The sequence below is a fragment of the Barbus barbus genome (assembly GCF_936440315.1).
Source record: "Barbus barbus genome assembly, chromosome: 11".
NCBI classification, from domain to species: Eukaryota; Metazoa; Chordata; class Actinopteri; order Cypriniformes; family Cyprinidae; genus Barbus; species Barbus barbus.
Genome location: NC_136739.1, coordinates 26146953 through 26435310, shown reverse-complemented (window position 1 = coordinate 26435310; position 288358 = coordinate 26146953). Strand labels below are relative to the sequence as shown.

At 37.1% G+C, this 288358-nt stretch overlaps 6 protein-coding genes across 16 annotated transcripts; 2 read left to right on the top strand and 4 right to left on the bottom strand.

The window, feature by feature from the left end:
• Nucleotides 1-12206: 12206 nt before the first annotated feature.
• On the bottom strand, nt 12207-95939 carry LOC306876944 (collagen alpha-1(XVIII) chain-like). 10 transcript variants are annotated; one of them, XM_079428405.1, is made up of 43 exons: nt 95808-95939; nt 95647-95720; nt 37626-38167; nt 35134-35217; nt 33198-33251; nt 30589-30664; nt 29102-29536; nt 27930-28042; nt 27354-27380; nt 26680-26877; nt 26338-26364; nt 26043-26105; nt 25825-25911; nt 25691-25738; nt 24741-24878; nt 24471-24533; nt 24050-24094; nt 22644-22775; nt 22500-22568; nt 22396-22422; nt 22193-22291; nt 22055-22090; nt 21885-21965; nt 21773-21802; nt 21592-21627; nt 21238-21297; nt 21075-21152; nt 19533-19568; nt 19376-19429; nt 19205-19276; nt 19032-19097; nt 18870-18894; nt 17700-17753; nt 17462-17496; nt 17255-17377; nt 17015-17168; nt 16857-16921; nt 16629-16751; nt 15708-15740; nt 15248-15571; nt 14965-15162; nt 14238-14353; nt 12207-13831 (listed from the first exon to the last, which is right to left on the bottom strand). In XM_079428405.1, the coding sequence occupies exons 1-43, from the start codon at nt 95816-95818 to the stop codon at nt 13618-13620; spliced, it is 4425 nt and encodes a 1474-aa protein (XP_079284531.1). In that variant the 5' UTR covers nt 95819-95939; the 3' UTR covers nt 12207-13617. The 10 variants fall into 10 exon arrangements, with proteins under 10 accessions (XP_079284531.1, XP_079284530.1, XP_079284524.1 ...); XM_079428404.1 differs by having other exon boundaries at nt 16629-16754; nt 95808-95928; XM_079428398.1 differs by lacking the exon at nt 29102-29536 and having other exon boundaries at nt 95808-95928.
• Nucleotides 95940-108376: 12437 nt separating this feature from the next.
• On the top strand, nt 108377-138639 carry LOC306877444 (obscurin-like; the record flags this gene model as incomplete). Its single annotated transcript, XM_079429214.1, has 37 exons — nt 108377-109391; nt 110594-110863; nt 111024-111284; nt 111392-111697; nt 111769-112035; nt 112149-112424; nt 112638-112913; nt 113087-113362; nt 113645-113920; nt 114238-114492; nt 114720-115052; nt 115148-115336; nt 116984-117241; nt 117445-117651; nt 117908-118183; nt 118998-119273; nt 120172-120417; nt 120716-120991; nt 121485-121565; nt 122264-122539; nt 122617-122889; nt 123119-123394; nt 123489-123764; nt 123848-124123; nt 124402-124677; nt 124760-125029; nt 125148-125414; nt 125527-125796; nt 126300-126566; nt 128522-128788; nt 132446-132558; nt 132693-132846; nt 133209-133370; nt 133480-133584; nt 133722-133988; nt 137374-137643; nt 137923-138639. 37 exons carry the CDS (start codon nt 108377-108379, stop codon nt 137931-137933), a joined length of 9696 nt encoding a protein of 3231 aa, XP_079285340.1. The 3' UTR covers nt 137934-138639.
• Nucleotides 138640-140392: 1753 nt separating this feature from the next.
• On the bottom strand, nt 140393-167718 carry LOC306877179 (carboxy-terminal domain RNA polymerase II polypeptide A small phosphatase 1-like). Its single transcript, XM_079428756.1, has 7 exons — nt 167318-167718; nt 153870-154024; nt 148246-148347; nt 146030-146086; nt 143985-144077; nt 142793-142978; nt 140393-142627 (listed from the first exon to the last, which is right to left on the bottom strand). Exons 1-7 carry the CDS (start codon nt 167391-167393, stop codon nt 142499-142501), a joined length of 798 nt encoding a protein of 265 aa, XP_079284882.1. The 5' UTR covers nt 167394-167718; the 3' UTR covers nt 140393-142498.
• Nucleotides 167719-173897: 6179 nt separating this feature from the next.
• Nucleotides 173898-257783, bottom strand: LOC306877443 (striated muscle preferentially expressed protein kinase-like; the record flags this gene model as incomplete). The annotated part of the gene is given in 44 exon segments (XM_079429213.1): nt 173898-174144; nt 175367-175516; nt 175765-175840; nt 176042-176265; nt 176959-177198; nt 178341-179124; nt 182462-182626; nt 182918-183040; nt 184110-184277; nt 184819-184935; nt 185135-185284; nt 185365-187993; nt 188076-188144; nt 188306-188348; nt 188480-188632; nt 188809-188835; nt 188948-189120; nt 189227-189304; nt 189515-189572; nt 190367-190567; nt 192354-192453; nt 194725-194893; nt 195928-196040; nt 196128-196300; nt 197454-197577; nt 197672-197878; nt 199068-199172; nt 199874-199993; nt 200135-200364; nt 201186-201375; nt 201469-201627; nt 202335-202595; nt 203884-204059; nt 204177-204265; nt 204799-204974; nt 208123-208305; nt 208660-208803; nt 208950-210523; nt 214326-214446; nt 221428-221529; nt 221791-221825; nt 224384-224409; nt 224413-224426; nt 257357-257783. Coding segments are annotated over 44 exon segments (10893 nt in total).
• Nucleotides 257784-265190: 7407 nt separating this feature from the next.
• On the top strand, nt 265191-278293 carry LOC306876911 (major facilitator superfamily domain-containing protein 6-B-like). 2 transcript variants are annotated; one of them, XM_079428361.1, is made up of 7 exons: nt 265191-265416; nt 266672-268226; nt 272165-272262; nt 274170-274331; nt 275405-275503; nt 275599-275870; nt 277397-278293. In XM_079428361.1, exons 2-7 carry the CDS (start codon nt 266674-266676, stop codon nt 277655-277657), a joined length of 2445 nt encoding a protein of 814 aa, XP_079284487.1. In that variant the 5' UTR covers nt 265191-265416; nt 266672-266673; the 3' UTR covers nt 277658-278293. The 2 variants fall into 2 exon arrangements, with proteins under 2 accessions (XP_079284487.1, XP_079284488.1); XM_079428362.1 differs by having other exon boundaries at nt 265211-265416; nt 275599-275875.
• LOC306876912 (nuclear envelope integral membrane protein 2-like) lies at nt 278278-287229 on the bottom strand. Its single transcript, XM_079428363.1, has 9 exons — nt 286828-287229; nt 285035-285144; nt 284647-284878; nt 284493-284565; nt 283110-283203; nt 282688-282802; nt 280994-281219; nt 280134-280322; nt 278278-280023 (listed from the first exon to the last, which is right to left on the bottom strand). The coding sequence occupies exons 1-9, from the start codon at nt 286916-286918 to the stop codon at nt 279717-279719; spliced, it is 1437 nt and encodes a 478-aa protein (XP_079284489.1). The 5' UTR covers nt 286919-287229; the 3' UTR covers nt 278278-279716.
• Nucleotides 287230-288358: the final 1129 nt, after the last annotated feature.

The following is a 288358-nucleotide window of genomic DNA, read 5'->3' as shown; positions in this document are numbered from 1 at the left end:
TTTGCAGAACATCTCCAATCCACTACATCATTGGAAACAATAAAAATAGCCGCGCCACCCAGTCAAGCATTAAGAACGGCGGCTGCGGGGGGTCCAGGGCCGGTTCGACTCCTTCCCCAACCCCCCCTAAGCTTCCTGGGTCCTGATTGATCTCACGGCCCATTGGCGGGTTAAATTACACTGCAGAGTGGCTTTGCAGAGAGACAAAGGGCCCAGGATTTCACAGGCCATAATTCTTTCCGGGCCTTAACTTTGAAAAGGTGCAGCATTCAATTTCAGCCCTCGGCAACACTTTGCATTCGCTTATGAGTTATGACACAGCCATGACATTTTTAACTTACTATACGGCCATGCGGAGGAGACCTGAGTACCAATCAGGCCGAATGGAGGAAGGGAGGGGGAAAAAAAACACAGCACAGAGCATCAGTTATAGCGAAATTTAATACAGTAAATAAAAGTGCTTCATCTTCTGGCTGAAGCTAAAGACGAGCTGGCAGAATCCTACTACATCCTACTTGCAGAAAGCACTGAAGTAACGTCGAAATGAAATAATTTACATGTACATTCATGTTTGGATCTCAGTCTGAAGTTACATCCAGGCTCCCATAGTTTCCTGGCACATTGGAAATGGAGAGGAAGCCCAGGGAATGGCAGAGGCCTTTTGATACTGCAACTCTGCCGAACCAGCAACTTGGAAGCCAGGACAGCATGAGATCCGGAGAGAAAAAAAAACAGCCAAAGCACAAAAAGACCAGCTGCTTCGAGATCATGGGCGTCAGCGGAAAAAAAAAAAATGTCTTGTTAGAGAGAATATAATTGAACTTGTCTGGCAAGTAATAGCTTTTCCTAAAACTTCATGCATCTGTTTCACGCTGATGAAAATATACAGTGAGGTAAATATGCAACTAAAACTAATCTAATGTGGTTTAGGAGATATAAGTCATCATCGATGACATTTCCAATTTACTCTAGCTTAAGAATCTGCCCATATTTGTAATCATACTACGTGATAAGCACAGCTTTCCAATATAAGTCCACAAGCGAACAGCTAAAATAGGCACCATGCTAAAATGCAAATCCTGATTGCCTGACAGGAACATTTCAAAACACTCAAGCTGTCAGTGAAACAACTTCGACATCCAAGAACCTACTAGATCTAAAAGTCACAGTTCTTTATAAGTCGAGCATTAAGGCACGTCTTACTTCTCAGGAGGTGCCGCTATTTGTGCAATGGTTCAGAAGCAATATAACTGCTGAGTTGTTTTAGAGTAAACATGAGGGGCAGCTAAAAAGTCACTGCGGAACGTCATTGAATGTCCTTCTAAAAGGAAACAAGTTCTGATAGTTTTCTAATAAAAAAATGGGAGGTTGAATGTATGTCTCAATTACCATAAGGTATGCTGTTTTTTTTACTTTTGATGAAATCCACTTTAAAAAAACTGGATATAAAACAGATCAATGCTCAGTTAAATAAAGGTAGCATTTTTCACTCCTGCTATTCCGTCTGTGTTAGTTGAAGATTCGTTTATTGTTTGAATAATCACTCCTTTATTCTGCAGTTGGAAATAGGCCAACAAGGCACCAAAGGAATAATGGTGTTAATTAAGACACCTGTTCTTCTCTGAATTCACTCACCTAACCGTTGCTTTCAATAAACCCAGACAATGCTGCTCTACATTTAAAAACTGATTAAGAAAGAGAATGTGTTCAGGTATAATGTGCTTGTAAAAAGAGCAAGCATTGGGGATGTAATGCCGTTAATCAGATTGATTGGAAACGTCTTTACCACTAAAGTGCAGGAGACAAGTTTGAGATCTGTCAAAGCATGGGCTTGATGTTTGCACCACTTCAATCTCACGCAGCACCCATTCACATCAAAGCACTGAACTGGATGAAGCCGTTTTTTGTCTGCTGTGCTCTGTAGATTTAGACCTGAAATATACTCTATGCAAGTTATATTAACACCAATGCTTCTAGCTACTCGATTTCATGCATCAGTGCATGCTGGAATGCAAGTCCAAACTTCTACGGTCAGTTTTCTCCTTCTTGTCAACAACTGACTTGATGGAGCAATAGTTTCTTATAGGAGAATCTTATAAACATAATAACAACTCTTTGTATTATCTCTATTCTGATAAGACAAGGATTAAAATATGGTTAAAATGGATATATCAACCAAAAATGTTGTCATTTAATTACCATCATGGCGTTTAAGACCTGATTTATTTTCTTCTGTGAGGCACAAAATAATTTTTTTGAAAAATATTGGTAACCAAACAGTTTTCATTACCATTGAGTTCCATTGTATGGACACACACACCAAAAAAAAAAGACATTTCTCAAAATATCTTCTTTCATGTTCTACAGTAGAAAGTCAGTCATATAGGTTTATAATAACGTGAAGTTGAGTAAATTATGACGGATTATTCATTTGACGAGAATTATGCTTTTAATAGCTCCCTTTTTGGATACTAAGGTTTAGTATTGCCAGATTGGTGCAAATATATATTAAATGAAAAAGTGCAATGGCACGTTCAAGTCACGTCGGATAGACTGTATTACAGAGTTGATAGCATGTGAATGGCACCACAAAATTGTAATTGCGAGTGGGAAACTCAAGATTTTCTTTCAGCCCAGAGTTTCGGAGCTGGGGGTGTGAAAGTGAGTAAAATGGCAGACAATGAATTCAACATCTGTAGTTGATGGTAAATTTGTTAAAGTGTATACAGTTTCATGTACAAAAAAATCATTGTTTTGTACAATTATGAGTATTTATTTATTGTTTAAAACAATTCCATTTACAGCACGTTCATATATTCAATGAAGTAAAAACACCTGATATGCATTCTTCATTTTGTAAAAGTAGAGTAAAAAAAAAACAACCTTGCTGTATTTTTTGTAGAAAAGGTACGTCGCCATCTTGTTTTGACCCGTGTGATGTGAATGTGCCTAACATTATAATTACAACTTCCCAACTCATAAATACAAACTTCCCAGGAGGACTTGGACGCACAGTAATTTCTGTTCCACTAATTTCAACAAACACTGAATGTTTATAAATGCTTCGTCAAACTATTGGTCAGATAAACAGATCGTGTTGCCAAAAACTGAACAAATGTTGGGCTGAGCAATGTTAAAAGTGCAATGTTTACACTTTTTCAGAAAAATCAGACTACAAATGGATGACTGGTAGAAAAAAAAAATAGAATTGTTAACCTTTTTTGTATTTTTGAAAGTTTAAAAAGTATTTACAACAGAGCCACGTACGTAAAATGATTACGCTTTTATACATTTGTAGTCCTGTTGTAAATACCTTTCAAAAACACAAAAAACTATGCTAAAATACTTTTTCTAAAAAACAATAAAAAATACAAGCACTTGCATTGTGCATGAAATATGTTTCTGACCATATTAAATGTCTGCATTAACAATGAATACATTATTTGAATATGTCAGTCCAGTAGTTAAATCATAACATGGGTAATCCTAGAACCAAAAAGCATCTGTGAGTTTCCTCTAAACACCTTAGCATTAAACAACTCTGACACACAGAAAATAAACTGCTGCAGGGGTCAAGGATAACACAGAGGAAGTGTGTGAAGCTAAAGCACACACTCGGTTTTCCAGCATATCCATAGCCAGTGGGCATTACACCGCTTCAGAAGTCTTAGATAGAGAAAGTGGTAAGAACTCAGTGTGAACTGAGTTTGGGATTTAAAACAGTGACCTCACAGATTCTAATCCCTCATCTCTCTTTGCACGCTTCCCTCTGAGAGGAACTGCCAGAGGGGAAAACTTGAAAGCTAAAGAGACTGAGGGAGGGTGTGTGTGTGAGAAAGAGCATGTGTGTGTGTTTGAGAAACAGAGACAAAATGACATGCAAAGAGGAAAGAGTATAGAGAAGCAGGGACAAAAGCACAACAAAGTCACATCTAGGTGCTGGCTTACCTGCACTCAGTTCACTAGACGGGACGGTGAAGTGAGGATAGTCAAAGGGGTTGTGGGAGGAGGGTCCGGGCGGGTTGATCCAGCCGCTAACAGGAGGTCCGGGAGGGAGGAAAGCAGGATGGAGTGACAGGGAGCAGGGAGACGGGGAGGCCAGAGGGGGATATGAAGCACTAGTCCTCTGTCTTTCCCTCTTTATCCCTCTGGCACAGAGGCAGACACCAGTACCTGCAGCCACTCAGATAATAGGAGAGAAAAGAGTGCTCACATCCACACACACTCCAGTACAGAGAGGAAAGAGAGAACGCCCCTCCCACTCCTTCCCAGGACCCAATCGCACGCAGACTTCACTGGCAACGAATGGGAGCGCAGGCAGCCGGTGCCATGCCCTAGCCAATAAGTGCAATTGCTCATATCCAGTTGGAATAATTAGTCCGAGAGCAGAGAGGAGCGGCTTCCCTTCTGAAGGACAGACAAACGGGCGCACTTACCCAATAAGTGTGATTTAAGACCGCAACCGACATTAGAGTAATTAGATTGTGCCGCACTTAACCTAGCAGAAGAACGCTGCATGCTTCACTGCAGAACTGGCAGAGGCGCAGGCTACACGGGATGGGCTTTGGAAAGGTGCAATGATGTTAAGCAGGCAGAAATGATGCGTATAAAGAAGGAGAAGGAATAGAAACTTTTAACACGGTGATCAATGTGCATGATTATCACGCAGTGACACTTTCAGGCTTGGCGCTTCGCTCCCGATAATCGTAATTAGAGTCAGAAACGTAAAGAAAAAAAACTTAGTATCGAAAATTCTAAAAATAAATTCAAAATGCCAAAAACATCATAAATTGCTGTTATTATTATTATTTATTTATTTCTTTACTTACACCTCCTCCTGACATAGTTATTAATATGCATTTTTAGGTCTGGTTATGCATATTATTACATTATCTATGAGTTAAAATTTGGGGTACAATTTTGTTTGTTCTTTAAATGAATGACACTTATTCATTAAGGATTAATTTTATAAAAAAGTGGCACTGAAATTGTTTATAATATTACAAAAGATTTCAAAAAAATATTTTTTGCAAAAATGCTGGGGTTTTTTTTTTTCAAAGTTTCTATTCATCAAAGAATGGTGAATATTGAAGAAATGCTTTCCACACAAATATTAAAAAGCAACACAATAATAACAGTAACAACTGACAATAATAAGAAATGTTTCTAGCGCACCAAATCAGAATGATTTCTGAAGGACGACTACTGGCTGCTAAAAATTCAGCTTTGCCATTACAGGAAAAAATTATTATTTTAAATTATATTCAAATAAAACACTGTTTTTTATTGTAATAATATTTTACACTATTACTGGTTTTACTGTATTTCTGATCAAATAAATGCAGTCTTGGTTAGCATAAAAGACTTCTTAACAAAATTAAGTCTTAATATTACAAAAATGAAATTTTTTTTAAAGAATCTATAAAATTCAAAACTTTTGAACTGTAGTGGTTTTAAATATATACATCTAGATTTATTTATTTAAATATATACATATGACTGGGGTGGCAAATATTGCCTGTTAATCAAAAAGTTCATTTCTGACTTTGCTCAAACTTTCTCTGCATAAAACCAAAATCATAGAGCTCATTTCATAAGACCTTTTTTTTCTGTTCTCCAGATCAATACTCTGTCTCAGGTCTTGGCTTGAGAAATGATCAATGGTGAACTGTTAGAATGACGAATGTAATGCACATCGGTCGGCACAATACCCTTCACAGCAGGAAGGACCGATGTGGGGACAGCGATGTAATAATGTCCTATTAACAAACGCAAAGAAAGGCACCTCTATACACTTTCAGGATGACAAGGTGGTGCTCAAAGTGGAGAAACTTCTCTTAGCACCCGATTTTGCTGACATCCAAGCGACCAGGCATTATTTCAGGGTCGGGACTCCCGAGCCATTCTCGGCTTCTCAGAAGAGTACACACTTCTGCTCAGTGAATCTTGTGCAGCGGTGAAATCGATGCATCTATCGATATCATGCATCATAAAATGGGCCGATATGCATAAAATGAGCAAGCACAAACCTATGATGATTCAGCAGGTGTTCGCAAACAGCCCTCCCAGACATCACATACATCAGCGTATCAGTATTTACAAGTAAAACAGCTTAAACATGGAGTTGACAGCGACAGTGAAATGTGCTATAGACTGTGGCACGCTACAAAGTGCAGGGCTTCCTCCAAGAGGAATGGGTGGGAGAGGAGGGCCCATAAAAAATGCATGAGCAACAGGAGGAGATGCCACATCGGATATGTTTCCAGCTGCAGAGATACTGGTGTGTGGAGAGCCGCGAGAGTGAAAGGTACAAGTGAACTCAGGTCTAAGAAGAGAGAAGTGAGGGGGAAAAGGACTTCACTTCCACCGCTAAACCTGCCAAAACCATTGCCACGCTGTGCCAACAATAACAGAGATTTTAGACGTAAATCCACTGATGCACAAGATAATTAATGGCTTATGTATGGCTTGATGCGTAAATATCCACAATCACTATAAAAAAAACTAGTATTTATTCAGCCTGTATATCGAGGCTGTCATCACACTTACTGCTCCAGTGATTTACATTCAGTCTGAGACACAGATCTGTTTCATTATAAACGCATTTACAGCAATGGGGTTTTGAGAGCATGGCATACCACTGCCTTAGTCTACAATTTCAGAAAGATATCTCATCAAATATTCATTAATTCTGGAGTACAATCATGCATTAAATGTCATGCTTAGCAGGGGAGATGGGCACCGCTTAGGCAAGAGGATTTATAACATGTGGCACTTATAAGTGGATGTCATTATACTGGGGTTTGATGTCTTTAAACAGTGACTGACAATAAAAACAAACATATGTGGGCATCAAACAGAAATAAATAGCGGTTAATTAGTTTGTGTGAACAGGAATTAAAAGTGGTTGGTACTTTACTACCACTAGTGGTCATTTCAGCTGAACCTGCAGTAAAGTAAAGTCGTGACGTATTGTCAAGTATGGTGACCCATACTCGAAATTGGTGCTCTGCGTTTAACCCATCCAAGTGCACACACACAGCAGTGAGTAGTGAACAAATCCACACACACACACACACACACACACCGTGAACACACACCCGGAGCAGTGGGCAGCCATGCTGCAGCGCCCGGGGAGCAGTTGGGGGTTCGGTGCCTTGCTCAAGGGCACCTCAGTCGTGGTGTTGAGGGTGGAGAGAGCGCTGGACATTCCCTCCCCCCACCTACAATTCCTGCCGGCCGGGGGCTCGAACTCGCAACCTTTCGATTACGAGTCCGACTCTCTAACCATTAGGCCACGACTTCCCCAGTAAATTGTATGTATAGATACATTTTTGGAGTTTTGCAAAAATGTAAACAGAGGCATGTCTTTCCAATTACAATACAGTTTGACCCTCATTAGTTTTTGTTTTATCTGGCATAAGTGACATGAGATGATCAGATGATGTTTGGAATACTAAATACTAAATACTAAAACTAAAACTAAATACTAAATACTAAATACTAAAACTTCTGAAATTTACGATACGTTTTTATAGCACAATCAACTCTTATCTCAAAACATAAGGGAAATTTGATTCCTAATGATATGACTCCTTTAATGCTTTATTTAAAACACATTTTCATGGTCGGTAAAAATATTTATGGATAGTAAATCACCTCAGTTAACATCCACTGACTCATGAGTGAGGCATACTGTAAAATTCATTTTGGACCCTACTCGTATGGTTTAGTAACCTTGACAGTCTGTAGATTGCAATGACTATGATTTCATTGTTAGTTCAACAAATAAGCCAATGTTTTGCTCAATATAATTTTGTGTAATGAGGGCTATCATATTTCCATAGTCATTCTTGTGACATCTCATTTAAGCTGTATCTCATTGACAGTTTTGGCAGCTTCATATGCAAAGATGAGAGCGAAAGATAGTAAATGAAACAGCAGCATAAACCACCTCCATAAAACCAACAGCGCTCAGCAGCACAGCATCTTCATTTCAGTGACTCACAAAGACAGCATAAACACAGCACGTCTAACAGACATGGCTTTGCCTTCGCTACCAATGTAATTAAAGCCAACATCTTGTCCTGCTCTCGTATCATTACCGTCTGTAGACCATTTGGATGTGCTTTGTTATTACTTACTTGCTGCTAAATATAGATTTCCTGTGCCAGCGCTAGAGATTGCAGTCAGCTGTAGATTGTTCCTCGTGTTTGCAGTCACAAAGACTTACGTGGACACTATGTCACTCGACAGGGGTGCAACAAGCTCTTTTGGATCTGTCACCCCTTTTTGGGGGGTCAGTATAAAAAACTGATTGCAAAGAATAGAAAATGAAGGCTTATATTTAGGATACTTTAGTGATGTATTAACTGTTATGCTTATATACTAGAAAAAAGCATGATTTCTATTTTTTTTTATCAGCAATTTTCCACATTTTAGAGTAATATTAAAGCAAAAGTATGAAATAACACAAATGGATGTGTAAGAATTAGGGATTGCCAAATCAACCTGCTTCATGAGGTGCTGTGCTGCTTTTCCCTTACTATCCAGTCAAACCCATCCATAAAAAGTTAGTTGTTAAAAAAAAAAATCACATGTAGGCACAATACATATTTATCCATAAAACTCAATTTAAGCTTGAGCCTGTATATCAAATGTCTGAGTCATGAAACAAATTCAATCTATTTCTTTCTTTTTTTAACTGTGTAAACTGGTTGTCACATTTTAATCAAGTGAATTTCTTGGGTTTATTTTTCACTTTTCTATGTATAGTCATATACCTTAAAGTCTAAGGAAAGGCTATTGAAGAAAGGCTTACACACAAAGGCTTACATATTGCCCAGAAACACTTAAATAAGATAAGATAGAGAGAGACAGAGAGAGAGAGAGAGAGAGAGAGAGAGAGAGAGAGAGAGAGAGAGACAAATATAGCAACTTCTTGGACAAACCTTAACTAAGTTTTTATCTTGCCCACTGACCTATATTCATCTTTTTATAGATCAGCGATTTTGCCATTATGATGTCATCTAGTGACATTTTAGCTACCATAGTTACTTTCAATTGAAAGCATTTGGCAACACTGAATAAGATGCTTACTGGAGTGACCGAGCTGCTGTAGTTCAGCGAATTCACCCTATAGAATCAGTTTAGGCAAATCCTCCGCATGCACGATTTTCTGCTGAATCTTATTCATTTTTACCTATTAGCCATTCTAGATGTTTTGTTGTGGACTCGTTTCCCTCTGGTTATGGTCAAGTGTTTAGGCCTACTGATTAGTTCAAAATCTGAATATCCATCACTAACCTTCAGACTTACCGTAACCCGTCAATTTTACATTTTCCAAACTAGATAATATGACAACGTAATATGAGAACCATATAAAAGGCTAAATAAAGACTGAAGGGATGAAGGAAAAATAACACAGGGTGCTTTATATTTAACCACTGATGGCATGTCTGATTCGTGAACGATTTGTTCTTTTGAGTCGGATCTTTTTAATGAATAGGTTGAACCTTTGAATCAGAATGGTCTAAATCAGGGGTTCTCAAAGTCTACTTTCAAAGGTACAAATCTGAATATTCATCGATGTCAAAGGTCCGGACAATTAATTGGTTATTACAAAACTTGTTTTTAATAAACAAACATAACAAACAAACAAATAAAAACACTATTTAAAAAAATAAAATAAAATGCCCTTTGCATTCAAAATACATTCATAACAAATGCAAAAGTGCAATTCATTTAAGTGTCTGCAATAGAGGTCGACCGATAAGGGTTTTTCTCTGGACGATACCGATATTTAGAAATCAGGGCAGCCGATGGCCGATATATGATGCTGATTTTTTGCTGATATTTGTTTAAAATTTCAATTTTCTTTTTTTTCCCCCTTTATCTCATAAAAGAGAGTAGAGTAATTGTTTATTGCAGGGCACAAGATGGTAATAGTAGTAATAGTAGCAGCCTAATTCATAGTAATAATACATGGCTCAAAACTTAAGCATCTTCAAAACAGTTCTGGGCCCTGTTTCATTAAACAGATTTACCAAATAAGACAGGTTTATTTCAGTTAGTCTGACATATTGTCAATTGATTTGGTTCAAAATAAGTCAGATTAACTTAAATAAGTCTGGCTTGTTTGGTAAACGTGTTTAATGAACTGCATGCTTTTTGCTTATATTTGCTGACACCATGTTTCCCAAATTCATTCTGTGCCAGCAGGAGCTCTCCTTTCCTTTCAGTTTATTTTCGTGAATTTAAATGTGTGCAGCCTTTATAGGATGCAGCCCTCGGTTTGTGAGGCAGCCATAGATAAGCTTTGTTGAACCGAAAAAAGCTCTGAATGAGAAGTCGATTACTCTTGATGGGATTGACTCTCGATTCCCAACACCTCGGAATCGAGTCTTTTTGGAATCGATTCCCTGCCCTACATATAAGCGCTGTGCTCACAAGCGCTACTTTATCAGGCATTACAGGACACACGAAATGAAAATTACATCAAAGGTTCTTTTCAAAGATACATTCATATGAAACACCCGCGGTGCATTTCAATTTTGAAACGTGCAGTGCTCAGTTTATTCAAAGTACAAGCCTTTTGGAAAATCTATTTGTGGCGGTCAGTTTTGATATTGTGAAGGGCCGCAATAAATAAATCAGTGTATGGGAAACACTGGACACTTTCAAATGGCCATAATATAAGTGATAAAAAAAAAAAAAAAATACTCATATTAGCGGTGAAATGTCACCCGATTATGTCAAATGTCACAAGCTCACTGGATGTCATGACAATTAATGTCATGAAGGAAAAGTTTTATTTCATTTCGGACCATCTCCAAAAAGACAATAACAACTAAACAAATGATTTACAAGTTTAGCATGCGTTTATCAAAGTAGGAAATATAATTAGTGCTCTTGAAATACGAAATGGAGGCGGGTCAGGATTGAATTCCCCTTTGAGAAGCACTGGTCTAAATTATTAATTTTCCATTCAGAATGAATCGGTCCAAACGCTTCTCAACATCAACAATTCACACTTAAGAGAGCGGCTCTTTCAGACAAATCCGAATCGAAATGGGTGCTAAACGAAGGATTTGACTGATGAGGCGAAAACTTACTTTAATAGTAGAAATCGTACAGATGAAATAAACTACTTTCTATATTAAAGTTAAATTAAGTCACTTTTGCCTTAGATCTGAATAAAGTTACACTTTTTTTAGCTAAATTGTTTCCCTGGGATTTCCCCTGAGGGTCCCCCTATTGCTGATGGGTAGCATGGATATGCTGCTGTTAAATATACCCGAATTTGCACCCATTACTCATTTGGAAGTTTCTGGGAAAAGATTTGTGCATTTAAGGACTTTTACCTTAGAATAAAACATTGTCTTCTTTTGTTTCAGTACAGATCACAATAAAAACAACAATAGTTAATCATAAAGACAGTCATCCTGCTGAACTCCTGCAGAGTTCCTGCTGTCATCCTGCACTGTGACTTTCCATATTCCATCTGAAACCATTTTAAACTGTACTCCTTAACATCAATAGCGTTTTAGTTATTTTTTGGCACACCATTTTGCTTAATTTTCACTTAATCAGCTTTCTCAAATGCCCACGGGTTATTTCCACAGACTCGGTCCACCTGCCCAAAGTGCTTGCAGTGGACCTTTAAGTCCTGAGATACAAAAGGGGCCGCTTCACCAGCTCGCTGTCAGCAATCTCTGATTTGTGCCTTGAGGCCCTCTCAAGGCCACATCGCTAAATCCTATTGAACAGGCTGTAAAACCCTTCAGGCGGACAGAGAATCAGTGCAATATGCACTGAGGAGGGATTGCAATGTCATCAAAGGGGCATGCTGTGCAATTTAGAGACATGCATGAATCAGGACTTTGGGGCCCTTTGCCATAGGTGCACAGAAGACATTTTCCGGAGAGTATTTCAGTGCTTAAACAGCATTTAGTAGAAACGCATAGCGGTCCAAGCATTAAGAATGAAGAGCACTTAAGCTGATCAAAGGTGGCTTTTATGTGAACTAGAAGTAAGGATATATACAAAAGGTCACTTAATCCTAACCTGACAACAAGTTCTTCAAAATATTTGTTTCGATGTATATATTTGACTTTAGTAATGACAAATAGCAATTTTTGGGTGAAATACTCTTAAGCATCTAATGATTGTGGAGAAAAATTAATGTCAAAAACGAAAACAATGGGTAAAAACCTTTATGAATTTAAAGTCAAAAATACATAATACTTATGAGAGGAAAAATGTGCTTTTATTTTTTAGTAATCAGTCAGTGAACAGTAAACACATTCATGATATGAAATGGCTTGAGAATGAATTCCGATATGTTAATATTGTGCATGAACAGACAACAGAGTCTAAGAGGTTTTAACTAAATAGATTTTGATACACAAGAACTAGTGCCAAAGTTATTGTGGCAAACAAAAACAAAATCATTTATTCAGTGCCTCTGAGACATGGTACAGCACAAACTGGTTTAAAAAAAAGACTAGAAGCCCACAGGGTTGTACTGAATACATCAGTAGCACTACAGTGGATTAGGTGTCTTAAATTCCATATGGATAGAAGATAAAGAGTCTTCATAAAGCACATCTGTCTCTTCCAAACAACACTGTCAGTAGCTGCTTCATCAGTGAAAAGCACCGAATGCAACCAAAGACATGTAACCGCTATTTTTGAGTAACAGAATTGTTTTCATTAATATTTGTTACAAAAATCTTGCAGCTTCCCCCCTTTACTTAAATCATTCACTTTGCTTTATCAAAACTTCTGGAATCAACCAGAAGTGCAAAACAACACACTAAGAAGAATGTCCATATGAAATTTCACATTAATCACAATAGAAAAAACACACAGTGATCCCATAAATGCAAGAGAAGTATTTAAAATAATTTTGTTTTGTACAAAAACTCTTTTGAACAATAAGTATTGAATTATTCAAAGCATCTTCTTTTTGCCCACTTGAGCTTTTTCGAGAGAGTGGCTACAGCTAACTATTTCGGTCTTGCACTTTTATCTGTGGAAGTATGTAAGAGTGCTCACTGAAATAGAAAAAAGTATGGTTTACAGCTTCAAATCATATTTTAGCTCTCTTTATTGCAAAATAAATATTTTCTCTTTTTAAATCCTAAAACTAAGATGTCAGGTTTGCCCCTCAGTATCCAACAAACCTTGGGTGAAAATGGAAAAGGAACAGACAAATAAGTGGAAAAAGTTACACAAAAAATTGGTTAAATATACCAATTAAGACATCTTAAAAAAAAATAAAACACAAATGACAAACAATTCATATACAAAATTTTATATGGATACAGTTAAAAACACTGCCTCAGTTGGCCTCACTTCTCTGGTTTAACCCCCTGAAAAATATGTGCCAATGCCCTGAGAGAGAGCAAACACCTCCACGTTCAACCTGCCTCTTTGGTGTTATGGTGAGGGAGCAGATGACTAGCAAATTCTCCGTAAGGCAGACTCAGTTCTTTTAAAAAATTTTTTGTAATTTTCTTTTTTTCCCATTCGTTAGATACAGGCGTCTACTGGAGCAAAACTGGGCCTGTATAAACGGTTGTGTCGAGTGTTCAAAGGCTCTTTAGGACGGCTTTATTTCTTGGATTGTGTCATATAGCTGTTCTCGATGCACAGCACGATGTAGGAACTGGAGCAGCTGCTGGAGGTCTGCTGGAGGAGTTGGCCAGCCTGCAGAGACGAGGCCAAGCCTGTCACCGCACGGTCTCCGGCCCTCCATGTCTCACAGTAGTTATCTGTCTGTCTGTGACCCCTGCCACTGGACCCATGCCAGATCCTCTTCTCTGGCCTACAGGATAGAGGAAGAAAAAGGTGGTTTAAGATAGCCTCAGACTGCACTCAAAACCAGGAACACCTTTCCAAAATTGCAAAGTCAAATCGCATTGCCTGACTGTGGGATCAGGATGCACAAGTTTTTAATCCATCAAATGGGAAAATACATTTGGTTTACAAGGTACGAGACAGCTACAATGAGTTCGGAGGAAGAGTCAGTCATTGGACCAGCCAAAAATTTGGGCACTGAATCATTGAAAGATTTAGAAAAAAGCGACATAATCAACATAAAGATAGAATGAATGACAGAATGATAGATAAAATTATATAGTTAGAATGAATGATAGAACAATAGATAGACAGATAGATGCTGAGGCCTCTGTTTGAAGGGTTCAGGATCAGCCAAAGCCACTGGCACTCACCAGGCACTGTCCCGCAGGACATCTCTGCCATCAAACGAGTAGATAGGAGCATTGTCCTTCATCCTGCTCTCTGAGTCACTGAAGAGAGACTCCCAGCTTCTGAAAAGGACTTGATCCTGCAGAGGAGAATATCAATGCCATGAAAAGATAAAAAAAACATTCAAGATCATCTAGTGAGCTCATTGGATAAATTTGGTGTTGAAGAATTATCAAAATTCACTCGCAAACTTTTGTGTCCCTCCGAGAAAAAAAGTGCATTTGCTTTTCAAAAAGCATTGAAATATATTTATGAATTATCAATTTTTAACTGGACTGCATGATAAAAAACATATTTTCCTGTAAAATTAAGATAAACGGTTTTCGCTGAAAACCTAGACTTTTTTATCATGTTGTTGTCTCCACTTTATAAAAGCAAATGGACTGTAGTGATTTTACTATGGTTACAGTGATTTTACAGTGGTTAAAGGGATTTTAGGCAATGTGCTCTGCCTAAAAACAACCCTTTAATATATCTGTATGAGTAATGGAATACACAACAGGGTTATTATTTGTTTACTAAAACCATAAAAATAATAAAAAAAATAAAACTATATAGACGTACATAAAAACTAATACAAATGACAAAAACTTTAACTAAAAGTTAAATGAAAGAAGAAATTACAAGAACAAATTCAAAATCTTAAACTATAATAGTATCTCATTGATACTAAAAAACACTGCTACACACCTTGAGGTTAACAATCGGTAATGTTTCTCTGTCAGATTTGCGAACGATACTGTAGAGATCCTGAAGTTTGGAAGACAGGAAGGCCCTGAACGTTCCCTTCAGGCCCACAGCCCGAGCCTGTTGGAAGCACAGGAAGTCTGCCCCACGAATGCCCCTCATGTTACCCACTTGTGGAGAATTCAGGGCAATAAGATGCAACTGTACAGAAAATGAAAATGGCGTCAAAAAGGAAATAAACACAGGGGACCTGTGCGAATGCTGCGATGAAGTTGACTGAACTAACCCCTGGTCCGGAAGTGTGGACGTGGCCTTCTGGTTGATTGACAGGGGGGCTGGGACGGCGGGCTGGAGTGATGGGGTTCCTCTCTGGTTGAACGGGATATCTGTGTGGTTGTACAGGATCAGTGTATCTGTTATCAGTGTTGGGTGGGTATCGTGGGTCTGGGTAACGGGAGTCAGGTGGATTGGGGTTTCTATTCTCTGGCTCCCTTCTTGGAAACTCGATCGGCGGGTGCGGTGGAGAAATCTGCTCTGCTCCATTGTTAGCTGTGTGGTCTTGGGAATAGTGAACAACAGGGGGCGGCTGGACTGCTGCCACTTCATTGTCCTAAGAAAGAGCCAACAAGCTAGTCATACCTTCAGGAATTGATATGCACATCCACTAATTCCAACCTCCCTTGATTAAACTGTGGGTGCTTATTTGAATGTTAAAGCATAAAAAGAGCCTTATTCGCACTGCTTACCAGCTCTCCATAGAAGGGTTTATAATCTCCAAGCTGCAAATAAAAGGAAGACTGTGTTAAAATTTAAAGACGTTTAAAACAAAAATGTAAATCCTTATACTGTAATGTTTTCCTTAAAAGTCAATGACAAATAAGAATCCATAAAAATATTTTAAAAATCTAGTTTAAAACACCATGTTCCTAGTAATATGTGCATTCATGCTGATTTTCTATGTCTGAAAAAACAGGAAAAACTTTTTGTTTTTCCATTTTATATTATACCATAATTTTGATTTAACGGCTCTAACAATGGCAAGTGGTATGACCAACTAAATAAATGATAACAGTTTATTACACCTGGAGTACATGTGAGAGTGCTTAAATAACTACTTTCCAAATAATAAATAATATAATAATAATAATAAAGCTGCCAGCAGCAATGACGGGCCCAAGTCCCCAGTGTCACTGCCACCCCGATGGCATCAAGAAAACAGTTTTATTGTTGATTTTACAGCAATGAAAGGATCTTTCTATTTTCCAAAAAGTCTTCAAACACATTTTTCATAGTTTTTTTAATTTATTTACAATTATTAAATATGATTAAGTTTTTGCGGGGTTATCTCATATGACAAACAGAACAAATCCTGCCGTGCCATAAAAATGGCAACTATAAGACATTTTTAATGAATTTACTGACCCTGACAGTCATGATATTTATTATGTCATGGTATAGTAACTGTCATGACTTAAATATAATTTCCTGTTTTATAGTTTACTTAAAACAAAATATGTACGTTGGTTATACAACAATATTAACTTTAATTTGGCAGACATTTTTTTTCAACAATTGATCATTATAAAAATGATTATCAAAGTAATTTTATGCATTTTTTTATATTTTTGCAATAAATGAAAAGGTGTGAACAAAAAGGAGCACAATACCATCACTTGTCTGACACCATCCCGAACTCTGAGGTAGAGATCGTTTCTGTCCAAAATGTAAATCAAAGCACCTTCAGTCTGTCTGCGTGCCATCATTATGTCATAAGTCCTCAGGAAAGTCACCTGCTGGCACATTTAAAACCATGGGTATGATTAAAGTATAAAGTATCAGGTGTGTAATCATATACGCGCCATTAGTAGCTTCTTTCATCAATGTCCCACACTCACCCCAGATCCAGTGCCAGGAATTCCTGGTGGGCCGGGGGGACCTGGAGGTCCAGGAATACTGAGTGCTAAAATAAACAAAATTCATACAACACTGTCTGTTATTTAAGTTTCTCAAAAATATTCTATTTGTTAAGAATTGTACTTATTTTTTCTTTTACGTGGTCTGTAGGCTCCTGGCAATGACGGTGACCCTGGAGGACCAGGGGGTCCGGGAGGTCCTGGGTTTCCTGGACGTCCATCATAACCAACTCCAGGTGGTCCTAGTGGACCCTGCGGCCCAGGGGGACCTCTGATTGAGTCCCCTTTAGGTCCCTGGAAAAGATGTCTTTGATAAGACCATCCATATGTAGGTAAGCACTCAATTCAGGTTGTGTCTAGAAATACCCAATACTTCTTACAGGAAGTCCAGGGTTTCCTGGTGGTCCTTGTACAGCTCCAAAACGAGGATCATAAAATCCACCTCCTGGCTCTCCTTTCTCTCCTTTAAGACCGGACTCACCATGCTCCCCCTTCATCTCATTCTGAGGAAACAGATGCCATGTTTTGCATGGGAAAAATCACAATCAAATTGTTTCATCGATACTTTCATTTAGAGAATCACATACCTTTAGGGCATATATATCAAAGTTAGAGGAAAAACCTGTGGAAAAATGAGAGAATATTGCAACAAATACATTAAATAACACAATATATTTTACAGTGATTTGAGAATGATATCAAGCTAGTAAATCAGGGAACTTTAGCCAGGGAGTCACTCAGATTTACAGAGGCTGAGACAGCCTTGTTATTCCTGCCTGCCATTGGCCCCGAATTTCTAGAAACAGCAAGAGTGGTCAATTTTACCTGGTGATCCTGGAACACCAGGAGATCCCTGGTCTCCTTTCTCTCCTTTCATAGCTTAAGAAAACAAAACAACACATTGTTCAAAGTTGTCGAATATATTATAATTTTGACATTTGAACTAATTTCTGTTAAAATCAATATGAAATGCAGTCCTCAATCCATTTTTCTCCTGTAATGTTGAATATGTTTGAGCAAAACAAGTAATTTGAAAGGGAAATAAAATGTAGGTTGGGACTTGATTTTATCCATTAATCCTGCCCAATGGATAAAATCATAGCTCCTGCGTACCTATCTTGTCTTCTACCACGCTACAATCCAACCGGCTCCCTAAGGTCGTAAAACTCGGGACTTTTGGTAGTACCTAGGATAGCAAAGTCCACTAAAGAAGGTAGAGCTTTTTCACATTTGGCTCCCAAACTCTGGAATAGCCTTCCTGATAACGTTCAGGGTTCAGATACACTCCCTCTGTTTAAATCTAGATTAAAGACACATCTCTTTAGCCAAGCATTCACATAATGCATCTTATAATCTTGTACTGCAGTTATATCTGATCAAATGTACATTATTCTTTAGCTTGGGTTGAACAAATCATTTTTACTTAGATGGAACAGCAGCTACGCTAATTATGTGTCTATTTGTTTCTCTGTTTCTGATTAACATCCCGTGGTTACTAGGAATGACAGAAGCTTCAGTCTGGATCCAACCCTTAAATGATCTGAGATGACCCAACACCTGAGAAAAGATGATGCCAACCCCTCAGAGGACCTCAGAGGATGCCAAAGCTCAGACAACATACAGAATTACCACATTTTGCCATAAGTTAAATATATTAAGTTTCTGCAATATATAAATATATTGTGGAAACTTAATTTCCTGTAGAGCTGCTTTGCAACGATTTGTATCGTAAAAAGCGCTATACAAATAAACTTGAACTTGAACTAATTGGACCAAAACGAAGTTCATTACATCAGCAGTAAAGAAAAAGTGTCAGAATTTTTTATGTCTTTTTTTTTTAAGAAGCCATTCACAGTTAGATCATGTACAGTAAGATCACGAAAGTACTTTAACAATGTAAATAGAGTACATTTTGATTTCACGTTGACGTTAAGGACCTTGTGACAAAATATCTTTTGATTATCTGCAGAGACAAGAATAACTGTAACAACCTACCTGGCCTCGAATAATCTTCATATCTCTGAAATGGAAAAAGAAGATTGCAAATTATTGCTGTTGCAATCATGACTACTTAAATGTAGCATAGCCAGCATATGGAGCTCATTTTGCAACATTTCATGCATGAATTACAGATTATTTGACACAAAAAGCACTTACACCGAATCTGTCCGAGGGCACAGCAGGTCCAGGGGGACCAGGGGGTCCTGGGGGACCAGGAGGACCCTTGAAAAGACACAAAATAACTTATGTGGGAAAAGCTATCTATATAACAATCAACAAAGGAACAAACTGCATGTATTTTCAAATTCATGATCTTGTGGTTTACTGACTGGGTAGCTATATCCAGAGCCTGACCCTGGTTCTCCCTTCTCTCCTTTGTATCCGTTCACACCTGGACGGCCCTACAGCCAGAAAATTAATTAATTAAGTACACAGTCAGTTAAATATGCTGTTGTCTGTCAAGGATTTTTTTTTTTTTGGATGAAAGTTGAGAGACTTACGGGTCTGCCTGGCATTCCAAATTCACCTTTCAAACCAGAAGGTCCAGCTGGACCCTGAATAAAATGTGGCATGACTTAGATGTTGCTCAGAATGTTCCAAATATATAATAGTGTTAACTTTTAACTTAATTTTTTTTTTTAACAAATACAAACATACAAGAGGTCCGACTGGTCCAGGAAGCCCTCTCTCACCCTACAGAGAGAAAAAAAACAAATTAATTTTGATGTACAGTACTAAAATGTTTGTACACCTATTTAATCTTTACTATTTTCCTCATTTTTGAATGTTAGTCTTATTCAGAACTTATTCAGTATATGTTTTATGGCCTTATTTCAGCTACATTTTCCCCCCAAATCTTACTAACCACGCATAATCTCTTTTTTTCTAAAAAAATGCGAACATATACATCAATCTTGCTCACATGTTATTGTAGCACAGTCTGTGCTGAACACAAAAAAAATACATGTTGGCCAATAGTATGTTATAAGTAGCTGAAATAAGCACAAATGTCAGGGCATGTCAAAACATCTCAAGGGTCCCAAAATCACCTCAGACCCCAGAGGGTTAAGTCATTAAAAATATGAAGAAACACAAATGGAACTTTTATTTATTTTAATTATTTCGTGACCAAAAGTCAAAACTGTATGTTTCCTGGGGCCTCTTTTATAACCGTTGCGTACGCACAAATCCTGCCCTGAAAGAGGCGTACGCCACTTCATATGCAAAAGGTGGGTTTTATAAAAAACAAACTTGACGGGAAATATTGCGCACCTGCACGCAAACTCTGACCTATGCGTACAGACTTTTTTTCCTGGAGAGAGAAAAGTAATGAAGTAAACAACGATTTTAAACTGTTTTCATTTCATCATATACATTTACATTAAATATTCCACTCTCATTAATGGAGATAAGCACTGAAATTACATAAAGTCATCATTACACAGAAGTTAAACCAAAATTATATGAATTTAGACATAGCCTATTTGTAGTGGATGCACTTGATTACTTTTCCTGTGGTTATGTTTTAATGACAGCGAGGAGTGCTACAGGTGCACAATAATTTATCTTTAAAACGGCACATCTCATCTGCATTCATTTACATTAATTCAAATTGTTTTAAACAATTGAAATATTATTTGACCAGTGGAAATGAATGAGATCAACTCTATTCTAAATTATTTTTCTGAGAACTATTTTAAACAGTTTTTATGGATATTTTGATATATTTATTCTAAAACATAACAAGGATACTGGATGATTTTTAGCAATAAAAATGAATGTGTATGGCACAAATGGCTTTTATAGTCCGTATCTCATATTTCCTTAATGTCTTGTACCTTTGACGGTGTTAAACATGATGTCATGTGGATGGGAATATGCACAGAAATTATATGCAGATGAGGTTATGCATAGTAAAACTAGGTGTTGTAAACTCCATATATGGTGATTTCGGGGAGGAGTCGAGGTGGAGATGCAAATGCACACAATCTTCCCATGACTGGGATTTATAAAGGGATTTTTGCGCAGGTTCTGGCTTACGCATGGTTTTATAAATCTGAAAACTTTTGTGCGTACGCAAAATCTAGCTTTTGTGCCTACGTACACTTTTCGGATGAAATCTACAGAGAGTTTATAAATGACAACCCTGGACATTTCAATATCCAATTCACTTTCAAACCAAAAACAAAACAAAACAACCTGTTGGCCTGTCAGTCCACTGAGGTAAAGTGGGTTTCCATCAGGTCCAAGAATAAGTCCGGGTTCTCCTTTCTCCCCCTACAAACAAAATTATGTTGCAGCAGTGAACTCTGGATTTTAAGCACTTCATTTTAAGATTTTCTATTGGTTTTTGCTCACAAACCTTAATGTCATAGCCTGGTAAACCAGGTTCTCCTCTGTCACCCTTTGGTCCCATTGGGCCCTGATTGGTTAAGTAGATGGAGTGCAAGATTGATTATAAAACACATAGATCAAATAAAATTAGAATAGAAAGTGCTAGAGTTAGAGAAAAACATTTATTTCATAATGATATTTCCCCCCATTTTAAATTCTTATTCTCCAATGAAAGGTTAGATTTTTGCAAATTTTTTAAATAATAGATCAAAAGGATTAACAATACAGATTTATTTCCACAGCCTTCTTTGATCATATTTACCAAGGGAATTCTGACCACTTGTGTATATAATATATATTTAATATATGATGCAGTACTTACTGGGAATCCTGCTTGACCAGGAAAACCAGCCCCACCCTGAAAATCATACAATAAACAATATATGAATATTACAAAATTTTGAGGTTATGAGTCTGTATTTCAATGCCGACAAGAAAATTTCTGGTATCCTAATGTCATCTATTATACTAACAATAGACTACCCGAAGAAAGATTTTCATACCTGATGCCCTGGTCCTCCAGTTTCATCATACTGTGCAGAACAAAATGACAAGCAGTTCAAATAAAACATGAACCATTATAGGCAAAAAAGCAATATAAATGTGAAGACTTACATTTTCAGAATAACGATAAATAATTTGTCCAGGGGGGCCGGGTGGACCTGGAAGTCCAGTTCCATCTCGACCAGGTTCACCCTAAACAAATGATCACATTTAACAATGATTAAATAAGTCATTTACAATTTCAAAGTCATTAAACCACTTCAGACCAAACGTAAACTCACCCTGTCACCTCGGTCTCCCTTGTCGCCCCTTGGTCCCTGCAGGAAAATGCAAAACATTGAAATCAGCCTGAAGTACTGCACATCAGAGTGGCTGTTTAGTAAATTTGCACCTAAGAGTTTTATTAAAATGAAACGCACCTGTGGTCCAGGGAAGCCATCCAAACCAGGTTGGCCATCTTTTCCCTGAGGTCCCTCACTGCCTTTCTCACCAGGAAATCCTGGGAAGCCAGGCTTACCCTGAGGAACAAGATATAAATAAATACAAAAAGTCCTCTAGGTATGATCTAAATATGATTTCTTTAGGATATAAATCTCATTTGATCAAATAAATGAAGTCTTACATGTGGTCCTGGGGCACCAGGAGGTCCCTGAAATTAAATAGGATTGCAGTACATTAACCGCTACAGATCAACAATGGTAAATAAAGTACAACAGAAAAACAAACCTGGACTCCTATTGGTCCTCTTACTCCAGGGACTGAACTGAAGTGAACACCAGAGCCCTCCATATCATCCTGAACACATACAGAGAACTCAATATTTTTTGCATTTTTCCTAAAAGACGCTAAGTATAATTGACTAATACTTACAAAACCAACATGATAGCTTGGGCCAGGAGGACCAGCTGGCCCAGGTGGTCCAACAGGTCCCATTGGTCCTGGAAGACCAGCAAGTCCACCCTCTCCAGGAAGGCCAGGCGAACCAAGAGAACCTTTGGCACCCTTTAAACACAAGGAGAAAGAAATCAATGAAAAAGGTGACTAGTAGATCAATGAAGTTAGCGTTCAAGATTCCAAGAGCACAACATGTTAGTTTGCACTTTCAGACAATGCATCAACAAAGCAATGTCACAAAGAGTCCACACTACCATCAGTATAGTAATATAATGTTACATTTCAAGTATTAGAACTGTAGAGTAGAAAGTTTAGATGTTTGTGAAGAAAATCGATTGCCACAATCAAGACCTGCTACCTGCCACCCTGCAGCTTTAGAGGAGAAGGATGAGGTAGAGTAGGAGAGAAGATCATAGAGATAGCTGGGAAAGTAGGAGTTTTGCTACAGAGACAGAAGCATAAAAGAACCCCGTGGGTTTGACTGTTTCATAAAAAGCTGTTTTCTGAAAAAAAAAGCTGTTTTTTCCACTACATTTCAAAGTATGCACTGTGTTTGAAAGCAATCTGTAGTGGAAATGACATTTTCAAGAGTTCTGGATTAAAACGACTCCTTTTTATGTATCTTTTACAGTGTTTTTTGACAAAGTTACAGCTTGACTGGAAATACTGCACAATAAAAAAAAATCTGTTATGAAATCATTTTTATCTTAACGAAAACAATTTCACATTAAGGGAATTCCGTCTGCTTGGTAACCAAGAACACTATCTAAATCATTTTCATAAAATACTGTAAATACTGAAATGGTTTATGATTATTTCACTTTGTTTAGATTGTCATATTTATTTTTATGATTAAAAAATATTTAATTATAGATTTTCATGCATTAAGACTGAAAGTCTCGGTCTTGGAGAAGGGTAAAACAAAACAAAAAAATCTGTACATAAAAGATAATTGAAAATAGCAAAATCAACTAATCAAAGGCATGGGCAAATGTTTTAATGTGAGAAAAAAGTATAACATTTGACAGTCTAGAAACCTCTTTAAAACTGACAGGTTTGTATTTCTGATTCTGACTGAAATCTCACTTGTACAAAATCCTGTTGCACAAAACTATATATTATACATATAGATTAGTGATCATTATTGTGAGGACAGAGATTACTTCTCAATGGATCTTGCTTCGTCACGCCTGGATAGTACATTATGACATTCTTTTTTTATTTAATTCCTATTAAAAGCATACAGAGCATTACAGATTGCTGAGCTTGTACAGAACATTTATACTTAGCATTCAAATATGTGATATGCAGACGAACATGTGCATACTGTGCACAAGTGTTTTAGAGGTTTCTCACGAGGTGCACATATTACGCAAACTGACCTTCACTCCCACAGGTCCAGGTAGGCCCAGCTCACCGGCATCACCCTGTGGAGCACAAAATCAGTCCAGTGTCTAAAGATAGCTCCCATTACAAGGATCTCAACAGAGCTGAATTATGCAAGTCCAAATCCATTAAAGGACCAGCACAGCTATCGATGTATGGACAGGGTTCCTACACTTTTTTACCAATGGATTGCCATGACTTTTCCATGACCTTTCCAGTCGTTTGTGATTACAGCATAAGGATGTTTTAGAAATCATTTTATTGAGACAGCCAGGTTGAATTAACATTTACATGCCAGACTGTGATGAGAGGGTCCAACCAGATTTCTTGAATTTCTAAGGTTTTGTAGGTTTATAAATCACAGTGTTAAATTCCCTGTTCTTTTTAGGTTATAATAGAAGAGATTGGACTTCCTACCTTTTCTCCTTTTGGGCCAGGTAAGCCTGGTTTTCCATCAGCACCTGATGGACCTGGAAGTCCCTATAAAAAACAAAAAACAAGATCCTTTTTTGAATTTATTGATTTATTTATCAATTTTTATGACTTTATCAATACACAAAATGACAGGGAGAAACAATCAGAGCACACACATTACCCACATGGCCACGTCTTTTACAAATAAACACTTCTGACACAACATATCCAAATCAAAGGTTATAAACATGCATCATGTCACCTTATACTTACCGGTTGACCTGGAGCTCCATTTTGCCCAGGAGGACCAGGAGGCCCAAAGCCACCAGAGCCTGAAGACCCAGCGCCAGGGGGACCGGGGGGACCAGCGGGACCAGGAGGACCAGGCAGGCCAGGCAAACCAGGCATTGCCTATCAACAAATAAAAAGTTACTAAGTAAAGAACTGCAAGGGCATGTTAAATTTATCTAAAGTTACAGTAAAGACATTTAATACGTTACAAAACATTTCAAATAAATGCTATTTTTCCAACTTCCAAAAATATTATCACAGTTTTTACAACAATATTAAGCATCCAAAAACAGTTTTTAACATTGAATAATAAGAAATTCTTCCTGAACATCAAAACAGCATATCAGATTAATTTCTGAAGTCATGTGACACTGACAACTCGAGTAATAACTACAAAAAATTCAACTGTTTTTGGGGTGGTGATGGCGCAGTGGATAAGACACATGCCTTTGGTGTGAGAGACCCGGGTTCAAATCCACTGTGAGACACCAATGTGTCCCTGAGCAAGACACTTAACCCCTAGTTGCTCCAGAGGCGTGCGACCTCTGACATATATAGCAATGTAAGTCGCTTTGGATAAAAGCGTCAGCTAAATGAATAAATGTAAATGTAATGTAAATGTAACTCTGCCATCACAGGTATTTTAAAATATATTAGGCATAGAAAACAGTTATTTTAAATTGTAATAATATTTCACAATATTACTGTTTTTAATGTATTTCTGATCAAATAAATGCAGCCTTGGTGAGCAAAAGAGACTTGTTTCATAGACATTAAAAAATCTTACCAACCCCAATCTTTTCAACCATTAGTATATATGAAGTAAATTGAAAATTTTCCACAATGAATAACACATCTTTCTAAATGGTGATTTCTAGCTGTTGAATACTAGATCTGAATTAATCCTATAAGTTAATATATTAAGGACGTACCCGCACACTGTCCAAATCAAATCCAGAGCCCTCCATGTCCACAAATGTCTATAACATGAATACAGAGGATAGATTATGAAACAGTTTTTAAAAGGAAAGCGATCACGAAAACAGCTGACTAATGATGAACTCACAGGCCTATCAGAGTGAGATGGGGGTCCCGGTGGGCCAGGAAGTCCTGGAGGCCCACGAGGTCCTGGCTGACTTTCACCTCGTTCTCCCTAAAATGAAAACATAAGAACAAAACGTTGAACTGGCATACCATAAAAGGCATTCACAATTCAATTCTAAATGGTGCACAACCCTGATACTGTCATAATAAGCCAAGATAATGGACATCAACGATACTTACTTTCTCTCCTTTGGGTCCAGAACTCCCAGGAGTTCCAGGAAAACCAGAAGGTCCAACTTGACCCTGTTACAAAAGCAGATTTTAAATTATTTGCACATGAAACGTATGAATGCAAAAACACACGCAAAATCAAAAATACAATCAGACTTTTCTTCCCATTTTGTATAGTAAAAACAAACCGTTCCCCCCAAATACACAAGTAGGTATAATTTCAAATTGAAAAATGAAAAATATTGAAAAATGTACTTGACCCAGGTCTATTTTATAACAAAGTTTTATGAAATGCATTACTTACAGCTTTTCCATCTTCACCAGGGTCACCCTATAAAGGAGAGGAGAGAATATTAGTTTTGTTCAGATATGACCAATGCATTATGCATAGTCTCAAGGGCAGAAACACAATGTGCCTTTGTGTTTGCAGTGATGCATGTCTTAAAGCTGTATTAACATCATTCTCTGCTTGTGATGGGGAACACCATAGGGATCTATTACTGTTCTAACACATCAACGGCAAATGCAAGACCACTTATGACACATACGGTTATGATATAACGCTGTTCCTTTTAAATGGAAATGCATTCACTAATAGAAAATAGAGACAGTAATTGAACCATTCCTTTGACTGTGATCTACTCACCGGCTCACCATCAGCTCCAGCAGGGCCAGGGGGTCCTGATGGTCCAGGTGGTCCTCTTGGTCCTGCCGCCTTCTGCACAACTGACCCATCTCCCCTTACTTCTACCTCTGCACTGGGCCCTGGGGGACCGGGAGGCCCTGGAAGCCCAGGAGGGCCACGGTCACCCTTTGATCCAGGATAACCAAAACCAGGATTGCCCTGAAACCAAAAAGCAAGAAAGATTTAAGCATAAACAAAAGCCCGTTCACACCATGTATGATAACTATAATGATAATGGTATAGGTTTGAAAATCATTCCAAATTTAAAAGAATATTGCTCTTGGTGTGAATGGACTTCAAGCTTTGTAAATGAGAAAAAGCTTCATGTAAGTCAGTAAACGAATATGCATTAAAAGAGGAAATTAATATTTACTCTTAAAGGGGGAGCTCAGCAACAAATGATAATTTTGCATTCACTATTAGTATTTTATTTCATGAAACACAAAAACAGACGTTAGGCAGATCATTTGTTTGCCTATTATCTAATTTTGTGTTTTACAAAAAATAATAATGATAAGAAGGTGTGTGAATGATGACTAAATTTTCATTTTGGCATGAACTTTTCCTTTAATTCACTTTAACAGATGCAAAATATGTTGTCACAGTTATGTCAAGGTAGAAGCATCAGAACAAACCTTCAATCCTTTCTCTCCTGCGTCACCCTGTGAAAACACAGACAAAAATGATTGACCTGTCTGCCACTCTCACCACTCTAACAGATGGCTGAACATTCAAGCTCCCCATCATTGACTTCACACATTACTGTGAATTTTGAAGGGCATAAAACTTCAATGTAACAATTCGATGAAAGAAAAGGGCCCTGTATCTCTGGATTATGTCTGAACAACCACTCCATATAAAGTCAGAAGTCATCTCATATTAGCTATTAGCAGAGCCTCGGTTATGATTTTTTTTTTTTTTATATAAAAAGCTGTTATATAGTTTAGATACATAGCTGCTTCTATAAAACTAATAGCTCTGACTCTCAATTCTGAGTGAATGAGCCACATTCCGAACCATTAACCAAAATACACACACCTAAGATTGCATATCAGTTGAATTAGATTAATGTTGCTTGACAACCATAAACAGTATTTTAAAACAACATCCCTTACTATAGTTAAATTACTGTAATGGACCAGTTCTCAAGGCTTATTACTTTATTTTGAAACCAAGCTGTTCAGAGAAACACTCAATGAGGTTCAACACACCTTCCCTCCTTTTGCACCGCCACCAGACACAGATCCAGATCCTGCATCACCCTTAGGCCCCACAAGACCCCTGTCACCTTTCTCTCCTCTGTCTCCTTTCTCTCCTTTTGCACCTGTAAATTTGAAAAATGTCTGATTAATATAAAAATAACAGTTACTCTTATATGCTTTACATTTTGGAAAACATATCTGGCTTATATCTCACCCCAAAATCAACAGAACAAAATAAGAAATTAGACTTTGCATGTAGAAAATGAAGCCTCTTTTCAAGATTTTTTTTGTTGTTTTTACATAAGATTTTTTTTTTACACAGTGACATACTTTTAGTAACAAGAATTCAATTGAGAATTATTGGAATAAAAAAAAAAATCTGTAAAATAAAACATACAGACACATTATGATATTAAGAATTTTAGTAAAAAATGTGCAAAATGTTTATGAAAATTAGAATGTATAATTTGAGAATGCATTTTTATGAGAATGCAGAATATCTAAATGGCCCTAAAAAGGCTTATAATATCTTATTTTTTAAAAATACATTTATATTTTATTTATTATTATTTTTTGTGGTGAAATGTGACCTGGATATGTTTTTGTGATAAGATTAAGATCAGATTAAGACAAGACAAGACAAGACAAGACAAGACAAGACAAGACAAGACAAGACAAGACAAGACAAGACAAGACAAGATAAGATAAGATAAGATAAGATAAGATAAGATAAGATAAGATAAGATAAGATAAGATAAGATAAGATAAGATAAGATAAGATAAGATAAGATAAGATAAGATAAGACAAGATAAGACAAGATAAGATAAGATAACAAAATACCATGACAATATTCAAGGAAGATCGGCCAAACTCCACATATTCATGTAAGAATATGCCTACCAGCAGAAGCTTCTATAAGCAGGTCAATGAGCATAGTGTTTTGATAAAACAATACATATACAATATAACAATTATAGCAATAAACACCATACATATGCAGCAAAACTACTGCTTGCTCCCAGTCTGCTGCAGTCCCTCTTGGGCATCTCTACACATCCACAGCATTTTGCCAGCTTTTCATGCAAAGCATCATGTAGAAATTCTGAGATTCTGCTGAGAATTTCTATCCAGAAATTTCATGTCCATTTGAGAGATTTTCCTCTCTTCATTAGCGACCCACCTGTTGGACCTGCAGGATCGAGCCTGGACTCCACAGAATACCGTATGCCATCGCCAGCTGAGCCTGACGTACTTAAAGAGTTTGAAGCTTGTCTAGAATCATCATACGACCCTGAAGTTTGCCTGCTAACACCAGCTGAGTCAAGCGTTTGTCGAGAGTCACCATAACGGCCAGACGTTTGTCGAGAACCATCATATGAGCCCGATGATTGTCGAGAATCACCATACGATCCAGAGTTTGTTTGGGAATCACCATATGAACCAGAAGTTTGTTCAGAATCACCGTATGAGCCAGATATTTGCAGAGAATCACCGTAGGAGACAGATGTTTTTCGGGAATCCCCATATGAACCAGACGTTTTTTGAGAACCTCCATATGAGCCGGATGTTTGTCGAGAATCACCGTAGGACCCAGAAGTTCCCAGATCGACTGAGCCTAATGTTCAACAAAACTTACCAATTCAGCTCATTCTGAAGAAAGATCACACTTCAGTAAACCATTTACAAAAATATGTAGATAACTGTATTGATGTGAGGTAGTAAAAACAACCAAAAAAAAAGTCTTGACACCTTATTTTAAAATATAATAATAATATATAATAACAATACTGTTGGTTTTATCATTATTATCAGTGACTTTATGTTCTGTAATTGTGATATTAAACCTGTAACTTAATAATGAGATTTTCACAAATATAAATGTATTTATAAATATAATAAGTAACAACTGTGAGTTTAAAAATAAATAAATATATATATATATATATATATATATATATATATATATATATATATATATATATATATATATATATATATACACATAATTCAAATAATTACATTATAATGCATTACATTTTTGAAAGGCAATGTTGATATGTATGCATAAAATCTGCAATAATGCTTCAGTGTTTAAGCCATCTATAACAAAATCTGAATAACTCAACTTTTTCAGAATACTTATGCAATTTAATGTAAAAATACACTGTCCAATTTGTTTTACGCCAGTAGAGGGCGCCAAATATCACAGTGGCTGCTTCCATAAACACACATAGTTTTTATAAAGTCAGTCTAGTAGTCGATCACATCTCAAAGAAATGTTTGCAAACTTATAATCTATTTCATGAATGCTATCTACGTTATATACATCTTCAATACTCTGCTGAAAACTCTAGATTAGACCTGCATGAAATGGTTGACCAGTACAGCCACAACAGCATAACATAGTTAAAAGTGGTCAACCACTATTGGTACACTTTCTGAGTAAGGTGGTTGATTAATGAATTTTCTTTCATGAACGAAATGACAGAATCAGAAAGTTGTAAATGAATCCAGAAAATGAACATTACACCAAGTTTCCAAGAAGAAAAAGAGCCACTTAAGTGTTCAACAGAGCAATAAATACTACTGACAGCTGTGCTGTCCAACAAGCTGATGTTTTACAGACAGATCAGTTCAGACCTGACACTGAGCAAAATGAAAGCTCACCTGTCTGCTGCTTCTCAACATGCGTTCTGCTGGTCACCGGCGGCTGCTGGATCGGCCGAGAGGAGGGAGGGGTCGGCTGCAAATGATGCATAACATTAATATAGCAATTAACATAATTAAACTACAAAATAGTGTCAATCAGACTTTTAATTCCATTGTACATAACAGTATACCTTAAACAACCAAAGTATATCACTTCTTATGCCTTTCATACCTGTTCCAACACGGTTTAATTTCATTTCACTGCTTGTGTACAAACAATTTGACTCTCTGTGGCCTAAAATATCAACATCTTAAAACACTAGATGACATTTGATATGGGAAACCAAAGAACCATGGCTCTGACTGCATGGATATTTGTATACTCACACACTCCATTCACCAAACTAGGAAAGAGATTCAGACCTACAGCTAACAGTTAACAAAGCTCCTTGAAGAAAAGCTGCCAGGACAGGATGATTGAAGCGCAGATACAAAGCGGGCCTGACCTTGCACTTTACAAAACATGTGCTGCTGAAACAGCAGAACCCACTGATGAAATAGCAGGTATCAGGTTCTAGAACATTCTGATCCTCAGATTTCACGCCGGGATTGAGAAAAAGGAGACATTGGCGAGAGGACATGGAGTGCACTGATGGCCAGTGTGAGAGGATGCTGACAGCGTGTATTTTCGGACCAAGAGAACGATCGTCTTAGGGAATGCAGGCCACGGGTCCTGAGGTCTAAAGATAGGGGTCATGGGTTGGCAGGTGGGGGCTGTCTGGCTAGACGAGGAGGGGCTGCTAAACATCTGCCATCACAGTCACTGCTGCAGAGAATCTCGGCAGCTACTCTGACCTTGAACACATTACACTGAGTTATGCTGGAGACGTTTAGGACATGGAGGAGATCATAAGGCACGGAAGAATATTTCCTTGTGCATTAAAAAAGGGGCCATTCTTTGCCACCACATGTTTTTTGCATCATGGTCTTCTAGGAGAACAATTTGGAACATCGCTTGGAAAGTACTAGAATTAGTTCTAGCTCTGATATACTTCCTACGTCTAGATAGGGGTTTTTGAAACTATTTGATACAACAGATCCACATAATGTATAAACACCCATTTGTACAGTGAAAAATGTTGTAAATGTGTAATACCAAGAAATAATTTATATATTCACAACTGATTGAACGAAGAGTTACACACACACACACACACACACACACACATACATACATACATATACATATATATATATATATATATACATATACATATATATATATACTGTATACTCTTCGTTCAATGAATTATGAGTATGTGTATATATATATATATATATATATATATATATATAAATAATTTTAATTATTTTCATTTCTATTTCGATAACATTTATTTTCTGCATTTCTAGAATTGTAATCGTTTAATTTACATTTTTGATTTTTTTTTAACTATATTTACATTTTTAATAATGTGAGTGTAAAAGGATGCAAAATACAAGTAAAAACATTGGATACCAAATTTAAATGCAATTTCATGTGTGGTCTCAGACTTTTGGACCCCTGCATACAAGCTTGTCTACATAAACTTAATGTCTCTGATAATAGAGATAAATTATTATACACTAATAATACTTGAGCACTGAAGACTGAATACTGAAATTCCATTTCTTTTTTACAGAAAAGTGTAATGAAGTCAAACATGTGTTTACCACACTGTCACAAGACTACTTCTCCCCCTCTAGATATAATAATCTCATAAAATTAGATTACACAAAGAGGCCTACACTGTTTGCAAGAATGCATGCCCACCAGGTGCCCTCTCCTCAAATGCACTTTCCAAGGAGAGTCGGATTGACTGTGAAACAAGCGTGGAAAATATCCCAGAGGGGAATGTGGCATCCATCAAAATGGATTCCATGGTAAGACAAAAGAAAGCTTACTTTACAGCACTTCGGAATGCCATATTTCTCTCTGTCACTGCGTGTTAAAACACACTGCGTACTGCAAAAGCAAACAAAAACGGTGTAATTTAAAATGACTAGGTTAGAATTAAATTAATACCTGCATGCTTGGCAGCAGCTGTTTAAAGATGTTAAAACAAATATAATGGCAATAAATACTTGTAAGTGAAAGGAAAGACGCTGCTAAGAAGCAGCAACCTTCACATAAATAAAATATACTCACAAAATTAAACAAAAAACTACAAAAAAATTGGCCTTAACATACTTAAATGACACTAAACTTCAGCATTGATGAACAGAAGACACTTATGGAACAAGATCTTTGCAGTCTACACCTAACAGCCACCTGGTTTCTTTCCATTGTAATTAGCTCTGGCAAGCTCAGACATGGGTCTCGCACATCAGTAGCAAAGGGTTCATTTCAATTTCCACATGGCCTATTTCTGGATTAGTATCACAAGGCATGGGAAGATGAGCTTTAACATCTGGGATTGGTCTGCAGATAATAACATTCATCTGGGACTATTCCCCAGAAGATGAGCAAGTGGACAGCAACAGACCTGCCAGAACTCACAGGCTGCTGCTCTGGAAATAGCCGGGAACCTCTGGATCATCATTAGATGTTTTAAGTGTGGACATTAAATGGATCCCAAAAGTAGTACCTGGACTGATGGTGGTCCCTCTCCATCTCCACTTGCTCCGTAATCACCTGATCCCTGTAGATTCAGAAGGAGAATGGAATACTACATAAATTCCCTGAGTGTTAACAATGAGAAAGCGTCTTTTTATCACACTCTTATCTAGACATTGGAGGGCATGTAATACGTCATGCGTCGCATGACTGATGGGCATTAAAACATTATCCTGTGGAAAACCTAACTGGAGGCGACACATTCTTTTCTAGAAATGAATGGAAGTGAATTCCAAGCACTATCAGTCGACAAACACTCCAGGTACTCCTTAAAAGGAAAAGTTACTCATTCTTATGTCGTTCTGAATCCGTTATTTTCGTTCTTACATGAAGTACAAGTCAAATTTATTTATATAGCGCTTTTTACAATACAGTTTTTTTTTTCAAAGCAGCTTTACAATAATAATACAGGAAGATAATTGTTAATGTTGTCAAATTAATCAATTACGAAACTAACTCAATTTAAGTTAAAGCAGTGTCTTTAGTTTATTCAGCTCAATTTACTTAAGTGTTGTTTCAATTTAGTTCAGTATCTGTGTGCAAAACACATCAATTATAAAACTGTTCGATTCAATTATATTTTTGTGAGGCTTTTATGAAATTCTTGGCTTTTTTGAAACTATAAATACGCTTCTGTTGTGTGGAAAAAATCTCAGACATTCAGTCTGCACACCTTTCTTGTTTCAAGGAAGAAAAAAATTATAATTAGTTGGAAAAACATTGGATGAGTAAATTACAACATTTTCATTTTGGGGTGAACTATTCCTTTAAGGTTCAGGTTTAATGTAAATGTAGCTCTTTTGGTAGGGCTTTGGTATGATGTTTGTTCAGTTCATATAGGAAACAAAGAACTGATATACCATAAAATGCACTGTAAGTTGTTTAGATACAAGCTTCAGCCAAATTCATAAATATAAATGTAAAATGATGCCGCAGCACTTCTGAGATGAGTCACCTGGGGAAGAGAGTCTAAATCTGAACACTTGCACCAGGCGAGCTATTCCTTTCACACTGGTCTCATTTATAAAACACTACACAATAACTGACTATAACACATGCCTTCAAATCTTTCCTTTTTATAAAAAAACAATCCACTTGTTTGAGAATGCAGGCTGGACTGTGATTTACGCAACTGATCTCCCAGAGAACAATTTCAGTACTTTTCACCTCGCTGCATTAGCCAATCTTTGGATTAATCACCCATATTAGAACCGCTTATCTTTCAATAGTGTGTGTAGCTGTGATGTGAAGCATTTATGTAGCTATTTCTCTTTTCACAATTAGTTCAGAGGCAAAGCTGCTGAGACGTGGAAGCTGAGACATAATTAAGGCATGACACATGAGTGAAAATGATTATTTCTCTTAGAGCGTTTTTAGACATGTAGATCATTTGCTTGGTTCCGAAAAAGGGACTTAAACTGTTACAATGTTGCATTTTCTTCTTGGTTCAGTTCGAGCATTTCAAATTATATAGTTAAGCAATATCACACAAGGTCTGAATATCATCACAAATGTAAATGTCATATTGCTTACTGAACTGTTTTATAAAATCAAAAAGATACAATTTTGAGTTGTTTTATTTTCTGTTTTTGCTTTTCTTTATCAATGAAAACTTCCAAATGAAACCACATAAGCACTTCGCTATTAAATTAATCTGTGTTTTGAACAAATCAGTTTTATGAATGATTCAGTGACCTGAAGGAAATATCTAAAAAATATCTATTTATCATTATCAATAGACCCCCAGAAAATATTGAGATATATTGGAATCCAACAATGATTGCAGTGTTCACATATACCTAAACGATCCAAACTAAACACGCCAAGTTTTGAAATAAATGCTCCAAACAAGCCTTTAAAAGTCCTTAGACACTCTTATTTGAACACTTATGGGCTTTAAGTCTTACCGCATCAAAGTCATCCTCATCTTCTTCACAGTGCCGTTCAGCTGCCCCAGGGTCTTTCAACACCCTTATATCGCCAATAACACCCTAGAACAAACACACACACAGGTTAGTGAGCTTATTTTGATGGCCATGGCAGGTGTGGTGACATACAGTCCATACTGTAGGGCAGCTGCTCATTAGAAACTGAATCCACTGCGCTTTTTTCATGCCATTGCCTTCCACGGCAAAAACGTTGGCTGTCAGATTACAATATGTGCCTGATATCTTACTTTTAAAACACATGGCTATCCCTTCTCCATGTGGGATTTCCCTTTCATGGTTTGCAGCACAGATGGTGATAACATTTAATACAAGCAACACATCTCTATATTCAATGGCTAATATAAATGACTCATTAAAGGGATAGTTCATCCAAAAAATTTGAATTCACCCATCGATAAATCACTCTCATATTGCTGCAATGCTATACGATTTGCTTTAGTCTGTGGAAGACAAAAGGAGATGTTTAGCAGAATGTTGATGCTGCTCTTTTCCATGCAATAAAAATGAATGGGGCCCAAGAGCCGTCAAGCTCCAGAAGGATAAAAAAGCACAATAAAAGTAGTCTATACAACTATTTCTTCTCTATTTAAGTCATCTGAAGCCATATGATAACTCTGAGGAGTAGAAGACCAACATTTAAGCTATTATTGGGTGGCAAATTTCAAAATGCATCACATGAATGAGATTTGAAAGCAACTTTAACAGAAGATTTTCAGTGAATACTGAAAGTTTCTCAAATGAAGCTATCAAAATGTGCAATAGTCTATGGACTACTGTTAGGGTAGTTGTGTGACGTCTGATTATCTATTCACTATCATAAGGAACAGCATGAACATCCAAATATCTCCTTTTGTGGCCTACAAAGAAAGAAATTCATACAGACTTGGAGCAATATGAGGATCAGTAACTGATTACAGAATTTCATTTTTGGGTGAACTATCGCTTTAACTTGATCTCCATTCAAGACCCATTTGGGGTAATAGGAACTGTGGGTAAGTTGCTGGTAAGATCTGACAGGTCAAAACTAAAGTCAAAGGTTTAGTAGCAGAATGCAGTGAAGGAAGCTTTATGATGTCTTAATTGCACTTTTGTTTCATGCTGTGACCTGCCAAGACCCTATTACAGCCCCAACGCGGGGTCAGATTTACAGACCCGATCTCCCCACAGTTCTGTAGATGAGCACATGGTCTTAATGAGAGGGATGAAATAGCAATCATATCCTGCTTAATCGGGTCTGTAATTATGATGGCCATCTCCTTATGGTGGCGTTCCCACAGGAAATGGAAGCCACATGAAACAAGAAGCTATACTGAACTGAACAAGATCCATCTGCTTTTGAGTGGCCATTATGAGCTCTGGGAAATGTGAGGCATTTCTGCTGTCTCAGTTGCCTCACTATGGTTATTGAACAACATGCTTGAAAGCACTAGCATAACTGGTGGAAACAAGGCAGGGCATTCAATCACATCACTTCACAGATCAGTTAGGCTGCTTTAGTAGTACAGCAGCTGGTGAAGAATCTGTAGGCCTATAAAAGCTGTTCTTGTTAATTATTTTCATATATACTGTAAATTCTATATATACAGTATTTTAAATCATATTTTTTATTTCAAGTTCATAGTGCCACCAAATTATTTATGGTTTATATATTATTTATATATTTATTTAAATTGATTACATATTTTTTAATTATTTATTATTTCTAGATTATTTTAGTTTAATATTAAGTTGATAAAAACTCAAGACAATTTCCTGTGACAAAAAGATAACTTCCTTTCCTGACAAAAAGTGAAATCTAAAGATTTTTTTGGGGGGGGTCAAATATAAGTAATGCCAATTTATATTGATGTAAATACAATACAAGTAAAAATTGATTTAAATACAATTAAACATGAATTTGTAATAAATAAGTACGCAATTCAATTACATAAAAAATAAACTACATGTTAAATAAACAAATATATACACTACATATTACATATATAAATAATATTTTGCATTAACTGATATAACAATAAATAAAATAAAAATAATTAAACAAATAATATACAAATATATTTGATAAAAATTATCAATAAAATAAAATAAATGTATGCTGTTATCTGACTTAATTCAGGGGAAGAATAGGGCAATGGTCGGTTTTCACTTATCTGAAATCAAGCTGTGGGGTCAGATGCTGGACACTGCCAGACAAAACTAACAAGATCTAATTGCTCCCCTGTGGTTTTTTAAAGCAATCAACTACTCTAGTCCAACAAGGAAAGAAGAGTAGACCATTTTACGACAAGAATGTTTGTTGTGTTTTAAACTGGCCAATTTGAGCAATCAAATCATGCAGGATTCACTCAAGCACAGAGACTTTCACTGCACTTTCCCTTTTCTGGCCAAGCTTTGATTTGACTTGTTTTAACCGGGATATCATGATATGAAAGTATGGACTGTGTACATACCAAAAACTTATCAGGGTCTGCTCCACTGGCATGACCAACAAAAACTCCCGCCCCGGCATCCAGGTCCATATCATCTGGAGACCTCTCAAAACTGATGACCTGAGGATCTGAGTCACAGCCGAAGTAGAGGGAAACACGCTCATTAAAAACACTGATGGAAAACCGGGTCCAGGTGTTCACCATGGAGGGCACGGAGAACCTGGCCGCCTCGTATGAGCTCTGCGAATCAGGCTCGGTGTAGTAGAAGATGATAGACTGCTTGCCCTTCTCCACCGCTGACAGCTTCACACCAACATACATGAAGTTCTGAGTTGGGTCAGTGATGGAGAAGATGACTCCAGGCTTGGAGGACGTGGGTTTTATGTTGAAGATGAGGGAGAAGTCACGGAAGAAAGGGTTGGGCAGGTGGGCTGCAGCTGACTGACCCACATTGGAGCTTTGGTCAAACACATAGCCGGGGTTGTTAGCATCATCAAAAACTTTGGAGACGCCATCAGGTGGAGGATCACCAATTAACTGCAACAGCGACACTCCACTTTCTTCTGCGGAAGGAAAGGAAAATAATTGAAATGGAGTTCACAAAGAACAATACAAAAGTGAATGGTCAGGGATGGGCAGCAGGCTGGGACTAGGTTAAAAAGCACTTTATTATTCTGCTCAAACATGTATTGTAGAGGAAGTACTCAACATTGACAGCTGTGAAGGGAAATCAAGGGGTGAGTCTTGACTTTAGAAGTGAAATACTGTGAGAAAGTATTATTTTTGGCTGTATACAGTATCTTGAGTAAGCTAAAAGTAATTTCATCCTTTTTCAGGAGGAAAATGTGAATAAACAAGACAGATTACCATCTAAAGGATAATCAATTTCGTGTAACTAGTGTTTGGGACTTTTTGATATCCTGAAACAATATACAACACACAAGAATGTACATTTATCAGCCAATAAAATGTCCCAGTTTTAATAGAAAGTGACCCCTTGGATTTATTGCTCCCAGAGGACCTTCTTAAGGATAATCTTTTAAAAATATATATAAATATGTTTTATACTATGCGAACAACCTAAAAAACGTCTCAGGTTACGTATGTAACCATGGTTCCCCTTCAGGAACTCGAGCTGCATCGAAAACGCTAAGGGAATGAGATGCCCAAGCCGCCAGACTTCCAAGTCCCTGCCCTGTGTGTATCTCTCGGGAGCACAACGAGGGTGAGAGAAAAGGGCCACGAGTGGCTAAAGTGGGCGGGGCCCGGGGCCCACATCCCAAAGGTCAACTTCTGAGAAGTGAGTCTTGATCCCCAGAAAAGGGGAGAGCAGAGGACTCGAGGCTATGGAATAGCATCCTGATCCACCACATAGCATAAGCTCTCTGGACGGAGGCCTCAGCCTCTGGAGGAAACATGTACTGGGGGTGTCACTGAAAGGCCACCGAGAAGGGCGCGGTAGGCCGGTATAGCCGCCATGTAGACCCTCAGGGTGGAGTGGGTTAACCCTGCGGAGGAACAGGCCTGCACAAACTCCAGAACTGTACCAATCGGGCAGTTAGCTGGGTCGAGCTGGCAACCTCCACACCATGAAGTGAAGAGCTTCCACTTCAGGGCGTACAGTTTCCTCGTAGAGGGAGCTCTGGATTGGAGGATAGTCTCAGCAACCTCGGTTGAGAGACCGGAAGCTATGAGCTGTGCCTCCAACAGAGGCCACACCTACAGCTTCCACAGCTCCGGGTGAGGGTGGACGATAGTGCCCCCCGCCTGTGAGAGGATATCTCTCCTGACGGGAATCTCCCATGGAGTGCCGTCGAGGAGAGAAATCAGGTCCGAGAACCATACTCTGCCTGGCCAGAACGGCGCTACCAGTAGTAGACTGACCTCGTCTCAGAACACTCTCGCAAGAACTCCTGGGAGCAGAGCGATAAGGGGAAAAGCGTACAGACGAAGCCTCTGCAAAGTCTGCACTATAGCATCCAGTCCCAGAGGAGCTGGAGGAGTCAGAGAGAACCAGAAAGGACATTGCACTGTCTCCAGAGTCGCAAACAGGTCCACCAGGTGCCTGGCCAAACACTCTCCATATCTGCTTCACCACCTCAGGGTGAAGCATCCATTCCCCGGGCCTCAGCCCCTGTCTCAACAGAACGTCTGCTCCCACACTGAGATGCCCAGGAATGTGCACTGCTCTCAGTGAGAGTCCTGGAACGGCACACCAGCAGAAGACGACCGAACTAGCTGCTCTAGAGACCCCGGAAGGGGTGGCGAGCATCTCAGCTCTGCTACGTTTCTGGTCGGAAGAAACTGAGATGTGTGCTCGCTGGAGATCGATGCGCCCTGGAACACCGTACGTGGCAGGGTTGGCAGACCGATCTCCCGAGGGCACTGAGGAGAGACAGGCACCGTGTACCGCGGTGTATGCCACTCTTCCCCAGAGGGGCCTGCCCTCATGAGTCCTGGACCATAGCATCAGGACTGCCTTAGCTGAAGTCTCCCATTGAAACGACAGTCCTCAGACCCACGTCATTTCTAGGAAGACTGATAGAACCAGAGCCTGCTCGGGCAGGACCCAATGAGACAGGCTTAGCAGGGGCTCCCACACCGCCAGGTGCCTACTAAGGGAACCAGTCTCTCGAGACTGACCTCTGGTGTGCTTAGAGCTGCTAGCTCGGTGCCCTGAAGCGGAAGGCCGGCAGGGGATGGCCGCTCTAAAGACCCCCAAAGGGGCGGCGAGCCTCTCAGTTCCGCTACGTTTCCGGGTGGAAGAAACTAAGAGAAGCGCTCGCTGGAGACCACTGCGCCCTGGAACACTGGCAGGGTTGGCAGACCGATCTCCTGAGGGCACTGAGGAGAGATGGGCACCGTGTAAAACGATGTACGCCGCTCTTCCCCAGAGGGGCCGGCCCTCAGAAGTCCTGGGTCATAGGCAGCAGGACATTTTAGCCAAAGACTATCCAGCGAGAATGACGGTCCGCAGATCCGCCTTCTGCTAGAAGCCTTTGGCCCAGGAGCACCATTCTGACTCCAATATTATGGGGAGTATGAGAAGTGATGCTCCCTAAATGAGGAGCTGGAACATGGTTGGGGCTGCTCCGCCCTGCTGATCACCTCAACCTCCTCAGAGAAAGTTTCTCCTCAGCTCTCACTCGAGAAATGTCCCAAGAGACTCCTATACACACATATACAGTCAGGTCCATATATATTGGGACATCGACACAATTCTAACATTTTTGGTTCTATACACCACCACAATGGATTTCAAATGAAACAAACAAGATGTGCTTTAACTGCAGACTGTCAGCTTTAATTTGAGGGTATTTACATCCAAATCAGGTGAACGGTGTAGGAATTACAACAGTTTGCATATGTGCCTCCCACTTGTTAAGGGACCAAAAGTAATGGGACAATTGGCTTCTCAGCTGTTCCATGGCCAGGTGTGTGTTATTCCCTCATTATCCCAATTACAATGAGCAGATAAAAGGTCCAGAGTTAATTTCAAGTGTGCTATTTTCATTTGGAATCTGTTGCTGTCAACTGTCAAGATGAGATCCAAAGAGCTGTCACTATCAGTGAAGCAAGCCATCATTAGGCTGAAAAAACAAAACAAACCCATCAGAGAGATAGCAAAAACATTAGGCGTGGCCAAAACAACTGTTTGGAACATTCTTAAAAAGAAGGAACGCACCGGTGAGCTCAGCAACACCAAAAGACCCGGAAGACCACGGAAAACAACTGTGGTGGATGACCGAAGAATATTGACTGTAATTGACTGCAAAGGATTTGCAACCAAGTATTAAAAAGTGAAAGTTTGATTTATGATTATTATTCTGTCCCATTACTTTTGGTCCCTTAACAAGTGGGAGGCACATATGCAAACTGTTGTAATTCCTACACCATTCACCTGATTTGGATGTAAATACCCTCAAATTAAAGCTGTCAGTCTGCAGTTAAAGCACATCTTGTTTGTTTCATTTGAAATCCATTGTGGTGGTGTATAGAGCCAAAAATGTTAGAATTGTGTCGATGTCCCAATATTTATGGACCTGACTGTATGTATATGTATACATATATACACATCTAACTTCTCCTAGTTAGATGAAATGCATCATTTAATTCCTCAAAATTAAATGCAGAAAGACAACCAGGTGAGTAAACACCGTCTGATATGAAATGGATTCATAATAAGAATGAGAATGCCGTTATGCACGTGTCGCCTCAGCAACGCGCGCTGCAACAGCGAGCTCTCACTCAAAGGGGGAAGAACCACACCGCGGGCTTCCAGCCCCGAGCGAGAGTGCTAGATCTGGGGAATGCAGGTGGATATAGGGCGAACCCGTCTCCAACCCGTCCGCCAGATGCATGTTGTGATCCCCGCAATCTCACTCGCCACCGTGCCTTAGCAGTGGCGGACCGGAACCGCGAGATCGTACGGCGTAGAGAAGCACAATCAGCCCCTTTTCTTTAGAGCTGACAGCGCAAACTCCATTTCTAGCATTTCTTACGCTGCTATAATGATGTCGTCATTCATAATATGCTTGTGCAAACACTGCAGCTTTACAATGGCTCATTGACGTCCTTCACATCCACCTCCTCAGAGGAAGACCGGCGGAGCGTCGAGCCCTCTCTCAGGGGGGAAGAAACCGCGGGGTGGGTTTCCGATTCCAGAGAGCGGGCGCTGGATCTGATGGGAAAGGAAGAAGATAGGGGCTCACCCGTCTTCATTCCCTCCATCTGGTCCATCTGCAATTCCCACGAGTGCAGCCTCCGCTCCGCCTCGGCAGAAGCGGCACCGGCACCGCAAGGAATGCTGGTGAAAGGTCCCTCCTCAAAGAGAGCCTTCCGAGAGCAAGCAGACGCAGAGACGTCTCGCCCTTCCACAGATTACACGTGTGATTCAGAGCGCGGTCACGCTGGAGGTATTCCCCTAGCATTTTCGACGCAGCTCGAGTTCCTGAAGAGGAAAATTCTTTATAAGACTCCTGAGACAGCAAGTTAAAAAAAAAAGTACTTATGCTTGACTTGAGGTGATATAAAACTTGTTTTGGCCAGAGACAGGGGAATTTCCTACCAACTATTACAAATTTAGGCTCCAAAATAAAAAGCCACGTTATCAGAATTTGATACAAAGTATTGAAGAAATTAAATTTTCGAGAAAACTAATGTCAATAAAATAAAATAAAAAACTAATTTCAATAAAATAAACTCTTAAAAATAAAACAACAAAAAATAAAACACACAACACAACAAAACAAAAATAAACAAAACAAAAAAATATTACTGGATACTACTTTATAGTATATATATATATATATATATATATATATATATAGTATATATAAATCTCAGACTGCTGGGTGAGATCATGAGCTTTTAAGAACTATGGATGGAAACCTTCAATCTCATGTTAATATCACTCAGCACAGACATATTTAGCCAGTTGTGAAGATAAGCTAGACATGGAAACATCACAGGCTCCGTGTGCTGACATGTCGTGAGGAGGAGGGAAAGGGGTGAGGTTACAGCTGGACAGCTAAAGACCCTTCCTGCCTACACACACACATCCTTTGAGTGATTCTGCTTTTTAAATATAGAAAAGTAAAAACAGTGTTTCTTGCCAAAACATCCCTCCTTTTTCTATCACATGAAAGATGAATTTGAAACAGCATGAAGTGAAAGCTGGAAAAAAACAAAAAACACTAAATAATATAAGTGCTCATTATTCTGATGTATAAATGTGTGTTTTGTAAACGTTAATAGAAACATTAAGGATGATGTCAACTTGTAGAACTTTGAGCTGCTTTCATGCTGTAAAGTAAGTCTTTTGAACCATGACTTGACTTTGTAAACGGTGTGAAAAAAGACTACCAAGTATAGCTCATGAGCACATGGTCTTATTTATCAAACAAGGATCAAAGTCCTTTAGGGGCTTACATATTCATCATTAAGTTCTTCAGATGGTGCTTTTGTTATGAGTTGAAACAAAACTCTTCTTGCCTTTGTTGCACATGAAAGGATTAGAAAAAAAAATACACCTTACATATGGTTTTGGTGTGATGTGCATTTTTGGTGGATAATGTTTAGCTTGTGAACCTAATCTTTGGGTTGATTTAACTAGACAGAGGAGAACCACTCTTCCGAGTTTCACTATTGAAAGCATAAACCGTGTCTTTAGATCATGACAGGATAATGACAAGCTTAAAAGAGAAGGAGCTTTTTGAGCTCACCTTGCATTCCTGCACATGTTCAGGTGCTGTTGTGTAAACAGTGGACATGCTAAACCAGCGTTCAATGGCTAATGGCGACTTCAATGCGAGACTGAAGTTTTCTGAGACTTGTCGGGCTTGTGAAAATCACTTTAGGGAAACCAGAATCCTGGACTTTTGCTTTTCTGACAGCAGGCAATAAATTCTAATTCCAGAATCCAGATGTGTGTCAGGATAGAATACAGAAGCCCCTGAGGCCATGTGTGTCTGCTATTGTACATGAATATAACAAATCAGACATTTGACACTAATGACTATCATAAAGACTTTCAAAATTTTTGCAACTGAGAAGTGCTTCCATTTTTGACAGCATCATCATTACATGGTCAAGCCGGATGAAGACCAAGAAAAGAGAATCAACAGCATAATTTTAAAGTCAATAGATGCAACTGATTTACTGATGCAAGATGTATTAGAGAGTATTCAGTAAGAAGGGAAAAAAATATTTAATTTTATTTTTCAGGACTGACTGGATTGTTTTGGTTACATACCAAAAATAAATTATATTTTAAAAATAAAAAAAAATTAAATCTAAAACAAATAATATATTTAAAATAAAATATATAAATGTAACAAAAATATGAAAATAAAAAATTAAAGAGGAGACAAACACAATACAATGCAACTATAAATACATAATTTGATGTTATTTACTGAAAGTAAATCTTTTGGCAAAAACATTTACCACTCTGTCAGTTCTAGCTGATTTCATCTTGTACAAGACAATAAAAAAACAAGAAAACTACTTTTACATGTCTGCTGATGCCTATTAACTTCTTTTCATAACACACTGCTGATGACCTGTAACATTCACATGCTCACCAAACAAGCCAACCTTGACATCAATATGCGTCAATGTTTTACGAGTTCATTGTAATCTGGTGAAGAAGAAAAAAGGGCCACCTAGTTAGAGTTAAAAATTAGCACTTTAATTAAAGTTCCTGTTTATTGATCCAAACTAAATAGGGTGGTTAAACCAAACATGAAAACTATTGCAGGTGCCATAGGCTAGTGGCCCTTATAACTGAAAACACAAATATAATGTTAAACTTCAGGCCCCTTACACATTTAAAGTCACACAGCAAAATTTGACTTTAGGGGCTCATGAGAAATTCTTAGGTCCTGATTATAGCTGACAAGAGGCAGAGTCTACAGGCTGACAAGAGAGTATACTAAATGACAAATGGGCCTATAAAACTGTGAAAATGTGAAAACTGCAAGATTTTCGCATCACATCAATAAAACATTAATCAAACTGATCTTCAATTGAAGTAAGTTTTAACACTAAGTTTTAAGACCATGAATACAAAAAAAAAAAAAATCCCTAATTTTCAGATTTCCTGGTGATGAGTTTTAGCTTGAAGTTAGATTAGTTTACACAAGTTTGTCACTTTAATCTGTGGCTGCCACAGAATGTAATTTCTAATCAAGCTTAAAAAAGCTGTACTCAGTTTATCCTAAAGCTTTAAGAGCCACTTACTGGGCATCCTTTCTTAATCCTGACAGAAAAGGCAAAATCATCAATGTCATTCACCTATCTTGCACTTTGAAGCTTGAATATGGGGCATGATCACTTGAGTAAAGAGTGGGTGTACATTTCAAGTCAAACGCCAGCAATCAAATGTCCCAGATGACATAATTATACAAAACAGGCCTGTGTGCAAATTTGTCGATTTGTACCTTTTATTGCACACTCGAGAGCATTAAAGACTGGACCGTAATACATTTCCATTCATTTGGAAACCTGCACAGGAACACTTCCATTTCCTTAGCCAATACAAATGGAAGACAGAAATACTGTATGATCCAATTAAGACATCAACACTGCCCATTTACCCAAGCAAACCCATTTAACCTTGGAGGCGCCATAAAGGCACAAAGAACATCTCTGCTAAGATTCTCAACACTTCCACATTTTTACTTTTTTTCTGACAGTCAAGTCATCTTGGCAATTGCAGGAATTGCCCTCTCAATTGATCCATTACAGAATGAATTGAGCACACTGTCTATTGGCACTCAAAAGACTCCATTGTTGTGGAAAAGGTCCATGAAAGGCCTTTGACCCAATGAGAAATCTAGCACAATCACTTCCAATTTCCCAATGAAGACATTTTTTCCCAAATTGAATAGTTCTATCTACAAGCTTCACTGGAGCCCAGACACTACATAACCCCATTATGATCTGTGACACTATTTGAGAAAGCTTTCAGAACAGCCATGGACGAGACCGTACAGAACATGAAATGTGTGAGCAGCAGTGAGAGGGAGTAACCGACTAAAAGTTGTGACATTACTTACAGAACAACTTTTTAGCACTGTGACAGCAGCTTTAAAGTGCCCCTATTATGCCATTTTTAAGGTTGCTAATATTGTTTTATGAGTCTCCTAAAACAGGTTTACATGCATCCAAGGTCAAAAAACACTTTAGTTTTCTCAAAAAATTTTCATTTCTAAATGATTCCCATACGACTCGTGCAAAGCAGTTCAAAGAATCAGTCTCTCTAAACCCCTCCTTTCTGTGAGCCCTCGCTGCTGCGATTGGTCAGATGGCGCAGTCCTTTGTGATTGGTCTACCGCGTACAGCGCGAATAATAGCCCATGGGCGGACACTAGGCAAAAGTGTTACTTCGTGACGTACAGTCATAACAGAATAAGATTCGAATTCCTAGCGACTCGTTAAGGCGATTGCGAGCCGACTCTTTTTTTTGATAGACAATAACTTTATATATCGTGCACTTTCGGCTTCACAACTTTGCAGAAAGTTTATGTTCACATACTGCTACATGACACACTGCATGAAAGGTAATATTCGAAAAGGCATAATAGGGGCACATTAAAAATAATGTTACAGTGGTCAAATACACTGCTACTCAAAACTTTGGGGTCAGTAGGATGTTTTTCTTTCTTTTGTTTGAAAGAAATTATTACTTTTATTCAGCAAGGATCCATTAAATTTAACAAAAGTCACAGTGCATGCATTTAGTATGTTACAAAAGATTTCAGTTTCAAATAAATGCTTTTGCATCTTTTAAACTTTCTATTCATTAAAGAATCCTGAATAAAATCTATCATGGTTTCCACAAAAATATGAAGCAGTGCAACTGTTGTCAATATTGATACTAATAAGAAATGTTTATTGAGCACCAAATCAGAATATTAGAAGGATTTCCAAATGATTGTCCAATTATTTTTTTTTATTTTTTTTTTGTGAATCAACTGATGTCTCAGAATCACTCGTCCATAAACCTTACAAGGTAATATTCTGCAAATGTATGTTTCAGTTTAATACAGTCATCCTAATATAGACTGTTTTTGTGCCAGATGAATACAAATACATCATCTTAAAATATGGTTTCAAAGGCTTTCCCAGCAGAGGAAAATTCTGATGAGGAATGCAAATACCTTAAAATAACAGACTAATTAACCAGAGGACCAATCAATTGTAGTTAAAGGAAGATTAGACAGTCTGTTACATATTAGCTTTACACATGGCCCCAGAGCCTCACAAAAACTAACAATGGCTAGACGCTGTCACACTTAACGATCTATTGCCCCTGACAATTTCACTTTCCAACACAAGCCGCACACCTGGAATTCACTTTTTAGTCTGTGATGAAACAAACGTTGAATCCCTCACATGTAACTAACATGAGAACTGTATAATTAGCATAACTCAAACCAATCTGCAATCTGCACAACCATAGAGACGCTTTACAGGATGCTTTACAGCCGCTGAGAAAGCCTTGCTTTCTGACATGCTGCTTGCATTATAAAAAACATTGATATTGTGGTTCGATCTTATCTGCCCTAAATCAGTCCTGAATGACTCTAAACACTGCCAGATCTAATTTAATTGAGATGTTTCCATTATTTAAGATGACTCTAAATGAGGTTCATGAAAAGATTATTTAAACATACTGTACACAAAAACACATCTCCAAATCGACAGCAGAATCTAACATACAAGAAAGCCCATGGATATTTGGTTTATATATATATATATATATATATATATATATATATATATATATATATATATATATATATATATATATATATATATATATCCAGTAAATATTGATTGAGGTAGGATTTTAAGGCGGTTTCTAGGCATATACTCAGTCTTGGATATCTCTACCATTTATACACAGGAAAATAATACATATAATTGAAAACTTGATGTTGCCCCTATAGTCACAATACATGGGGAAAGCTGTTTCAATAGCAAATATACATATTTATAGGCTTTGTACCAAAATGTCATTATTTGCATATTTGTATTATTCTAATATTCTAATATTAATACAAAATGTGAGATTTTCTTTCACTGTGCCCCTTTAGATTGACTTGGATGGTCTCCTAAAACACAATGTCCACTCAGAGTTGTCAATATAACAAGCTGTCTGAAAGATAATGCCTTTTTTAGAAACACTTTTAAGATAAAGAGTACTTGGCCCCAGCAAACACAGGAAATTCAAGCAAGAGTCTACAACAGCCGAAGATGTTTTTTTAATCATATAAAACCATTCGCAGTAGCTATTCATGACTCTGTTTGCTCATTGTGTATTTATATATGTTCATTTGCTTCACATGACAGTTTATTCTGTAACCGTGTTTCTAGATATTTATCACAAAACCACACAAATACCAACGGTATGCTCCCAGGATTTACTTGGCAGAGGATTGCAATCATAAATTCAGCCTGAACATATGGACTAACAATTCTGTTTAAAGTCAGTCCTGCCAAAAATGTTAACCTGAAAGCTGCATTTACTGCGTCTCAGCACAAAGACATATCTTCTGACCAATGAATTCACAGGCCATTTCCAGCCATTCCTGATTACTTGATAATGTTAGGCAATAAAAAGCTGGGTAACTAAAAGAAAGAAAAATAAATAAATATAAAATATCTATATTTTATAAAATTAGCTTATATTTCTATATTCTAAATTATAAATATAAAGATTTCCATCCAGGCCTGAAAACTGAAAACCACAACAATCCAAGACCGTGGGAACTGAGAGTCGCATGCAATACAAACACATAAACATGCAAAGACTTGATTTAGTAGCACCATGTAGTCATCCTTCACATTTCCATGCAGTTTTGACAAGCGTGCAGAGTGAATGCTTTAAAACACCTCTCCCCAGAGAATCTGTGTGCTTACAACTGTTAAAGACCAGACAACACTTACGGACACACAAAACTCCTTGTGAGGACTGGTGAACGACAAACAGACAGACAGGTGGTACTGGTTGAAAATGCATCTCTCTCCTTTTTTAAGAGCAAAAGAGATGGCATTCCAACCGGCCGTTACCTTTCTGGTTACTAACTGACAAGCACCGATACCCATCATGCATCTCTTCGGGCAGAGAGTGGCACTCCACGGGGAGGCGGCCCTCATCCAGGAGCATCCAGCAACTGTCAAGCAGGACCTCGCAGAAACTGCGACAGGGCAGTGGGGGCGGCAGTCCAGGTGGGCCGCACTGAGGTGTCAACAGCAGGCAGAAAAACCATTCCAAGCTATGATGGCAGTTTGACCGCAACAGCCATGCCCATTCGGTCAAAACCACCTGAACTTCTTCCACGCTGCTTTGATTTAGAAAATTTGGCACTGTGAAACCCTCCAATCCCATTCTGGTGCAAAATGGCAATTTAGAATCGACTGGCAAGCAGCGCGGAGATTCGATGGCTGTTGGCATGCTATCTACTAAAAACTCACTTTCAATGGTTAGTAGACTATCTGAGACAGAGTATTCAGGGGAATACACTGTCGTTTTATCATAATCATCATGCTCTGTAGAATCATTATAAGTGCTAACATTTTTATGAGAAACATTGATGCTTTCATTAAATCGACTGTCTGTTGGGTCGCTGATGCGCTGAAGTCCATCCATCTGCTTCTCTTTGGTCTCAAGCTTAAAATTTCCCACATGCAATCTAGCATCTTCAACAGCAATGCCCAAAAAGTTGGTTGACGTAACATAGCCATCCTGTCTTTCATATCCAGATCCAGATCCGGAAGCAAATTCAGACCATGACCCACTTATAGATTCTGACTCAACCCCCAACCCAGACCTGAACTCTGATTTCCTCTCAAAATGACCTCCATCAGAACTGACCTCTTTCAGGACCTCAGTTACGGAAGCACTTGTACCTGTTTTTCTGGGCGGTTCTGTCCTCGGTGGTGATGTGGGCCTTACGGTTGTCAGGTAAGCCAGTGTCTGTGTGCCCTTTGCATTTTCTTTCGAGTCATCAAACCAGAACCAGCCATGCGTGTGGCATATCCTCAAGCACACCAGAATGAAGAGGCACAGCCAAAACCTGAGCTTAGACATCACGTTCACTTCCAGTCATTCAACAATTCAAACAGGATCCTGACATGCCCTCAATAGTAATCCACTCCACACAGACACAGACTCGTCCCTGGCTCACGGTAAAGTCACCACAACCAGCCCACAAACCAGGCAGGAAAAGTTTAGAGGAGGAGTAACATATTTGAAAGAGAGCAGGGGGCTGATTCGTCATTGGTCGAGCTTGGGACCTTTTCCTCCCCCATAGCTCCATCTCCCCTTTGTCCTTGTGAAAGAGTGTCTCTGATGATAGATATTCTTACCAAAAATGCCTGCAAGGCGTCCTTTTGTATACCCCGGTGCTTCTAAATGCCCTCACTGATGGAATTTAGCGTTGTTTCAACTTTTACAGCCTTTAAAGGGGCAGAGAAATTCCACAGGCCCCCTGTTACACAGAAACAAGCTGCTTAAATACTCAAAACACCTCTTAAAATGTAGAAATTTATGCTTTAAATGGGTTTGTCATTTGCTGAACTTCTGATGTTAATTCTAGTTGAAAACAAAAATACTAAAGTTGCATTTTCTGAGGGAAATACCATTCCTTGCAAAGCATGAAAAAATTATATTTGGTATAGTTTATGAAATGCTGCATCAGAGACACTTCTCCAGTATTACAGTAACAGTAACAACCAAAAGCACACACACATCCATATTATTTATTAAAGGTTTATAAACAATAATCAAAAAGTCTTTGGAAAGTCAGTCCATTGTGCAATCACTGTAAATATTTTTCTAGAGTTAATAGATCCTACAAAACCCAAACTATGCTGCCTAGTTAGAACAACTTCCTTAGGATCCTTCTGACGATACGGTACAAAATGTATTCCGTTTAGGCATCATGAATCACTTCATAACTACATCAGTTCAAACAGTAGCCAACTCCACTCTCCAGCTTTGAGCTGGAACAAGCTGTCTAAAAACTCACACACCTCCAGGATATAGGCTGAAACCAACCCCTATCCAGTCAATATAAATCATGCTCTCTGGCTTAAACTTACAATTAGTTTTGCCCGAGCCCACCCCTTCCTCTGCACTTTAAGCAGGACACAGTTATAGAGTTATCTAGAGCTTGTACACTTGTTCATACAAGCCTACGAGAGACCCTCAACATGCTAACTGATACTCAGAATAATATGCACACATGGATCAATGGAAGTTGTGCCTCCTTCGGTACACTGTAAAAAAGTTATTTAAATGAAGTTTTACAAGAAAATACTATTTCAATATGTCTACTTCAATTTCATGTTACTTGCAGTTTATTTGCAATGATTTGTTAAAATTTACTAGCAATGTCTGAGTAAAAATGGTTTCTATACCATTTTTTTCCATTTTATATAAGGTATATGAATATGCCATTGTAGATTAACATAATGCAGTATCCTAAATAAACTTCAAATCAGTGAAAATTAATTACATACAGTCACTAAATCATGCAGAAATTAGAACACAGTTCACATAACTGCAGGAAACACAACAAAAATAGTTTTCATTTGCTGCATCTTGATTGGGATGATAAGTAGTTTATATCTTTGATATGTTCAAATGAATGAATTAAATCCATCCATCCATCCATCCATCTTCTTCCGCTTATCCGGGGCCGGGTCGCGGGGGCAGCAGTCTAAGCAGGGATGCCCAGACTTCTCTCTCCCTAGACACTTCCTCCAGCTCTTCCGGGGGGACACCGAGGCGTTCCCAGGCCAGCCGGGAGACATAGTCTCTCCAGCGTGTCCTAGGTCTTCCCCGGGGTCTCCTCCCAGTGGGACGCGCCCGGAACACCTTCCCGGGAAGGCGTCCAGGAGGCATCCGGAACAGATGCCCGAGCCACCTCAGCTGACCCCTCTCAATGTGAAGGAGCAGCGGCTCTACTCTGAGCTCCTCCCGAGTGACCGAGCTTCTCACCCTATCTCTAAGGGATCGCCCAGCCACCCTGCGGAGAAAGCTCATTTCAGTCGCCTGTATCCGGGATCTTGTCCTTTCGGTCATGACCCAAAGCTCATGACCATAGGTGAGAGTAGGAACGTAGATTGACCGGTAAATCGAGAGCTTCGCCTTGCGGCTCAGCTCTTTCTTCACCACGACAGACCGGTACATCGACCGCATTACTGCAGAAGATGCACCGATCCGTCTGTCAATCTCCCGTTCCATCCTTCCCTCACTCGTGAACAAAACCCCAAGATACTTAAACTCCTCCACTTGAGGTAGGAACTCTCCACCAACCTGAAGTGGGCAAACCACCCTTTTCCGACTGAGGACCATGGCCTCGGATTTGGAGGTGCTGATTCTCATCCCAGCCGCTTCACACTCGGCTGCAAACCGTCCCAGTGCCTGCTGAAGGTCCTGGCTTGATGAAGCCAACACGACAACGTCATCTGCAAAAAGCAGAGACGAAATCGTGTGGTCACCAAACCTGACACCCTCCGGCCCCTGGCTGCGCCTAGAAATTCTGTCCATAAAACTTATGAACAGAACCGGCGACAAAGGGCAGCCCTGCCGGAGTCCAACATGCACCGGGAACAAGTCTGACTTACTGCCGGCAATGCGAACCAAGCTCCTGCTTCGGTCATACAGGGACCGGACAGCCCTTAGTAAAGGACCCCGGACCCCATACTCCCGGAGCACCCTCCACAGGCCGCCGCGAGGGACACAGTCGAATGCCTTCTCCAAATCCACAAAACACATGTGGACTGGTTGGGCAAACTCCCATGAACCCTCCAGCACCCTGTAGAGGGTATAGAGCTGGTCCAGTGTTCCATGAATTAAATCATGTATTTAAAAAAAAGCGAATTGTCAACTACAATTACAGTATATACAGGTACATCTCAAAAATTTGAATATCGTGAAAAACCTTTTTTTTTTGTAACTTATTTCGAAAAGTGAAACTTTCATATATATTTTACATTCATAACATGTAAAGTAAGATATTTCAAAAGTTTTTTGTTTTAATTTTGATGATTAGAGCTTACAGCTCATGAAATTCAAAATCCAGTATCTCAATATACTGGATTTCAATTAAGGAGTTGGCTGTATGGTGCAGTCTTAACAACCTGGAGTTAAACACACTCAAAACTGTGGAGATGATCGTGGACTTCAGGAGAAACCCCCCTGCACCAATTCTACTCTGCCATCATTGAATCCGTCCTCTGCACCTCAATAACTGTCTGGTTCAGCTCAGCTACCAAATCTGACCTCAGAAGACTACGGAGAGTAGTCCGGACTGCTGAGCGAATCATTGGTACAACCCTCCCCACTCTCCAAGAACTGTACTTATCCAGAGTGAGCAAAAGGGCTGGTAAAATCACTCTGGACCCCTCACATCCAGCACACTCCCTCTTTGAACTGTTACCATCTGGTCGACGCTACAGAGCTCTGTGCACCAGAACGGCCAGACACAAGAACAGTTTCTTCCCTCAGGCAATCCATCTCATGAACACTTGACAATAAAACGCGACAATAAAATTTTTCATTTCAAATTTGCACATATCAGACCTGTACACCATAATTGTCTATATTATATATTGTGTTTTTGCTGTTTTGTACATTGCCTATTTGGATATTTGTATTATTCTTTATTATCTGTGTCCTGTCCTGTTGCTGTCTCTCTGTTGCACTGTGGAGCTTCTGTCACTAAAACAAATTCCTTGTATGTGTAAACATACTTGGCCAATAAAGCTCATTCTGATTCTGATATTAGAATATTTATTTTTGAGTTTCATTAAACGACCATCTCTACAATATAAATTCAGGGTATCTCTTGTTCTTTGAAACCACAATAATGGGGAAGACTGCTGACTTGGCAATGGTCCAAAAGACGAACACTGACACCCTTCACAAAGAGGGTAAGTCATAGAGGGTCATTACCGAAAGGAGTGGCTGTTCACAGAGTGCTGTATCAAAGCATATTAAATGCAAAGTTGACTGGAAGGAAGAAATTGGGTAGGAAAAGGTGCACAAGCAACAGGGATGACCGCAAGCTTGAGAATACTGTCAAGCAAAGCCGATTCAAACACTTGGGAGAGCTTCACAAGGAGTGGATTGAAGCTGGAGTCAGTGAATCAAGAGTCACCACGCTCAGACAGGAAAAAGGCTACCAAGCCACTTCTGAACCAGAGGCAACGTCCGAAGCGTCTTACCTGGGCTGTGGAGAAAAAGAACGGGACTGTTGCTCAGTGGTCCAAAGTCCTCTTTTCAGATAAATGTAAATTTTGCATTTCATTTGGAAATCAATGTCTGGAGTTTGGAGGAAGAGTGGAGAGGCACAGAACACAAGCTGCTTGAAGTCCAGTTTGAAGTTTCCACAGTCAGTGATGATTTGGGGTGCCGTGATGTCTGCTGGTGTTGGTCTATTGTGTTTTATGAAGTCCAAAGTCAATGCAGCCGTCTACCAGGTGATTTTGGAGCACTTTATGCTTCCATCTGCTGACAAGCTTTATGGAGATGCTGATTTGCTTTTCCAGCAGGACTTTAGCACCTGCCCACAGTGCCAAAACCACTTCCAAGTGGTTTGCTGACCATGGTATTACTGTGCTTGATTGGCCAGCCAACATGCCTGACCTGAACCCCATATGGAATCTATGGGATATTTTTCAAGAGAAAGATGAGAAACAGTCGATCCAACAATACAGAGGAGCTGAAGGCTCAATAGTGCTTCAGCAGAGCCACAGGCTGATCGCTTCCATGCCATTCCTCACTGACGCTGGAGTTTGTGCTAAAGGAGCCCTGACAAAGTATTGTGTGCATAAATTAACATACTTTAAAGAACTTGAACTTTTCTGCTTTGCAAATCCTTTTTTTGATTGATCTTAGGAAATATTCTAATATTTTGAGATACTGGATTTTGACTTTCATGAGCTGTAAGCTCTAATCATCAAAATGAAAACCCAAAAACTTTTGAAATGTCTTACTTTACATGTAATGAATCTAAAATATATATGACAGTTTCACTTTTTGAAATAAGTTACAAAAAAAATCAGTTTTTCATGATATTCAATTATTTTTTGATGTACCTGTAGCTACCACTTTAGTCAGAAAACTAAATTTTACTACAATTTGATGTCAGGAAGAAATATTGACAAAATTTAAAATGTGTAAAAATGCAACTATGTCTTTATCTGAATTTCAAATGTGCCTCAAATTCAAAGAATTTGGCTTTTATAAAATGCATTAAAACTTTTTTCCTGAAGTACTTTGGTTAAAAGTTGAGGGAAGTTCTTAAGAAAAATTCACACCTTACCTCAGACTAACAGTATAAGTATAAAGATACAATGAAGCCTTGTGTGAAGTTGTGGACAGAACAGACAGAGCACTGGATTTAAGATGAGTCGAAGATGCATAATTACACTTTAGGGTTTTGATGTAAACTGGATAAAAGCTGAAGCAGGGAATTTGGTTCAAAGAAGACTCTAGAGCTCTCTTATTAAACAGTGAAAGGACACAACGAGCAATGCAGATATTCCAGAAACCTACAACGTCTGCCAAACCCCTTGATGCACAATGAAAAAGTCAACTCTCACAACAATTCATCAGGAGGCACAGCCAAAATCACTGGGGCTGCCCACAGTGAGTGTGGGAATGACATTAACAAATGCTGAGCAACAAAACTGTGGACAGTTCTCGAACCCCAGCCAAGAACACAGTGAATCTACTAGCATGGACTCAAGTGGAGGCTGCTGGAAGAGTTCTCGGTGGCCCCATACCAAAATCTTGTGAGCGGCCTATGAAGACAACGACCTTCTACAGTTACCATTAGTGAAATTGTGTGGGCAAACATGTCCATTATGTGTGTAACACAGCCTACACAGGAGTCCATTTCAAAACGCATAGCTTTCTGTTGGTCAGTGTGGCAAATTCACGTAACCAATCTTTCGTCCTCACACTCCCATTGAAAATTTGCAGGATAATGGTAAATGTGACAGCAAATGGAACCTCACTCTGTTTGAGTATGTACTACACTGGTAAAAAAATATTCGATATAGTATGAATGTAAGTAGTATGAACAAATTCTGGACGTACTACACCCGGCTTGTTGGCTTTATCACGTGACCTACAACATTATTTGAGTCCCTTCACTGTAATAGCCTCATGGGATAGTAAAGTGTCCATCAGATTTGCACTTTGGAATCTCGCCGGAAGTACTAGGTACTTTTTGGCAACTGTTTTGTGAACAGTTTGCCAACTTTTCACCAACTAACTAACTAGGTTTTAGTGCAGACCCATGTGTTAATAAAACCGGCAAAGCAAAAGCTGCAATAAAACAAAAACATTAGAATCATTTCATTAGAATCATTTAGCCAATAAAATAATGAAAAATTACCTACATGCAGGAAATTAAAACAGAACCATTACTCAATGTAGGTTTAATGGAAGTATGACTTTCTTCATTCTTTTTTCGTCTTTTTACACAGGAAGTAAAGGTAAATGAACTGCAAACACAGCTTTTCCTTTACCCACAAGGACACTGAAACACGAGCAGCTATGAGAACATGACATCGACACATGCTTCTTATTACCTCGAGTCAAAATGTCACATATATCACCAAAACCACTAACAATTCAATAACTGGATGAGGTCCTGCTGTCAGCCTTTACATAGGGGTTAATTTTAAACCTCATCATTCAGGTCCTACATGGGTGGGAATCTTAGTTTGCAATTCTCCATGGTGACTCCCTCGCAGTCGTGACCTTTCTCGGCTCATGTTCAGGGCCAACGTGTTCTCTGCCATCAGCCAAAAATATTTTTTTGGTGGATGAAAGCTGCACTCATCAGGATGGGATTTAACATGAATTGTAAAAGATATGGCAGCTTTTACTCTTTGCTGGTACAGAAATAAAAAGGTGCTTGTGCTGTTTTTTTCTGGGGAGTCCCTGGTTTTTAATGACTGAGATATTCTTGGGTGCCAAGAGACTGTAATGATTTGGAAAGTTTGCAGCTTTTTTTGGGCAAAACTGATATTAATCATACACCAATGCCAATAATCATACAACTGAGAAGTTTGAGATGCAAGGGATGTGTGAGATGTGCGGCCAGAAAGGATGGGTGGCCAAAAACAACACCCACACCGGTTTGCTTTCAGTCACACTCCTCTGCAAACTCCTATGAGGAAACTGAGCTTTCTTGACATTTCTTGCCTCTCACCGATGATAAATGTATCCTGGACATGTAGTGTCCTTGGGCGTTTGAATAAAAATATCTGTTTTCAACATTGAAAATAGCAAGAAAAGTTTTTTGAGCACCAAATCGAATAGAATGTAAATAGAATGAAACCATAATAGAATGATGAAGGATCATGAAGACTGGAGTAATGACTGCTGAAAATTCATCTTTGCTATCAAAGGAATACATTACATACAGTACATTAAAATATACTCAGATAGAAAACTGTCAGAGAGAATACTGTCAAGCAAAACTGATTCTAACACTTGGGAGAGCTTCACAAGGAGTGGATTGAAGCTGGAGTCAGTGAATCAAGAGTCACCACGCTCAGACGTCTTCCGGAAAAGGGCTACCAAGCCACTTCTGAACCAGAGACAACGTCAGAAGCATCTTACCTGGGCTAAGGAGAAAAAGAACTGGACTGTTGCTCAGTGGTCCAAAGTCCTCTTTTCAGATGAAAGTACATTTTGCATTTCATTTGGAAATCAAGGTCCCAGAGTCTGTAAGAAGAGTGGAGAGGCACAGAATCCATGTTGCTTGAAGTCCAGTGTGAAGTTTCCACAGTCAGTGATGATTTGGGCTGCCATGTCATCTGCTGGTGTTGGTCCACTGTGTTTTCTGAAGTCCACAGTCAATGCAGCCATCTACCAGGAAGTTTTAGAGCACTTCCTTCTGCTGACAAGCTTTATGGAGATGCTGATTTCATTTTCCAGCAGGACTTAGCACCTGCTCATACTGCCAAAGGTACCAAAAGCTGGTTCAATGACCATGGTGTTACTGTGCTTGATTGTCCAGCAAACTCGCCTGACCTGAACCCCATAGAGAATCTATGGGGTATTGTCAAGAGGAAGATGAGAGACACCAGACCCAACAATGCAGATGACCTGAAGGCCACTATCAAAGCAACCTAGGCTTCCATTAAACCTGAGCAGTGCCACAGGCTGATTGCCTCCATGCCGCGCTGCATTGATGCAGCAATTCATGCAAAAGGAGGCCCAACCAAGTATCGAGTGCATAGAAATGAACATACTTTTCAGAAGCCTGACATTTCTGTTTAAAATATCCTTTTTTTATTGATCTTATGTAATATTCAAATTTTCTGAGACACTGAATTTTGGGTTTTCATTATCTGTAAGCCATAATCATCAAAATTTCAAGAAATAAAGGCTTGAAATATTTCCCTCTATGTGTAATGAATCTATATAATATATGGGTTTCACTTCCTGAAATGAGTGACAAAAAATATTGACCTTTTTCACGATATTCTAATTTTTTGAGATGTACCTGTGTACGTTATATATATATATATATATATATATATATATATATATATATACACACATATATATATATATATATATATATATACACACACATACATATATATATATATACACACATATATATATATATATATATATATACACACATATATATATATATATATATATATATATATATATATATATATATATATACACACACATATATATATATATATATATATATATATATATATATATATATATATATATATATATATATATATATATATATATATATATATATATATATAAATAAAATGACATAAGGTTGAGAAATACAGTTTATAGTGTTGCAACAGCAATGAGGTGAGTTGCAAACAAGACAAATGAAAGTTTCTTGTGAATTTGAGCAAAGCTTTCTGTATTTACAGGTGACAGGGAATTTGCTGAGTGCTTGTAATTAACTTCAGAACAGGGATAATAACAGCATCTCATCCTGTTTCCGCTGTCCACAGGCTTTCTTTTTAAATGCAGAGAGAGTCTGAACCTCTAACTCAGGCTGACATGCCAAAAGCAGAAGTTATGAGATGTGCAAACAAGGTGTCCTTGATCCACAATAATACAGAAACAGATGTGACACAGGTTTACTGCATCAGTAAACAAGAGCATACAGAACAACAAAACTTGATTAAGTATATGCTTCGGGTTTTCCCACTTATGTCTGTCATTACATTGTCAAACAGCATTGACGCAGTTACTCCTACAGGCTTTTTAAGGTCAACTAAAGTCAGTTTAAAATTCTGGTCCTAAAGAATCCCAAGGTCACATATCCGAATATAATGTTTCCACACTTTTAGGAAGAAGAACCTACCAAAGTAAACCTTCTCAATATAACCTTATTTTAGTATGTGAGACAAACAACAGGAACAACAGAAAGCTTTTAATAAAGGAAACCTTCTATGTAATATAAAAAAAATACAGGCTTAGAGTAGATTAAATTGAAAGACAAAATACAGAATAGATTCATTTAACTTCTTAATACCATCCAAAGGGGAATACCTAGTGATCACATGCTGTAATTTCATTCTTGGACTTACAAATTGAGCTCATGTGACCCACTTTAACCTTTAATTGCTGTGTCAGTCCTAAACGGACACCATATTGGACAACTTTCAGAAGAATTTAAAAGGGTCACATCACCTGTCCAACATTCATAATAGGCCTATGCCACCTTACAAGTCCATTAAAACCTACATATTTTCAGATACACAAGCTTACAAAACTTCCCACACAACATGCTCAAACAAATAAATATTTATTGTTTCGTGTCATTCAAATGACATGTGCATGTCTACTCAAAAGCTTCAGAATAACACAGCAGTCAATACGAGAATAATTGAGCATGTAATCAGACCCCTGTCAAAAAGCCAGAAGATATCCAGTCGCCCCTCACAGTGTCCAGTGAACGTTATATGCATTGTAGTTTCCTCCAATCTGTCCTCACCTGTCAGGTCTCCCATCTATAGTTCACTGTTTCAGAGAACTATACATCCAATATAACATTATACCATACAGTTAACTTAGTGAATCTGATATGTATAGGCTCACAAAAGCTGTAGACATTTCAACACAAGTCCTTTGTGAAAGAGAGACATAGAGGGATTCTATAGACCAAATGTAGACAATTTCTTCTTTAGATGCATTTGAATATGATTATATTAAGACTATTACAAGCAAACTCTTCAACATGTCATTGCAAACATGTATGGCTTATTTTGTGGAACACAAAACAAGTTATTTATCTTTTCATATTAGTTTTAAATACTTGTTTTTATTTCTTAATGTATTGTTATTGTTATTTCTTATGTGTCTACAACCCAAATTCCGGAAATGTTGGGATGTTTTTTAAATTTGAATAAATTGAAAACTAAAAGACTTTCAAAATCACATGAGCCAATATTTTATTCACAATTAGGACATAGATAAGAAATGTTTAAACTGAGAAATTGTACAATTTTATTCACAAGATGAGCTCATTTTAAATTTGATGCCTGCTACAGGTCTCAAAATAGTTGGGACAAAATAGTGGATAAAAGTATAATAATTTCTCAGTTTAAACATTTGTTATGTTCTCTATGTTCTATTGTGAATAAAATATTGGCTCATGTGACTTGAAAGTATTTTAGTTTTAATTTTATTCAAATAAAAAAAAAAATGTCCCAACTTTTCCGGAATTCAGGTTGTATTATGATTATTTTAAGTACTCTGAATTACAACTAGTGTATCAAGCTGCTTTTGTTAAATGATGACCATGGCTGTATCAGGTCATGTGAGTTTAAAAAAACATGAGAGAGAAAATTATGAGAGTATTTTCAGTTTTGGGTGAACTACCCAAAGGTAAACACACAAAGGAAATGCAAATGGATCTGGTAGGCCATGCTACCCATTATCTACACATTAAAAGATCTATGATGGCCTATGAGCTCTCTAAGGAGCATATGGCAGATCCATATGATGTGCTTTTATAGCTACAAGGGGTTGTCACCCCTGCACTGGGTCTCCATAGAGCGAGGTCACCCTGTCAAAACAAACCTACAAGGTCCAGTGATGTTACAAGCAGCTTGCACAATAAAAACACCCTCAGCCTGAATTAACTGCAAACTAAAACACAACAAAATCCACATCCAACAACATGCACCTTAGTGCACCTTTCTTGTTTTGTCTTTTGTGTGCACGTACATAAATGTATCTTAGGACAAAAAAAGACATTAATTTGGTGGGTCCAGAAGGATACCCCATCTCAAACTTCAAAGGCTCAGTGACAATGACATGGAATGCATGGCATGCCTTCATGACACCAACAGGCTTTTGTCAGGACCTCTCCGGCTCTCTGTGGGTAGAGAAGTCAGCAGGCAAGCCAAAGGAGGGCATTTACATGCTAAACACTGCTTCCTCAGGGAGGGCGTGCAGGGCTGAGTTTACCCAGGGGGGCAGAAGAACGTTTAAAAAAGTAATGGATTTAGTTAAGAGGAATCTTTCGAGAGGAGGGTGGTCCTGACTTCATCCGATCTCCAGTGGCTCTAGTCACTCCTAATCACTGTCTCACAGTGAGTCATAATATGCGTCAACCAGTTGTGTTCAATTGTGTTGATTCTGAAGACATCTATAGTTAATTCTACACACTGGACTTAACTGTCATTGGCCCAAAAAATAGATAATGAAATTACTTGGACATTTATTAATAAAAAAAAATAAAAAATCAAACATCAAATTTAAAATATTTTAATAAAATAAAATTGCAAATAATAATATAATAAATATAAAAATATTATAATTTTTTTTAATAAATTGAATACAAATTAAATGTAAAATATAAAAAATATTTTAAAGCCAAGTTCTGTCTGTGAAATGTTTTGAGTAAAAAGTGCTTTAAATGTGCTGTCAAACGATTAATCGTGATTAATTGCATACAAAATAAAAGTTTTTGTTTGCATAATATATGTGTTCTGTGTATATTTATTATGTATACATAAATACACACACATACAGTATATATTTTGAAAATATTTACATGTATTTACATTTCTATATTTATAGTCATATAATTTATAATGTAAATAAATATATTTAATATATAAACAACCTATTTTTCTGAAATATATAAATGCAGGAGTGTGTATTTATATCACGTGTCGGTTTCCGTTTAGTTCCTGTTTGCCCTTATTTGGTTTTTCCTGTTCTAGTTTAGTTAATCATCGTTTATTCCATTCACCTGGGGGCTGTTCCATAAACCAAGATTAGAGTATAAGCCAGTCTTATTTCGGTTAGTCAGGCTTATTTTTGGTAGATTCGGTTTCATAAATCAAACTTAAAAAAGTTCAAACTCAGTTACCCCGGCAACTTATGCTGGCAAACTAACCTGGTCCGGAGCAGGCTAACTGTCAGGCTAAGCTGAGCTCCTCTAACTCTGACCAATAGGAACGCATCCATATTACCACTGACTCTCTCACATACAGTCAGTTTAATTTATTATCGGTCCAAAAATAAAAGTATACAGAAAATACACCTTAAATAATCAAATAAATAAAAAATAGGCTACAACCAACTGTATTTAATGTATTGTGCCCAAAATATAGGCGAATGACATTTTAACATAGTTGCTACTTGTGCATGCAGTTGATCAGAAGTTTCTAGCCATGCAACCTTTCTCTCTGAATTTATGACAGCTGTACCTTTTATGGTTATTAGAACATTAAAACATTACAATCTAAAATGGCTCTTTAAAGCATTAAAGCATAAAAACACAATCAAAAGTTAAAATCACTGAATTAAAAATGTAAATTTATAATAGAAATCAGAGTACATTTTAACTGATAAGAGGAACACACATTTAACTCATTTGAGCTAGTGATTAACAGTTGCTGCTATCATAAAAATACACTTATATGTAGTAAAATTCTAAGTGTCACATTTAATGTCCAACAAGAAATATTTTAGCAGAATGTATATTTTATTCAGATTTCTTGCGCTAGTATTCTATTCTGCTCTGTCTGTGTAGCGCGCATGCGCGCCGCAGCGCTCGTTCTCTCGCATAAGCCTCGCCCACTCCTGACAGCTAAATGGATATATTTGCATGGCTTTCTGACATTTACAGATGTAAAAAATATACCTGTGACGTATCAGTTATGCACTGAGGAAAACACAATGTTTCAAATGCGTTAAACAGCACAAATATTCGCTGTTTGCTATGGTGGATCGATTTGATCCATGATCGACATTAAGGGCTGCTTCAGAATAAGCGTGTACGTCACATTATCCTGACTCACTGAACCTGGATAGCATTAGTCAGATTGTGTGAACTTGAATTGTCGTTTATGGAACCGCTTTAGTCCCGATTGATTTGTTAGGTTATTTCAAGTCAGGTTTTGGACTTTAATCCCCGCTTTTCTTAGCGTCTTTTATGGAACAGCCCCCTGTTTTGTATTAATCATCTTGTTTGTTCTTTTGTTCCTGCCCCTTTATAAATCCTCAGTTCTCCCCTTGTCTTTGTCTCAGCTTAATGTTGTTTAATAAAAGGTAAAAGTGTATTGATGCTACTTTGTTCTCCTGAACCTTTATTTATTTACTACAACCACTAAAAACCGTAACAATTTATATATACATAATAAATATACAAAGCACACATACATATATTATGTAAACAAAGACTTTTATTTTGGATGCGATTAATCGCTATTAATCGTTTGATAGCACTACATGTAAAAACACATAACTTGCAAGTAAAAAAGTGTTTGCCAACATTATAAATGTAAAAAATAAACTAGAACAAATAATAATAATAATAATAGGCAAGGCAAGTTAATTTATATAGCACATATTATACACAATGGTAAGCACTTTACATAAAAGGAATTTCAATAATCAACAATAAAAGCAAGGAATTCAAAATAATAATAACAATAATAAAACAAATAAATAAGTAATAGGTGATTTGTATATAAATTCACTGATAAAATATATACAGTAAGATATATAAATTTTATAATATAATATATCACTTTTTTATCTAAACTTTTTTATATGTGAACTTATTTTCTGTGAAATATTTTGACTCGTATGTAGAATGAATGTATGAATGAATGAATGAATTAATTCATTCATATTTCTCTCCATCACTGTGTAAGGTCTTGGGAACACACTTTTCAACACCACCTTCCTCCCTGGGCTGTGTTGGGTGTTATTTTATATTCCAAAACTGCACAGCTTTGACTGCTTTCTTGTAAATCTTTGGAGGTGACAGAGAAAGTGGGCCCAGCGAGGAGGTAGGAGATCTGAAGAAAAACTTTTCTGTCCCTTCTTACACCCCCAACCCATCCAGCACACAGTAAAACTTCCAATCCTATAGCACGCTCCACTAAATCTGCCAGAAAACAACTGCTTGGAGAGCTGGACAATTCCCTTATCTGTTCAACGTTATCTATGGACTTGCTGAAACCAAATCCTTATAGCCCCACCATGGGAAATAAAGGTGTAGAATTACAGCACTGAACTCTAGGCCTGAAGTTCACATAAAGACCAAGCGTCAAGGATTCCATAAATGAGAACAGACTTCCAATATAGGCGCTAGAAGAAGGTTTGCAGAATGAGGTCAGCCCATCAACAGTCTATTCCGGCCTGCAGGAGACTTCGAGGAGCATGTCTGGGCAGAAACAAGTGTGAGAGACTTTTGTTTCTCGCCTCTGAGCGGCTGAGAAGTCTCCCATTGAGAAATTGTATGGGTTAGGGTTGATGTCTGCAGCGGAAAATATCTCTCAGGACTCTGTCAGGGACGTGTCACGGCCCAGCAGTGCAGATAAGGAGGGCCTCCACTTGACAAGTATCTTTCAGACCGCATTCAAGACCTGCGCTCTGGGTAAACATAGGCAACAGAGACAAGCGCATGAAGTGAGCAGCCCAGAGGGTCTTTATCCTGCTCAGACACGCGCTACAGTTGCTCTCATTCATTTCATCAAATTATCAAAACGTAGCATCCCCTGGTGATCTTTCACAAAGTCCATACTGACAGTGGATGACAAATACTGCAGTCTATATCAGAACAGACCCAATCTGGATGCAGCATGTAGTCTAATGTGATTAGGGAAAGACTTTAAACTTTCCCAAAATGCCAGAGCAAACTACTGCCAGAAAATGTTCACATCTCTACTTCTGGGCATTGTAAACATAATAGCATATATTTTTTATTGCTGCAAAATAATATAGTTTTAAAGATGTCTGAGAATGCTTTCCAACTGCCTTAAGGACAAACTTCAGCAAACAAGATGTCCTTTGAGCATGAGTGGCTCCCCCTGCTGTAAGATGAGAGCTTTACACAACACAAACTGTTGTATAAATGAGATCTCTTCATAAATATTGTAAGATTTTTTAAATTGCTATTCAAATTATCATACTGATCTGAAGAATGCTGAATTTATATGCTAATTAAGTTGGAAACACTTTAGAATTATGTTGAGTTTCATTATTTGTTAATGCAAGAACAATGAGCAACATTTATTCTGGGTTCATTTTAATTTGTAAACATAGCCTATACTATTGTTCATTGTTTAATCATGTTCATTGATAACAGACTGTTTAGCCTGAAAAATTTTAAAATGCACATGAAGAAATGAATGTACTGTAAATAAAAACTGTTCATTATTTGTATGTGATACCAAATGTAGGCCTATACAAAATGATCAGATTATAATGAAGGCAATGCTCATTTAATACAATGATTTTTACCTACTCTCAAAAATGTTTTTAATGATCTGACTTTTTGGTTTTCTTTCATTTCCTCTGGTAGATAATAAAATAGAAAATCTAGGGACAACAACATTAAAACTGTAAAGTTTGACATTAAATAATAGTCAGAAAAATATAAATGCAACATTTTATTGAATCTTATAATAAAGTATGTGGTTTTTGTTGCATATCATTTTGAATGCATTAGGCTTTATGGCTCATATAGTATTATAATATGGAGCTCATACTCAATCAGAAAAACTCAGGTTTATTTTACTCAAATAAACTGAGGTTCAAACTGAGGAAAATATTTGCAAAAAGTAAGACAAACTTCTTGAAATATTAATAACAACATAAAAGTAATTCTTGTCCTTATAAAAACCACTACATTTCACAGCAAAAAGACATGTGTAACAAGAACTAAAAGTGTACGTATTTACAATTAAATGTCCCTAAAATGTCACTGAAATGTCTTTTGCTTGCTAAAAAGTATAAACTATCAATCTGTGCATCAGGTTTTTCAGCAAAATTTTAATCATGTTGTTAATTTAGAGAACTTAGAAATTTGTGTATCAAAAATGAAACCGTAAGCATCCACCTAACAACTTTCCAGAACACCTTAGGATTTAACAAATTATAAATTAATTTTTGTATTTAACAAATTATAATTATCATCCTTCTCCACTAGAGGGAACTACAAACACTCCCTGTATATAGAGCTAAAGTATGAAGAATATGACACGAGTAATGTTTAAAATCAAATAAGGCAAAATAGTAATATAAGCACTTAGACTTAACATTGCAAATATTTGTTTAAAAAGACCCCCCAAAAAAAATCACAGTTACGTGCACCTTTACTGTGAAAAATCCTTTTGTTTGACAGGCTATGACTGTATTGCACATTTACATTGTGACAATATGCACTCATTACTGCACCAACACAGTCTGATAAAGCTTTATTGGGTTTGATCACTGAATTTATAGTTTTATCTAATACCGATCAAGCTTGAGGAGAGATTGAGCATGTACAGCAAACGCATAAAAGAACACCCCCTACGGCCAAAACGCACCTGTTCAAACACGCAGGCAGACACAAACGCTCGGCTGTTAATAAGACTTGTCAGCATCTGATGCTGTGCTCTCCATAACACTGCAGTTCACACAGTTCATACGTGAGGGACAGGACCGAAAAAAGACAAACACAGGGGGGCGTCCCTCATCTGGTACTTAAAGTGAAGAAGTGTTGACATTAATGCCTTTTATCTTGTGTATATCAACACACTCGGGACCCATATAACATACGGTTACAATAATGTGCTGATTGCACATCACTTTACTGACTGGATCAGGTTTGTTAGTCTCACGTAGGCAGACTTTAGATTTTCAACATTTTTGGTACATAAATGCCATACGAGACATGTAGGCCTATACCACAAATACATGAAATATGACGTATATTTGGAATACATAAGTAGATAAATGATATCTGTAATATGATAATCTCTGATATGATATTTTATATATATATATATATATATATATATATACATAGAAGCCAGACCTATTTGAAGTTCCTGTCGTGTCTAACAACTGAATATGCTGGAGATTGTTTTTGGATGAGCGAGGACTTTTTCTTGAAACCCTCCCAAACAACATGTGGTGATGTAGGGGCTGTTTGGCTATTTTTTTAAGGTTTTCTGACTCCGAGACTCAACTATTTTCTGCAATTCTCCAGCTGTGGTCTCCTCACCGTGCATTAGGACGATATAGACACACATCCTCTTCCAGGCAGTTTCGTAACATTTTCTGTTGATTGGAAATTCTTAATTATTGCCCTGATGGTGGAAATGGGAATTTTCACTGCTCTAGCTCTTTTCTTAAAGCCACTTCACTAATTTGTGAAGCTCAATTATCTTTTGCTGCACATCAGAAATATATTATTTGGTTTTTCTCATTGTGATGGATGATTAAGGGAATTTGGGCTTTGTTTTCCCTCCTATTTATATTTCTGTGAAACAGGAAGCCATGGCTGGATAATTTCATGTTCGTAATCACCCTGGAGTGCTCAAAATTGTGAATATGAATGGGAATATACTTCAGAGATATTTTACTCATAAGAATTTCAAGGGGTGCCAATAATTGTGTCCAACGTGTATTTGAGAAAAACATTTATTTCATAATGATATCCCCCCCCCCCCCCCCCCATTTTAAATTCGTATTATCCAATGAAAGGTTGGATTTTTGTTAATTTTTTTTAATAAAAGATCAAAAGGATTAACAATGTCGATTAATTTTCACAGCCTTCTTTGATCATATTTACCAAGAGTGCCGATATTTTTGGCCATGACTGTATATCATCGTGGTATGCAAATATATCTGTGGAGCTTTTAGTGAGCAGGAGCTATTGACACGTCAGAGCGATAAAGAAACATGGATAAATTAGTAATAAGCAGCTTTCTGTTTGTGTGTACCCCAAGACAAAGATAAGTATAATGCTAATAATAAAGATATAAATTTAAAAAATATATATAGTTATAAGGGTGTACTCACATTAAGCACAGTACTAAAGCCTTGTATTAAAGCCCAAGCACGATTTTCCTTTCGCTAACAGACAGATATCACAGGATTATTACAGAGGCAACTGAAGATAATGGTGGAATTTGCAGCTTTACTCACAAAAAAAACTTTATCATCAATAATATGAGAACCAGACCCATTATAAATCTAAATGTACTCTAAATTAAATTAATTGAAATGTGCGATATCCAAGTAGTAATAATGATTTTTGCTGTCATAATGATAACAGTAGCGCATACAAAAATAGTAAATTAACACTACATGTGTACCGCACATGAGCCACCTCTTCAAGCGGGTTATGGTTAAACGAACAGCATTGGGCACGGTACAGAGCAGTCACACTTGTGAAATGAAGTGGACTTTGGGGGTCAATCGCGCTCAAGCATGGATCAGAGCTCCTATTGTGAGTACATCCTGAATCTGAGTGAATAGCAGATAGCACACCACAACTATAACCATAACAGCACAAAAAATTATGAATGAATAATTTCTGCTTTAAAGAACTTGAGCATTTAAAGTGACAGATGACACAACTGCATTGTATACTTAGAATACACTAATATAGTTATAATTGTAATTATCGTTTTTGGTGTAAACAGGCCTTAATAATATTACTTCACTGGATGACCAATTTCAAATTTATTTTGTGTATTTTCAAAATACTGTATTTGTATTTAAATACATTTTTCCACACAGTATTTTGTATTTTTATTTTAAATACATTTTGATGTATTTGTGTCCATCTCTGTATATACTGTATGTTAATATATTTTATCAACAAATATTTACACAAAAATCTAAGTGTAAATTACAAACATGAATATTTCTGAACTTCATGTATTTATTAAACATAACTCATGTATCCCAAATATGATTTTTAGTTAAATATAAGTAAATAAATGCAAATATGATAGATAGATAGATAGATAGATAGATAGATAGATAGATAGATAGATAGATAGATAGATAGATAGATAGATAGATAGATTAAGAAATACATATTTAGAGTATTAATATTTGAATTTTATGTTATCTTTTATCTAGCAAGGATGCAATAACATTATTAATAAGTAATTAGGTTACCAACAAAAAAGTTAATGTGCTATAAGTGCTTCAAACTAAATTCTGCACGTTTCTAAGAACTGATGCCAGAACACCCACAAACTTTCCAAAACATCCTTTCTTTTCACATAGACTGATAAACCCTGTGTGTCCTTACTCACAGAAGTCAATCAGATTTCATCCAGCAATATTCATTAGACAGTCAGTAAACAGACACTGGGCAGGTGAAGCTGAGGCAACGATATCACTGTTTTCAACCTAGATAAGTAAAAGCACTATGGTAATTTCCTCTTTAAGTGGTCATTCATCTGGGTGATGTTTGCTAGATCTCAAAATCACCATGCAGAGCTTTATCTCAAGCAAACACAAAGCTGAGATCAAATCTCACGCTCAGGCATTTTCACAAAGTAGACCTGACTACAAAGCTGCATCAAAACCGCAAGCACATGTTCTCTATTACAGTTCTTGGATGTGTTAGGTTTGCAATCTCTAAAAGAGTTTTGCCATTTTAATTAGCATAGCAACAATAAACCTGATTTTCCAGAACAGTATTGGTTGAAAAGTGAAAATGCAGTTTTCTAAAGTGCCATTAGGATGCGCTGCTGAGTCTAGTGCCGGAGTGCCTCTTGGGGTGCTGAGTGCAGCCTTACCCACATTGACCTAATTACAGAGGACACCTCAATCAAAGCACTATCATTAGCAGGGCTTAAGCTCAGTGCCGTGTTACAGCGTGTGTGTGCATGGGTGACGTGGTTCACGCAGGGAGAGCAGACGGGCCGCATTGCTGGACATGGGACCCGTCTGGCAGGAACAAGCCTCGTCTGTGTCTTGTCAACAACGGGGTTGGGCTAATTATTTACCTGTGCTGAGATTTCAGACCTCTGACACGGCCAAGTCAAGGACGAGGTGTGGCCGTCCCCGTCCAACCATCCCTCCTTGGGTCATATTAACTCGGAGCAAAGGGTGAGGCTCAGATAAAGCAAACATGCCTGAGGAAAGGCTTTGTTGAAGCTGAAACTCACAGATGACTACTCATCCTTCCTAAATGAGCTCAAGCCAACACTTGCCTACACAGCTGAACAACAATGGCACAGATTTGGATTAGGGATATTCAAAACTACATATTTTCAAATGCACTCCAAAGAAAGCCAAGTATAAAGTTGGTTTTGAGTTCATCAGACCCCGATCAGATGCATTTGGGGGCTTTTACATAAAACACATTTTTGTATTGAAAAATAGCTGTATGGAGTGCAACAAAAATGCAGAATGCATTTTTAAATGTAAGACTATTATTAACTTGACACAGACAAACAATGCTGAGTATGCTAGCACCACCACTAAAAATATTGAAATTGTTAATAGATTCATTATTATTAATATTCTTATAGTTAATATAAAGTTATATGTTGATTATTACTTTAATAAAATATAAAGTATGATTACTAATATTACTAATATTTATTACTATTATTTATTAATACTATAATTATAGACTATTATTATTACTACTATCATAAAATGTATGAGATAAAATGTATGTATAAACATATAATTATTATTAATAAACTTTTTACTATTATAATTATTATAAAAAAAAAATCACAACATATAAAAATATATATTAATTTAATGCACACTACATAACAAACACAAAATTAATTGAATGAGCTCTTAATTTACACAACATTTACTCAATTTACACCAAAAAATGAATTTGGAATTTTTGAAAAAAAAAAAAAAAGTATAATAAATTTAAAGAAACAAAAACTGCATGCATACACTAAACAAAAATTGGTGTATAAACTATTTTCACTCGGAAATTGCTTGTAAATTCCACAATTAAAAGGCAATTAACATATTGAATTATGAAAATATGAAGTAGAATGTTTGAAATACAATTCTTGTAAAAAGTTTTCCAATAATCTTCACTTGCAAATTCTAAAAATACTTTCTTACAGTGCAAAGTTTGATGATAATCTCAAAACAGCCAAACTAATCTGTCTGACCAATATATCAGTTTATTAATACGACAAAAGAAAAGAGAAGTTATGAAGTGAAACTCTAACTCTTGTGACCAAGCAGTGGCCTCTGTGCCCTCCTTCATTTATAACAATGGCTTCACTGACCTCCACACAGAAACCCACACCTGTCAGTCTTTAAAATGCCCATCAATCTGTTTCCTGAAAAGAAAGCCCTCTGCTGTCCTAAAGCTCTATTGAAAGCCACCAGGGGGATGGGGATGCTTGTAGACAAAAGATGTTTGTAGGGCAATCTGGATTTTTGAGTCAGAAGACAGCAAAACAGAATTTGGAAAGCTAGCAGAAGTGGACAGGCAATAGTAGTAACTTCCCATAAAGTCTATGAGTAATGGCCACTAACTAAAACAATACCCTTACATAATGCACAAATAGAACTCAAAGGGACTTGCAAACAAATAAAAAAGGACAAGTTATGGAACAAATAAGTTATATAACATGAAGATATTTCAGCAGTCTGCTGGGTCATTCATGCAGAGAGAACTATGACAAAACCACCAAAAAGGACACATAAACAGTCAGTGTGACTCTTATCAGAAGGAACGAAGTCAACCAGTGACACATTTTATCACTGTATAATGGAGTGTGGCAACAGCTGCCATCATCACGTCACGGACAGTGAGGATAAAAAACAAGTTGTTTGATAAGCCATGCTAAATTAGAATAAATTAAAATAAAAGAACATTATTAAACATGGATTTGCATTTAAAAACACATTAAATAGTTAAAAAGTTAAGGGTGAGTATATGATTTTTTTTTCATTAATAATTCTGCAAGGATAAATTAAATTAATCAAAAATGACAGGAAAGGAAAGACTTTTAAATTGTTGATAAAGATATCCATTTCAAGTAAATGTGGTAATTTGGAACTTTCGATTGAAGAAAAAATCTTGGAAAAATGTATAAAGGTGATCTTTACACTAATTAAATGTTATGCACAAATGTTTTCTACATTGATAACAATGTACCAAATTTGCATATTAGAATGGGATAATGTCAAAACAGAAAAATGGACCTCCTCCATGAGGTGGATCACAGACGAAAGAGGGGAAACGGAGGTGGTTATTGGAAAGGATTAACATCTGGAGAAAAGGCCATAATGGAACACGACCAACAACATCTGCTCACATGCTTCAGGATAAGGAAACCTACAATAACATCCTAATTCTGATCTGAACACTACTCTTTTCTTTGACGGAAAACACTACATCTGCTGCATTTATTGGACAACTCGTAATACTGACAGGATGTGTTTGTTCTTCTGGGAATTTCATGGAATAGATGTTTATCTTAAAATCATCTGTTGCCTTTGCGATTACTTCCAGATAAGTAAAGGTTTTAAGAATGAAAGGGTATTCATCTTCAAAAAAACATCTCAGGAGAAGGGCGATTCTCCAGACATCTCTGGGGTTCGGGAACAAAGCTCCTTCAAAGGACAGCCATCAGGGTGACGAAAAGGTGTAAAATGCCGTCTGCCAGAGGGAGAATAGCCGGGTCCTCCTGCCCTCCCACCAAAATACTAGAACAGCTCACAGTGTGAGATCTTTTCAGACCCCAATGCACAGTTGGATAGAACATGTAGAAACCATGGGGTCAACCATGTCCCTTCCCCCTTCTCACTTTTTTCCATTAAGGGATTAAAGCTTTCAAACACTGACTCAAACATTGCCACTGATAATTAATGCCATAGTATTAGTTCAGTCATGACAACTCTTAGGATAGATTGTAAAATCATTATTAATGAAAATAGAATGTGCATATTTTTGGTCGTGGCAGACTAGATCTGCTGCGATGCTGCTGCAAAACAAGTAGACTTGCTTCTGCTAAATGCTCGGATCATAAAATTAAAAGGAAACATGCTGTTGCTGCTATAGAAAAGAAGGTGCCCACATAGTAGATCTAGACAGGTGGTGCTGGGGAGGCGGAGGGCTAAGATAAGTAGGACACTGTCCCAAGAGCAGTATAATTAATATTTTAAAATTTAATTAAATTCAAAATTAAATAAAGTTCAAGTTTGGGGCTGACAAGGCATTTTATATTTTAAACTAAATCTTTTCATTTATTTGATCAAAAATACAGTAAAATCAGAACTATTGTGAGATATTAATGCAATTTCATAACTCCCATTTTTATATATTTTAAAATGTGATTTATTCCTGAGATGACAAAGCTGCCAGCTTCAGTAATCATTAAATATGTGGATTTGGTGCTGTAAAAACATTGCATATTATTATACTGTAAATGTTAAAAACTGTTCTTTCTTAAACAGAAACTTCAAAAGAACTGCATTTATTTGAAATAGAAATCTTTTAGAACATTATAAATGTCTTTACTGTCATCCTTTTATCAATTGAATGCATACTTTCTCAATAAATGTATTAATTTCTTTCAAAAACATTCTGACTGACCCCAAACTTTTGAACAGTAGTGTTCATAAGAATAAAAGATGCATTTAGACCTGACAGTTCACAATGCCTTTGATTATGAGCAAATGGAAAAGGAAGGAAGTTTCCCTTCAATACCAGCATTTCCTTTTACCTTAAACTATCAGTTCCTCTTTTAGCAGAATATTTAGGCATTTCAGTGAGTGCAAGAAGCTTTTAATCATGTGGAAATGAGGCTTGCCGAAGAGCAAGTGTTTTGTCAATATTGCTCCATCACCTGTGCTAGTCCCACAGGACCCACATGTCTGCACGAGACTACAGCATGTAACCTTTATTTATCCAGACCCTCACTTTGTTCAAACTTAACAACATGAAGTAAGGACATTATGTCTGTCTACTCTTTTATGTCAAGCTATTCCTTTTGTGTCACTCAACAAACCCTTATTTAAATTTGGTTTAACAGCATCTCGTTTGACATGACCTTGTCGTTTTGTTGTACATCTACCCTCATAATTTGGGCTCATTTAACAGTTCTGCTCAAACAAAAAAAAACAAAAAAATCTATTGTGTCCTTGATCTTGTTACTACTTAAAATGCGACAGGAAATAAATTGTAAACTAAAAACCCAGGCATATAAGCTTGGTCTTAAACCTTAAAGACAGGAAGAATTAAAAATTGTTTTTGCACATAAGGAATTAAGGGAGTAGCTACTGATGTGTTAAGACATGACTTTACATAAGCTGACACCAGCAGAATTGGCAACAGTTAAAGTTTAGCTCATCAGTTTATGATTTTTCCCTTTGATTCATAAAAAGTCACAAAAAAAAAAAACATGTTTACGCCTAAAAATGCAGACTGGCAGAGATGGGGGCAGATTCATGTCTGTTTATTGTAGAAATTGCAATGATTTTAGCAGCGATCACACTGAAAAAGTGCAAAGACTCTAAAAGCCCTCTGATAACTCACTACAGTGCATGTTATTGAGGTTAATGACATAGACACAAGTCAGTGACTCAGGACTTAAAGAAATGAGTCACAGCATCATGTCTGATTTTTCCCTTCACTCACTCATGGGAAACTCATACACGTGTTAATACAACCATGACAAACTCTCAAGAACTTTGCATGTAAGGCACACAACCATGTTTATATTCTTGAGTACAACTTTCTATGCATTTTATTTAATAGTTCTTACCTTCCCATTTCATTGCCCAAGAAAGAATCTGTCTTGTTTATTTCCTTTTTTAAATGTTACGTAGGTATGTGTCTGCAAAGCTTCCACACCAGTGCTTGTGACCAGAGTTTTCATAGCAGGAGGCCACTGGGTCATTTCAACTGTGGCCCACCGACCATCGCTGCCTAGTAATCCTCCAACAAGGCTCAACAGTCATTCGGCCTGAACATCAAAAGCCCCCCTGCTAGGGCAACATTCAAGAGCACTTTTCCACAGGCCTGTCTCTGTCTTCCACAGGCCTTATTGCAGTGGTCGGCAACAGCAATAATATCTGACCCGCACCCGTAGCCAGATTATTTTGATAGCGGACGGTTCTGAAATAGATCTGTCATGACAGCAACAGTTACTCACAATCAGAGTATGTGAACGGAGTGCGGAGTGGAACGGTGTGATTTTGAATGGAGCGAGGAGCCGATTTTTTAAAAGTTGGAGTGTCGTGGTTTTCACTCGCTCCATCTTGAGTACAATTCATGCCAACGACCCATAATATAACTGCATATTTAGCAAGAATTCACATGTGAAACATGCTTGGCTAGCTAGATAGAAAAGGATCACTCAAATCAAAAATAATGTGAAGGCTATGATGAGGAGGTATGTGTCAAGGGTTATAGCTATTTTAGTAAAATTGGCCCCTCCTCTTTCGAACGTTTTTGCGCCTCTTTGCGACCATGAGTTGAAAGTTTAATTTATTTATTTTTATATATAACTATTGATCTTCACTCTCCAGAGAATATTTCTGCACAGGTTTGGTTCCGTCGGACCAAAAACCTAGGACTAGTTCGCAAAAGTTGGTTTTGGACAAATTTCAAAATGGCGGAAAAATTTGCACAAATGAAATCGGATTTTAGGTGTATAAATATAAACAAAACACAATTATCTTTTCTTGTAAAATGTGACACCAAGATCGCTAATTTGAAAGTGAAAGCGCACGAAAAAAGGAATTCCTGTTCACAAAATTTAAATCACAAATAATACCGATGAATAAGAATGAGTTGAATGTTGAACACTTTCGTTACCATATAACCATAAACTATGATAAAAGTTAATCAGCATGCATTGATTAATCAAATGTGCAAAAACAAAAAACTAATTGCAACCAAATTATGTGCTCGTGAGACCAACTGAGAAAGTTAGTTGCAAAAGTGAGATCAGTGGGAAGAATGAGTCTAGAGCCCTGCATGAAAGACTGCTATCTCAAAACATTTTTTGTTAAGATGACTGAAAGAAGGAAAAACCAAAGTGACGTATGGACTTACTTCACGCAGTCATTTATTTACTTTATAACAGTAAATAAATATCGGTTCTGCATATCGGTTATCGGGCACATAAACATACAAATAATTGGTATCGGTTATAAAAAAATCAATATCGGTCGATCACTACACATGACCTTGAACTTCAGCTGTCTGTTAGCCCCACAGGCTGACTCACATTCCCTGGAGAAACAGTCTGAGTAAACCAACCTTCCCTCAGGAAAGAGCAAGAAATGCTTTCCATCCTCCATACTTCCCTGTCTCAGACGCGTGCTGGAGGCATTCGAGAGCTTTTTCCCAGATCTGAGGGTTAATGTGCTTACTCAGAGCAAGAGTGAAAAAATGGAGAGACAGAGTTATGAAGCACACCCATTATTCTAACTATTAACACACAATGTGAGCCTTGATGTGTCTGGAGGGAAAGAGCTTATGAGAATAGAATTAATGAGCACGATCAGAGAGGTGCTTTGAAACACCGCTCTTCTGATGAGTGCTGAGCAAACAGACAAAGAGGAAATCTGGAGGGCCCACGTACAGTCTGCTAACCTGATGTGACAGGCAGACATCTCTAACCGCTTAAAGAGACTAGACAAAGGAAGCTTCTCCTAGAGAGATGGAAAGAAACTAAATTCTAGCAAAGAAGATCCTCAAACATCCACTGCCTCTGCCCTTCCTATACTCTCTCTCCCCTTAATTCAACCCCAAAGGCCCCCTGAAGAGAATACATTCCAACTTAATTATCCCACTGGAACAAAAGAGCCACGCCAAACAAAAAAGAGAGAGAAAGTGTAAGAATACGAACAAGAGTTCAAATCAAATTGAAGCTAGGCATTATCTACAGACCAAAGAGCCAAAAAAGGAAAGGACTGACATGAGAACGCATCAAAGCTTCCTGTTTAGAAACATTCCCTGATTCATAATAATTCATGTTTTGCAGTAAACAAACTGTTTCCTTGTTTGGCAGCAGACAAAATTGTACAAATTAACACACAAAAAGAAAAATAAACTTTAGTTTGATGATCTCAGCAAAGAAAAAAAAAACTTTTAAGACTTCCTAGTTCCTTAGTTTTACTATGCCTCTAAAGCTAAAACAATACCATCTGGTAGATCGCTACCAGCAGATAGATAAAAAGAAAATATCAAGCTCTTCCTGTTCGTAGGTTTAGAAAAACTGATTTCCCAGGCTATTTGGCTTGGCATTCGCCAGTAGGCCACTCCTACAGTCAAGCGTGACTATAAAAACTGTGTTCAAATTCTTCAATGTGTGGGCCTTAGGCTATGCTGTTGAAAATTTTGTGGTGTTTTCTTAAGATGAAAAGCACTACTTAAAATAAGTACTTGAATATAATTGCTTACACTTTTCAGCAATTAAAATCTTAAGAACAATTACTTCATTCAGCTTTATTCAATGAATGTTCAAGGAGTGCAAAATATTAACCGAAAAGGAACGTGTGTCGATATAAAGTTTGAAAGCCATGTGGTTGCTAGGTAGTTGCTATGGTGTTACTGAGTGATCTTTAGGGTGTTCCAAGTTGCTAGACAGTTGCTAGGGTGTTCTTGGTGGTTGCTAGCATTTCTATGGTTTCTATAGTTTTTTTCTCTAATTGTTGCCAAGTAATAGCTGGGTGGTTGCTAGGGAGTTGCTAAGGTCAAATAGGTTCTTAGGAAGTTGATAATAAGTGTTGCTAAGGCGTTTTGAGGTGTTTTCAAGGTAAGGAGTTGCAAGTCTTTGAGAGAAATTTGAAAGCCATGTAGTTGCTAGAGTGTTGCTAGGTGGTTGCCAAGTGTGGTTACTGAGTGATCTTTAAGGTGTTCCAAGTTGCAAAGACACGGAACTGCAAGTCATGGAGAGAAATTTGAAAGATGATTGATAGGTGTTCTGACTGGTTGCTAGGGTGTTGCTAAGCAATCTTTAGGTGTTCCAAGTCGCTAGACAGTTGCTAGGGTGTTGTGGGTGGATGCTAGGGCATGTTAAACTGTTGCAAAAAAAAATAAAAAAATTTAGTAGTTGCCAAGCAGCGACTGAGTCATTGCTAGGGAGTTGCTAAGGTTTCCAAAGTGGCTCTAGAATGTTGCTAGGGTGTTGCTAAGTGGTGTTTTCCCAAAGTTGCTAGGGGTAATTCAAGTAGTTGAGAGAATGTTTGAAAGTCATGTGTTTGCTAGATGATTGACAGGTGTTGCTAAGCAGATACAGACAGATAGACCAATGGATAATTAGAAATAGATATGAGACTGGATTTAATTAAAAATACAACATGGGACAGGTTGAAGGACAGTGCCAAGCTTGGTGGATGCAGCAGGTTTTCTCATTTTAAAGCACACAAAAGTGACTTAATGGGATTCAACCTGATCACGCATCCTAACTGTGAGCATGCTTTAGAGAGTCAGTCTGGTGCTGAGGTAAGAGAGGGACTCATTGTCCACTGCCACATTCCTGACGTTGTCTGCGCTTTACTAAGGAGACCCTGTGGGGTGGGCAGTGGCCTCTCACGCTGACCTTTGCTGGAGCTTCATCCACTATACTCAGCAGCATTTAAGAGCAGTGGTGGGGAGCAGAAATGAATCAGCAGGAAGATAAAGGGACTTGTTCAACATGAGAATGGACAGAAATCAGGCCCCTGTATGACAGGCCCCCAACAGCAAAGGGGATTTATCAAAGGTAATGGGTAGCTGGCTTTCTCTCTCTCTTTCTCTCCACCTCTTTTTGTCCTTCTTTTCAAACAATGCATCTTTCATAAAGGGATAAATAAAACAAAAGCAACAACCGCAGGGTACACAAGAGACAATTTGTAACAGGGACTTTAGAAGACATAATTTAATTAGGGAACAAAGCAACAGGAAAACGCTTAAACACTCTCACCGCAGTTCAGACAGGCCAGTTACTTAGACGTTTACAACAACAAAACATTTCTGAATAGGTTTATTTTTACAGATAATGACAGACACACCAGTGTACGAAGTACAAATGAAGATAAATCTGAAATGGTTTGCAAGGGATTTGGGGATTTTTTCTCTTCTGTGTGTTTTAGCTTGCTGTTCCTCTTGGCTTTCATTCTAAAATGTTTTTGCATTGTCTTGTCAATCCTTTTTTCGTTAACCGATGCTGTTTGATGCGCATGTCCTGTTTAATCATTACTTCTAGAGTATTTTTACCCATTTATTTGCTTCTTTTTACCCTCAGATCACTCTCAGAGCAAATGCCCTTTTTTCCAAACATCATAAGATTTGTAACCTCTCAATGTTATATACTTGCTATGAAATGGCTTATAATTTAATTTTTTTCCTAGTCAGAGAATAGCCACTATTACCAATTAAAAATTTGAAATGCACAATGCAAAAAGTTTTTATATGGATAATTTTAAAAAAGTAAAGAACAGTAATATTTACCCATTTTAAGTAAATAACTGTAAATTAATTAAAATGTGAAAATTGCCATCTAAAGATTCACAGAATCAGAGTTTTTAATCAGTGTTGAACTGACACACTGAAATTATTCCAATGCCATCTTTGTTACTAAAGTTGAATAAAGTAGATACACAAAACATCTAAAAGCTCTAAAACATCTCAAAACTATGTAGCATATAAAACTTCTCAAGTGGATTTTTAAAGAATTTTGGTTTTATACATGCAGCCAATGGAAAATGACATAAAAAATGTTTAAAAGTAGCATGAAATGCAATGTGATCTAAGGTCAAAGAACGCAGGATCATTGAGATTTGTGTAATCTAGAAATAAACAAAGCTTACTTCTTCCCAAGCATGTCTCCCACACAAATTGCATTTACTCCAACTTGTAAACAAATTACACTTTTGCTCAAGATTGTTTCTGCTTTGGAGGTTAGCATATGGTTATTCCTAAAACCTGTGGATAAACATAAACCCAATAAAAAGTCTGAAAAGCATCCCAAAAACAGAGCATTGCTCACTTTGAACATGAAAAGTTGTCAGCTCCAAATCAAATTAGATTTCCTTCAAAAGATAGTAGTCTTGGTGACGCCTGAGGTAGACAACACCAGCTAATGGGGAAAGTTGCCTCTAGGTAGTGAAATCATGGCCATCGAGACATTTTGGCTGCTGCTAGCATGTAGTTGAGAAGTCAGCTAAATAAGTTCCTCAGTAACTGTCCAAAAGTCTGTTTAGCAAAGATCAGGTGTATTGAATGACATTGTGTAACTGAATAGCGCTGTAAAAGCAGGCAGACTGGTGAACAGAATGCATGGCAGGAATGCGGGCAGATACCGCTGCTGGGTTGAGGGGAGCTACACCTGACAGGATCAGAGTTTAAGAGTGTCTCATTTCCCTCCACTGTCAGGTCAACACATATCTTCCAGCACTCCTAGAGAAAGTCCCACCACAAATCTGCAAAAATACAAGACTCCTCTGACTTTAAGGAATAATTTGTTGCTGCTATGCTTCTAACCTCATTGTGAATGATTCATCTGAACTCCTGGAAGACGGACAGTGCCCGCTCACATCCATTGAGATGTTCCTACTGTGGCTCCTGGCAGCCCAGACACATTTCACAGAGTTCTGGCTGGCAGACGTAAAGTCCATGTATTTTGAAGGAGTAATCCCTAACATTTGCCATCTCCTAAAAGAATGTATCAAATCAGATCCTGACAAGACTCTGGTAACAAAACAAATGCACAAACAATGTTTTTTATGCCAATTACAGTGCCCAGACTGAGACTTAAAATGTCTCAAGCAGCGTTCTTTGTTCATTCAGATTATTTGCTTTCTCTTGACCCGAGGTTTCACATAATCATGAATTAATGTCAAACTTAATTCAGTCTGAGGGTCAGGACTTAAATTAATCTTTTACATAATGTCCCAGAAACAGGTACTCACGCCATGGATTTTCAGTGAGGTTACTGAGTTCACATCTATTCCACAATACTTAATGCGTCTTAAAGGCTCCTAAGCTTATGCTTTCATAATGATTAAAAGTCATTATTGTCACAGCATAAGCAGTTTTTAAGTATTTGATTATTGAACCCACACAGTAAGGCATACATTAGAGAATGTCTTTAAAAACATGTTTATTTTTTAACCACATTGGCAAGTTTATGCTTAAAACAGTAGAAAACTATTTGCTAATGGAGTAAGATAGATTAACTTTTCCTGTAAAATGAGTTTTCAGGAAAAAAAATTATGATAGTTTAAGGACATTTATAAGCAAATGTTTCAAAAAGTTAAAATGTGCTTTGTGGTGTAGCACAAATGCTATTATATTCCTTTAATTAGTGATTTGACCTTTGTTTTTGTTTTTTTGGGTTGTTTTTTTTTTTTTTACAGTGAATCAAATGATGGGGGGGGGGCATAAGTGTATATTTTACCTACTTAGATTTTGTTTTGTTTTTCCCACAATCAGAGAATGCTTTTAGAGGACATGAAAGTGCAACAATAACATAAAAATGCAGAGGGTAGTACAAACTACAAATTTCAAGCTCTATGAACAAACTGCCTGTTAGTATATAAAAAATACCCAAGGAAATTAGAGGCAACATCAGTTCCAAGACATAAATCAAAGATATTAGAGCTCTCTTTCAAAAGCCTAGTAAACTGCCTTGAAACCTACTGTCTAGTGAAATTGAACCTATTGCAATGCATTGTGGGATTGCATTCTTCAGGAAGTATACATATGGTATTTTAGCAGGCAGTATAATTACCTAGCAGTGCAGCACCTATATTATCATCGAGAAACTGCAAAAGGAAATGCATATTTGTTTCATGGGAATGAAAAATGTGTGTTTGGTGCAGAACAGATTATCTCTTGAGCTTTATAACTGAGTGGAGCTCAACTGATCCTCAAAGGAGACGCAAACAAACCTGCTATTGTCACTTTCAGAGGGCTGCACTTAATACACCTAATCCATGGCACCTGACAAGGTGAGGCCACACAGCAATGCCGCCACAGAATTCTACTGACAAGAGGAAAGATTTTAAGCTTTTGTTTCAATGGTAAACGTCAATTGAACTGGGTTTAGTAAATCTTTAACATGAATGTACCTGAACACAAACCAGTGTCTTCACATGCACCAGCAGCACATGCTCTGTGACTGAAACGAGTGAGTCAAATTAATGACTCTTATGAACTGGTTCTTTCTAATGACTCTGTAAAAAGACTCACAAATCAGCTCTCAAGTCAGTTCACTTAAAGGGATAGTTCACCCAAAAATGACAAATTCTTTTTTTTTTGCTGTTGAGCACAATAGAAGATATTTTGAAGAATGCGGGTAACCAAACAGTTGATGGTAGCCACTGACTTACATAGTATTGAAAAAAAGTACTTTGGATGTCCATGGCTCCCGTCAACATGGTTACCCACATTCTTTAAAATATCTTCCTTTGTGTTGAAATTCACACAGGTTTGGAACAACTTGAGGGCGAGTAAATGATGACAGAATTTTCATTTTTGGGTGAACTATCCCTTAAATCACCAAACTCCATCTAAATTAAGAAAGAACTTCTACTGTTTTAGGCTTATGAGACGTCACTTTAGCTTAGACTTTGGCTTTCTTGGCAAAAACTCTCATGGATCAAGCAAAAATCTCGAACCTAAAATGGTCTTCTAAACCCAATGAACCTGTACAACATGGAATCGGTTGCTGTTTCTTGGTGTTTCTTCAGTTTAAGATCTCTAGAGTCTGTCAGTGCCTGTTCACATTCCTGTAGTAGTCATATCTAATGAAATAGGGGCCCACAGCTTCACTTTTCTGTGGGCATCCACTGACACACGAACCAGACATCCAGCATTCTTGGCATTCCCTTGTCAATCAGTGAGTAAAACTGATTAGACTTTTATCACCTCAACATTGTAATGATAGAGCCAAACATTAACAACCCCTGAGGCATATCGCAAAGCAATGAACTTTTTCCATATGGTGATGTTAACATAACTTGTGATATAGGATCAATAACAATTTGTTTACTCCATCTACAAGTGATCTAAATGATGTGGTCTGGAAAAGGTATGCAGCTAACATTTTTGTGTGTTTTTTTAGGTTTGCTATGGTTTAGTCAATAGCATTACCACAAATTTGGGACACAGCCCAAAGTGTCTTAAATGTCAGGTCCTCCATTTTGATTTATGATCAAAACAGAAATAAAAAAGGTTAATGCCCAATATAACTAATTTCCATGCAATATACTGTAAATAAGGTGTCTTCACTACAGAGAAGGTGGTGAACATAGAAAACAGACATTTTTTAGACTGAGCAATTGCTCTTATATTGGGTGGTCTCCAAGTTTTGAAGAAAACGCTGTATCCATAATCATGATTCTGAGTCATTTAATCTTCACACCTTTGGTGTGAGCAAAATCTGACTCTTAATGTACTTACTTAGAGGGTCTCAAAGCCACAGTGTGAGAACTCCCATGTAATGACAAGCTTTTAGTTAGAGGCACAGCATACAAATTATAAAACTCTCTTTGTTGTTTATTATCAGAGATGAACTGTCCGTTATTTTCACTTCCAATTATCAGGCCGACGACCTCAAATAAGGCCAAGCCTATTTATTACTATTTAGATAAGATCCCACTGTTTAGATGCTCATTTCTTTTGAAAACAGAGACTATGGCCCTGTTTATACTTGGAATTAACATCAGTTTCCAGTGATCCCCTTACAAGCAGTCAGACAGTCACAGAATATGTAACTACAATCATCACTTACTATGTCAATGTCACTTTATGTTGATATAGTACAAATTATTTGTCTAATCCCAGAGTATTCAAACTTTTTGAGGGATGTGAAGGACCACCTAATATGATCTGATGGACCAACATTCATGATCCAATTTTACAGTGTGAGGAAAAAGAGTGATATTAAACAAAACACTTTAAATATTGAATAATTAGCATTTTTACCTAACTTTTGAAACAATACCTTTCAATAGAACAAAATAAATCACAATTAATCGTAAATTCCAAATTATGTTCAATACTTTTCAGTTTATGATTTGTTTTACCTTTTATTCTAAGATTTTCCATGAACCCCCTAGAAAGCATCAAATTTACAAATTCATCCTCTTAATGCTGTTAAAAAAATATATAAAACATGACAGAAAAACTCACAATAATTATTTATATTAATATACATACTGTACCTTTGACAACTGTAGGATTTCTTTAAAGAAATGTATACTTTTATGCAACAATGATGGATTGTTACAAAAACAATTGATTTTAAATAAATGATTTTCTTTTAATTTTGTTATTTATCAAGAATTGTAACAAACTAACATAATTAAGGAACACTTCTTAAGCACCAAAATCAGCATATTAATAATTTCTGAAGAATCATGTGACACTGAAGACTGGAATAATGGCTGCTGAAAATTCAGCTTTACCAACACAGGATTAAATTACATTGCAATATACATTAAAACATAAAACAATTATTTGAAGTTAGAATAATATTTCACAATATTACTGTTTTTACTGTATTTTGGCCAAATAAATGCAGCCTTGGTCAGCATAAGAGACTCCTTTCAAAACATTCCATAAATCTTACCGACCCCTAACTTACATGCAACATGTCAAGTCATCTTTATTTATATAGCGCTTTATAAGAGATTGAGATTGTTTCAAAGCAGCTTCACTGTAATTAATATCAAGCTTCACATGTCCAAGCAGGCATCACTCTTAGTCTATTCCTGATACCGTATCTTCTTGCATGAATAATGGTGAAATAAAAACACTCCAAAATTCTATTGTGGTCTAAGCATTGTATTCTGATTCTGCTGCCTGTTCATTGCCAGCCTCATGAATCACCAGAAAAGATGTAGATAGCGTTTTCCAGAGCTGTTGGAACAGGGATCTGTTAAAACAATACTGTGTGGGCCTGGTATATACACATGCTTGAATGATAATAACTCAACTAACTCTGGTTATCATCTTAGGTTCAAAACAGCTTCACTCACTGATACGAAACAAGAGTGAAATGAGCTCGAAAAACACAAAACAGATCCCAGCCATGTCAAAACACACATCGACATAATCTTACCTATGCTTTATGGTGTCTTCATGGAAAACCCCAGATATTATACGACCCATACAACTTCAAAACATATTCTTTGAAAGTATGACTCAAAGCTAGCTTGAAATTCCATGGCATGGGGAACGAAAGCTTCAAAATGAATCCCCGTTGTTTGGTGACTGACTGTTAAAGACAGCCAATACTTAAAGATTAGCGGACCAACTGTGACCTTTTTGCTTGTTTGTAAGAATGACTAAGAGAAGTCTAAGTTTTGCTGATAAAACAGACCTAAGAAGCCAACGTATCTCTATATGCTCATATGTAACCACAAGCTACCCTTCTTAAATTGACATGGTAATCCTGTGTAATGAAGTAAGAAATTATCTAAGGGGGTGACGTCTTGCCTCAAGCAACATCAGAAGCTTTAGATTCAACAGGACCACTGAGCATGACAAAGGGACCCTTCATCAGTCGAGCTGTGCCTGTCCTGCAATTAGCGGCAGGCAGACTGAAAAGAGACCGCCGGTCGCATTGTATTCCGTGAGACGATTTCCAAAGAGGGTCTAAGATTTCCAGCCACTCGACTCAAGATAAAAAAGGGCAAAGGAATGATAATCTGAGGAAAAATCTCTCTGAGAACTGTGGTGACACTTGCCTCAGGAGAGTACGCATTAACTTTTTTTTGGTTTTGTGGACATAGTAAATTTACCCCAACAATAGGAGACATGAGACTCATAGGCAATGACTCTACATTCTAAACTCCTAAGCAAGATAAAATCATGACATCAGTCAGCACCAGGTACCAATGTGGACCTGACCCAACTAGTCTCTATTCTTACAGGCCTAAACTCAGACTGACCTGGATTCCAGTGGAGATACACAAGTATTACTGCTCACTGTGTCTCTAGAATTGGTAAGACAGATCATGCAAGGCTACGTTTATTTAATCAAAAACACTTTGATATTGTGAAATAGTCTATTTAAATATGATGAAATATTTAAATGTGATGAAAGGCTAGATTTTCAGCAGCAATTACTCCAGTCTTCAGTGTCATATGACCCTTCAGAAATCATTCGAATATGCTAATATTATAAATGTAATACAATATTATAAAGGTCTTTACTGTCACTTTTGATCAAATGAATGCATATTTACTGAATAACAATATTAATGTCAAAAATGTACATCCCCCTTTCAGAATCTGCTAAATGTTAATTATTTTACCACAATAAGAGGGATCATACAAAATGCATGTTATTGTTTATTTAGTCCTGATCTGAATAAGATATTTATATGGTGGCCGAGAGAGCTCAACGCACTACAACTTCAGAAAACACATGCAAATAGAAAAAGCACCAGAAAATCAAGAAAACATCTTCATCAGTTTGACAGCAGGTGCTGCAAATGCTCACAATGCAAACAAATAAAGAAACATGCTGCAAATGCTCACAGCACAACCAAATAATTTATTTGCAGCGCATTTCTTTGTTTGGTTGTTGTGAGTATTTGCAGTGCGTTTCTTTATTTGGTTGTGTTGTGAGCATTTGCAGCGCGCGTGTTATCATATTGATGAAGTTGTTTTCTGAATTTGCAGGTGCTTTTTTTCTATTTGCAGTGCGTTTCTTTATTTGGTTGTGTTGTGAGTATTTGCAGTTTGTTTCTTTATTTGGTTGTGTTGTGAGCATTTGCAGTGCACGTGTTGTCAAATTGATGAAGTTGTTATCTTAATTTGCAGGTGTTTTTTTCTGTTTGCAGTGCGTTTCTTTATTTGGTTGTGTTGTGAGCATTTGCAGCATGTGTTTTGTCAAATTGATGAAGTTGTTTTCTTAATTTGCAGGTGTTTTTTCTATTTGCAGCAGTGAGCTCTCTCGGTCACCGTATATTTGACATAAAAGATGTTTACATATAGTCCACAAGAGAAAATAATAGTTGAATTTATAAAATCTTTCAAAAGTTCAAAAGTTTACATCCCCTTGATTCTTAATACTGTGTTGTTACCTGAATGATCCACAACTGTGTTTGTTGTTTAGTGATAGTTGCTCTTGAGTCCATGGTTTGTCCTGAACAGTTAAACTGCCCGCTGTTCTTCAGAAAAATCCTTCAGGTCCCACAAATTATTTGGTTTTGCAGCATTTTTGTGTATATGAACCCTTTCCTTTTCCTAGAATCAGGAAATGCTGTAAAAATAGTTTTAAGTGGACGAATGCAGATTTTTAAGAAACGTTAACCGATCCGAACATTTTGAAAATGATTCAGTTCTCATTCCTAACTTTGGAGCTCATCAGTAACTCAAAGCAGTTCTTCAATACAGTCCGTACAAATAAATCAGCAAATCCAAATAAACAGTATCGTGCCCAAGGTCTCACTTTACACAGCATTTTAGTTCATAAAAGGGATAGCAGAAAAATTAAGGACAAAATCAACATCAGTGGCATAAAATTCCAAAGGGAAAAACAGTGCCAAATAACACTGCAATGGAGTAGAAAAAAAGAAAATCTCCATCTTTGGAGGCTATGGCTTATAAGCAGTGGATTTGGGGCAATGGAAAATGTGAACTATCATGCAACCTGCTATAGGAACTGTAATTTTCAAGCATGCAGAAATGTAGCCAGGGTAACTGGTGCATAAAGGCATTATAACCTGAAGCACTTCAATGAACTCCACCAAGTTCATTGAAGTGTACTGTACAGCAAAGCAGCTTGGGAAATTTCAGCCAAAAACCCTGTAACAAGAGAGTCAACTGTTGACTCATCCAGAATGATGGCCTTCCCTCACTTGTTGTGTGGATAACTCTATAGCTTTGTAAAGGAATGGACTGGCGAATCTTTCATTGCTCTTTAAACGTTCTAACTACCCCACAATTGGCTTAATTCCCTTCCCTTTTTGTGAATGTCTCAAAGCATGGCACTGTGCCATCTGGCCTACATTACAGAGAAGAATAGAGGACTTCCTTCACCGTTTCAGTTCCAGCTCAGAAAAAGAACAGTTGCGGTCTCTGAGCGTGCTGAGCAAAGTGATGCTTTGGCTTTTGTGCTGATACAAGCCAATGCAATTAACAAAAAAGCTCCAAAGTGAAAACTACTTAGAACTTCTAGCCCCTGCAGTCTGTTTGTATTTAGCAAATTAGATGCATCCTTATGCATCTCAATAAACTGATTTGGCATCCATGGAGATACTTAAAGGGATAGTTCAACCAAAAAGGAAATTGGCTTTTGTTCTGCAGAACACAAAAGGAAGCATGAATACCATTTTCCATACTCTTCTCTTTGCATTTACAGTGGTGATTGAAGTTGTCATAAAATTACAATATAAAAGTCTTGTGAGGTCATGCAACATATACACTACTATTTAAAGTTTTGGGGTCTGTAAGATTTTTTGGCAATAAATTAATAATTTTATTCAACAAGGTCATTTATGATGTTACAAAAAAAATCTATGTACAAAATGTATCATAATTGTATGTATAATGATTTAAGCTATTTATATACTCATTTCATTGATTTATTAATTGTTTCGTTATTTATATTATTGTTTTTTTCATATTATTTTTCCATTGTTTGTCTTGTGTTTCAAGGCTGTTAGTATTCATGAATGAGAGATAAGAGGCTACGTTTATGGGAATTCAAGGTTTATGGGATGTTGTTGTGAAGAAGTTTGGTACTGCATAGCTCTACTTGTTGCATTTGTGCAACAAGTCTGACAATTGAAACATACACAATTAAGATTATTCAATAAACTCTTCTGTTCCCATGCATGTAAAGGAAAGACCAGCGTTATCTTCAGAATTTTATCCTGTTGGTTAACACAGAAAAAAAAAACACCATACACGTCTGGAACGACATAAGAATTAAAAACATTTTTGGTGAACTATCCTTTTAATTCCCTCGAGTCTTCAAATAAAGCAACTTCCTTTCAAACTAAACATACATCCAAGTAAAACCCACACACCCCTGACTCACCACTCCTGAAATCAGAGGAGGGGAGGAAATGGTCACGGCACAATATTTGCTCTATCCCAGCATGCCTTAACACGCCTCTAGCTGTCAAGTCAAAGAAGAGAGCCGCACTAGCAGTGAGAACTGAGAGGATCCTTTAATGCCATTTCATGTGACCTCCTATAGAAAAAGGTGTTGCTATAGAAAACAGGGTTTTTTGCACCTGCCTTTAGAGGGCCTTTAAGTCTCATTGCATTCTTTCCCTGACAACTAAAGAGCATGAATGATACCGCCTCCCATATCTGACCTCAGCCCCCGTTCACAGAACTCTCAGGAGAGACAGAATTGGGTAAAGGACCTCCGCAAATCTGTGTTTTGTTCTCAAGCCCACTGTTCTCGATGGTAATCTCCCCTGCCCAGGGGACAGACGTCTTTCACACCGTTGGGGAGAAAGACTTATGTGGGGTGAAACAAGAGAACTGTTCGTGGACACTGCAGTTGGTGGGAGAATGAATGAAAGGTGGGAATTCCAAACGTCATCTTCCAAAACTACATCAAGGAGTGAATAGCATTAAAAACCTATTTTAAAAACACAGAATCTACAAAAAGAAAAGAAAACCCATATCAAGAACATACGGAGCAGTGATAGACGCTGAATTGCTCGGAGCGACTGAAGGTATCAGTTCACTTGCCTTTGCCCTAATAGTCTTGTGTGGTGTACAGTGATGGTTATTCAAATCCCACTTTCATTCATGAGAATAAAGGCACTGGTATGGATTTCGAACTATATCCATTATACGGTCATATTTTTTTACAGCACTTTAAAATATATTTTAAGATTTTTTAATGTTTCTTATGCTCACCAAGGCTGCATTTGATCAAAAATATAGTAAAAACAAACTATTTTAAAATATACATTTTCAGTAGCCATTACCTATCCAGTATTCACTGTCACGTCACATGACCCTTCAGAGGGTTGATTTGGTTCTTAAGAAATTCTTTTTTTTTTTTTTGGACACCATTTTTCCTGGATTCTCTGATGAATAGAAAGTTTAATTTATTTAAAATTTTAGATTTTTTTTGTAACAATATAAAAGTTTTAGAATGTAATGCATCTGAATAAGTGTTAATTTCTTAAAAAAAATAAAATTTTTACATCATTATTACAAAAGTTGCATTAAATAATGGATAAGACATCTCCCAAGCATCATTCCTCCTGGCTCACAAGTGACAGGACAAAATCTCTCCTGTGTCTCTCAGATCCACTGAAGTGCAACTTTACACCGATGACAACAGACAGTAATAAAGATAACATGCAGTTGTCCCCATCCCCACCCGTCTACCCCTCCTTATCAACACAATCTTCTTCCACAGCAACTGCAAAAGACACTAACCGTAAAACCCAAATAGGAAGTCAATCTATCATCTATTACACAATGCACCTTACAATAAAAGTACACACAGCGTCTCTGTCTGCATAATGCAATTTCACCAAAAGTCAACTTTTCCTATTTGCTTTTAACGCCTTTAAACCACATGTGCATTTTTGGGGGAATGTGAGATGTGTACAGAACCCATTGGCCTGTCATTTGTCAAATAATGCTATAGAGGTAAACTGCCGCCACAATTACAGGTGAAGAGAGCGAAAAAAAAAAAGGAAGGGTTTCAACCTGGGCAGGAAGGACTTCAGGAGCACTCAGGGGCCCCTCAGTGGCCTATTAGCCATGATGATAGTAGATAGTAGGTTGCAGGCCATAAAGAGTATTATAAATCATCCTTTCATGACCCAAAAACTGTAATTATGGTTTTCCTATTTGTTTTTGGCACTCAATTGCTGAAGCTCAGTTTGAGAGCAAGAGATTCAGACACCAAGGAAAGACACTACACAAAAAAAAAATACAAACAACAGCTGCTAGCGCTTACAGCCTCACCCTGAAAAGGAAGAGGACATGCTACAGCAAATTCAGATCAAAGCAAAATACCTAGTGGTATGAGCTGGTAGTACATGTCTGCAAATATCTTCTAGAATTCAATAGTGGTTTAAAACTCGAAAGCTCTGAAGATCACTAAATCAGCACTTAGAATAGACCTAATTGTCTCAGAAAGATATCGTTTAGACATAGCTGCATTTATGGCACTGGACAAAAATGAGAGACCTTTCAGCTTTGACCTCATGAATAGCCACAGCGCACACCTGCTTTTATTGAGAGGACACAAATGCACTTGTGGAAACGCTGATAGTTCATCGTACCAAGCAAACAAAGAGCAAATCCAACTTTGTGACCCAATAAAGTTAAAGAAACCAAATTAAATGGCGACCCAGCTGACAAAAAAAACATGATCAACAGGTCTTTAACCTGCAAGTTGCTTAAAGGAATAGTTCACCAAAAATTAAATGTTGCTTAAAATTTACTCACCCTCAGGCCATCCAAGATGTATTTAAGTTTGTTCCCTCATCATAAGAAATTTGGAAAAATGTAGCATTACATCACTTGCTCACTAAAGGATCCTCTGCAATGAATGGGAGTCCAAGCAGCTGATAAAAACTTCACCGTAATCCACAAGTAATGGACTCCAGTCCATCAACTAAAATCTTGTGAAATGAAAAGTTGTGAGTTTGTAAGAAACAAATCCATCATTAAGGCATTTTAGCTGTAAACTCACTTCTAGCCAAAAAAACAGTCCATAATTCATAACAACACTTCATCCAAGGAAAAAGTCCATAAACATATTTGCTTAGAACCGTTTTGGACTGATTCTGCTTGTAAACAGTGCTTGATCTGTGCATATTTCTCTCTCGAGTCAGACAAGATGACTGGAGAAAGCAATATTATAAATTATAGACTTGTATTTTAGCATATTTGGTTCTAAATTAAATGTATCAAACAAAACAGTAACCGACATACCTGCTACAAATACTACACTCCTGATCTCATCTGCCCTAGATCTCGGACATTACACATGCTATTAGAATGCACACCCTTTAACCCCCCCTAACTATTGTGTGGTAAAGTAAAAATGACAAGCATTAAGGAGAAACATATGTTCTCATTCCTGTCACTGAATGTTAGCAGTACCCTCTGTTCTTGCAGGATTACTGTGAATAGATTACGACACTGTGCTGTAAAACACAGATGTGTCAAGTCAGTTCCCATTCATCGGTGCAGTCCCCACCCTTTTAGCTGGCATACTGGAGTATCGCATCTCCAAAACATGTATCTATTTAAAGCAAATCTGTGAGACTAGTGATAAGACATTACAGTATGTGGCCATTTTGAGTTTATTGGTCTATAACTGCTTGTCTAATTAACAAAAAAAGAGAGCTCATTTTGACCCATCAAATGAATTGCCTTGAACACCACAGTGTTAGATAATTTTGCTAGACTGTTCCAAACAATAAAGTTCCAGTCTGTATTGCATATGTAGTCTACATAGGTTTCAAATTTTTCAAAAAGCCACAGGCAGCACAGCAGGCAAACCTACTACATGAACTTTCAATCTTTGGTATATATTTTTCATGTCGAAGTGTGAGATATGGCTCATTGCATATACTGTAGGTCATTGCTGGGTCATTTTGACTAGCTAAACACATTAACCATGAAAAATGATTCACAAATGAAACATAATTGCTGAATGACGTGGGAGAGGAAGTATATTCTCTGTGAATTCCAAGTATCTGAACAATTTTTCTTTACTTTTGGATGATAAACAATTTTGTGTTGGGTCACTACTTGATAAAATTATAAAATTCAGTCCTGAAGCAAAACCTTTAAGAACCACTGATCTAGAGAGTTTTCCCTCTCATAAAAAATTTTATTCTTAATTTCGATGAAGCTGAATTCAAACGAATTGCTAATATCTTCTATGCAACCCTTGCTTGAACTATTAATTTATTAATAATGTTGTGAGAACATTGCATAGAGTATGGACTATGAACATTTACATATCCAGAACACATGCAATGGCTATACAAGTTTGGAATGCTTTCATTTAAATTTTAAGAGTGGGAAAAAATAAATGAGAGCTAATAGTCTCCTTACACACTTTGCAAGTCCTCTGCATCAACTGTTACCAGAATCTTTGTACTGATGAGGTACATGAGAAGTGCACAAACACACATTCTCTTGCTCACTCACTGACCCTCACACACACACACACCCAGTTTAGCCATCTCTTGATCCCAGGGGCTGCCATTCTCACAAAGTGGGTTAAATACAGCCCATTTAGCTCACAGGATAATGCCGTCTCCACTACTCTCCTTGAAAAGAAGAGGTGGGCTAAAGAAAAATCCAATTCACATCCCTGCATCAACACTTCTCAGCTAAAGAAAAGGGCCCCCACTAGAGTCTGAGTGGGAAAAAGACTATGAGTGGATCTGTTTATTGACTGGAAAATACATGGATTTCTGAAACCACAGGACTTGCTGAACCAGGACAGAATTAAGAACATCCCTCTGCACTTTAAGTTTCTTCTAAAACAATGGTAATGCAAAAGCAAAAATGTACAAGTTGCAGATCACACAAAAAAGTGGATGCAAAGCTCCAGAAAAAAAAGCACCATTAAAAGCATGCAAATCTCAAATTAATGACAAAATAATTAATTTCTAATTACTTTAGTGCCTGTGGGTGTTCAAAAGACACATGTTTAGGCAGTTAACATAAATCTAGCATCAAAACTTGCATTTAAAGTCATCATGTCATATCATGTTTAATCCACCCTTTTTAACCTCTTCAACACATTTCCAACAATAAATTATTCCATAATGGAAATGCAACACAAAGCTGATGCTATTTTCTGAAGGGGATGTAAATGTTATGAGATCATCAATCCAACAAGAAACAGATGAGACATTTATGTAATAAAGAAACTAATTATAAAGAACAAGCAATCAAAGAGGTGTCAGAATCACCAAAGTCCAAATATATAATAAAAAGAGAATTTCTATTTTTCTATTGCCAAAGTATTAACTTGTTTATAGAACTATTGCATAAAATCAATTTCAAATATGCAATCGGGTTTGTTAATCTTAAAAAGTTGGTCTAACTAAAGCACTGCGCAGAGGTCATGGAGGTTATTTGGTCTCCAGGTATCAGAGAACGGAGAAAGCTTTGTTTTGGGTAAAAGTGTATTGTTACTTGCAACCGCGGAGCTCTCAACAGGACTTTCCTGCCTCCTATTGCTTAGGCATCCATATACAGCAGGTGGGAACCCTTGTTTGCTGTGATTTTTAATGCATAATTTCACCCAGCGATTAAATATCCCGGTTGGGTGTCTTTTTACAGATGTTCTCCAGCCTCAGGCCACGATCAGTCACAGGGCGACCAAATGATGGCAAGACAAAAGAAAAGTCCACTATGAAGCAAGAAAGCAATCGGGACTCAGGCAGTCCTAACTCAATATCAGTCTCTTATACAAAGTGAAACTGGTCTGCAATTATTTAAACTACAGAGTGGCTCTTTTTCAACTATAAAACGATCAAACAGACATTGACATGGAGTCACACAGTGAACACTAGATCTCTATTACCTTTTCAAAATCATTTGGCACATCAAGAATTTACTACTGCCCATAAATCTGTAACTCCAACCAGGCAAACAGACCTTCAAGATATATATTATTTGAGAAGAAACACTCAAGTATTTCAGTGCCTCAATCAAAAATGCAGACGGCACGTGCACCCACAAACTTTGATGCGAGACTGTCTGTTATTCTTCTATAACGTAATGACAGCAATAGTGATCTCTGTCAATCAAATATTTATAAAGAGGTTCTCAGTTTCTTAGGCCTGCCACACATGACAGCTGTACAGACCTTTTCTTAATTAAATGGTCTGCAACTGAAGTCAGGGGAGCATGATACACATCGGAAGACACTCCATAACTTCCAAAACTACTGTAAGGTGTAGGCAGATCCCACAAACCACAGTAGAAACTTCAAACAAGTCCAAGCTAATGCTCACAAAATCACTGAGACAAACAATCTGTAAGCACATTGGCCTAATGTCTCCATCTAATAAAATAGCAAAGAGGAAAATTAATCAGACCTAATTTAAACAAAAAAATATTTTGATAACATGCACCAGCAAAAAAAACATTTAGGAAAATGTATTTAGATAGATAAACTAGAATAAACTTTAAAAAGTCACATTATTGGCTTGTCATTCTGCTGTCTTTTATCTACTGCTGCTGTAGAACTACAGAAAATAAAGTCTGTATCTCACGACTTTCCAAAAAGTCTGTGGTCCAGCTCGCATCCCGTGTGGATCTGTACTCACCTCTCCTCTGCGATGCAGCCGGTGACAGAGCAATGAACACAAAGCAGAGCAACCGCTCCAGAAACGCGAGACACCTGCAACCATGAACCACAGTTGTTGTTGTTTTTTGTTTTGTCCATCTTTATCATTTACACTCCAAAAAGCTTTTATAGCACTTATACCTTCTTGCCATTTGAGTTTGTAAAACTGATCTTTTCCGACAGCTACATGGGACCCTTGTTGGAAGAGGAGTTAGCAGAGCCCTCGCGCCGGAGCCGCAGCTGATGAGAGTGATCCGGGAGCCGCACTGAGATGAAGGAGACGGAGCTGGAGCGGCGCATGAACAGTTCACCAGGAATCCGCTGGGTCCTAAAGCTCTTCTGGGCTGACTGGACAACCCACCTACCTGCGCTCTCAGCCCGTGACGCCACGAGCTTCCATATAGGAAGCCCTAACAGATCATGCATTTTATTTTTTTCTTGTTCAACATTTATTCATTTTTGTGTTAATTTAAACGTTACATTATTAAAAGACGTAGGCCCATTTGTTAGCATTAGTTAGCTAATGCACAGTGAAATAACACAATGAACAGTTATACTAGCAATTTTACTAACATTAACAAAGATTAATTTTGGTTGCATATTTGCAAACGTGATTTTAATATAGCAGAAAAAAAGATCTCAAAATGTTTTAGTTTTTTTCCTGGTGTAGAAAAAAAAAACTAAGTGGAATATGGATGACGAATTGATCAGAAGATTTTTTTCAGAACATTTTGTGATCGTTGAGAAAAAAAAACTTAAAAACTGTTCTTTTGGAAGAAACTTTTTTAACCATCAAAATAGGTGAGTAAATTATGTACAAAATTCAAATTCTTGGGTGAACTAGATTAGAGAACCTTTATTATAGCATCCCATTTGTTAACATTATTAAATGCTCCAGCTATGAACTAACAATTTTAAAGCAATCATTAATCTTTATTAATGTTAGTAAAATAATTAATTGTTTGTACATTAACAACAGTACATTAATGTTAACAAATACTAATTTTTGAATACTTTGTGAAAATAAATTGAGTTGTAAACAGAGCAAATATGTTGTAAATACATATGTATATGTATTATTGTTAATCATATGGCTTTATCTGCAAGATTTAAAAAAAAACTTGATGAATTTTGTTTATGAAGCTAGATGAGTGTTGTTTTTGCAGTTCGTTCACATTAAATCACTGGCAGCACTGTTATTAAATGGTAAGTGTGTCATATCTGCGCCAATGTGGCACCTAACAAAAATGCAAAAACAATTACGGCATTTTCTCTCAATCTTCGAACATATGGATATTTTTGTTTGCTGACAGGTGTAAAAGTGCAAAAATAATGACAATTTCAAACAGGTTTCCTAAACAATTCCCTGTCAAACATTGGTCACCAAGTGGATAGTCCTGCTGCAAACTCACACCATTGGCTGCGTCAATGTCGCTATATCAGGTTGGTTGAAACAGAGCAATGTTTTGATAACCAACAAAACCTTACAGTTGTCTCTGCATGTTAAACTATATTGTATTTTAACAATATGACATTACCTTGTTCATACTGAGGAAAGTTTTGAATTGCCATTAAGAAAAGGGGTCAACAAAAAAGAAACAAATCTGATCCTGTCTCTGAATGGGAACAATTTCAAATGTGTACAGAGTTCCTCCTATGCTTCCAGCCCTAATTTGTCTCCCAGATGAACTTGTCACCGGTGCTCTTAAGAGAAGCATGACCTAGAGTGTAAGTTTAACTTGGGGTTACATGCTTGTGCAATGCATAGGATAAGACGAAGTCCATTGTGAGCAGAGTGCTTCTCACACATAAAAGTTAATCACTTCTCAAATATGTCTGTCACTGTCTGGTATGCTGTCAGTTAGAATGAACTCATAAAATCAGAATCCAAATAAGACGTGTCCAATGAGTGCGAGACATCAGATTCTTAGGGATTGCAAATGCTCTTCCGTGACCCCTTCGGATAAACATGCTTCTAGACATAGTATGTGATTAAACAAAGATCCTTTTAAGAGTGATAACAAAATATTTCCGGTTTCTTTCAAGTTTAACTCAGACTGCACATTCTTTACAACAAGTGCGAGTTAAAAGAACCTGTCGCCCAATCAGATTTATGCACCAGTGTGAACTGGGTCAATAAGAGTGCAGCTTTTGTTTTCCCAGTCAGGTCAGCTTTCTTGGGAACAGCGGGTCACCCAGAGAGGAAGAGGGACACACACACACACACACACATTTGGGTTCGGAAAAACCCACTGGCACACACATGCATGCATGCATACAGCAGTAAGGCCGCCTCATCAAAGCATCTCCAGCATGTTCTTATTATGAGCACTCTGCACCATGGGTAACCTCTCAGTGAGGAGGAGAGGGAGGATCTGGGGAGGATCGCAGCGGAGTCTGATGCTAGTTAAGTTCAGTCACTGCCTCTGGAGCTAAAGCTGTGATCAGCAGTTTGTGGGCTGCTGTTGAAACACGTTCGCAGCCCCGATGAGCTTTGCATTCCTATAAAAGCAAAGAATGCATTAAGAACAGGCAGAGAAATATATGAGTATGTATATATTAAGGGAAATGCTAAATATTCAGCATTCTATCCAAATTCATATCTTTCTTCTTCACCAGATCCTACCTTTCTTTTCATTTCTTTCTTAACTTATATAAGACAGAGGCACATAAAACAATAATGATAAAGAGGTTTATGTTTAAACTGGCATTTTATCATTATAAACTTATGTTTATATTATTTACAGTCCGTCTGGTAGAATCAATAGACTCAACAAAGACAAACAAACTAAAAAAAAAGTACTTTAAATAGTAAAAGAACAAAAACAAGTAATGTGTTGTCTTTACATTCTGTGAATTCTGTGAATCTTATTGGCAAGAAAAAACATGCTGCACTAATGCTGATTATTATGTTGTTGGTGTTCCCCTACTAATGGATATGGGAACTTCATTCAAAATAGTTATTTTTCTATAATTCTGCACTCACGCTATTTGTGAACTGTAAAATGTTATGTTTGAAGATTATTTATTTACATTAAAAAAAGTACGGGTAAGATGTCTGTGTAGATTTTCTAGTGATCAGCAACTGTTATACACAAACTAGCAGTTTTGAAAATAAAAGACAGAATTGTAAGATTAAAAAGTATTTTATCAGGTTTTTATTTTCTATTCCATAGTAGAAGCAAAAAAAAAAAGAAAAGAAAAAAAAAACCGAATTGTGTAAACTCAGAATTGTGAGAAGGAAAGTTTATAGCTCACAATTCAAATTTCAGAATTGAACTGGGCTTCCATTTTTTCGTGTGATTGCACTTATGAATTGCTTTCCTCTGTGGAACATGCTCTTTCATTCAATGAACATGAATGGGGGTGGTTGTTACCAAGCTCCAAAGAGATGAGAATTAAAATAAAAGTAGTCCATTTGACTATACATTAGCCATAGATGTGTGTGGCATGTGAGTCAACATTAACTGAAAACTGTGACTTACACTGCAGCTATCAAATTATATTTATGTTGCTCTTAAGATGCTGAAAAATATGGAATATGGAAAAGAGCAGGAAGAAAAATGTTCCCAATTTCAGCCTTTGAGTTCCACAGTCAAAACCATCTGGATCACACAGTGTGTTTTCCATAAGCTAAAAGGATGCCTACTATGTCAGGAACGTATTAGTAGACTCATTTTGACTTCAGGAAGGACTTTAGACCTAGAAAATAAAAAAATGAACACCAGATTTTTGGCAACCAATGTAAGGGAGCAGATTTCCTTCACAGATGAAAGAATCAAGGTAAACAATGTTCAAAGAGTGAAGCCCTGTATTTAAAAAAGGTTGGTAATCTAATCAACAGAGTTAGTAACTTCAGAATTAAGCAAATACTCAACTAGATTAGCCTTTCACCAGACACAACGCATAAAACTCCTAGCGCCAAGACAGCTTTTTTCTTCACAATTATCAGTCATTTCGCAGTTCACTAGTTGAGAAGAAAAGCTGTTCTTTCCCAGCCTGGGCTTTAATGTTAAATTTCATGGGAAAATAGAAAAAATTCTTTGTGCTTACCATAGGTTTAGTTTAGTTCTCAAAGTGACATAAGTGTCAAACACTCACAGCCCTATACCATGAATAGAACATCTAAACATCGTGGTTATACATGGAGTTAATAAAAGCATGCCTCAAAAAAATCAAGTTATGTTTTATAATCCCCTTGCATAAGCAATCCCAGTTTTTTTTTTTTTTACATTTAACCATTATTCAACCCTTTTATTGTTGTCAAATGTGAGTATTATAATTTAAACAACTCATGAGAACTCAACAACAACAAAAAAAACTACTTTCATATGGTTTTTCATTGTTGAAGTAGCCTATCGTGTATCTAGAGATGAGATAAACTAAAACACTTTCATGTTCAGAATATCTTGAATTAATTGAGCTTTAAGACACACAGGCCTATATGTGGTTCCAGGCAAAATAATTTTCAAATAGAACACAAACGTGTTTTACTGAGCTATTGTGCATCAAAGAACAAACGGTCAAGATTGTTTTATAGTTTGTTTCACATGTCAAAAACCTTAAGTTGTAGTTGGCTTACACCCTGTAATAGAACATCCTCATCTCATCTGTCAATTTTTACTCAAAAAACGTGCTTCATTGTGCTCATCCATGTCCTCCAGCTAAGCTCCAATCATTTCCCTCTTGGTTTGTATTGTGCAGAAATAATCTGCAGTTCTGTTTCAAACATAGGCCCTTTGAATTCATTCTATTTGGGAACATCAATCATCAAAGACTCTTCTGTTTAGAGATGAATGTGTCTGGTCTAGTTATGGATTTTTTTTCTGTCAAGAGTGGATTTCATATTTTAACTTTTAGAATAGTGACTCAAATTCCACTAATATGACATTCGAGCTGATGACTGATCCATGTATGCTGCTCTATTCTCAAGGAATTTGGATTGGTGGTGTTATGCCACAGTTGGGACTTGATGCAGAACAATGGGAAAATAGTTTTTTTGGTCTGACATAATTTTTAGCAATATGTGTATTCATGTAGTACTTGCAGAAAATCCCTGTTTTATTGGAACACTTACACTAATGTTTAAAAGATTGAGGTGAGGTAAGTATGGAATTTTTTTTTTTTTTACAAATGAATACTTTCAGTAAGGATGCCTTAAATGATACAAAGTGACAGTGAAGACATTTAAAACGTTACAAATTAAAATTAAATGAGTTGAAATAAATTAAAATGTTACAAAAATTCAGTTTCAAATAAATGCTGTTCCTACTTATCAAAGAAAAATAATAATAAATGTAAAAAAAAAATTATAATTATAAAAAAATAAATAAATTCAGCTTTGCCATCACAGGAATAAATTACATTTGAAAATATATTTAAATAGAAACCTTTTTTGATCAAATAAATGCAGCTGTGTTGTGCATAAGTTACTTATTTTTAAAAACATTTACAAAGAACAGAATTGATGAGAGAACAAAATAATAAGTCCTCAAATATGTCTCCTTGCATTTTTAGTACATTATTCTTAAACTGTGGATCTAGGGCCGCACTTTTAGTTATTTGGGTGAGGCAATGGCTAACAATGAGATTCATGAAAGAATCCTGTTATCTGATTGTGGAATCAGGACGAGGGGCCTTTTGCCTCAGGTTGGGTAAGGTGCATAAATCTTACAGCTGTAAGAAGTTCAGATGAGATAAGCTTACTGCTGTTTATTGTATGACGAAGTTCTCCAAAAATGCTCTCATTAACTTGAATCTTCATGTATTAACATAATACCAAAACTGTGATACAAGAGCTACATTGTGCCTCAAGAGCAAGAATGTGCAGGCGTTATTAAATGATGTGCTACTGTATATAAATTACATTTTAGTTCAGGTTTCTAAGATACATTTAAATTGGTTTTCACAATCACTTCAGTCACATTCAGCATTCAACAGCAAAAATAAAGATCTAATAATATTCTACCTATCTCTTTACATTTTTTGTCAAAGATGAAATTTGCTCTACGTCATGAACCACAAATCATGTCTGATTAATTTTCTGAATGAGCATCATAACCAAAACTGGGTCAGAGAACACTGAATTATTGTGATTTTAAACAAAATATTCAATGGAAAACAGGACAAAAGGTCATGAATACTCTCGATGGAAGCACCTGAGTGGAATCTGCATAACTTGGTTTCAGGTGCTCCTGCTGGCTGCCTTGTTCACACATGTACGCCAGCATACCTTCAGCTACCACCCTAGATCTCAACTTCTGTGCCTGCAGGCAGGTAGTTAGTGCTGTCCAGGGCTCACTAGGCCATCAAAATTCCTGACACCTTCCATTCAGGTCATCTTCCATTAAGCCCAAGACACACTGTGCGGTTTTCGGCTGTCCCAGACTGCATCATGAAACAATCGTGGCGATTTCTGATTCACCACGATTGTTTCACGATGCCAATCTTTCATCTGGGACAGCCGAAGATCATGCAGTGTGTCTTGGGCTTAAGGGCAGAAGCCATTGGCACCTAGAAACAAATGAACAAATTAACTATTTAATATACAAAGTGCAACAAGCAATTTATAGGGAATTAAACTTAAAGTTATTTCATCAGACAGATATAATAGATAAATAGACAGATCCTTTCTATTATTAACCTACCACAGCTTGTAACATTAGTTAATAAACATTACTAGGCTTCCTGAACTAACAATGAACAGTATTTTAGCATAATTTATTAGTGAAGGTTAATGTTGATTCCTATATATATTAATACATGATATTTCAGGTCACAGACATTAACATTAGTTAATTTAATTTAAACATGAAATGTGAATTAATTAAGTTAATGTTCCTAATACTTATATTTTATAATATGCATAAGATAAACTGTCATTTAGATTAATAAATGCCATTAAAATGCAAACGCATTAAGTTAATTAGCCTTATTATGAAGTGTTACAGTTAAATCTTTCTGAAAAGTTGAAGATTATTTAAAGAAAGTGTTTTCTATTGAAAATGTTGCCTATAAAATGGCATCATTGAAATTTAGAATAAAATAAAAGAATGAAGCTAGACCATTAAAAGACTGACCAAAGGAAGAACTGACAGGGTTTGAGAACTACTGCATAGCTACTGATTCTTCATCACCACACAGTGGCTACCAGATGAACTGCAAGACTATCAATTCCTTATTTGTGAACAATCTGGCCTACTTTACCTACAGGGTTTTAAAACATTAATCTTTATTCAGATTAAAGAGACTGTGAACATGTTTAAACAAATGAATAACTAGGCAGACAGTTCGTAATGGCTCGGCTCAGTCAGACACCTTCCAGCTGAAATGTTTCCTGGCAAAAAAAAAACAAGCAAGTAGAGACAGGGCACTACAGGCATTTAGCATCCAAACCTTATGTAAATTCATTTGTATTGCCAGGGCCATGCAATTGTCTGATATATATGCATCAAGTGCTTTGCACCTATAGAAACTGAGAGGTCATTCTAGGTTTATGTCACTCTGATACACAGGTAAACGCTGTCACGACTAGAAACCATTTGATGTGTTGAGGCTCCAGCGTCTAAAATGCATGAACCAACTGAAGTGACAGAAAGAGAAACGATCGCATCAGTAGATCTTCAAAAACAAATTGGGTACTTTTTTTCAGTTACCTGAAAAGATCCTCATTTCAGCACGTCGCCTAGAACATTCTTTCACAATGTCAAAATCAAACGTGCTCACCAGCAACAGAAGTGCAATGAATGGGAGAGACACGCATATTTTCACAAATAATCAGACATGTTCTTGGTATTCTGACATTGTTTGCTAAAGCTGTGCTGCTGTACACATTCAACATTCATGTCCGTTCATGTTTCAGAAGGCAATCTGAGAAAGTATTTGGAGCCTGGGGAAACTATCTGTGCTTTACGTGTAGTAGTTTATCAGCTTATTCCATCCCATGAAACGTCAAAACGGTTATTCATCAGATCACTTACATCCATGAAAATCTGCCAACTGCATATTATATTGGGTCATTAGATACAAAAAAAGAAACAAAAAAAAAATGTTAGAGACAAATTATAAAAGATTCTCCCAGCAGGAGTACCGTGATTGAACACATTCAGCAGAATAACTGCAATAATAGAGTACTCAATAATGAAAATTATATATGTTTTGTCTATGTACGACATTCATTTCTTGACTGTAATGAAATTAGATCTGCTACTTGCCCAGTATTCGTGGTTCACTGTTTATTCCAGATCACTCTTTGGGGAGCTCAGAACTAAACATCTGAATAATATTGTGAGTAAAGGCATTTTTCACTTTTTAGCTTCATAACGTATCTTCATCTCTGTGCCTCTATCTATTACATGCCTGGTTACCACAGATAAACCAATGTTTTCTAAGAAAAGGAGATATCACTTGTCGGACCAGCGGCCACCTTTGTAAACAAATGGCTAGAAATATGTTTGGATAGTTCTAGCAGGCATGCAGCCAAGAAAGTGACGTGACATGACATTTGGCAAAGTATGGTTACCCATACTCTGAATTTGTGCACTGCAATTAACCCATCCAAAGTGCACACACACAGCAGTGAACACACACACACACCCGGAGCAGTGGGCAGCCATTTATGCTGCGGCACCCAGGGAAGAAGTTGGGGGTTCAGTGCCTTTATATTTTATTATTTGGAATCATGAGGTAAAAGGTTTCAGACAAAATTGTTACGAATTGAACAAGGAGTCTATTTAAAATAAGCTAACTGGGTATTGACAGCTGTATCAGTTCTCCTGCCAGCAGAGGGAAGGAGAGAGCTATTTAGTGCTCTCCAGAGATGCACTTACACTTGCCATCATCAAACCACTATAAATAACTAATTATTTATTTTTATCATATTGCAACAGTAAACAAAGTTGAAATAAAAAGAAAGTTCTACTACTTATTTCAAACACAAGCTACAAAAAAGGTGTTGTACCGTATACAACTGATTTTCAACCGAATTCAGGCTTATTCCATTTATTTTACATCTGGGGTGTTGTACAGCAAGATTACAAGTTCCACATCTCATATAGAAGGTATCAAAAGTGGAATTTACATCTATGAGCTTATGCTACTGTAAAGTACTTCTAAATGTCAACAAAATGAACTCTTAAGATACGTGTACTTAAATTTCATTCTTTTTCTACCAAACAGGCCACATATATTGATGACCCTATAAACCTGCATCTGGTTGGCAAGTAGCAAATCGCATTCATATCCAACATAAAGAAAGATTTTACTCAAACTTCTTGTTTGAACTGAATATATATCAACACAGAAGATAACTGGGCTTGTCTTGTGATTTCACCAGGTCTTTATCAGCAAAGCATAGCTATTAACAGACTCTCAATGTTGTTATTTTGTTTTTATTATCTGTGTCCTGTCCTGTTGCTGTCTGTTGCACTGTGGAGCTTCTGTCACTACAACAAATTCCTTGTATGTGTAAACATCCTTGGCCAATAAAGCTCATTCTCATTCTCTTCTCAATGTTGATTTTACAATTATTCCTTTTGCACAGTCCATACTGCAACAGGTTGCAACACATAAAGAAACAACACACTTGCTAATATCTTCTTTAGCAGCTGGTGGAATTTGGAAGTTTCAAAAAGAGGACCGCTAATCCCTGCAGGTTTTCACAAAGTGGCTTGTACAAACCGTTTCGTTGCCAGGATGCTGGTTTCAGGGTTCAAGGTAAGATCAGATTACTTCCAATGGCTGAAATCAGAGGAGGCAGCGTTGAGCCTGTGAGACGTGAGCCTCTAAACAGCTGAGGGGTCACTGCTCTCTGTGTTCACCCTCACACATTCATAAGCCCAATCACGTGCACGCAACTCCCCTCTGGATCTGTTCTTTGAAAGCTTCGTTTTTAGATATTTCCACAAAGGCATTTTACAGTTGTTTAGTTTATTTAAGGACAATTCGCTGTACCTTCTCTGACAATGAAATGCATGATGCATTTCAAAATAACGCTTTTGGCTATGTCACACCAGTTGATAGCAGACACATTACGCCATTTGCATCAAATGTTGTCGTCGTTGTTTTAAACAGACCAGAGTACATGTGATCAGCATTCTTGTCTTAGTCATTTGTAGGGCTACACCTCTACTAAGGCTGATGACAGATCCCATAAAATTATGGCCATTACCAGGAATCCTCTGCAGTCTCTGAATGCCTTTGGATGGCTGCGCTGGCACTGATGCCACAAACTAAAAATCTGAACATTCAACTAAATGCTGAAAGTTTTCAGGAGGCCAGAAGGCTACTGCCCTTCTCCTTAAGTTTTAATGCAAGGTCTCAAGTAAGTCAAGCAATCTGCTCAGGACGAGCCATCCAACCTATCTTTAGCCACTGCGAGCAAGTGAATGGAGAGCCTGACTTATCTTCACTGCTGTCATCGAGGCTGCCAGTATTTTTAGGGGACAGCAGCAGCTGCAAAAGCATTTATCGGTCTTCTACGAACAATGACACCAGGAGTGTCTCAGGACTAAACGCCACAGAGATTGTGGGACTGCTGGAGCGTTCAAAGGAAAGCTGTCTGATAAGGCTAAAATCATCTTAAAAGGAGCATGTAAAAGCTTTGGCAAAATGGGCAGGTGACACTCACTAGATGTTAATGAGGAGGACTTACCAAAACTTACCAAAGTGGAAAAGGATTATTGTTTTAAAAAACCACTACCGCTGGACGTGAGGGCCAGTGAAGCAGGAGAAGCTGCTTTCCACGGAATATATATTGACAGTTGTCTCTAAGGACTGAAGAGAGGTAGGATGCTTGTTACAAAGTGCAGTTTCCCTGAGGTCAAAGGCCAGTCTAATTAATTTAGGAGCACAAACAGGAGGTTAATCTCCTTTTAAAGTCCTAAGGGAAACTGTTGATGCTATACATTTAAACCTTTAACATTAATCCCAATTGGTGATATAATAGGAGTATCTTCCCTGTTTGTTTCTTTCAGATATTACTTCTTTAATGTTGACTTTATCACAGGAACATCATCTGAACACCTTTTTTCTTCATTTGGACAATACACTATGCAGTGGATATATAGAGTATATAGTAATAGGGTTAGTGTATTCTAGGGAGATTTTTATAAGGTAGTTTTTGTGTTACTTATATCATGTGTTATTGTCTTGTTTGTAGCGTAGGACAAACCTCAATGCATAGCATGATGAATAACCAGCAGACGTTTAAGGTTCTGAAGATGACACCAGATCATTTTCCTGAAATCCGCTGTGCGTCATAGATTCCCAGGACTAGCGATTCATGTGTTCTGCCATCCTAAAACAGATAAACTAGCTCTGGCGTATAAACATTCCCCTGTACACTTCAGAGGCCAAACATGCAGTGTGACTGAAATTGAGAAGCCACGCATAAAAAAATATATATCATAAACCAACATGATCTGGATTGCTTCATATGCAACAGAGGATCTTTTCAGAGGAAGATATCACTTAAAAGTACAGAGCAAGTGTTTCTTCCTTGAAACGAATGACAAACAAACTAATTTTGACAATGACATTTAACACCTAAATTCATCATTGCTTTTGCTAAAAGGGGTGTGAGAGAGGCATTTTGACTAAGAAGTCCCCATGGGGTGTGTCCTGCGTGAGTGTGTGAGACCTGTGTTGTATGTGCACGCATGTTCTGTAGTGTGCTTTGTGATACCTGACACATGCCCTCTCACAGGTCTTTATTTAGGGCATACTATATAAAGCACTTTCCCATTGAAATACAGCACCAGCTGTGTTAGTTATGTGTTGTGGTCGCTGTTGCAGTTGGCTAAAAGATGGTTCACCTCTTCTCACACAAGGCATAATATTTAAGTTCTGACCATTAATATTCTGCTGTACTAGAACCCTTTCTCTCTGGAGGAGAACCTACACCATCAAATTGCTGTTAGTACACATACCAAAACTCAACTAGTTTTTTAATGAGCCTGTATACTTTAGCAGATTGTTGACAATTTGAGAAATAGCTGAAGCAGTTTTTCAAAATTATTGGGACATGAAAAGTGTGGTTATTAATTTTTCATTTTCTGAAAAGACAAATACAGTTAGACAATTAATGCTATGAACAGGTCAAGTCATTGCTCGAAAGGCTGAACAGACACTGAACTATATTACTTTAGTAAATGATGGCAGAAGTCATTTGTCAGATCCAGTGCCAAGTCTACTTCTGCTATTAAGTGGAATGAAAAATATAATAATTATGATTTACAGCAAATGAGCAAATAAAGTTGTATTTATCTGTAATGAGTACTAACATTGAAAAATTGCTGAAAAACCACACATTCTGTACATTCGTTAATTTAATTTCAATTAAATGATTTACTGTGTGAATTATATAGGTATATAGGTATTGGTGAACATTCGAATTTCCTCCAAGTTAAAAAATGAATCATATGGATTTCTTTAAAATGTATAATTCTGCATTCTGTTTGCTACCTCAAGTCAAAATCAGGATTTTGACTGGAATTAAAAAGGCATTCAACTTGATATTTATAGCACATACTGTATTATATAAACAATGTATGAAACTGTTGGTTATTATCAGAGCATGAATAAAATGTAAGTTTATTTGTTTCCAATCAGAGACTTGATAAACAGCTGGACAACAAAATTCTTCCAAAGTAATATAGAGACTGAATGTCTGTAGCCTGTCAATCTGAGCGGAGGTTGGCAAGCGAGCAGGGATGGATGTGTTTGGTGGAGCGCCACGGTTCCTGGCCTACCCTCGTCCTGTGGTAGTACAAAGTGGTACAGATGCAGTTCTGAAATGCCAGATTGGCGGGGATCCCAGACCAGCAGTTATATGGGAGAGAAACAATGAGAAGATTCATCCAGAGGGTAGATATCGGGTGTTTGAGGATGGCAATGTCTATAACCTTATCATAAATTCTGTGACAATGGAGGACAGTGGTCAATACATCTGCAAGGCCAAGAACTGCATTGGAGAGACTTACGCAGCAGCCACTTTGAAAGTAGAAGGTGAAGCACAGGAGATGGAATTTCGGGAGGAAAACAAGCCCCGCTTCCTCATCAAGCCCCTCTCAACTAGAGCTGGACGAGGAGAGGATGCCGTGTTCTCCTGTAAGCTGTGGGGAAACCCTAGACCAGAAGTGATGTGGGAGAAGGATGGCAAGAAGTTGAATGAGATCTTTGAAAGCACACATTTTGCCATTAGCTATCAGGATGGAGGATGGTTCCAACTAAAGATTTTCAAGACAAGAGCACCAGATGGAGGGGTGTACACGTGTAAGGCCAGGAATGAATTTGGAGAGAGTCTGGCAGGGGCTGTGCTGTTGGTGGATGCTGGACCAGGACATGAAGATGAAGGGAACCGTAATGGATACACGAATGGCCACTGGAAAGCCCATCAGGGAAAACAGAGAAGTGGTAGGCAGGTTGCGACAAGGCTGAAAGATGACCCACTGCCAAACTCAGCCAAAGTGAAAATGTTTGCAGTGACAGAAGGGAAACATGCAAAGTTTCGGTGCTTTGTAACAGGGAAGCCAAAACCAGAAATATTATGGAGGAAAGATGGGAGACTTATCTTGTCTGGGAGACGGTATCTTTTGTATGAAGACAGAGAGGGTTACTTCACACTTAAAGTTCTCTACTGCAAACAACAGGACAATGGAGTTTATGTCTGTTCTGCTTCAAACACAGCAGGGCAAACCCTGAGTGCTGTACACCTTACCGTCAAAGGTAAGAATCATTTGACTTGGGATACGATCAATGCAAGAGATCTTATTAATATATATCTAAATTTCGCATAATCTTTATATGGCCTGTACAATTAAGGATCCAGTTGCCATCTGTTGTATTAAGCATTTGTCACCCGGTAACTTTTATGATGATTTAGTTGTATGAAATGCATCAAGGGAGCTTTAAAATTACCTGACCTGGTCAATCTCATTAACATGAAATAAATTCCACCCAGTCCTATATCTGCAGAGTCACTTAGGCTTTGAAAGGCCTGAGGCCCACACATGTGAGAAAAATCTCTAGAGGCAAGCTCATATTTCTCACATGGACCATTAAACAGTCAAAACCTATGCTTTGCATGACTATATTGTATCAGAGCCAGGCAACTCCATAAAGCTCAAAAGGTTTTCAAGTCACCAGGTCTAAACTGAAGGTATGACAACTAAAGCAAGCATTAACAAGCCAAAAAATAATTATAATAATACTGTCAGGGATGTCATACTCTTTAAGACAGAATTCTTAAAGCTATATACTTTTTAGTAAGGTACAATAAAAAAGATAACAAGAAACAACATTTCTAAAATGTTAAATGATAAGTTTTTATGAATTTTATCTTGAAGGTAAGCCTAACTGCGCTGGCAGATTTTTGGAATTTTACCCACTTTTTAAAAACTTGTTTATACTTCAGTCAAATATCTTATGCAGGGTTGCTTCTCAAGTTAATTCATAGTATTTCAAGAATTGTTAGATATTTTAAACAAGAACATTCAACAAAATATTTATTTCAGTATAAATAGTATACCAATTACTATCTAAAATGTAATAGTATAACAATATGAAAACAACATCAATACTGATTACAAATGACCTCATTAACACATTAGGAAATATCAACTAGATTACTTTGAATTTATAAGTATGAATATCCATGCTGGTTGAGGTTAATGTATGCAAAGCATGGTCTTTCGGGTTGAAGCAGGTCCATCAAGGCAATCTTGTTGGTTAGTTAGTTAAAAAGCACGATGAGGACATCACCATCCAAAACACAACATACGCTGGTCATTGTTAGCGGGGTAGGTAGGCTATTTGATATTTTGCAACTGCATCTCTGCAGAGATAATGCAGATCTATTCAATACTGACAATAAAAAAACACATTTTAAGAACTTTCCTGTTTGGGCTCTTTCCATTTTGTAACAACAGAGCCACCTGTCCGATTTAAGCAACCACTGAATGACTTGCAAGTATGGGAGAGAGACTTGGCTGTTCTTGAGTGTGAAGTTCCTGAGGACTCGGTTCCAATCACGTGGTACTTAGAAGACAGACGACTACAGCCTGGAGCCAAATATGGGATGGAGGAGTGGGGGACAAAGCGAAGACTCACAATTCGTGATATTGGAGTTGATGACGATGGGATATATCTCTGTGAGATGGCTGATGGGGGCAGAAGCATTGCTGAGGTAGCAGTCAAAGGTAAAATAAAAAACAACATCAACAACAATTCAGTTACATAACTTTGCTTGCATCTGCCTGGGAAAAACAAATAATTCTGAGCATTTGCAACTTAATTCCAACTTAATTGACTTCAATCAAATGTACCCTTGATGTACTTAATGAAAACTTACTCTTGAAGGTACCATTGTAAGAAAGCTGCCACGAAAAGTTGACGTTCTGGAGGGGGAAAATGCTGCCTTCTGTGTGGAAGTGGAGGAGGAGGAGATGGACATTCATTGGTACAAAGATGGAACAGAACTTAGGGAGACCCATCAGACCATTCTCAAATCCTTTGGAAGGACACACATCTTGGTTTTTGTCAACACCACACCACAAGACTCTGGTATGGTCATGTTCTATGTGGGTAGATCGAAGACATCATCGCAGCTACGGGTGAAAGGTAAGAAAACATTTGTTTGAAATTAATAATATGTAAACACTCCTATTCGAGAATGTACAAATGTATTCATTTTCATTTAACCTCTTCTTCTCTTATGCTAATTTCAGCTGCAAGGCACTGTCCACCAAGCTGTCCTATCGGGGTACAGATAAACACAGAGCGAGCAAATGCAGCTCTCCTTTCCTGGTTTCCAGCACAAGACTCTCGGAAGAATCCACCTTCAGGGTATATAATTGAGAGGCAAGAGGTTGGCTCACAGGAGTGGCTGCAATGTTTGACCACAGACTCTGCAACCTCGGTGGAGATTCTTGGTGACAGCGTTCCATGCGAGGCAGACTACAGATTTCGGATATGCAGTGTCAACAAATATGGAAGGAGTGGAAATGTAGAGTTTCCTCGAGCAGTTCACCTTGGTAAGTTCCTATTTAAGGCTATACATTGCATACACAAAAAAATCACTAACAAATATCATTCCCAATTTCAGTTCCAGTTGCAAGAATCCAAGCACCTCTACAAGACGCTTTAGTACCAGAGGGCCAGGATGCCTGCTTTACCATTGAGCTCTCTGCCTCAGTTATAGGCACTTGGTTCTTAAATGGAAATCAGCTTCAAGACGATGAACGTTTCTCCATAAGGCGTTCGCGTACACACCAGTCCCTACGCATTCGTGGGGTACGGGATGCAGACAACGGAGCAGAGATCACCTTCATTGCCTACGGAATTCGAGATTCTGCTGCTTTGTATATACAAGGTATACACTTAACTTTGATTTCCTTGCACTGAGATATATTTATAAGGATATTAACTGTTCTCCTTGTGTTGTTGAACTTATATATTATATGCTCATTCATTCCCATCAATCAGCTCCATTGGTAAAATTCACTCCACTTTCTGAAATGGATCGAAACAAATTTGTGGAGGTTGGCAACCCTATAGTGCTCTACTGTGAGCTGTCAGACCCTGAGGCTCCAGTTCGTTGGTATAAGAATGGTGTTGAACTTCAATCAATAGAAGGTCTGCACATCCAATCAGAGGGAACAATGAGGAGGATTGTCATCCAGTCAGCTGATTTCTCCCACTCAGGAGTTTATAGTTGTGATGCTATTGATGACGTCATCAGGTTTAACGTGGAGGTTGAGGGTGAGTCTTTTCTGTTCTTCCTATTCCATTCTTCAAAGTTGTTAATCAGCTTCATAATGTTGACATGTCGGAAATCTAAGAATGAAGGCATTTATTAATAACATTCATTTGCATTCCTATGAATCAAAATCAAATGAGAATGTCCAACAATGGAATCTTGCACTTCCAAGTCTCTAAAGTTTACCAAATAATGCTGAACCAAAACACATATAGCCCCACCAGTGAGGTTCTCCATTCTTCCGGAGGATGAGAGGAACAAGTCCATTGAAGCAGGCTCACCGATAGCACTGCAATGTGAGCTCTCAGATCCACTTGCCCAGGTCTCCTGGTATAAAGATGGTGTGAAGCTTCTACCACAAAGTGGACTAGACTTCCAGTCCAAGGGCACAAAGAGGCAACTGATTATCCATTCAGCTGAATTTTACCACTCAGGAGTGTACAGCTGCAAAACAAGGGGTGATGCTGTACACTTCAATGTGGATGTTAAAGGTGATTCAAATGTTTACTAGTGAATTAAATTACATTTATTTATTTTTACATTAACTTTATTTTGCCTAACAAACAATGGCAGAATTGATTAAGACCGTTTTTTTTAGTTATATTAATAATAATGACTATTAAAACCATAAAGTAAGGACTTAAACACTCTAAAATATCCATAGCCCCACCTGTGAGGTTCTCTGCTGTCCCTGAGGTTAAGCGGAGAAAGTGCATTGAAGCAGGCTGCCCCATTGTTCTGCAGTGCGAGGTTTCAGACTCTACTGCACAGGTCCAGTGGTACAAAGATGGGGATCAGCTCCTTGTAGAATCTGGAGTAGACTTCAAATCAGATGACTGCATGAGAACACTCAGTATTCGATCAGCACACCCGTCTCATGCCGGTGTGTACAGCAGCACAACAAAGGATGATGTCATCAAGTTTCATGTGGAGATACGAGGTGATTTTGGCCAAATTTATTCCTCACTTACAAATTAACTATAAGCCTTTTTGCAATTATGCCACTAACAATCACTGCTTTCTGTATTGTTCTTTTGTCACATTCTTTAGTACCTCTGTCACCATTTTTTTCTGCTTTAGCTTTAATTCTGGATTATTTTTTCATTATGTCATGATGTTCTTGTATATTGAGTTATTGCATGTTATCTTAAAGCAATAGGTCTTTAAATCTGATTAATTCCTTGTAATTCTTGATGATTCTGATATAAACAATCATCTGTAGCTGCACCAGTGAGGTTCTCAGCTGTTCCTGAAGCTGAGAGGAATAAATGTATTGAAGCTGGTGGCCACTTTGAACTCCACTGTAAGGTCTCAGACCCTACAGCCCAAGTCAGCTGGTTCCACAACGATATGCAGCTTCAGCCAGAGACTGGTTTGGATATTCAGTCAGAGGGAGATGTAAGAATACTGGTAGTCAATCCAGCTGAGCCCAGTGATTCTGGATTGTACCGCTGTGAATCATCTGACGACTCTGTCCAGTTCACTGTGGATATCAAAGGTGATTTATGACTTTTTGAGAATCTTGTACATCCAGTAACACATTTGCAAAACTAGATGCAAACTAACAATCAAGCTTTTTGTTGTCTGCGTCTCTTAGCATTGCTGTTATGGACATGCCTCTCACCATTGCATCCAACTTGTTGGCAGTGATTTGATACAGATGTTACGTTTTGCATTATTTAACTTGCTTCTTGGCAGATGGTCTGAGAAATCACAGATAGGCAGTCTAAATGACTTTTTAATAAACTATATTAATTATGTACATTCTTTAATAATGCAACGGATCACCCTTAGACCCACCGGTGATGTTCTCAGCATTACCAGACACAGTGAAGAACCAGTTGGTTGAAGCAGACTACTCCACTGATTTGCACGGTGAGATCTCAGATCCAAATGCCAATGTGTGTTGTTACAAGGATGGTGTAGAGCTGGTCTCAAAAAGTCAGCCTCATATCAAATCGGAGTGTACCAGGAAGACGTTAGCTGTCAAGACAGCACAGCCATCTAACTCTGGATGGTACGACTGTGTGAGAACGGGTGATGTCATCCAGTTTAATGTACAAGACCAAGGTGATTTTCAAATATTTGCTTCTAATCTACTTAATGTTTTTGTGTGACAACTAACAATTGTGTGCTCTAAGTAGCTTCTTTTTTTTTTAAATGTCTTTAAATGTATTCTGAGAATGTTACTTGTATGTTCTTGGCTTCAATGGCCATAATTGGTTCTGTCTTTCTGAGTTTATAAAATAAGTCACTTACATTGAATAAAGCATTCCTCTGTCAATGGTCATCTGTAGTGCCACCACCAACATTTTTGGCTGATCCTGAAGTTGAGAAGACCAAATGCACTGAAGAAATGGAACCTGTTGCACTACATTATGAAATTTCAGATACCACTCCATATGTCAGCGAGACAAAAGAAGAGGAGGTCATGCTTTCTCAATCTGAACCTGAACCTGAATTTAAACCTGATTTGGAACTTGAATCCAAATCTGAACCTGAATCTGAACCTGAAGTTCACTTAGATGAATCCAGAGGAACTGTAATCATCCACACACCAGAGACATCCTTTTCTGAAGTAAACAGCCAAAAGACACCAGATGATCCCATCTCGTTTGAAATGGACCAAGGTGGTTTGCCACTTATTTGTACGCCATTCTGAATTAGGAGCATTAACATGGCTGAAGCAAGTCAGTTATTGTTTTCTTTGTGGCTTTTCTAACAGCAGAACTGTCTCACTATGAGGTGTTCAGTGGTGAGACCTATGATGACTCTGTCCAGTGCACTGTGGATATAAAAGGTGATATTGTGCTACCTCAACCCAAGCATTTAACCCAGTGCCTCTGTGCCACTAACAAGGGTGGTTTTAACTATCCAATGGCTCTTCCTGGAGATGCTGGTCCCCTGCATCTTGGTTACCTTCCCAAAACTAATCCATGCTATCATGTCTTTATCCAACATCCAGTTGGTCTGCAAACCCTTCTTCCAAACTAACACTCATTCAATAGACTTACCTATCTTCATTCTTCATTGAAGCACTTTTCATATAAACTTAAACTGTACACGTCTACATTTGCTTGAGTCATCTTGTCCATGTGTCACTCAGAATCATCATCAGTATTGTCTTGACTGAATTATGTTACAGAGAGCTGAAATACAGAATGAATAGTTGAGTGAATGAAAGTTGGTGATATGACTTCTTGTGTAATTGGGTTTTGTTTTTAATATGTGTTTTAACCTCTGTTTGGCTTGTTTTAGACCACTATGTGATATGGTCATCACTCTTACATTTTTACAATCTTGAAATACTCTTAAAAATTAACCAGTCGATAAAACTACATCTTTAAACGCTTTTCTGACTATGAAGACAGAAAAGAACTTCACCTTTTCTTTGTGTAAACAATTCAACTATAGAAGAGTTCCTGAGAACATTAGGAACTGAGGCTGAGATCAGATCTGAAAAAGAGAACAACAATCTCTCAGAGGAAAGATCTGACGAGGAGATTCAGTGGGAAACCGCAGTGTCTGTACCTACAACCTTCAGATTGACTGAAGAGGAACAACAGCCACAACCAATGCTACAACCACAGCTACAGCCAATGCTACAACCACAGCCACAACCAATGCTACAACCACAGCCAATGCTACAACCACAGCTACAACCAATACTAGAACCAGAACTACAACCAATGCTACAACCAATAGTACAACCAGAGCTACAATCAATGCTACAGCCACAGCTACAACCAATACTACAACCAGAACTACAACCAATGCTACAACCAATAGTACAACCAGAGCTACAACCAATGCTACAGCCACAGCTACAACCAATACTACAACCAGAACTACAACCAATGCTACAACCAGAGCTACAACCAATGCTACAGCCACAGCTACAACCACTAGTACAACCAATGCTACAACCGATACTACAACCAGAGCTACAACCACAGTTACAACTACAAACAATGCTACAACCACAGCTGCAACCAGCAAACCAGATAAATACTTCAGTTTCTGAAGATGAAGGCTCAAATCACATCACAATACAAGAGAGTGACATGGATCAAGATGTCTTAGCTTTTAAGGTGGATGTTGAAGGTGATTTAAATAGTTAGCTCCATCATTCTGCAAATAATGATGGGAGCAAAATATATGCCATTGACATTTACCACCTAACAACCACTTAACGTCATTCTTCTCTATTCGTATCCATTACTGAATTTGAATAACTCCGAAAACTTCAACTTACTGACTTAGATACAAAAACAGCTGTTTTATAATTATTTACCTGTAGAATTCCATCACCAAATATTTATCTAACAAAGATCACCTCACTAAAAAAATTTGATTGTATCATCTTGAATCTAACTTCTAGCCAAAAGCGTGTAATTTTAATATATGAGTATTTAAAAAAGCTACAAGCCTATAGAACGATTAGTGTGCGTAAAGCAATAAATAAGTGCAGTTTATTTAGCTTAGCTAACATAAAGTATACAATGTAATGTGTCATAATTGTAATACATGTCTCTTTTCATATAACTTGAAATATCCATAGCTTCGAGGACAAATTCCACACCAATTTGTGGAATGGATGAGACCATTGATGCAGACTGTTCCAGTGTACTGCTAACTGAGAAATCTGACCACACAATCCAAGAAAAACCTATATCCTGCCAAGAAAATGAGACAACCGTAATATTCAATAAACCTACAACACAGAAAGAGCTCATCCAGTCATCAGAGATGTGTCTGCAAGAAGCATATGAGACTGTTACAAAGGATGAATTTGTTGTACATCAAGAGGAAGTGAAAGGTGACTTAAGATTGTTTTTAACACAACATTAATGACCAAAAGCAACTAATATTGTCTGGCTTTTGCTTAAATGTTCTGTACCCTAGTCAACCAAATTGTTTTCCACTTACACTCTTAAAAGATAACTCACGATAAAACATTGCTTTGTCTCCTCAAAACTGAAGAACTTTGTCATAAAGCAGAATTCTTTACACTACCACCAGAAGATGAAGTTGTCAGACCCATTGAAGGTGATTCTCCAGTTCACTGTTACAAGGACAGAATACAGTTCTACTCAGAAAATGGACGTACGACTGAATCAGAGGAAAGTGTGCGAAGACTGAATGTTCCAGTCATAGGCTCGAGTCAATCAGGCGTAAACAACTACAAGGCAAAGGATGAAGACATAATATTTAAGGTGGATGTCAAAGGTGATTTTAAACTAGTTTAAATCCACACCGCTACATCAGTTCCAGTCATTTAATCAAAGAAAAAAAACATATGAAATGAAATTATTACACCTAAAAAAAAATAACCATTTAATACTGATTAAATGATACTAGTAAATGATACTGATACTCAGAATGTAATTTCAATGCAGTATATCTTTTCTCATTTATTTTAAATATTACCTGTTTAGGTCAAATTATCTGCTTGCATTAAAACATATTAAATTAAACCCCTTAGCTACATCTTTGCAAACTTCAACTATCCATGAGACTGACAGGAACAAGTCAAATGATGGAACAGATATTGTAAATTTTCCACAACCTGAGGTATCGAGCACAATGGCAGAGGTGTGCTGGTACAAGGAAGGTGAGGAACTCCAAGAATGCGACATTATCACCCAATCTAAGGAGATTTTCAAAGCTCTTGTTGTGAAAACAGCCGAGCCATCTCACTCTGGAGATCATGCTTGTGAGACAGATGATGTCACCGTCCAGTTTGCAATGGGCCAACCAGGTGATTCATCAGTCATCTACGCCAGCTCAATCCATCCGATTACCAAACTAACCACTTCAATCATGCAATGGTTACTAACTCTATTGAATCTGTTGTTCGGATAAAAGCCAGACTAATAGGTTGCTGTAAGATGTTGTTTATGTGGATGAACATTTTATTATTACTATTATTATTATTTACATTTGCCTTTCATAGCAACATCCGGAAAAGTTAAAGTAAAATAATTTTCAAACCAGTAATTAGTTGACAAACTGGCATTAACAAGTTCTCATGTTTAAGGAAACTTAAAAGTGATTGTCTCATTCAGATATCTATCTTGATTACAACTTGTAATACGACTACAAATACTACTAATAATTTACAAAAACTGATATACTTCTTAGGGATTCTACAGGAAATCCCATCAATATCTAACAAATGTACAAAGGCAAAGGCCTGATACATACACAAGTAACAACTAAATTAATTTTTAGTATGTTTGTCTTTGATGTTTGTTGCCCATGTTTTGTCTTTGTTGTAAAATATCTGTGACTTTGTTGTCTTTTACTCTTGCGCTACTAATTTTTCATCTTATATTCTGAAGTTCATGTCTGTTTTCTTACCATTTTATTGATCATTACAGTAAATCATCAATTTATTCTTACAGTAATTTTCATGCCAAACAGACTCTTTCATAAAACACTGAATGTTGGTCAATATTTTGACCCATTCTTGATAATCAAGTTTTGAGAAAAAAACTATAAATGCATGTATGTTTTATAAAAAGGAAACAAACAATATAAAAGTAAATGTGTCTGTACAAAATTGTCTGTAGCGCCCCCTGTGACGTTCTCCAGTGTCCCTGAGGCACAACGGACCATATGCATTGAGTCAGAAAGACCCTTTAAACTACAATGCGAAGTCTCAGACGCTGATGCACAAGTCTGGTGGTACAAAGATGGGAATGAGGTGCTTCCTCAAGATGGTATGGTTACTGTGTATGAGGAAGCCATGAGAACACTCTCTGTGCAAAGTGCTGAATTATGTCACAGCGGAACATACAGCTGCCAGACAAACAACGACACCATCTCATTCCATGTGGAAATCAAAGGTGATTTGATGTTTTCTTTCATGAAGACACCACATGAGATGTGTGTAAACTGAGCAAATCAAGCAATCTCCTTTATAACTATGTATTGTGGTTATTAAGAAGTAGAAGGCAAATATTTTGGACTTTATCCCTTAAAAGTAGTGTTTACTGATTGTCATTCAAGCACATGCATTCATAAATAGGAAAAAAACTACTTATTAGCCAGTGATTTTCCACTAAATTACGCATCTCCTTCTCTATGCTAGGGATGGGCGATATGACCAAAATCTTATTTCACGATAAGAAAAAAATCCCAGATAACAATATATTAATATATAGTATTTTTTGTTATTTTATTATTCTAATTTGTTAAAAATGCACGGCTCCAATATAATGACATACATGCAATTTCCTCTGAACTGTCTACATTCACTTAAGAAATAAGCAATTGTGTTTTCGTGAATATTCCACACAGTGGACATTTTGACATAATTATGTGTGTATTTGACCATTCAAGTGCAATAAGATATGAAAGAGAGCGGAATTCGCAATCGCGTGCTATCTGAGAGGCGGCTTTCTGTGCGTGCGCTTCAGCTGTGTCAGTCAATGCGTGACCACTGCAATGAGTTCTTTTTCACAGCTTATTGCGTTTAATAACTATATTTAACATCATGCACGTCTCGAATTCTTGATCACATGGAGCATACCATCTGAGGTGGCTTTCTCTGTGTGTGCTTTGCAGGTGTGTCAGTCAGTGCAAACACAAATACCATAATATACACTATGCTAGAGTTAATTATCTAAAGATAGACAATTTATAATGTACCATCGCCACAATATATAGTGTCATAACGCCCAACCCTACTTTATGCCATTCACACCTTTGTAGCTCCATCAATGAAGTTCATTCCAATTTCAGAAGTGGAGAAGAACAAGTCCACTGAAGTAGACTCACCAAATGTTCTGAAATGTGATCTATCAGACGCTACCACTGAGGTGCTCTGGTGCAAAGATGGTAGAGAGCTGGCCCCAAACCCTGCGCTCAATTTCCAAAAAGATGGAAGTATGAAGAAACTAACTGTTCAATCAGGAGAACTGTCTGATACTGGAAACAACACCTGTCATGCTCCAGGTGATACTGTATCATTCAAGGTGGACGCTCAAGGTGATTTTCCCCAACACTACCACACAATTAACTATTGTTTCATGGCACATTAGATATTTCTTTAATTTCTAATCACTCCCCGTTTAAAAAACGTACCTCATGTAACATCTTTACCATCCATTGAAACCCTGCTTCTATCACTTCTTGATAACTTAACAGCAAACCCTGTGACTAACACATTTGTAGGTTAAGACTGCCTAATTGTCTTTTGAAAGATTTGTAAACGATTCATGTTTTTTGGCACAAATTAATTTGTCAATAATCTACCTTTTTTTTTTAATTTTCCAAATTTTCATAGCACACCCTGTTAGGTTCTCAGCACTCCCAGAAATTGCGAGGAACAAGTTTATCGAAGCAGGCTGTCCCATTATACTTCAGTGTGAAATCTCAGACCCTACTGCCCAAGTTTCCTGGCTAAAAGATGGAGTCGAACTCCTACAAGACAGTGGACTTGACATCCAGTCAGAGGGCACTATGAGGAGAATGATCATCCAATCAGCCGAGCTCAAAAACTCAGGCGTGTACAGCTGTGAGGCTGTAGATGATCGCATAGCATTCAAGGTGGATGTTGCAGGTGATTTTGAGTCTACATACTTTCTCAAAACCATTAACAATGTGTCAAATAACGCTTCATCCACTAAATGCTGTTTGCCCTTATCAGAGTTTAACAAAATAAACATTCATAACCAAATAATCAAAGCCCCTCTTGTTAAACACTAAAATTATCTCCTCGCCACTTTTGCTGATACAAACTGTAAAAAGGATTATAAAGGTTTTTGAACATCTTCCGAATCACTTACTATACAATATTACTATATTGTATAGATAATGTCACCTAATTTAGACATGCTCATTAATTTATATGCTCAGAACAATACGCTTCAGAACTACAGTAGCAAATAACATGAGATACAAACTCATGATATACACTCGGAATCAGCTAAATGTCTCATTCATTAGCCATACGTAAGTTTTAATATTTTTCATCATTTCATTTCATTAGCTTTCATATCTTAGAAAGGCTTTTTGGTAATTCTATGAATTTGACTGAACAAAAATCCTCTTAGCTCCACCAGCGATGTTCTCAGCTGTTCCTGAGATTGAGAAGAACAAGTCCGTTGAAGCAGGCTGGCCAATCATTCTCCAATGTGAGATATCTGATCCTACAGCCCTGGTCCAATGGGACAAGGATGGATTACAGCTACTACCTCAATCTGGGGTTTACATCCAATCACAGCACACCATGAGGACACTGATTATCCAATCAGCAAATGTGTCCCACTCTGGGTTTTACAGTTGTAATACTGCTGATGATATCAGCGAATTTTTTGTGGATGTTAAAGGTGACATACAATATCTAAAGTATTCTGTTATATAACTAACAAATACATCATTTTGTAGAGTTCTGTTTTCATTGGGTGAAAGCATTCTTCTCTACCTTTCAACAGATCCATTCTTGCTGCTTTATGGGCTCCTTAACCATTTCCCTAATGCAGGAATATATCTGAAGCTTCACAAGTTTGTTTGCAGCATTTCCACCAACTACTACTATTCTTAAATGCTATTTAACCAGCATCTTGTTTCTCTTTATTTTAAAAGAAACCATTTATGCTGGGCAAGCATGTACCTTTATTATCTGTGCTTAACAACACTTAATTCTCACAAAGCTGTCATTAACTGTATTCTCTTTTCCTTTGTATAACATGTGGCTTTTAGAGTGGAGAACGTTTTAAAGGGCTGCCCATGCAATCATCATCAGTGCTTGAATTGCATGCTTCACGTCATACTTGTGACAAATTAAATGCAGCACAACATAAAACTAAGGTCCATTTCCTTTTCATTGCAGCACCTCCTGTGACATTTGCCTACGTAGCAGAAGATGATCTGCACAGAAATATTGTGGAACTAGACAATCTACTCCTTTGCTGTCAAGTGTCCAGGTCAGATGCTACTGCACAATGGTACAAGGATGGAGTAGAGCTAAAGCCTAGTGACAACATCCTCATAGAGGCAGAAAATATTATACGAAGACTGATCGTCCTGTCAGCTCAACTCTCAAATTCCGGGACGTATACCTGTCGTGCTGGAGATAGTGCCTTAACATTTAAAGTTAATGTAAGAGGTGAGTATATTCATACCAACAACTCAAAATCTGATTAAATTTACAAGGCTGTGTAACTATTTTCTTTTGCTTCACAGAACCTCCAGTGATGATTGTATATCCCAAGGAAGATGTCCACCTTGATCGCTATGTTCCGGAAGAAATTGTCCTCAGCTGTGAACTTTCACGACCAAATGGAAAGGTGACATGGTTCAAGGATGGACAGAAACTACAGGAGAGTGAAAACATAAAGCTAAAGTCAGAGGGTCCGTACAGACGACTAAAAATTCTGCGCAGTGGTGTTGAGGACTCTGGAGAATATGTCTGTGACACAGCTGATGACTCAATATTCTTCAATCTAAACATTAAAGGTATCGAATTTAGGTTTAAATTATATTGCATGTAGAGATTTCTGATGTCAGCCAGAAGGAAAGTTGTTGCAGCAGATCAGATCAAGATATTCAGTTGGATAACAGATTACGAAAACTTTTTTTTATCTTGGAATACCATGCATTGATGAATTTTCCCAAAGTGAAAATGACCAGGAACATGAATTAAAAAAGTAAATAAGGTCCATTTTGATGTCATGTTTCCCTATAGAACCACCTGTGCGCATAGTTTCTCCAAGCCAGTCCCAAATGGAACTTTGCCAACAGACTTCTGAGAGGATGGTCCTGAGCTGTGAAATCTCTAGACCAAACGCCACTGTACGTTGGTATCGAGATGGACTTGAAGTGGAGGAGAGTGACAGCCTAATTCTGGAAGTTGATGGTGTCTATAGGAGACTTATTATCCCAAAACCTACCGTTAAAGACTCTGCAGAATATGTCTGTGACACTGCTGATGACTCAGTGACCTTCTTTGTAAACATCGCAGGTGTGTCAAAGACCCTCTATTTAATAATCCATATTAATAATAATAAAACAGCTTCAGTTCTCAATGTCTGTAATGACTTTATTCCTTCATGCAGAGCCACCAGTTAGATTTATTCGGCCGAGGAAAATGGCCTATGGAGTAGAGAAACTTGTTGGAGACATTGTGGTTCTTGAGTGTGAAGTTTCTCGACCAAATGCTGAAGTTAGTTGGAAGAAGGATGCAGAAGAGATTGAAGAGAACAGCAACATAACTATCACAGAGGATGGCACAAGTCGACAGTTAACCATTCACTCTGCAGCTCTTGAAGATGCAGGGCAATATGTCTGTGATGCTAGAGATGATGTGATGGATTTCCTAGTGAAAATCAAAGGTACATTTCTGTGATAAGCAGATTAAAATGCTTTGATGAATCCGTCACTGCAACTAACTAAAATTTTACCCTCTTCCTTCCAGATCCACCACTAAAAATTCTGCGGAAAGCTGACATAGAAACAAAACGCAGATTTGTAGTGTCTGATGCCATTGTGTTAAAATGTGAGATCTCAAGACCAAATGGGGTGGTCTGGTGGCTTAAAGACAATGAGAAGATTGAGGGAAATGAGCATTTCATCTGTGAAGAGGAAGGGATATTCAGATCCCTCATTGTCCTGAGCGCTGAGTTGAAGGACTCAGGGGAGTACATATGTGATGCACAAGATGATAAATTCGTCTTCGGTGTTACTGTAGAAGGTACTGCTTGTTAAAATGCAATGTAAATAATGAAAAACATGCACGTACAGTTCAAAGTAAATATACAAAACTTTACCATTACCTTGTCATTGGGGCAGTACCCTCAAAAGTACACTTTTGTATCTTATCTACCCACTTATGGTACCATTAGGCATAGATAAGGTACACCGTACCTTTGAGGGTACTACCCCATTGACAAACTGCTGTTCCTCCTAAAGATTTTTGCACAAATATTTTTGACAGTGTACTCTAAAAAATAACTAATTATTTTTGCTCAGAGGCTCCAGTGTCCATTGTTGGAAATTCAGAGAAGCCAGAACACCACATTTTAATGACAGGAGATGAGCTTATCCTGGAATGTGAGGTATCTAGAGTAAATGCTATAGTCCAGTGGTACTTCAATGGACGTTTACTGCAAGAGGATTCACGGACACATATTGAAAGCAGAGACACAACTAGGAAGCTTGTGATATCAGGACTTCAGACATCAAACTCTGGAGAGTATATTTGCGATGCCATTGATGACAAGATGATAACTAGACTAACAGTTGAAGGTACCAGTAGCATAGCCAAGAAAACACAATTTCAAATGTGTCAATTAAAACACTGTGCAAATAATAACTTTTTTTTTCATAGAACCACCATTCAAATTCATCAAAAAAGATGAAATAACAAATATTTCAGCCTATGAGGAAGACAGTGTGACACTATGTGCCACTGTTAACAGGGTCAATGCCCCAGTTAAATGGCAGAAAGGCCGTGATCCAGTTAGAGGTGATCGTTTCCACACAACAAGTGATGGTAACACCCACCAACTCACTATTAACCCACTTAAGAGAAGTGATACTGGAGAATACATGTGTCATGTGGGATCTGACGAGATGCATTTCAGTGTCCATGTTAAAGGTAAGACCAGGGAATGGGCTGTGAAATTATACAATTCTACAAAGTGTTATTGCTTGTAAAGTGTGACTGCTTGTAAAAGATCTCTAGTAAAATGTTGTCGACATTGTATCCTAATCAGCAATGAAGGTGAAATTCTCCAAACCACTAGAAAATGTAGTGGGACTCAAAGATAGTGATGTGGTTTTAAAATGTGAACTGTACAAGTCAAAAGGAGATGTTCAGTGGCTCAAGGGCAGTCAAGAGATTGCACCAAACAGACATTTTACAATCAGAGCTGAGGGTCGAGTGCGAAGCCTGACAATACATGATGTCACAGAAAATGATGCAGGAGAGTATGCTTGTGAATCTAAAGATGAAAGGACATCAGCAACTGTAGTGGTCAACAGTAAGTTAAATTCTACCAAAGAACTTCCGTTAATCTGCATAAAGCTTGACCTGAAATCATGAATGAATCGTATATTAATTTAGTGCCAATTTCCTTCTCTTCTTGTCCCAAGTTCCTCGCATTGTGGAGTTTATTGCCGAGCTACACAACATAACTGTCATGGAAGGAGAAGACGCAACATTTAAGTGTGTGGTATCTCCAGAGGATGCAAAGTTGGCCTGGTTTAAGAATGGCCAGCCAATTTCATCAAATGAGAAGTTCAACATCTCAAGTAACGGATTATGCCACATGCTGCATATAAACAAATGCCAAGTCTCAGATAGCTGCAAGTTGACAGCCGAGGCTGAAGGTGTGATTTCCAGAGCTATCCTACAGGTCCAAGGTAGAATACCATCCATTATTATTTGACTTCCCTATTTAATTTTCGTTTGCTTACAAATCAATCAGAATGTGACTTATGAACATGTATTCTTAGCATCAACCTATGAAGTAACCAATTAACTAATGAGTAATTTTCTACATTTGTCTTCAAAATAATATTTGGAATGCAGAGAATGGTATATTTTAGGAGCCAGTGCAGGTCTTTAATGCCATGTCAACATGTTTGAGTTTAATAAGGACCCTTTCAGACATGCCTGAATTGTTGAAAAGGTGCTTATGATGGCTTGTGCTTAACAGCTTCTCCAGTTAGAATTCCACTCTTAACTGACAGAGGCAAGTGTTACTACAGCACATAGCAATGTAGAATGAGGAGCTGTACTCCAAGCACATTAAATAATGTCATTCTCATTGGCTCTGCTCATTGGTTTTCAAATATAAAGACTTTTCTAAAGTGTTAAAATGCTATGGGAAAAGATCTTATCATTTAACCTTATCTGTATTCAGAGGCACAGGTGCTTTTCACAAAGAGCATGGACCCGGTGGTTGCAGAGGAGTTTGGTGAGGCAACACTTGAGGTGGAGGTCAGCCTTGAGACTGCGGAGGTGCAGTGGATGAGACAAGGAGTGGTTATACATGCAGGGTCCAAATTCACCCTGAAGCAGAATGGCCAAAAACGTTCTCTAACAATCCACAAACTCACCCTTTCAGACAGGGGCACCTACTGCTGTGAAACGCTTCATGACCGCACACAAGCCAAGCTCACTGTGGAACGTAAGTCTGTACTGCTGCTTTCTTTCTCACTATGTGCTGTTGTTAGCATTTCTTTACAGTGATGGTCCCTCATTACTGCCCGTTGCGATGTTGTTGTCTTAAACAAACTGAATCAAGTGACCAAGAGTAATGTGAGCAGGAGGCAGCTACTTTAGTGACACTTGTTCCACGGTTTGACAGCAGCAAACAGGTGACTGGCAAACTACTTACTGAGTTCTGGCAAACAGCTTTCTGTATTGACATTAGATCAGAAAAGTTATGATAATTTAATTAAGCATGGCAAATGAGAACTGGATCAAGAGCTGGTAAAAGGTCCTGGCTAAGTAACCTTTTAATTCCTCTTAGTTGCCTGTGAAACACAGATATTATGAGAGGAGGATAAAAGTTTCATGTGGCTCTACTCACAACTGATTTCCATTGCCTTCAATACACTAATTAGTCTTATTTCAAACCTACCATACAAGATTTTGAATATCTCTCAATGTAACGTTTCAAGATAAAATTAAAGGAACACTCCACTTTTTTTGAAAATAGGCTCATTTTCCAACTCCCCAAGAGCTAAACAGTTGAGTTTTACCGTTTTCGAATCCATTCAGCCGATCTCCGGGTCTGGCGGTAGCACTTTTAGCGTAGCTTAGTATAGATCATTGAATCTGATTAGACCATTAGCATCTTGCTCAAAAATGACCAAAGAGTTTCGGTTCGGTACGTACCTCGGTTCGGGGGTCACGGCTCGATACGACTTCAGCACAACAGGGAAAAAACAACAAATCTACTATGCTCGGTTTCTTTTAATTTACTTTGAACAGAGAGTAGTACAGTAGTAATAATAAATATTATATTACATTATATATATATATAATCTGCAGTACATATATACATAAAATGAATACATTTTTGAAATATATTTGATTTAGTTAACAGATAAACAAGGGGAAAAAACAGTGCGACATGTAACATAGCCTATATATGCTGAGTTTCAGTTCATTTTTGTGACAGGCTTAATTTGTTCACAGAAAGGAAACTCAAATGGTTTTGTTTTCATTGTGAGTGTACACAAATATGCATTAAGACGATAAGTGATTAAAGTTGATTCTGTTGGTACAAGGAAACAGTTGAAGTGATCGCATCACACACACACACACACAAAACACATCAGTTCCAGCATTGCTAAAGTTGGTACTTTATAAAAATTATGGAATTATGGAATATTTGGATTTGTGCCGAATGAGAGAAATAGGATACACGAGCACAACGCTCCATTTGGCAAAGAGTTGAGTGCACAAGCCTTTAAAGTATACTCCTTTGTCAATCTATGTGAGAGACGCAGTCAGAATCAGCACACGGTCACTGTTTAGTGGGCTTTGTTTTTAAGTGTGCAACTCTGTATTTTAGCTCTTGGGGAGTTGGAAAATGAACCTATTTTCAAAAAGAGTGGAGTGTTCCTTTAATTTACTCTTTAGAAAATAAACAATTAATTACTAGTGATATACATTCCATTCAGGATAGATCAAGGCGATGAAGCTGTGTTGTACAAATGAGCAAGTGATGAGAGAAAGTCTGCACTTTGGCTGTTCCTGGCACCAACTATGAATCTGGATCTGTTTTCATTCCAGCTAAATGTATGCACTGGCCTTCAAAATCTAGGGTGGTGTCACCAACTCTCTAAAATAAACCCCTCTTTTCCACAGGGAATGCCTGTCTGCCAGTCTGTTTTGGAAAACTTAAAAAAAAAAATGTTGGCATAGCCCTGATCGAAGGCAGGATTTAGTGTATTGCTAACACCAAGTGGACAAAACCATGTCATTCTAATTCTGTTGCTCTATTTTTTCTCTTTATTACCTTTAGCTTTCATCTTAATCTCTCTTTCTTTTCTAAACAATTCTCTCAAATGTAATTGCATCACCATTGAAAAATACTTTTTTTGCCGTTAACAACCTGTGCTTCTCACACAGCACGAAAAATCAAGATTCGGAAAGGTCTAAGTGAGATCCAGACTTACGAACGAGAGACGGCTTCTTTTGAGTTGGAGCTGTCACATGGCAATGTGGATGGTGTGTGGCAGAAGGATGGGCACATTCTCAAAAACAACAACCGCTTGCGTATGACTGCAAAAGGACGAGTACACAGCCTAACCATCTCAAACCTGACCTTGGATGACACTGGCACCTACATATTCTCTGTTGAGAACATCAGATCACAAGCAAGATTGGAAGTTAAAGGTATTGTGCAAATAAAATAAATTAAACTATTTTTATAGCAGAAACATAAAAGGGCAGTTCACCGCAAAAGGAAAGTTAAGTCATTATTTACCAGGTGTTGTTCTAATGCTATATGCCCACAAAAGGAGAAATATTCTAAAATATCTTCATCTACATACTGTAATGGCAGTGAAAAGCAACCAGCTACAAACTTGACCACAAAATGATCCCATGCAACTTGCTCTTTCTTCTCTGTAGTAAATATATTTGTTGTGTTCCAGTTGTAGCAACAACAAAATGAGTTTGCATACTCACATCCTCAGCTTTCATTCTGACTGTCATCTGACAACTGGAGTTAGGGTCTGGAGATACTCACCTCAGAGAAGAAAGTACACAGATACTTTTTGGTTTTTCTAGGTGTTGTGGTTTGTGTGTGTGTGGGGGGGGGTTGTATTATTAATTTTGATTTATCAAGATTTATGTGATTATGTGGATAAGCCTGAGCAGAATTTTTATTTTTACATTATTTTTCCTTTTGTGGTCTGAAAAAGAAAAGAGGTGCATACTTCTTTAGAATAACACCAGGGTGATATATCCCTTTAAATGTGATGTACTGTAATTTTGTTCACTACAAAAAATGACAGCTTATGTAGTTTTTAATATTGTTTAAATTAGTACTGCCCCATAACTATTAGGTCGCAGAAAAAATTAAAATCCACAGATCATTAACGGCTAGTCTATGCGGTAGGCTAATACAGTACATTGGGCAGGACACCCAAACACTTGCCATACATCGACCTCAAATATGATTTATCATCTGAAATATGTTAGTAGCAGCAACTTTACATTGCTGCTCAATCTAATGTTAACCTAGAGAAATGTGCGCTGTTCAAGTGTCTCTGGAGTGTGTCTGAACAGTAGCGCTCACTGCAGGACAGATGGAGGTGCCGGTGTGCTCACTTGCTCTTAAAATTCATTTTTGGTCATAAAGATAAGAGTAATACATCTTTAGAATCTGTAAAAACTCTACGTTTATTTGTGTGCACTCACAATAACAACAAAACATTGCGCTTTTGTAAAATAATGAAAGCAAACAGGATGCGCTTTCTGCCATCTCGGTCTGTGAACTTGAGCGCAAAACTCCAAAACTCTGTGTACGCTTGCCTTACAGACATAAAAAATAGATCTATGAGTGAAATGTCTACTTTCAAATGAAAATTTAAATGGAAAACAAATATTCTCAAATTATGTAATCTGTATGCAGGGCCTTCCTTAGCTGACGCAGGGCCCGGTGCGAGGTAGAGAGACTGCACCAGTTGCACCACGCAAGGGGGTCAGACAGGGACAGGGCAGACAGGGACGTCCCTGTCTGTATGAAGCACGCATACAGGCATATCCACTACTGCAGAGATGACGAGTCAGTGTCACCGACTTCTCTTAAACAGAAAACAAAGAAAGCACTAGTTTATCAATGAATTAGTCAATTAAAATGTTAATGCGGCCTCCTTACTGTTTTTCCCTGACACATTCTATCATTAGGCTACTTATGTCGGTGTGCTGTGGCAAGCTTTATGCATGCGCTTGAGAATTTATCAGGCAATGTAAGCAATTAAAGGCTCATTTTAATGATTTAAATGATTTAATAATAAACGAGTAATTAGTCGACTAATGCTTCAAATGCTTCAGAATAATCTTTAGTCAAGGGCAGTTTAAATAATTTGTGAAAACAAGAAAAATGTACTAGAAAAGCAACACAGCATAAAATATTAAGACAATGCAGTAAGACAAAATACACTTGTTAAAAACACATTATCTGAGAACAAGTCTTAAAGGGGTCATGAATTGAGAAATAATGTTTTCCTTGATCTTTTGACATACAAGAGCTCATTGTACTATAAAAGCATCCTGTAAGAGTCAGAACTCAAATCTTCCTTGTTAGTCCAAAACCGCCTCTGTAGAAGATCAACAAAATTTCATTGAGAAAAAAAAAAACTGTCATTGCAATCAGCAATATGTGACTAAAGACAACAGAACCCTTTATGATCTGTTATTCTGTTTACACTAGACACCGATTACACCAGACAGCGCAATATGGCAAATCCCAGACAGCAAAGTGGTGCCTCATTCTATTTCTGACGTGAGCACTTTCCGCATCCAGTGTAGACAGAATCAATATACTGATTATAGCGGGTTCTATCACCTTTAGTCGCGTTGCATTGAGCTAGTCAAAAGCATGGATAAACATTATTTTTGAGGAAGCTCCAGATCGTGCCAGCAAGACAATGTTAGTTTGTTCACTTCATTTTATTGTGGATTTATTTTTAACTAATTATAACTAAATTATGTTTTTTGATGTAAAAATCTTGCTAACATTCTAAATAGACATCAGAGAACATTATAAAACTTTTTAAAAAAAATGCAATTCATGACCTCTTTAATATCTTATGCAGGGTTACTTAAGTAAATTCATCTTTCAAGGATTTTTTTTAGACACATAAACTGGAAATTTAGATTTAAAATACTCATCTGGGATTCAGTGTTAAAATACTTTCTAGTTTAAAGTGAAAGGACAACTAAAAGTATGTAATTGATAGGCTGACTTCTATTTGGCTTTGTGGCACCATTAAAACATTACTTTGTTTTTTTAAGCTGCCTGACATCAACTCCAGGCTCAACCGATGACATGAGTTCAGGGCAGCACAACTCTTATTTTGAAGGGTTATTTATTATCAGTTTAGAAAACCTGCTTGTGAACTAGTGGTGCAGAAATTACACAAATGCTGAAGTGATTTAGCAGTTCTGTAAGATTTAGCCACGGATTTAAACCACCCGTATCACTTTACCACACACCTTCTCTCCAACACCCTACCGTACAAAAACAGCCACCCTAAATTATCTGAAACACATCCAAAATCCTTAAATAACCTATGAAGGCAATGCTTATACTCATATTAACTATTAGGCTTGCAATAATCTGTATCTTGTTTCGTAATTGCTTTTGCAACAATTAACATATATGGGGTGGAATTTGGCCATGATCAAGAAGTCGTAGGAGGTAAGACAGTCCAGAGCAATGAGGTAAGTCTCAAACTGGTTAAATTTCAGACGCTGATGACAGTACAATGGCATGGACAGACAGCTTTGCTACTGCTCTTACCATGTGTCAGGTTACACATATAAAAAGATATGGACAGACTCATGATCACATGATCAGACTACAGCTACTGAAACATTTCAAACATTCACAAGCATAAGGTGCCGGTGTAAGGTAATCTCTTCTATGCCAAGTCACTCAATAGGGTTTATCCTTTGGAGTCACAGAGCTGTCACTGAGGATGACAATAACGTGTAAACGCCACAACAACAAAGGACTCATCTCAAAGTCCTCTAGGCACAAAGCTGAGGTATGGTTAAACGATAAGCTCCTGTTGTACTCAACAGATTGATATGTGCACAGCTGACTCATGTGATCTCAAAAGTCAAACGGGGCAACCAGAAGTAAATTGTTAAAAATAATAAGAAATATTGACTGGCTTTGAAGATCATAGCCTTTCAAGTTTGATCAAAATGATTTTGTCATTGGTTCTGGTTTTGCCTAATAAAATGTGTATATCTAACATGATTTCATAAAGCAATGTTCTGCGACAAAAGGCTGACAAGACTCCTTTGCTTCCTCAGAAATTCCAGTATCAATTCTGAAAAAGCTTGAGGATATCAGGCAACCAGAGGGATCTGGTGTGACCCTTGAATGTGAGCTCTCACGCCACAACGTGGACGTCAAGTGGACAAAGGTAAAATAACATGGCATCCTCAGAAAACAAATATCTTTTTGCTGTAAATTAAAAATCATAACGTCCCAAGCCAATAACTGCAAATAATTTGAAAAAATTATCAAAATGAAGGGGGGGATGTTTTTTTCTTTCAGAATGAAGTTCATCTTAAACCAGGAAAAAATCATCGCATTTACTCAATGGGAAGAAAGTGTTTTCTACAGATACTGAAGTGTGAGCTGGGAGACTCTGGTTTATATGCGTGTGATGCCGGGGATGCCACAACATCCTGTTCAGTGGATATCTATGGTAAGATTATCACTTCATTAATCTGCAGATTATATCCTTTCCTGATTAGTTAAATAATTTATTGTGTATTAATATATAGGCCTAATAAATATACACAGTACACACTCATGTATTATGTAAACAAAAACTTTTATTTTGGATGCGATTAATCGCGATTAATTGTTTGACAGCACTATTTAAAACTAAATCTTAAATCTTAATGCCGCTGCTGAAGTAATTCACTCTAAGTACAACATTGCCATCTACTGGTACAGAGGTGAATTTAACAAAATGGGAAGCATTTACCCTTGCTTTGTTTTAAATGAGCAGCCTACATTATAAAATAAGGCAATTCCTTTTTATGTTTATTAACATTTCAACAGAGAGGGAGCTTGAGATACTACAAAGCTTAGAGGATCTGGATATTCAAGAAGGTCAGAATGCAGTGTTCATGTGTGAAGTGTCCCTGGACGATGTGCCCGGAGAGTGGTTGAAGAATGGCGAGAAGATAAAACCAACCAGCACCATTAAGATCCGTCAGGAAGGTTATTCTAGCACCTGTTGCTAAACTTTACCCTTTTCCAAAAATTAACCAGAAAATATTTAAATCATTATCTGATCATAAATTTTCTGTACCATTTTTTTCCTACTTAGGGAAAAAGCACTTCCTCCTCATATGCAATGTTAAAGAAGACGATTCTGGAGAGATCAAGTTTGTTACCAAGAATGTTGAGACTACAGCTTACCTTGAGGTGGAAGGTCTGTATTTAATTTAAGTCAAGCATTCAATACAAATCCAAAGCTAGTCACCCCCTTTGATGACAAGTCACAGATGCTATGACATGTCAAGAATTAACTTCAAACTGACTTAAAACTACAACTTTTCATTTCCACAGCACTACCAGCAAACATTGCGAAACCACTTCAGGACAAGACTGCTCTGGAAAAAACCCGCGTCATACTGGACTGCACTGTGACCAATCCTCGTTGCAGCATTCGCTGGTATAAGGGACCGAATGTCATCCTGCCCTCAGAGCGCTTTGAGATCTGCAGTGAAGGGTGCTATCGAAAACTTGTGATTCAGCAGGTGTTGCTAGAAGATGAGGGCACCTACAGTGTCCAAGTTGGAAACTACACTTCTTCAGCAAAACTAACTGTTGAAGGTGAGGCAAATTCAGCCCTTTTACACCAATTATGGATTGATTGACAGCACTGTCATATAAAAAATGAAGAAAGAAAAAGAAAAAATCAATAGTTCAACTGTCAGTCAGTTGTTCATTTAGAGTTAATGATCAGATTTGTTCTGTTATTATATGGAGTCACATTGTTTGCATAACAAACTAATGTTTTTTGTCTACACAACCTGAATTCCTGAAGTGTTGGGACGTTTTTAAATTTGAATAAAATGAAAATTAAAGAATTTCAAATGACATGAGCCAATATTTTATTCACAATAGAACATAGATAACATAAATGTTTAAACTGAGAAATTTTACAATTTTATGCACAAAATGAGCTCATTTCAAATTTGATGCCTGCTACAGGTCTCAAAATAGTTGGGACGGGGGCATGTTTACCATGGTGTAGCATCTTCTCTTCTCTTTTAAACAGTTCAAATGAGTCATCGCTGAACAGTGGAGTTCAGTTGTTCAGCGTGCGCTGACTGAATTCTGCCTCGCGAGTTCTCTCATTATAAACAACAAAGTGTAGATGTACGTGCGATGCAAGTAATGTATAAGAGATTTATTCATCACGCAGTGTAGATTAACTGATTGTAACAGGAGTGTTTTTAACGTGCATAAACTCACGCTAGGCTGAGCTTGTGATGATGTTCTTTGGTAATGTAATGTCCTTTACTCGTTTCTGTAGCTGTTTTTTAACCGGGGAAATGTAAGCATTATAATTAGTAACTTACAAATTAACTTAGAAATTAATTTCTATTAATTTGTTATCATGTTAAATACAAATTCAGTCACATTTAAAACATTAGGCTGCTTTTAGTTTTATGCTGGGGTTGGATCATTTTCCAGTGTTGTGCCCATTTTCGACTCCCTGCCAAATTATTACCCCCTTCCTTGAAATCGCTACCTGATTACCTAATCCTAATCCCTGACCCACACCTAACCCTAAACCTACCAATACTAGGGGGGTAATAATCTGGCGGGGGTCAGAATTCGGCACAACACCTGCAATGAAACTAAGTAAATAATTAATTTAAAAAATTCTCACAGGCTGACGACAGGACGAAATGAAGACTGAGCATATTGCCCAACACTAATTGGAACAACACACAAAAAAAAGAAGTGTCAAATCTGATACAATTCCACACAGAACCCAAAAAATGCACTGGGCAAAATTATTGGCACCCTTAACTTAATATTTGGTAGCATCCCCTTTGGAAAAAAAAACTGAAATCAATCGCTTCCTGTAACCATGAATGAGTTTCTTACACCTACTGGAATTTTGGACCACTCTTCTTTTGAAAACTGCTCCAGGTCATTCAGATTTGAAGGATGCCTTCTCCCAACTGCTGTTTTGAGATCTCTCCACAGGTGTTCTATGTGATTCAGATCTGGACTCATTGCTGGCCATTTCAGAACTCTCCAGCGCTTTGTAACCATTTCTGAGTGCTTTTTGAAGTGGGTTTCGGGTCATTGTCCTGCTGGAAGACCCATGACCTCTGGTGGAGACGCAGTTTTCTGACACTGGCCACTATGTTGCACCGCAAAATTCTTTGGTAATCATCAGATTTCATGATACCGTTCACACAGTCAAGGCATCCAGTGCCAGCAGCAGCAAAGCAACCCCAAAACATCTTTGATGTTTGACTCTAGGGACTGTGTTCTTTTCTTTGAAGGCCTCTTTTCTTTTTCTGTAAACAGTGCCATGATGTCGTTTACCAAAAAGCTCTACTTTTGTCTCATAGTACATTCTCCCAGAAGGATTGTGGTTGTGTCACATAAGTTTTGGCAAACTCCAGTCTTTCTTTTTTATGTCTTTGTGTCAGCAGTGGTGTCCTCCTGGGTCTCCTACCATAGCGTCGCTTTTCATTCAGATGGTGACGGATAGTGCGAGCTGACGCTGTTGTACCCTGTGTCTGCTGATCAGCTTGAATGTGTTTGGAAGTTAATCAGGGTTCTTTATCCATCATTCAAACAATCCTTTGTTGTAATTTTGCTCTTCCGTCCACGTCCAGGGAGGTTAGCTACAGTGCCATGGATATTGCACACAGTGGACACAAGAACATTAATATCTCTGGAGATGGACTTGTAGTCTTGAGATTGTCCATGTTTTTCCATAGTTCTTTCTCTCAAATCCACAGACAACTCTTTACACTTCTTTCAGAATCAGAATTAGCTTTATTGTTCGTCTCAAGATAAAGACTAAGACTAAATCAAAAATGCCTGCCAAAATGAACACTGCCATGAACATACTCTGGGTTGAATGAACTTACTCCCGGATGCGTTTTTGGAACCAGCATACCTCGAGTAAGCAAGGTTTGGGTTGATCAACAGAGTTCAGGGTTTAGCAGATGGCAAATTAACCCTGCTTTCTGGAACACCCCCCAGATTTGAGGATCCCTGACCTATAGGAAGAGATTATGGCAAAGATTTCAAAACAATATTTATCCATCTTTTGTACAGTACATTATAATGTTGTGGATCAAAAACTTGCATATAAAGCAGCAGAATTTCAATAGTGCTGCATCCCTAACGTACACGAATAATATCAACAAAACCTTAAATATATGCTATGTAATGACAATAATCTTTTCGGATGTTGCAACAACTTAAACCATCCAATCACTCCCCTAGGTGGGATGTTCTTAATTAACCAAACAAAACCAAATGCGTTTCTTGGCACAAAGACTAATCCGACATGAAACACCTAATCTCATGAGAAATTACCTAATTGTCTTGATATTCGAGCGTTTATTATACGCCAAATACATGTCAAATGCTTTTTAACATGTTTCATAGCCGAATTACTTAAACAATTTGTGCATTTCTAGGTACTTTAGGCGAATAAATTTCTGGCCCGCTTTGGGCGTTCAACTTACCCTCAGCCACGTGTCACTCAATTAGGCGCCAAAAGTTCTCTGCGGTCTGTGGTTACTAGAATTAACCGGCAGATGTCTCCCTTCCACACACATAGTACCTATTCTCTTCCTGACGAATTATAGTATATCAGAGTAGCATAAAAACTGAGGGATTTCATTAATTAGCCTAAAATCTAATTCAAAAAATATCTACCAAGCTAAAAAATGTCATATATTTATGTTGGTTTCATACATTAAAAAAAACATCTACAATTTTCAAAATATGATTTGCTAAAAATGTCAAATACAAAGTGCACTTATATGTCCGTTAATATGATTTTGCTAAATTTGACTGTGAAATATTGTTTTTGAAATATTAATAATAGGCTATTATATCGGAATTGCTTCTATTTCTTTTAATAAATAATAATTAAAAAACATTGCATTTACAGTATATAGCTGAGCCAATTTAACATGCCTATGGTTTGGCACTTCCTCTGTTGAAACAGCTCAGTCAGTCCTAATGGTGAGAGAGCTGCAGGATGTGGATGGGACAGCTCCTGCAGATGCTTGCTTTGAATGTGAAGTCTCTTTGCCTGTGGCCAAGGCACCTACCTGGACCCTGAATGGGGAGACGCTGCATCCTGGTCCTAAAGTTGTGGTGGAGAAAATGGGCACCATTCATAGGCTCACTCTCAAACAAGCATCCGAAGACATGAGTGGCACAGTGTGCTTCATCGCAGGGAGAGTCAAAAGCACTGCACATCTGCGAGTCATAAGTAAGTCATATATTTTGTTATAGTTATAATGCACATTTATATATTGCCAAGTAAAAGTTTGCAATACAGTATGTGATTATATACTATATCATTACCTTTAGTCTGAATAGGAGAGGTTTTTGATGCCTATTCTTAGACATGGAGTCTGGACTTGTTTTAATAAGAACTTGATACACACTAATAGCTTGGGCCATGTGATTTGCAGTGGTATCCTGCAGAGGGTAAGGGTTTATCAAGTGACTGCTGACTTATTAATATTTTTATTTTTATTTTTGGCAGGTAACCACTGAGAAACAACAAGCACTTATAGTGCATAATACTCAACTACGCCACTATTTAAATACAAAAAATACCAAATGAAATGATGAAACTGTTTTAATGTGTCTGAAAGAGAGAGGTCTATCATTCATTTATTTGAAATGCAAATTTAAAATCTTTGTTATGCTATGTTTTACACATTATATCCTGCTCTACATGGTTTACCATTCATTACATAATTTTTAAGTTTCTCTAAATTTATGATCAAACACATTGTGCTTTATAGGCTACACAAAATGAACAACACCAGGCCAGACACCCAGACGTGTAATTCAGCCATGTTGTTACAGCTTAAATTTCTTGCACAGTAATTTGATATTTACTTTTGAAATTTGTGTACTATTGTATATCCTTGTATAAATATCCTTTGTGTTGTTTTGTAATTCTTGTTTTGTGGGATGCAGATTAATGTGAGGTTAAGGCGAATGTTCAGGGCCAAAGCTGATCAAAAGAGGGGGTGGGACGGAAAGTAACTTCAGCATATATAACAAAGACACTGAATTCAAGAATACAGACGTTTTACAAAGTAGGGAAACATTTGCAAATAAATGGTTTTGATAGTTTTAGTTGTTTGCTTCTGTTGTAATCAGAAGGTATGTCACAATTCTTGCCTTTTACTTAAGTAGCCGAATAAAGTGCAATTTTCCCTTGTTAAGCAATATCTTTGAATAAAATTTGAAAACTAATTTTCTTGAGTGTTCTATTGTCTCTTTTTGATTAGTGAACTGTCAGTACTGTACACAGACAAAATGTCACTCTTAAAGATAAACACTGTACTGCAATCCAGAAAGGAAAGCTACGTACATGACTTACATTCTCTCTTTATTTTCCTACTTACCTTCACTCTGTTCCAAACCGATCGGCCTATGACTTTCTTAAACTTTTCTATATTTTACCAGTGCATTCTCTAGTGTGTTACAGAAAAAATAAAATAATAATAATAGTCATTGTGGTTATTTGTAATGGTTTGTATCTTAACAGGTCACAAACACCAGGAAGTTTTTACTTGCTTTGTCTTAATTGTGTAGCCAACCTCCATTACCATTGAACTCCATTGTCTGAATCATAACACCTAAATTAATGTTTTTGTTTGTTGTTGTTGTTGTTTTAATTAATACATACCACATCCCAGAACCCTAGTTTTAGAAGCAGTTTTGGAAAAAGGCTGGGGTGGGGTGGGGGGGGGGGGGGGGGGGTCTCACCTTATTTTTAAACACGGAAGTAATCCGTTTTCTGTGAATGTGCGAGACTTCCGGTTCATTAGCTGCTAACAAAGAAAGATAATAACGTTTTGCACTACAAACCTGTGTTCATAGTTAAGATGATGCATTAAAATAATATGGTAAGACACACCAATTTGCAATATCAAGCAGCAAAACGAGCTGTTTTTACATCTGACACTGGAAGCCAGACGCATCAAATTTACATTTTACAAATTTACGCGCACACCCTTACGGGAAAAATAAACTGGATAAAAAAAAAAATTCCAGTTTAGAAACATAAGCTATAAGCAGTGCATTAAAAAAAGCACTATACATTTTCATAAAAAATTAAATAAAAAAAAAAGGTAATATGTATGTTTATCCAAAATAGTGACCAATTAGTTTTGATGGCTCTTAGTCATTTTAAGTGATATATTACATTTTCACACTGACTTTAAATTAAATTTGTGTCTGTTTAAACGTATTAACATTTGGTCAAAGATTATTTGCATAGGCCATTTCATCTTATTATTGAAAAAAAATTCTTAATGTGACTAGAGGGAGCCATAAGCATTCAAATAAAATGTAAGAATCGGTGCAGCCTAAGTTTTAAGGCAGTACGTTTTTAATTCGTCTTCATTTTTCTTTATAATGCCCCGAGTGCCTATAAAAGACTTGCTGTAGAGCACATTAAAATAGGCTATGAGGAAACTGACTACTTGCTCATTGCAGACAATACAAGTGAAACAATTCACAAAGCTACAAGCACTGAAGCCTACCCACTATAACATTTTGTTTTGGAGAACAAAGTAGTATTACACGTTTCTTATTCAACAATTACACGTGAAGAGAAGTGCATTTGTGACCCCTCTCGTGCATCTATGAGAATATTGAAAAGGCGGTGTATTATTCAAAACAAGCACTACCAAGACTATTACATAACCTCTGAAAAACATGGGCCTGGGTTGGTCCTGTTGCATAAGCACACTAGTGTGAGAAGTCCTACTGAGATTGATGAAGTCGGACCTTGGAGAATGTACCAAGTCAGACATGTGATTTAGTAACATGTTCTCTACTGCATCATCAGTTTCAAACGTTGAAAGACTATGTACTCACGTACCAATTAAATTTAGGCTTCAGTTCACTGATGTTTCATTTCTTAGAAACTGGATTTTAAGTAACATTTTGAATGACTGACGGAGTTTTTTTGTTTTTTGTTTTCATTTTTTGGTTCAAAAAGGTAAAAATACCTTTAAAGACTTTCATGATTTATGTTAACGCATTTTGTAGAAGACAACCCAAATAACGTATACACAAACCATGTAACTGCACATCCAACACTACTGGAAATAATACCAGAATAAAGGGTTTGATTCAAGTACAAGAGAGAAAAATCAGTTGTGCTTTTGAAGAATCAAATAACACTCAAGCTGCTCTTTAAACTTTTATGAATAAGAAAATCTTTTTTTCTCCATGGCACAGCACTATTGTCATTAATATCACAAATATAGAGATGGCAAATGTTTCGCCATCACCAAATCTATTTAAAAAGTCAAACACTGACAAATGGACAAAACATTATTAAAAACCATAACATCATCTTTCCTCTCTCTCCCGGACACATGAACATCACCGTTATATCTCGAAACATCAATATTGGCACTTGCAAAACAATCAACTCAGATAGCGCTGAGCAAGTATACGATCCCCATAAGGAAAAGCATCCATATTAAATGGCAACTAACAAGAAGGCACGTCAACTGCACATTAACAGGGGCTCTCCAGTCCACAGTACGGCATGCTCACGCCGATGCCAAAATCACTTTCTCAATGAACCATCTGACAGCTTAGTGATCTAATGGAGAGTTAAGGCATTACAAGTCGAACATCTGTTTCCACTGACAAATCAAGATTCGATTCCAGTATTCTTTACTCGTTTTGATTAATATAAACACACAAATGGCATACTGTTATGAATTTAAAACTATACAGTATCAGACAAACTGATTTTGTAAATAAGACCACTTTGATATTGTCTGACAAATTTTTGCTACAGTAATTATAAGGCCACGGTGAATGACCTCGCATTAGACAAAATAAAGCATACTGTATATGATTCAAAACCTTAACCTTCTGAGTGAAAACGGGCCGTGTGACAACAAGTGCCAGACCAATTTCCCTCTTCTTACATCTGTTGCTTTGTGAAACTTGAATTTCAAGTGCTGGCTGATTGCATCATGAGTCTTTCTTATCGGATTTAGAAATTGGAGGAGGAAAAGAAAGAAAAAAAAAAACTATTTTTGGATGAATGCTTGTTTTAGAGTCTAATAAAGCTGGCTAGATTAAAAGAAAAAACAGCATATTATTCCATGTGATTGCCATTTATGGTTTTGTCCTTACTTGAGATCTTGAAGTAAACTCATTAAACGCAGGGAATGAGGGAAATTTAAATCAAGACATAAATCCAAGAAGAGGAAGTCATTTTCTTTTAAAAAAAAAAAAAAACACAGATCTTCTCAAATAACCAACTTTTTTCATTTTAACGGGGCTTCCCTCAACCATGAAAATGAAAGAGTTGCAAAGGAGTAACACGTTTTTGGGTGAATCGCACAAGGCCACATTTCCCCCTAAAATCAAGAGTAAAATAAATACAAAATATTATTTGCATAAAGAAAAAGCATACCTTTTTTTGCATTGCAAAATTAATTTTGACAATTAAATAATTTGCCCCTCATTATGACCAAAATACAACTGAATATTTTGTTTTTTTCTTTTTGTAATTTTCATAATTATTCACAATGGTGATTATCATTAGATTACTGTAATACAGTACTTTTTGCATAAACGAGCATAAATTAAAGGTAGTACAACAAATACAACCATAATGTATAAATACAATACAATTTAAATAATATATATATTTTTTACACATTACAGTAAATATAAGTTTGCATTATGGCAAAATTTCGAGGGAATGTGCTTAGTTGTCAAAATAATGTCACAAAGGCAAAAAAAAGCAATCGCTTTCATTTTAAGCAAAATATAATTTCTATTATTTGACTTCAGGGGGAAATATACTCTTGCTCGCTTTCCTGAGATTCACGCAATTGAGTGTTAAAACAATCAGCTTCTTATTTTATGCACGTAATATCTAAAGCAGTCCTTCACAGTTCTGTCATTCAACTTCTTTTTCTCTATCAAACATCATGTGAATGGAATTCTGGGTAGGTGATGAGGACTGAGCTAATGGCTGGTCCTGTTAGGGGGAAGCAGTGTGGTGCTCCGAGCCCACCAGCCTCCCTGGCCCCATAGTGACAGCTGCCCTTAGTGTGGTGCTAGCTAGTAGTCCTCTGCTGCTTCAGCACAGTGTAGACATTATCCACTTTACTCAGTCTCTCGAAGAAAGGGATGAGATCCAGCAGCTCTGTGTCAGACATGTCATCAAACCAGGAGGCTACAGGTACCTAAACATGACAGAGAAGGGTTTCTGTTAAAAGTATAATACGAATGCTGGGACAAAGCGACAAACAAATTCTCAGAAGGTTTAACAGGCTAAGCACTGCGCATAATATATTGTGAGACCCAAAGCAGTTGTATGTGCAAAAGAAGAAAGGAAGGCAGTAACGTACAGCATTGTCTGGGTGGAAGACGTAGGAGGCTGGCGAGTTGTCCACAATGATGACTTTGTTGAGATCCCTGCCTAGACGGCTTAGGTCCTTGACATAATTTCCATGGTGGAACACACAAGATTCCCGGAAAAGACGGCTTCGAAAAGCTCCCCATTTGTCCAGCAGATCCGAGACAGGATCAGCATACTAGAAAAACAGAATGCAGGTAATGTGACGGACACGGTTTGAGAGAGGGGCAAAAACAAAAAGGAAACACCTCTCTAAAATATAGTGCGATTCTAAGATTTAAGTCGTTTATGAGGACTAGATAAAGAATATATAAATAAATCTATAAATATTTACACTACCAGCCAAAAGTGTTTGAACAGTAAGATTTTTAATGCCACAGGAATAAATTACATTTTATAATATATTCAAATAGAAAGCAGCTTTTTTAAATAGTAAAAATATTTCACAATATTACTACTTTTGCTGTATTTTGGATCAAATAAATGCTTGGTGAGCAGAACAGAGTTCTATAAAAAACTATTGAAATCTTACTCAAAAACTTTTGACTGTTAGTGTATATAATATATCTTATATATAAAATAATTGAAAAAAATCAATTACTTTAAGATACAAGATGTATACCAAGACACATTAAGACAAAAGATATGTATTGAGTAAAAGGAAAATAAATAAATAAATAAATAAAAATCAACGACTTTAAAATATAGATATAGTAATATATATATTGAGAGTGAAAAGTAAAAAATAAAAATCAATAACATAAGATATATTAAGATACATTACCATAGGATAAACTAACACATATACATATACATATAAATATATATACACATATATATATATATATATATATATATAGAGAGAGAGAGAGAGAGAGAGAGGTCTTAAAACATTTTTTAAAAAGTAAATTAAATTAAGGTATAATTTATATTAAGAAATATTTAAAAAAATGAATAGCAAAAAAAAAAAAGGCAACTAAAAAATAAAATTATCTATGAAAACGGATCAAATAAATGTATTAAGCTGTATTTTTGTTACAGGTCTGCAAACGTCCATTTTAAAATAATGAAATATTTTCCACAGCTGTGGGAACCCTGTAACATCTATAAAACTTACATACATACATTAATAAACTTAATACTGAATACCTTGCATAGTGCAAAAATCCATTTGCACTTCTTACCTTGGCTAAGCTTGCAGTGAATAACACGCACTCGAACAGTTCCCCCATCCGTTTGAGGAACTCATCAACATGAGGTCTCTTCAACACATACACCTACAGAGACAGAGGAAAAACTGTTCAAATATGAGTCATTCCTGCAAACGATGCAACTCAGCAACTATCTGAAGGGGTAAAACCAGCATATGAGAAAAACCGGCGCTAAATCAGGTCACATTCATGAAGACACATTACTAAATAAGATTTATATTAGCCTTGAAATTATTCCTCATGTAACGATGAGTTTTATGAGATTGTAGAACGATAAACCCTGTTTTAAGAGATGCAATAAAACGGGTTGTTTTGCTCTAACAACTAGGTCAGCCAAGCTCGTTTATGAAGCTGGTGGTCTCATTCCTGAACCAAGTCATCCCGAATAGGCTTTCCTGACATTACAAGCCTATCCTGGATTACTTGAAACAGGCCAAAGCCTTGTCTGTCAGACATCTTCAGTCCCGTGGTGTAACTGGGGCCGTTGGCCTTTAAAGGGCCAAGGCACCGTACTGTCATAGCCCGAAAGAGCAGGAGACACACTCTGAGGAGAGATTGATGGCCAGTGATTTCTCAGAACCAGTCAGGGTTTCTCCATTTCGTCAGGACCCAGATATAGCCACCTGCTGCTCTGACCCATCAGCGGAGATGGCAAGGCAACTGTCAAGTAGCACACCCGAGTTAAGCGGCAATACATAAACAAGAGAAAACGTCTGCGCTGTTCAACACTGCGCAATAGCAGACAGACAAATAATAGAGGTCACAGGTTAGTTTGGACTGTGTGATTAATGAAGCTTAAATATCAGTTATTTTTTTGATAATGTAATCGCAATTGTTAATTCTAATTAACCGAAATTGCATTAAAATAAATACTTATTCTCTGTGGGACAACTGCACGCTGTTTTTTTATAAAGGAAGCAAGTAACAGGAAAATATGACACTGCTCACATTATAATCGACAAAGCTGTCAGTGCAGATTATCAGTTTCACACACTAAGAACAGAAGTGAAACATAAAACGTTCATCTAATTAAGATGAGTAATGACAGGCCTACAAACTTATTTAAAACCTTATAAGTCACCACTGCAGTCATGCATATAATGGGCTATGATTGGCTACAATTTTCATCCATTGCCAAAACATGTAGAAACATTATTTTGATAGAACATTGTAATCAAAGGATTTCAACCTGCAGTCTGTGAACACCAAGGAGTCAGCAAAAGGGGTTGCTTTAACACACTGTTTAATGCAGTTCAGAGGGACATGTAATGCTTTAACCTGCCACTACAAATGCATAAATAATGTTTTGATATTTTAAACAAAACGATGACAACTGATGTTTGAAATCAATAAAAAAAAATGTAAACATACTTTAAATGTGAAATTAAATGTGGCAGCAAGTCGCTGTTAATAAGTGAGTCATTGTGATTGAACCGAATCATTTAAACAGTTGATTCATTCAGGAACGAAAGAGACGCAAAACAAAGCTGTGGCTGTGTTTGGATTTATTTTTGTTGGCGAAATTGAGCAAAAACAGGCAATGTGCTGGCTAAAACGTAAGTCTATTAATTAACTTCCTGCTTATTGAATTGTTGTAAAAATCATTTGTAATCATGCTGATTTTTGAAGAGAAAAAAACTCTTTTGTGATCTATTGATTAACTATATGAAATTATGTAAATACATTAATTTTCTGCCCCCATATCTTGAATTTTGTGATCATTCTAAATGCATTTTAATAGACAGAATCATGCAGGGAAAGAACTCTCTAAATGCGCACGCTCACTATTCAAACCTAATAGCATAATATCAAAGACTAAAGGGACTTTGATAATATGCTGTAATAGGATTAGTCCAACGAACTGTTCTACCGAAACGAAAGCGGTTCAATAAGAATACGTGTATCGTTACACCCCTAATTAATTAATTAAATATAAATACAGTTTCAATTTCATACATAGCCTGATTTTCAACTCAGTTATTTATGAACACCCTAATATGAGAACAGATTATGCTCACCTGATGTACTGTCCCATCAATTTCCACTGGAATGATAAAGTCAGCATTGTTTACCGGCTAGGAAGAAAGAAAACACAGTAAAACTGATTGAACTGTTTCAGGCAGAAGAAAATAAGTTAAATCTATATTGCAAGATGTTATTGAACATGATGTGTTAACACCCAACAGGCTCCAGTCATTTAGAACATTGCTACAGACCCTGAGAGTGCTCTTTAGGTCTGGAAACTCAATCTCAAATGTTGAGATAATCACGTTTATGTGTTATAGAGATGTCAGGACAGTGTGACCTACATTCACAGATGTGGCATGAAGTAACATTATGCTGTCTTGTGCTAAAAGATCACACTTGTTTTAATTCTGACTCACTTTGAAAGGAGTTCACTCCATACATGAAAACGGTCATTATTTATTCACTCTCAAGTCATTCCAAAACTACATGCTGTTCATTTTCAGTGGCACGCAAATGAAGATGTTTAAAAATCTTTACCAAGACGTTTACAATGACCATAGCTGGTAAGCTTAAAAAAAACTAATGTTGCCATGACTTTGCAGTATTCTGAGTCTACTAAAACCATATTATGTGTTAATATATATATGGTAGTGGTTACTATGAACTGTTGCACAGTACAAAGCTCCACAAAGACTCTACAAAATATTTTCCTTTTGTGTTCCACAGAAAAAAAACAACAACATGCAGATTTGAAACATGAGGGTTAAATAAACGATTTTTAAACAAACAGCTTATATTTAATACTCTCTATAAACGTCAACTTACAAAAAGTTGACGTTCTGAGTGCAAGTAGTCATTAGAACAGTGTCGCTGCTGACACTCCCAAGAGGAAAACATTCCTTTTCTTCCTGGCTTTCCCAAATTGTGCACATAGTGCATTTATGATGTCATGCAGCGGGAGAAAAAAAATTCTTCCATAAAGAGTCAAATCAGGGAATGGCGCATTTCTCCGGAAAAGCGCACGCATGATTGTAAAAACAAACAGAAAAGGCGCCATTAGACAGAATCATTTAACCAAAAGTAGCATACTGCAGACAATTTGATGCATTCCTCCGGCTCAAATAAGCTTACTTGTATTTACACTGGCACAATACCTGCTAACTCGGAAGATCGGAAAATAACTTGTGTCTGGAATCACAATTTTGCAATAGATGACACTTCACATTGTGTTCTTAGTTGTTAAACATATTGTGACAGACATTGCAAGTGTTCTATTACAATGCTAAAATTATTTACATATTACATTGCATAAGAACATAACATTGCAAAAACATGTCTACATTAACATCCGAGAACAGATTTAACCGATACTGGAAGTGTGCTTCCTCTCTGTTTGTATAAAAGGCGACTGTTTAAAGTAGAAGTCACTAAAAAATTAAAATCTAAAACAGCAAAAATGTTCATTAAAGCATTCTGCACCACTACGGTCACAATTTTGTATTTAAAAAATATAATTGTATTATATAATGTATAATTAATATACTATATAGACTTAAACATGTTCCCTCCCACCAGCTGCGATTGGTTGGACAAACAGAAATTCTGATCTCAAACTAACGCCATTGGTTGAGGTTATGCTGCTGGTTAGGCTGCTCAAACAAAGAAAGCAGTGTTTTGATAGCATCGCGGAGCCACCGTTTTTACACTTTTAAGGGAAATCAACTTACTTATACTTGTCTATGCATATTAATTTCTGTCATCATTACTCGCTTTTATGTCGAACCTGTAAGACTTGCTTTCATCTGCAGTAATATTTTGAACAATGTTTCAACTGCTGTTGTCCATATAATCAAAGTCGGTGGTGTCCAAAAAAACACTGGACCAAACTGACTATCAGTGTACAGACAAGAAACACTGAAACATTTTTAAAATATTTATTTTGAGTACTGAAGAAGAAAACAAGTATTACAGGTTTGGAACAACATGATGGTTAGTGAGTAAATGACAGAAATGTCCTTTTTAGGTGAACTGTCCCTTCAAGCCCGAACAGGAGAACATCAGATAAATAACACACTTCAGCTTTAAAGTTTGTGATGTGAATGCATGCAATGGTGTTAAATATCTATCTATAACATTTGAGTCAAGTGTATCCCATATCCATGAGATGATTAGTTGGACTGCCAACAGCACATGTGACATATAGTTAATTCACACCGGCTGCGAGCTATAAAGTGATGGAAAAAGAGGGCTCAACACATTGACTTACCTTGAATGAACTGTGGACTAGTGTTTCATCCAGATCAATGACTACACAGATCTTCCCTACATCTTTAGACTTTATCTGAGGAAGAAGTGGTTTGGCGGGGACCTGTAATAAACATTTCAAGGACACTAGTAAATAAGTAGCCAAGTTGGCATTTACAACAAGAAGCTATTTTACAGTAAAAAATACAGTATAGGTTCTTATATCACAGACATTAGCATAAAAATGGAATTGCATGTCAGCTATAAAAAACAACTGATTATGTTTTGTATCTTATTATATTATGTATCTCTAGTCTGTTAGTAGAGAAGAAACTTAGTTTTATGAGTAATATATGTAGGGGTGGCTGGTGTGACGGTATGCACAGTATGATGGACAATAAAATGTGTCAACTGCTAAAGATTTTATTTGATATTCGATACTTTTGCCTAAATATCTATTGGTGGACAGGGTTGCTTCATATTATTTAGAGCTATAAAGTCACATGGAAAAATGCAAAACACTAAGCATGGCGTGTCTAGCATTTCAAGAAAATTTAAAAGAATGATCTTTTATAATACTAGTTTAACTGTTTGAGTTTTTTGTTTTACCTCAGGTATTAGACAATGTCACACTTTCATTTGTTTTTCCTTTGTTATTCCCAAAAAAACTAAAATATTTGTAAATTAATTCACTGGATTCTTAAAAAGTCATTTCCGAATGGTTAATATATAAACAGTTTTTCCAATGAACTGTCAGAAAAAATAAATAAATAAAAAAATATTATAAAAAATAAAAACTATAATCCAGCATATACACTACCGTTCAAAAGTTTGGGGTCAGTGTACATTTTTTAAAGAAATCTCTTGCTCACAAAAGTTGCATTTATTTGACCAAAAATACAATAACATTGTGAAATATTATTACAATTTAAAATAACTGTTTTCTTTTTAACATATTTTAAAACGTACTTAATTCCTGTTAGGGCAAAGCTGAATTTTCAGCATCATTACTCCAGTCTTCTAATATGCTGATTTGGTGCTCAAGAAACATTTTTTATTATTATTATTATCAGTGTTGAAAACAGTTGTGCTGAAACCAAATTTGGTGCTGGCTGAAACCAAATATTTTCTAACAGTTTAAGTCTTTACAGTTATTTTTGTCCTTGCTAAAAAAAAAAGAAAAAAAAAAAAAGATTGTAAAAATTCCACTGATTCCAAACTTTTGCACGGTAGTTCACAATTAACATTATGCAAATACACCATGCTAAAACTTTGGTCATACAGCTCAGGGTGTATTAGTTATAGACATTAGTATCCATAAGGGGGCATAAGGTAGCTCTTTTAGCACTAGCATTCCATAAGCAGAGGAAGATCAAGTGACTGACTGCAGCTGGGATGGGATTGCAAACCTGCAAGCCAACCAATTCTTCATCGAAAAGTACACAGTGCACACACAATCTGAAACCGACTCTGTCCTACGTTTACAGAATGAGTATCTCAAGACCTGCAGGCTCTTCCGGATTCATTACCAAGTCGGAGAGTGTACAGATGACTCTGATTTAAATAACATAACACATGACATGGAATCAGAACCCAGCATGGCATCTTATTTTAGTTCTGTTGCTACATACTAATTAAAATGTGAAGCGTAAACCAAGATGGCAAGAATGTCTGGCAACTCAAAACAGACTAAATGCATTCTCTTACAAGCAAAATGTTATGACATTGAACTATCAAATTCATGCATAGGCTTTTCAAAACATGCTAAAATAAATTAGCAAGTGTCTCCCCTAAGAAAAAGGTACCTGATCTATGGGTGGAAGACAGAATTCACAATCACAGTCCTCTGGGTACTCTTCATCTTCAGCTACATCACTCTCGTCATAAGAATGACTCTGTTCACTATTTTTTTGGTCAGACCTAAATAACGTGTCTTGATCAGATGCTTCACTTCTTGCAACTTGATGTATAAGTTCCTCTAATTTTTCATTTTTTTGGTTCTTCTCAGACAGATGAAGGAGCCCAGAGGTGTCTGTTGGCTCGGTATTGACCTCTTGCTGACAATCTGATACACAAAGAGCGCAAGTCTCTGTGTTTGACTGCTCCTCAAAGCCGCAAGAGACCAGTTGATCAGCAGTTGGGTTCTCTTTTCCTTCGTCACATTCCTCAGAACATCCCACAACATCCTCAAAGTCAAACAGGGTTGTTTCTTCATCTTCAGTAGTTTCAATCGCTCCACAACACGGTCCATGAGCCCCCTCAGTTTCATCAAAGTCAGAGTGTGTATCCTTGTTTGCATCGATTTCAACCACAAAACTGAGATCTTGAACGTTTTCCGTGTTCTCCTGACTGACCTCATTTTCCAACAATGTACTTTCTTCAACAGGTGATTCCAAAGTATCAGCTCCTTGAAATGTGTCCTTCACAGCACACAATTCTGTGGAATCTCCAGACACACTGTCAAAAGCATTTTCAACCACTTCAAGTCCACAACCTTCAACCGCTGCAACACAGGACACTTGCATATCAACAAGGGGTTCAGCGACCTCTCCATTTCTGTAGCAAAGTTCATCATCCTTGCTCTCAGAATACAACGAGAAGCATTCCTCCATAAAACCAGGCCCATAATCTTCAGTTTCATGGACCTCATCTGGTTTGGCACATTCACGGATTTGACCCATGTCAACTGGGAGTCCAACAGCTACAGCTTCAGCATATGTTTTACGGCTTTTCTTTCCTGTCACTTGTTGCTCAAAATCAATCTCACATTCTTCCTCACAAGAATCTAAACCTTCCTGTGTATACATACCAAAATTCTCAGCTTTACCTTCATCAGTGTACTCATCTGGCTGTAGAATTTGAACCAAGGACTCATCATCCTCTTCAAGAAGGTTTTCCTTATCACATGGTTGATCTGAGAAGATTTCAAATGATTCAGACTCAACAAAACTTGTGAACGATTCAGTTTCAGAGCTACCTTGACTTTTACCATCCATGCAGTCACCATACTCCTCCTCGCTCGATTCATCTGAAGAACCTGCAGCTGTGGTCACTGCATCCATGGAGATGTCCACATTTGATTGGTCTTCAAACTTTACCTCCTCATCATCAGCAAGTTGAAAAGATTTAAGAATTTCATCATTAGAACATTTGCCCCTCTCCAACTCATCACACCTTCTACAGAGCTTCCTACAGTTGTCCAAAGCTTGAACTTCAGGCTTAGAATCTACAACTTCAGGGACTTCTGCTTCTCCATCTGACTCACCGATTTCAGCAGCAGGACTTGAAATCTCCTTATTATGCCTCAAAAGATCAGTAAGAAATTGAGAAAGCCACCGAGCCTCAAAGGTTTCCATTGATCCAGAAAACATTACTTCGGTCTGAGATGGTTTCCTAACCTCAGTTCTGCTGCTATGATTAGGCAAATTTTCTTTGGTTATTTCAGGGTTGTGAAAGACAGAGCTATGTGTTCTTGAAGACTCCAGGCATTTTCCTGCAAGTCTGCTTTGATGTGGGCCCTCAGAATGGTTAGTGGGCACAGAGGGAGTGCATTGTTCACGGACATCACATTTCTCAAAGTACGTTCCACAGCTTGTGCATTGTTCTAAAACATTAAAACATACAGAGGATTCGCTGTGCTCAGAGAGTCGGTTACAGTCTTGATGCCCTTCAGTTCGGGAGTCAAAGGTCCGACTATAATCAAAGTTCTCCGACGAACAAGTGCAATCATCTAGGCTGTTTAGCAGAACTCTGTCATCAGTGGTGTCCATTTGCCCAGTAAGCTGTGTGTGCTCAAGGGATACACAGTGGTCAGATGGCTTACTTTCTTTAGAGTCCTGACACAGTTCAGGGGATTCAAAATGTGTGGCATGGTATTTATCAAGCTTGTTTTGATTGTTAGGCTCGGACTGTTTAGATGTCTCGCAGTCTTCAGAATCTAGTTCAACTACACTGTTTAGATCAAAAAAGTTGTCTTCAGAACTGCTGTTTTCACACTCGCTGTGCTGGTCGTGATATTCTGCATCGCATTCAGAAAGCGTTTCATGATCTGAAGGATCTAATTGTGAGGACTCAACATCAACTTGCAGAAAAGAATCACAAAGATCTTCCTCAGTTGCTTGTTCTGCATCATCTTGTGGTAAAGATGCACAATCATCTAGGCCCAACTCAGATGAAATGATTTCTTCTGCATCATCTTGTCGAAAACAGCCTTCTGCATCATCTTGCGAAATAAACTCAAGGTCTGAGCTCATCGCTGATGAGTTTAACTGTACTGCATCATGTTGTTCAAAAGAATCACAATTACCTAGTTTAAGATCAGATAAAATTATCTGTTCTGCATCATCTTGTTCTGCATCATCTCGTTGAAAAGACTCACAATCATCTAGGCTCATCTCGGATAAAGTTAACTGTTCAGCATCATGTTCAGAAATCTCACTTTGATCGCTTGGCTCAAATGCAATGCTAAGTTCATCATTCTGGCTTATTTCAACCAAGTCAACCGAAGAACTGCTAATTTCAAAACACTCACTGTGCTCAGAGCAGCTGTCCAACAAAGAGCTGTATCCAGAAGAACAAGACTGATCTGAAAATTCCCCATTGATTTGGCTATTTTCAATGCAAAGTCCATCAGCCTCGTTCATCTCGATGGCGTTTTGATGTGTAGCGGATTCAATAAGTGCTTCTTGTTCTGTGCAAAAATCTGCAGCACGTTCCAAAGACTGGCTTTCCTTTTTAGGATCTCCTTGTCCAGAGACCTCAGAATGGCCAAAGCACAGTTCAGCGGGCATGCTTACTTCTGAGTGCTCGCTTTTAAAAAAGGCAGAGGATTTCAAGTATTTAGTAAAGTTGCTTTCGACAAAAGACATCCGTTCTCTAAAACACTGGCAAAGGTCAGAAGAAGGGAAGCACTCCAAACATTCTCCCATAGGTTTGCTTTCTCCAGAGAACCTACAAGTAGAGTCAGAGATCTGCGTTTGCAGAGGAGGCTCGCAAGGCTGAAGGGATTCGTTGAGCCCACAGCCCGCCTGAGACACCAGCAGCAATGTGCACGTTGACATGACAGAGGGGTTGAGACTCCACTGAACCCTGCACCAAGCCCGCCTTCAGGACACCTACCGATTTATTTTGGTGCTTCAGAGACGTGACAAATAACTCCTGGTGTATCAAATCACTATAAAAAGCTGAAGTAAGGCATAAATCTGAATCCGACACCTACAGCGTCTTGACACCCGATCTGCTCATAGTTGTTCGCAGCCATGCTTTTTTTCCCTGAATAATTGGTTCAATGGAATTCTGAGTGGCAAAATGTTTGACATGCCTTCATATCGGCTTTCAATTAGTTGGGAATTAAAAGAACAGATAGCATTACTTTTTGCTAAATTAATTTATAACATTCATTTAGAGTAATTTAGAGTCTCTACATGACCACAAATGTTCTCATCATGGTATATTCAACTGTCACAACTCGTAAACAGGAAAAGAATTGCACAAAAGCTAACTTGAGGTTTTGGTTTCCTCACCATCACAACTGATCATGTGGTTCTCAGCCGTGTTAACCACGAGCTGGCCAGTATTCAGAATATTCTACAGAGTTCAGGGCGGGACGTCAAAGAAAGAAGTTACCAAAACTGAAATAACTCTTACTTTTGAGATGGTCCCGTTCTCTTCCACCAGCAGCGGGGCGTTGTTGTTGACGGGCACGTGATCCGTTTCGTCATGACAAAGGCAGCAGAAGAGACTGTGGAAAATACCACGACTGCGGGGTTTCTTCGATGAGGATGCAGCATGTGGAGGGGTACCTGGGAAACAAGAAGCAATCATATCACACCAACAGCTACCCTGCTGTTTACTGTTATATATCTTTGCATAAATGATACACTCGACTAGTTCCAACAGCTTATGCTCGTTATGAGATGACTGTACTCGTATGTACATATTAATGACCGGTAATGACTGGTCTTCAATTACATATACACAGATGAGTGCAAATATCAAAATAATTTCAGTAATTATAGACTGTACCCTAAATTAAGGGCAAATCCAAAGCATGTCAAAGTCATGTTTTGAGATATTAAGACAAGCAGGCTTTTTACACCATCAGAAAAATCTTTCATTGAAAGCCTTAGCGTAACTGGTGTTTTAACTGTATAGAGTGAAACCATGTCTATGGATTTCTGAAAGGGTGGAGTGGAGGTTTTATTAATTGGAAAAACGTGTGTCACACCCATGAGTTTCCCAAAACTTACTCCATAATCTGAACTTCAACATACAACATAGAACAGTGCTTTTTAGTCTAACACAGTGCAGAACAAGTATGCAAAATATCTGTCTGACATGCCCTCAAACTAACAAGTCAACCACTAAAAAAAATGACTTAAATAGCACAAATTGATTTTCCTTTGCATCTCTGCTAAGATTAAGTAATCTCGCATTTTAATAGTCCAATTTGTTTTCACAGATGGTTGCAATATGACTGTGCCCCAAAAAAGTGAATTTAATAAAAAATAAAATACAGAATACTATTAACGTTACCTATAAAACTGCTCTGAAGTAGCAGAAGAAAAGACACTTTTAATAAGTCAATATTTCGATTTAGAAAATATTTTAAGATTTCAATTTGGATTTAATACAGTAAGAATATAAAAGCTAATTATTTAATTTTGCAGACCTATAATATCACCCTTTTCCTTAAACAGTATAAATGGGCCTTCATAAATGAAAATATATGACCACCTCTATATTTTAAGGGATTTTTTTTGCAAAGGGCATCATCATCATCATCATATTTGGGGGTTCTTGGCATCAAACAGTTTTAAAATCAGTGTTATTTGACTCTTATATTAAATTATTCAAACTACCCATGCCTACTGTTTGCTAATAAGCAAGATATTTGTCACCAAATACAGCAGACAGAGACATAGTATCCATGAATAGTGACACATTACAGGAAAGCCACGTGATTATGGATCTATGTTGGGCTCGGAGCAACAGCACAGCCCTAGGCAACTTAGAAGAGCGAACAACAGTGACGAAAGCTGAACTTTGCGAGACAAAATCTTTGACAAATTAGGCTGCAGCCAAGACGGTCGAGGCAGCTGTCAACAGGGAAGATTAGCATGCCATTCAAAATTCAAACTAAAAGCTCATGTATCAAACCGAGCTGTAATAAACAAGTTACTTAGAACACAGTACTTTTGAGTTACTCTGAGCGTCTTATTGTGATTGAGGGTAAAAGAACATGATCAGAAACTGAAGGCTGAGTTTTTGTTTTAAATTTAGATTAGCCTATTAGATTTATCTTCATTCTGACATGTCCTACAACATAACAGTTGCCCTTAAAACCAAACTTAACCTATATGCCGTGAGCTGCCAGCCCATCATCGGGATATAAAACAGGTCTCTAGACCTTCAAACATAAAATGTACATTGACTTGTCAAAGATACCACACACACGCTAACCGTGCATATGACCCTCTGTAAATATCCAGAGAATCTGACAGGTCATAATAGTGAAACATCACTAAGCGATCACACCTGCATCCCGACACAGGACACGAGAGTGACGGGTTTACAAATGTGAGGAAAAGGGCAGGTGAAGGGAACTGTGAAGAAACCGCATCCATCGCTTCACACTGACTCCTCTGATATTACACATCATAGGGCTTTAAATAGCACCCGCGGGCAACTGTTGACAGTGGTTAGTGATGGCATTCTACACAAATATAGACCACGACATAAACGGAATCGCAAAACAAAACTTTGTTGTGTTCCCAGCGTGGGACAGGAGGGAATGGCTCAACCATATGTTTATCTCTTGCTGCATATGATACCTTGATTGACACTATGATTAAAGACTGAAAAGCTGTAACCTATTAGCTTGAAGCAACAAACTTGAACTTGTAAACAGAAAAAGATCAAACAGAGACTAGCTAGCAGAGACAATTATAAGGAAAACTTGACTCCTTGGCGTTCTGTAATGAGTCTGAGGTCTAAATTCACTTCAGCTCTCCAGAGTTGATAATTAGGCTACAACTTTTTCACCCCACCCAGTTCAGTTTCTGTCCACATACTTAAGGGTGGCTTATCTGGGTCTCTTTTAAAGAGGGTCCCAATGCTATTCCAATCCTGACGGACAGAGGCCACTCAGTGACTGATTTTACGATGGTGATATGCGATCCCAAGTTACAAACTCGTAACTTGTTTCATGCCACCCCTTGGTGGACAAGGGCAGCCGATTTGTGTGACATTGCACATACTTTGCACGTCCAATGAAGGGATCTAGACTAACTTATGACAGGGTGGAATTAGTGCAACCAAAGATAGTAGGCTGACAGGACCTTTAAAATTAAAAATTTAAATAACAAATGAATAGCAATCAACTAGTGATATTATCATTGCAACCAATAAGTATACTTTGTGAAAGTAAAGCATATTTTGTCCAGTAAAGTGCACATTTGAAAACAAAAGTCTAAGATTACTACAGCAACATAAACAACAATATTCTGAGGGAAAACAAAACAGTGACTAGTTCATGCAAGAAAGGATCATTAGAATGGATGTTACTCAAACAGCAAAATCCATAATTCGTGGATTACAATTTGGCACATACTATGGTAAATATTTGTAAACAGAAGTACATATTGTGATATTGTAACTGTATTCAAGGATCATGTTCTTTATATGGAACTACACAAAAAAACCATAGTATTATCATGGCATGTCCAAATTATCACGGTACTGCAATAGTACCATAAAACATAATTATTTTTTCTTGAAGACAAACATTTGTTATGGAAAAAGTCTAAACATTCAAAAACTATAAAGAAGTGCCAAAGTTGTAAATAAACAAATAAATAAATTATAATATATATTACTTCACTCCTGAAATGTAGGCTATTACATTAGTGAAGTGACATTCAGCCAAGTATGGTGACCCATACTCGGAATTCGTGCTCTGCATTTAACCCATCCAACGTGCACACACACAGCAATGAACACACACACACCGTGAACATACACCCGGAGCAGTGGGCAGCCATTTATGCTGCGGCGCCCGGGGAGCAGTTGGGGGTTCGGTGCCTTGCTCAAGGGCACCTCATTCGTGGTATTGAGGGTGGAGAGAGCGCTGGACATTCACTCCCCCCACCTACAATTCCTGCCGGCCGGAGACTCGAACCCGCAACCTTTGGATTACAAGGCCGACTCTCTAACCATTAGGCCACGACTTCCCCTGTTACACTATACCCTGGACTTATTGCAATTTAAAGTGTTTGATGAAGAAAAAAAAAAAAAAAAGTAAAATCTAGAATATAACAGCAAAATCAAGTTCTAGACATTTCCCATGCCACAGTCTTTTAGAAAACTGGACAAATACAAATCATGTTAAAAATCTAAATAATGTACAATCAACTTTTCAGGTCTGAATGATTTCTATGTTTTTGAAAGCAACACCAAATACGGTAAAAACAGTAATATTATGAAATATTACAATTTAACTGCTCCCCATTTATATTTTAAAATGTAGTTTACTAAATTTACAGCATAATTACTCCAGTCTTCAGTCCTTTAGAAATTATTCTAGCATGCTGATTTGGCATCAAGAAACATTTCTTATTATTAGTGTTGAAAAAAGTTAAACTGTGGTTTTGAGGAAACCATGATAATTTTTTCAGAATTTGTTGACAAATAGAAAGTTTAAAAGAATATAATTTATTTGAAATATAAATATTTTGTAAAAAGTCTTTACGGCTGTCACGAATCCGGTCTATGAGCTTCCGTTCACTCACCACCAGAAGTCATCCGCTCATCTCAAGGACTCTCACACTACAGACGGTTACACTATACCCTGGACTACATTTCCCATCATCCATTGCACCGATTGCACACAAACCTGAATACACTGACTGCACAGACACACAGCTGAATCCTATCAGTCACGCTTTAAAAGCCTTGGACTTCCTCTTCCAGATTGCCGAGGATTTAGCATCCATCACTGTGATAGCTACTTTACGAAGCCTGTCTTAAATTTTCCTAGTCTAGTCGAAGTCATAGTCTTGCCTGTTTTCCTGTGTTTTTGATTCTTGTCTGTGTATCTTAAATTTACCCATTGCCTTGCCGTTTGGATACCGTTTGCCCCAGCCTGGACTATTGTTCATGTTAACGGATTACCTCTTTTGTCAAAGCCCTCTGGATATTGTTAGCCGTTGATCGACCACGCCTGTTTAAGATACTACTCTTGCCTTGCCCTCAATATACCTGTTTGCCATTGTCAGAAACTTGCCTGTTTAACGACCATGTCTCTGAATAAAGCTTTACAGATGGATCTGAACGCTTCCTCTGTTCCTTCCATAACAACGGCCATGTTTGATCAATTGAATGTAATTTAATGCATCCTTGCTGATACTGTATATATTATGTAATACGTGTTTACATACAGCATGCATCCATAAATGTATCCGTTTCAATCACAAAAAAACACATTCTTTTTCATTTTTAATATTTAATTTCACTGTTGTCTATTTGGTAGTAGGGCTGCGTGATATGGCCTAAGAAAAAAACCCCTGATTGTTTTTATAAAAAATCAGATTTACGATTTAAATAGATTTTTTTTTTTTCCTACTTAAAATCAATCTGCCGATGACAAAGAAATTGTTCAAAACTAGTTTTAACTTCATTTTGTTTTGATTTTCCCTTCTGGGATTTAATCTGGATTTCCCCCTTGGGGTTAAAGTGCAATCAGAAACAACAAGCCAAAAAGACAAGACGGCAGGCCCTGCCATTGTAAAAAGTGAATATGTAACTTAACATAACGTAACATAACATAAAACATAAAATGATGTGACCCTTTTTGATAAGTTCTTTAAACACAAGTTTTAACATCTTGCTATTCAGTAGATAGGAGGTAGTTCTGTTAAAGTGCAAACAAAACATTCAACAGCATTAAATATCAGTGACTGTTGGTTGTTTTTTGGGACGATGACAAATGGTTTGCAGATCCTCAGCACCACTGACAAACATCTGATCTAGTAAAATGTGTGGTAAGTACTGCCGCTCCATAGTATAAACAGTACGTGATCACGAATCTTGAAAGTGAAAGTGAAACTAAAAAGCTATCTTGCATTCAAAAGCAGTCCCTGATGCCCGCAATTTTATATACAATTACCCATTGATAAAACTGTGAGAGAAAGTATTGAAATATATATTTTCCTCCCATCTCGTATTTATTCCCTTTAAGGAGTTCAGTAGTACAAGTAATTTTCTTTCCGTACATGCGGCGGATTGCGGGGGGGAGGGGGATCACGAGCGTACGCTCAGGACGCACATGCGCACTGAAGTTATTTAACAGCAATCAGTTTTTCCACATGGTAGCAACACTGTTCCGGGCCGTTGTTTCACAGTTGAAAACGAAACTAAAAAGACGGACATCAAAATAGCGGAGACTGCAACAACAGACGCTCACATTGAGCACTTGTGAGCAAGAGGGTATGAGACAGCTCAGCTTTGGTTTAAAAGAGTTAAAAAAATATTTGTTATCAGTCATGACTTAACTGAGAAAAATAGAGCAGACACTGAACATGGTTGAAGCTTTCTAGAGAGCGTGCACCGGCCGCCCAGCGTTCGCGTACAACTTCAAATGGAGTATACTTTGAAAGGCTGCGCAGTCGCGTACAAAAACGAAGAAACGTTAGGCCTTCAACATCATGATGTGTAAACGCGTGGGGGGAGGGCTGAGCTCATTCGGAACTACTGGAGCTAAGAGGGGAGCGTCGGCGGATGTTAAAAAGAAAACCGATTTTCATTCAAACAAATCGACAAACTACACGTTCGAGTTAATCGATAAAATCGATTTATCGCCCAGCCCTATTTGGTAGTAATATTACAGTGACTGAAGTTCTGAATTAAATTAACTAGTTAAATCTTAGTTTTCAACAAATGCAGAAGCCGCTAAAAGGGGTCATACCCAACCACTGCCTAATGACAAAGTGACCAGTACCAGAAAGGAAACGCAAGACAAACAGAGCAGATCCTAAAATTACAGTCTTGCCGCTTGGATTAAACTCAGAGAGCATGAGAATCCCTCCAGGGGCCCCAATGAACTCTCTCTCTCGCTCCCTGTCTCCCTTCCGCGCACCCTCACTGGAATGCAGCCATATATCTGGCCCATAACTCTGCTGCACTGTGCCCGGCCAAACCAAAATAGGAAGAGGAAGTGAAGTAAGAGCCGCCGCAAGGCACTGGAAGGCCTACCCTGAGCCTTCATTGTGTCCCGCCTCTGATTTCCATCAGGCAGATCATGTTTCATGTACAAACAAAACAGGTAAAGAACGGCGAAGGCTTGGGAACACCATGCCGAAATAATCCAGACAGCGAGGTATTCCGATTACTGACCACATCCACTGACCCACTTTGCTGAGGCCGTAACACCTTCTAAGACAGGAAATAACAAAAAGGGTTTTGAAATATTAGGAATATTTGGCATATGCAAGCAGACTCACCAATGCAGCCTTAGCCGCTGTCAATCCCAAACATGGAGAAACGACTAGGGCACAGCTTTGAAGCTTGGCCTTTCTAAAAATACAGTACTATAACAAAGTGGTGAACAGGTGCTCCACCGAAAATGTATCCGATCGTCCTGGACAATGTCTTGGCATGCTTTTCACAGGGTCACGCCAAAAGCTAAGCCTCAGTAAACATCATCCAGTGACATATCTTCTATGTTGGTGCATTAATCAGCGCACCTAAATTAATCCATGTATTAAAATGTTCCTTAGCTCAAAGACCAAGCCGTTAAGATGACGATTACTGAATTATGCAAGCAGTCCGGGTGTTTGTATGGCCAGACGCGACACGTTAGAGTTTAGTCTAACTCCAGTATCCAAGACTTCAAGTCATGCACTGAATTTAAGGGATGCATAACTTGCACTTATTCCATGTGAAGTTTGACAGTTTTATGCAACTTGCCTTCTACTTTTATTATTATTAAATTATTTGACAAAGAAATACACTTTAAAAAGTGCATTGAACAGTATAGAATGGTGCTAGCAACACCAAGGTCATGGGTTTGATTCCCAGAGAATGCATGAACTGATTAAATGTAGACCTTGATGCAGTGTAAAGAGCTTTGGATAAACACATCTTAATGCATAAAATTAAATATTTTTCTATGCATTTTAGCATTCAAGTGCTGCCACAGAGAGATAGGAAAATGTAGTTTTTCTGCAAAATCTAATTAATTCAAAAACCAGCTAAATGAGCAGAACATGCTTTATCTGTCTGTTCTCTATTAACAACACAAAATACATACAAACCAGGGCTCAACAGTAAGGATGAATGACCCTACTGACCTGGGCCTGGTTTGCCAGCTACCCTATACATTCACTGATCTTGTGCATGTGTTTTTATGCCATGAAAATATAAACATTTGGAATTCTGTAGTGCTGTCAAACGATTAATCGCATCCTAAATAAAAGTTTGTTTACATAATATGTGTGTACTGTGTATATTTATTATGTATATATAAATGCTCTCACACACACGTATATATTTTTTAAATATTTGCATATATATATATATATATATTTATTATGTATATATAAATGCTCTCACACACACGTATATATTTTTTAAATATTTGCATATATATATATATATATATATATATATATATATATATATATATATATATATATATATATATATATATAAAGTACACACACACATATTGTTTGACAGCACTAGAATTCTGTGATACACTGGACATAGTGGATGCAAATTGCACTTATTTAAAACTGATCAACAAAAAGTACCTAACTGGCCAGCACAGATTTTTGAAGAAGTTGTGTGATAAGTAAACAGTTGGGCAAGTAAAAATCTGTAAAGGCCAAAAAGTCCTTACACTTGAGCTTTACAAACTGAACTGTCAACAACATACACCATTGCAACATACTGTGAATAACACCAATTTGCTTCCGCCATGATCCTTCAAGGCTGACTGGTGAGTTTGAGGTGAAATAATCCACGCTTCCTACCGGTAATTATGACTTTGTAGTGGCATTCATGAGTGCTAAAATTGTAAACAACCATTACGACACGACATGAAAACAGTACTACTGTCTGCTAAATTGAGAGTAAAGATGCTCAAGACAAGAAAATCCAGGGATTCCTCGTAAGCATCAAGGCATGTTGAAACAAGCCACACATGAAGAACTGAACCACACCACTGGACTCAAACATGTAATGGTAGGCGCTATCACATTTACAGTACGTGCCACAGTACGTGCCAACTTGAGTTTGATGTGGTCTAACTTGCGTATCGCTCTTTCAGAACAAACATGCAGTTCTAATCATGTTTACAAATGAAAGTATAAAAAGATCTCACGAACAGTCCTCGCCTCGAAGACCACAGAAGCATCATTTGACTCATATACACCTCAAGCTACTCAGTCTTCCAACGATTCATGAGCCAGCACTTTTGACAGACAGGCCAAAAAAGGGACCCAAGCAAGCCAAACCAAAACCCAGGTAAAACTCACACATCAACCATGAATCTAATCACAAATGATAGTAACAGCCGGTTTAAAACAAACAAACAAAAAAAATTTACTACAATTATTAATAAAACATTAAATAATTAAACATTGCACAAGGGAAAGTTTTTGTATATTAGCAGCAGCAGTGAACTAAAAAAAAAAAGCTTATAAATACACAAATCAAACTCCGTGAAATCAACATGCAGACAATTATTAGTTACAGATATTAAATTTCAATTATAATAAAACATTAAATTATTAGAATATTACGTTTCTGCACATAAATTGCAGCAGTGCAATGTTTTAAAAAAATTATCATCAATACACAAATCATACTCGGTGAAATCTGGATGCAGACATTTTCTGACATGGTTTTTTTATTTTTCCATATCCATCCTTGTGCATATACTCAGTCAAAATGACTCCTTGACTTTCCTTGACTACATTCAAATATATCTCATGAGATACTGAGAATCTCCACACATTGCTGCTCATTTGCGTAAGGTTAAACTTGCCAATTCTTATGAAAAACTTCCAGACAGTTTGTTGATTTTAGTCGCTTTTAGTCCAGTAATGCTGAAAACACTGCTCGGAAAAACAACTGGTTTTGTGAGAAATGTTTAGTTTAAAGAGTGACTATGAAACTTAATATCACACATGGCTGTAAAGGCAGTACGCTCTTGATTCCTTTTCAACCACGTCATACTTTGCCTTACAAAACAATCCATTTCGCTTTACATTCATGGGCCAATCGGAGATGTAACTACCTAGTTCTGCAACATTCTCTAGGCATATCACAGAGACTTGCCCCTTCTATTAACTATAATACACCTTCCTAAATATTCCAGTGTATCACTTTCTTCAACAGGACACTTTTTGATTTGAGCACAATTAACTAATATATATATAAATAAAATGCTAAGACAGACGGAAAGGATCTGTGCACTGTACTGAACCTGCTACAGGGAGTGGTTTTCATCAAATCTCTAACAAAAACACAGGCCTGTAAACCATCTCCATCTCTATGTGCGCAAGAGGGGAAAAAGGAGCGCTGGTGAAAAACACAGCGGTTGGAAAAACAAGCAGTGAGGCTGACTGCTATAGCTTTAGCCGTAGAAGATCCTCCCTGTCTCTCACTGTAGTCGTCATCATTTAGAAAGCATGCTTGTGTTCATTCAAATGCATTTATAAGGTTGCTGAAACATATCAGCTTTATATTTTTAAAACATAAGGAACTGCTAAATTCTACAAAGCTTAAAGTAACAATGTTGGTGTACAATATAAGCTAAACTAAATCAGCACTATGTCATTAGTGTTGCAAAGTAGCTATGTTAATGTTTTAAATAACTTGTGAAAATAAAATTAAACCGTTCCGTAATGATTTAGCACAACATAACTTGCGTAAAAAAAAAATAAAAAAAAAATATTATTTTAAATTATTAAAAATGTATTGATGATGGGTAAAACATTTTTGAAAGATAGAGGCAAAAATTGTTAAAGATTTAAAATGGCAATTAATTAGTATTTGGGCACTGCATTGTAATCCTTAAAGAATCTTTTCATGTTATCTAATGATTCTTGTTGTAAATATGCCTGACAAGTTTTTATTTTTGTATGTTAAGTATCGTTACCGTGTGACTGAATGACATTTTAGTGGGTGTCTTCTGTAAATTATGGTAAAAATTAAGTATTATTATTCATCATTATTTTTGCTCTGAAAAAACATATACAGGTCCTTTTCAAAAAATTAGCATATTGTGATAAAGTTCATTATTTTCTGTAATGTACTGATAAACATTAGACTTTCATATATTTTAGATTCATTACAACACAACTGAAGTAGTTCAAGCCTTTTATTGTTTTAATATTGATGATTTTGGCATACAGCTCATGAAAACCCAAAATTCCTATCTCAAAAAATTAGCATCACAATATGCTAATTTTTTTAAAAGGACCTGTATAGTCTACAGGTACATCTCAAAAAATTTGAATATCATGAAAAAGGTCAATATTTTTTGTCACTCATTTCAGAACGTGAAACCCATATATTATATAGATTCATTACACAGAGTGAAATATTTCAAGCCTTTATTTCTTGAAATTTTGATGATTATGGCTTACAGATAATAAAAACCCAAAGTTAGAATATTACATAAGATCAATAAAAAAAGGATATTTTGAACAGAAATGTCAGGCTTCTGAAAAGTATGTTCATTTCTATGAACTCAATACTTGGTTGGGCCTCCTTTTGCATGAATTACTGCATCAATGCGGCGTGGCATGAGGCAATCAGCCTGTGGCACTGCTCAGGTTTAATGGAAGCCTAGGTTGCTTTGATAGCGGCCTTCAGGTCATCTGCATTGTTGGGTCTGGTGTCTCTCATCTTCCTCTTGACAATACCCCATAGATTCTCTATGGGGTTCAGGTCAGGCGAGTTTGATGGCCAATCAAGCACAGTAACACCATGGTCATTGAACCAGCTTTTGGTACCTTTGGCAGTATGAGCAGGTGCCAAGTCCTGCTAGAAAAGGAAATCAGCATCTCCATAAAGCTTCTCAGCAGAAGGCAGCATGAAGTGCTCTAAAATGTTCTGGTAGATGGCTGCATTGACTGCGGACTTCAGAAAACACAGTGGACCAACACCAGCAGATGACATGGCAGCCCAAATCATCACTGACTGTGGAAACTTCACACTGGACTTCAAACAACATGGATTCTGTGCCTCTCCACTCTTCCTCCAGACTCTGGGACCTTGATTTCCAAATGAAATGCATAATTGACTTTCATCTGAAAAGAGGACTTTGGACCACTGAGCAACAGTCCAGTTCTTTTTCTCCACAGCCCAGGTGAGACGCTTCTGACGTTGTCTCTGGTTCAGAAGTGGCTTGGTAGCCCTTTTCCTGAAGATGTCTGAGCGTGGTGACTCTTGATGCACCGACTCCAGCTTCGGTTCAGTCCTTGTGAAGCTCTCCCAAGTGTTTGAATCAGCTTTGCTTGACAGTATTCTCAAGCTTACGGTCATCCCTGTTGCTTGTGCACCTTTTCCTACCCACATTCTTCCTTCCAGTCAACTTTGCATTTAATATGCTTTGATACAGCACTCTGTAAACAGCCACACCTTTCAGTAATGACCCTCTGTGACTTACCCTCTTATATAATTAAACAGAACTACTTGTATGAAAGAAAAATTAAAGCTGTATTAAACATGCATATTAGCATAATACCCAAGACGACATACTATTTTTAAACAATTTTATAGCATAAGGAATCAAAATGAATATTTTAAATAAATATTTTAAATAAATTGATTAATAATGACAGAGTTTGCCAAAATATAGTTATAGATTATTGTAGACATCATCACGGAGCAAAAAATAGCTAGATATGATTAGCAATGTGGATGTCATGTTTCCAAGAGTTGAAAACATGAAAATATGTGTTGTTTACATCACAGAAACTACAATCACAGACAGAAGATAAGCAACACTACAGGGTACAGTACAGTTTAGTCAAAACATTTTCTGGAACATCTGAAATCTTCAAAATCTTCAACAATCAGAAAATAGCTACAAGAGACCTTTGTGTTCCTAAAAGTTGTCGTAGTCATAATATTTTCCTGAAAAGTCAAATAATTGATTGCAGAGTCACTTTTCATCTAACCTTTGACCTATCTTGCCTATCTTGCTTATGGTCACATTATGACCTATGACCTTTCAATAACATTACCAGTCAAAAGTTTGGGCAGTGATCTTAAAATCTTGCCATCTAAGTTAGAATGACAATTCCACCACTTCCCATATTGTCATTTCAGAATTGTGATGACTTTATGATTATTGCAAAATGTAAAAAACACCATCAATACAGCATAAACCGGTGTCCAGATTTTAACTAATAAAACCTTTCCATTTTGCTTCCTTGATCATTCAATGAATCTTTACCACATTAATGCGTACTACAAAACTATACCAGTTTAGCACAATAAAAACAATTCTTGTGTATTCATGCACTGACACCATAACAAAAAGACTTAATCTGTAAATCAGAGATAAGACAAGGGAGGCTAGAAGCCTGCCATTACCAAACAATGATTATACTATGCAATCTTGTCTCATGATAACCTGTCACCTGAGGAGGGACTCGGAGTCATTCATTAGGAGTTAGGTGCACACATAAGCAGAACATGTACTACATACAGCACACACTACATAGTAAACAAGAACAGCCTCAGTGAAGTGTCATCATGGACACGCCCCCTCTACATCAAAGCACTCACTTATAGGAGAAAGTAGTTTTCTTTCTAATTAAACTCGAGTTTATGGCATGCAAATGAAGATAACTGTATGTGATGGGTCTGCACTCATCCCCAAGATGACTCAACTGTCACCAGCCCTCAGAAAGTAGATATGGCACGTTTTTGATGAGCGGAAATGGGTGATTGAACACTTGAGTTTTCCATAAGGTCGAGTCAATGCGGCATTTTGGCGGAATTTAACTTTGTATGAAGCGCCAGCCGAGCAACGTACATTGATGAGAGTTTGACACCCAAACTTTCTCTGAACTCACCTCTGTCCCGTAAAGGAGCACTTGCTTCTTCATCCCTGCTCACTTGGGTGATGACCGAGGAGGACGGGTGGTCCATGAGATCCGTAAAGCCAGTAAAATCGCAACTTAAAAAGGGTTTCCGTATTAAAATCTTTCGGTTGGCTACGAAAAAAAGAAAGAAAAAACTCCCTGCAAATGCCCCCAAAAATCCAAAAGGCTTTTACCGCTTAAGAACATTCATAATGCGACACCATACCAGACTGAATGTGATTTCTATGCTTTTATAAGTTAGACGACAACAAGAAAATTAAATAAAAATCATTATAAAAAGTTAAGTTCCTAGATGGTGACTTTTCACAACATGGAGTACGGCTCTGCTCTCAATTTCAACATAAAAACATGGAACTCGACGGTTTCAAGGCACCCTTCGTCTTAAAGGGGCAACGACATCTCGGGCAAGCCGGAACTATACGAGCCGCTTTAAAGCTTCAAAGTTTACGAATGCGTATTATGTTCGGAATCAGAAGAAAAGCAAGTGTATTTTTTACCAGTACCTGTGAACATAGTACCTGTTAAAATGCAATATTTAATAATCAATAGGAAGATGGCCTCACAAAACAAAACATCTTAGCTAAACATTGTATTGTATTGCACACATTATGTGAATGTAATATAAATGTAAAAAGCAAATAACAATATACATCAATAATTATTATTTTAATGGATTTACAATGCAAGCATTATACAGTATGTAAATACAAAAATATAGGAGCCTACAATACACAATATTGTTCACCACTCTTTACGTTAAAAAATAAGAGAAACATACAACATTTTCAAGATTCTCTGTAAATTAATTTAATCATTTTAGTGGGTCCACTTTTTGACTTTTGTATTGTATTTTTTAATTGGAAATAAAATAGTTCAAACGTACACCAATAAATATTTTCTATAAGTACTGGATTTAGATTTTATTATTATTTCACTTGAACTGGATAGGAAATCTGACTTTGCGTTGCCCCTTTAAAATCTAACAAACTTCAATAAGCAAACAAAGTTTAAAAGATCTCTTGGCCTCAGCATAAGAGAGTGCTCGATTCTGAGTTAAAAACAAGCTTTTCTAACGTCTGTCAGGTCATATATATCGTAAGAAGTAAGGCGTGAATGATTTTTAAATGAACGCGTTTTAACAAGTAAGACAACTTTCTTTCGAACTTTTTTGGCATGAGCTGCGAGAGCGGGGGGGCTTGAGACCGTCTTCAGGGAGAGTCCTCAAAGTTCGCGCACTCTGTCATGTTGATTACAAAGTTTACATCATTGGTATTCATGACACACTACACTTAACAGTCTACAGTCATTCACTGAAAGCATGAGCAAGACCCTCTAGATTATGAGTTAGAAGATTTTTTTTCTTGTCACATCACAAGTTCTTTCCAAAATATCATAGTTTTTTATCTTGAACATTTCGCCATTTCAGCCTACATATACATGCATGATGCTTTATATATGAAAGCAATAAATACATCTTTATAATAATATAGCAGACTACTTACATAAATTGCATAAATATCAGTTTTCACTTTATATCTTCCAATAATATGTCTTAATAGACAATATTTAAATGTTTAGTTCTACGATCAAGGCCCTGTAATTTTATTTTGGGGGACATAACATATAATGCAATGCAGTACAATGAGGATTGAGAAATATACAAATAAACCTTCCTCAAAATGTGATGTATCATATTCAATACTCACATTTTAACATGTAAAAAATGATGTACGATTATAATTTGCTTTTTAAGTTGCTTTAGTCCAGTACGTTATTATATTATAACAATATAAAAGTTTGCTTTATAAAAATCCGTAAAAAAGTCTGTCAAAACTATCGGTCAGACAAGAAGCCATGTAGATTTTTCAGCAAAGATTTGATCATGTTGATAATTTGCAGGCCTTAAAATATATCCATTATGATCCAGTAGGCGTTACAGGGAAAAGCAAACTCTTCAGCAAACCCTTTATTTTAGCGTAGAGAGTCTAGTGACAGAGGAATCACTGTTTGCTGTTCATTGAAGACAAAGGCCATGATTTGAAGTATATAAAGCACAAGACAAGAGACAAGAAGACCGGTGTCTCTGTTTGTCTGTTTAACTGCTCAGAGAATGTTATACTTCCCTTAGTCAGCTGGTTAAGCGATTTTGATGGTCAGAAAAGTATTAGTGCCTCAGTGTGATTAATAATCTGAGAAACGTACACGCAAAATAAAACCCATTAAAGGATCTTTTCAGTATTTTCCATGTAACACTCATCAAATGACAAGTCAAGCATTTCCTTTGTGATTTGGAGGTCAATATAAGACGTTAGATGTTGTATATCTGATCTGGTCATCCAGAACTTGGTGGCTTCACACATGAGGATCCTCATCATCAGGATCCTCAAACACATAATGGTACTTGGGTCCATCCTTCAGCAGTTTTCCAGGCTTTGACCAGAGGATGAAGGGGTCTGTTAAGGACTGTACTGCCCTCAGCAGAATCACATCTTTCAGTTCCTGCAGACACACATTGGAAGGCCCTTTTTATTTGCGGCTCTTTCCTCGATTTAGACAGACAATGGTGCACATTCATACAGACGACAAATCAAAGGTCAGCTGTTACATTCAGCTGGGGCACACAGCATTAAATAGAGCTCCATCTATATGTGATTGTGACTCACGGTGCCTCTTGGACTTGAGGGTCATTCATGGTCAAAGTGCATCCTTGATGTAGTTGTGTAGATTTTGGACAGATGTATTCTGTATAAGTGATTCTTAATTACAACCCAAATCGTTTGCACTAATGCACCCCCATACCATCAGAGATGCAGGCTTTTGAACTGAGCTGTCTCCCTCCTCTTTAGCCCAGAGGACACGCCGTCTGTGATTTCCAATAAGAATGTCAACTTTGGACTTGTCTGACCATAGAACACTTTTCCACTTTGAAACAGTCCATTTTAAATGAGTCTTGGCCCACAGGACACGACGACGCTTCTGGACTGTTCACATATGTCTTCCTTTTTGCATGATAGAGCTTTAGTTGGCATCTGCAGGTGGCACGGCAGATTGAAAGTTAAAGTGACGTGAAAGTGAAAGTGACGGGACATACGGCCAAGTATGGTGACCCATACTCGGAATTTGTGCTCTGCAATTAACCCATTCAAAGTGCACACACACAGTAGTGAACACGCACACACACCGTGAACACACACCCGGAGCAGTGGGCAGACATTTTTGCTGCGGCGCCCGGGGAGCAGTTGGGGGTTCGGTGCCTTGCTCGAGGGCACCTCAGTTGTGGTACTGAGGGTGGAGAGAGCGCTGGACACTCACTCCCCCCACCTCCAATTTCTGCCGGCCGGAGACTCGAACTCGCAACCTTTGGATTACGAGTCCGACTCTCTAACTCTCATTAGCCCACAACTTCCCTATTGTGTTTACCGGCAGTGGTTTCTGGAAGTATTCCTGGGCCCATTTAGTAATGTCAATGGCAGAATCATGCCGATGAGTGTATTGTATTTGTATTTATTTATTTATAAATACATTTGAGTGATGCAGTGTCATCTGAGGGCCCAAAGATTATTTTAGGAAATGTCAGTTTCATCCTAAATCTGATGCTGAACAAAATCAATCATCACCCAACCTGAAGAAATTCCTTAAGCTTTACTCCTGCTCAGCATCCAACAAATTACCAGTTGTTCATATTATGCCTGATTTTTATGAAAACAGGTCCACAGAGAATCCTCTGTCTTGAGACTGGGTGGAGAAACCCTTTAAATACTCAAGCATTTGCCCCTTTGGATCTTGAGCTTTGAAATTACATAATGAGGTCGATAAAAGATGGAGTGAACAGTTGTGCTGTATAGTCAAGCCATAATGAAAAGAGCCCTGAGGGTCAAACAAATGGTTCCAAATGAAAGAGTGCACAGGTGGAAAGCCAGAGAGTAGGAAAACTCGACATTGTCCCATTTGAGCACGTGAATTGTGTCAGCTAATGGATCATTTATGGATCATTACTGAACGCCGTCTGGTTGAATTTGTATGTTCTGAAGTCTGGAAATGACATTTAGATCATTAGATGCACTTAGAGACACTGAAATGACTGGAAGTCTGTTTAGTATTGCTGACAGCTGATTTTATTCATGAAAAGTCATGTTTTCGACATATACACACTTCATTCTACTGTAAAACATTCATGTTATCTCCACATTGTCACTGTTTTAGTGCAACATAATTAATTCCAGAAAAGCTTGATTTAGTTTCACATTAAAGGGTTGCTCGGCATGACTGAAAGAGTAGTGAACACACACACACACACACACACAAAATGAAGGAATATAAAACCTTATTCACAACATGTTGAGTCCAAATCCGTTCCTCTTTATTGTGATTCCATTTCTTCTCGGTTTTAGTTCTCGCACCATAACATATTTGAAACTAGAAGTGTGATCAATTTGAATAACCCAAGTTAAAACAAATAATAAACAAATTGGATAGAAGAAACCCAATCTTAGCATTTATGCAAAGTGATGGAAAACAGAAGAGAGTTTGCACTGAACCTCATAGTAAACACTAAGCATAGAGTTGTTTTTAACCAAGCCAATATTTATGTTTGTGATAGAAGGTCAAAGGTTATCACTTGCTGTCTGTGGTCAGATGAGGACACAATAGGACTGTGTAAAAACAATGAGGGCATTAATGCGGCGTTCCTACACCTTTTGACCAGTGCATTTCCTTCTCAGTTCCTGTTGTTTGTGATCACGATATAAAGGAACTGTAAAACTTATTTTGAACTCACAAAGAGCAATTTCTGATACTCTTTTCACTTCTCTCACCTTGCTTAGCAGCTTGTAAGCATGTTTGCTGTATAGTGAATATGATTTATATGATTTTTTTTGTGGATGTGAATCACTCATTTGACTATTAGATACATTAACTAAACAAAAACAAACAAATAAAAAAGAATAAAACAATCACTGACTCTGTGACTATGTTCACCAAACAGGATGCAAACTGTTCAAAAATAAATCATAATACAAACTATGTAAGCAATACAAAGGTGTCTCCAATAAAATAAAATCAAGATCAACACCCGTACATAGTCTTCAAATAAAGTTAAATCTGCTTTTTGGATTCATAACATTTTTAGACATAAATCTACATTTGTGCATGGAGATAAGTTGAAGAACTTAGATAATTCAGTCATTTAAAATCTCAATTAAAATTCTTTAATATATTATATAAATAAATCTTAATATAGTTTATATATATATTGTATTATTTAGACCTACATTAGATTATTTTTAATTAAGCAAAGATAATGATAATCTTTTGGCCATAGAGTTACTCTCATTTAAAGGGAAATAAATGGATATTACAGCAAAAACTTTCAAATAATATATTAAAGATTCTCATAAACTTTCAATGCAGCAGCTAACATGTCCCTTCAGAAAAAATGGCACTTTCTGATACATTTCCATTCCATCCATTGATCACTAGGTATTTTCCAGGTACATCATGAACCAGCTGATCTCTGCATAAGGAAACTTTGGCCATTATACTATTATCTTGTGTTCACAGGGACTGAGTTTTCTCCTAAAACCATTCGCTATGAAGAGGAATTTGTATGCATGCGTATGCTACGGTATGTACTGAAATCTGCAATATACAACACATTCCTGGTGTTAAACACAAAGACTGCAACATATCAAAAGTTGAATTTGTTAGGTCTCAGGGAAAGCCAAACCGTATGTGCTTCAATGCAATGGGAATTCTTGCAAAAAGCCACTCACTCCCTAAAGCTGTGAGGCTTTTCAATATTACAATAAAATCATTCCACTTTAGATCAAAACACTTTAGTTAAAGACAAAAAGCATCTTGTCTGATGATTGATGAACGGTTTTCTTATATATTGATAATCACTACAGTATAACAACTAGCAGTAATAAAAGTATTACTTATGCCATAAAAAGTAGTTGAAATTTTTTTACACCATTTTCCACAAATCTCAAGGCCCTGGTTCACAATTGGAAGACACCACAAAAAAATACACATTGACATGACATTTTTTGCGTCAAGTGATAGACTAGATCGCTGTCTTCTTGATTGTTGTATATGAAATACAGTCACTCTTCTCAACCACGACAAGTCCAACGTTCCTGACCGTTCGCTAGAGCTCCAATGCTAAAATAGGTTTGTCAAAAAGTCATAAGAAAAAAAGTGTTGGATGGGAGAGCTTAAAGTAAGGACATCTTCCTGGACAAAAACACAACTGCACTGTGCATGCTGGCTAACGGAGGTAAATGCACTGAAATCCATTATGCTTTTGGACGAGAGGTTGTGTGTGTGTGTGTTTGTGTGTGTTTCTCGTCTCAGAACTGATCCTAGTTGTCGAGGCCAAAAGATCCTGTGCTTGATCTGCTAACACACACCACACGTTAACCGGCCCCCGGCCCACCGAGGGCAGCTTAGAGGGGCTGGGATGTCCTGAGGCTGTGTCTCTCTCTGTCCTTTATCCTGGAGAACCCCGGAGCCGTCTCTCATCTCTCTGGAGGACGTCCTGTGCTGGAGCTCACTGAGAGATGGGTGCTGCATGGGTGCCGGGTGTTAAGGGGGTGGATGGGGTTTGTGGGGTGCTCTGGTAGGAACGTAGAAGGACTTTGTGCTTTGTTGCCACCTCGGCCCTGACCTGCTGCTGCTGCTCCAGGAACTCCTTGAGGCGTGTGGTGGTAAACGTAAGAGTCTGTCTGCGCAGTCTCATTAGATAAGCATCCTGCAGCCAGGAGTTGTTAAAGCAGTCCTTAATTGTAGGACGGGCCCTGAAACACATCATGCAGAAATACATGAGTCAGTTCAGATCCAGCCCATACTGAATGCTACATGACTACAATGTAAAAGGTGCCACAAGCATTACACCATGCAGAATAATTATAATGAATAATACATTTTAAAACATAATTATAATAATAAAAAACTTGTCATTTAGAAATTACCATAATTATCAATGGCGATGGTGATTCTAATGAGATCCTAATTACAGTTGTAACATAATATCTCATTTCATTCAGTATTTTTCTGAATGAATGAAATATATTTATACAACATGTATATGTGGTGGAGGCCAGTTGTGGGCAAAACTGGATGATTTATTCTTCCATTAAAAAATGATAATCAAATCCAGAGGAGCAGATATAACAAAACTCCAATCCAACATAGTCCATACAAACTCAACTCAAGATAAAGAAAAATGACTGAAATTAAACAGATTCATACATGCATACATACATAGACATGACATATTTTGTGTCAAGTGATGGATTAGATCGCTGTCTTCTTGATTTCTGTATATGAAATACAGTCACTCATATATATATAAAGATTTTAATTAATTAATTTTTATTTCTAAAGGGGTAGTTCACCAAAAAATGAAATTTCTGTCATCATAAACTCATACAAAAGAAGATCAATACAGTCTAATTCCAATTAGATCCTCACCTGCAGTTATATGTTATTTTTCCAAATTTTTCCATTAAAAACATGGTGATAATGTTTTGTTTGTTTGTTTTTTAATTAAAATGAGTATGAAATAATAAAACACTACTATAATGCATATATATACATTATATATGTATAATATTAATTAAAATGATCATGATTGTCAAAGGTGATTAGATTTACACTCACTGTTATAATTGTTTTTTATTATTATTAAAATCAGTATAAAACGTCAGACCAACTCTACTATGGCACATAAATAATTTAACATTTAAATAATACATATTTTTGTGCATTACTATAATGATTTGTTTTAATTATGTTTATTAGAACTGTGAAGGAAAATGTGTTTAATTGTGATAAATATAAATTCACATAATACAAATCAAATTTAATTGTCCTAAAAAAGCTTCTTTCCACTTCACAAAATAAAATGTCTTCCTTTTGATTTCAGATTAAATGTGACCCAGACATAGTCTTGACAGGTTTCTTAAGATTTACCCATGTAGCCCAGATGAATATTTCTCAAAGCACTGTTTTACTCACCAAGGGTAGCTGCACAGGATTTTCTTGAGGAACAGAGAGGCACTTTGGGACACATTTTGGTAGAGCTTACTGAGGTCAAACTTGGCTGCCTGAATTCTGGCCTCTGTCTCAGCAGGGTCATTCTCTGTAAACGGCAGTCTCCCGCTGAGCCTGAATGGTGTACGGCATGACAAAAGCTTTGAGTTACATACTAGAATAGCGTTCATGTCAAACATAATCACAGCCACTGACAGCTCACAAGCTCCAGAGAGCTTCTGGAATGCGAAGACAAGCGCAAGAGACAACACACAAATGCTTCCACTGACATAAAATAGAAAACTGGACATTTAAGAGTCAACGTGAAATCAAAACAGACCCCATTTCCTTTCAAAGACAGAGCTGCAGTAGACAACACTCACATGATATAAGTCAATATGCCAATGCTCCAGATATCAGCCGGTGGACCCACCACATCTCCTTTCAACATCTCAGGAGCTTCCAGTAATCAGCAGAGATTAAAACACATTAGTGTGAAGAAATGTGCAATTACTTATAATAAATACATAACTAAAATATTAAAAGAGAGGGAATGGTATACCATAGGAATATCTCACAAAGAAATAAAATACAACGTTTTAACTAAAAAGCTCTGGGATTTATATGAAACAATATATTTCATGTTTCAATATGTCTTACACATATAATCCAGTGTTCCAACGGGTGGGGAGAACTGCTTCAGGAACAGTGGATTGAAGGTCTGTGCAGTACCAAAATCAATAATCTTAACAACATTCATGTAAGTGACAATGATATTGTCTGGTTTGATATCTAGATGCAGGATTCTCCGGCTGTGCAGGTACTCCAGACCCTGAAGTATCTGTACGATATACGCCACCACGTCGTCCTCTGAGTATCGGAACCTAGAAAGCGAGATAAATTATACATGTAAGAACATCATCACAACAAGAGGTATATTTCAAAAACGTCATGCTGAGAAACTTAAAATAATATTTAAAAATGATGTTTCATTATCATTTACTAAAAAATTGTTTTTTTGATGTCTTTTATTTCTAAAGGGATAGTTCACCCAAAAATCTAATTTCTGTCATTATTTACTCATACAAAAGAAGATATTTTGAAGAACGTGGGTAAAATGGTCCCCATTGACTTCCATAGTATGGAAAAATGTATTATGGACTACTATGGAAGTCAATGGGGACCAGAAACTGTTTGGTTAAACATTCTTCAAAATATCCTCCTTTGTGTTAAGCAGAAGAAAGAAATTCATACAGGTTTTGAATAACTTGTGTAACAACTTGAGGGTGAGTCATTTTTGGGTGAACTATTCCTTTAAGTAAAGTCAAATAAAAAATATTTTATTTTAACTTAACTATGTTTTTGGCTTGATTACAATTCTGACACAGTTCCTATAGTTTAAATCAAGTATAACTTTTCAATACTTCTTATATCTCCGTTCACAATCACCATACAAATACCCCATACTGCAGCCACATTCAAGTCAAGTGTTTGTGTTGTACAATGCAAAGCAGTGTCAGGGAAGGATTGAGAAGCGACGATTTAAAGGCATAGACAAGTACTCAGCAGTCTCTGACCTGTCAATCAGACTATAGAGCAGCTCTTTCCCTGAGCAGCACTCAGAGATGAGCACTAGGTAGCGTGGGGTGACGTAGGCCTCATGCAGAGTCATGACCTTCTCGTGGTGGAGGGACTTCAGTATGTCGTACTCCTGTAACACGGCCTGCTTGCTCTCAGGCTCATACGGCACAATCTTGGCCATGTACAGGTTACCGGTGGCGTTTTCCCGACACTCTCTGATCACACCAAAACGACCTCTGTGGTGAAGAAAATACAAGGGGATCAATGGCTGTCAAGTTCAGTATTATCAATTTATTTGTCTTATAATAATGAAGAAAAAAATATTTGTGCTATTTTATTTGCTTAAAAAATATTGATATTTCCTTAAATAAATAAATATCACTTGATATTCTGTACTAAAGCCCAAAAACATTAATACATTTTTAAATGCAACTTAAGTGTACAATACAGTGTATTTTTAAGGCCAAAGGCCACTGTATAAAAGTAGTTGTTAACTACTAACTAAGTGTTTTCCACCCTTTGGTTGGTCTTATCTTGCTTAAAGCCACTGCTAAAAATAATAATAATAATAATAAAAAAAAACAAAAAAAAAAACAATTATGTACAAATAAATGAAGTAAAAAATTAGCAAACTAATAAATAAACACAAATATTAAAATAATAATATTAATATACAACTATAGAAATAATCAAATAAAATATGCATTTCTGCAAATAAAATAAAATAAAAATGAATAAAAGTAACAGAACAATAAATAAACAAACAAACAAAACAAACAAAAATAAATGAAAATAAATACAACTATAAAAATACAATGAAAAAATAATAAAATAAAATATGCATGCCTAAAAAAAAAAAAAAAAAAAAAAAAAATAATAATAAAAAACAAACAAATAAATGAAATAAATTCATAGGCATCATGAAAACACAATAAAATAAAACAACAAATAAATAAAATAAAATATCAAATAAATAATGTAAAAATAAACAAAGTAAAATAAAATAAGTAAACACAAATATTAAAATAATAAAATAATAATATTAATATACAACTATAATTAATAAAAAAAAACAATCAAAAAACTAATAAATATGCATCATGAAAACATTTAACAAAATAAAACACTCAACAACTTGGAAAAGTAATTGCATTAAAAGCTGATTTACATTATGATATTAGCGAATTATTTAAAAATGGTATTGTTCTAGTATAGTGTTTATCATGTTATAATATCATATGGATTACTTACAGATTCTTTTGTATTTGGTGTTGTTTTGATTTTATTATTTGATGTTGATTTGATAAACAGCCATAAATATTTTATATTGTGACACTGCTATAAGGTACTACAAAAAAGATCAGTCACTGCACTTTACCTTGCTTTCTCATCCATGAATGTGTACGGTTTCTGTGGGACTCCCTGCCTTAGGGTCGAGTCTCCAGGTTTTCCTATAGGGGTCCTGCGCCCTGTAGGAGTGATGCGTCCAGAAGGAGTGGCTCTTCCACTTGGAGTCATACGATTGGGTGTGCAAGTACCCTCCCCTATGGGACTCAGACTGGTAACTAACACCACCGGTGGTGACAGGGCAGGAGAAGGCATGTTTGGGGTGACTGGGGTCACATGTGCTGTGGTGGTGGTCGGGACATACATGGGCACTGAGGAGATAGGCTTGCCAATAGCAGGCGGAGGGGAGACCAGAGGGGGCGGGGACACCGGAGGAGTTTGAGATGGAGGGGAGACCGCATTCACAGGGGTCTGAGGTTTGGGTAGAACGACGGGTGGTGAGGGTTTGGCAGGAGGAGGATGAGCAGCAGGGGATGCTGGGAAGGGTTTGGCCATAGTGATATTGAGAGTAGTCTTAGCTTTAGCTGGGGTAGGAGCACTAGGGGATGGAGTTCGGATATCAGGCACAGTACGATGACTCTGGGGAAGGGCGGCAGGGGAAGGTGTCGTAGCCGATGCAGGTGCAGCAGGAGGAGACACAGGCTTTACCGGATGGACTGTAGAGGGCGCTGTAGTCGCCGGTGATGCTGCAGCCTGTTTAATGGCAGCAGGCTTCATTGCAGGTAGAGTCATGGTAGACGTTACCACTGAAGGCGCAGGAGCCGGAGCTGATGAAAGCGTTTTGACAACAACTGTTCCACTGGACTTTTGGGGAGCTGTTGAAAAGACTTTGAATTTGAAAAAGAAGATGCATAAGTTCCATTCAAAATTATAATTACACTACTGTTTACAGGGGTTAAAGCAAAAATAATTATTTTGACAAATTTTTTCCTCGGCCAAACCCCATTCCACAGCCATACCTGTCTCATACCCAGTTTAAGAGCAGTGTTTTTCTTCATGTAATTAGGAGAGCTTGTCCTCCTAATTTAAAAAACATTTAGGAGTACCTTCTGATCAATAATCAAAAAATGTGATAAAAAAAATTTCTTTCTAATACGAGGTGACATCTGACTCCTTAAAGTGACTTACAGGGGTATTTTCTTTTTACCTTTGCAATGGCATCATTTTCATCTATCAAATTCAAAAATATAAATTTTAAATTTCTATTTAAAACAATATAATAAGAAGTAGAATAAGACAAATAAGTTACCAATCATATGAAATTAGTATTAATAAAAAATTAATTTGTACTACAGAGGTGGCACAGAAGAACAAAAAAGTGGCTTGTAGGTACATTTTCAAACATTTAATGAGGCTCAGAGGTGGCATGAGTGCAATTAAATTCATAGATTCATGTGGACATTGAATACAGAAATATTAAATGATTTAAATAACTGATATTATACGCTAAAAATGAAACAAACTGCCAGCAGGTGGCGGCAAGTCACTGATTGTATCACTGAATCATTCATTCAATTAATTAGTTCGAACGGCTGATTCATTCAGGAATGAAGCAAGTGACTGTCTTTATGAATGGGTAATCATGAATCACTGACTCACTAGATTTGTTCACTTTCATTTATCAATGAAACACCGCTGTGTTTACTTTTAGAGATGCGCAGCAGCTCAGCTGTTACTTTTTTTGGAACTATTTTCGTTGATGATATAGAGCAGGGGTCACCAAGTTCGGTCCTGGAGGGCCGGTGTCCTGCAGAGTTTAGCTCCAACCCTAATCAAACACATCTGAACCAGCTAATCAAGGTCTTACTAGGTATACTTGAAACTTCCAGGCAGGTGTGTTAAGGCAATTTGGAGCTAAACTCTGCAGGACACCGGCCCTCCAGGATCAAGTTTGATGACCCCTGATATAGAGCAAAATCATTCAGTACTTGTTTATTGACCTGATGTATTAAATCAATATCACATTTGAAAACTCCCTTAATAATTATTAAAAGCTGTCACTCTCCTTATCGCGACAAAGTTTTTCTGTGAGCGGGAATGGAAAACCCTGAGTGGACCTAGAGCGGAGTGATTACAGAGCGCTTCGAGTGGAGAGAGGAACGTGCTTTCGCTCCACTCCAGGCTTTGATCACATCCCCCTCAGCAGGCTGAATACACCTCGTCTTTTCTTAATTTAAGACCTATTCAAGCTAAAATTAAGACATTTATTACATTATTTGAGAAATGTAAGCCTATTTACGGCCTTAAAATTATGAAAAGTGAATTTAAGACATTAAGAACAGGTGGAACCCGGCAACTGACGGAAATCCGTATATAAATAAATAAACTTTAAAGGTGCCATAGAATGAAAAACTGTCTTTACCCTGGCATATTTAAATAATAACAGTTCTGTACATGGAAATGACATACAGTGAGCCTCAAACACCATAGTTTTCTCCTTCATATGTAAATCTCGTGATTAAAAAAGACCACTGAAAAACAGGCGAATCAGAACATAACACCGACTGTGACACAACAGTCGGGATCACTACGCCCCCAACATTTGCATAAACCCGCCCTTGTTCTAAGCCGGCCGAACCATCAGAAGCTCTGCAGGTATTGTAAATAAACAAGCGCGGACAACAGCGAAAATAACAAAATAAATGTTATGTTCCAGGCCGTGCAGGGGGTGTGAAGTGCAGGGATGGGTTGGTGTCTGTATTCAGAAAGGCACAGAAAGCAAATAACGCGAGCCACTAAAGGGACATGGTTAGCTCCTTGCTAGTGGTAGCCTGTTACAGTACATACGATTTCACTCTCAGTAAGGAGAGATGAGGATGATGGCGAATGACTTACAGATCCTGAGCACCACTGACAAGCATCTGATCTTGTGAAATGTGTGGTAAGTACTGTTGCTCCATAATGTAAACATAGTTTGTGTGATCGCGTCTCTTAAAAGTGAAACTATAACGCGATCGATGGATCGTTCAAAAGCAGTTTCAATGCCTCGCATATTAATAACGGCTCCCTGATGCCCGCGTTTTATAATACAGTATAATTACCCGACGATATAACTGCGAGAGAAAGTATTTAAATATATATTTTCCTCCCTGTGCTTCCTTCTTGCTGATGAGCCGTACTGTGAAACAGCTAATCAGAGCAGAGCTCATTATTATTCATGACCCTGCCAAATAAGCCAATAACAGACCGTTTCATTCTAGGGAGAAATCCTAGGGTTGTAAATGGACATGTAAAATCGTTTCTGGAGATTTTTTGCCCTTACCTAAGCCACATACCTTCTGTGTAGATATCAGAGAACAATTTAAAATACTGTATCAATGCATTCTATGGCACCTTTAAAGTTTGAAGTGGGTACTAACGTTTTGAATGAGGTATCATATGCTTGCCAAGGTGGCATTTATTTGATCAAAAATACAGTAAAAACAGCAATATTATGAAATATTATCATTTAACATAACAATTTTCAGTTACACTTTATTTTAAGGTGTCCTTGTTACAGTGTAATTATGCATGTAAGTATAGAGTAATATTAATTGACTGCATGCACTTACTATATGGTTAGGGTTAAGATTAGGGTTTGGCTTAGGGTTAATTTATTAGGGTAATTCATTGTTATTATAATATTAAGTACATGTAACGTGTAACTAGGACACCTTAAAATAAAGTGCTACACAATTTTCTATTTTAATACATTTTAAAATGTAATTACTGTGATAGAAAAGCTGAATTTTAAGCAGCCGCTACTCCAGTCTTCAGTGTCACATGATCCTTCAGAAATAATTCTAATATGCTGTTTTTACTGTCACTTTTGATCAATTTAATTTAAAAGTATTAATATTAATAAAAAAACTAAACTGACTCCAAATTTTTGTAACTTTATTATATTATATTATTATATTAAATATATTCATATTATATAATACTGTATTTTGAATCAAATTCACTGTCATTTGGTAGTTTTTGTGACACGCCATTTGCCTTCAAAGAATATAAAAAAGGCAAAAGAAATGACCCAAAAATGCATTAAATATGGGTACACCTGCAGCTAAAATAAACTTTACTTTTTTATAACAAATTTACTTTGTTTAGTAAATTATTGGCTGCCGACAGCATAAACCACTGATGTAGGTAAAAAAAAAAACATTTGTGCACCTGTTGAGTCCAGGATGATTTTTTCAGACAGATTGCTGTAAGGTCCCTGGCCAGCCTTGTTCACACAGGCCACTCTGAACCTGTATGCGGCACCAGTTGGAAGGTCCATGACATTGTAGTAACAGTCAGCCACACCTGTGGCTACTATCAGCCAGTTAGTCTCACCTAGGAAAATTTTACATTGTTACATTTAAAGAATAAGAATTGGTTGCAACACCCATCCTTTTCAAGAGAGGGCAGTAGAGCTGAAAAAATGATAACTGTCTTTCCTATAGTAGGTAAAATATAGTAAGAAAATATAGGCGATTTAGGAAAATCAAGACCATTGTAAAACATTCCATTTTTGCTTTTAAAATCAAATTGGAACGCAGATGACAATCTTTTCAACAATACACTTTCTGAATCTCACTTTAAATTCAGTCAAAGTAAGATAAATGATGAATGCTGTCTACTAACCCTCTGTCTTCCTCTCCAGAGAGTAGGTGCATGGTGCCGTGGTGTCTGAGGGTCTCCATACCACCAGAGCAGTGTTTTTATACTTCTGAGGCACCTCAGGAGTCCCAGGACTATTAGGCAGACCTACAAAATAATATTTAGTGTTTACTATTAGAAATTCTCTTGGTTGATATGTCTTTTGAAAAGCCGTTCAAAAGATTGTGGTAAATAAATGTTATTTAATACTTTATTTATTTAGCAATCACATATTAAACATCAAAAGAGACATTAAAGAAATTTAAGAAATTTACAAAAAAATCTATTTTAAATACATGATGCATGAAGAAAGAAAGAAAGAAAGAAAGAAAGAAAGAAAGAAAGAAAGAAAGAAAGAAAGAAAGAAAGAAAGAAAGAAAGAAAGAAAGAAAAAAACAAAACAAAACCGTCTTAGGTAGGGCAACTACATAATATTCGCACCTCTGCACCTTTCCATATTAATCAGCTTTGTGAACCACAAAAAGGAGTGAATAATTTATGGCCTGCTGTTCTAGGAGAAAATAGCTTTGCACAACAATAAGCAGTGCATTAGCCTGCTCACGATGTTAGAAAGCCAATGGCATTTCTGTTCTCAAGGCTAAAAGAGCTCCTTCCTGAGTCTTGCTGTGATGAGTTATCCACTAACTCTTAAAAAATAAATTGAACTGTTCTTTTACTGTGTCCCACTTTGATCTCTGTTCTAGTCTTTACTTTTCTGAGAAATTCTGATCACTGCATTGTAGCACTTCTCTTATTTTCTCCTTAAAGCACTGACAGCTCTTCTCTGCAACAAAACTAGATCACAATCATTTTCAAAGAGAGATTTCATTCATTTTCAGTGACACATCAAGTTTGAGAGAAGTGATGCCTAAAATCAGATGCACAACCACGTCAGAAATTGTCAGCAAGTTTGAGTTTGACTAGTGTATTGATGATCATTCTTGTTCATGAAACGATCTATTATGAACTGCTGCAATTTATACGTTAACTTTCCCCAGTATTTCCCCAATATTTAATGGCTGTTGAAAATATCTAAAAAGTCTTCAAAGTCTAAATTTTACTTCCATTTTGTTTTCTCAATCTATTTCTCATTTATTCAGTCCATTCTCCTTCCTAATCAGCCAGACTTTTACTTCCTCATTAGCTTTCTTTCTGATTATCCTTGTCTCAAACTTACGAGCAAGGGACACAACGCATGAGCTGGTGACAGAGGCCAGTGCGTTTAAAGCCACACATTCATAAAGCCCTGCATCCTTCTTGGTGGTCTTCATAATCATCAGCAGCTGTCTCCCGTCAGGGCAGGATATCATGTTCATCCTTGGGTCAATCTCAAGTGGCTTCTTATCTGAGAATGCACAAAGTTAAAAAAGCAAAAATATTAGTTGGGAATTTAATTTTTTCAAATCCACAACCTGGTGTGCTCTAATGTTAATGTTGACATTTTAGACTTTGACTTTGGTGTTGTTACTTTGAGGTGACATTTACTTTGAGGTGAAAAGAGATCCTTCTATATATAGCCAAAAAATAAATAGGTTTGCTTGTGTCAGTACAATTGCTATTAATGCATCCAGAATTTATGCTTTAGTGCAGCACAGATACTTTTAAAGAACAATATACCAAGAAATATATGCGTTTAATCATTTTTTTAAACTCTCAAAGTACTTCATATTGGCTGAGATGGTATAATGTGAAAGAACTCATTTCTACTGATACAACATGAAGCCAATATAGGGAACAAAATCTCTACTGCACTGAGATAATACACTTACAATTATTGCAAAGTTATTTTATATTCAGTATATTCAGTTAAGGATATTGCACTCAATTTAGGTCAGATTAAATTATCTGTAGTCCCATAGAAGCTTATATTACAATTTGTATCAGACCTTTCATCCATGAGATGCGTGGGTGAGGACTGCCAGCAGGGAGGCAGCTGAGAGTGACGGGATCTCCCTCCAAGAGAACATGGTCCCTTAGTTTGATATGGAACACTGGAGGGAAGTCTAATTGTTGAGAGAATCAGTGAAAAGATTAGTGAGACAGGCACTATAATTTATCTCCCACAGCTGTGCCAAAGCAAGTCCATATGCATAATTGATTTATTGATGATACATGTAAATCTTTATAACAAGACCGGATGTAATCAAAGTCTCCTTTTGTGCACAAGTTACTGTGAAATGCATAAAATGAGATATGCAATACCAGATGTTAGACGTGTGTACTGGCGAGAGCGGAGAGAGCCATTCTCCCTGGCAATGGAAGCTGGGATGTCTGGTTGGGAAGCCGTCTTGTCTCTTTTTCCCCTCGTCAACCCCCAGCGGTCCCATCGTGATCTGTGCTCAATTTCTGCAGCTGAAAAAAAATGACAGCCTTTTAACAACAAGAAGGAATGATCAAATTAAGAGCATTAACCAAAAAAAAAATTGGCGTACTTTTAACGGTTGATTCTGATTGGATGCTTGACATGGAATCGAGTGATTCTGATGAGGTCCCTTTCCCTGATTGGGCAGCCAGTTGATTCTGTGGGACACCCATCCTCTTCAGACTGCCACCCTCTGAGGTGGAACGACGCAGTTTTGTGAATATAGGTGTCCTCTTCTCCATCTTGCTTTCATTATCATCTTTCCTGTCCTCAGAGTGGCTCCTAATCCTTGTGGATAGGCTTGCCATGGTACTGCCGATCTTCTTGCGCATGGCAAGAATAGGTGACTCAGAGGGTGCTTTGGACTCAGGCTCTGGGGGAGGCTCAGGACCTCCATCCAACCTCACCATCTCAATCTCTTTCTTTTCTTGGGATCCCCTCCGTCCCAGTGCCCAGGACAGACGACGCCTGGGTGCTGAAGCTTCCTGTTCTTTGAGCTTCTCCTCCTGCCTCTCTACTGATGGGGTTCTTTTCAAGCGCATTGAGAGTCTCCTCATGAAACCAGGGTCCTTCTCCGCCTCACGAAGATCCTGAACTGACTTGGACTTCTCCTCCATCCTTCTTGGTACAAATTCTAAAGGTGCACCAATTGGCCGTGGGCGATACATTTCTTCTGCAGTTTCTGGAGCAACAGTGGAAAGCTTTTCTTCAGTCTTCTGGAATGAGAAGCGTTTAAGACTACGAGTTAGAGAGGACTCACGCTTCTTGAAGCGAGCTTCAAAGACCTCCTCAGATGCAAGGTCCTGAAGGTTGCTTCCAGGAGACGGCTCTCGCTTAGGGGAGGCACGAGTGGGAGTCTTAGGAGGACTTGGCTCTTTAGGAGGATGTTCTGTTGAAGCAACCCGAGAAAAGACTGCAGGATGTTCAGTGGTTTGGTGAAGGTCTGGTTTGGATGAAGAAGTTGACAAAAGGGTTGGTTCAGAGATGTGTCTGGAAATGGATGCATAGACTGGAACAGATGGTGGGCTGGTTGTTAGTGTTGGTGTAGGTGTAGGCACAGGAACAGGATTAGGCTGGTTAGATGTTTGGACCGATGGTACCATGATGGTCTGCATGATACTAGCATATGCAGACACTCTACCATCTGGGAGCACTGTACGTGCAGGGAGTGATGGAGTCACATAGGTTGAGACGACACTCTGGGGGCTGGGAGCTGGGGCAGCTGTTGGGGTCACCATGATTGAGCTGGTGGTAATGGGGAACTCTGGAGACTTTGGTGATGCCTTTACATCTTCCTCAACTTCTTTAACCTCAATCTCTGGAGCAGGAGTTTCCACTTCTTTCTCTGGTTCTTGATCCTCTCTTTCTTCCTCTTCCTCAATTGTTTCCTCTACTATGTGGGTCTTCAGCTTAATTTCATCCACTTTTTGAGACTTTTCACTGGGCTTCTCTAACTTGCTCTGGTCCTTCTCTTGTACATCAGTCTCCCAAGATTTCTGATCAACACTTCTGGATTCATCTGCATTAGTTTTTGGCACAACAATGACTTCTTCGGATTTATTGTCCTTGTAGACCGCTGACTCTTTTTCTTCAATTTTCTCTTCCTCACGTCTCTCTGGTTCTGGCGTATGAATTTTTGGGGTGATGGGACGAGAATCCTTGACTGGCTCTGTGAGAGCAGACATTGATACAGCTTCCTGCAGTCGTCTCTCTTCTATTTGTGCCAGTGGGATCTCTAGAGGTGCTCCCATCCGTCGGTGCAGGGGCATGGGCTCTGAATCACCTTGGCTAAAGGAAGCACTCTTGCGGAGTATCTTGGTCTTTGGGATGTCATCTCTAGGAGACTCGCTGGATGCCGCTCTAACAAGTGGAGGGTTACCAAGGCGAGACCCCCGCACATAGCGCTTCTCATCCCCCATACCTAATGTCTCCAGCAATGGGCCTCGTAATCCACTCATCTTGTTGTCTACAGAGCCACCCCTGAGAAGTCTCTGCCTCATTAGTTCCAATTTAAGGGCATAGTCTTCCTGGCTCAGCTTTGCAACTCCTGGACTTGGGCTTCTCCTTGGAAGCTCCATAGATACTGACTTCTGTAGAATTCTACTTCCATCGGTAGAGCTTTCTTCTGTGCCCTCCTCTGGTTTGATGTGGAGCTGTAGGGCACTGTCAGCCGAGCTCCCTCTTCGTAACTCTCCTCTGCGACGTGCTCCCTCTGGCTCATCTGACTCCATGCTTGAACCTCTGCGCATTGGTCTCTTTGCGTGTTCTGCTCTTTTGGCCAATTCTGCTGGCTCTTCATCAGATGAGCCTTTTTCATCATCTTGTGTTGACCTCTTCCTGGCTCTACCCTTAGCAGATGCATCTCCACCCTCTTTCTCTGACATCTCCACTTCCATGGGCTCTGACTTCTGATGGCTTGAAGCAGGCCTCTCAGCATTTCCATTCGGTCTACCTGTCATTTCATCATCCCCTACAATTTCAGTCAGTGACATTCTAGAACCTGAGAATTCCATATTTATGGGCATTGGGATAAAAGGCAGCTCATCAATGTCTTCATCCGAATCTGAAGATGATGAAGGTGGTGGAGAGCCTTGTTTAAGATGTTGTGGAACAGCAATGGAAATGTGGCTGGAGGAGTCATCCAGTAACTCGGGTATAGACCTCATCACCATCTTAGATTTATAGCTGATAAGAGAACGCTAAAATAGATATGTGAGCATTGTTACAATGACATACTATAATGTTTTAAGCACTGAACAAAAGTCGCTAACATTATCTTACCTGCCATTTTCTTCTGGACATAAACTTTTTGAGGGACTCTGTGCTGATGCTCTTACCCTTATTCAGGGTCTAAAAGAATGAAATATGTATTTTAACAATCACGGTAAATAACTTATTCCATTAAATACTTTGATCTAAAATGTTTAAAACTTAAATTAACTTGATGTTGTATTAATTTAAAAAACATATTTGGATAGCCACAGGAGCATGTCTTTACTCTTCGTCGTTACCTTGAACCAGGGGTGCCGAAGACATTCATTAGCATCGGGTCTCCTGCAGATAAAACAACATTAAACAAATTGCCAGTTAACACAAAGCGCTCTTAGCAGTAGAAATAATTTTCTCGACAATAAATTATCAACAGGAGTGTGGTGCTGCAGATAAGCACTGTAGATTCCACTTACAATCTATCAGCCACCAGCAGTTTAATGATGAATCCCTTAGCTTCATGGCAGAGGTCGGTAAACATGCTTTCTTCAAAAGCTACATTATAGTTCCTGATGTTGAGAACAGAACTGCGGTCGTTTTCTCCAGCAAAAGGAGAAACTCCAGTGAGACTGCAAAATAGAGTTTGTTTGTTGAAGTCTAACTGCAGATACTGGTATAAGTGATGAATATTCTAGGTAAACATATTTTTATAATATACAATTGCATAACACTAATCTCTAACATAATATAATGTAAAATTATATAAATATTTTTATTCTAATAGACACAATTGAAATAATCCTACCATAAGTATGTTAGAACTCCAACAGGCCTGCAAGAAAAAAAAGTTGAATTGTGAGGCACTAATGTATTCATGATACTTTAGAGGCTGCATATATATTTGTTCAAGAGCTGTTTTGTGATGGAGGGACCAGGTGCGTTACCAGATGTCCGTTGCCTTGGAGACGGGTGTCTGGTTAACAATCTCTGGGGCGACAAATTCTGGAGTGCCATATTTGCAGTACTGTGCCTCATCAGGCGTGAACGTTACAGCATTTCCAAAATCACATATGCGGATCTGATCACTACTAAGGTCTGCCATGAGGATATTATCAGGCTGAGCGGAAAAAAGAGGAGTCTAGTCAACACATTGTTTCCTTACCGTGATTATTGCTTACTTATGGAAGTAAATGGTAATGGTAAGCAAATTACATAACATTTACCTTTATGTCTAGATGAAGTATGTCATGCTGATGAAGATAGCTAATACCCTCCAATAGCTGTCTCACACTGAATCGGATCTGCAGCAAACAATTCAGACAGTTTAAGGAAACAGGTCACTTTTGCTAGTCCTGTCCCTACAGAAATTCTGAAAAGAATGCATTATTTTTCCTCTCGATAAATAGAAGATGCAAGAGAAATGGCCCATGACAAAACCAAATGTGACAATAGTCTGCTCAAACATTTGAAACTTGTCTGGTCACTTCGAAAGATCAAACTAGTTCACCCACCTCTGACTCCATTACTGTTGATTTCTTTGTAAGTCTTTCGAGAAGCTCCTCATGGCATCTTTACACATTGTCAAGGACAATCACAGCGGTGGGGCAAAGCTTGTGATCAACTCATCATCACTACAGCGTGTGAGAGGAAGTGTGATTGTGCCAGACTGGATGTGAGATAGTTATACAGTGGGGTCCAAAAATCTGAGTTCACAAGTGAAAATGCATCTATTTTACAAACCATTTTGTTTAAAAAAAAATGCTAATTATAATCATAACAGTTTTAAGTTCAGTGTTGAACTGAAAAATTAACATGTCTTAGTATTTGGTTTGTTTTTCTTTTGCAGTCTAGAAATAGTGCAGGACCTCAATATTTCATATTCATTTCACACACTTTTGTGTGTTTTCAATTTTTCAAAAGCCTAAAACTTTCTGCTCAAATTTGATTTGGATTCCAGACTTTTAGACTCCACTGTGTGATTATATCAATTTAAATGCATGTTTTATGTAAGACGTCCTTTCTCTGTGTGTCTTCCCAGGAGACTTTGCCCTGAAGGAAGGACACTATTTGTGACAGTCAAAGCACAGATGGACTGAAGCAATACACACCGGAAAGATTCTAAGACAGATGACTAAAGCAGCTGTGAATATATAGGGTATAGATTACACAAGCATCTGTAGCAACTCTCAGCGCAGAAGGGCACTATTCATCTGTACGTCTGACTCACAATGAACTACAAAATGATAGTACATCATGACAAACTTTGAAACATCATGACTTATTCAAAATAAAACTTCATTTAATTAAACTTATTGCTTTTATGGCCGGCGATCCTTAAAGCTCTCAGAGATGTTAAAGGATACAGCTCTGTAATGATGATAACAGCATTCTTCTTCTCGAAGGCATCGTGAAAGTAGAGGATCCTCTCATGGTCTAGATGAGACAGGATGTTCAGCTCTCTCAGAGCGGAGGCCTTTCGTTTAGCCCGAGCAGAAATGAACTTGGCTGCATATTCAATCTTTCCCGCTTTCTGCATCACTCGTTTCACATATGAGAACGCCCCTCTAAGGAAAGAAAATTTGTAATCAAATCATAGAAAATAGAACATTTGTTTGGGGAAAAAATGTGAACGCATAAAAATACTTACACTACCATTCAAAAGTTTGGGGGTCAGTATTTTTTATTTTATTTTATGTATTCATTGACAGAGAGAGAGAGATTCAGCAAGGTCAAACTGATCAACAGTGACAGAAATGTATCACGGTTTACATAAAAATATTACCAGTAAGTAGCACAACTTTCCAACACTGATAACAATAAAAACGTTCTTGAGCACCAAATCAGCATAATAGAACATTTCTGAATGGTCATGTGACACTGAAGATTGGAGTAATGGCTACTGAAAATTCAGCTTTGCCATCACAGATTTAAATTCCATTATAAAATATATTAAAATTGAAAAGAGATGTATAAACTGTAATTGTATGTCACAATATTACTGTTTTTACTGTATTTTGATCAAATAATTTCAGCCTTGGTGAGCATTGGTGAGCAAAATATTAAAAAAATCTAGTTGCACTTAAAGTGTACTTACCTAAGAAAGTACTGGTAATATAAGGTAACTAAATGGGGTAGGGTTAGGTTTAGGGGTAGGTTCAGGGTTAGTACCTAGTTATTGTTATAACATTAATAAGTACATAATATGAACATGAGGAACAGGACTGTAAAATAAAGTGCAACCAAAAATCTTAAAGACCCCAATTTTTTAAACGTTAGAGTACATACAGACAAATATTGTGTAAAATACTAATTTGTGAACATTTTTTTCTAAACATATTTTTAGTAATGAATGAAATGCATATTTATAATAAATATTTTTTGTTCATCATCTGCGGTCAAAATGTTGCCAAAAGATACAAGGTATCAAAGATTGCACCTATGATGCCTTAGCATCCTTTTAGAGCAGACAGCTCGCTAGGTTTTGGAAAAGAGCTGTGTAGAGCTGTAGCATGTGTCTGTTTGCAGCGGGTTCAGGTCTTAATAGAATGGTGGCAGTCGGCCATAAAGATTATAATTAAAGCACAGAGAGAGCGACAGCATGCAGAGCAGAGATACAGTGCCACAATGGCTGCACTCCTCTCCGCCCAGTCGAGCGCTCAGTGTACCATTGTGTCAAACAAATAACCCTCCCTTTAAAATGTGGCTTTGACTGTCTTTAACTATTAAACCAAAGTCGCATTGATGCTAATCTGACCTGGTTCAAAACTGACATGGTTTAAGGAGTATGATGAGCATATTGACTGGAGGTGTTGATTTAATTGCATAATATATTGTTGAATTAATTTAAATAAATATTTGCATATGAAAACCCCAAATAAAGATAATTTAAAGACATTGCTGTGGAAGATAAGTAAATCCCAGAATATGAAAGTACTAATGTTCTGTTTATGTCCATATTACTAAACATATTGCTTTAAACTGGGTAGTTAATCAATACAGAAGCTGTGCAAACCTTATTAAGAAGTCTGTATGAGGCACAGAGATCCCATTTTTTCCAACCTGAGAAATTTCAAGGGTCTTGTGGCCTCTTCTGAAGTGGCTGAATCATTCTTTGATTGTGGAGCTTGAAATTGCATACTTCCCTACCAAAAGCGTATTTTCAATAATGTGCCAACCCTTTCTTCAGGTGATGCTTTATTAAACCTTAGATGTGTGTGATGAGTCAGAAGACCTGAGATCTGTCATCAGCGAGAGCTGACGGAGTCGGCTTTTTGAGTTTCTAGGCCGACAGAGGAAATCATTAGAGATAAATGGTGCATGTCCAAGTGAGGCTCCGGGCGGATGACTCACCTTCCAATTTCCTTGTGCACATCATAGTAATCAGTGAGCCTCCGCATCTTTCTTAAGATGGACGCCTCATCCTCCATGGGGTCGTCTTTGTACTCTTTAGCTAGATACAGAAATTACAAAGTTAATTTATAAAAGCCAGTCCAATGAATTGGCAAGTTTTGTTTGGCTACACGTGCACTATGGGTTTAATAAACTTATTTTCACTTCTTTTTCTGAAACATTTCACACACACACATTCACTACCATTTTAATATACAGCGCCTTGCGAAAGTATTCATACCCCGTAATTTTTTATGTTGCTGCCTTATGTTAAACTGCTTTAAATTACTTTTTTTCCCACATCAATCTACACTCCATACACCATAATGGTAAAGCAAAAAACAGGTTTTCAACATCTTTGCAAATTTATATAAAAATAAAAAACTTAAATGATTCCATTGCATAAGTATTCATACCCTTATCTGGGTCAATTTAAATTTAGCTCAGGAGCATTCATATTGCTTGTAGGTGTGGCAAATTCAATTGAATGGGTATGATTTGGAAAGGCACACATCTTAATAAAAGGTCTAATAGCTGATAATGCATATCAGAGCAAAGAACAGAGTTCAGAAAATAATTCTGCTTCATTGAAGGCTCACAAATGCATGTAGTCTCTGTTACCCTTAATATAAGAAGTTTGAAACAACCAGGATTCTTCCTAGAGCTGGCCTCTTGGCCAAACTGAGCAATTGATGGAGAAACTTACAGAAGGACAAACATCACTGCAACACTCCACCGATCTGGGCTTTATGGCGGTTTGGGCAAACTCAATCCTCTCCTCAGTGAAGACACATGAAAACACACTTGGAATTAGCAGAAAAGCACCTAAAGGACCCTCAGACTCTGAGAAACAAGATTCTCTGGTCTGATGAACCTCAATTCTAAGCATCGTGTTTGATGGGAACCAGCTCTGCTCATCACCTGCAGAGTATCATCCCAAAAGTAAAGTGTGCTGGTAGCAGCCTCATGCTGTGGGGCTGTTTTTCAGCAGCAGGGACTGAGGGACTCATCAGAGTAGAAGAAAAGCTCAATGCACCAAAATATTGAGATAGCCTTAATGAAAACCCAGTCCAGAGCATTCAGAACCTCAGACTGGGCAGAAGGTTTACCTTCCAACAGGACAATGAACCTAAACACACACACAGCAAGAGTGGCTTACAGGCAACTCTGTGAATGTACTTGAGTGGCCCAACCACAGCCTGGGATTAAACCCAGTCAAATATTTCTGGAGAAACCTGTAAATGTGCATCTGCTCCCATCCAACCTGACAGACCTTGAGAGGTGAAGAGGTGAGGAGAAGAATGAGAAAAGCTTGTCACATCAAACAAAAAAGATTTGAGACTGTAAAGGTGCTTCAGCTAAATATTTAGTTAAAGGTATGAATACTTATGCAATGTACTTTCAGTTTTCATTTTTTTATTTTTAATAAATTTACGAGGTTGTGACAATTCTGTTTTTGCTTTGTCAATATGGTGTATGGAGTGTAGATTGATCTGGAAAAAAAAAAAAAAAAAGTAATTTAAAGCGGTTTAACATAATGAGGCAGCAACATAAAACGTGAAAAAAAAAATTATATTATTATATTATTATAAATCATTATCCATTCACCACACTCACTTATTTTATTTTTATTTTTCTCATTTCTAATTTGCACATACTTGACCTGTACATACATAGTCGCCTATATAATATATTATATATTGTGTATTTTTTATTTTTTTGCTGCTTTGTACATTGGTTATTGGCTATTTCTTGTTATTTTGTTTTATTACCTGTGTCCTGTCCTGTTACTGTCTTTCTGTTGCACTGTGGAGCTTCTGTCACTACAACAAATTCCTTGTATGTGTAAACATACTTGGCCAATAAAGCTCATTCTGATTCTGATTCTGATTCTGATATTCCAAGACATAGGCTAGAACCTGTGATTGCGAAGTACAGTAAATATCCACACCGGTGCGGTAACTGACTGCCACACATACTCTTCAAAGATTCATCGCCGCTGGAGGCGTGCCGACTCTCAACCCCACACATGGAAGATAATTACGCAAAAAGCTGCAAATCCAGGTTTTCAAACAGAGATGGCGACAAAGAGGCAAAACTTACAAACTGCAGCTTTAAGGAAATCAATAATATTCTCATAATTCAGAACCTCATTGGAACTGGAGAAGGACAAGGGAATCCCCCAAACAAAATGTTATCTTTGGCCCCATGACAGTGCTGGATTTATCACTTTATTCCATCTCACCTGGTTTGGACACGAGGTTGCAGTAAGGTGGTGGTGAGTCAACATGCTTAGAAACACAACCTCCTTCATTAAAGTGAAAGTGCTTACCGATGTGGACAGTCAGCTCAGCCTTGCAGGACACAGAGCCGGCCAGATTCTTAGCAGTACAGGTGTAAACTCCTGAGTCATCGGCTTGAGTGTTCAGTACCACTAGAGAACATTCATTGTCATCGTACACAAATGTGAAATGGCTGCTTTCGGACAGCAGGGTGTCTCCCTGAAAATCAGAGAAACACAACTGAGTGGCCCATCCAACTGTTGTGATTTGAATTTAAAATGCTTTTGTGTGTGGGTTTGAGGTGAACAGGGTAGTGATGAATTAAATAGAAGGCAAAGCCTTGAGGCAGGAGATGGAATATCCAACAGTACCATTCAAAGCATAAATTAGCATGATTTACAGAATGTGATAATGCTCTCAGGGATATGGCTCAAGGAAATATCAGGCAAGCAGAGTTAGTGAGAGATCAGCAGGTGGAAAAGGGGCTGACATGGATTGTCAGGTGTACATGGGAAATAGAAAAGAGATGAACCCTCAGTGACTGTAACTGATATGAAAACAACAAACATCTACCTCAGCATGAGTGTCAGGAAAGGCTTATGGTGAAACAGCAAGAATTTTTGGCTTCAAAGAATTGGGGTTTTTAAAAACAAATCTAAAGCACAAGCGCTCCTAGTTGCCCTCTGGAACATTTTTAAATGTATTTTCATATTTCTAAAAAAATTTAAATGTTGTACTTACGATGTTTATTATTTATAATGTAAATTGTTTTATTGGGTCAAAAACATTTATTTATTTTTTCCAAATCCATTTTTCAAATTAAATGAGCTATTTGTTTTTACTACTATTTATATTCCCAGTTCGCAAGCTGCAAGTTTGTTGAGTATTATAGGTTTTCACTGCCACAAATGTTGATTTCTTTTCTTTTCTTTTTTTTTTATTTTTTTATTATGCAAACAAACATGCTATTTACAGGTGACAAGTCAGATACAGAGTAACCAGGGTCAACAAAACATACATGACAGCCAACATGGTTTGTGTGAGTATGAGTGTGTGTGTGTGTGTGTGTGTGTGTGTGTGACTGGGTGTTGGGTTTGGAAGTATAACTAAACAAAATAATAAAAAATTAAATAAATTAATCAAAAAAAAAAGAAAAAAATGTTGATTTCTTAAAAGAGAACCCTATTTAATAGAATATAAATCCTCGAAAACTATTTTCTAAATAGTACATGCACTACAACAAAAACACACACCTTATACCAGAGGATGTCTGGGACAGGCTTTCCTTCAACCACCACTGCAAAACGAGGAGTCTCGCCTACATTCACATCCAGGTCTTCCATGATGGTCTCAAAAGTTGGCGCCACTAGAGACAGAGAAATCAATGAAACTCAGATTATGTGCAATAATAACAGAAACACATACAGTTTGTATTCTGTACACAGCAACATACCTGCCATTTCCAGGGTTAGGGTGCAGGTGTCGCTGCCATACTTGTTGCTGGCGATGCACGTGAGCTGACCAACATCACTGCTCTTTACCTTGCACAGCTTCAGCGTATGCTGGTCATCATCAGGCATGCTCAACTCAAACAGACCCGGTCTGTTAGACAATGTCACTGCCCCTCTGAAAATATACAAATTTTGCTCAACTACCTTCATGTCCTTTCAAAAGCAAAAGGATGGTTTTAATATTTTAGGTTATATGACTATAATTTAATAGATGCAAGAAACAAAAGACAGAATTCAGTAAGCAAATAGAAGTACCTGAGAAAACTGTTTAGGCATTCTGAACAAACCCTAACAAAAATATTTGAGGAATACTAATACAGTGCTGTCTTAAATGATAGCAACAAAGAATTATGAGCATAGGAAAAACTTGCACTGCACGTCTAATCAAAGTTATCCTGGGAATCATGATTTGAAAAGGATAGAAGGCATGAAACAATGACTTATTTTTTTCTGTTCAAGACACAAAGCTATTGTATGAATACAGAAGACTTACAGCAATGCAAACAAGTCATATGCACAACAATAATTGTATTTTTTGGCTTGCAATTATAAACTCCCATTTTTCATGTGTGTAAAAAAAGCAGTAAAGATCACAAAAGCAGCTCGGACATTCTTATAAATATCTCATTTTGTATTAGATTTAATAAACAAGAAGAAGAGGTGTAAATGAGTAAATGATGACCAAATTTTCAATTTTGAGCATTTTTATTTAAATTTTGAATAATTATTAGGCATAAGAAAAAAGCATATGATCTGTAATTGATTTAATACAATCAAAATGCATTTCCAGAAATGCCAGTCACTTCACTCTTCAAATAAACATCTGAAAAAATATGAATATTAATAGCTTTTGAGGAATATTAATAGAGTGCTGTATTAATCATAGCTACAAACAATTATTAACACAGGAACAATTGCACTGAATGTCTATATGCAAAAAAGTAGCAATCCTTTGTATCAAGACTTGAAAGGACTTTTATTTAATAATCATATACAAATATTACGGTGCTTTTTTATCTTAAAGCTTGCAAGTATGTATTCCTAACCACTTTTATAGTATATAAAAGAGCAGCTCAGACAATCTGTTGAACATCTGTGTTAGACAGAAGAAACAACATGAGAATGAGTAAATGATGAGAGTATTATAATTTAAGCAATTTATCCCTTTAAGTATTGTATCAACAGTTTCATAAGTTATGAATAATTATCAAGCATAGCAAATACGTAGCCATTCCAAAATGATTCAATGCTATCAAAATGCAAAATACCTCTTCCATGTGACTGATGCATTGACGTGGTTGAGAGTGACTATGATGCTTAAGGGCTGCTTCTCCACCATATACACAATGTCCGGCTTGTCAATGATGACAGGAGCCTCCTGGAGGTACGGACCTGCAGACGGAGAGATAAAAGCCAGTCTCTTGCAATAACTCATGCATCTCATTGACCTGTCTGACTGTGGCTGTCCTTGTCTGCTGAGGCATACCTCTATCTAGCAGCTGCACTGGCTCGGTGGCAGGCGATGGCTTGCTAAAGGCCTTGCTGGTGATTGATAGCACCCTGAAGGCGTAGCGGACACCTTTAGACAGATTGGTAATGGTATAGGTGGTCTGTTTCAGGCAAGAGGCGATGATGGTCCACTGGATCGACCCTAGTGCTTGCTGCTGAACAGCATACATCAGGGAGCTAGGATCTGGAAATATAAATAAAAATCTTTTTGCGTTAAGTTTGAAAGCCAAACCAAAAAAGGAAATCGGATTATTTCTGATACATTTTTAAAATACACTGCAAAGAGAAGAAACTGTGCTTGATAATATGGAACAAGGACACTCAAATTTTAAGGCTTAGGCAGTCAATTGAGCAGTAAATCTGTGATTGTTTCCAACAACATCACCAAACATAGAATATCTGTTGGAAAGTAATAAATAAAATTGTACGGTACCACAGTGCTAGTAAACTATATTTAGCTGGTGGCCATACTTGGAAATGTGTTAAGGAAATAAGAGGAGGTCAGGTTAATCATCGGTGATGTTCTCCAACTAGCGTCACTACACTGTTGCTCTATCAATATTTACTGTATGCTGAGAGAGTACATTTAGTATAAAGAGAGGATGCCAATAGAGTGACTCTTGGAAATAAAGATCACAAATGAGATCTCTTTAATGGAAGAGTTCACCAAAAAAGTACAATTGTGTAATTTATCATCATGTATTTGTTAAATTCAATAACTTTTGTTACACAAATCTGTCATATGGCTTTAGAAGACTTAAATTACAGTGCAAAATTTCCATATTATGCTTCTGTGGTGCTTTTGAATCATTTTTGAAGCTTGAAAGCATCAGTTTCTATTCATTGAAAGACAACAGAATTTTCCTTTATTGTCAAACTAATCCTTTAATATCTCTATTTCTCCAAGACCACAATAAGATCAAGAAGAGAGCCACTAGTCACAAAACAGAAAGTCCTGTCCCAAACTCAAACTATTGGTTGAACCTAATCAAGTTGCACTTCTGGTGCAATTAGTGGTGCAGAAATGATACACTTCAATTTTAAGAGCCTTGCTTCTCTGGTTTTGCACGTAAAACCCCACCAATAATTAAAAATTTGTCTTTAGAGTTTCAGATATGTCAACATTTGTGTCTATTTTCATTCCCCCTAAAGTATTTTAGGGAAGCATCTGAGAAACAATGGATATTTAAATGAAACATAACAGGGAACTCCATTAAGAATAGCTCTATTATCCTACAGCTATGAAAAAGCAACCACTGACCAATTAAAACGTTCCTTTGGGGAACTTTAAACCTTTAAATGAGAAATGCAACAGTACAAGAACAGTTTCGAAATTAAATTAATATATACATAAATAACATGCATAATTATACCAATGGACGGATCCAGTCTTCTGGGTTTCTTCCAGCTTAGCGTGATAGTCTTGCCAGTGATGGACTCAATGACTGGGGTCCCATCTGGCGGGTCAGGAAGGATGTCTAAAACAGCAAAAGTGTATTTATTTGGTGCCAGAGGAGTCTCTCGCTATTTTTCACACATGCACACATATGTGTCAACCTTAAAATAAATTGTAGTATTACTTTGAACAGTCTGGGATGTGAAAAAAAACCAAAGCAAACTGAAATAAGCTGTGGTTAAATGACGCTGATCAGGCTGCTAACTTGGGATTGTCTAACTAATACTTTGGAGTAACTCACATCAGCAATAGGCACTGCAAATTCAAAGAAAAATATTTTTAAAACACCATTTGACCGATTAATTTCGGGCAATTACCAGACAAGGATTAAAAAACATATTTTAAATAAACTGACACTTAAAAAAGTAGAGCTGAACAAAACAAATATTCCCAACAGAAATCTATAAATATATAGGAAATTTATTTTATAAATTAAGAATTTATATAAAATGTATTTATTATTTTATATTCATTCATTTTTACCTATCCAATCCTGAAAAATCACATCTATTTTTGGGTTTTTACTCAGGGAACTTGTGTAATCTGCATGTTTAGTTTGTCAATATTGTGGTTATCGATAAATAATAATATATGAAATATTTGCATAAAAAGCTTTTTTCAATTTACTGGTGAGCTTTTTAAGTCCTTTTTAAGATGCACTTTTTCTAATGTATTCCAGTTGTTAAACAAAGCTAGCAGAAGCCATTGATACATTAAACTCACCTGTCACATAAAGATGGGCATAGCAGGTGGCCTTGCCCACCTTATTGGATATGACACACTTGTAAACTCCTCCGTGGGAATGACAAACAGAGCGGATCACCAGGCTGTGAACATCTCTGACTACAGAAGAGACAACATAGAGAACAAACACTTCATATTCCTGCTATTCCCACCACTCACACCATCATTTCCACAGAGACTGCCTTCCGGAACAGCTTAGCAGACTGTAAGATAATTGAATTATATTATCAACTAACTTACACTGTGTCATTTTTCTGTCCTCTGTGCTGTCAATCCTCTTGCCATTGTGAAACCAGATTATGGCTGGATACGGCAGGCCAGCCACTTTGCACCTGAGCACAGCCTCTCTGCCCTCAACTACATCCAGATCGTAGAGCGGCTTGACAAAGTCAGGCATGGTGAAACGTTCCACCTCATTCTCAGGCACCTCAGGTTCCTCGGGAATGGAGGGCATTTTTTCTAGCTTCGCTCTGGTAAAGACAAACCAAAACCATCAAGATGTTATGTTTTTATGCAAAAATGTTTAAAGAATGGTTTTGTGATTTTAGTCCTTTGATGCTTCACCTGAAAATTAAAACTGTCATCTTAAACATGTCAAAAGGCTGTTTTTGTCCATGCACAAAGTTATCGTATCCATTTAAAAGATTTGGAATATGGTGCACATGTCATTTGGATAACCTTACGTCATTTGGTGTTTTTGGAAGTAAAAAGTCACACCGATCTATCCTTACATGGAAAAAAATTATGCAATGATTGTTAAAAATTTCTCCTTTTGTGTTCCATGGACAAAACAACACCATACATATGGAAGCTTATTTCCGTTATAAAATAAAATAAAGTAAAATAAAATAAAGGCAAAATAAAGGCAATTGTGACTTTTTCCCCCTCACAATTCTGAGTTTATATTTCGCAATTAAATTTTTTTTCTAAATTGTTAGATATAAATCCACAATGGCGAGAAAAGTCAAAATTGTGAGATAAAGTCACAATTACCTTTTTATTTTTTATTAGTTATTCCTTCATGCGACTCACAATTCTGATGTTTTTATGCAATTGCAAGTTTATATCTCAAAATTCAGATTTTTTTCTCAAAATTGTAAGAAAAAAGTCTGAATAACCTTTTTTTTTTTTTTATTCCTTGTGGTGACTTTTCACAATTTTTTAGACATTTTATTTCTCAGAATTGCGCAATTCTGAGTTTATATTTCGCAAAAGAAAAAGAACTTTCATTTTTGGGTGAACTAAACCTTTTAAACAAGTTCTGAGTGAATCATTAGTCAAAAGGTCATACATTTGAGAGGAAACTGCTGGTCTGGGCTCCTGCACATACAGCTCCGCTGCGCACTCGGCCTCCCCGTGTGAGTTCCGCGCTACTACTGTATAGAGACCCTCATCTTCATTACTAACATGAGAGATGATTAATGAGTGCCGTCCTCCTTCTTTCAAGATCCGAATGTCTTCGCTTTCCTCCAGCGGATGATCTGTTGAAGACATGACACACAAATGACTCAACTATCTTAATGTTCATTTACAGGACTGACACTGGGAGGCACTCAAGGGAATTAGACTCATACCAAAGTTGCTCCAGATGACCTGAGGAGGTGGCGTCCCGCTGACCTTGCAGTCAAATCGAGCATTACGACCCTCGATAACTTCTAGTACATCCAGCTTACGGGTGAAGAGGGGCTCTACGGATGCTACAACCTTTAGCTTGGCACTAGAGGTCAGCTCCTCTATAAATCACATGACATGTGAAGTGAAATAGACAGTTTAATAAGGGTCTTGCAATATGCGCTGATCACGTCATGAAACCAAAAAGGGTCATACTTATATAACCTTAGCAACATGTTTATTTATTGGCATTAAATGGACTGTTTCTTTTGTTGCTGCTGCATGTTTAAAGGGATAGTTCACTCAAAAATTAGAACTCGGTCAGTATTTACTCGCCTTCATGTCGCTCCAAACCTGTATAACTTTCTTTATTCTATGGAACACAAAAGAAGATATTTAGAAAAATGTGTTTATTTTGTCCATGCATTCTTGTTTTGGACTGCCTTAACAATATGGGGAAAAAAACATTCTTTAAAATATCTTCTTTTATGTTCAGCAGAAGAAAGTCAGTGATACCGGTTTTAAACATTAGCGTGAGGGTGAACTATCCCTTTAAGATTTCTGAGAACAACAATCTACTCTGAAATATATGCTTGTCAAACTGCATAGGCCAGGCTGAAATAGTCATGATGATTGTTAAAAATAAACTTCAGTTGCTTATTTCCAATGTTAGGATCAATCAAAAAGAATATGCAGAGTTGCTACACCAAGCCAAGAAAATGTCATTCCTCATGATACAGTATTACTTGTTTAATGTAATGAGACTTGTAGAACAATGATGTGTTGGTGCATAAAACAAAACATGTGGACCAATACCAAAGCTGCTCACCTTTAGCTGTGCTCAGTTTGCAGGTGTACGTTCCACTGTCATCCTCATGTACAGAGTTAAGCAGAAGCCTGCACCTTTTTCCATCAAAGTGCATCTTACAGTTCAGCAGAGCTGGTTGGATGAGCTTCCCATCTGACAGCCAATCAACATCTGTGTCCTGCGGGCCAATCACATGACACTCGAACAAGGCAGTCTCCCCTGCCTTCACCATCACGTCCCTCACTGGCCGAATGATGGCCAGGCCTGGCTCTATTGGACGAGCTGGAGGAAAAACTATAAGGATCAACCCAAGAGCGGCTGAGCGGCCAGCCGCAGCATATTGTAGCAAGAGTCAGATTTCACTGATCACGTGAAGAGAGGCGCTTTCAGTGCGAGCGCTTCAGTAGAGCCTGGTTTTTATAATCGCCGCGGCAGCACGAGCGTGAAGGTGTGGAGGATTTGGTTTTCAAACTAGAGTAAAAGACCACTTCTTTAACCAGAGAAGGTGAACATGCTGGTATTCTTGTAGAAAAAACATGCAAGTCCTGTCAGCAACAGCAAGTTTAGTTTTCGTTTCGTTTTCGTTTTGAAAAGCTTGTTATCTTTGCCGTTTACCTCACGTTACGATATGGAGGCTTTCCTTATTTTTAAAATATTATTATTATTTGCTTCCTCAGTGTTTGCTAAACATTCTGTAATTTATTAGTCGGTATATAATACAGCATGTGATGTGTCATATGCCACGCCTCGTCTTATTCGTTTTTTTAAAATAAATGTAAGCTAGTTTGTCATTGTAAGGTACTGTTTTATTGTTGTTGTGCTTTTTAATTAAGAATAACAATGAATCCATCTTTTGTTTTAGTCTTAAAAAGTGAAAGGTGTATAGATATAAGCAAAACAGACAATTATCTTTTCTTGTAAAACATGACACCAAGATCGCAAATTTGAAAGTGAAAGTGCACGAAAAAAGGAATTCCTGTTCACAAAATTTAAATCACAAATAATACTGATGAAAAAGAACGGGTTGAATGTTGAACACTTTCGTTACCATATAAACTATGATAAAAGTTCATCAGCATGCATTGATTAATCAAATGTTGTATCAAATAAATAAATAAAAAATTGCGACCAAATGATGTGCTTGTGCGACCAGTGGGAAGAATGAGTCTAGAGCCCTGCATTATATTAAACCAAGGCATGACAATTTCTTCTGTATTCATTTAAAAACTACTCACATTATGCAGTCAAACACATTCATTGACTTGCATGAAAAACTGAAATCAGCTGCTGCATCGATCATTTGAAAAATCCTATTTATTAAATATTCAAAAGGCGATAAGCAGTGTTTAGGAAGCTACAAACCGCTCATAATGTAAAGTACTTCAACTACAGTGATTGTCAGGGTAATGAATCTATGAATGGCTTAGTTGTCTCTGAATATTAAGCTGAGCAAGAAGTATATTAACAATGAAAAATCACATCATCTTTAGGAAAGAATTATCTACATAATTTATCTTGTTTGTGATTCCTTAATGCATACAGACCATGCAACAATAGCTGAAGCCCCTACCTTTCACCTCCAGTTTGCCCTCACACTGTTTAGTCCCATACTCGTTGATGATCTTGCAGGTGTAAACACCAGAGTCTGACTTCTGTGCCGATTTAATTATCATCTCAAAGTTGCCCTCCTCTGTCTCATGGACGATATGCCGTGCACCTGTTTTAATGGTCACTCTGTCTCTCAGCCTGATACAAAGGAAAAGAAAAGTTTAGTTATTACAATACTTCAAAATGAACAAACAGTCCATACGGTTTAAAACTATATTATGAATTATCTAGACAAATATTTAGATTTGAACATACCAATAAAGCATGGGTTTAGGTTGTCCAGTCACTCGAACAGACATGGTCACCTCTTGACCCTCTATAACTGTTTGGTCTCCAATAACAACCTATGTTGGTAAATGCAGAGGCTCATTATTGTTTTCTATTAATATGAATAAGCTGATGGCAAAAAAAAATTATATGGAAAGAAAAGTTTTTTTCCATGCTTTTTTGCGTTTTCTTACAAAACTTTTCTGTTCCCACAAAAAACTTTGCATTTGCTCAATAAACATTTGTGATGGAAATAAAACGAAGTTCAAGGATGAGAGCGAACGCAACGTTTCTTTTGCGAGGGAACCCAAGACCATTTTTTCTCCCATATTATATTTTTTTCATGCCCATTTTTACATGCACAAAAATATCAAAACATTTAATCAGCATCTTAATGTTTCCAAAAAAAATAGAATAACAGGAATGGTCATGTTTTAGATTATTTGGATTATGAGGATTATTACATGTTCACATGGATATTGTAATCGCTGCCGAGTATCTAAACATCTTTTCTGGAGTAAAAAGGGGATCTTCCTTGTTTGGAAAATAATGTGTATGCATAACTGCTCAATGATGTTTTCTGATAGAATATTTTGGTATTCTCCGATACCTGAAAGGATGGAGGCTCCTTGAATCGAGTATCCACGATCTTCCTCGGCTCAGGTCCCCTGTAGGAGGAGAAATCCATCCCCTCCTCAAGAGGACTGAGGTACTCCTCATCAGATGTGATGGGACTGCTGACGTCCATGGGTACACCAAGGTTCCCACGCTGGTCCTGACTGGGCTCTGTGAGAAATACCAATGGGATTGGAGTGGTTTTTTCAAGCAATACTTATAGATTTGCATGTTTAAATCTCTACATTTGGGCATCCTTTAACAAGAATAGTTAACATTCATCTCAATAAAAACATCTGCAGAGCAATATGTAAAATTCACAGAGAATTACTTTTTGCTTTTGCCTCTGACAGAGAGAAATGGATTAGAAAGGTGCAGGATGAAAGACATAGGCTGAATACAAATCAGGATCCCTGAAGAGAAAGGATACTGTAATCCCAAATCCAATCTCAGAAAAGCCCAGTGACAATGTGAATGCCAGTGCTGGGGACAGATTGCTTACAAAAAGCATCACAAAAACAGAGGATGAAGAAGAGTTACTCAGAAGAGTGTCTATGTTGGAAATTTTTTTAGAAGAATTTTCAAGTGGCATTCATTTAATCAGAAGACAAGGAATGTGATTTTAGTAGTGCATTACATTATATCTTAAACAATAATAAATCAGATTTTTAATAAATCAGATTCTGGAGAAACACCTGAAAACAAAATATGCTAGTGTACAAAATTAAGTTGCAGTAGATGAACACATTCAATATCTTCCATCTAAACTGACTTAAATATTGACAATTTACCTTGGTCGTCAACTTATATTAAGTATATTAAGTAGCATGTAGGTTCATGGCTTTGATGTAAACTAAAAGTTATTGGCTATTTGAGCCAGTAACAGTTCTGTAGGTCCTGCTTCAACAAACAGGAAAGAAAACAGCGCTGGTCAAGCCATTTCATAGTGTCTTCATAGTGGCATCCATTCAACGTAAAGCTACACTGCTGATGTTGATTTACAAATGGACATACAGAAATAAGCTACAGAACTGAGACTCATTCCTTAAGTGAGGTACACGTGTAAACAGATGAAACCATTTGCCGAGAGGCCTGAAGCCACGGCATGCAGTGAGACTCAGTGATGCATGTACCAGGAGAAAAAAATAGACACCGTGTCTCTTCTTACAAGAGCTTAGAGCATATATATTACCGTGAACCCGGGTATGATTCTAATTTCAAAGCAGTAACATTTTTAAGAACACCAATCGGCTTAAAGGCAGTGATTACTTTCACTTTTTGCTAAATAAAAAAAAAAAGAATTGAACTTTTAAAACAAACAAAGCATCCAAAAGTAGCTTAACAAACAATAGGAAAATAAAAGCTTGGTCAAGTTCTGTAATATTGTACCATTCTTTGGAAACCCACCATGCAAATTCTTTAACACAAACCTACCTGGCCCTGCTCCTTCAACCAGACCTTGGCCATGTACTAAGTCGACACCGAGGGCACCAGCGCATGTTCAGTCCCGACAGTAGTTGTGTTAATATGTCAGCACCTTAGTGAATGGTAATCTGGTGCAGACACTATGTCTTCCGTACTCTCCCTTGCTCTTTCTCTCTTGACTCTCTCACTTTCAATAAGACACTACCTCTCACATTTACATCAGCACAAACAGATGTAGATGTCCTCCCTTTTTTCCATTCAAGTCAAAGGAACTGCCATAAAATACTTCTCATAGCAACGATCCTATTTATATGCCTCTTACAAACTCTGTCGCTTCTTCTGTAGCTCAGCAAACCTACTATAGTATCATGAACTGTAAAGAAAATGACTTTCATGCAAGTCTTTCATCTGTCTGGTTCTCAGGAGCAGCTGTTTAGCTGTTGTGTCACCGTGGAAAATAAAGACATTTAATGGCAGGTTTTAACAACATGCAGTCAATGAAGTAACACAAGGATCCTATATATGAGATTATTAAGAGATCGTTTCATGGAAGAAGAAGAGCTAAAAATACCCCCGGTATTCACCGCCCTAATAAGGCAAAGCTTCTCTTTCTCTTTCTAACCATTAAAACAAACGAAGGTGCACTAGGAGAAAATTAGAATATATACTCAGACATCCCCACCAAACAAAGTCTTATTTTGCATTTTCTGAAATGATTCATGGTAAAACATGTTAAACAAAACCCAATGCAAAAAATTACCAATAAAAAAAATAACTTTATTGTCCACAAAGTAAACATTTGTCTTCAGCTTCACCATATACTTAAACAACACAATTAATACAAATCTTAAAAGCAGCATAAAAAACAGCATGTAAACATTATGTACTGTATATTTCACCGTATTCTCATATGCACATATAAAAACAATAAACTAAACTATAACAGAAATAATAATAATGAAATTAGGTTTAAAAAACTTGTAAATAAAAGCAACTTCATTGCTTTTTTTTGTTTGATTAAAAAGTGTTCTGGCTAACATTTCCAATTTGTCCACATACGTGCTTGCATTTTTAAAATTTATTATGAGCCAAAATGCAGTTAAACAATTCATATTTTCAATTTAACCTCTGGGTTGCTATGGTAACTGTCCAGACAGAACCATGGTTGGAGAACTAGGGAGGTCTTATAGAGAAGCACAAAGAAAATGTTTGAGGAGGCACTGGAAAACCAAACAGAGAGCTCATGTGAGAGCTGGTAGTGAGGAAAAAAAGTGTTATGGTTAATTTAATGACTATTTTGCTTTAAGGGTGATTTAAACACCAACACAATGATGCTAACCCCCACCCTGCAGGGCTGCATGTTGACAGTGTGACTCACTGCCTTTGATCCTACTTAGATATCTGAAGGTATTAAAATTCACTCCTCTAAAATCCCATACGTTACCCTTCAAACTCCCACATCCTCAACTCAGGCTGCAAACACAATATGCACATCCTTGCTGCTCAAAATTATATTTACTCAAACCATTTACTTGGTGGCATTTTCTACATGGTTTAAAACCAAATTTCCAGCTTGATTAAAAGATTAAGGGTGTTAACGCACATACAGTGTGGAAAAACTTCAATTTATTCATTTTCCTTGAGAGTTGGAGATTTGCCACATCACGAGTGACAGCTATCACTGGCGACTGCCACAATCTTGAGCAGACCTCAGCTTTATGCAAATAAAAAGCGTTCCAGTGTGACGACTAACAATGGGAGTCTGGACAGTGATCCATCAACTGATACAGCAGCTGAGTAGGGATGTCAACCAACCAACAGCAGAACAAATTGCCATCAGTGTGAATGTCCCCTAAGAAAGGACAAGCTACAGTTTTCACCATAAAACACTCACCTGATTTGATGAAAAGTGTAGCGCTGCTGGACATCTCGCCAACCTCGTTGGTAGCAGTGACTGTGTATGTTCCTGCATCACTTGGCTTTGTCCATTTGATGAGCAAAGAGTGCCTTTCCCCCTCGACCTTCACAACATGAGTTGGGCTGTTCTTGATCTCAATGTTGTCTCTCTTCCATGTAACTGTATGTAAAATACATTTCTTTGCTGTTACATCCCTCCAGTAGCAAAATTGTTTAGGCTTGAAATACAGTCTTATTTCTGAGACACTCTGGAATTACCTTTGGGCTTGAAATGTTTACTCAAAAGAAGTCTCTACAAGGGTTGCTGTCTGAAGGCATAGTACTGATAGTACTGTATAGCTGACAACTTGTAAGTTATAACCTTCACAGACTGCATTTTTGAGCAAATGATTCAGTCAACAGGGACTACACCAAGACTGCATCCCTGTGATGCTCATGTATTACAGTTTCAAGTCAAATAGGCAAGATGCTAAAGGTGCTGTTTAAGTTATTACGGCAGAAATAAATGACTTACCTTCTGGGAGAGGGGTGCCAGTGATGATGCATTTTAAAAGAACCTCTGTTCCAGTAGAGGCCACAGTGTCCTGAAGCGGAAACTCAAACACAGGAGCCTCTAGAGGATCCTCTCCTGCAGACACGTACGAGTCGTCTGAAGATTCTGTAACAGCATAAGATATTTGTCAGGTCCAATAGATGTGATATTCCTTAACTTGAATTGGAAGTGCATTGCAAATCAGGTTTGTCTCCATATTTGTCAAGTTCAAGGTCAAGGAATTGCATGCCACTGGAAATGCCTAAACCTACCTAATTCAGGGGACATTGGTCTTTGTCTGCGTCCCCTTCCTCTGCTTCTTTGGGGTTTTTCTTCTTTAGCAGTGCCACTTTTCACAGCCTTATCAGTCTTCTCTGCAGGTGTGTCCGTCTCCATTGGCTCCTCTTCGACAATAATTTTTGGTATAGTGAGCTTTGGTGCCGGTGGCAGAGGAGTCACATCCAGCTCCATCTTTTCCTCATATGAAGAAGATGAGGAAACTCTTGGAGGTTTGGTGGGAGCTTGGACAGGACATTCTTGAATAGCTACAGTTTCTCCTTGCACCAGAGGACTTTCAGGCCTTTTTCCCAGTTTTCTCAGCGTGACCTCTATTGGTGTCTTCCTAAGCATGGACTCATCATCTGCTTGTGGTACTTCCTGAACACGAACAACCCTCTTTACTAGTGGACTTGCAGGTCTTGGTTCCACCTTGCGTAATGTCATCTCCAAGAAATTTCGGGATGGAGATTCAGCTCTGCCTCGAGAGCGCTCTTCAGCCATGGCAGTGATCTCTACAGTTGGAGACCTTCGGGGACTATTTCTGCTTGGGCTTGGGCCCCGAAGTCTTGGAGACCTTTGTCCAGGTAAATCAGAGAGAGACATGGCCTCTGGAGGTGATGGTTCTTGTCCAAATGTGCTTACCACCTTGGTGGTTGGGACAGACCGATCAATTTCAATTTTTTCCTGTGGTTGTTGTGCCAGCTGGCCTTTTCGTCTGCGAGATGGTGATTTTGGAGGCGATCGTTCCTTGGCTAGCTCTCTCTCTCTCATCTCTTGCTCTCGCTGAGCACGCTCTCGATCCTGCAGCTTTTGAAGAACCTGAGGTGGGATGGGCTCTAACTTCCTTACAGGCTGCCTGCTCCTGTGAAAAGAAGAGAGCTGCTCTGTTGAGAAGGATTTCTTCATGTGTGGTTTACCGACAAGCTTTTTGATGCGCTGGAGCTCCTCTGTGAACTTGTTCTCAATGTCCTGCACCTTTTGGGAGTAACGGGGTCTGTCCTCCAGCGAAGCAGCCCGCTGTTTGAATATGGTCTTTCTCTGGGCTGCGTCTGCCTTCAGAGCCTCACGAAGGTCTTCTTTGGAGCTCTCCCTCGAGATGCCTAACCGGCTCCCTCCTTCATCAGAGTCAATAGACGAGGCTCTGTTAAATCCAGCCCAAGAGCGTTCAGATATAGATCCCTCTGGGTTATCGATACTTCTTCTGCGCTCTTCAAAGACACGCACTTTCTCGAGGATCTTGGAGCTAGCTCTTGTCAGTTTTGGTGAGGGCCGAGGTGTAAGTTCCTTTCGGGAATACTCGCTGACGGGTGTTTGGGGTCGAGAGTCTTGAGCACTACTCTGAGACATGCCTGAGGATTTGGGTTGCTTTATCTTCTCCTCAAACTCTCCTGGTACTGTGTCTTGATATTCAGTTGGCACGACAACTTTCTTGCGTGGGGCTAGGGGTGTGGCAGGGGCTGAACCAGAATGGCTGAGCAAAGGAGAGGCAGTAGAGCGGCCAATTTTGGGGGAAGGGGGTGGTAGGACTTGAGGGGGAGATTCCCTCAAAACTTCTTCAGATGGGCTCCTAAAAGAAGGTGTTTGAGGGAAATGTTCTGTTAGAGTATGGGGTTATGCAAGGGGAGGAGCCCAACTGTTTGGATGTCGACTTTGGAAGAGGGGCAAGAGAGGCTAATTTCTCTGATGTGGGACCTTAAATGGGACCGTCTACATGTGTTTGTGTGCAAGTTACTTCAAATCTACTTCTGTTAATGTCTTAATTCGAGCAAAATAATTTGCTTTTTTCAAATGAGAAAGGAGTGATGTGAAGCTTCATAATTTTTAAATTTCAGGAGAGGTAAATAAAGAAAATTAAAAATGATAATGAGCTTCTGTTAACTCTATTTTCTAATTAGTTATGGTTGACAAATTGAAATATAAAAATAATGCGAGGGGATGTTCAGAGCATGAATAAAACATATTCCATTAATCTTGGAGTGACAGTCAAGACCACAGTTAAATGTCTATAAGGCTAAGAAATCTTAAAACAAATTGGGATTTATTTGTCTTATAGTTTACAACACAATTGAATGCTCAAAAATAAATGTAATATTAGCACGTCAGATTAAATTGTGCCTACTAGCCTATGCCTTCCAAAATCACTGGGCTAGACCACCACACATCACTGGATTTTTACAGGAATAAGTCAAGTGTCACTTGTCGATGATAGGAAGGAAGAGTAAAACAAGGATTAGTGCAGGCACATAACTATTAAATGTTGAGTCATCAAGAACTCTGCTAAAAGGGGTCTAATTCAAAATGGCTGCGCACTAGAAAATGTCTGAAGAGCAGTAAAACTTAAACATCTTTCTTGTTTACACAGCACAGACCAAACTGCACTAACCTTGCAGAGCTGATACAGCTAAAATTACTGTAAATCTAACCAGTGTAGCTTCCTTCCCAACTGGCAGTTTGACAAACTTATTCTTGTATTCAACATCCAGTGGACTATAATGAGTGAACATCTCCCATGCAGCATCAAAATCATGTGAAAACAAAGCACAAATCTGATTAAAACAGAGGGATGATCCTTAGATATGTGTGATGTTAGTAATGACAATAAGCAACTGGCAATAGCAGACAGTTTGTTACTTATTCAAGATAAATTAATTCAAAATCGATCTTCACATAAATTTACAGTGTTGTACTTTTTGGTTTTACTTGAAGGAATAATACTCAACACATTACAGTGTTTTAGATTGCACTTTATTTGATATCATTACCATTGAAACACTGATGTCTAACTTTGGCAAAAAATGTAAGACATTTTATTATTATTATTTTTTGTACAGAGCCTTAATCTGTGTGAATAACACACATCTTCGAGACTTCTTACAAGATCTATGTCCTCCTATCCTTGCGAGTCAAGGCATCATGTGCATGCATGCAAGGATTCATGCTGTGCAGTTCACCAAAAACAGCATGCACAAAAAAAACCAGGGGGAAACCGAAGGGGTCGATGATACCTAACACAAAAATATGATGCAAGCATGTTTTTGACCAGCTTCAATTTTGCATCAATTGCTGTGCGGGTAGAAAACTAAAAGAATTTGCATATGGACAATGGGGGTCAAAGGAAAGTATGAACTAAATGAAAATAAATCTAGATGAAGAATGAAAAAGGCAATAACGGTGCGTGAGGGAGGTGCTGTATTATTCTAAACTAAATTCAGACTATATTTGTTTCAGGCTGTAACCTCTCAATCTTTTGAGTAATGCTGCATTATTAGTTTACGGTCTGAAATATTTTAAATATGTAACACTAGGTTTAACATATCAGCACATGTGACACTTTAATTTTACGATTACTTTTATTATGATGCATGGTAAAACGGTAATGTTTTAGTGACAAACAGAATGAGAGTACAGCCAATGGAAGATGAATCACCTTACTCAGCAAATACTATTTGGAGTTTAAATGCTTTGTCTTCAGATACAACAGTTTGGCCTACAGGAGCACTTCCAGAGAGGATCTATTCTTAGATTCATTCAGCAACTCCCGAAAAATGTTGACCTGCATAAAAGGTCATTGTGCTCTCAGCATCTCAGTTTGTACACGATGTGACACAGATCTGACAGATTATAAATTGGCTGCTTTAAAGGCCAGGTCATTACCTGACAGTGCACTGCACCTGCCCTCTCTTAGACAGAACCATGGCTTTCTTTAAGGTTATCTTAGTGTTAGGCACAAACAGGAACAGCCTATCATTACCAATAGATCTTGGTTCAACACAACAGCACCAAATCAAAAACAGAACCAAACAAAGGGGATGGAAAACAAAAACTAATGGATAACAGCGGGCTTGAAAGTATGCAAAGACTGGGACTGTTCAATGCTAAACAGAGTGGGATGAAATTTGAAAATATGGGTTATAATATACTAAGAAAACTATAATTTGAAGGAGAGTTTGAGTGAAATTTAGTTCCTAGAGTGTGACAGTCAACCCTGGCTCAAACATGGATGAAGAAGAGTGCTACAGAGGGATGAATGACAGAAGATACAATCAGTCGCCCACTTTTCTTTTCTAACAATATCTATACTTATACATCACAACCAGTACCAAAAAATAGCACTCATAGAATGTCAAATGAGTTAAAACTTGCTTTCGTCCAATCATTAACAACACAACACAGTTTTAGTCAAATTGTAAGAATAGTCTGATGTAAGCGACACAAGCAAATCCAAGACAGACAACCAACTACATAAGAAAACACCTGTCACAAGTCACACATCTTCTTTTAACAAACAACTTTTACAATCAGAAATTGATCTAGAATGACTAAGGTTTTTTTTTTTTTAATGCAGAACGTGAAATATTTCTTGCATTACGCCACCGAAAGGAATGCGAAATACAAAAAAAACGTACACTAAGACAGAGACTCATCTCAAGCAACAAAGTATCTGTGCTTTTTATCACTAATAAGCGATGAAAAAGTGAAATAGATTTGTAATAAAAATAATGCAAAATATACTTCTACAGCAATACATCTAGAATATTTTAAGGAATATTTATGGTGAGTTTTAGACCCTTACCACATCACCACCACAGCAAAAAAAAATTTAAATCACTTGAGCATGAAAACAAATCACTTAGATTGACATTATGTAAAAGTTCTATCTGTGAATATGTTAAATTAATATGAGCATCAACTAAAGTTCTTCTGTGTCATTTCGATACAGCTCTCCAAAAATGAAATAATACATGTATATTACAAAAAAAACATCTTTGCTGTGCTGCCACTTGCGAATGAGTCATGTATAACTGTAAGGCTTTTGGCAGCTCACACTGATCTACACTCTGTGGGCTGAGCTGAACCTCATCCAAACGCAGAGAGCCCACTCGCTGTATCTTCTGTCATTCCTGTGGTGATGTAAGCAGCCTAGTGGGGCCACCACAACGCACGGCTCAGATACCGAGAGAGACAGAGCAGGAATTACAGCCTGGGTCTTGTTCTTAGCCCCCTCCCATCCTTAGCACTTACAGGGGACACCATGTTAGAGCAAGGGTCTCTTGTGACTCTGTGACGGGGGCTGTGGTTGTTTATCGATTGATGAGGGATCTTTTTATATATCTGTGTTTTGGTCTGCTTATTGTGGGCTGTGGCTGATTGCGGTTTATTTTAGCTTGGGAAGGTTTACTTACAGGGGTACAGAAAAAGTTCTTCCTCTATAAAGACTGAATGTGCTACCATAGTAATCGCTAGCTAAAGACACACTTTCCTCGGACCCCCAAACCGGTCGGGATAGATTGGCGCGTGATGCTCGAATCAGAGGCTCGACCCCTAGGTGCCTGATCTGGGTGCCCGTCGGCTCCCGGCTGTTGGCTTGCCTGGCTGACTGCGGCCCCGGAGCTCTTGATCCCAGGGCTAGAGCTTCTTTCTCCAACACTGTGGTCTCTCCGGTGGCCCAGCAATTGCTTGCATCTGGGGCGATATCCATCATTCTCTCACCTGTGGCAGAGCGAAACGGGAACAAACAGAGCGAATTAAATTTCAGGCAGGATGCTCGACGTCCTAGCGTTCACAAGTTATGGGTGAATTCATCCGCATGATCAAAAAACGCTAACAACAGAAATGACATTTTCTTTCTATTACACTTTCCTCCTAACATTTTCTTTTCTTTCAACTTCATGAAAAGCACCTAAAAATGTTAATATATTCATTAAACCAGTCATATCATGATAAATGAAATGCTCCTTGATCTTTCAAAATAATATAGTTCATTATACTAGAAAAACACTATACACCACAAGTATAAAACTACAACTTTTAGAACTCAAAACTTGCCTTGCAATCAAAAAAGACCATTCATGGAAATTAGGCAGCAAAAATAACTCATTTTAAAGTTTTCAAATTCCTGAAACTCACCAAAACCATTTAAATCTATATTAAATTTGAGACACAGCTCATGTGTGACTGCTTTTTCTTATTTCACATGCGAAGAAGGCATTTACATAAATGTCTTCAAGGTACAGTAGCAACAAACGGTCTCTTTAACTATAATGAAAAGGTAAATTATGACAATTTTGGTTACCAACATTGTAATTGGACCTCAGATAGATCGATAGATAGTAGGGGTGGCACGGTACATGTATTCGTACCGAACCGTCACGGTACGGACATCTCGGTTCGGTGCATGAAGCCTTACAACGAATACAGGCAATTCACCCTCAATCCAGAAGGGGGTGCCTGCAGTAATGCAACACTGTTTGATAACCGCCAGCAGAAGAACAGCGAATGCCATGAGCTGCGCACTTGAAAACAAAGCCCACTAAACAGACAGTGACCATGTGCTGATTCTGAACGCATTGCTCACATAGACTTACAAAGAAGTATACAGGTACATCTAAAAAAATTTTAATATCGTGAAAAAGTTAAGTTTTTCTTGTAACTTATTTCAAAAAGTGAAACTTTCATATATTTTAGATTCATTACATGTAAAGTAAAACATTTCAAAAGTTTTTTTGTTTTAATTTTGATGATTAGAGCTTACAGCTGATGAAAGTCAAAAATCAGTATCTCAAAATATTAGAATATTTACATTTGAGTTTCAATAAACGACCATCCCTACAATATAAATTCAGGGTCTCTCTTGTTCTTTGAAATCACAATAATGGGGAAGACTGCTGACTTGGCAATGATCCAGAAGACTAACATTGACGCCCTCCACAAAGAGGGTAGGTCACAGAGGGTCATTACTGAAAGGTGTGGCTGTTTACAGAGTGCTGTATCAAAGCATATTAAATGCAAAGTTGACTGGAAGGAATCATTTGGGTAGGAAATGGTGCACAAGCAACAGGGATGACCGCAAACTTGAGAATACTGTCAAGCAAAGCTGATTCAAACACTTGGGGGAGCTTCACAAGGAGTGAACTGAAGCTGGAGTCGGTGCATCAAGAGTCACCACGCTCAGACGTCTTCAGGAAAAGGGCTACCAAGCCACTTCTGAACCAGAGACAACGTCAGAAGCATCTTACCTGGGCTGTGGAGAAAAAGAACTGGACTGTTGCTCAGTGGTCCAAAGTCCTCTTTTCAGATGAAAGTCAATTTTGCATTTAATTTGGAAATCAAGGTCCCAGAGTCTGGAGGAAGAGTGGAGAGGCACAGAATCCATGTTGTTTGAAGTCCAGTGTGAAGTTTCCACAGTCAGTGATGATTTGGGCTGCCATGTCATCTGCTGGTGTTGGTCCACTGTGTTTTCTGAAGTCCACAGTCAACGCAGCCATCTACCAGGAAGTTTTAGAGCACTTCATACTTCCTTCTGCTGACAAGCTTTATGGAGATGCTGATTTCATTTTCTAGCAGGACTTGGCACCTGCCCACACTGCCAAAGGTACCAAAAGCTGGTTCAATGACCATGGTGTTACTGTGCTTGATTGGCCAGCAAACTCGCCTGACCTGAACCCCATAGAGAATCTATGGGGTATTGTCAAGAGGAAGATGAGAGACACCAGACCCAACAATGCAGATGACCTGAAAGCCATTATCAAAGCAACCTGGGCTTCCATTACACCTGAGCAGTGCCACAGGCTGATTGTCTCATGCCACGCTGCATTGATGCAGTAATTCATGCAAAAGGAGGCCCACCCAAGTATTGAGTGCATAGAAATGAACATACTTTTCAGAAGCCTGATATTTCTGTTTAAAATATGCTTTTTTTTATTGATCTTATGTAATATTCTAATTTTCTGAGACACTGAATTTTGGGTTTTCATTATCTGTATGCCATATTCATCAAAATTTCAAGAAATAAAGGCTTGAAATATTTCACTATGTGTAATGAATCTATATAATATATGGGTTTCACGTTCTGAAATGAGTGACAAAAAATATTGACCTTTTTCAGATGTACCTGTACCTTTTTCAGATTTTTTGAGATGTACCTGTACTTTAAAGACTCGCACACTCAACTGTTTGCAAATGGGGCTTTATGCTTGTGTATGCTACCTCTCTCATTCGGCACAAATTCAAATATTCCATAATATTTCCATATTTGCGATGTAACGTATCTGAATGCTAAACTATTATTTATTATGTAAATGATAGGCTTTGTACTTCAGTCGTGTTCCAACGGTGATCACTTCAACTGTTTCCTTATACCAGCAGAATCAACTTTAAACACTTATTGTCTTATTAATAATCACTGTATAAAGGTCTGCTTTTATTTGTGTACACTCACAATGAAAACAAAACAGATTTTATATATATAACATAACACAATATTTAGTATTTTCACATCTAGATGATTTTTTTTACTTTGCACTACTGTCTGTTCAAAATAAATGAAAAAAAAAACCTAGCATAGATTTCTTTTTTTTTTCCTGTTGTGCCGAAATCGTATCGAACCGTGACCCCCGAACCGAGGTACGTACCGAACCGTGACATCTGTGTACCGTGCCACCCCTAAAGATAGATAGATAGACAGACAGACAGATAGACAGATAGATCTCAAATAAATAAATTAATAAAATCAATAAATGTTATGACTCCTTTAAATTTATAGTGAAAGGCAAAAAATAAAGAAAAAAAAAACTGCAAAAACACATAATCCCTTTAAATTTTTACAAGAATGAAATACTATTTGTTATGCCTTGTACTAGTGGATAATGTAAGTGGATTACATGGGCATGCATTCAGAGGTGTGAAGAATAAAGCCCAGGTGATGCCATTCAGCTGCAAGCTGCGTTGAAGCAAACTCCCAGCTGATGCCTTTAGAGCCAATGCGATTCACAGTGACTGAATGAATTAGACTGCAGTCAGGAAGCATCCATCAATATCAATGACAATGCGCCTCCGCCCACCCCTCTACGCCCACCATAACAGATCAAATCAATCACTTATCCCACTATGGAAATCATACGCTCCACCAAATCCTGACACATTTATTCCTCCGGTATCTCTTTGTTGGTGAAATTGTTGACTTTCATTTTGTAGAAAGGCTTTGGATCTTACAACTGTATGCTATGCGCTGTGAAAACATCGTTCATAACAGCGCTAATGACAAACAAGCAATTTAGAGTGAAATGCAAGCTCTCTTGCTTGTGGCGCACTTCTCTAAAAACTGCATTGTTCACAAGATAAATGAATTTCAATGTTAGATGCTGAGATCAAAATGATATTTATATACAGGCCATGCTGTTCTCACACTTCTCATTTCTAAACTGAAATCGCGCATCAAATAAATATCACTCTATTCCTCTTCTATTTTTTAGTCCTCTCTCATGATGATGAAAGAAATGGAAATATTATTCACCCAATCTGTAAGTGTCTCAAATACACTCCCAACCACTTTTCCCAGGGGATAACAGGAAGGCTTTTGTCATAATACATACTGACAAGTGAGAGTCCAATTGCCTAGATTCCACACAGGGACTAGACAGAATCAAGAAAATAGTCTTTGTAAACACATCCATGCTTTTCTTCTGTTTAATGATAATCTATATTAATAAATATTATTACACAAAAATAGAAAAAACACACATGCTGACATGCAAATACCAACCACATTCAGCCTCCAACCAAGAACTGTTGTGTGTAACACCTTAAATCAAAGGATATACAGTGTGTGCAGAATTATTAGGCAAGTTGATATTCTGGTCATATTTTTTTTTCCAAGAACATTTTACCAATTCCAAACCACATCAATCTTAATAACTACTATTGATATTGTATTTAATCATTTATAAGTGATATACAGTCATGGCCAAAAATATCGGCACCCTTGGTAAATATGATCAAAGGAGGCTGTGAAAATTAATCTGCATTGTTTATCCTTTGATCTATAATAAAAATTTTTTTACAAAAAATCTAACCTTTCATTGGATAATACGAATTTAAAATGTGGGGAACTATCATTATGAAATAAATGCTTTTCTCTAATACACATTGGCCACAATTAACGACACCCTTTTATTCATTACTTTTTGAAACCTCCATTGGCCAGTTTAACAGCTCTAAATTTTCTCCTATAATGCCTGATGAGGTTAGAGAACACCTGACAAGAGATCAGAGACCATTCCTTCATCCAGAATCACTCCAGATCCTTTAGATTCACAGCTCCATGTTGGTGCTTCTTCTCTTCAGTTCACCCCACTCATTTTCTACAGGGTTCAGGACAGAGGACTGGAATGGCCATAGCAGAAGCTTGGTTGAACCATTTTTTTGTTGTTTTTGAGGTTTGTGTTTGGATTATTGTATGGTTGGAAGATCCAAACATGGCCCATTATAAGGTTTCTAAGAGTCAGTCACTTGTTGATTTTTTATGTTGGTATTTGATAGAATCCATGATGCCATGTGTCTGAACAAGATGCCCAGGTCCTCCAGCAGAAACATAGGCCCAGCATTATATGTCATTGTACACACGGGGTGCTTTTTATCCCTCTGTTCACCAAACCCATTTTTTAGTTTCATCTGATCATAGAAGCCAGTCCCATTTGAAGTTCCAGTCGTGTCTGATAACTGAATATGCTGGAGTTTGTTTTTGGATGAGCTAGGAGAATTTTTCTTGAAACCCTCCCTAACAACATGTGGTTAAACTCCTTCCTGGAGTTTCCAGAAGTGAAATGTTTCCAGAAGTGGAATGCCCAAGCGGAATGCCCAAGATTTGTGGCTTGTTGTTAATGTGAGAGTTTCTGTTTGCTGTTTCTTATTTATACTCCTCTGAGCACCTTTCTTATCAGATCTGTGATAAGACATGCTTAGAGATTTAGCATAATGTGTGATTTATCTGAGTGAACAACTGTGTAAACACATCCACAATAAGCAGAATGTGTGATTTAAGTCACTTTAATGTCAAATAACGCAGGTTTTTCAGTAATATTTTTTAAACAGAATAACTAATCTCATCAAAACAATTTTCATTAACATTAAAATTGTCATTATTTAATCCTCCTCATGTCTTAGCAAACCCCTAATGCTGTATGCAATTCCATACATTGACAGCTAATTGTGACCAACCATGTGAATCTCCAAAAGAACCAAAAATGAACAAATAAAAAGCCACAAAGGAAATATAAAAATAGTCCATTTGACTCATGCACTAGATTCCAAGTCTTTGTAAGCCATACAATAGCTTTGTGGCAGGATCATACTGAAATGTAGCTCATTATTCACCGAAAAGGTCATGTTCACTGGCTCGTCATGTTCACACATGAGAAACAATGTTCTGTTTGGTCAACGTGCCATTTTTAAATCTGAACGCAAATGCAAATGAGATTTCAGAGCTTCAGTGGAGGGGAAGATTATCAATGAAGGGGGAACAAATCAGAAAACATTGTATGGCTACATCAAACTCGGAATATAGCAAATGAGTTGTATGGGCTACTTTATGTTTTTTTTTTTCTAATGCTGTTTTTTGAAGCTGTATGGCCATGGTTGCTATAACTGCCATTGTATGGAAAATATTTTCCTTTTTGTGTGTCACAAAAGAAAATAACAGCCTATGGCTTTGTAATGACATGTCCGTACCCAACCCTCCTTCCAGAACCTATACACCTCCAGAGAGACGAAAAGGGCAGGAAAACTAAACCATGAAACCCACACACCCAGGACATAATGTTTTTGTACTTCAGTACAGACCACTGGGCACCAGAACATTCAGGAATAAGAAGTTCCCACATCCATCTATAACCACTAATGTACGGTCCATTACTTTTACTAATATATTATATTGGGCTATATGCAATAAAAAAAGAACATTACGTGATATATTTACACAGTTGAAACACACTGCACACACCCTTTTAATGTTTCTGTTTACTCAGTCTAGATGTTTATTCTTGCAATGCATCTTGTATTTAATATACATAAGTGCTCAGAGTTCCTGTAAACCAGAAAAAACCTTGTGTGTGTGAGCATATTGCGGTAAAGTTTTTCTGATTCTGTTTGACAGCATTTTCATTTTATTGGGGGAAACTATTCCTTTAATGGCTGATGGGTTTATAAATAAACTAGCATTCAAAGGTTTAGGGCTGGTAATTTATAATGTGTTTGAAACAATATGCTCACCAAGGCTGCATTTATTTGATCAAAAATTTAGTAAAAACAGTAAAAGTACATTTAAAAACAGTAAAGAAATTTTCAGCAGCAATTATTCCAGAAATCATTCTAATATGCTAATATGATGCACAAGAAACATTTCATATTATTATCAATGTTGAAAACAGTTGTGCTGCTTAATACGGTGTTGTGGTAAGCGTGATATATTTTTTTCAGGATTCTTTGATGAAGAGAAAGCATATGTATATTTTTTAAATAGAAGTATTAATTACTATATAAAAGAAAAAAAATCTTACTGACTCCAAACTTTCAAACGGTTGTGTCTCTGTTATAATGTAAATGTTAACAGGCTCTACAATAAAATAAATTTTAAGACATAGGACTATTCTTAAAAAAGGTCGACATTTAGTAGTTCATTTTAAAAGTGTCATTTACCTGCAGGCACTCGTTGGGCCTCATCTTGAAAACCTCTGGCTCCTTCTTTAGCTTCCAGGGGTATTTGTGGCTCAGCGGCTTCGTCTTCTGTAGTCTCAGAGTCTAACACATAGAAATAAGACATTAAGTCAAAAAAAACAACACTTGTAATGATAACAGATTTCTAAATAAGAAAATAAAATATGACTTTTTGAGTAAACAGTTTTTCCTTTCTGGAGGAAAAGTGTATCACAGAGCAGGATTTGGGTTGCCACATAGTGATAAGTGAAATGAATAAATAGAAATGGTGTTTGACATGGGAGCTTGGAGGAGAAGGAGAGGATGAACCACTGCAGTGAGCCCAAAGATGAAAACAAACATTACCATAACTTTGCTTCCGACAGGAGCGGAAAACTTCGCTTCCATAGTGGCAGAGGAGAGAAGCAGACAAGACATCACCGTTACTATAGAGATGAAACCCATCCCAGAAAATAGATAACACGGCAACAAACTGCTGAATGGACACAGTTTACTGGTCCTGGTTGACTAGTACTTGGTGCACAATATCACTGCCATCTGCTTTTGCTATGTTTTCTGCATTTGGACGAATATTTCCTGAACTTCCATTGGGCAAACAATTGTAAGAGCTGGTAAGGATGGTCAAACAGGCCAATTAATATGCAAAATTACCAACTTAAAGGCTTAGTTAAAGATAAAATCTCTGCACATTAAATGAAATTTCATTTCATTTTTAATTAGTCAGGATCTTTTTTCATTTGCACATCAAACCCTGTGGTTTGCAGGTATACATTTGTAAAAGGAGCAGCAAGTTCTTGAATATTGTTAATCAAATATTTCTCGTCTCTGATGAGATAAGGTTTGAGTTTTTAAATGTATATTTTTCAATCATTTATGTATAATATATTGTTAAGCCAGTTAATTTGAATGAAATTATCATCCTTTTTAAATGAAATCAAGGCTAATTTAGTTACCCAGATGGTAAATAATCTGCTGTGCATTTCTAACTATTAATGATTATCAGAAACAACATTTTAATCCATGAGGTTCATATATAATAAAAAGGAACCAATATGAATTCCCATGAATGAAAATCTTCAATGGAGAATGTAATAGAGTAATCCACATTCATTCTGCCTGTCTAATTAATTATTTAAGGCACAGTTTCAATTTAAAGAGCTTTTATCAGGATCCACATCTAAATTCTCATCATATCAGTGCAAAAGTGTCAGCAGTTCGTATAAATTGCTTCAATGCTTCAAAGCACTGCTAAGTTTTTGCATTATCGATGCTGAGATTATAGTGTCTTTGGACATAAAGTGAACTGATTCATTGTTAGGCTCCTCTTTATCAGAGCGAGCAGACAGACAATTCCAGAAAATCTGTCTAGCATGACTTCTCTAACCTAAGCACACAGACACAACACTAACACTGACTGACATCTTCAATAATAGAGAAAATAATAATCAAAAACACAATGGTTTATTACAAATCACAATAGGAACACAATTCAACAACACTAACAATTAAAAGATGCACAGTCAATACTTAAAACTGAGGATGCATTACATAGATGCTGCATTGAGGAGATGTATTTCAGAGTGTGCAGATTGATATAATGCAGGCTGAATTATTTTATAATTATCAGACATGAATATGAATGATATCCCCATTAGCAGTCATTTATAATAAACGCTTCTCAGAGGTAATGGGAGCAGTGCAGACAATTTAGATCATATTTCTCTGAAACAAACACTTCCTCTGATCTAGGCCCTCTAGGTGTCTCTGATGAGGTTATGGAGGGCCTTGATTCAGAGATTGATTACAGTAACATATTCAGAGGGATATTAGATGACTTCGGGCTTGCCTAAGAATATCAGGTGATATAAATCCTAAATCTTAATGATTTATCATCAATCTCCAGATGCGACAGAGGCTTAGACTTTGTTTTGGCACACATTTGTGTGATGCTTCAAAGTTAGAAACACATTTTGGAAGTTGGCAAGTTGCATATGGCACTGCTGAACATAATTAAAGACGAGCACAGTTTTCTGTCTTGTGTTGGCATATTTCATACTGAAACAAGAAGTCTGGGCGAGATATCAAGGAGCTAACTAAATACAGAAAACAAAACATAATCAACTGTAACTCAGCAAAACTCATTTTGAATTGAGGTAACAAACACGATGGAAAAATGCAATTCATGTTTTAAGCTTTCCAAAGTTGTGTTCAAAGTTACTGGGGGGAAAAAAAGTTTTAAAAGCTTTGAAGTTTGATAAATGTATGTTTTTTTAAATGCCATCCATAAATTTTTTTTAATAAATTAACTTTTGTGGACCAGGGTGTAAGTCTACTTAATTTCCTAGAATGCACTACCTATGTTGAAATCAGTGTTATTTTTATCTAAAACTAAAATTAAAATTAATTTATAACTGAAATAAAATAAATGCGAAATGATAAACTTAAACAAAAAACTGATGAAAATTAGAAATGTTGATTTGGCAACTAAATGACAAAAAGTACTAATTACTGAAGTACAAACTACTAAAACTGAAATATAATTAGAGCTAAATAGAAACATTAAACTAATTAAGCACAAAAATACTACAACTGAATTCACATGAAAACTGAAAATATAAAACTAAAAGGTGATATATTTATAAATATTCTGAAACGATATAAATAAGTCCTCTTCGTGTCATTACAATTACATTTCCAGTTTAACTTCCCGTGGTCGCCAGTTCAATTCAAACTCACTCTCGTGACTTCAGTTCTTCAATTTGAAATTTTCCCCATGACTGCTAGCAGATGGATATTGCAAGATTAGCAGCATTCGCTAAGGGAAAAATCAAAGCATCCTCGATTTTAAACAAAGACTAGACATTAGATGACTGACAGACTGAAGAGTTATCGTAAAATCTCTCTTGTAATAACCTGTTATCTATAAAGCCAAACACACCATGAGTGAACCGCCCAAAAGTTCGGTTAGAGTGTCCGGTTTTCTGGAAAGAGAAAGAGAGAAGAGGTATGTTAGTAATTGCAGAGAATGCTTCAAAATGTATGATTATGACTTCAAATGAGCAAGACAAACAAGCATTTCAAAGAGTAGATCACCAGATCTCCCCAAAGCAGACTAACAAGAGCGCTTTTGAAATGAGAACAGAGATGCTGAGAACAGCGATGGCTACCGCTTGTGCCACTTGTCGGTCTTCAAAAAAAACATGTCCGTCTTTGCTCTGCTAACCTAGATTTTAAATCTAAATAAGTAGGGCATTTGGTCACTGAGAGGCTAAAAAAATGGAGCTAGTTTCTTTTGCCAATCCCTGCATTGGTGTACCCGGATTAAATGCATCTGCTAAATGACAAGTATGAAAGCTTCCGGTACAGATACGGATTGGTTGATCTTATTCTGTTACAAGTTGTTATTCCCAGTTTTCAAGCAACATACTGTAAGGCATGTAATTTCTTTGTCCATTTCTAAACAAATTCATCTTGTTTAGTGGGAAATGTGATTCTCTGCTTCCCAGTATAGCTTCCTATCCACCTGTGTTCAATTTTCACAATGGACGAATGTAAACTGAAGCAACAGCGAGGATGCATAAGGCAGCGGCCGTCTGTCACTCCCAATCCATTAGTTACAGGGAGAATGAAATCCTAATGGCTGAGGCACCAGTAATTTCAAACCCTTCTTCTGTGAATCTGCTCCCTAACCACATTAGCTAAGGACGGCAGCCATCCGTTTCAGAGACTTGTGCCTGGAGGTTTGCAGGGCTGGTGAAGGGGAAAGGCAAATAAAAGTGGATGAACTTTTAGAGGAATTACAAGTCGGCCATTTGAATTCATTTGCTTAAGCTCAGCTCTTTCTGCTTGTTGTAAAGAAAACATTTACAGGGCATTAAAACATCTGAATAATTCATAGGCCAAAAAGGATTCAGGTGCATGTGATGCTGGTTAATTTGTCATTAGCCTAGTCCATCTTAATGGACGAAAAGTCTGGTTCCACTTCACCGCACAAGTGCCATGCATTATGAAAAAGATATGAATTCTACTATTGCCTTGTTTAGTCAAAACTAACAACACAGCCACCACAAATGCATTTTATGGTTAGTCCACACATAAAGACGTCTATTGACAAAGCCTACGCACACTTGAGTTGCTACAAGTACCATTACCATTTATTTACATGTGTTTCTTGGCAGAAACTGTGTTAAAGAAAGTGTACATTTCCCACTTCATGTAACATCAGTATGCCTTACATAAGTAATAATAATTCAACTAGATTTATCGTTTTTTGAACAAAAACTAAATTGGAGTTTTTTTCCTCCCATTTAACGTCCACTAGACAAATATTATGCATCCAATCACTTTGAAAACTAACAATTCGCCATAAAACCATTTATTCTAAACTGCAAACCCTATATGATCAATAATAATAGGGATGCTTTCTTTTTCCAAACACCACTAATTAAAGCAAAATCAATTAATCCACATAACAATAAATTCCCCAATCTATACTTTAAATGGTAAATGAACCGAGAGCATACTAAGAGGTTGACAATGTTTGAGCTTTGACAAATCTGAAAGCTGCTAGTAACAGAGGGCCCTTCAAGCTTCAATTACATTTTCCAAACTGAGACTTATCCAAAATGACCTGCCAAATGCACACACGCTCCTTTGATTGTGAGCAGGCCACCGAGGGAGGATCTTCAGCCAACCATCTGTGCTGTGAAGAGCTGAGCGACGCTCATCTTACTGGGTCAAGCAGAAGTAAACACGGACTCAAGCACTCGTCTTTTGACATTCTGTGACTACGTTGTATGAAAACATCAAGAACGGCTACAAAAAAAAAAGACAGTGCTCCACAACTAATTATTTTTTATGATAGTCTAATCCAATTAAAAAAAATAAATTGAGTCCTCTTTGTCCATAGCTATACGGTAACAAAGATAAAATGAAATGGAATATCCATATCTCTAATAGGTTTATAATAGGGATGCACCGATACCGACACTGGTATCGGTATCGGGCCCTATACTGAGCTCCTGTACTCGTACTCGTTAAAATGGCCGATACATAACGCCGATACCACACAGCATGTGATAAGTGCCATATTCAGACAAAGAAATACAGACAACAGAACAACAGACAGCAGAATGGAGTTATTAGAGATTAAGGATGTCTACGAAGTATATGCATGCAATGAAATTAATGTTAAACATTCCGTATTGACCCCTGTATAGCTGATGTGCGCGAGCTGATGGGCTAAGCAAAGCACGCTGAGTGGATTGAGCGCACGGCGGCACAGATGCGCGAGCTCGTCGAGTGAATATCCCTTTCTCACAGACATCACTGGATAGTTTGTAGTTCGGTCGGATGTGTCAAAAACAAGTAAGTAAAACAATACACGAGTTACTTAACGGTAGGGAGGGAGAGAGAGAGAGCGTGCGCGCACTTCTGTTGTGTGATCTTTATTGATGTTCGCTCACTTGGCACACGCATCATTTGGCTTAAAACTAAATCGTAAATATAAGACAATTTATAGGGGTATTCACTATAAACCATCATTTATTTTCAACCTTAAGCATACACGACATTCTGGCGAAAGTGAAACTAACAGCTTATGCGCTATGTTCTGTAGTACTTGTCCCTCTCATTCTGCACCAGTACAAAGTTGCGCGTTTTGCTTGCTTCATGAGTGATTATGCATTATATGAGTGGCTTTGGAATATAAATTGCAGCACGTTTCGGATGAAAAAAAGCTACTTTTATTTCTGAAAATATCACAGTTAGGAGATTTATAGGGAGTGGTTCCCTGCATTATTACAGCAAAACACGTAATTACATTACTGAGCCGCTGCAAGGGAGCCGCTCTAATGATATTAAATTAAAGTGGATGAACAAAGAGCAAAAAAATTTACAGTGAAAGTAACAAAAACTTGTAAAATACATTTTAATGGGCATAATTAACTGTGAAAATAACCGAAGATATTGTACAGTCAAATCAAAATAAAGTAAACTGTGACATAATTTATAACCAAACATTCTTCATACAGAGGACTACCAGTAAAATTGATACAAATTTGGGACAAAAAATTATTCAGACCGAGTCTGGGAAAAAAACTGAAGTTCAGGTTTGCATGAACCTGGTTTACAGCATGCCCAGGAGACTACAGGCTGTCATTAAGGCTAAGGGTGGCCCGACAGAGTATTGATAGTTGTGTAAATATTGTCATACTAACAGCTGTCTGAATCATTTCTGGTTGATTGTAATCCATTATGTACCTTTCTATCAAAGTTATCTGACATTATCAAACTAAATTTGTTCAGACACAGTTTTACTCTGAGTTCTTGTCATATTTTATTACCATTTTCGAAACTATAGCGAATAAACCGTGATAATGTGAGAAATTTTAAAGGTGTTTGAATTTTTTTTGGTTTGACTGTATTTATTTGATAAATGAAGTTAACCAATCAACATTATACATACTCTTTTGGTTTCTGTACCCAATATTTTTAAAATGTACAAATTTTTAAAATTTTCAAAACAATGAAAATATCAGTATCGGTACTCGGTATCGGCAAGTACCAAAAATAAAAGTATCGGTATCGGGCGAGTACTGGAAAAAGTGGTATCGGTGCATATATATATATATATATATATATTTGGTAAAACAAAATGAATATTGATAATCAGCTTGATTATATTTTTAGAGCTAAATTTGCACATTTTCTAAAGAAATTGCGATTGAAATTGCGATTGCTAGGTTGTGTTTTTTTACTTGATTGGGTTGTGTGGTTACTAATATCAGAAATAGTTTAGTGATTTAAGTGGTTGCTGGGGTCTTCTGGGGGGTTGTTAGGGTGTTCTAGATATCCCATAATGATCTTGCCTTCCAAGATACCCTTTTTGGACAAAATTGCATGTATCCTTCATTATGAAGGCAATGACTGCATTACAAGATCAATTAAAACAATAATCCAAGATGGTGGGCAAAGTAGAAGAAATGTCAAAAATAACATTTACATTTAATTCAGAACAGAACAATTTTGACAAAAATTGTTAAATCTATCCCTTAATGCATTACAATAAGTTCAATTTTAAAAAACGGTGGTGGATAATGCCAATTATAGATAAAAATGTCATTCAATACTGAATAAAATTCATAATAAAATACTTAAATCCATTAATATTGAACATTTTACCTAATATTTGTGTTTGCATCATTAGCTTAGCAATATGCTAACGCCAAACTCTTTTGAAACTTTATGTGTAGGCAGCTCAATAGTTTTAGGAAAGAGCTATAAAATGATTAAAAAATATGATAGTCATTAGTTGGCAACAAAACAACATCAGCTGCATGAAACAAAGCTGCTTTTGTTGTCTTTTTCTAGCCACTCTAATTCTTCAGACAAAAACTTGGTCAGCACCTTGGAGAGCTCAAATTATTCTTCTTGTCAGCCCACACCACAGGCATTCATATTGGACGAATCAAACAACTCTAGGCAACAGCTCTGGCCGTTTCGATGCATCATTTTTACCTTCTTGGTCACCAGGTAATTTATATGTTGCCAGGTTAGGCTCAGACCAAAGTCTGATGAATGCTGCCAGGCACTATTTAATCTGGGTTATGGTATCTGCCTTCTGCTCTAACTCCACTCTTTCAGCCCTGAGTGAGTGGGCTATTTCAATCTCACCCGGTCTAACTTTTCATTACTCCTGCCAATGCAGCAAGTGAATCACTTCACACCTAAAGGAACACATCTCTCTCAGCTACCCATTTCGTTCCCTAATGCTTGTGAGTCAGCAGGGCAGGTTTAGGAAAAACAGTGGGAGCTCAAATAACTCATGGGCCCCTCTACACTGGTATATGGTCACTACATTGATATTACTCAAACATTCTGGCTAAAGATTTGTTAAAAAAAAAAAAAAACTCAAAACCATGTCACTATGCAATGCCATTAATGTTAACCAGAGGTTTTACATTGATGGTCAATTGGTTGCAATTTACCAGGTCAGAAAATTTTTACCTTTAGTTTCTCACTGGGGCAGCACCATCAATGGGACACATTTTTGCCTTATCTACCTATAAAAATGCATACTAGTACCTTAAGTGAATTTTGAAGGTAGTATTTAGTACTGAAGTAGTATTTAGGAGTAAATCAGACAAACATTTGTAGGTTTGTTGGCGCTACCCTTGTTAGACAAAAGGTACCATTTTTGCACACTTTTACTTCCAATGTATGTTTTACATGGTGCAGTGCATTTCAAGAGAGCTCTTTAGGAAATTTGTGATTAACTGTCCCTTGTTGTGTAGAATTTTCACTTTCACTTTTTAATCTTGTCTTCCTTGCATATATTTAATAACTTATAGTCACTGGACAAAGATGATGGCTGCATTTGAAACCAAATGCAACTGCCTTGCTGTCTCTGCAGTCAGTCAGTCAATTTACAGACAGCATTTTTGTATGAAGGCACCTTTAAATTAAACTGATTTCAGACAGGCTTTCAAACTATAATGTCATGTTTAATGGTCTAGAACAAATTCAAATGGGCCTTATAGAAATCCAAGCCAATATTGAAATGAATAAAGTGTTTATTTCTCAGTAGAAATTGAATCATAATTTGATAAATTAGCATTCCTCACACCATAAAACACCATTTTTATTCTTTCCACCAAGCAAACATGCATAGGATTGTGAGATCCCAGGTAGTAAAGGAGTCATCTCTGATTCTATCACAAAAACTCTTGGTAAACAAGATTATGCAAAGACTGTTTGAGACACCTCTACATATAGCAGAATACTGGCTGCAAAACAAGATTTTTAAGATTTTACAAGATATAAATTTGTACAAATTAATAATGTTAAATCAGATTTAATGAAAGTTACTTGTGGTGTTCCACAAGGTTCGGTGCTAGGCCCTAAGTTGTTTGTACTGTACATAAATTATATTTGTAAAGTGTCTAAAGTATTAAAAATGGCTTTGTTTGCTGATGACAAATTTATATTGTTCTGGGAAAAGTTTGGAACAGCTTCTGAATACAGTGGAAATCTAAAAATGGTTTGATGATAACAGACTTTCACTAAATTTAAGTAAAACAAAGTTTATAATATTTACTAATCGACAAAGTAACAATAAAGTGAAACTAATGATTAATAATGAGGAAATAGAAAGAGTGTACGAAAATTTTTGGGTGTTATAACTGATCATAAATTATGTTGGAAATGACATATTAATCATGTAAAAACAGATGTTCAAATCCATTGCAATATTAAATAGAAAAAAAAAATTTGAATGAAAAAACTTTATATATATTGTATTGTGCGCTCATAGTTCATGAGCATTATTTATTGTGTGGAGGTGTAGGGTCACACATATAAAGGGGGCAGTCCTGGCCTAATGGATAGAGAGTTGGACTTGTAACCCGAAGGTCGTGGGTTCGAGTCTCAGGTCCAGCAGGGATTGTAGGTGGGGGGGAGTGAATAACCAACACTCTCTCCACCCTCAATACCACGACTGAGGTGAGACCCTTGAACAAGGCACTGGACCCCCAACTGCTCCCCGGGCGCCGTAGCATTGGCTGCCCACTGCTCCGGGTGTATGTTCACTACTGTGTGTACACTTGGATGGGTTAAATGCAGAGCACAAATTCCGAGTATGAGTCACCATACTTGGCCACACACCACTTCCCCATAATAAACAAGGCTTCTGCCTACACCTTTTTCGGTAACTATGTATTTTTATTTATTTTGTGAAAATTTGTCTGTGAGGACCGGAATAAAATTATTATGGATATTGATATATTATTGATATTTACAAAAAACTAAATCTACTATCTTCTTTTGCTGCCTTGCAAGCACTGGCATATCAGTTGGTAAATGTGAATCTAGTTACCTTTAGTAGCAGCAAAGGGATATACTGTCTCCCTAAAACACATTAAATGGAGGGATGAAATAATTACATACTATTCACATGACAGGATAGAAAATGAAACTTCCATTTAACCTACATCTGAAACTATGACTCAGCCACCTGTTCGGTATCCGTCTGGTCTCTAAGCTAAATCTCTGCCCCATCCACTCGCCTGTCTCCATCTGCCGACTAAGATCCAATTATATTTTTCTTTCACCCATCCCCCCTCTCCTCTCCTTCACACCCACTTTTCCTTTCATCTTCACAAGGATTCAGCCTGAGAGGAAGAGGTAAGCGCTTGTCCTGCTCTCATCTCCTCTCACCTGTAAAATGTCACAATGACATATTGTCAAAAGAATGCATGAAATGCCATGCATTTTCAGCCAATGGCAAAGCAGTGGTGTGCATTGTTCATTTTTCACTTTATGTGCATCCAGGGAGGGGATGGTTCGCATTTTGACCTGACAGTCTATATACAGAGAAATTGTCATTAGTGTCACTAGTGGTGTTTGCCAAGCCAAAATACTACAATCTCCAATTTAAAGGGATAATATGCCCAAAAAATATGATTTCTGTCACCATCTGTTCTAAATCAGTATGCATTTACAGAATACAAAAATAAAGAACATTTGCCCTCTTTGACTTTCAATGTATGCATGCATAAATTATGCAAAATAACATATCAAAATATCTTCTTTTGTGTTCCACAAAAGAATTAATGCATTCAGGTTTTGGTACAACCAAAATAAAGGAACTTGTGATCTCTTTCGTCTTGGACCAGTAAGTATTCCCCTAGCAACCGACTAAAAACACCTTAGCAACCACACAGCAATGTCTTGGCAGTGGAATCAACAGGCATCTAGTTTTGGAGTACAATAACAGCCTGCTGATGTGATGCTGTTTGGTTGCAGCTTGTATTGAATGTAGTGGAAAAAAAAGACTACAAAGGTAATTAGGGATGTTCATTTCAACCGGTTAACTGTTAACCGACCGACAAGAATTTTGACTGATTAATACAATCAGTTAAACGGTTTAAAGTCACTTATTTTTTTCAGTAATTTATCAAAATATTTTAAAAGGTTTGCTGCATGGTTAAAAGAGAAAAAAAATAAATAATAAAAAAAACATAATTGACTATAAGTCGCATTTTATTCTTTCATTCAGAAATAGGCCGACGCAAATGACAAACATTATAATAAACACTGTAAACATAGCTAGGCTATTTTAGTTCCCCTCACTACACAAAAATAATTTCAATTAACAGTAGGCTACTTAGAAAAGAACAAGAATGAAAAATGTAAGAAGCTATAGCTATATAAACGACAAACCAAAACTAATTAATTTATGCTAAAACGAAACTGAAACCAATGTTGGGTCTCTCCTTCGACACAAAATCAAATGTTTCCATATTCGCGATGTATTTGAATGCCAAAATATTATTTACCTTTTATGTAGGCCTACATCACTCGTGTTCAAATATCCACGTAAAACAAAATGTTTTGCATAACTTCACGGCGGTGTGGTGATAATGCTTAAAGGCACAGATTTTACTACATATTTAAAGTGAGCAATGTGTTTTTTTCGCCATATGTTTGACTGTTTGTTTTTTTATAATGATAATGAACAGGCTGCATTGTCAAGGTAGAATGCTTAACTGTGTGCTCGCATGCGCGCTGGAGCAATCACTTGATTTTTTTCCCTTTTACTCCTTTTAATCATGAAGATAATCAGAATTATATAAAGTTTGCTTTTATTTGTGTAAATTCACAATAAAAACAAATCTTTGTGCTTTTGTAAAATCAGCCTAAAAAAATAGGATGCCGCTTTCTGCCGTCTGGTTTCCTTTCGAGCAGCACAAAAATGAACCGAAACCCTACTTGTTGCACAGTGCTGCAGGTGCATGATGTGATAGCTATGATGATCCTACCCGATGTTCTGTTGTTTGCTGCTTTTTGCTCATGTAAAATGAATCCCTGGAAAACAAATGTTACTATTTTTAACGGGTCACAGACACTTATTCTTTCTAATTTAATTCAGTTCTAATTTCAAATAATCTTGTCGGTTAACGGTTAATAATCGGTTACGAGCGTCGGTTGTCGGTTAGGAAAAATAACCAAAATGAACATCCCTAAATGTAATCATTTTAGCTGCTGGTCTTGATGTAAAAATCTTCCTGTAAATGCACTAAAGTGTGAGGTTGTCAAATTTATGATCCTACAGATCCCTAGAAATATGCATCAGGGAAAAATGGGTTGCTGCTACAAGCATTTCTGTTTTATTGCACTTGGACAAGAAAACCTACATGCTGACTTGCCATATGTCTTCTGTATAGTGGTGCAAAATCTAACAATATGAGTCCCATATCCAATGCAGGTTTCAAAATTAAACTTTGCTATGATAAACAATCTTGGATTTCCTATCCCTTGAGAAGGACCACTGAAGAGGTGACAGCAAAACACACAAGGGGCTGTCACCTTTGTCTCTGAGGAATCCTAGCGTAACCCAGAACGCATCAGAATAAGATGGGGTTTAATGAACCATGGACATTCACCTATTCAGCTGTAATCATCCTCACGCAATTAGCCAGATGGGTGCCGTTTGTTTACAAGAAAAGGGTGGGGCGCAGGAGTGCGAATAAGCGCTAACAGCCCTAAAGGAGGGAACTGGGTCAAGCCTCCCTCAGACGGAGCTCACTGAATGACAAAAACCCACACATATGGGTCAAACTCAAACTCCCAGTCAGTTATGAGTCAACATGCAAGGCAAGAAAAATAAGGCATGCAAGGACTCACCTGAAAGCGTTTCTTGGACCAGATTTTCTTCATGGCTTGGAGTAATCCTGGTCTTTTGTTGCGTTTAACCGAGGTGGGAGTGACGTTTTCTGGGAGCTGGGGATTCACGGTCAGACCCGGTGGTGACCTGATCGTATCGGTAGCATGATCTGAATCCAGCTTGGACAGCTGAAAAAGCCACTTGAGAAAGGAAACGTACCTGACTGATTGGCAATTCACCTGCTGTTATTTCTCTGAGAGCAAAACTTCTCTCTCAACAACTTGATTTTTTGGAGCATACTCCCTAAAAACTCAATTCTGTATTATAAAGTTGTTCCGCTGCAGATATTGCGATGTTGTTCTTTCAGTTTAGGCAGCCGCTCAAACTAACACCAGAACAAAAATTGTTCGAGAAAAAAGAATCTAGTAAACGGCACCTCCTCAGTGCTTCAAGATTCCCAGAGGCAAATAATCAGAGCCGGCTCTAAACCATCGCTTGAGAGTTGACCAATAAGAGCGCAGAATAATAAACTCAACCAGCAGCAGCAAGCAAAGGATTGTGAGTGTGGAGAGATAAGCAGGGAGAGAGCGAGCAAGAGCGAGAAAGGGAGAGAAACCACTACCCTACACCGTTTCGGGGGAAGGGAGGGGAGAAAAACAAAAAGAGAGAGAGAGGAAGGGAAATATGGACAGATTGAGTGAGAGAGATAGAATGAGTCAGTCCTATTGAGCCTTGCACTGAGGGATGCCAGTTGGCAAATCCGTTATCATGTATCTGTTTTGCTCCCCCCTCACTTTCTCGTTCTGTTGTGCACCGAGGCTGAACGTGTCTCTCCTGCCCAGCAGCAGCGGCAGCAGCTCCAGTCGGGAGTCTCCTCACCCACTGCCTTCGTTTCATATTCAGGATCAATGCCCGTGACGTCAGAGCAGCCTCAAGTCCATGGTGCCTTTATGCAACCCACCAGCGGCACATTTTAAAATTATTTTTGTCTCTTCGCCTTCTTAACCCCCAAGGTACAGGTGGGTGGTGTGAACAAAATCTTAAAAAATCTATAGTAGGGGTGTAACGGTACACAAATATGACGGTTCGGTACGTACCTCGGTTTTAACGTCACGGTTCGGTATGATTTCGGTACAGCAGGGAGAAAACTAAACTTTTTTTTTTTTTTTTAATAAACAGTGGTTTACAGAACAAGTTGATCTTTCTTTAAATGCATTCAGTTATAGTTCACATTTTCTTAGTGATAAAAATCTACCTCAGTTTATGCTTAAAACTACAGGGACTCCTTTTACATTACAAGGTTACAATTAGGCTTAACAACATAACCCAAACTTAAATTTAATTACTATTTATTTTTAAATAGATGATCAACACTCAACTTAAAAACAAATTGTATGCAATTGCAAACATGTAAATTGCACGCAAACATGTAAATTGCACATAATGCAGTTTTTAAATGATCTAAATAATACAATTTCTAGGCTATTTGTTAAAATATATTCAATTACACACTGGCTGTCATAGCATGTTTCATAATAGATTAATTTAAACATATATTAAATAATTTAGACTGACAGGTTAAGTAAAAAATAATGAGTATATAGTGTAATATTTCTCGAAATGCTCTCTAGACATAATTTCTCTAGTGAACTAACGAACTGTGGACACTGATGACTTGCTGAGGTAAATGAAATGCTAAAGGAGTGGTCATGTTCGCATATTCCAGTCATTTCAATAGGAATCTACATGAAAAGGAACTTTTCATGAGGGTGAAAGACTTCAGATTTTACCGACAGAAAGTCACTACTGTGAGAGCTGTGCTTCATCCATTGCTACACTATTGATGAGAAACAACAGATCTTTTTTGCCCCTGAAATTTCACCAAAATTTTGGTAACGTGACCACACTTTAAACAATTTCAGTCGTGCTGATATCTTACCCTGTCATAAACAATGTTCACCAAATGAATCCTTCCCACCTGGAACCGCAAAGCTACCTATTTGCATCTTTTTCTTGTTAATCACTTACTCTTATCTATTTAAATCAATTAATAAAGAACTACAAACTTATAGCACCTTACACAGCAACTCAATCCTTATCTTGATTTGTTTGGGGAACGTCATGCTCTGCATTTGACATTACTCCATATTTCCACATGGCTGTGACCTGTAAACATTGTAAAGCCATCCTTTCCATCTGACAGCTTCAAGAATATATCTACCAAGGTGTACACAAATGTGTACTGTTGCATAGTATATCGTCATGCAGCAGAGCCCTAACCCAACATATCTACTCATTCCTCTCTTTTCCTTCTCCAATAGTTCAAACTAATTGATGCATTTAGGTTTATTAAAAGGTTTATTAAAATTTACATGGACGGAAATAAAATATCTTTAATGAGAAGACTGAGGCAATCATGTGCAGCTTTACATTTGCATAATGAAATCATAAATTATAGAGTCACACACCTGCGATGTTAGCAAGGGGGTCTGGGAGACACTGATTTCGAGCTCTTTAATTTCACAAGAGCACATGATCTGTACCGTTACAGCAGCAAAGTGCATGCTGGACAACAAAAACACACTCGAAAAAGACATTGAGAAACAGACTGTGGTCACTGAAATGGATTGCCATTTTTCATAGCCAAACTGCTCTCATTATACAGGCTGACGCCTGCTGAGGCAGAACATCAAGGGTGTTTTGAGAGAGCCAGACACCTGAAACATTCATTCTCATTAGCTGTCACTGCTCGTGTTCATAATGACCCAGGTGTATGGTTGTTTATTCCTGTATGTTGTCCACATCTGGGTCCTTTTGCTCTAATGTATTGCATGTTAAGCCAGTATGCATATAATTATGCTGTACTGAAAAGGGTATCTGGTGCACAAAAGCACATCATCTAGATATAAAATATATTTATAATGCACATATAACTGAAAAACTGCTTAATTGGTCCTCAACCACTTTAATGATTATTAATTTATTTGGTCAGCCTTGAAAAATATAATTCTTCCATTTAATCACAGTTAATATGAAGTCAAAATATTATTTATATTCTCAGGGCACATTCCTTATCAGGACTGCTGCAAATTATTCCACATGTTTGTCTTGCTATTTCTATCCAAACGTGCCTTGCCTCAGACAACATTAATTTTCATCTGATATCACAAATCCTTCTTATTTTCATTACGTTTATGACACCCAGTCCAGTCGGTCCAGTTGTACATGTTTCCTCATTAAATATCCTGTTTCACTCAGGAATACAGCAGATAACAAAAGTAATGGGTCAGAATTAGTGATGCTCAATATAAGATTTAATTTATCCGTATCTGTGTCACGGTTTGGTTTCTGTTTATCGTCTTGTCTTAACGTTAAAATAAATGGAATAGTGCGTTGATGCCTCGTCGTTTCCTTCTTTATTATTTAGTTGATCTACAACCACACATCCCAGAACAATCTGTCTATATTGGATATTAAATTGTGCATGTTAATTTCATCTTCTTTTAACATTTATATTACCTACACCATCATTTAGTGCTAGCCTTTTTTTTGCACAAAATAACAATGAGATTTTTTTATTATTATCATTTCAGCAAGGATGCACTATATCAGTAGTCATTTAAAATGTTACAAAAGATTTATATTTTCAGTAAATGCTGTTATTCTTTCAAACCTTCTACTTAAAGAATCCTAAAAAAATGATCAGTTTCCACAAAAACAAGCATTACAATTGTTTTCAACAACAAGAAATGTGAAGCAAATCAATATATTACTGAAGGATCATGTGGCGCCGAAGACTGGAGTAAGGGCTGCTGAAAAATCAGCTTTGCCATAACAGGAATAAATAACACTTTAAATTGCAATGCTGCATTTCTACTGTTTTTAAATTGTAATAATATTTTACAATACTATGGTTTTTATGGTTTTATTTATGGTTGGTAGTGTATACTAATAAATTTGTAGCATTTCAAGTTAAATTATCATTTATGCTATTATAAATAAAAAAAATAAATTACAATGAACAATATATAAACCAACATTAACCTAGATTAATAAATGCTGTAAAATAATGTTGCTCATAGTTAGTTTATACCTTACCTTAACTAATACATGATACTCAATGCAATAACTAACATTAACAAAATGAACCTTAAAATTAAAGTAATGATCAGATCACCAGTATATCATTATCAGCCAGAATTTGTCAAATTGGTGCATCCCTAGTTAGAATGCCATTTCATGTTGACTCAATCTGTGATTCAATCTGTTTTTCTCAGATGTGAGGTGCTTGTTCAATGATGTGAACAGCAGTGTTACAAACTAGACTTCCAATTGACAGTCTCATTCTAAACACATTTTCTGTGTGTCTTTCTTCTATCTCTCTCTTCAGCCCTCTCATTCTCTCTGACAGACAATGGTCAATATCTGAGCTCCCTCTTTTCCCTGTTTCATGGATCCCATCGATCAGTCTTAAGAACAATTATAAGGCTCAGCTCTATTCCACCAGGTGTCACAAAGCTGACACACACATCGGTGTTGTTTTCACCTGTACAACTCTCACATACCTCACACTAGCCGAGAATCATGGTGCTTAATACCAGTGTTTCTGATTTAGGTTACTAGTAGAAGGGTCAGACACAGCTCTAGGATGAGTTGGATTAAACTGCTTGCACTCATTTACAAGACGAAAAACAATAATCTTTAGCTTTGTCAAGCTAACATAGTTGATTTATTTTTTTCATTTAATACAATAGGCATTTACACTAAGCACCACCCTATCTCTCTCTCTCTCTCGCTCTCTCTCTCTCTATATATATATATATATATATATATATATATATATATATATATATATATATATATATATATATACACACACACACACACAGTCACGGCATATATACAGTAAAAAAAAATCGGCACCCTTGGTAAATATGATCAAAGGTGGCTGTGAAAATTCATCTGCATTGTTAATCCTTTTGATCTTTTAGTTGAAAAAAACTTTCATTGGATAATAAGAATTTAAAATGGGGGGGAAATATCATTATGAAATAAATGTTTTTCTCTAATACACATTGGCCACAATTAACGGCACCCTTTTATTCAATACATTTGCCAATTTAACAGCTCTAAATTTTCTCCTATAATGCCTGATGAGGTTAGAGAACACCTGACTAGAGATCAGAGACCATTCCTTCATCCAGAATCACTCCAGACCCTTTAGATTCCCAGCTCCATGTTGGTGCATCTTCTCTTCAGTTCACCTCACTCATTTTCTACAGGGTTCAGGTCAGAGGACTGGAATGGCCAGCAGAAGCTTGGTTTTGTGCCCAGTGACCGATTTTTGTGTTGTTTTTGAGGTTTGTGTTTGGATTATTGTACGGTTGGAAGATCCAAACATGACCTATTATAAGGTTTCTAACAGAGTCAGTCACTTATTGATTTGTTATCTGTTGGTATTTGATAGAATCCATGATGCCATGTGTCTAAACAAGATGCCCAGGACCTCCAGCAGAAATATAGGCCCACAACATCAAAAATACAGCAGTATATGTCATTGTACACAAAGGGTACTTTTTATCCCTGTGTTCACCAAACCCATCTTGAGTGTTTGCTGCTAAAAAGCTAATTTTTTTCGTTTCTTCTGACCATAGAAGCCAGTCCCATTTAAAGTTCCAGTCGTGTCTGATAAGTGAATATGCTGGAGTTTGTTTTTGGATGAGCAAGAAAAAATTATCTTAAAACCCTCCCTAACACCATGTGGTGATGTAGGTGCTGTTTGACAATTATTTTTTTAAGGTTTTCTGACCCCGAGACTTTAGGATGATATAGGATGATATAGACATATCCTCTTCCAGGCAGTTTCGTAACATTTTCTGTTGATTGGAAATTCTTAATTATTGCCCTGATGGTGGAAATGGGAATTTTCACTGCTCTAGCTCTTTTCTTAAAGCCACTTCACTAATTTGTGAAGCTCAATTATCTTTTGCTGCACATCAGAAATATATTCTTTGGTTTTTCTCATTGTGATGGATGATTAAGGGAATTTAGGCTTTGTTTTCCCTCCTATTTATATTTCTGTGAAACAGGAAGCCATGCCTGGATAATTTCATGTTCATAATCACCCTGGAGTGCTCAAAATTGTGAATATGAATGGGAATATACTTCAGAGATATTTTACTCATAAGAATTTCTAGGGTACCAATAATTGTGTCCAACGTGTATTTGAGAAAAACATTTATTTCATAATGAGATTTTCCCTCATTTTAAATTCTTATTATCCAATGAAAGGTTAGATTTAAAAAAAATAAAAGATCGAAAGGATTAACAATGCAGATTAATTTTCACAGCCTTCTTTGATCATATTTACCAAGGGTGCCGATATTTTTGGCCATGACTGTATATATATATTATATATATACACATACACACTGTATGTATCTTTTTTTTTTATATAAGAAATACTGGTCACACTTTATTTTAAGGTCTAATTTCCACTATAAACTAACTATTAACTATAACTTTTGCCACGAAAAACTCACTGTTTATTAATAGTTAGTAATTTCGGTATTGGGTAGGATTAGGGATGTAGAATATGGTCATACAGAACATGTGCTTTATAAATATTAATACACAGACAATATGCTAGTAATATGCATGCTAATAACCAACAAGTTAATAGTGAGAATTAGTCCATAAATTAAAGTGTTACCGAAACACTTTTATTCAGCAAGGATGCATTACACTGATCAGAAGTGACAGTACAATATTTATTACGTTATTAAATATTTTAATTTCAAATAAAATGTTCTTTTCAACTTTCTATTTCTTGGTAGCTTGTTTATCATAATTTTCCCCCATGTTTCCAACACAGAATAATAATAATAATAAAAAAATGTAATTGTGACTTTTCTTGCAATTCTGAATCTTTCACAATTTGCACTTTTTCTTGAAATTCTGACAACAAATTCAGAATTGCAAGATGTTTACTTGCAATTGCAAGAAAAAAGTCAGAATTGTGAGACAAAATGTTGTAATTAACAATAATAATAATTAATAATTTAAAAATTCTGAGAAAATCAGGATTGCCAGATATAAACTCAATAAACTAAAAAAAGTTTATATCTCACAATTTGAACTTTTTTCCTCAGAATGGCAAGTTTATATTTCAAATTGCAAGGAAGAAGTCAGAATTGTGAGATAAAAAGTCACTACTACTTTTTAATATTTTATTCTGTGGTGAAAATGGACCTCCAAACTATTCAAGGATTTTTTTATATATATTTCCAAATAGAAATATATTTTATAATAAGAAATGTTTCTTGAGCACCAAATCAAGATACTGACATGAGTGTCATGTGACACCTGAAGACTGGTGTAATGGCTGCTGAAAATTCAGCTTTGCCATCACATGAATTACATTTTAAAACAAATTAAAAAAGAAAACAGTTATTTTAAAATTGAATAATATTACTGTTTTAACTGCATTCATCATCAAACATTGTTCCCCACAGTAAAAGTTAGAAGAAAAGGCCTCACATAATTAGCTTGAAATCACTGCTTTGTTGAGGATCCCTTTAATAAACACTGACACTGAACCAGAGAACTGTTGTGTGATCACATCTCATTCTAATTATTTTTTCCCATGATGACTCATTTTAGCACGTTCAAAGAACAGCCACTCTGAGTCTCAGACAGGCTGTCTTGCAAACTCTTCACTCACAGTTGCAAATGCCCAGCGGGCAGTGAAATAATGGCTTCCTATCTTAATTTGAATGGCACACTATACAGTGTCAATGTGAGAGTTATGTGAAAGTGATTAAAGCAAGCAGTGGGTCGTCCTCCAGGGGTCAGTCCCTCCAGTAAGGGCCCAAGTTCCCACTGCACAACCACTGCAAACTTTTCATGCTTAGATCAGCAGGGCCTCCTATTCCCCTCTCCCTAGGGAAGCATCGAATGAAATGTGCTGCAATTCCAGAAGCCCTACAAGCACAGTGTAATAACCAAAACGACTCTATTTAACAAGAACAAGTCACATAAATCCCAGGGCATGGGCACTTCTGCAGCACATTTATGCATGCATTTACATTTACATTTATTCATTTAGCTGACGCTTTTATCCAAAGCGACTTACAATTGCTATATATGTCAGAGGTCGCACGCCTCTGGAGCAACTAGGGGTTAAGTGTCTTGCTCAGGGACACATTGGTGTCTCACAGTGGATTCGAACCCGGGTCTCTCACACCAAAGGCATGTGTCTTATCCACTGCGCCATCACCACCCCGCTTGTATGCGCTTGTAATGGGACTTATACAAAGGAAGCTCAGGCTGAATAAAATAAAAGAGTCATTATTTACTCATCTCATTTGTTCTGTAACTAAAATGAATTGTTAAGAAGCATCTGTGTTCATTCAGTTCAGAAAATAATTCCAGGGTTGGAACGACTTGAGGGTAAGTAAATGAAGACAAACTTTCTCTTTTAACCTGGTCCTCACTCCAGCTTGTCTAATGGAAAATGTGGCCAGGCACCATCAATGTCTTCAATGGTGCTTCAGACAGCAGTAGTTTATTCATTCCATACACACACGATCTGCAGATAAACAACCTTCTGTCTCTCTGAACACATTCATTTGCAACATGCCAGGCAGCAGGAAGAGACCAAATGTTACTGGGCTGGGATAACAATAAAAAGGCTTTAGAGGAAACCAGTCAGACAAGAACTGGTTTGTTTCTTACAATATTAAAGAAAGGAAAAATGCTGTGATGCCTCACAAAAAGGACTGTGGCAATACCATGGTATCAGATGTATATATTACTCTGATATATACCATGGTACTGAATAATGAATCGTCACTTTTAGTCAAATTAAAATCTTACTGAATAAAAGTATTAATCTCTTTCAAAAGAAATCTTACTGATCAAGTAAGTAGTAAGTATTTTAAGTAGTGCATACAATAGCATTTAATGGGGTTATGCTCAATTCTGAATTCTAAATCTCAATGCAGATTTTAAATAAATAAATAAATAAATAAATAAATAACGCTGAAATTTAAAAGGCATTCTCAACTGTTTTAAATCATCAAGCACAACCGTGGTTTTTAGATGGTATTTTAATATGCTTCAAGCTTTACTGTAATGCTATGCTCAAGTTGGCCTTATTAAGGTCATAATTAAAATAAATTATTCAAAAATTATTCAAATAAAATATTTAAAAGTGTTGTAAGCAGTTTCATCCATTTTTCTAACTTCAAAAAGAAAAACAACAAAGTGATATCTAAGGTGATAGGTGAAATAATTTTCCTTATTAACATCCCAGATTCCTCTCACTTTTCAAATTTTTTCACTGCACATTATCAGTGTGATAATGCAATGCTACCATTTAGTAAATTATGTGAGATTTGTGTGAGGGGGGGCATCACGTGCGGACATCGATGCTTGACAAATCTCTCAAACGGATAATGTAATAAAGCATAATGAAGACAAAAATATTGTTCTCCACTGCAGAATGACAGCAAACTAGAGCAGATGGTTCTCCCTCAGCCTGCTGGTGCCTCGCAGACACTGCAAAAATATGACTGAAGCAAATCTGGCTTAATCATCCCTTACAGTAACTGAAGCTGGGAGGTTAATGGGCTGAGTGCAGAGGAAATGGTGGGATGATTGTGGATGGTTTTCCTTTACAACAAGCACCCCGAGTCCATAGTCATCTTGGATGATGCTCGGGCAGTTGCTCTAAAGTACCCACGACCAGTGTGGAAAATTACCTATTTGACACAGCTGCCAATGGTGGTTAACTGAAAAATTACTGGCCATGAAACTAAACTTCACACTTTTTTATAAACAAATAAAGGAAATATGCCAACAGAATGTAGCTGTTTTTTCTGCACCTGTGATTTTGTTCCTCCTATTTCTGTTTTGGTGATTTAGTGCAAGTAATATTCTTGTGTCACCACATGGGGTCCAGGACGAAAGAAAAATAACTTCCTGGGCATCCTAGATGATCAAATTTCCACTGAGTTGAAGTTGTTAGAAGACACAACCGTTGCGCCAGATGTTTTCATCAGCACATGATTTGATTCGCTCATGTCGCTTATATCAGCTAGGGACAGATGTTCTCACAATTTGACTTAAATCATCAACTGCTGCAGTTCCTAATAAAGTTACCAGCCAACCGGCAAATACCTCTGTTCTATTTACTGTCCATATCTAATTTTTACTCACATTTGGTGTTTAGAGTGGGTTAATTTTGGACCCTGGACACAAGTACAGACTGATATGTGATATTCTTATGTACTTGAGCCCTAGAAGAAAACAGCAAGGCCATCCAAGAAATCAAAAAGACATCAACAGTGTGTAAACAACTCGTATGATTAGGATGAGGGTTTGGTTTAGTTGCATATAATTATGCATAATTTATTGTTATTACTACTATAGTAAGTACATATAAAATATGTAACAAGTACACCATAAAAAACAAAGTGTCACCAGACATTCCTCAAAAAGGGGGGAGAAAAATTCTCAATATATTTTGTTGACTTTAAAAGCCAATCAAACACGCTGGTATTTTAGTGCACGTTCATCCATCACTCAGTACTAGCTAGCCAAATAAGGCAGATGACAACATGGAAAGCTTGCAAGACATGCCCTCATTCTGGAAACACCAACTTAACATGCTTTGTGCTGGTCATCATGTTTTATACAGTAATTTATAGGCTGCCATTATTAAAATGATCACAGTAACTGATATATTAATATTTTACATTTGTATGTTTATGTAAACATTTTTCTACATTTGTACAAAAAACTCTTTCTTCAGTGCTTTCCAGCATGATTTCTATTTTCCATATTCACTGTAAAAGCACTTGTCAAGCAGCCATGATGTGAGACCGACACCTCCCGCTGACGCCCTCTAAAACACTTAGCCTCCATTTTCTGCCTTCCTCTCCTCTCTCTCCAGTCTGACTCAAAGCCCACTTCACTCGCTCCTTTGCTGCTCATATGTCTCTTCTTCCTCATCTTTACTGGTTTTCTTACCCCCACAAATTCAAGCTCTCTTTCTCTGCAGTTGCAGTTATACCTGTGCAATCATCCTTTTCTCTTCAGCACCTCTAAGATACTAATCCTGCTGTTCTTCTAGATGAAGTCCTGCAAAACCAGCCACCTGTGAATGAGTTTGAAGTATTGCTGTATTTGTTGCAATAAAAAAATAAGAACGCTTAAAAGATGCTCCAGATTCTTTTGCAAAAATATTTCACCGTTTTCTGTTTTTACTGTATTTCTTGATCAAATAATGGTAGTATATCTGAATAAAATATAGAAAAATGTCATGCATGACACTAAAGTGATAAAGTGATTCTATCACACTAGAAAACATACTTCAGAAATGTTGATGTCCACTGCCTGGCCTCTCTGTACTTTCACCGTAAATGCCTTACTGCAAACAAAATTTAGCCTTTTTTCTATTTTTTAGCCTGAGAGACTTATTTTCTGTGGTTATTGAACCTGGAATATTCGTTTAAAGCTCCTTTGCACTAGCAGATCCATCCTGGACATCGATCATCCAATAAGAGCAGTCGCTGACGTACAGTCACATAATGGAAAAGGGCTAATAAAGTTACACAGACAAATTTTAGACCGTGTTTCATCTCTCTGTCTGCCCGAGCACACAGACATTACTCTCCTTCTGTCCATTAAAGGAGACATTTGTTTTGGCTCAAGTCACATTAGCTCTAACCAGAAATGATCCAGTGTACCTGACCTTTCTGCCACTTATTGATAGGATACAGTATAAATGATGGCAAAATCAGTGCTAACATTTTGAATTGAAACACTGCTAATATTGTTGTTTGTATTTTTTCTCATTTGAAAGCTGCTTAGGAGAAAATGGTCTTCTAAATATAAATGTAAACTGAGATATCAATTCTTAAAGATTGTGGACTATAACAATGTTGGTTAATTACTTGTAACATCAAACTAGCCGACTGACTAGCTGGCTAATACTTCCATATAACACCTGGCAACTGACTAGCACATTCTGAGGTGTTTAGATTTTCTCCACAAACACAATAAGATTAAATGTGTCCTGTTATTTAACGCAAGTAGGTCAGTATGAGATTGGAAAAAGGTAGGAGTATTTAAGTGAAATCAGTTCTGTGTGTGTCTATGAGATTGTTTTTAAATATTGTCTTGAGATCCAATCAGCATTAAGAAGGTCGGGTTGAAAAAGCCTACAAACTAAATCATCTGTCTAACACTTGTGCCAAAACTAGCAACTGTTTTTTACCTGCCATTCAATTTACCTGGAATGATGGGTTTTTGTTGAACTACACTGTAAAAAAAAAGTTGAGCCAACTTAAAATTAAGGCAACCAGCTTCAGCAGATTTTTGAGTTGAGTTTTCTCAACTTGTGGTTTTAAGTTTATACAACAAAAAGTTGAGAATCTCCTACAAAAATAAGCTGTGAGAACTCAAAAATCTGCTGAAGCTGGTTGCCTTAAAATTTTAAGTTGGCTCAACTGTTGTTTTTTTTACAGTGTACAAGCAAAAAAAATCATGATGAGCCAATTGTCACGGAGGTTTTGTAACCTTTTCTACTCAGAGTAAAGCTTTTACAAACGCTAGCCGATTTGGAATGAGGTAAATACAAAACACCCTGCAGAGTATGACGCACTAAGCCAGCAACAAAAAGCCATTGAACAACAATGCAGTCACACTGCAGATGCACTCAACACACCGAGTCAGGCTCTTAAGAGCATTATGGGAAGTGTCTGTGGCTGCTGATAATAGCCTTTTGCTCCCTTAGGAGTCCTTTTAGCTTTACAGAGCGCTTTAACAAACAGAGAAGGACAACAGCAATTCTCAATGGTGTTTATCTGGTGGCAAAAGCTACACAATCATATCAGAAACAAAGAGATCACTGGTCAGATGCCACCAAACAACCAATGGACATTGTAGGTTCATAACTATGTCGAAAGTGATGTGAAAATATCAAGTAAAAGAGACTGGGACAATTGTAACGTGCAAAATTTCTTCAATCACAACTCAAAAATCGCTAGCTTGGGGCTATTATGTCTTCCAGTCGGGCTACCATTCAAGCCCAAGAAAAGGCGCAAAATAACAATTTGGTACCCGCGCACTGTTATTTGCACACACACAGAAAGCCTTCTTTCATACAGCGTGCAATCACAGAATTGATTCCTCTTTCGCATCTCCTTGCACTTGAATAGGCACATACACACAAAATTATCTCAAAATACCTGTCTCAGCAAGTACTCTCGTGAACACATTCGGTTGTCTTAAGTGAATGTAAACAGTGGAGCAAGAAATCACATGTGTGTTGTTATATTGGATCCGTGCAATCGGTCTTAAAGGGACAGCAGCCTATAAAAACCTGCTGCTGTCTGTCTCATTAATGTTAATCAAACAACAAAACAACTTCCAACAAAGAATAATCTATACTTAATTTATACAGTGAACACTATGCATTACATTGCTGTACTGAAAACTAATTAGACCTTATTTTATTTGTAACTTTGTTCTATTTTATTTTTACGCTTGAAATTTCTTTGTTTTCTTATTTTATTACTGACGGTTCATTTATGTTTAAAATGTTTGACCTTTATTAGTTATTCTAATTAGTCTGAAGAATGCCTGCCTGAATAGCTACCAGGGATTTTTACATTTTGAGATTGAAATAACTAGCTAATAATGATGACACTGATTTAAGAACTTATCAGAAGTTTTCTCTCTGATCTGTCTTTCTGTCTGGTCATATTCTTTTGCAAGAAATTGATTTGGGGTTTTGGAGGTTCATTTCATTATTTCATTTCATAAAATAAAATAAATGTATACTTCAGAGAATGTATATCATGAATATTTATCAACATTTTTTTAACCTCATTGGCACATTTTAAGCATAAACCTAGAATTATGCTTTAAACAAGAAAATACAAATTGTTAAGTGTGGTAAAAATCTGTAAAACACTGAAATCAACATGCAACTGTAACACTAATAAAATAGTATTTAAAGATTAAAGATACCTGAAAAATGTAAATATCATCTATAAGACTGCTCTTTGCTACTCTGGAAGAATATGTATTGTGAAAAGCACTATACAAATAATTAAAATTTAAATGTTCTTGAGTCATCATCTGATTAATATATGTTTTAGGTAAACTGATTTACCTCATTTAAAACAATTATAATGTAGACACCTCTTAGACTTGCTTTAAACATTTCTGACAGCTAAATTATTACTAAATAAAAGCAAAATCAACAATATTAATAAAGCAGCAGTTTTCGGCTTTTATTTGAAAAAAGGTGAGTTTATATATATATATATATATATATATATATATATATATATATATATATATTTGTCTTCTATTAAAATCAGTATTATGATAAAGCCTTCCTGAAAGTAAATATTTTAACCGTATTTTTACTGTTGGCACATATATATATGTTTCTTAATCCAAAAGATGACAGGCAGACCCACAGTAGTCTGTGAGTTATGAATGAAAATATAAAATAAATATATATAAATGAAAGAAAATATTAAAGAACTGTCACCAGTCTCTCCCCTATGTCTAGAACAGAAGAGTCTGATCCCTCAAGTATTGAGTCACCTCTGGAGCAGAGCAGTATTGTGTGGTCTATCTTAGGCAGGGTTATTATGACTAGCGGTGAGGTGGGTGTTTGCAGCCTTTGATCATTACTGGCTTAAATTAGGAATTATCTCAAACACATGACTCCACTGGCAGTCTGCACGTGAGACTTGCTCCGTGTCAGTCTCACTCATATGTACCCACCCACACACACACACACACACACAGCTACGCACAGCATGGGTGTTTATCCACACGCTGAAGGACAGCAACAACTGCAGCTCGATAGGGGAAGTCCCCGTCTTTCTGTGGCCATTACACCACAGGCATGATCAAACTGAGATAATGGCAGCCAGTCTGTAGGATTGAAACTACCGTAGTGAAGACAAATTGATGCATTATACCAGATATCGGAAACAAACTGATACCTGTCCGATATGTTTATATCACAGCATTTCCCCAACATTCGTACATGCCTTAAACAGTGCATATCCTTAGGCTTCATCAATCTGTGCTGCAGGCTAAAGTTGCCATGAATAAAAGATGAGGTATATGGACCTCACTATCTCCTGTGTCTCACTATCTACTCAATCAACATGTAGTTCACAGTCACAGCAGAAAGAGATACAGTAAATAAGACTAGCCTCTCAAATGAGAATCCCCAGATCTGCCTTTAAAAAATATGGAATAAAGACAACTAGTGACTTGTTGCTTTAATATAATAGTACCACATACCACATACCAAAATTATATATATATATAAAAAAAATTCAATAGATCATTAAATATATTTTTAATAATCAGTCTTTGGTATTATGCCTTCTAGGCTGGATTTATTTGATCTTGCTAAATAAGATTATTAACAGCAGCTAAAAAAAAAAACTTTGGATGGTGTTTTACTGCATGTCATTTCATTACAGAAAGCATGACCAGACCCTCATTCCTCTAAACATTTTGCAAGAGCATATGGAGATAAACTGATGTATTGATGAATTATTTTTGTCAAAAACAATAAAGCGACACATAGATACATACCTCTGTGAGACACATACCTCTGTGAGACATTTCTTTCTGTAGCAACATTCATTACGGCAAAACAGAATCTCAGTGTTGCCATCTTTATGTTCTTACAAGCACAAAATGAACAGGGTTAATATAAAATGTGTCACAGGGGTGCGTTTGCTCAAATAATTATTTGTTTCCTTAATTCATAAAGCACTTTACAAATATTTTATAACTCAAAGCGCTGAACAATAACGAAAAATTCACAAAATTCACAAAAACTCAACACTTAGTTCCAAAATGCAGGTCATCCGACCAGAATTTAAAGTTGGAGCAATCTGATAATATTACATATAAATACCACTATGTGTGAAAGGGATTTGAAAATACATACAAAACTACTCAAAGGACAAGAATATATTCAGCTCAGAACTGTTTATTCAATTAGCGTAAGCTTCATCGCTCCTCAGTAAATCAGGGTGTCTGGGGCAAATGTTGCGTTTTCCCCAATCTCATGAGTGTAGCATCATGGGAAAGCAATCTGTGTGAATCCATTTGATTTTAAAGCTATGCTAATTAGCAGCGTTCCATTGGAAACAGAGGGAGTGCCATGTGTGGAATCTGACTAGTGGGAATACACATGGAATGGAAAACCAACAATCTTTCCAGTCTAAAATGCTCTTCAGTTCTAACTCTGAATTCTAATGGGACGAGCTGTTTGAAGTTAAAAGGCAGATAAATGCACTCCTGTGATCAGATATTCTATACTAATGCACTAAGTTACTATGTTGTTTGAAAATCATAAGCAGCCAACAGTTAGGCCAATGAACCTCTTGATGTCTTACGGTGCTTTCACACTTGGTTCGCTTGCCAACACACATTTTTATCAAATAATACGGCATTAATAGCAGTTCACTTCCGTGATTTGGTACGATTGGATTCATATCAGCAGCGAACCGTACCGGAGTTCACTTGAACCGCACCCCAGACCACTCTTTTTAAGCAGACTCGGGTACGGTTCGTGGGTGCGCACCCGAGTTCAGAAGACAGCGTTCACATCATCCAAACAAACCGAACTCTGACGTCAACTGAACCCGGGTGTGCACCAAAAGTGCTAGTGTGAAAGCACCCTTATCCACCTTATTTTGCAGCTAAAATACTAAGCAAATGGCACCGGAAACCTAACATATTCAAGTTACAAATGGCCACGTCCACTCTCTATGGGACTATAGGACTATGGTCATGCAGAATGTGTTAAAAATAGGCATGCTAACTATTAGTGAGAATTGGTCCCTATACTGAAGTGTTACCAAAAGTCACATAGGCTAATGCATGGTCTCTTTTTGCTTAATGCTTTAGTTAATATCTAAATCTGAAGTGGAACACTAAGGTAAATAGCAAACTACTGCTAAAAACTGAGTTTTTGAATAGCAGTATCATCAGGCCACAGGCAATCACAGAAAAAATGAGTGGGTCAGTCAGGCAATCAAACAGCCTCTCATATAACATACAGTTCATATTGCAAAAGAGGCTTGATGGTTGCACTTTAATCTAACGAAAACAGCCTGGACCTACTCAGGAATTTCATGTTCCTATATAGAGATCTCTGAGGGTCAGGTGAAGCCTCATATGGCAGTGACATGTGTTTCTAAGAATGCATAATATATGCTGGTCTGCAATCTTCTCTGTTTGTCTAGTGTATCGTTTCATCACAAAGACTTAGCCCTGTATTTGTGAAGTTTGCAATAGATGTCTATAAAAATTATACTGGAAAAATATAACAAAAACCTTCCCAGCATAATTAAAATGCAGAGAACGCCTTAAAGCTTCTCACTGGCTAAACAATATCCCTTGATTTTTTTACTTTTTTTGCAATTTACAGAGACAAGTGCTGTCATAGAGACAGGTGTGATATCTATATTGCAGTTACCTCTATCAGGTACCACATTTTCTGCATACTATTCCAGAAAAAAAATATTACTTACAGCACCTTTAAACTTATTTCTTGAATCAGTGAATCGACTAACCTCAAGTCATGTTCAGCACACCACCATTGCAACAATATTCATCACTCAACTCAGAGAACAAGAGAGCACAGTATGGAAATGTATTATATATTTCGATTTGTTCCAGACAGGGAGAAAGAAACACAAAGATGACTCAATTCAAACCAAACCAAACGTGTGGTCACCCTTCAAGATCCTCAAATCTTTCTTACATCATAAACCTTGGAAAAGATGCCAGTGTGAAAAGGTGTAGACTGAAATACCGCAGGTCTTAAAAATGCAAGCAAGATGAAGAGGTCTCGAGCGAATGTGGGGTGTTTATTTCTCTGTATGGCACCCTGAAGCCCTTTCATGCTCTTTAAAACACCGGTGAGTCAGATGTTTTTATTCTGGAGCCATCTTATATGCCCAAAACCCTAGCAAAACTACTGCCTCGAAGCTGTACCAAAAGATTAGGTAAGGCAATTGTGTAAGTATTCAAATTTCAAAATCAATACACATAACTGCATGAGCATGTTTTGTTTTATCACATTATTAACAAAGCTCTGAGGTCATGCCACCTCTCTGCCATAAACCAGGATGGAATGAGATTACACAGACCGTCATTATGGCTTTAATTAGATCAAGGACAAAAGCTCAGAGATACAGTGGCATCATTTTGAGGTTTCAGGGCAAGAAAGGTCAATGAAACTCCAGCCACTTATATAAACAAAACAATTGTATGTCTACTTCACCAAATTCTTGCATATTTCATGAAGCTGTTGTTGGAACAAGTAAACAGAATGGCAAAACTGGATTTATAAAATAAAATAGAATAAAACATAATATAAGGGGATAGTTCAGCCAAAAGTGAAAATAATATTTGATAATTAATATTAATTAATTTTAACTACATTTTCCAAAGCTATTGATGAAAAAATAATTTATTAACATGAATTTATATAATTTAAGGGTTACTTGACCTCTAAATGAAACGTTTGTCATGAATCACTTACCCCCATGTCGTTCCAAACCCGTAAAAGCTTTGTTCGTCTTCGGAAAACAATTTAAGATATTTTGGATGAAAACCGGGAGGCTTGTGACTGCCCCATTGACTGCCAAGTAAATAACACTGTCAAGGCCCAGAAAAGTATGAAAGACATCGTCAAAATAGTCCATCTGCCATCAGTGGTTCAACCGTAACATTATGAAGCTAAGAGAATATTTTTTGGTATACAAAGAAAACAATTTTTTCAACAATCCGTCTCCTCCGCGTCACCGTAGCGCCAATTTGGAGAGTATCCTCTGGACGCAAACTCGCTGCTGCTACGGTGACGCGGAGGAAACCTAAGCACAATGTAAATGAGATGCTTTTAAGAAAATTAAAATCAGTGGATCATCGTTAAGTGTTGATGCAAACGCAGTTAAAAAGAAAGGATAACTGTCTCAAAGTGCAGAGGAAATGGGCTTTCTAGCGATGCAGAATGTCGCCAATAGCAGATTGGAAAAGCAATAACGTTTCAGTGCAGCCTGAGGGATGCTTCAACTCATCAGAATCAGTACAAAAAACAGAATAAATGCATATTAACTCAAGTTTATTCCAATGCACTGAATTAGTCTTTTTGCATTCAGTATTGATTCATATCCACCTACGAGCAATGCAACAACACAACCTCTCAGCTAGACAAAGAAAAGCTGTTGATAGGCAGAAAATTAATGACAGAGGGTGGCACATCTGTGTGCTTTGTTAGAGAGAGCGACAAACTGTACCTCATCATGTGTGTGCGCATGTACGATTTTGAGTGTGATTGTGCATAGATGCCCTTTTATATCAAATCAACTTCTGAGGACTGTTATTACTTTCCCTCCATCATCCTCTTTGCAAATAGTGAAATTACATTTTACCTACCACAAAAGAACTGATGACAAATTAATAACTTTGTCACTCTGCGAGGGTCCATTAGCAAAACAAGAGAAATCCTTTGAAATCCATGCAATTTATCAGGGATTATAATTTCCATTTGGATTCAAATATAAATGATGTTTGAGACCTTTCATTAAACACTCCACTGAGCATTTGTGTGGACATTTTGGCCTCTGGGGCCATTGTAAAGTTGTGCGTAGCCAACAGAATGCTCTCCTTTCAATGCAATTATTGCTAAGTGTGTGGGCTGAAGCCAAAACCCACAACTTGCTTCATCCCCAAATGCGAACGCAAACGTTTTGAGACTTTCTTTACTTTGCATTGAGAAAACAACTATTTTAAAAGCAAAAAGAACTATCCATGTCATGTACATTCATTAACACACAAGATTTTCAACTGCCATTTTTAAGCTAATGACCTTGAGAAGCACTTGAAAGAAAGCTATACGTTTCACATAAAAACCAACAGTAAAGACTCCAAGTAAAGAGAAAATAAAGGCTATGTAAGCAACTCTTTTAAACAAGATCTTTTTCTCTACATCCAGATGTACTTTTCTCTCTGTACATCATTTCCATACTGGTTTTTCCACCCCAGCAGTTTGAAACATCCATATTAGAAAAAGCACTCCGTAATGCACAGAGCAATTACAGGTGAAATGTTCCCTGAAGAGACAGAGACAGCAGGCACTTTGCGAGATAACTATTCACTGAGGATGAATATAAGTACTCTCGATTTGAGTGTCAGCTGAAGGAGACCAGAAATATACATTGCTGTTTCATGTTTACCGATTTAACAGCTAAGGGTGGGTTGCAACAGTTTACACCACAAAGGGGTTTGTTTATCCAGGTTTTATTTTAATTCAAGCCGTGTTGCACCACTTAAATTTGAACATGGCTTAACAAATCAGTCATTAAACCTTCAACCTGTGATTAAATCAGATTGTCTGCCATGATTGATTCACCATAAATGGAAGTATGGTTCCTTGTTACTTCCTTTTTTAGTGACAGCTTTGCAAGATGTACTAGTATGTTGTAAAGGGATTTTTAAAGAAAATAATCCTACTGTTGCAACATTCATTGAGATCAAAAGACATGCAACTAAATCTCTAACTGAAATTCAGAGGTTATATTAATGAATGCACATGACTAAAGCTACACTATAGGTTTAATGATGGTTGAAGTGCAAACAAGTAAATGTACCATAAATCTTAGTCCTTATTAGTGCAACCCACTGTGAAATACTTGTTTGCTATGTTTAAACATGATGGTCACCAGCCAAAGTCAGCCTAGTGTCTTGCCTCACAATCTAAATCGGTAATGATTCTCAGACAGCACCGACTATTTCAAAGCAGGCTATTTTTACCATTCATGCAATGACAGTATTTTACAGTTGTAAACCATGCAAAAACATACTCTCCCCCTCATTCAGACTGACTCTAATTGAATAAGGTCTAGGTAAAACTCATGTGCTGAAGGCCTATATATAGCTGTGATGTCTTCCTGTGTAACCGGAGAATGAGTGGCCTATTAACATCACAAAAATGTGAAGCCTGGCACATTCCACTGTCAGAAATAACCAGAGGGGTAGAGATGGTCCTTCAGGCCAAGAAGACAAGAGAGACATTGAAAGATAAAGAAGTGGGGGGGGAAAGTGTAATAAATGCAGAAATAAAAACAGAGAAAAAGTAGAGATACATAGACTGGGAATGGTCAGAATGACAAAGTAAAACAAAACAATAGAGACTCCAGAAAGATCAAAAGGAAAGAAAAGGGAGGGTAACAATGGGTAGGAAAAGGCAGAAAAAATACACTGTAAAAGCAAAAGAGAAAGACATGGCATTTAGCTGAGTGACAAGACAGGTGTAAACACCACAAGTTGTCCAGAGGATTGACACGTGCATCATGACTACAGACGTCATTGACACATACTCTAGATCAGTGGGTCTTAACTGGTTTTGCATCTGGACATAACATTTTTTAGATATACAAAAATGTTAAGAAAAATGCACTAAAAACCAAATTTCAAAATATGAATATTACAGCCTACAGTCAACAAAATAAATTAGCATGACATAGGCTTAAAAAAAATATTGTACTATAAATGCACTAAAAGACAGCAATTTATTTTGCTATCACAATAACATGGTTATCTTTTATTAGATTGCGACCTATTGAGAACAACCACTGCCTCAGCACAGTTTTCAACCTTTGAAAGTAGTCCAGGCACTACAAAAACTAAACTGTACAGTGAGATGTAATAAAACCCAAAAGAACGTCTTTAAATGTCTATCATTAACATTGAATGCAATAAACACCATACAACAATTTTTCATTTAAAGAGAATGCTGCAAGTACAGTAGAGGTGAAAGTTTGACCTGGCTACATACAGCACCTACACTATTTCTCTTGATGGAGTGCAAATGATGAACCCAAATCCAATGTGAGTCATAAAAGGCGCTTGCATTGCTGACACGTTGGCGATGAATGTTAGTGGCGACCATAACACTGTCAGAATGATGTGCTCTGATGTGGCCAGTTCAGCACTGTGACTATGAAGGACAACAAGGATACAAAGCCAAACCATCTGAAGCTGGACGCCATCACCTCTCTCTGAACAACTAAAATAATATACCACATTCCCTTCTGACATAATTACAACTGAAGTATGAAGATACAATTCACTATTATTTTCTAGGGTTAAGTGATTTACTGAAAATTCAAGATATATGTGTGATGATTTTGTTGGTTAGATCAAATTAAGCATCATTACAAATATCGCAACTGTTGAGTGTTTCTTGTATATAAATAAAACACCAATTTATATGCCAATTACATTAATGAAGTTTAAATCGAAGACAATAACACATTTATAACCTGGGTCTAAACACTGTCGACCAATGTTGTAATATTGGTTCTGATGTGTTTTATTTATATCCCTTGGATATGAATCAATCTTCCCATTTTAAAGCAAAAACTTAAACATCAAAATAATGAACATTGTTGCAAGGCTGAAAAATATTGCAATAACTTTTAGCTATATTGCCCAGCCCTATTGTTCGCACATTCCTTGTAAAGACATATTGTTTCTCTGGGAATCTTTGTACATTACTACTGAGGCACATTTTAGACTGTAAAAGAAAACAATATCTGCTACATTTCTGCCCAAAGGTAATTGCAAAGAGCACATGAAACCTCCTCTTCAGTCCTAGGTTAGTAAGAAGGCGAAATGCTTATTTAAAACCTTCAGAGGAGAAGACGAAGCACCCTGACTTGGGGGGCGGTAATTTCACAGCTCCACTTTGGGACGGGTGAGCAGTTTGTCTCAGCCCATCAGCTGCCCCCATCATTCCACCCTCGCCCACCAAACACGTCCTTGAGGTAACTGCCACAATGGAACCCCAACCAAACAAAGTGACTGAAGGAGGAGGGGTGGCTACTTCACTTTATTTTCTGGAATTGGATTAGCCACCATTTTGTGAGACACATCAGAGAGATGTGTTACTCCTTTAGCAAATTATCACATATCATATTTTAGTGCTTGAGAATGTCTACCTTCCACCTTTTTCTCTGAAGCCTAAACTCGATAATTAGCTACATAAGCTTGATAATCGGGCTCAATGTTCTTATGTTGGGGACCTTATGTTCCAGTCAGTTCTACAAGGCTGTACGTAATCGGAGTTCTCAAAATGAAACATTAGTGTTACATTAACATAGCTACATTCATATTTACCTTCACCCAAATCCAAAACGGCAAGGACAGCGCTGCTTCTGGCCTCTCCAAGATGGTTGGTGGCGATGCAGGTATAGAGGCCAGCATCACTGGATTTGCAGTCCCTGATCCACAGGCCTCCGTATTCCTGGTTATCCATGTTGAGCAGGTCATCATTGTGGTACCAGTAGAGGGTAGGTTGTGGGTCTCCAGCCACAGCCACTTTTAGGCGGATATCACAGCCGGTACCCACCGCAGCGTTCCTCATCTTTCGGATGAATACTGGAGGAGTTGGGGTTGGGTAGACAGAAGCAGCAGGGTCTGGTACTACCTGAACTGAACTAACTTTCGCCCGTTTTGATGGTATCCTGGGACTTGGAGGAGCCATTCCTCCTGCTTCTTCATCAGCACCCTTCTTCAGGGTCATCTGAACCTCAGCTTTCCTCATGATCCAGTGGAGAGCTTCTTTACGGACTGCTACACGTTACTAAACCGATTGAAGCTACAAATTACATCAAGTATCTCTAATGCACAATAAACTGTCCAAAAATAAAATAGCTTTTCATAATTTGGAGTTTTGATATGGTGAACATATTCCAAACATTCAAGCAGACATCATCAAATGCAAGACTACACTCCAGGTTATTAACAGCAGTTAAATGCAATACTTACTTATAATATGACTTCTTAGAAAAGTGGAAATCTCTACGTGCATTAACAGAAGACCTTCTGAAAGGCCTTCAGGCACGTAGAAACGTCAAAAAAAAAAAAATTGTAGAAATTTCCCATAGGTTTTCTGCATTATTAATGTTTTGGAATATGTTTCTCACATCCTTGAGATGTCCAATTAGAGAAGCTGGAAAAAAATGTTTAATCTTTCTCCAATTAGGCGAATGAAGCTTGCGCCTATACTCCTGGCTGGATGGTATTTTTAGAGCGAGTCCCTGAGGATCACATTGCATTAGCAGCTACCCCTGTTGCCTTTTGGAAGATTTGGCCTCAGCTTTTCACCCTCAGATTCAGGTCCCCCAGTTCTTCGAGATCTAAGGGAAACAAATGACTGCTGGATCCTTTAGGTGATTACTCAATTGCAGGATTTCCAATGGGTTTCCAACTCTGTGCCTGCGGTGCCCAGACTTTTGTCCCCTTGCCCTCCAAGTTAAGCGGTCTTACTCATGATAGCCCCCTCCCTCCACTCACATGTCCCCCCGGGAAGGTGACAGACAAGTCCCACTGAGTCATCAAGGAACAGCTGTACCCTGTTAGGTCAAATTTTTTGGACAGCCCGGATGCCTTGGCCCAGCCCCTCATCATCTCCCCTAGCACTCACAGCCAATCACAAGCTTCGACATCATCACTACCATCAGTTTCAGTCTTGGCAGTGGGATTTTTTTTTTTATTCTCTCAGAAAATAACATGATTCAGCACTCAAGCCTTATAAGTATTAATATAATTTTTCAAACAACCTTCAGGACAAAATGTATTGATATTTGATTATCTCATCAGCGATGGAAATAGTTATGAGGATTAAAGAACTAAATACAATCAATGCAACGATTCCAAAGACCACCATGAGAACCAAACAAAAGACTCTAAAAACAACAGCTGCTTTATAACATAGATTGCCATCTGCTGGACACTATGTACAAGCAAGCTGTTTTATGGCTCTAGATTATGAAGACAACATACAACATTCATTAACTGTAGTGGTCTACTACTTCAATGGCAGTGTTAGTAACAACATCTAGAGATGTAGAATAATGCTGAACTTTTAAGTTATTTTACACACACACACACACACATACATACATACATATATATATATATATATATATATATGCACACATAAATAAAAACTTTATAAATTACCATTTTATATCTATATTACAACTATATTGTATATTATATACACAATTGCTAGTGTTAAACACTACATTTATTCAAATATAAATCATAAATCACTCATATATAAAATTTCAGCATTATTCATTCAGCATAGCGTTTAAATAAGTAGCAAATTAATAATAACGCAAATTAATAAAAAAACACATATTTAAACTAATTTCACCTATTTATTAATTTATTACTTAAATACACTAAATAGAAAACATAAAAAATGTTGTTCATTCAGCAGCAGTTAGCTGCCTATGCAATTAATTCAAAAAGGTCAAACACTGACTGATCAATCAGCATGGATGATATATTATTCTATCACTAATTAATTAAATGTGTAAGTAAACATCAAGTTCATAACTCAAAATAATATTGTATCCAATGATACAATATAATGCATGCATCAGGGCTTTTTATACAGATTTGTATCAAATGTACAATATGACAATTTTCACAGCTTTGTGAATGTTTTACCTCTGATACGTTTAACACCAGCAGAGTGTTCACAAACCGCCAACCCTCTGGTACATTCAACAGATGACTGATGTTCATTTTCCCTACTTGAAAATGAGATCAGAAACAAGTAAAAGGATTTCAGAGGGCTGAATTTCATGCTAAGCATGTGCCTTCTCCTTGGAACCCCCTTTGAAAGGAAAATCCTCTCTGCAGTTTGTCCTGCAGGACCCAGTTGTCATAGAAACAGCATCGCTCTCTGGACTGCTGAATTGAGAGCAAATGTGTGGATGGTGCACAGGTCTCTGAGTGAGTGGGAGGGAACAGGGGAGGCAAATACAACACTTTACTATTCTAACACAATAGGGGAGATAGCAGATGTTTCAGCTGGACACTGTTTCAGGGGCTGAAATGATTGGAAAAGGTGTGGATGAATGACAGGCATGGTGACACTGGTGACAAGAATGATGACGTTCATGGACAACAATGAATAGAAGAGTTACACTTACGTGTGGTCGAGTCTCACTTAAAGCTGGAAGGAGAGCACTGTGATGCCGTGATGAGTGGAGTGTCTGGTGTGCGTGTAAAACATCGCCCCCTGATGGTTGAAACCATACCCCTCATGATTAGGGTGTTTCCTCAGTGATGTCACTGAGGATAGAAGCTACCAACTAATATTCAGCTCAAATAAACCAGCAATTAGATCTATCGATTCCCAAAACAAGTCAAACAATGACCAAATATAAGCCAACTTCATTTTAGGTAGAAGAACTCAAAAGTTCCCTAAAATGTGTGATGTGATGATAATATGGTCAGCAGTATCAGGATTCAAAACATCATATATGATTATTATAGTTAACTTAAACTAAAACCTTTATCTGTTACTTGAAATAAAATAAACTTTAACCAAAATCAAATATAATATAGAAAATCTTTTTATTTCAACATTTTATTTTTCATTTTAATTTAGTTGAACTTGGTGTTCCAAAATAATTAAAACAGAAAAAAAAAAAAAAAAAAATATATATATATATATATATTTTATTGCAAATATAAAAATTATTTTTTTTCATTACAATAACACAACAAAACTATTAAAACTATAAAATTTAAATTAAAACAGAAAATTTAAAAATAAAAATATAACATTTAGCAAACAATAATAGTTATAACAAAATATAAGCCATTCTTTAATATTTTACAGATAAATATCAAATGTACTGAAAATATGATACTCACAATATGAGTTATAGTGTATATAAATCTTGTAGTTATTTACAGCTCTAAAATACTTCATCTAACACTTAGTCTCTATTAAATGATTTTTAAAAACTAATCACTCATATTAACATTTTTATATATATGATTTAGGGGGAGTTAAAAACCCTTAATTCTTTCACATTTAAAGGGAAAGTTAACCCAAACATAAGAATTCTTTCATCATTTGATTTACTCACCCTCATTTTGTTCCAAAGCTGTATGACTTTCAATTTTCTGCGGAATACAAAAATAAAGAAATTTTGACAGATCACATCAGTGTACAGAAACATTCAGAAACATTGCCATAACCTAGCAGCTTTATGGTCATTATAAAATAAGATAGTATTTTTGAACTTCCCTTCAGAAAAATAAAAATAATTTTATATTTATAAATTTGAAGTTAATCAACAACTAACATTGTGCTAGGAGGTCTTTCTCCAAAAAGAATTGTGATTTGTATCACATAATAAAGTCAAATTCTGGTAAAAACTCAAATAAAACTGTAACGTCAGTTAAGACTCAAACTAGAGAAGCAAAAATAATAGCTTTGACACATTTAACCAATAGACAAATTTGTAAGATAAAAATCAGCATTCATTATCAAAGGCAACTATTTATTTGGTTTTACAACAGGCTATATAATCTGAGTTCACGGCTTGTGACTGCTTTTCGTTTTGGTTGCCTTATTGTACGGTGGCCGAGAAGTGCAAAACAAATCACGATTCTGAAAACAAAATAACAAATTACAAATGCAAATCTAAAAAACAAAATAACAATTCAGAAAACAGTCAGCGGTGAGTAATCTATTCCCAAACCAATGGCGCTGTCTCAAACTATACCTACCTCTTCCGGATTGTCTGATTTGTTGTTGTGTTTTCTGAATTTTTTTGTTTTTTAGATTTGCATTTGCGTTAACAGAACAGAATTGTTTTGCACTTCTCGCCCACCGTATTATTGACTATGTAAGCCCTGCATTACTCATATTATGGTGTGCATACAGTATCACCATCAAGGCCATTTAGGAGAGTGCAGGTTTATGCCTTGAAAGTGTTTTCAAAGCAAAATAGCACTTCATGTTGAGCACATAATGAATGTAAAATGCCCTTACGACTAGAAAGACATCTTGTCTCATACCATAAGCATTTGTGCCTGTGTGTGTGCTGTGTAAAGATTACTGAGATGCACATCTAAACCCTGGCTTATAAAAAGCCATTCACAGGTTCTTCAGCAAGCATTATAAATACCACTTGGATACAGGCAGTTAACAGCTATATGTAGTCCTGACTCCTCCTGAATAAGGAAAACTGTACAGTGTTGCATGGTTAAAAATGTTAGTACACCTTTAAATAGATATTACATAGTACAAAGCAATGGAATATTACATTTCCAATTAATAGCCTGTATCTTTCATCCTACTTGTATGACAGGTAACGTTATGTATTTATTTTTTGACTAAGTTTTGTGCATTCATACAAATTATGTACATTAGCTAATTTACATTTAAACATATCAGACCTTTTTACCTGTACCATTTTTTACCTAAACGTATGTTAAAGGTAAAATACTTTTAAGTATCATTCGGTTACATGTCTTTTCATTGTGGCGTTTTTTGTTACAGGTGAGCAGTGACGCGAGACCAAGCTTCAATAGCTTCCTCGTTGCAAGTGAACCCATATTTAACGTAATGTAGATAAGATTTTTCTTTACCTTGTTAAGATTTGTTGAACGTTTTCAAGGATGAAGAAATAACAAATTTTCGTTCCATTTTGGCGTTAGAATAACTTAGTTTTGTTTGATAGGACGCAAGGCCTTTGATATCGACTCATTCTGGCGAATCGATTCGTTCTATTCGGTCTTCGCTCTCATATGTTGCGTAGGAAATTATGATTCATATCGGTGAATCGGTTCCTCGTACTCGGTTCTCTTTTTCATGTAGCGCTGGGAAGTACGATTCATTCTAGAGAATCATTTTCTGGCGGTTCGTGAAAATTAACAGATTTTTAAAAAAATAAAAAAATAAAAACTCACAGATTTGAGTCCTAGAACGGCTTGTGCTAAACAAACACTTTTTTTGTAGCGGAATATTTAATTAAAGCTGTTGTTAATAACTTGTATACTGCATTTTGATGCAGTCAGTCATTCTGAAAATACGAGACAGATTAGATTAATATTTAGATATTAAAATAACTACTGAAAGCTACTTTTTGTAAGTATTTTGTAAAGTTCACACGCCCTTGCTGGAGGTAATAGGTAGGCACGTGCAGAAGGGGTTGGGGGGGCGGGGGCTTTGGGGGCTCGAGCCCCTGCTCTTTTTCAAAATTATTCAAAAGTGCCCCTCTCGGACAAATAGCAATGATATTGTGGTCAATAAAACAAAATGCATAACCCTATGGGTCGACGGAAGGAAAAAATAAACCAAACAATATTTGTAAAAATTTTCATCAATAATCAAAGCTAGTGTGTCGATTTAATTAAAAATCCACATATCGTATATTTTAGAATATTACATAATTCATCAACACCAATGTATGCTAAATGACTACAAAAACACTGCACAAAACCGTGCAGCAATAATGGTAATCAGTAGGCTATTTTATATTTATGTATGATACAGGCTACAACGTTTACTATATGATGAAACTATCATAGGTATTTAAGCCCAAGTACCACCTACAGGCCTGTTATGGGGAGTATAGGCTGACGTGAAAGGACTTTATTATATTACCTTATATTATATTATGAAAGTGTCTTATGCTCATCAACCCTGCATTTATTTGATCAAAAATACAAAAAAACTGTAGCCTAATATTGTGAAATATTACAGTTTAAAATAATGTTTTTCTATTTCAATATACATTTATACTATTTTAATAAAATATCATTTATTTCTGTGATTCAAAGCTGAATTTTCAGCATCATTAGCCCATTCTTCAATGCATGGTCCTTCAGAAATCATTCTAATATGCTGATTTATTATCACTGTTGGAAACAGTTGTGCTGCTTAATTTTTAATTTTTTTATTTTATTTATTTATTTGTTGGAACCTGTTATTCTTTTTTGGGGTTCGTTGATAAAAAAGAACAGCATTTATTCAAAATAGAGATGCTTTCTAACAATATCAATCTTTACTATCGCTGTTTCTATCAATTTAACAAATCCTTGCTGAATAAAAACTAATTTCTTTAAAAAAAATAATAATAATAAATACTGACCTAAAGCTTTTGAATGGTAGTGTAAGCTATATTGTTACAAAAGTTATATTTTAAATAAATGATAATAAATCAGCATTGCATAAAATGCATTAAGTAAATAAAGTAAATTAATAAAGTATAATAAAATTTTGAATAACATTAAAATTTTAATCAAATAAATGCAGGCTTGATGACTATATGTAACTTAAATATAAAATATAAAATAGTAATGTATCCAGTCTTTTTATGGAGGATGAGAAATTACTTAAGTATAAATAAATAAATAAATACATAAATGCATAAATAAATAAATAAATGTTGAAATACATAAACGAATAAATAAATAAATGTAGACATAAATAAATAAATAAATTAATACATAATTAAATGTATAAAAACCTAAGTAAATAAATGAATAAATAAATACATAAATGCATAAATAAATAAATACATGTTGAAATACATAAATTAATAAATACATAAACGAATAAATAAATAAATATAGACATACATAAATAAATTAATTAATTAATAAACAATTAAATGCTGAAATAAATAAATAATTAAATGTAGAAAAACCTAAGTAAATGAATGAATGAATAAATAAGGCCATTTGGCTCTGCAATGAGCAGTACCCTATTGGCAGTACTTGACTTTATTTGGTCAGTTTTTCATTTATTTTGAACTTTATTGAGCGCCAGTAGCTGTCGCTGTTTTATCATGCATGTTGCATGAGTTCGCTGGTCAAAATAAATGGGTTTGCTATCATTTCTAATTCTAACCGGAAAAATTATATTAAAATTAAATAGAATTCAAATGTTAAAATAAGTAGCCTACTTAATACAGAAAGTATTTTACTCCATCTAGAAGTAAACCTATTTTGATTAATTAAAAATCCTAAACATCAACATTTTTTAACTGATCTTATGGCATCATCTCTTGGGCAAATACTATACGGGAAAACCTTCAACCTAAAACCTAATTTGAGGAGCTGACGAATGAAACGGGGTGTCACAGTTTCTAATGACATCAGTGGAAATGAAGGCAGTGCCACAAACACACTGCTGCTGCGCACATCGCAGGCAGGTGAGAGACTGACGTCGGGTCGGATGTACAATAAACCTGCTGCTTTGCTCTCCCGGAATACATCGCGGTTTGACGATTGTTCATAGAAAGTCAGCAAAAATCCGGGATGGTGATAAAATGATGGTTGGACGGAGAGAGCAGCCTGTCCTCCTTCAACGCCAGACGGTGAAATAACAGAAACTTCCACACAACAACCGGGTAAGTGAGCTTGTATTGAGCCACACCGCTGCCTGTTTTATACTGAAACATTGTATAAGAAAAATAATGCATGATCAGTTGTGTTTGTGCAATATGCACTGTTAATATAGGCTAGGCTGTGTGTAACTCATTTCCAGAAGGGACTACACCCTGTGAAGTTTATTATGATATATGTTGTTATTATGAATGTTGACTGCACTTAATTTCATTCCACAGCACAATAATCTTCACCTCTTAATTGTATTCCTAAGAATGTATTTTTTACTAATACTACCTGATATTCAACATTATATTAACTCGAAGTATAATTATTCTTAATTATTTTTAATCATGGGCAGCTACTGAATAATTATTTTTTAAGGTCTGATTATTTGCTGACAAAAGGTGTGTTGCATTATATAACTTAGATTTAGAATCAGGTAAAATAAAAATCTATTAGTCTAACTTGGAAAAAAAGAACTGTTTTGCTTCATTGGACATAGAGTGACTAAGTAAGCAATAATGTACATAATATTAAACACTGAAATGTATCAGTATTCTAATTAATTATGTAGATAGCAATATGCAAATTCTAAGCATGGGTGAATAGAAAAATAGACAGTTTTAACACATAAACAACAGTAGTGTGATTTACTGGCTTTGACATCACGAAGAAAAAATATGGGAAATTTATTTTTCTACCCTATAATGGTATAATGTCCCATTATTCTCAATGAACATTGCATTATGAACATTATGAGCCCATAAGCGTGTGTTTATAAATCGGCTATCTTTGTTCATGGACACTTTGCATAGGATTTTTTGTTGTTTTGTTTTTTGTTGGGGGTTTTTAGCCAATCACCTGACCCATAAATGCAAGGTACCTCATCAGAACTGCAGGAAAAGGACATCATGCTGATTGGCTGAGCAAGAATGTCTCAACCTCTTCAAGGTCACGTAATAAGATGTGAAAGACAGCAGACAAGGGAAAATATATCCCATAAAACAGAAAATTATATACTGTAAAACTGGGAAATATTTTTAATTAATGTTTCTAGCCAAAAAAAAAAAAGAACCAGAATTTTCAATGTCAATGGAAAATATTTTTTTGGTTCTTCAAGGTAATGTTATGGGATTTAAACTAAACTAAATGGCCCAAAAAACAGCCAAATTTTGACCAAATGGTTATGCCCCAACATTTGAAAATGGCTAGTTAAAGCTACAATGTGAAGACTTTATTCAATGTCCTTAACAGATGTTTTTGTGTATCTCACAGAAATGGCGAATGATCGGGTGGCCATCCTTACGGATGATGAGGAGGACCAGAAGAGGAAATATATTCTGTCTGAACCGTTTAACACTCTGTCCCTGGGGCAGGTGGCAAACACTACACCATCTGGTCAAACAGCACCACCTGCCCCCACTGACACACTCCCTTCTCAGCCCTCTCAGAATATGGACTGCACAGAGAGGTGCTGTGTGCGAATAGACAATCATCTCTTGATTTCCAAGGTTTTCTACTTCTTCTTTTACTCCGCATATGGCTCTTTACACCCCCTGCTTGCCGTGTACTACAAACAGCTGGGAATGACACCCAGCCAAAGTGGCCTGCTAGTCGGGATCCGTTATTTTATAGAGTTCTGCAGTGCCCCTTTCTGGGGAGTAGTGGCGGACCGCTACAAGAAAGGGAAGGTGGTTTTGCTGTTTTCTGTACTCTGCTGGGTGGTCTTTAACTGCGGTATCGGCTTCATCAAGCCAGCAGCTATGGCCTGTGTCAGTAAGGACCCTACTGTTGTGACACCAAGCAACTTTACAAACTATACGCAAGCTGGTAACCGTACCAGACAAAGAAGATACTTGAGTGAGGATATGTACTCCGCTCCTCCGCTTTCTCAGCCAATATTAGCAGCATATAGACCTCACTCTAGATACATTCGAAGTGCAAATGTAAATACCACAAGCACTCCCTCTGGAAACTCCACAGAGAATCCTCTCGGCATTACTATGCCGTCTAACTCAACAACGGCGTCGCCCCGTACCTCGACAGTAATGTCAAAATCTACCTCGACAATTGAAACGCAAGCTACCACTGCCAAACTCAAAGAGTATTTCATAGTCTTTAATAAGGAACAAGTAGATACTATATTTCTCTTGATCCTCTTGGTCATTATCATTGGTGAGTTCTTCAGCGCCCCAGCTGTGACCATTGTGGACACCGTCACTCTTCAGTACTTGGGAAAACACAGAGATCGTTATGGACTCCAGAGGATGTGGGGATCTCTGGGATGGGGTATTGCAATGCTGTCAGTGGGCATTTGGATCGACCACACGCACATCACAATCTTCATCCAGGGCTCGGGTTGTGTCCTGCCAATCTACAAGAACTACCAAATTGCATTCATAGCTTTTGGAGTCCTGATGACCTCAGCGTTGATAGTGGCGACGCAGTTCCACTTTGGCAACAGGGTTTATCAGTTAGATGAGGAAGAGGACAAGAAGGAGGATGTGGAAATACCTCAAGTCGTTCAGGAAGTCTCATCTCCAGAGTCCAGTACAGATGACTCACCCGTGTGCCCAGAAAGCAACCCGCCACCTTTTCCCTTCAAAGATCTCTTCCGGATTATTTGTGGCGTCCGCTATGGTACGGTTCTCTTTGTGGCCTGGTTCATGGGGTTTGGTTACGGTTTCGTGTTCACCTTCCTCTACTGGCATCTGGAGGACCTGAAGGGCACCACCACTCTCTTTGGCATCTGCTCGGTGCTCAGTCACGTGTCTGAGCTGGTCGCTTATTTCATCAGCCACAAACTCATTGAGCTTGTTGGACACATAAGGTAGGAACCTCTTTACGTGAAATATATGGAATATTTATACTAAACTGCACTTGTATTGAAAGTTTTTCTATTTGGAAAGTAGGGGCTTGGATTATAAATATTAATTTAGGGACATAACTCTATTTGATTTGTTTAAATGCAGGTTTGCATGTGCTAGACAAAGTAGGATAACCACTTACCTCTTGTATGTCCGTTTAGTCCACTTCCAATGCAAGTGGTTGGCCGAGGCTTCTCCTGTTATTTGGGACATTCACACTGAAAGCAATTTGTAGAAACCATGATTCATTCAGTTTCAGTGAGCGTAGACAATTGAGCAATTAAGTAGACAATTGTGCACACTTCAACTTTTATGCAAATGAGCAGCGGCAACTAATGGAAGTGCAGACCATGTTCTGCCACCTGATAGAGTTGGATACTAAGGTCAGGTGAGAGCCAGTTCACACAGAAAGTATGTTTGTGTTCTATTCTGCTGCTTTTAATTGTTTTCTATCTAAATTAGATGACGTCTTTAACTGGTGCATCATGTCTTGCTACTTTTAGCCCCATGTTTTCAAGATGTTCGTAAGAATGCATCCTGTGTGAACCTATAAGACACCTATGTAGATTCTGAAGACCCTTGTATGTTTCCAGTTATAGTTGTTTCAAGCAAAACATAACTCAATTAAGTATTTGAATTGTTGTCCAAAAATTGGGCAGGATGAATGAACTGCTTGGTTGCAGTTTTACCAGAAAATATATTAATATATATAAATTAAGAAGTGTCAGTAAAAATCTGTTGGTAGCCACAGTCATGAAGAAAACATCTTCGGAAGCAGTATTTTTTTAGTATTTATTATTTATAGTTATAAATAATAGTGTTATTTATATTTGTGGTATTTATAAAATTTTTGAATTGGCTTTTATTTTTAGAATTTTAAGTTTAGTTTTAAAGTGCATGGAAAGGCATATTTTTCCTGATGTTGTCAATACATTCTGATTGCTTTAAAAGATTGCTTGGGTTTTACTAGATTTACTGATTAAATGATATTTAGTTGAACAATCTGCAATGCATTTGGACAGATGGACTCTGGTGTTCACAAAAGCTGAACACTCATATATGCTCAGGGTTTAGTGTTGAGCAAATCTTTGTATAGGTGGAGCCAACCATTTTATTTTAGTATGGCGCTTTATGTATTTTGGACCTGTGCCCAAACACCACCTTCATGCAATGGTTATCATATCCTGGTTGCTCAATAATGTATGAGAATACGACCAAGAGCATCTGGTCAAAAGTTATGTAAATGCACTTATTTCTTGTGCCATATCTGTGTTAACACATATAGACTGGCATATTTGTTGCATAGTGGTGTACATTAGGCTCACAGAGAAAGTCCAAAGGTTGTTTAATGTGTCTCAGTAAGTATTGTAGACTTTGGCTAAGCTCTAAATGGGCACTGCCTAGCCTGGGCACGCAATGTACAACTAAGATGCAGGCCACCCTTTTCCAGGATGTTTACCATGTGTATGTGGGCACTGGTAAACAGGCACATGGAAGGGTCTGCTCACATCCTCAATCTACTTTGTGGTATTTCTCAAGTGTGTGGTATTTCCCCGAGCACCGGCTCTTCAGAGTGAACAAGATGAATCACCCTAAGGTAGCTCAAGTTGTACTGGTGCCTCGGTCTTTACATTTTTAATGACGTTAAGTGATAGCATTTAGCAGATGTTTTCTGATACAGAACCCTCAAACAACCCAGTTTCAGTGACCACTGAAACTGTTCTTTTTGTCGACAGATGCTGTTTTGTGAAAAGCTGATTAGTTAGCAGCAAACTGCATCTGCAGGCATTGATATTCTGCTGTGTAACAGAACTGCAGCTCTACAAAATATATTTTCTTGCTTACCACACTGAGCATTTAAATTCAGAATATTACAACTTGATGTTTGTTTTAAAAAGTCAAAATCTAAATATGAGGTGGTGAAACTTGCAGAACTGCTTCTGCTATGACTTAATAACTCACAAAGAGACTATATCTCATAATTGTGGTTTCTCAGTGTAACTTTTTTTATCTTATTGTGATTTAATATCTCACTGTGTGTGACTTTATCTCACAATCTGATTAGTTTTTTTATCTCACAATTGTTTCCTTATAAGTTGTTACTTCATATTTCACAGCGTGACTTCTCATAGATGTAATTTTATATTAATATTTATTGTATAACATTTCATATATTATTATTTTATATAATTATATAAAAAATTGCTACATTTTTATAGTTCTTAGAATATAAATTAGTAATAAATTGTTGTATTCTACATTTTGAAAATCATCTATATAATCTAATGGAGACGAAGATGATTTGTTCATCCATGTGATACCTTCAGTTTTGTCTCTGTAGTCTTTGCTAAGTGGCCTATTTTCGGTCATGACTGCGGAGAGGCCTGTAACTTTATCCTGCCATTAGCCCCATCACACATTGTCTAGGCTTTCCAGCATTGATCCACTGAGCGTGCTTCTTTTGTGGATCAATTCTAAAGCTTTCTAAAGGCAAAGGGTGTGGTGGAGCCAACATAGTGTACAGTGAAATGTTCTCTGTAGTTTGTAGAGTTAACATTTGCATGGCAATCTCCCAGAGCTGCTTTTTGCATGTAGTTGCATGGAGAAATCAGTTTAAAAGCTCCTGTTTAAAGGTTTTTGTGTCGTTTTTTGCCATTCGTAGGTTGATTCGCCAAAATGTGTAAACACTGTGGAGCAAAACATTGCTCTGTTTGAGCATTCTGACCAGCCTGACAATAGCGATGCTGACTTAACCAATGGTGTGAGATGGGGGCGTGGCTATGTGCTTGTTTAAGCAATGGTGGACAGGGAGATTGTTTAGGAAACCAATGTTATTTTACTTAAAGTTTTGATGAAACGGAAGTAGCATCAGATTGTTTCTTCTGTATTTTGATGTTCATGCCAGTTACACAATTTTCTAGGTTTTCACTTTTTTATAGTTCGTATAATATAAATTAGTAGTAAATTCCGCACAACTGTAAGTAAGCCGTTCATAGGTTGATTCCCTCAAAATGTGTAGCGCAAAACATTAGTTGGTCGAGCTTCCTGACAAGCCCAACAACAGCAACACTGACTCAACCAATGGTGTGAGTTTGGGGTGGGGCTATGTATTTGTTCAACCAATGGCAGACAGGGAGAGTGTTTAGGAAACCTGTTTGGAAACAGTCATTATTCTATTTAAAATTGAGATGAAACGAAAGTAGCAACAGACCATTATTCTGTAATTTGACGTACATCCCAGTTAAAAGGATTATTGGAAAAGAAAAAAATCTAGGACGGGGACTTTTTTTATTCAATATTTTTATTATCAATCTGAGCTTGCAGGCGATCATAAAAAAGGGGCGGGGTTTAAGCAAACTGAATGTTCGGAAGATGTCACCTGTGTTATGATGTTTTAATTAAAAATTGCTAGTTAAAAAAAATAAATATGAATGAATTAAATGGATGAATTGTTCACAAAAACAACAATAACGTGCATTTAGAAAATATATGCAGACTATAATTTGTGCTTAGTGATGCCACTTAGTGAGACGCCTCATTTTTAAAGCACCTCATTAGATTGATTTTCCAGGAAATAACATTCGAATTAAACTGGCATTAATGACATTAACGTTGTTTTTTCCTGTTGGAGATTCAGTGTTTGTAGATTTAGCACTGGCAAGATCTTATTCCTCAAGATGAATCTGTACATAGGACAGAGTGAGTCATTCATTCGGGCGTCAGAATAGAGACTGTCATCACCAGCAATGCAACACCCAGCCTTAACTACAATAGGCCTTATAAACCAAACGGGTTTAGCTACACCCAGTGTGACATTTTCATTGTACAGAAAAACATTGTTTCACGTGTATGAATAAAATATGACATTCAGGTATTACATAATTGCATTCTCTTTTTTTAGAGTCCTTTATATCGGACTGGCCTGTAACACCGCACGCTATCTGTACATCTCCTACCTGGAGAATGCATGGATAGTTTTACCCATGGAGGTGCTTCAAGGTGAGAAATCAGGGGGGTTTGTGTTGCCCGACTGGCCTTATCAAACAGAAAGTGGAGTTTGTATTGGTAGGCTGTGTTCTTGAGTGACCACAGCTTATGTCACGATCATCTAAGGACATGATTTAGCTGTTTTTGAAGTCTATTATTTCACATCAGATACACTGTTGCAATCACACAGTTACAGTTTAGAAATAACAGACAGGTTTAGGCAGTGTTGTTTGCTTTAGAGCTGAAAGAAATGTTACTGATACTTAGGAGGCTCCTCTGTTTCTGTGTAAAGCACAATTATTAAAATGTCAAGACCTTTGAAATTTTTTAAAGCAGGTTTAAAATCCTGTTTAGCTCCTTCAGCCACTATTGTCTTGCGATTGTGTTGACTATTGACACCGTACAGGATGACCCTGTTCCACCTCACTTGGCCGTAACGCCTGTTTTCTTTAACTTAACTGAGTAATGTGACATTATACACTACCAGTCAATACGTTTTTGAACAGTAAGATTTTTAATATTTTTAAAGAATTCTCTTCTGCTCACCAAGCCTGCATTTATTTGATCCAATATATTTGAATATATTTTAAAATGTGATCAAAGCAAAATTTTCAGCATCATTACTCCAGTCTTCAGTCTCACATGACCTTTCAGAAATCAATTTTGCTGTTCAAGAAACATTTTTTATTAGTAGTATTATCAATATTTTATTTTTTTCAGGATTCTTTGATGAATAGAAAGATCCAAGGATCAGCATTTATCTGAAATAAAAAGCTTTTGTAACATTATAGACTATAGCATTCATTTTTTGGGAAAGAAATTATAGAAATTAATTCTTATATTTATCAAGGATGCTTTAAATTGATCAAAAGTGATGACAATGGCATTTATATTGTTACAAATAACTTCTATTTCAGACAAATGCAGTTCTTCTGAACTTTCTATTCATCAAAGAAACCTGAAAAAATTATACTTAGCTGCTTTCAACAACAACATAATAATAATAATAATAATAATAATAAATGTGTTTTGAGCTGCAAATCAGAATATTAGATTGATTTCTGAAGGATCATGTGACTGGAGTAATGATGCTAAAAATTCAGCTTTGAAATCACAGGAATAAATTACATTTTGAAATATATTCAAATAGAAAACAGTTATTTTAAATAGTAAAAATATTTCAAAATGTTACTGTTTTTGCTGTATTTTAGATTAAATGCAGGCTTGGTGAGCAGAAGAGACTTCTTTAAAAAAACATAAAAAATCTTACTGTTCAAAAACTGGTAGTGTACACATCAGTGTTTAAGACTGCTTATTTATATAAGTTCTAAAGAAACATTTGAGGAATATGAATATAAAGTGTGAGATCAATCTAATACGACAAAAAACGTATTAAAGGAAGTTGTTAGGCACAACATAGAGCGAAGTTTAGTTGTTTATTTTTAATGAATATTCTTGTTATATTATTTACGCAAAAGAAAAGATGAAATTACCCAAGTATTAAGAAGTTATCACATAAGATGAAGTACCTTTCATTTGTAAGGTAAATTCACTAAATTATACAAAACAGGCATTACTATATAGTTATTTAATATATAAAGTATTTTTATTGAATTTTCAATTTTACTATATGACATGGGCTAAAATAACATGTTATACTGCTGACGCTCAGCTTTAATTATTAATATTTAGTGTTTTTGTTCCTATTTTGTTTTTGCATTTGGTTCCCGATTAACTTTTAATGATCCCGTGTAGCAGTCGTATTATGTCAAATCTTTTTTCAACATTTTATTCATATATTTGTTTATAAACTGCAAATGTTGTCTTATTATTATGCTCATATGTATTACAAAGAACACATGAGAAGTCTGTGTTTATCCTTTGAAGCAGATGTTTCTTTATGCTCATGTGTCGTGCAGGTTTGACACATGCATCAGTGTGGGCGGCATGCATCTCGTATTTGAGCGCTGCGGTTCCTCCAGCTCTGCGCACGTCGGCTCAGGGGATCCTGCAGGGGCTGCACCTGGGGCTGGGCAGAGGCTGTGGAGCCATGCTAGGAGGAGTTTTTGTAAACTTCTTTGGTATGACATCAACAAAGACCATGTGACGTCACAGACATTCCACACATGTGCCTCATGCATGCTTTGATGCTATTATATATTTAGACAGTTATAGTCAGACTCTTGTAGTTAAAGCGAATTCTACATCATTCTGTATCCAAAAAGTCTGATTGATTTAGATCTAGATCTAGAATTTGATTTAGTTTGTTTGTTTTTAACTTAAATATTAATAAATTCTTAGATTTCATTTTTAAATGTCTAACATAAAACTTATTGATAAAAATTTATTTTTAACTTATAAAAATACAGTAAAAACTGTACAATTGTAAATTAATATTACAATTTAAAATAATTGTTTGTTTATGATTTATTCCTGTGATGGCAAAGCGGCCATTACTCCAGTCTTCAGTGTCACATAATCCTTCAGAAATCATTCTAATATGCTGATTTAGTCCTTAAGAAACATTTTTTATTATCAACGTTGATGATAGTTTTTTGCTGTTTAATATTTTTGTGGAAAACTTTGATACACCAATTAATTTTAGGGTAAGTAAAGGGAAAATAATTTATTTTTATTCAACAAGGATGCATTCAATTGATCAAAAGTGACAATGTTCTAAAAAAAATCTTTTCATTTTCATCCCCAATCCTGAACAAAATATCACAGATTCTACAAAAATATTAAGCAGCAAAAACAGCATATTAGAATGATTTCTGAAGGAGCAATGATTTTCTTAAGACTGGAGTATTCAGTTTTGAATACAAAATTCAGCTTTGCCATCACAGATATAAATTACATATTAAAATATATTCAAATAGAAGACAGTTATTAAAAATTGTAATTATATTTCACACTGCTACTGTTTATACAGATGTTTTTGGCTGGCATATATATATATTAAATATCTACATAGAATAAATAATTATATATAAAAATTGTATAGAATTCTCTGAATTTTGGACCCCCCCCCTCTGAATATATATCATCAAGAACACTTTCAGATTGTCCTTTTCAGTGTGAATGACTTTCAAGTTAAGTTCCAGGCTTGTTTCCACTCAAGCTTCCATTTTCATCTTGCAAATTTCCTGTTTAGGTGCTGCAGAAACCTTCAGAGGCCTCGGAATGGCCTCTCTGGTCACATTACTCATCTTCTCTCTGATACAGTGGCTGTTAGGTCAGAACGAGGATAAAAGTATGTTTCATCCTGCTGTTTTACAATAAAAACTTAATTTTGCTGCAGCAAAACCTGCGGCAGCTTATTGATTACGTCTTTGTGCTCTTTTACAGAGGGCTCGATGTTGGCTGAGAACATCCCAGTTCCCTCGAGCCCAGTGCCTATAGCCACTATTGACTTAGTCCAGAACCAGTCCGCATCTCAGCCCGAATCAAAGACGTCTCCTAAGAAAACCAGGCATCAGGAGGAGCAAGAAGATGCCAACAAACCGGCCTGGGTGGTCTCTGCTTCCCCCTGGGTCACCATCGTTTTCGCCCTCCATCAGATCAGAGATATGGTCGCTTTGTCAAAGAACGACCCCTGTAGTGAAAGTCAAGCCCCGCAGGTAGGGTGGCACCCTTTGTGATTTGGGATGTGGACGTGAGGAGGTGGTGAAAGTTTCACTCTTGCTATTTAATAACATTTCATTCAATTTTTCTTGCTAATTTTCTGATTTATATCTATTAATTTGTCATCTTGGCTTTTTGGTATGCAGTTATTGTGAAAACCAATTTCATACTGATGGCAAATTATATTTTATACCTTTTACTGAATTGTTAACTCTTTCTCTTTGCATTCATGCTGTCATTTTCTCAGGGGAAAGGTGAGAAAAAATCTGTCTTTGCACTTTAACATTTGTACACAAAAATGCATGCAGTCCTGTCATTCTTTATGTATTCTTGGATAATTTACGCAAGTCTTACTAACACCATTGTACAACCCACTTCTTACCAAAAATACATGCTTTTCTATTGTCAGTTTTGTTCGTCTTTTCTTAAAACACACTTCTGTGCTTCAGCTATTTTGTGTGCAAATTTCTCTTCTCTGCATGAGAATATTACATGTCAAGGCTTTAGGTAACGCTCTTTATTGTAATGTCAACTGAAATATTTGTGTATTTTAAGTTTTCAGCAAATGTATAAAATCAGGGAATGCTGTTATATGGGCATCTGTGGGTGTGTGTGTGTGTGTGTGTGTGTGTGTTCGTCTGTCGCATTTGGCACGTTACAGATGACTTAAATGACAAACAAGAACTAAACTGGAAAGTACACATTATTTTTATAAGCAGTGACTCATATTTGAAGTCAAACAAATGCTTGGTTGGTGAGTCTCACGAAATATGTCAAGAACATGTCCGGGTCATATTTCACCCCAAAATATTATATTTTTGGTGATCTTTAAACCACTGGTTCTCAAAGTCGGGTTAAAAATTTATTATTTAAATGATTAAATATTAATGCATCATAGGAATAATTGATTGTACTGTTTTTATTTTTATAAAAAATTACAGTATTATTGACTTTAGCTTTAACCCTATAAAAATAAATAAAATATATTAAACCTAGATATAATGTAATGATAATAGAAAGGAAAGATGTTATTAAAAATATTTTTTAGAACCACTTGGTTTTTGTTATTTTGTATTATCAGTTGATTTTTGTGACTCTTTGTGATTCTCAAATATTAATATATTGTTTAAATTTTAGGATTTCTGCTTTAAAAAGCTTTATGCTTTTGTTATACTGCCTTTATTTTTATTCAAATTAAAATGTGTCATTAATCTTAACCCTATAGAGAATAGTTAAATATAATTTTTTTTAAACAAAAAAACAAACATCTAGATGCGTTAAAATAAGTATTGAGAGGGAAAATGTGAAAATAATATCACAATATTAATTATGAATATAATATTACAATGTAAAGCATTATAAAATTGTAAAAAAAAAAAGGCTTAATTTTACGTTTTTTTTATTTAAATTTTGGGGTAAAATGTGACTTAAATATGTTTAAAAAATCACTCTAGCACACCCTTTAATAAATGAAATGTACCTTACCTCAGACATGTTTAACCTTTATTTTCTCCTCTTGTAGGAGACAAATGAGCAAACCTCAGTGACGCCACCTGCTGATGAATCCACATTGACGCAATGCGATATATTAAGTCCAGCAGAATATCTCTCCCAAGGACCTACTACCAGTGCATTCATTCCTCAAAACACACATCCTGTCCGTCCTGTGGAAGAACCATCTCCATCCACAGGGAGAAACGAACCAGTAGAGAACTCTGCACCATTGCCAGGACACTCCAAACAGCAGCCTCCAATAGCACAACCACAATCCAAAATCATCTGAACCTCTTTGGGATATAGCCTTATTATTTAGAGACATGTTATGGGGAGTAAAAGCTAACAGCTGACTTTGAACCAAAAAAATATTACGTTGACCTACAGGTATTCTACATTAGCGAGAGATTTGTTTTCCGAGGCGATAAAATCAATATGCTTTGCACTGCCACAGTTGATGTCTTGCCTTAGTCGCAAAGGGCCTGCAAGTCTCTGTACAGAATGCTTGAAGGTCAGTGCCTATGAGGAGATCTGCACATTACTGAGCGTTTAATGCTTATAATCCAACAGCTGAGGTTCTTCAGCGTAATATAGGCCTACATGGGACTTGATATTGCAGTAGTGAAGCATAGTTGCTTTGCACTCTGTATGTTATTTTGCTAATCGTGCTTCCATATTTCTTGTGACCAAATTTAAATATAAAAACATGTACTCTGTATAAAATAAAATGTGAAATCCATGCTCTGTTCTGTTAAATATATGTAGTTATGCACAAAACCAAGAGTATAGTACCTATTACAAACCATAAAAAGGTATTGATTTGCACTATATGGTGTCTGAAACCATCTGCCTCGCAGCTTTGTGTATAAGTGAACTCTGCTTATGTTTACATATGATGACAATACAATATTCTGGTTGAGAATTTAGCCATTTGTCTTTTTTTATTAAATTAGATGGCAATATAAAAGACTGTAAAACTTGAAATGTTTATAAAAACATACATTCTTCAGATAAAGTTCAATTAAAAAGGAAAGAATTGAAATGGCAGCATGTAGATATGTAAACCCACATTGATATCGGACTAGGAATGGACACCCCTGCACTTAAGATCATGGTGACTGAAAAGAAATATCAGATGGGAGGGAAAAAAATATTTTAGTACTTTTGTGCTCCCAAAGAAACTTTGCATTCGTTCACAAATCCTTTGCATTCTCCCAAAAACGCAGTTTCTGGGGGGGGATAACCTAAAAACAATGAAAAGGGTTCTTAGGAGAACGTAAAAATTCTGCGTAAAAGCAGAAGCTTTTTAATCTAAATTTCCCTTGAGGTTTCCTATAATTTTATCAATTGTGAGCACCAAGAATGACAAAAAAAGACCATAAACTTAGTCATGTTGCCCTATATTCCATGTCTTCTAAAGCGACAAGGGGCAGGTTTATATAGAAAAGCACAGTGCAAAAGTCCATTCTGTGTGAATGCCTCCACAAACATAGAGCACTGTCTTCTGATAGGTGATAAAAAAACGCGCAAAAAGTTAACTCGATGGTCAAACATGTCTAGCTACCTCATATTTACATTAAAAAAACTATGAAAAAGTAGCATAGAGGAATTCAAAAACCAGTTTTGTTTGAACAGCCACTAGGATAGCTTTGTGTGATAAATGGACCTAAATTTAAGTTGTTATTCAATAATACTTTCTGCTATAGGCCTACTTTGAACATAGCATTCTACTACATGAGGTCAGAAGACATGGAACAGAGCGCGCAAGCCATGAAGATGCTTTGATGTCAGTTTGGGAGCTTTTGGAAACCGTATGTCCTCGTTTAGTATCACTATATGATAATTTGTAGATTCTGCTAAACGTTTTCTACTTGTTCTAAGGAGGTTTGGATTAATATGAGGACAAATAAACAGACAATTTGCACTTATAAGTGAACTGTTCCTTTAACCAACACTAGAGGGCACTGTTTCCTTAAATTACATAAATGCTGTGGTAGTGTATGTGTTGAGTCACTGTCTTGAGCATTTGAGGCAAATGTATTAGCGACTGCAACGATGATCTGATATACCTGATAGCAGCACAGTCACTATCTATTAACATACAGCATGTACAATACAGTGTTATTCCCAGCTCTGCATCACTTGGGTATGAGAATACAAACTCCTGCTAAAAAAATATAACAGCCCACGCCATCTGAAAGAGATCATTTAAATGCAAATGAGAGCTAAAGATTATATTTACAATACTTATGGACCTACTAATGTTCCTTAGAGTCATTCCTTCGCAATTAAAAAAGTATCTTAAAAATGAACATAAAATCACTCATCCTACAGACAGAAGGACAATTTTAAAAGAAATCCTGGTCTTCTGGATCCATGGGTTCTGGCTGAGGGGTGTAGGTGACAGGGGGATACGGGCAGACAGCTGGAGTATATACATCAGGACTGGGGATGTTATTTTGGGTTGGAGGATTGTTTCTCTCCAGCTCGTCTTCGCTATTGTCCTCTGCTTCTCCTCTGTGCGACTGGGTGTCGCTGGAGCTGCTGTTAAAGAGCACGTTTTCGTAGAACACCCCGCCAAGCCCGTACTGATTCTCATGATTCTGAAGCTCCTCTTGAGTAATGTCGCTGCCACTGCGCAGAAACTCTGCATACCTGAAAGAGGCGGAAACAACTGGTAAGGAATATCATTAAAGAAAATGGGATATATACAGTACGTGTGCCCTTTGATCATGCTTATTTTAATGAATACAAAATTCGAATACCTATGTGGTGATCTGAGCCTCAACACAGTGTCCCATGCAGGAAAGCCAGGCCTGTTACAGTGCTCCCGTAATTCATCCAAAGAGGCTCTGGTGTGGATCTCTCCCTGCTTTCTGTATTCCTCCTCAGTCAGTAGCCTGGCCTTGGGCCGTTTCTTCCTCCAGAACAAGCCCAGGAATGAGTAAAAGAGACTGAAGGCAGAAAGTCAAAGTTTATATACATGCAAATATTTATGATTACATATTTCACCTGTTTAAAGGTTAATTTTAGCATTCGATTATGAAATCAATATCTGTTAAGAAACATTGATTTTGTCTCTAGGAAAACTTTCTAATTTGGCCGACTTTATGAATCCTTAAACATCAGTCACACTAGATCTTTGAGCATAATGTGACATTACATTCTGCAGTCTTTTTAATAAAAAGAGAATTCAACATGCTATACATCCAAAATGAAAACTTATGCAATCTACTCCACTGTACTGCAAAGCTGCATTCCTACAGATTTAAAGTTTCATTCTTTTAATTCAGCTAAGACGTCACACCGTGACTTACCAATCTACTATTGGTTAAATGTTTTCACGTCATACGAATATGCAGGGCAGAGTTCACCAAACTTGAACTTTGGAGCACATCAAAATTCACATGAGCTTGTGTCTCCTGTATTCGCATTTATGTGAATGAAAGTCAATGGAACAAGAAGTGTAGTGTCACCAGCCCTTTTTAACCCCTTTCCTCCAACCTCCTGGCTTCATTTTGGTAAGTAACCATGATCAGTTTTTGAATGCAATTGGGTGGGGAAAATATAAAGCCCTGCCCTAAAAATGTATTTCCCGTTTCACAGTTTGTGGTGATTTTCTTACCTGAAAGTCCACATCAGAAGGCTCCAGGCCAAGGGCAGAATCTTCCAGCACAACAGGAACATGATCAGTACATAGAAGGCGGGGGGAAATGTGATCCCATAGTACACCAAAACCATGCCCACTACTTGCATACACCAGGTCATAAAGTTGAGGGTGTGTTTGTTGGTGATGGGGCCATGTTTATAGCATACAGCAAAGCTAAATAAGCCAGATATGAGCACATAAACTGCAGAGAAAGAGAAAAGAGAAAATGTCAACAAATTTTAAATGTCAAGTTTGGTATTATTGACCTCCCCACACATGTATGCATACATACAGCACCTTACCATTTTATGTAGTAAGGTAACCATAAAAAAAAAAAAAGCACGCCCAATTTGTGTCAGACAGAAGCAGCCTGCATGAGCTTGCCTCTCATAAACAGCCCATAAAGCAACAGTAATAATACGTACACACAAAACTCAGATTGCAACAGTCACAATAGATCTATACGCATTGAAACAACCCAATGTCACGTTGAATATTTATTTTTATGGTGTTATGATGTGCACTGTGTGACTGTGTAACATCAATATTAAATAGTGGATGTCATGTGGTATATTTGCCAGCTTACTACACTCACTGAGTGCAAACATTATGGGCTATTGCTGCAACAAAGCAATAGATTGCTAAATACTCTATTATACAATCCAAAGAACAATAGTGAAAAATACATTTAATAATAATTTACTGGTCATTATTTACTCACTATAAAGTGATTCCTAACCGTTCTTGTGTTTTGATAGTTATAGTAAGTAGAAGGGGACCAGTCAGTCAAAAAAAAAAATCATGATAAATACACTATATTCCAAGTTGTCCTCCCTAAGCTATATGAAACCATTTCATTAAATTATAAATAAATAAATCTTCCCCTCTAGCTAAATCACTTTCATCATATAGAATCATTATATGAACAGCTAGCTCTTTTTTAAAAACAAAAATCCCCTTTTGACAGTAAGTCACAAAATGCTTTTTTGATTGAACATTATCTTTAATGTAACAGTAGATCTGATAAAACAAAGAGGAAATAAAAGGGCCAAAAAAGCAAACATTCACTGGGGCTGTAATCCTCCCAGAGCCTTTTTGTTTTAGGCATAGAAATCAATGTTCCAGCAGCACTGCAGCGTCTTTCCCTTAATCTTAATTTGCCTGTGGTTCTCGCATTCAAACACCGATGCATTTACATACTGCGAGTGCTTGAAGAGGGAAATTGATTTGGCAGAGAATAGAGTCTATTGAGCAGTCAAGAGGCAGTCATTTTAGCATTCAAAATACTTGGCCCTCATATTATAACACTAACGGAGCCAAGATATACGATACAAAAGGTGAATCTCAGTCTGCTCTAGACTGTTACTATGCGATGCTGGCATGTACTAATGCGAGCGCTTCAGCTGATGAAACATGCAGCGAGAGTGTAGAAGGATAATCTGTCTAAATGACATGTACAGTAATTATTCTATTGTATAAAGAACACGTCAAGCAAATTAACAGACAACACGTGGCATTCGACTGAAACGCAAAACTGTACAAAAGGTACATTTGAAAGACCATTTATTAACATTAGCAAAGGCTTACTGTCTGATGTAATTAGCTGATGAGATGATTACAAAGGAAAACAGAGCAAGATAGGTTGTAACAGAAAAAGGTTGCCTAGTTACCCAGTAATTCCATCCAGTGCTCAGTCACAATGTCATCCCATTCATTTAACACCCTCTGGATCCCCATGTAGGACAGACCAGAGCCAGCGCCCAACAACACCAGGAACAGCCCTCGCTGGGGGGGGGAAGAACAGAGCCTTAGTGAATGTGCTTGACCTTCTGACCTGCCCCATTTCTGTAATTGATTGCACAGCCCTGTGTTTTTTTTATTTTTTATAAATCCTTACAATGATGTACATGTCTGAGGATGTTTGTGTCGAGGAGTGAGTCTCCACCTCGCTTTATCTTTAATCTCATCGGCAGAGACAACGCCAGCATTAACAGGCTTAAACTCATACTACTCATCCAACATGTTTGATCAGTGTGAGGAAACATGCAATACTGTGTATCATGATCAAGGATGTGACAGAAGCATTACACACCGTTGGTACGTAGTTTCGGAGCACAAGCGTCAGGAAAACAAATGTGGCGATGACTCCTAGTATAACTCCAGTGGTGTAGAAGAACAGTGGGCTCCTGGAAAACAAGAATAGTCGGTTAGAATAATAGGTTTTAAGTTTCAACCACAAATGAATTAAATATCAGTTTAAAGTGACCACAGCTGTAAAGCTTCAAAAAGGACAAAAAAGCACCGTAAAAGCTACATAAAAGTAGTCCACGTGACTTGTGCACCATATTCATATAATATTTTTTGCATTAGAAAAATCACTGAACTTTAGCTGGTTATTCAAGAAAAATCTTCCCTAGTTACAACACACGTGAAAACCATTGCCTTTTGCCATCAAATCATGTGTGGAATGCACACTATTTTCAATGTTAATGCAGGTGTGACTTCAGAGCATTGGTAGACAAACAGATTTTCAGCATACAATTATTAAATTTAACTGCAAGGCCCCCCACTGTTCAAGAGCATATTCAAAGCCCCCACATGTGAGCTGATATACTTCAGCTGACAAAGCTGCTAGTTTCACTTTTTAATTTACAATATATTGAAACAATTACAGAATATTAAAATTAATACAAATTAAATAAACTCTATAATTCGAGGCATTTCAAGAACTAAATGTATTTCACACATTATGACCAATGCAATTACATGGCGCTTCCAGATGTTCATGATTATGGGATAAGGTTTTGCATTATTTCAATCATATAAAGCTATTTCTGCCTTTTATAATATTTTATAGCTTTACATAAAAAAAAAATAATAATAAATCACACGAATTACAGAAATTTCCATTACATTTCTAGGTCTCTAAAATCACACTATTTTAACGCCACAAAAAAAATAGAAGAAAAAACGAATTTAATTAAATGGCCATGAATTAAAATAATATTTACCCTATTTTCCGTTGTTTAATTGTTTAGCTGTTTGGTTAGTTTAAAGCTTGTTTTGAAAGCTTTTTAAAAAAAAATATTTTAAGCCATCTTGCAGCCCTCTTTGTCTGGTTAAGAAGCACTTTAAAAAAGGCTTTATAAATTTTAAATCGTGTGCTGAACTGAATAGCCCTTATCCTGACAGCACAAGCAGGCATTAACTGATACCCAAAATATGACTTCATAATACTAGAATGTACTACAAAAGACGCACTGACCAATTTTAAGTCTTTTATTTTCTTATTGACAGATGGTCTCTATATTGTGAACAAATGGATATTATATTAAACTACTTTATCTTATCCCAGTTTAAGGTGGTGTAATTAGTTTGCACACAAAAAAAACCCTTGATCACAATTAAATCTGACACTCTACTGCAGATTATCTCTAGATGAGAACATCTAAACTACTGCTAAATTGCCACTTACCTGCATATGTTTCCCGCTCTGAAAAACAGCACCAGCCCACACACAAAAAGCAGGAAACACATTCTGTTTAACCCTGTAAAAGAACATAAACGATCATGATTCATTGCCAAACTACTCTTTGTAAGAATAAAGTGCGAGTGATTTTCTGGCTCACTTTTGTTGGAGACGTATAGTGTATACTCAGTATTGCTTCTGGGCGATTTGGTCATGAAGCAGACATCTTCATCAACCAGAGGAATGTCCAAAGACTTCTCCCTTTGGATAGTGGATGGCCAGTAGTGTTCAACAAAGCAGTTAATAACTGTCAGAAGATCATCCGGATGGTGGCAATTCCCAGTCTCCATCGGGAACACGACAGAGACGTCATTATCACTTGTCACGTTTACCTGTGAACAACATGTTGTGTCTTATCAGCATTAAATTTAAAGGGAGTTATTATTTTTTTGTCTTTATTTACTCATCCTATGTTGTTCCAATTAAAAAACTAATTAAAAAAACACTGTATGAAGAGTAAATAATATTACAGCAGGATGCAATATTACCTTGAAGGTGGACCAGATGTCCTTCCATTTGATTACTGTACCAGGGCTGTAACAGAAGCACCGACTCCCAGAATACTCGTGGGCACTGTCTCCTTTGACATAGGTGCAATCTGTCAGAATCAGGAAAGGATCAGAGTTACTCCTCTGCTTTGATTTTACAATCCCCATCATCCGTTTCTTCTTTTCTATGTCTAAAACAGTACAAAAGCGTCCCAGAAAAAGACCAACTGGCTCCAGAACAGCTTCTGCCCACAGACTAAGTTCATCCTAATCAGTGTACTAATACACAACTGCAGCATCCTCACTTTCTAAAAACCAGACATGCTCATGCGTGGTTGTTTCTATCCAACAGTATTGCTCACACAATTGATGTTGTTTATGTTGTCCCAAACTGGGGTTCATAAGTGAACTGTTACTGCAGGAGATTTGTAAGTTGATGGTAAGCTAATAAATCATAAAAATCTACAATTAATTTGAAAAGCATACAAAATAAAACACTAAACATAAAAATGGATTAAATATTTTATTTGTTCTATCTAATTTCAATGCTATGGCCTTTGTGTAGATAAAGATAGCCATCTTAATGCATGACTGTTTGGATTTATATGAAATGGAAACACTTTACCAATAAAAGTATATTTGTAACATTAAGGTTAATAAATACTGTAGAAACATTGTTCATTGTTTCAACATTTATTCATACATTTACAAATTGTAAAGTTCTATCTGTTATCATTAGTTGATGCACTGTGAACTAACATGAATAATCAAGGTATTGGCCTAATTAATATTTAAAAAATACTGTACATTTTCATAGTTCACGTTTTATGGGGGGGTTTTATGTAATAAAGTTCAGCACTTTTTTTTTACTTGGAGAGTTATGTTTGTTTTCATTCAGTATTCATTGTAAAAAGTATCGCTTGATTAACTGGTTATCGTCCAGCGCGATCCAACTTAGTTATTATTATCTGTAAAATCCAGTATCGGTCGACCTCTAGTTATATAATCCATAAATCTAACTTGTCAAGTCTGCTTATTTGGAATGACTCCACTCTACAATATTGTTCCTAATACAATCTAATAATAATAAAAAAGATTTAAATTGTTGTGCAAGAACACATTCATTTCCCGTTTTCATTATGGACATAAACTGGGACTACAGGCCTTAAAATAAAACTAAAAACTATGGAACTGATATGAAGAACCTGAAACAGCAAATGAATGAATGAGTCTTTACAGAAGCTCATTCAGAAATTATTATCAGAGAAATTGCATAACCTCTTAAAGTATGATAAGAGCAGGTTAGAAGGACTATGCACACAAACCAGTTATGTTTGGTTATTGCTATTTGGATGCTGAAAATCTCAGACACAAACTGTAATCCATTACTTTTTCTCAAATAAAAAAGACAGGAAAACCAAATACTGTACTACGTTATATTTCCTAGTCTTTTTTTATATCTTATGTAACACTGTTCTTATATAACTTTTTTTTACAGAACAGTCTTTTCTTCAAAACTGAAAAAAGCAAAATATGAGCATGACTTTATTGATGGATAAAATTATAATAACAAAGCCCCAATCTAGAAAGCATTACGGGTATAAAAAGTAAGTATAAATTTGACATACATTGTGTCCAGCTCACATGATTCACAACACAAATAAAGAATAGTTTAACTGCACTCAAAATCTCATAGATAAAGGTATGTCGAATAACATCTATACACTGTTTTGTAATGTTAGTGATGTTTGTTTATGCTGCAGTCTGTTTAGCATACGACTCAAATCATTTACCTGCGTAAGAATAGCCGTTATTTCCTTCTGCACTTTGCCAGGAAGCACACAAAAGAGTTAAAACGGATATAAAAGCAACTAACTTCCCCATGTTTTTGTGGCTTATTGTGTTAAATGGATGGATTTGACAAACACAGCAGGTTAATGACTGGTCCGCTAAGCTAGGCTAAAATAAGCTAAGCTAATGTTTTCGGTTTCAAATTCGGTGGGTTTAGTGGAACCCAGACCAGACTAACAATTTCAGAGTGAATGATGGGTCCCGATATTTAATTTACTCATTTATCAATTAGAATTTATCATGTAGAACGCTAAATGACATAAAAAGTCGTTAAATACAGAAATACACATATTTTTAAAGTTAAGTTATAGACTCAATGGAGTCTGTTGGGGCGTTTAGTGTTCGATTAATCCGGTCTTAATCCGCAGTTAAAGGTTTAAAAGTAACAACAGTAGGCTATTTTTTTAATTTATAAATTTTTTTAGATAGATAGATTTATGTACTATTGTAGCTTTTAATAGTATTTTCAGCTTCTGTTTTTTTTTAATATATTTAGTCTTTATTTGAGTTTTAGTAATTTTGTTGTGCTCTTGTCTTCTTTTTTTATTACTTTTTGTTCATTTTAAATTTTGCTATTTATGTTTAATTTATTTTTATATCAGTCTTCATTTATTCCCTAGTAATTTTAGTGCTTTAACTTTTTAGTTAACTTTTCAACATTTCAAAATTTTCCATCTAATATTTAGATCTTATTTTATTTCAGCATTAGGCCTACTTAAATCAACAAAATTGTTTTAATAGTTTTAGCTTTAGTTGGCATTGGCAAGTTCAGAATACAAAAGATTTGTACTGTTTACTGCAAAGTATACACTATTGCATGCTGCGTGCATTAATACGTTTTTAAATATATTTATATTTAAACTTTGAGGGGAAAATGCAAGAAGAATCTGTTCTGATAGTAATAGTATGATATTACATATAATAATAATAATTTGATATTACATCCATTTGTTCACAACACTGGAACTGGAAGAAGGTTGAGCATATTGCATTGTCTGTCTGTCTGTTAAAATCTTAAAAATCATGAAAATTTCTATATTAAATAGCCTATACATTTTATGCTCAGGTCTAATGCATTCAATTGGCTCTTTGTGGGTGCAGTCTCTGTGAAATAATTAAAAAATCAAAATATAGGAGCTCTTTAATTCCCAAATATAATGAATTGTTACTATCTAGTCAAATTTATAAAATACTTGTCTATCTGCAAAAATCTTAAAATGTCTAGTCCTGCAAAAGCAGTCTTGAAGCAAATGCAAAGATGAGCTGTGGGAAGAAAAATGTTAAACCAAAATCTAGATGAAAATGTCATCTCTGTGCAGTCTTCGCCCTTTGAAATGGAAGGGGGATTTTTGTGGTGGGCGTAGACACAGCAGGCGGCTGCTTTCTCATTTCTCTAGGATGCAGAGACAACAGCGGCTTTTCCTGACAGGCACACCCACACCAGGCTGAGACCCACTGTCACTTACGCTTGCA

Bases quoted from the DNA above. Each gene is read 5' to 3' on its own strand.
- LOC306877179 (XM_079428756.1), bottom strand. From the start codon at position 167,393: ATGGACCACCCGTCCTCCTCGGTCATCACCCAAGTGAGCAGGGATGAA. The intron at 146,087-148,245 runs GTAAGTCAATGT...CTTTCTTCCTAG, and splicing joins TAGTCCACAGTTCATTCAAG to CCGGTAAACAATGCTGACTT. The intron at 144,078-146,029 runs GTGAGCATAATC...CTGTCTCTGTAG, and splicing joins TTGATGGGACAGTACATCAG to GTGTATGTGTTGAAGAGACC.
- LOC306876912 (XM_079428363.1), bottom strand. From the start codon at position 286,918: ATGGGGAAGTTAGTTGCTTTTATATCCGTTTTAACTCTTTTGTGTGCT. The intron at 285,145-286,827 runs GTAAATGATTTG...TGATTCTGACAG, and splicing joins TAACGGCTATTCTTACGCAG to ATTGCACCTATGTCAAAGGA. The intron at 283,204-284,492 runs GTAAGTGGCAAT...CTTGTTTTCCAG, and splicing joins AGAGCGGGAAACATATGCAG to GAGCCCACTGTTCTTCTACA.
- LOC306876911 (XM_079428361.1), top strand. From the start codon at position 266,674: ATGGCGAATGATCGGGTGGCCATCCTTACGGATGATGAGGAGGACCAG. The intron at 275,504-275,598 runs GTATGTTTCATC...GCTCTTTTACAG, and splicing joins AGGTCAGAACGAGGATAAAA to AGGGCTCGATGTTGGCTGAG. The intron at 275,871-277,396 runs GTAGGGTGGCAC...CTCCTCTTGTAG, and splicing joins GTGAAAGTCAAGCCCCGCAG to GAGACAAATGAGCAAACCTC.
- LOC306876944 (XM_079428397.1), bottom strand. From the start codon at position 50,205: ATGTCTAAGCTCAGGTTTTGGCTGTGCCTCTTCATTCTGGTGTGCTTG. The intron at 33,252-35,133 runs GTAAGACTTAAA...CTGAATCTACAG, and splicing joins ATGAGGATGACTTTGATGCG to GGATCAGGTGATTACGGAGC. The intron at 28,043-29,101 runs GTGGGTCGCTAA...TCAAATTTACAG, and splicing joins CGATCCTGCAGGTCCAACAG to GTGCAAAAGGAGAGAAAGGA.